The sequence below is a fragment of the Ambystoma mexicanum genome, chromosome 2q (assembly GCF_040938575.1).
Source record: "Ambystoma mexicanum isolate Mex_15411 chromosome 2q, UKY_AmexF1_1, whole genome shotgun sequence".
Lineage (NCBI taxonomy): Eukaryota > Metazoa > Chordata > Amphibia > Caudata > Ambystomatidae > Ambystoma > Ambystoma mexicanum.
In genome coordinates, this window is record NC_090924.1 from 1,476,260,933 (window position 1) to 1,476,549,290 (window position 288,358).

Here is a 288,358-nt window from a genome sequence, read left to right on the forward strand (position 1 = left end):
ATCAAAATCGAAACCAAAAAAGCCATACTAGCTACGAAAGCCACCCCACACCAGGACATAGAGTGTTTCACTGTATGGCCCTGTTGTTTGACTCTCCTTTCGTGTCCTCGCAAGTCACACAAGAGACAGTCCTGGCAACTATCTCATCCCTGAAGCCTTCAAGCTGCAAGGGGGGGGGACTCCTGCCCAGTGGATCCCCACACTCACACCTATCATTATAGACTTTGGGCCTCATTAGGACCCTGGCGGTAAGGGGTTTGCGCCAGCGTTAGCTGCGCCGACCCCTTACCGCCAACTACGAGTTCCCAAAGCGCCATGGTCATTTTTCCGCCCGCTTTTTGCGGGCGGAGAAATCCATGGCGCTATGGGACCTTGGTGTTAATTACGCCACCGTAATTTACGGTGGCGTAATTAACTCCTTCCCCACTCCCATTATACCCTATGGGGCCGAAATGGGAATGGGGAAGGGTAAATGGGTCAATGGGGACTTACCGCCCCGCCGACCTCGGAATGGGGCGGTAAGTCCACCATCCGCCATGGCGTAAACGGACTTTACGCCATGGCCGGAAAGTCCGTCGATGGCGGAAAAAATCCGCCAGGGTCGTAATGAGGGCCTTTGTCAATGCCTCCTTCCGGTCAAAGAAGACCCCACCAGCATTAGCTCAGTCTGGATCACTCCTCTCCACAAAAGAAACTTCTCTGGCCCCTAACATCCCCACCAACAATCACCCCATTAAAGACAGGGATACCTGGCAACAGAGCTGGTTGTGTGAACAGTCCAGGCACTATTCATGTTATTTGAAGGTGAAGGTTTATCCTCCAGTAACATGTAAACCAATCCATGTTCCAAAAGCAGTTCCCATTGTCCTCCTCCACCTTCCTTCCATGTGTGCCTCAATGAACAAACCTTTGGCTGCATATAACTAATTCCCCATTTGCTGCCATTATCAGTCCTTCTAGATTTATTCCTGAGTTCCTTCCCCTTTGTCTAAGGGAGGCTTTATTCAGAGGATATGAGGGTGCGTGTTACTCCCCATTCCCCACCTTTGTCCTTGTGTTACTCCCCATCCCTATAGCCTTCACACTGGTGTTACTCCCCATCCCCATAGCCCATTCCCAGCTGTTATTCCCCATTTCTAGCCTCTTCCATTGCACCCGTTTTTGCTGCCTTATTCCCAGCTCTGCTGCCAGGAGAGCAGGACCTGTAAAGGGCCAAGCAAGATCCCACTCAGGTAGGAGCCCCTGTGATCTGAGAGACCCCCCAGGGAGATCTGCCTGGTGGGGGGTGGCCTCTGTGTATGCAATATCCCACTCAAGTAAGAGCCCCTGTGATCTGAGAGACCCCCCCAGGGAGATCTGCCCAGTGGAGGGTGTGGCCTCTGTGTATGCAAGATCCCACTCAGGTAGGACCCCCTGTGATCTGAGAGACCACCCCCAGGGAGATCTGCCTGGTGGGGGCGTGGCTTCTGTGTATGCAATATCCCACTCAGGTAGGACCCCCTGTGATCTGAGAGACCCCCCAGGGAGATCTGCCTGGTGGGGGCGTGGCCTCTGTGTGTGCAAGATCCCACACAGGTAGGTCCCCCTGTGATCTGAGCGACCCCCCAGGGAGATCTGCCTGGCAGGGCGTGGCCTCTGTGTATGCAAGATCCCAGTCAGGTAGGATCCCCTGTGATCTGAGAGACCCCCCAGGGAGATCTGCCTGGTGGGGGGTGGCCTCTGTGTATGCAATATCCCACTCAAGTAAGAGCCCCTGTGATCTGAGAGACCACCCCCAGGGAGATCTGCCTGGTGGGGGCGTGGCCTCTGTGTATGCAATATCCCACTCAGGTAGGACCCCCTGTGATCTGAGAGACCACCCAGGGAGATCTGCCTGGTGGGGGCGTGGCCTCTGTGTGTGCAAGATCCCACACAGGTAGGTCCCCCTGTGATCTGAGCGACCCCCCAGGGAGATCTGCCTGGCAGGGCGTGGCCTCTGTGTATGCAAGATCCCAGTCAGGTAGGATCCCCTGTGATCTGAGAGACCCCCCAGGGAGATCTGCCTGGTGGGGGTGTGGCCTCTGTGTATGGAAGATCCCACTCAGGTACGATCCCCTGTGATTTGAGAGACCCCCTCCCAGGGAGATCTGCCTGGCGGGGGCGTGGCCTCTGTGTATGCAAAATCCCACTCAGGTAGGACCCCCTGTGATCTGAGAGACCCCCCCAGGGAGATCTGCCTGGTGGGGGCGTGGCCTCTGTGTATGCAATATCCCACTCAGGTAGGACCCCCTGTGATCTGAGAGACCCCCCAGGGAGATCTGCCTGGTGGGGGCGTGGCCTCTGTGTGTGCAAGATCCCACACAGGTAGGTCCCCCTGTGATCTGAGCGACCCCCCAGGGAGATCTGCCTGGCAGGGCGTGGCCTCTGTGTATGCAAGATCCCAGTCAGGTAGGATCCCCTGTGATCTGAGAGACCCCCCAGGGAGATCTGCGTGGCCTCTGTGTATGCAAGATCCCACTCAGGTAGGACCCCCTGTGATCTGAGAGACCCCCCAGGGAGATCTGCCTGGTGGCGGCGTGGCCTCTGTGTGTGCAAGATCCCACACAGGTAGGTCCCCCTGTGATCTGAGCGACCCCCCAGGGAGATCTGCCTGGCAGGGCGTGGCCTCTGTGTATGCAAGATCCCAGTCAGGTAGGACTCCCTGTGATCTGAGAGACCCCCCCAGGGAGATCTGCCTGGCGGGGGCTTGGCCTCTGTGTATGCAAGATCCCACTCAGGTAGGACCCCCTGTGATCTGAGAGACCACCCCCCCAGGGAGATCTGCCTGGCGGGGGTGTGGCCTCTGTGTATGCATTCATCTCTCAATGCTTGCATGAGGGGGATGGGCCAGGATTGGGGGGATGGCGGTGGAAGAATGAAAATGTGTGTAAACAGTGTTGGAAACTTGATAAAGAACTGCCCTCGGGATGGGTAAAATCTGTGTCTCGCAGTTTCCACGTTCAGAGTGCAGTGGCCATCCATCAGGACATTTTGGGGGACATCAGATTGGGGGCTACTTATGACTACTCCTAGGAATCCAAGTAGTTGTGGGGTTTTTCTTCAGTTATACCGGTAGTCGAATCGGGGTAGCTTCCATGGGATCTGCGCCTCGTTCTTAAAATCCTTCCGGCTGCTCCATTTCGGTAGCTATAGAAAAAATCAAATATAAAAGAATGAATGGCTGAATTGTTTTGGTCGAATTTGTTAGGGATTTTTGTAGGTTTTTATTTAAAAAATGGGCGGGATGAGTGTATAAGTTAAAGTAGGGGGAAGTGGTAGGGAATGCAGGGGTCTCGCCTGCATTATTTTATTTAAAATTTCACTGGCTGGGTTGCGTTACTGAATTTCCCTCCGGTAAGGGATGGGGACCCTACCGGGCCTCTCTGGAACTACAGCTGAGCTTGGGGACATTCAACCCACACGGGAGACAGCCGCTCAAGGCCTTGGACATCACCCCTGTCTATCCTGGAGATTTGGCTGGGCTGCATTACAGAATTACCCTCAGGGAAGTAATGGGGACCCTACCGGGGCTCCCTGTGAGTGCCACTGCACTTGAGGATGGTTGACCCACATGGGAGACAGCCGCCCAAGGCCGGGGACATCACCACCTGGATGCTTCCCGTCCTTCCTCTGCAATCTTTTGTGACCTCTGCAACTCTCTCGCACTCTCTATCCTCTCCTCTGGCCCGACTCACTCTGCAGGGCACATTCTGGATGCTCTGATCTCTACAGACCTTCTCCTTTCTATCCCTCTCACCACTCCTCTCTCATGGAGTGATAACTTTCCCAGCTCACTCTCTCCAACCCCCAGGCCAAGCCAACTCCAGCACTGCCACCTACCTCCTTGGTTATCCGACCCATGAAGCGTGTGTCAGTTGATGCTTTCACCACCACTTTCTCACCCTACCTCGCTGTTCGGCTGACCCACACCCTGACACAGCCCTTTCTACGCTCCACTCTGCTATATCTGATACTGAATCTTGACCCTGTCATGAGGATCCGCTTGAAGCCCAAACTCCTGGTACGACTCTGACATTGTCACCCTTAAACGCAAGTGCAGGGTGGCTGAGAGGAAATGGCATGTTTCCTGCACATCCTCTGACAAACTGGCCTGCCGCCTGCTCCAAAGGCATTATCTGCTCTCTGTCCACACCAAGAAGCGAGCCCTCATCCAAGATCGCGTCTCTGCAGCATCGAATAACTCAGCCAAACTCTTTAAAATCTGCAAGGAGCTGGCCAATCCTGTAGCAGTCTCTAACTCCCCTGTCACCTCCCAGGACCTTTGCATGGCCCTTGCCTCTCACTTCATCTCTAAAACCCATGATATCCTATCCTCCCTCTTGCCCCCTAACCCTCTTCTCCCCTCTCCTTCTGTGAACTTTGGCCCTCCTTCAGCCACCCCCCACCATTGTTCACATCCTTTAAATCTTTTCTCCCCTGATGAGGTCTCTAGACAAGTCCAATCTATGAAAGTCTTGTCAAAATAGGTTCCTCCCTGTTCTTCCAAAACCATCAAGGACCACATTGACATCTTCACTCCTGCCCTGGCTGATTTCTGCAACTTCTCCTTCGACTGAGGAATCTTCCCCTCCCCGTCTGAAACACTCTTGTGAGCACCCTCTTCTCAAGAAACCCACAGCTGACCCTTCATGCCCGGCTATCTATCGTCCTATTTCCATCACTCCTTTTCTGGACAACGCTTCAAATACAAGCTTCAGAAGGCTGGGGGCAGCAGTTTCCCCATGCTTGCAGTGAGGCTCTGGGACTCTCTACCTAGCCCACTTAGAATTGAACACTCCTTCCATTCCTTCAGAAGTAAAGGCAAAGCCTGGCTTGTAGCGCAGGGCCATTAGTCTTAGCACCAGGTACCTCGCTCTTGCCTAACTCACCTTGTTCTGCCCCTTTGGAATACCTCTTAAATATTTAACTGTATTTAATAGTATATGTAATATGTAATGCATACGTAACATTGTGTAAAAATATGTAACTGTAACCTTTAAGAAATGCGCCCAGATGCCCCCGGGCTATACAAATAAATAAAATACCAAATACCAAACTCCTGGAAAAGCTGGCCATCTCGCAGCTTAACCTTCACTCTGATTCTGTTGTTTGTCTCAATGACCCTCAGTCTGGCTGTAGAGCTGCCAGAAGCACGGAAACTGCTCTCCTGAACATCCGTGAAGACCTGCTCTCCAACCTTGACTCTAACATCCCCTCTGTCCTCATCCTAAATGATCTCTCTTCTGCCTTCGACACAGTCAACTAAACCATCATGCTCAACTGTGACAACCTGGGTATCACTGATCTGGCTCTGGCCTGGCTCACTTCTTTCCTCTCTAATCGACCCTCCCAGGTCCAACTTGGGTCCTTCCTTTCATCTATCTCCCTTTCTACCTGCAGTGTTCACCAGGGGTCTAACCTCTCACCCTGGGTTTTCAACCAATACCTGTCAACTCTCGCCCACTGCATTGCCACTTTCTGCTTCAATTTTCAGTGCTATGCTGACGACACACAACTCATTTTCAGGCTACCCTCGGCCACCTCTTCTCCTTCTCTCATCTCTGATTGCCTATCTGCCATTCAGGATTGGTGTGCCGCCAACGATCTCTGCCTGAATGCCAACTAGACGGAGATCCTCCTCATCTGCACACCTTCACCCTCCTTTCCTGTCACTCTCTGGCTGGCATCCCTTGGCTCTCCTCCTACCCCCACTTGCGAGGCTACAAAACTCAGGGTCATCTTTGACTCCACACTTTCCTTCTCTGTCCACATCTCTGATATCTCTAAAAAGTAAAACTTCCTACTGCACCTTCTCAGAGGTACTCTGCCTTTCCTCTCCTTCCACCAGAAGCTCACAGTCTCTCGAGCCCTGGTTCTCTCTAGATTGGATTATTGCAACAGCCTCTTTCTAAATCTACCTGCTTCTACTCTCCGCCCTTTGCAACTAATCCAGAACAGGACTACTAGACTTGTGCTTGGCCTCAAGCCCTGGGTTCATATCTCTCTAGCCCTGAAATCTCTCCAATGGCTCCCAGTGGCTGCACAGATTAAATTCAAAACCCTTTGCATTGTCCACAAGGCTTCCTGGGGCCTCGGTCAAATTATTGACCTTCTGCTGTCCCTCCGTAAACACCTCCCCCCAAAGGGTTTGTGGAGCCAACCTACAGATTTGGGCCTGGGGCATCGCAGCCACTAAGGAAAACAGGGAACTCCATGCATTTCCGAAAGGAAGATGCCCGTGGGAATCCACAGAGGTCTGACTTGCACGAATCGCCCCAGAATGTATTACCCACAATCTCCGGCAAAGTCTGAAATTTGACCCCAAAAAACACAATTTTCAGACATTTCACTCTACCCACCCACCGAAACATGCCGCCAGCACCACATGTCCTACCTTCCTGCATTTCCACGGGTGTCCCGACAAAAACAGTACCTCACATGTGCGAGTGCACCTACCTGGGCACAAAGGGAAAAGGCTAAACCACTGCTATCCCCAGGGTTTGGGGAACCAACCTACAGATTTGGGACTGGGGTGTCGCAGCCACGAAGGAAACCAGGGAACCCCATGCATTTCACAAAAGAAGACACCCGTGGGAATCCATAGATGTCTGACTTGCATGAATTGCCCCAGAATTTATTACCCACAAGTTCCGGCAAAGACCCACATGGGAGACTGGTGCCCAAGGCCAGGGACATTACCCCCAACTTTCCTGGAGCTCTGGCTGGCCTACGTTACAGCTTCTCCCTCTGGGAAAGGACGGGGAATGTCCCGCTCCTCCCTGGAACCAACGCTGGGCTTGGGGACTTTCAACCCCATGGGAGTCAGCCACACAAGGCCAGTGATATGACCCCCTACAACCCTGGAGCTCTGGCTGACCTGCGTTACAGCTTCTCCCCCTGGAAAAGGTTGGGGACTCTGCCGGAGCTCCCTGAAACCGTTGCTGGGCTTGGGGTTGGTCAAACCACACGGGAGCCGCCCAAGGCCAGGGACATCACCCCCGACCATCCTGGTGCACGGGCTGGGTTGCGATACAGAATTTCCCTTGGCACCCATCTGCCCCCAGGGGGCCTAATACCTGTGGCCCCATGTATTGTGGGCTGGGAGCTGCTTATGTTGTAAGCAGCCCCCTGAGCCCCCCCCACGTCACAAACGGATCCCTGGTGGTCGAGTGGCATTGCTGGGTGCGGATCGAGCGCTCTGCATCCGATCTACACCCAGCAATGCTTCAAAAAAAGGTGTTGTTGGAAAGAGGAGAGTATCCCCTTTCCAATGACACCACCCATGGATCTGAATAGCACAATAGTGCTGCAGATCGAGGGGGAGAAAGATGGAGACTCGCCTTTCATTTTCACTGCGGCAAGCCGAAATGTCTGCTGCGGTGAAAATTACTTTCAGTTTCAGGTCGATGTGCATTACATACGCCAACGTGAAACTGAAAGAAATCAAACACCTGGGCTGTGAGGAGGAACCTCCCCGTCACATAGCCTGGGGGTTGGATTTAAATTTTGTCCGATCCCTGCTTGGCAGGATCGCACAAAACAGAATGCCAAAAAGGATGAGCTATCACGTCCATGGCACTACAAACGTAATGTTAAGGATGAGACACCGCGTCCTTGGCATTTAAAATGTTAACTAACATTGCAAACATGTGCTGGGTGCGTGTTAACAACATTAATCCGCCGGTGGCCCATATTTGCAACGTTAGCACAACAAAGTGAAAGTCGGTGACAGCATCAGGAAAGTCAAGCCGTCGCCAACATTACATTTTTTGACTAACATTGCAAATGGGGGCCGGCGGTGGGTTAACAACATGTATCCGCTGCCAGCACGTATTTCTAATGTTAGTAAAACAAATTCAATGTCAGCAGCAGCATCAAGCCGCCGGCACAAATTAACAAATACAAGCAAAACACATAACTTTCAGCTCTCTTCAAATGTACAAAGAAAATGGCATACCAGAAACAATATGGCTTACTTGTACAAACACACACACACTGCACATCCCATGATATCGCTTACTGCCCACTCAGTCAGGTGCTCCTTACATCAGAAACACTACATGAATCCCCCACAAGTCACTAGATATACATTTTCAGAGGTATTTTAAACCAACAAAAAACCATTACAATACCTTGATTATTTTTAATGAAAAATAGTGTAAAATGTGTAACATAACTTGAAAGCTGCAGTACAATAATAGATGGTGAGCCAAAGAGGGTAAAAAGAGGCGTGGCTGGAGGGAAAATGGGTGGGAATGCGAGGGAAATCCTGTAGATTTCACTTAGCATTGGGTGTTAAATGGGTTGGACACAGAGCCAAACTACATAAATCCATCCTCATATGCCACCTGCATTGAAAAGCTTTACAAACCTACATTCAAAGCCCCTATTTCAGGCTCTTACGTTAAAGCTCTTGTTTTAATGACAATAGTTTTGGCTTCAACCTAATAGCCAAAACTAAAAGTGGTACCACTGTCTCTCTGAAGTGCAGCAGTTTTGCTCTTCACTGTGTTCTATTTTGGTCGATGATTTCTACGACTGTAGGAGTCCTGGGAAGATGAAACTTGCTGTGGGCTTCTAAAAGGCTTGGCAGATGAGTAAGACCCCTGGGGACCTTCAATGACTTCTGGCCGCTACAGGTATAGAGGTCGTTCTCAGTGTCGGGATTCAGTATTTTGCAGTTTTCCAACTTTTGGTTCATCGGTGCTGTAGCCACATGACAGACATCTGGGTGGCTTCTGGTGACCTGGTCTCAACCACTGGAGTGGACCATAGACCCTCACCAAGTCTTTATTGGATTCTGGTTGTGGGAAACCCACCAGTGCACCTTCCTTGCATATCCTGTACTGCTGCGCCCAGCTACCTTCGGGTTTGGTGTGCATTATAAGTGAATAAAACAAACAAACAAACTCAGCAACCCTGGACCTTCTCTGACAGGATTAAGTCATTAGTAAAGATGGCAAGGATGTCCCTTGAAGTATTATTCAGCAGTTTGGAATGTTTGCAGCTCTGGGTGTCAAGCAGCACTATACCAGGGTACTCCCTCTTTTGAGCGCTACACTGCAGCAGGCTTGCAGCGGTCGCAAACGCTCCTCCAGACCCTGGGTGACACCACTGGACTTCTTTGACTCAAAATGTCCAAACACGCCTCTTCTGGATTCACAAAGAGCCCTTCTCCGGATAGCAGGCACACAGGACTGGCTTCCAAGGTACTTCTGATGTGGAGCAGCAGGTTGCACGATGGTCCTCGTAGCTTGGGGAGAGGTTTCCTAACCAGGTCCTCTCTAGGATCAGTCCTCGGAGTGGCACAGCAGCCTTTGGATTTCGGGGAAGAGTAGTAGCCAGGATCTTCCTCCTCCAGCTGGACTCCAGGGATCAGCTTCGGTTTCGATTTAGGCTTCTGAACAAATTGGTGAGTGCAGGGACCCCAGTTATATACATTTGTTCCAAATTTACTCAGGCGGAGCCAGGCTCAGTCAACCAATCATACAGAAGGGCATTCTTGCAGGAAATCAACCAATCGGGCTCGCAGGCATTCAGGCCATTTACCCAAGCCAAACAAGCATAACACACAATGTGGATTGGAGTAAGCATCCAGACTTTCAGAGCACTATAGTGCATTCATACCAGTTTCGGTCAGGGCTGTCTCAGGCATTGTGTCACACACAGAAACCAGACACCCACAACACAGAATGTGAGTTGACTCCCAGCTCCATTCACACAGTTCCCAACGAAAGGGTGTACCCAGAACACACAGCCCCTGAGAAGGCTCCAGCCAGTCTGGCATATATGGTATTTCCACTCAACAGCCAGTCAGGCAAGGGACAGTGTCAGGGCTTCCCAGGACTTTGGGAAACAAAATGTAAAGGCAATAGAATCCAAGAGGCTACAATGGCCACCTCTCCTTAGTTCAGGAATCCTGTTGATTCCTATGGCATGGCCTGGGTGTCCCAAAAATGGAGGGCACTCTGAGCCACTGCCAAGTCAGCATGTAGCTGGTGGACTAAATGTGAGAACATTCTCAGACCGTAAATCTTTTGGTACAGTACAGAACGTGTTGGCAAGGTAGCCGGGAAAACACACAAATCTGGTTGAAGTGATATTGCTCTGTAGGCAACACACATGTGCCCAAAAACACAGGTGCCCAAAAACAACATCTGCACTCGACAAATTGCATCACTCAAATCACAAATCTCTGCAACTACCACCATACACCATGGTGCAAGGTTTCCCTACTCTCTAGCAACCAGGAAGCCAGACAGCCACCAGAACATCTCTCAAAAACTGCTGCAACAAATACACAACAACATACGCAACACCAAGGATACCCACTACCTCCAAGAATTCCAGAACACCACAAATCGTACACAGAAACTATTTAACATCATAAAGTCCCTCTCCATATCACCATCAAAACCTTCCACACTGACATTCCCTCATGGACTATCTCCACTCTAAAATACTCAACATCCCCTCCACTCTCTCACACCCAAACATTCCAACACATGGGACACCCCGTCCCATTGTGCAGATCCCCTATTGCTATGTTAAAGTGTTTCCTGTATCAATGCTATGTCCACTCTCTTATCTCTAAAGTATTTCAGCATTATGCTCCTTTTTAATGGACTGCTTGGCTTCTTGAGTGGCCCCTCAGCATATGATGTAACTCTCAGCTGTTACTGTGCATGTATTTTGTATTTGTATTTATTAACTAGTGCATGTACTAGTGGTTTGTCACGGATAAGCATATGCTGTCATTTTGTGCTGCAGTCATGCAGGAGGCAAGGGGCCGGAATTGCCACATGCCTCACAGGTCATAGTATGTCACCTTGAAGGACATCCAACTCCTGCATAGCAATTAACCTGACTTGACCCACTGTAGACATCAAATCTAAGGAAGCACAATGAGCCTAATTATGACATCAGTGGTAGCCGTGCCTGTAATACAAGTACAGCTGCCGCAGGAGTTATTTATTTTCTGATGCCTGCGAACGGGCAATTACCGGGTCATTACGGCCCTGCCGGACCCGGTAATTGCCCATTTGCGGGCGCCGGAAAAAAGATGCTCCCCATTCCCATTCGGCCACATGGGGCTGAATGGGAAAGGGGAGGTCGGATGCACCGGCACCGTTTATAACGGTGCCGGTGCATCCGACATGTGCCCGCCCGGTCCGACCGGGCAGGCAGAAAGGCACCCGCGAGCACAACTCAGAGTTTGCCGGTCTGAGAACTACGGTACCAGCATGCTTACTGGTACCGTAGTTCGCAGATCGGCCAACTTATAATGAGGCCCAATGTCTTTGTAATGTGAGCCATAAGTCTCACAATAATTTTGTAAACGTCTACTTAACACTCATGGGTATTAAACACTATGGGCCTCATTACAACTCAGGCGGTAAGGGGTTTACGGCGCCGTAAACAGCGCCGACCCTTACCGCCTGAGTATGAGGTCCCTTAGCGCCATGGCGGATTTAACACCTGCTTTTAGCAGGTGTTAAAATCCATGGCGCTAAGGGACCATGGAGTTAATTACGCCACCGTAATTTACGGTGGCGTAATTAACGCCTTCCCCACTCCCATTATGCCCTATGGGGCAAAAATGGGAATGGGGAAGGGTAAATGGGGATTGGGGACTTACCGCCCCGCCAAACTCGGAATGGGGCGGTAAGTCCGCCAACCACCATGGCGTAAACGTAGTTTACGCCATGGTGGTAAAGTCACGGCCCAGGCGGTAACTTACCGCCTGGGTCGTAATGAGGCCCAATGATACTGATTCTCATAATTCATCCAGTATATACCGATAGTTATCAAGGCATTTTATTAGTACAGAAACCAGCACAAAACAGAGTAACTTACAAAATAGCTTACAAAGTCATCATTTACAGTGATACGCGTACAAATACATAATATCATTCGTTATAGCTACAGATATTTTTACAATGAGGTAGACAAGATGGCACAAATATGCTTCAACCAATAGTCAAAATGATGGCTTACGCAGGATACAAATATACAATCTGGCAATTTGGGAACTCCTAACATTCTGTACCGGCCTGTAGCTGCAATCAGTGTGGAATGCTCCGTACTCATACATGAGCTTCCCATGGAGAAGGAGTATAAGAGCACGTAACGGTACGTGGATAATTCATCAATGGATGTCACTGTAGTTGCATGGCATATGAAAGAGGTCTAGCTTAACTTCCAATGAGGCTCAAAATGAGGAGCAACCTGAAGATAAACAGGATGCCCCAGAGAGATGAGGTGTGTGTTGTTTGTGACAGAGATTAGAAGTGGGTCAGGAATAAGAAAAGTGTTTCAGGTCATTGGTGAGAGGGACCGGGAGAGAAGATAGTGTATGGTTGGAACAAAAGAAGGTTGAAAAAGACACTGTGAAGGAGAGTAGAGTAGTTTGGGGAGGAGGAGCATTACACATGAGTTAAGGAAGTAGTTGGGAGGAGACCTGGAACAGTTTGGGAAGGGAGGAAGAGGAGTGAGCCGTCATAGAAGAGGATAATATAATATTGTAGCAAGAGAAGGAACAGAGCATCGTACAAGAGAGGAATATGGACTGAAGCAGTAGTGATAAGGAAATGTGAGAGGTCAGAAATGAGAGGCAGACACAAAGGTGTCGTTTTCTCATTGTCAGCCATTTTATTTAAAAGAAATGGGCTGGAAAAACACCTTGCTAGCCCTATCCTAAGGAAGGACGTTCCCTACCTAAGAAACTGAAACTAAGTATCAGTCTTTGTCAAGGAGATTGTAACTTAGAAAGCATCCTTGTGTTCAAAACCTTCTAAACTGACCCTCACATGAAACAAACAACACAGGCTGCAAGCTCATGTCTCTGACATATCTTTAGTGAAAACTCTTTCATAATCAAAACATCAATTACATTCCAAATAATTTTTCAAGGATAAATTCTTGAAACCAGAAGATAGTTTCCTTCCAGTGGATTTTTAGGCAGGATGGCAAAAGTGTTTCTTTTAAATAAGCTGTTTCTTTGTATCCCAAGAGTGTCTCTTTATCCAACAATTCCTTGAGGGTTGTACACTAGATTCAGAAAGTTATGGTGCACACATTATCTCCCAAAAGAGCCAATCGTCCAAAAGATCCATTCATGGTTTTGTAAAAAAAAAAGTGTTTCTCTTGCATAATAATGTCATCACAGTGGAGTCATAAAGTTCCCATTCTGTGCACTTAAAGATTTGGCTGGTATACTTTCCAGGTTCCCTGGTGCCTTCTTTGCCAGGTATTTTTGTATCACTGTTAAAGTCTTTTCTTTTCAACTTCTGTTGCATTGCCTGATATACTCTTCTGTCAGGAATCCTCCTATGGGTTCTGCAGAGCCCTGGTATATTTCCCCCACAGGTATCGTCCCAGAATTATCAATATTTCTTGCATGCATTTCTTCTTTAGTGGATTACCTGGCATATTTCTCTTACCAGGAATCCTCTTATGGGGCTCTTCAGATTCCCTGATATATTTCCCTGTCAGGAACCCTTTCTCTGGAGGTATTACGGATCCCCTGGTATGCTCCCCTGCCAGGAATCCTTTCTCTGGAGGTACTACAGATCCCCTGGTATACTCCCCTTCCAGGATCCTTTCTCTGGAGGTATTACAGACCCCCTAGTATACTCCCCTGCCAGGACTCCTGTATCTGGAGGTATATATTACAGATCCCCTGGTATACTCCCCTGCCAGGAATCATTTCTCTGGAGGTATTACATATCCCCTAGTATACTCCCTTGCCAGGAATCCTTTCTCTGGAGGTATTACAGATCCCCTGCTATGCTCCCCAGCGAGGAATCCTTTCTCTGTGGGTATTATGGATCCCCTGGTATACTCCCCTGCCAGTATTCCTTTCTCTGGTGGTATTACTGGTACCCTGGTTTACTCCTCTGCCAGGAATCTTTTCTCTGGAGGTATTACACATCCCCTGATATACTCCCCTGCCAGGAATCCTTTCTATGGAGGTATTACAGATCCCCTGGTTTACTCCCCTGCCAGGAATCCTTTCCCTGGAGGTATTACAGATCCCCTGGTATGCACCCCTGCCAGGAATCCTTTCTCTGGAGATATTACAGATCCCCTGGTAAACTCTCCTGCCAGGAATCCTTTCACTGGAGGTATTACAGTTCCCCTTGTTCATTCCCCTGCCAGGAACCCTGTCTCTGGAGGGATTACAGACCCCTGGTATACTCCCCTGCCAGGAATCCTTTCTCTGGAGGTATTACAGATCCCCTGGTTTACTACCCTGCCAGGAATCCTTTCTCTGGGGGTAGTACAGATCCCCCGGTTTACTCCCCTGCCAGGAATCCTTTCTCTGGAGGTATTACAGTTCCCCTGGTATACTCCCCTGCCAGGAATCCTTAATCTGGATGTATTACAAATCCCATGCTATACTCCCCTGACCAGAATCCTTTCTCTGGGGGTATTACAGATCCCCTGGTATACTCCCCTGCCAGGTATCCTTTCTCTGGAGGTATTACAGATCCCCTGGTATACTCCCCTGCCAGGAATTCTTTCTCTGGAGGTATTACAGATCCCCTGCTATACACCCCTGCCAGGAATCCTTTCTCTGGGGGTATTACAGATACCCTGGTATACTCCCCTGCCAGGTATCCTTTCCCTGGAGGTATTACAGATCCCCTGCTATGCTCCCCTGTCTGGAATCCTTTCTCTGGAGCTATTACAGATCCCCTGGTATACTACCTTGCCAGGAATTCTTTCCCTGGTGGTATTACAGATCCCTTGCTATACTCCTCTGCCAGGAATTCTTTCTCTGCAGGTATTACAGATCCCCTGGTCTAATCCCCTGCCAGGAATCTTTTCTCTGGAGGTATTACAGATCAACTGGTATATTCCCCTGCAAGGAATCCTTTCTCTGGAGGTATTACAGATCCCCTGGTATGCTCCCCTCCCAGGAATCCTTTCTCTGGATGTATTACAGATCCCCTGGTATACTCCCCTTCCAGGAATCCTTTCTCTGGAGGTATTACAGATTCCCTGGTATACTTCCCTGCCAGGAATCCATTCTCTGGAGGTATCGCAGATCCCCTGGTTTACTCCCCTGCAGGGAATCCTTTCTCTGGTGGTATTACGGATACCCTGGTTTACTCCCCTGCCAGGAATCTTTTCTCTGGTGGTATTACAGATCCCCTGGTGTACTTCCCTGCAAGAAATCCTTTCTCTGGAGGTATTACAGATCCCCTGGTATACTCCCCTTCCAGGAATCCTTTCTCTGGGGGTATTACAGGTCCCCTGGTTTACTACCCTGCCAGGAATCCTTTCTCTGGGGGTATTACAGATCCCCTGGTTTACTCCCCTGCCAGGAATCCTTTCTCTGGAGGTATTACAGATCCCCTGGTATACTCACCTGCCAGGAATCCTTAATCTGGAGGTATTACAAATCCCCTGCTATACTCCCCTGACCGGAATCATTTCTCTGGGGGTATTACAGATCCCCTGGTATACTCCCCTTCCAGGAATCCTTTCACTGGAGGTATTACAGAATCCCTGGTATACTCCCCTGCCAGGAATCCATTCTCTGGAGGTATTACAGATCCCCTGGTTTACTCCGCTGCATGTCCTTGGGTATTCTGCTGCCTCTGAGCATGTCCTGGTGATGAGCCACTGGTATTCTGCTGCCTCTAAGGATGCCCTGGTCATGAGCCACTAGTGAACATGTCCTCTGATATTCTGCTGCCTCTTGAGCATGTCCTGGTGATGAGCCACTAGTGAGCATGTCCTCTGGTATTCTGCTGCCTCTGAGCATGTCCTGGTGATGAGCCACTTGTATTCTGCTGCCTCTTAGGATGTCCTAGTGATGAGCCACTAATGAGCATTTCCTCTGGTATTCTCCTCCCTCTGAGCATGTCGTGGTGACGAGCCACTAGTGAGCATGTCCTCTGGTATTCTGCTGCCTCTAAGCATGTCCTGGTGATGAGCCACTAGTGAGCATGTCCTCTGGTATTCTGCTGCGCCTGAGCATGTCCTGGTGATGCACCACTAGTGAGCATTTCCTCTGGTATTCTCCTCCCTCTGAGCATGTCCTGGTGACGAGCCACTAGTGAGCATTTCCTCTGGTATTCTCCTCCCTCTGAGCATGTCCTGGTGACGAGCCACTAGTGAGCATTTCCTCTGGTATTCTCCTCCCTCTGAGCATGTCCTGGTGACGAGCCACTAGTGAGCATTTCCTCTGGTATTCTCCTCCCTCTGAGCATGTCCTGGTGACGAGCAACTAGTGAGCATTTCCTCTGGTATTCTCCTCCCTCTGAGCATGTCCTGGTGACGAGCCACTAGTGAGCATGTCCTCTGGTATTCTCCTCCCTCTGAGCATGTCCTGGTGATGAGCCACTTGTATTCTGCTGCCTCTTAGGATGTCCTAGTGATGAGCCACTAATGAGCATTTCCTCTGGTATTCTCCTCCCTCTGAGAATGTCGTGGTGACGAGCCACTAGTGAGCATGTCCTCTGGTATTCTGCTGCTTCTAAGCATGTCCTGGTGATGAGCCACTAGTGAGCATGTCCTCTGGTATTCTGCTGCCCCTGAGCATGTCCTGGTGATGCACCACTAGTGAGCATTTCCTCTGGTATTCTCCTCCCTCTGAGCATGTCCTGGTGACGAGCCACTAGTGAGCATTTCCTCTGGTATTCTCCTCCCTCTGAGCATGTCCTGGTGACAAGCCACTAGTGAGCATTTCCTCTGGTATTCTCCTCCCTCTGAGCATGTCCTGGTGACGAGCCACTAGTGAGCATTTCCTCTGGTATTCTCCTCCCTCTGAGCATGTCCTGGTGACGAGCAACTAGTGAGCATTTCCTCTGGTATTCTCCTCCCTCTGAGCATGTCCTGGTGACGAGCCATTAGTGAGCATGTCCTCTGGTATTCTCCTCCCTCTGAGCATGTCCTGGTGATGAGCCACTAGTGAGCATGTCCTCTGGTATTCTGCTGCCTCTGAGCAGGTCCTGGTGATGCACCTCTAGTGAGCATGTCCTCTGGTATTCTGCTGCCTCTGAGCATGTCCTGGTGAAGAGTCACTAGTGAGCATTTCCTCTGGTATTCTCCTCCCTCTGAGCATGTCCTGGTGATGAGCCACTAGTGAGCATTTCCTCTGGTATTCTCCTCCCTCTGAGCATGTCCTGGTGACGAGCCACTAGTGAGCATGTCCTCTGGTATTCTGCTGCCTCTGAGCATGTCCTGGTGACGAGCCACTAGTGAGCATTTCCTCTGGTATTCTGCTGCCTCTGAGCATGTACTGGTGAAGAGTCACTAGTGAGCATTTCCTCTGGTATTCTCCTCCCTCTGAGCATGTCCTGGTGATGAGCCACTATTGAGCATTTCCTCTGGTATTCTCCTCCCTCTGAGCATGTCCTGGTGACGAGCCACTAGTGAGCATGTCCTCTGGTATTCTGCTGCCTCTGAGTATGTCCTGGTGACGAGCCACTAGTGAGCATTTCCTCTGGTATTCTCCTCCCTCTGAGCATGTCCTGGTGACGAGCCACTAGTGAGCATGTCCTCTGGTATTCTGCTGCCTCTGAGCATGTCCTGGTGACGAGCATCTAGTGAGCATTTCCTCTGGTATTCTGCTGCCTCTTAGGATGTCCTGGTGATGAGCCTCTAGTGAGCATATCCTTGGGTATTCTCCTCCCACTGAGCATGTCCTGGTGACGAGCCACTAGTGAGCATATCCTTGGGTATTCTGCTGCCTCTGAGCATGTCCTTGTGATGCACCACTAGTGAGCATATCCTCTGGTATTCTGCTGCCCCTGAGCATGTCCTGGTCATGAGCCATTAGTGAGCATGTCCTCTGGTATTCTGCTGCCTCTAAGCATGTCCTGGTGATGAGCCACTAGTGAGCATGTCCTCTGGTATTCTGCTGCCTCTAAGCATGTCCTGGTGATGAGCCCCTAGTGAGCATGTCCTCTGGTATTCTGCTGCCTCTAAGCATGTCCTGGTGATGAGCCACTAGTGAGCATGTCCTCTGGTATTCTGCTGCCCCTGAGCATGTCCTGGTGATGCACCACTAGTGAGCATTTCCTCTGGTATTCTGTTGCCTCTAAGCATATCCTGGTGATGAGCCACTAGTGAGCATGTCCTCTGGTATTCTCCTCCCTCTAAGCATGTCCTGGTGAGAGCCACTAGTGAGCATATCCTTGGGTATTCTGCTGCCCCTGAGCATGTCCTGGTGATGCACCACTAGTGAGCATTTCCTCTGGTATTCTCCTCCCTCTGAGCATGTCCTGGTGGCGAGCCACTAGTGAGCATGTCCTGTGGTATTCTGCTGCCTCTTAGGATGTCCTGATGATGAGCCACTAGTGAGCATGTCCTCTGGTATTCTCCTCCCTCTAAGCATGTCCTGGTGAGAGCCACTAGTGAGCATGTCCTCTGGTATTCTGCTGCCTCTAAGCATGTCCTGGTGATGAGCCACTAGTGAGCATTTCCTCTGGTATTCTCCTCCCTCTGAGCATGTCCTGGTGACAAGCCACTAGTGAGCATGTCCTCTGGTATTCTGCTGCCTCTGAGCATGTCCTGGTGATGAGCCACTGGTATTCTGCTGCCTCTTAGGATGTCCTGGTGACGAGCCACTAGTGAGCATGTCCTCTGGTATTCTCCTCCCTCTGAGCATGTCCTGGTGACGAGCCACTAGTGAGCATGTCCTCTGGTATTCTGCTGCCTCTGAGCATGTCCTTGTGATGAGCCACTAGTGAGCATGCCCTCTGGTATTCTGCTGCCTCTGAGCGAGCATGTCCTGGTGACAAGCTACTAGTGAGCATGTCCTCTGGTATTCTGCTGCCTCTAAGCATGTCCTGGTGACGAGCCACTAGTGAGCATGTCCTCTGGTATTCTGCTGTCTCTGAGCATGTCCTGGTGACGAGCCACTAGTGAGCATGTCCTCTGGTATTCTCCTCCCTCTAAGCATGTCCTGGTGACGAGCCACTAGTGAGCATATCCTTAGGTATTCTCCTCCCACTGAGCATGTCCTGGTGACGAGCCACAAGTGAGCATATCCTTGGGTATTCTGCTGCCTCTGAGCATGTCCTGGTGATGCACCACTAGTGAGCATATCCTCTGGTATTCTGCTGCCCCTGAGCATGTCCTGGTGATGAGCCACTAGTGAGCATGTCCTCTGGTATTCTGCTGCCCCTAAGCATGTTCTGGTGATGAGCCAATAGTGAGCATGTCCTCTGGTATTCTGCTGCCTCTAAGCGTGTCCTGGTGATGAGCCCCTAGTGAGCATGTCCTCTGGTATTCTGCTGCCTCTAAGCATGTCCTGGTGATGAGCCACTAGTGAGCATGTCCTCTGGTATTCTGCTGCCTCTAAGCATGTCCTGGTGATGAGCCACTAGTGAGCATGTCCTCTGGTTTCTGCTGCCCCTGAGCATGTCCTGGTGATGCACCACTAGTGAGCATTTCCTCTGGTATTCTGTTGCCTCTAAGCATGTCCTGGTGATGAGCCACTAGTGAGCATGTCCTCTGGTATTCTCCTCCCTCTAAGCATGTCCTGGTGAGAGCCACTAGTGAGCATATCCTCTGGTATTCTGCTGCCTCTAAGCATGTCCTGGTGATGAGCCACTAGTGAGCATGTCCTCTGGTATTCTGCTGCCCCTGAGCATGTCCTGGTGATGCACCACTAGTGAGCATTTCCTCTGGTATTCTGTTGCCTCTAAGCATGTCCTGGTGATGAGCCACTAGTGAGCATGTCCTCTGGTATTGTCCGCCCTCTGAGCATGTCCTGGTGATGAGCCACTAGTGAGCATGTCCTCTGGTATTCTCCTCCCCCTGAGCATGTCCTGGTGATGAGCCACTAGTGAGCATTTCCTCTGGTATTCTCCTCCCTCTGAGCATGTCCTGGTGACGAGCCACTAGTGAGCATGTCCTCTGGTATTCTCCTCCCTCTGAGCATGTCCTGGTGACGAGCCACTAGTGAGCATGTCCTCTGGTATTCTGCTGCCTCTGAGTATGTCCTGGTGACGAGCCACTAGTGAGCATTTCCTCTGTTATTCTCCTCCCTCTGAGCATGTCCTGGTGACGAGCCACTAGTGAGCATGTCCTCTGGTATTCTGCTGCCTCTGAGCATGTCCTGGTGACGAGCCACTAGTGAGCATTTCCTCTGGTATTCTGCTGCCTCTTAGGATGTCCTGGTGATGAGCCTCTAGTGAGCATATCCTTGGGTATTCTCCTCCCACTGAGCATGTCCTGGTGACGAGCCACTAGTGAGCATATCCTTGGGTATTCTGCTGCCTCTGAGCATGTCCTGGTGATGCACCACTAGTGAGCATATCCTCTGGTATTCTGCTGCCCCTGAGCATGCCCTGGTCATGAGCCATTAGTGAGCATGTCCTCTGGTATTCTGCTGCCTCTAAGCATGTCCTGGTGATGAGCCACTAGTGAGCATGTCCTCTGGTATTCTGCTGCCTCTAAGCATGTCCTGGTGATGAGCCCCTAGTGAGCATGTCCTCTGGTATTCTGCTGCCTCTAAGCATGTCCTGGTGATGAGCCACTAGTGAGCATGTCCTCTGGTATTCTGCTGCCCCTGAGCATGTCCTGGTGATGCACCACTAGTGAGCATTTCCTCTGGTATTCTGTTGCCTCTAAGCATGTCCTGGTGATGAGCCACTAGTGAGCATGTACTCTGGTATTCTCCTCCCTCTAAGCATGTCCTGGTGAGAGCCACTAGTGAGCATGTCCTCTGGTATTCTGCTGCCTCTAAGCATGTCCTGATGATGAACCACTAGTGAGCATTTCCTCTGGTATTCTCCTCCCTCTGAGCATGTCCTGGTGACGAGCCACTAGTGAGCATTTCCTCTGGTATTCTCCTCCCTCTGAGCATGACCTGGTGACGAGCCACTAGTGAGCATGTCCTCTGGTATTCTGCTGCCTCTGAGCATGTCCTGGTGACGAGCCACTAGTGAGCATGTCCTCTGGTATTCTCCTCCCTCTGCGCATGTCCTGGTGACGAGCCACTAGTGAGCATTTCCTCTGGTATTCTCCTCCCTCTGAGCATGTCCTGGTGGTGAGCCACTAGTGAGCATGTCCTCTGGTATTCTGCTGCCTCTAAGCATGTCCTGGTGATGAGCCACTAGTGAGCATGTCCTCTGGTATTCTGCTGCCCCTGAGCATGTCCTGGTGATGCACCACTAGTGAGCATACCCTCTGGTATTCTGCTGCCCCTGAGCATGTCCTGGTGATGAGCCACTAGTGAGCATGTCCTCTGGTATTCTGCTGCCTCTAAGCATGTCCTGGTGATGAGCCACTAGTGAGTATGTCCTCTGGTATTCTGCTGCCTCTAAGCATGTCCTGGTGATGAGCCACTAGTGAGCATGTCCTCTGGTATTCTGCTGCCCCTGAGCATGTCCTGGTGATGCACCACTAGTGAGCATTTCCTCTGGTATTCTGCTGCCTATAAGCATGTCCTGGTGATGAGCCACTAGTGAGCATGTCCTCTGGTATTCTCCTCCCTCTGAGCATGTCCTGGTGGCGAGCCACTAGTGAGCATGTCCTGTGGTATTCTGCTGCCTCTTAGGATGTCCTGGTGATGAGCCACTAGTGAGCATATCCTCTGGTATTTTGCTGCCTCTTGAGCATGTCCTGGTGATGAGCCACTAGTGAGCATGTCCTCTGGTATTCTCCTCCCTCTAAGCATGTCCTGGTGAGAGCCACTAGTGAGCATATCCTTGGGTATTCTGCTGCCCCTGAGCATGTCCTGGTGATGCACCACTAGTGAGCATTTCCTCTGGTATTCTCCTCCCTCTGAGCATGTCCTGGTGGCGAGCCACTAGTGAGCATGTCCTGTGGTATTCTGCTGCCTCTTAGGATATCCTGATGATGAGCCACTAGTGAGCATGTCCTCTGGTATTCTCCTCCCTCTAAGCATGTCCTGGTGAGAGCCACTAGTGAGCATGTCATCTGGTATTCTGCTGCCTCTAAGCATGTCCTGGTGATGAGCCACTAGTGAGCATTTCCTCTGGTATTCTCCTCCCTCTGAGCATGTCCTGGTGACAAGCCACTAGTGAGCATGTCCTCTGGTATTCTGCTGCGTCTGAGCATGTCCTGGTGATGAGCCACTGGTATTCTGCTGCCTCTTAGGATGTCCTGGTGACGAGCCACTAGTGAGCATACCCTCTGGTATTCTGCTGCCCCTGAGCATGTCCTGGTGATGAGCCACTAGTGAGCATGTCCTCTGGTATTCTGCTGCCTCTAAGCATGTCCTGGTGATGAGCCACTAGTGAGTATGTCCTCTGGTATTCTGCTGCCTCTGAGCATGTCCTGTGATGAGCCACTAGTGAGCATGTCCTCTGGTATTCTGCTGCCCCTGAGCATGTCCTGGTGATGCACCACTAGTGAGCATTTCCTCTGGTATTCTGCTGCCTCTAAGCATGTCCTGGTGATGAGCCACTAGTGAGCATGTCCTCTGGTATTCTCCTCCCTCTGAGCATGTCCTGGTGGCGAGCCACTAGTGAGCATGTCCTGTGGTATTCTGCTGCCTCTTAGGATGTCCTGGTGATGAGCCACTAGTGAGCATATCCTCTGGTATTTTGCTGCCTCTTGAGCATGTCCTGGTGATGAGCCACTAGTGAGCATGTCCTCTGGTATTCTCCTCCCTCTAAGCATGTCCTGGTGAGAGCCACTAGTGAGCATATCCTTGGGTATTCTGCTGCCCCTGAGCATGTCCTGGTGATGCACCACTAGTGAGCATTTCCTCTGGTATTCTCCTCCCTCTGAGCATGTCCTGGTGGCGAGCCACTAGTGAGCATGTCCTGTGGTATTCTGCTGCCTCTTAGGATATCTTGATGATGAGCCACTAGTGAGCATGTCCTCTGGTATACTCCTCCCTCTAAGCATGTCCTGGTGAGAGCCACTAGTGAGCATGTCCTCTGGTATTCTGCTGCCTCTAAGCATGTCCTGGTGATGAGCCACTAGTGAGCATTTTCTCTGGTATTCTCCTCCCTCTGAGCATGTCCTGGTGACAAGCCACTAGTGAGCATGTCCTCTGGTATTCTACTGCGTCTGAGCATGTCCTGGTGATGAGCCACTGGTATTCTGCTGCCTCTTAGGATGTCCTGGTGACGAGCCACTAGTGAGCATGTCCTCTGGTATTCTCCTCCCTCTGAGCATGTCCTGGTGACGAGCCACTAGTGAGCATGTCCTCTGGTATTCTGCTGCCTCTGAGCATGTCCTTGTGATGAGCCACTAGTGAGCATGCCCTCTGGTATTCTGCTGCCTCTGAGCATGTCCTGGTGACAAGCTACTAGTGAGCATGTCCTCTGGTATTCTGCTGCCTCTAAGCATGTCCTGGTGACGAGCCACTAGTGAGCATATCCTTGGGTATTCTCCTCCCACTGAGCATGTCCTGGTGACGAGCCACTAGTGAGCATATCCCTGGGTATTCTGCTGCCTCTGAGCATGTCCTGGTGATGCACCACTAGTGAGCATATCCTCTGGTATTCTGCTGCCCCTGAGCATGTCCTGGTGATGAGCCACTAGTGAGCATGTCCTCTGGTATTCTGCTGCCCCTAAGCACGTCCTGGTGATGAGCCAATAGTGAGCATGTCCTCTGGTATTCTGCTGCCTCTAAGCATGTCCTGGTGATGAGCCCCTAGTGAGCATGTCCTCTGGTATTCTGCTGCCTCTAAGCATGTCCTGGTGATGAGCCACTAGTGAGCATGTCCTCTGGTATTCTGCTGCCTCTGAGCATGTCCTGGTGATGAGCCACTAGTGAGCATGTCCTCTGGTATTTTGCTGCCCCTGAGCATGTCCTGGTGATGCACCACTAGTGAGCATTTCCTCTGGTATTCTGTTGCCTCTAAGCATGTCCTGGTGATGAGCCACTAGTGAGCATGTCCTCTGGTATTCTCCTCCCTCTAAGCATGTCCTGGTGAGAGCCACTAGTGAGCATGTCCTCTGGTATTCTGCTGCCTCTAAGCATGTCCTGGTGATGAGCCACTAGTGAGCATGTCCTCTGGTATTCTGCTGCCCCTGAGCATGTCCTGGTGATGCACCACTAGTGAGCATTTCCTCTGGTATTCTGTTGCCTCTAAGCATGTCCTGGTGATGAGCCACTAGTGAGCATGTCCTCTGGTATTGTCCGCCCTCTGAGCATGTCCTGGTGACGAGCCACTAGTGAGCATGTCCTCTGGTATTCTCCTCCCCCTGAGCATGTCCTGGTGACGAGCCACTAGTGAGCATGTCCTCTGGTATTCTGCTGCCTCTGAGCTTGTCCTAGTGGCGAGCTACTAGTGAGCATGTCCTCTGGTATTCTCCTCCATCTGAGCATGTCCTGGTGATGAGCCACTAGTGAGCATGTCCTCTGGTATTCTGCTGCCTCTGAGCATGTCCTGGTGACGAGCCACTAGTGAGCATGTCCTCTGGTATTCTCCTCCCTCTAAGCATGTCCTGGTGACGAACCTCTAGTGAGCTTATCCTTGGGTATTCTCCTCCCACTGAGCATGTCCTGGTGACGAGCCACTAGTGAGCATATCCTTGGGTATTCTGCTGCCTCTGAGCATGTCCTGGTGATGCGCCACTAGTGAGCATGTCCTCTGGTATTCTGCTGCCCCTGAGCATGTCCTGGTCATGAGCCATTAGTGAGCATGTCCTCTGGTATTCTGCTGCCTCTAAGCATGTCCTGGTGATGAGCCCCTAGTGAGCATGTCCTCTGGTATTCTGCTGCCTCTAAGCATGTCCTGGCGATGAGCCCCTAGTGAGCATGTCCTCTGGTATTCTGCTGCCTCTAAGCATGTCCTGGTGATGAGCCACTAGTGAGCATGTCCTCTGGTATTCTGCTGCCCCTGAGCATGTCCTGGTGATGCACCACTAGTGAGCATTTCCTCTGGTATTCTGTTGCCTCTAAGCATGTCCTGGTGATGAGCCACTAGTGAGCATGTCCTCTGGTATTCTCCTCCCTCTAAGCATGTCCTGGTGAGAGCCACTAGTGAGCATGTCCACTGGTATTCTGCTGCCTCTAAGCATGTCCTGGTGATGAGCCACTAGTGAGCATTTCCTCTGGTATTCTCCTCCCTCTGAGCATGTCCTGGTGACGAGCCACTAGTGAGCATTTCCTCTGGTATTCTCCTCCCTCTGAGCATGACCTGGTGACGAGCCACTAGTGAGCATGTCCTCTGGTATTCTGCTGCCTCTGAGCATGTCCTGGTGACGAGCCACTAGTGAGCATGTCCTCTGGTATTCTCCTCCCTCTGCGCATGTCCTGGTGACGAGCCACTAGTGAGCATGTCCTCTGGTATTCTGCTGCCTCTGAGCATGTCCTGGTGACGAGCCACTAGTGAGCATGTCCTCTGGTATTCTCCTCCCTCTGAGCATGTCCTGGTGACGAGCCATTAGTGAGCATATCCTTGGGTATTCTCCTCCCCCTGAGCATGTCCTGGTGATGAGCCACTAGTGAGCATATCCTTGGGTATTCTCCTCCCCCTGAGCATGTCCTGGTGACGAGCCACTAGTGAGCATATCCTTGGGCATTCTCCTCCCTCTAAGCATGTCCTGGTGATGAGCCACTAGTGAGCATATCCTTGGGTATTCTGCTGCCTCTGAGCATGTCCTGGTGATGCGCCACTAGTGAGCATGTCCTCTGGTATTCTGCTGCCTCTGAGCAGGTCCTGGTGATGCACCACTAGTGAGCATGTCCTCTGGTATTCTGCTGCCTCTGAGCATGTCCTGGTGAAGAGTCACTAGTGAGCATTTCCTCTGGTATTCTCCTCCCTCTGAGCATGTCCTGGTGATGAGCCACTAGTGAGCATTTCCTCTGGTATTCTCCTCCCTCTGAGCATGTCCTGGTGACGAGCCACTAGTGAGCATGTCCTCTGGTATTCTGCTGCCTCTGAGCATGTCCTGGTGACGAGCCACTAGTGAGCATTTCCTCTGTTATTCTGCTGCCTCTGAGCATGTCCTGGTGAAGAGTCACTAGTGAGCATTTCCTCTGGTATTCTCCTCCCTCTGAGCATGTCCTGGTGATGAGCCACTATTGAGCATTTCCTCTGGTATTCTCCTCCCTCTGAGCATGTCCTGGTGACGAGCCACTAGTGAGCATGTCCTCTGGTATTCTGCTGCCTCTGAGTATGTCCTGGTGACGAGCCACTAGTGAGCATTTCCTCTGGTATTCTCCTCCCTCTGAGCATGACCTGGTGACGAGCCACTAGTGAGCATGTCCTCTGGTATTCTGCTGCCTCTGAGCATGTCCTGGTGACGAGCCACTAGTGAGCATGTCCTCTGGTACTCTCCTCCCTCTGCGCATGTCCTGGTGACGAGCCACTAGTGAGCATGTCCTCTGGTATTCTCCTCCCTCTGAGCATGTCCTGGTGACGAGCCATTAGTGAGCATATCCTTGGGTATTCTCCTCCCCCTGAGCATGTCCTGGTGACGAGCCACTAGTGAGCATGTCCTCTGGTATTCTGCTGCCTCTGAGCATGTCCTGGTGACGAGCCACTAGTGAGCATGTCCTCTGGTATTCTCCTCCCTCTGAGCATGTCCTGGTGACGAGCCATTAGTGAGCATGTCCTCTGGTATTCTCCTCCCCCTGAGCATGTCCTGGTGACGAGCCACTAGTGAGCATATCCTTGGGTATTCTGCTGCCTCTGAGTATGTGCTGGTTAATCTTTCCTTTGAGTCTTTTAGCCTGCACAGTCTGCATGACATATCAAATCCAGTCGTCCTTGCTATCGGTTTCAGAATGTCTTTGGTTGGGAACAGGTTTAGGTAAAAGCGCAGAAACTGGGCTCTGAAGTGCTTGTTTGGAAGTTTCCAGAGGTATTTTGGTAGAGTGTTTAATTTCCTTGCCTCTCGTAAGGGTTTGCCATATAATTTGTAGGCCTGTCTCTCTTTCTGAGTAGTCATCCACTCCTGCGTATAGAGCTTCCTTTTGGTCCTGTCGGGATTCCCAATGGCTGTTATCTGATTCTCCTAGGTGCATCAGGATTACCTGGCAGATGGACCTCCATTCGTCTGGGTTCTTTCGGTATTTCCCTCTAGTGCATTTTTTTATAAAATGTGAGTTTTATTGATTTTAAAACATAAGGGCAATGCATACAGATACGTGCATGTTAAATTCACATTGTTACATCGATATAGCATTACGTTTGGAAAGAGAATGCACTTTCAACTATTATTGTCTTTCCCTCCGTATTTGGGTTGTTTTTATAAACCCTTCTTCCCCCCCCCACCCTCCCCAAGACGGCATGTCGAATTCTTCCAGTTTGTCGGCAGGAGCTTAATTTATATTTAACATAGTATGGGACATATATCACATGTGGTTTGTTTATGCTCAGGTCTTGTGACAGGCTTGTTTGCTTGTAACGTGTCACATGTGGTTTGTTTATGCTCAGGTCTTGTGACAGGTTTGTTTGCTTGTAACGTGTCACATGTGGTTTGTTTATGCTCAGGTCTTGTGACAGGTTTGTTTGCTTGTAACGTGTCACATGTGGTTTGTTTATGCTCAGGTCTTGTGACAGGCTTGTTTGCTTGTAACGTGTCTGGTGTTGTTCGATTCTCGTTCAGGAATGTTGCTTACGGTGATCCTTGATCTTTTGGATTGTTTAGTCTCTGGCTTGCTATATGCTGGATGACGAAGTCGCACCAAGTTTCCTCATGTCGCGCCGCATTATCATGAAGGGCTGCCGTGATTTTCTCCATTGTGTAGATATTCGTAGCGATATGAATCCATTCTTTTTTTAACTGGGAGGTGTGGAGACTTACATTTGATGACCAGGCCAGCTCTCGCGGCTAACATCAACGGGGACGCCAGCCCCTTTATCCTCATTAGTTTGTCATCTCCCTCTTCTAAGCTGAATAATATCAGGTGGGGAGATGGGTCTCTTTCAATGCCATCTATTTGTTTAATCCATCCTAGGACTTTGTTCCAGTATATGCAGACTTTGGGACAATCCCACCACATGTGCCAGTAGTTGGCTTCCATTCTGCATTGTCTCCAGCATTTCGGGCTGTTGGTCTGGTACATTTTCGATAGTCTGTCAGGGTCGTACTGCCATCTGTGGAGTAACTTTATTGCATGTAGTTTGTATTGTGAAGCTATTGATATTTGGGATGGTGTTTTGCAAATTGTGTCCCACGCCTGCTGGTCGAATTCTCTGTCAAAGTTCTTTGCCCATTTTTTTTTAGACAGAGACTCAGGATTTGGTCTTTACAGATCAGGGCGTTGTACATGCATGATATTAAGGCTTTATTTGTGGTGGTCATGTCTAGGATTTTTTCAAAGGGCCTGAGTCCTCTTCATATCTTAGCTTTCCATTCCCTTTTGGATAGGACGCCTTTCAAACGTAAGTATAGGAAGATCGGGATTGGGCGTATTTGGAGGGCTTCGTCTAATTTTGTGATTGGTATGAATTTGTCTTCTCTCCATAGCTGTCCAACTCTTTCGAGTCCCGCATCGAACCAAGTTTGGTATCTAGGGTGTTCCGGGATTTCTTCTCTGATCCCTGGAGCCCAGAGATGGCTCAGGGGGGAAGGCCATGTGGTCACTCCCGCCATTCCTTTTCCTTCCTTCCATATATTCCATATTGTCCCCAGTATTGGGTGGTTGCATAGTCTTCTCTTGAGCTGTGGTCTGGAGACCCATATCTATTCTGCGAGAGTCGCAGGGGTTAGGTTGTCATTGTCCAATTGAACCCATTGCAGGTCCTTCCTGTCCCTTAGATGTGGGATAAGGATTCTTAATTGGGCTGCCTGATAGTACTGCTCGATGTCGGGGAGGCTGACTCCTCCTTGATCCTTGGGTAATATCAGAGTTTCATACTGTATTCTGGGTTTCTTTCCCTCCCATAGGAATCTAGTTATTGCTCTTCTCACTTGTTTGAAGAAGTGTTATAGAACTGTCATGGGGAGTACCTGGAAGGGGTATAGGAAGCGTGGAAGACTTACCATCTTAATGGCGTTCAGACGTTCCATCCAAGAAATTGTGAGGGGTTGCCATTTTGTGAGGTCTGCGTTGAGGGCAGTGAGAAGTTGGGGGAAATTGGCCTCATATACATCGGCGACGTCTCTCGTCAAGTTGACACCTAGGTATCTTAATGCCGGGCCTCTGATGGTGAGTCCCAGATGCTCAAATTCTGCTTGTTGGTCCGGTGTAGGTTCGTGTAGCGGGAAGAGGGTGGATTTGGTTCTATTCATTTTGAAGCCTGATAGTGCACCGTATTCTTTGATAAGGTGAATCGCTTGGGGGACTGACATCATTGTGTTCTGCACATGGAGCAAAATGTCATCTGCATACAGGGCCATATTATATTCTCGACCGTTCGTTCGTATGTAGTCCCTCGATGACATTGTTTGTTCTGATCGTTTGTGCCAGTGGTTCCAGCGATAATAATAATATTGCCGAAAGAGGGCATCCTTGTCTTGCTCCTCTACTCAGGGGGAACCATCGTGAGTACTGGGAGTTCCTTGTAATGGATGCCAGCGGTGAGGTGTAGACAGCCTTGATTCCTCGTCTGAGAGCAGGGCCTAGACCTATTTTCTTCAGCGTAGCTTCAAGGAAGTGCCATTCGACGCTTTCGAGCGCCTTCTCCGCGTCGATCGAGAATAGTGCGGGTGTGTTTGGCATTTTCTTGGCTTCATGTATAAGATGGCGGGTCTTATGAGTGGAGTCCGCTCCCTGTCTTCCGAGGATGAATCCCACCTGGTCGTTGTGGATTATGGCTGGCATATGCGTCTCTAACCGTGCAGTGAGGACCCTCATGTAGATTTTGGCGTCCGTGTTTAGGAGAGAAATTGGGCGGTAGGATGTGCATAATTTAGGGTCTTTGCCTTCTTTGAGGATGACTGTAATTAGTGCCTCAGAGAAGGATTTGGGGGCAGTGCCTGATTGGAGGATGTTATTAAAAAGCTCGACCATGAATGGGAGTAGGGTATCGATGAAGGTTTTATAGAACCCTGCTGTGAAGCCGTCGTTCCCGGGGGCTTAACCTGTTGGGAACCTTTTGATCGCTTCTTCTATCTCCTCACCTTTGATGGGGGCGTCAATGGCTCGTGCTATGTCCTGGGGTAGGCTTGGGATAGATATCTTGTTCATGTATTCTGTAATTGCCTTCTCATGCGGTGTGGAATCTGAGGTATACAGTTTCTCGTAGAAGCTGGCGAAGGCTTTTGGAATATTCGGGGGGTGACCTTCATGGGAATCAGGCTCACTTTCTAGAGCTGACACCCATCTTTCTTTACGTTGACCACAGAGTCTGGTGGCGAGCAGGGCATCTGCCTTGTCCCCTTTTGTTTATTGTTTTTGTTTCAGGTATTGAAGTTTGCGCATGATTTGATCGGTTTAATTGCCGCAATTCCTCTCTCTTGGTGTTGGCTTCCTCTATTTTTCAGGCTCTATCAGAGCCGGCGGATTGGGCGCTGTAGTCCAGTTTAGTTATTTCGTTTTTGAGCTTGTTTTATATGAGTTGGCATTCCCTTTTCTGTGCTGCCCCTTCTTTGATGAGTATCCCTCTCCACGTGGCTTTCCCTGCTTCCCGTACTGTGTTCATCAAGATTTCACCTGTGTTATTCTGCTCAAAGTACTGGTCGATGTCCTTCTTAAGTTGATCTCGCAATATCGGGTCCCTCCAGAGTGAGTCGTGCAGCGCCATTTCGAGCTTCTGTGGGGGAGCACCAGTCGACTGAGAGTGACTGTGACCATGTCATGGTCTGACCACGTTATAGGGGATATTTTGGATATAGACATTGCCATCGTTAGTTCCGGAGTGAGGTATATATAATCAATTCTAGTATATGTGGCGTGTGGCGCTGAGTAGAATGTAAAACTTGTTAGCTGAGGGTTCATGTGACGCCATGCGTCTTTAAGTTTGTAGGCGTCCATGGTGTCTGTCACTTGTGAGCGGCCAGACTCTGGTGGGGTAGTTGCCTGTGGGTTACCGGCTTGTTTGTCCATTGCTGGGTCTGTCCACATATTGAGATCACCTCCTAAGATCCCTTTGCCTTCCGCTTCAATCATGATTTTGGGGACTATATGTTGTAGGAACCTGGACTGTGCAGAGTTGGGGGCGTATACAGATGCGAGCGTGATGGTAGTGCCCTGTATCTTGCCAACCAATATGAGTGCTCTGCCGCTTATATCGGACCATGTTTTCAGAATTTAAAATCAGAGCTCTTTACTGATTAGGATGCCAACGCCGGCTTTCTTGAGTGGGGCAGAGCTGCACTGCTTGGAGCCTGTCTTGGCATAGAGGACCCTCCTTTCCTCCCCCCTACTCTATCTGGTTTCCTGTATGAAGAGTATGTCGAGCTTTGCCCTCTTGAATTCTCTGGACACCAGTGACCTTTTGGTAGGGGAATTAAGTCCCTTGATGTTTAAGGTGCCAATTTTGATTGTGCGTAGCCTGTCGCTTGTCATGACGTGGCTATCGGCTATTTGTATGTTTTCTTGGTTTGCTCTTTGAATCCCATCTTTTGTCGCTGGGTGGTGACAAAGTAGCGATGTTCTGGTTTGCGTTCATGGCCGTCTTGAGCTTTGGTGTTTTCACCTGCCCTCCCCCCTCCCTTCTCTCAGAGGCATCCACCGTGATACCCCTTGCCCTCTGTATCCTTTCTTGGTTTATCCCCCTATCAACGAGGGCTTGCATCTTTGTTTGGTGGCGTCCGGATTGGACTAGATGGAAGTAGTCAGTCCAATGTCGGACCACCAGTGGGGACCGTTACCTCACGGTCCTTATCACGAATACAGTCATTTTAACAATTTGAGCCCCCATCCCGCCCCTCCTTCACCCTTCCCCAACACATTAGAATTTAACAATAACTGTTGTAAACGGAAGTATAGTGACACATGCGGTTTCAAGGTTCTTCATCAGCTGACTGTTCCACCCTTTGCTTCAAGGGGGGACTCTTCCACGAGTCTAGTCCCATTTTGAGGAGGCGCGGATCGCCTAGCTCTTGACAGTCGCCCATGCTGTGTTATCTGATTATCCGTTTTATCGGGATGTGGGTCACTGGGGTGGGTTTTCATTTGCCACTGTCGGTTGTATTGTTGCCTCGCCTATACTTTCTTGACCCCTTCACTCTTTTTCTCCTTGGGCCCTGGAGCTCCCATCGCGTTCCATTCTGTTCAGTTTCCTCGCGATCTCCTTCCTTTGGACCTGTTCTGAGGATGTCTGCGATACAATCTTGGATCCCTTCTTCGAATCGCAGCTGTATCCTTCTGCTTCCATGCTCAAAGGTGAGGGAGAAGGGATATCCCCACCTGTATTGCGTGCCTTGCTCTTTGAGCCATTTTGTCAGGGGACAGCAGCGACGTCTCAGGGCTAGGGTGAGCGAGGACAAGTCCTGAAATATGGTTATCTGGGCTCCTCCCAATGTGAGGGGACCACCGGATCTGGCTTTCTCTAGTATCCTGGTTCTGTCCTGGTATCGGTGGAATCTGACGAGGACTGATCTTGGGCCCCCGGGGGGTCCCCCGGCTCTGTGTATTCTTTCGGTTTTAGGCTCGTCGATTTCCTCATCCGCTGTCAGGATTTTGATGACGTCATGTATTGTTTTTTTGAGGTCTTCCTCTGTTTCCCCTTCGTGTTCTGGTCTCCAGAAGAACCGTAGGTTGTTCCTTCTTTCTCTATTTTCTATGTCGTCCATCTTCAGGTGTATTTCTTTCTCCCTCTTCTCGATATTTCGTATCCTCAAGTCCATTTGGGTTTCGAGGGTGTCTATTGAGACTTGATTGTTCTCAACACCTTCTAGTCTCTCTTCAATATTATCCATTCTCTGTTTGATCTTATCTATTTTGTCATCCAGGTTGGCTCCCATGCTTTTTATTTCATTCAAAAGGGCAGCGATGTCACCCTTGGTGGCAGCTGCTCCCGTCTTAGCGACGTCTGTGGACATTGTGTCTTTGTGGTCAGAAAACTGGGGGGGGGTGGAGCGTAAGCGTACCTGGCTAGTTTGTTCTTAGTGTTCATAAGGCGATTATTGAGTCAGAGGAGGCACACGCCTCTGATGTGGGGGCCTTGCCTTCTGTACCGCCACATGATCCGATGGCTTTAGAATGATTCAGGTCGTTGGGCTGTTATGCAGCCTACTGTGTGGGTGGGAGACTAGTATAGGGGCTCTCTGGACAGCCTATGGTGCTGTTGGGCCTGTCCGTAGTCAAGATATTTATGGTGGGGACTTCCACTTCGGGCAGAGTCGTAATGCGCACTTCCTATAGGAGTGGGGTGTGGATCTTGAAGCGGCACAGTCTTATGCATGTGGTTTTAGCGAGGGGTCCAAGGTGGACCTAATATCTCCTTTCAATCCGTTGGTGAGGAGTATCTTGGATTCAACACCGGCACAATTATGATGCCTTTTTGGGGTCCTGTTAAGGGTGTGTATGGGGGATCTAAAGTGGAGTCTTTCTCCTCACTTATGTAGTTCTCTGCTGTGTATGGGTGATACTTTAACTTTTATTGGTGTTGCCAGGCAGTATTGGGAGTCCTGATGGGCTTGCCCCGTGTGAACACTACACACGTGAGTGATTGGGCGGATCTGGCGCAGTATGAAGGGTCTGCGCCGTGGAATCTCGTTTTCTTCTTCGAGCGAGGGCGGGCAGATGTTAGGGGCCGAGGCGTTCCGTGTCTACGTCATTTGGCAATCGGCGGCAGATTCGGGGCATATTCACATTATTTATCCTGGGTTGTCCCCGGCTTCACTTTTCCCTAGGGCACCCTTGACGTGTGCCTGGCCCCTCAACACAAGTACTGTAGCTTCAGGCACCGTGGGCCGTGATCCCTTGGCAGATCGCGGGACACAGCACCCCCATTCACCGCAGCTGCTGTTATCAATACGTTCCCCGAGTGGCGGGGGAAGAGCCACCTACCTCTGGTGTTGGCGGAGTCTCTTGCGTGTCTCGGCGGGTCACAGGTTGGGGGGCAATCCCGGGGGGGCCCCGCTAGGCAGCCGCCGAAGGCTTCTCTATGCCGCGGCACCTATGCCTCCACGCTGGGCACCCGGGAGAGGGGCTGGGGGGGCAGGCGCAAAGTACCTCTTAAATGCATGTTGTGGCCAGGGGCCTGCCTTTAGAGCCGCAGCACCGGGCCGTGCGCACTCCACTTTCGCTTTCAGGCCGTTCCAGCGGGAAACTTCTGTCGGTGTTTTCTCCGGTACCACTGGTCCGAATTCCATCTGATTTTTTCCTGGGTGGTGGGGGGGGGGTCTTCAGATGCACATTTTCCTGTTTCACTCCTGTGGGGGGGGGTTGCGGTGTGGGCCCTCAACTCACATTACAGACCCACGAGGACAGAGGTCATACGGGGAAGAGGGTCATCCGTGCGCCCCCTGGTGGCCAACTCTAGTGCTTTTTTAACACCCCAAATCCACCCCTAGGTTCTATACATTTTTGGGACAGAGAGAGAGCGATCTTCCGATCACTGTTGCATTCATTGATGTTAAACCGAGTTCCATCCTAATTGCTTGGATGGGAGTGCTTTTTGGTAATCGTAAGACTCTCTTCCAAAACATCCCTTCGAGTTTTGGCCAAATCTCGGTGAGCAGTGAGAATGATGTTTCTGCTTCCATAGGTCAAAATTAGTGATACCTTCATGTGGTAAAAAGCGACCGGGGGCACCAATGAGAAACCGCAGTATCTGTTGAGAGAAGCCTTCCTTGGGCTGCCAGGTTTTTGGCTTTATTTCTTAGATCTATCTCTCTTGGAGCATGCCTGCTGCTGGTGTTCAGGCAGACACCCAGGTAAGTAAAGGATCTTACCTCCAACACTTTCTCGCCACTTAGGTACCATGAGTTGCCCTTGCCTTGCACCCCCCTTGTTTCCTGGCTAATATCCTAATCCATGATTTTCTTGGGTGGATTTTGAGGCCGTTGGCCTCAACATAGACTTGCAGACTGTCCTGCTGTCATTGTAGACCTATTGGTGTTTGCTCTATTAATGCTACATCGTCAGCGTATAACAATCTGCCAATGGATTCCCCCACTAACTTGGGCGGACTGTAACTTGTGGTCACTTACAGTCATGTCTTCGACTGCCATCTTTTGAACTGCCGAAGTCATGTTACGGAAGATAAAGATATAATACAAAATGTGACAACCCCTTTTCCCTTTTCTTGCTATTTGCGCCAGTATATCCACCCTCCATATGGCCGTTCAAAATATTGATGTTTTTTTTAATTCCAGGATGTTTTGCCACTCTTAGCCTCTTTTTTCTGCTGGACTAGCTGTTAGGGAGAATTCTCTCTTTAGGCTGAATTTCCTAACCTAGTGAGTCCCCCAGCAGCTTTGCTGGATTTCGGGAGTTTGTGTTTTTCTCCCGCCAAGAGTGAGACTCTTTTTCTCCCACTCTTGGACATGATTTGTGGTGTTCCTTTGACTGTTAAAGTGTTTTATGGGCTATAGGGTCCTTTACTCCATAGGGTCTCATATGTTTTTACTATGTGTGTTTCACAGCACCCTCCGTGCAGTGACACAGGGGTGTCATAGTGACACCCCACCATAGACTCCATACCCTGGGACTGACTACTATCTCCCAGGGCATGTAAAGTCACCATTGGCTTTACTAGTCCCAAATTATTAACAGAAACTGGTACAAACCATCATATTGTGGACGTACTGGTCGGGGCAATTCGATTACCCCGGGGTCTGTTAGTCGAGGGGGCATGTCTCCGTCCCCCTTCATCGAATTTTGGATGGTGGCAGTGGATACTACTTTTTATATTCGACCGCGAATATATCCCTATCGGATTTTCCCATTGTTCGAGGCTACCAACTTTAATTATTCAATTCTCATAGCCTCGAACATACCGCCAGTTTATTTATTTAATATTAATTTGCCGGTTGGTATTTTTTGCCAGAACTCGATTCTAAAATGGCGTTTGTGTTCTCTTCTGTGACTCCAACCCAAGTCGAGTCCTTTGTTCCACTTTTTGGCGGGCTTCTCCACAGAAGCCTCCAAAAGTGGTGCCACTCTGTCTGGGTACCACAGGGAGTGTGGGAGGGGGTTTAGGCACCCTGGACTGAGTTACCCTGGTAACTCAGGTCGCACTCTTGTGTGATTGACTCATGTTTGATTGACAGCTAGGCTGAGTGAATCGGGGTGTGCTCCATAAAAGCAGGGCTTTTGGGACTGGAACTTCAGAAGTCGCCACAGGACCTGAGAATCCAACGAGGGAGAAGCTGAGCCGACCTACCACGACGACACCACCGGTGGAGCCCTGCGGAACCGACTCACCACTTCCCGACGACAGAGAAGATCTCCCGGCTGGAGAGGCTTCTTCCCCTGACTGGTGGGCACAACCAGTTTACCTTCTTTTCCTCGCATCCCAGGACGTCTTGTGGTCGAATTGCCCATGCCAAGCACCCCGGCTACCGGATAAAAGCACTGCTCCTTTTACCTGAGAACTCCGCGGCTGGTTTCTTCCCTGGCAGTGCAACGGACTCCTGTCTTCCTCCCCAACGAGATCCTCTCTTCCCCCGGACGAAGCACCGACTTGCATCCGCTGCCAGGAACAACTGCCCCCGCTGGAATATTCTCACCACTTTAAGGTACAGTGTCCGCCAGGCCTCCCTTTCTAAAGATTGCTACAAGGTAATAATAATCCCTTAACCTTCTGGACTGGGCTGGCCGCCTTGACCATCTAACTGGTCCCTTTCTTTGGTCCAACTCTTTCTGAACCTTTTCAAGACTTTTTGTGCACTTCAACCGTGTGACCTTGGACACATTTCGTTCTGATCCTCTTAAAATGGGTCCGGCCTACTGACTCTAAACTCACGGTGTTACTTTGCCTTCCTCTCTTGTTGTGTTCTTATGAAAGTGTTGGGATCTGTTTCAATTTATACTCTTCTTTTCTCTCCCTTTTAAAACGAATTATTAGAGTGCCATCTACGTTAAGTGCTCACCGCTGTCTGAAAATAAGTGGGGCTTTACTTAAGAATTGTCTAAATATTCTTTTAAGGGAGTGTATATCTTTTAGTGACCGTGTTTTTGGACTGCTTAATATTAGTGCCTGTGTGTTTTACTATATGTGGTTTTAAATAAATAATTATATCTCGGAGGTGTGAGCCGAGGTGGAGCCAGTCTGCTGCAGTCGTGCAGACCGACCACATCGTTGTGTAAGGAAGTCCTTATCAGAGCCAGTACACCGCGGAGCGGTGAGCGGAGGTGTGAACCGAGGTGGAGCCAGTCTGCTGCAGTCGTGCAGACGCGTAGCAAGCGAGCAATGGAGACAGAAGTACGACCGCTTTTAGTGATTACCTCCGAAGCAGCCCCGGTATCAGGGGTATCAGGGGGTCAACCTGAAACGCCAGAGGTGGAGGAACTGTTGTCATTAATTCAGCCCACTAAAGAAAAGGCACTGTTGGCTGCCGCCTGCAAAACATCAGAGGACGTACGTCCAGCCAAGCCAAGAAACCCCAGAGGTAAGCCGCTATTAAAAACACAGCAGAAACTCTTACAAACAGGCTTACCTACCACGTGGGTGACGAAGTCATCTTCCCCGGTCCTAGCCCAGAAGTCCTCTGACCCACCTGGTGCCACGGTGGGCAAGAGTGGAGCTTGGGAGGCCCGGCCGCCGAGGGAGGATGAGCCACGAGTCCGCGAGACCGAGGTGACGGATGCGTGTGGACTGAGGAAGGCAGCAGCCGCGCCCGCCCCGCTCGACTGCGCCGCAACAAAGGGCACGCGTACCGTCTTGGTGACGAGCGGGGAAGACGCTGAAGCTGTCGGAGGACAGCCAGCGGCGGACCCTTCGCGGGGCCCAGTTTGCGGGGCAGGAGGGGGGGGCCAGTGGGTGGAGGAGGACGGAGGTGGTGTAACCACGTGCGGGACAGTCCCGCGAGAAAGTGGCGCAAAACAAGCAGAGCCCAGATTCGAGGAACTGGAGATGTTAAAGAGACCAGTGGAACACAGGGTCCTGCAACAAAAGGGAGCCGTAAAAAGTCTCAGCTCCCAACATGAGAGAGGCCCAACCTCAACAAGCAAAAGGAAGATCTCGCTGGGTCCTAATCCCCCGGCATTGCAAGGACTACATAACCACTGCAGCCAGTATGCGGAACCACTACAGGCAAGCAACCTTCAAAATCAGACTACTATGGAACAAAGAAAAACAAATCTATCATCAGCACCTTTGGACTTAGAACCAAAAATGGATTATAGGCAGACGTCTTCTATCATCAAAGTAATGATACATTCCGCAAATACAGTGCAGGACACTGACCAGAACATCAAGCCCAATGGATCAAAATCGACACAACCGGGCCGTTCTCCAACGACCATCAACAAGAGACCTATTGAGATTAATTCCGGTGAATCACCCTCAGATAGGGAGAGTGACGAAGTCTTCGTAGAGAGCTATACATCAGAAGAGTCAACTAGTCTAAGTGAACAGGAGGATTCTAACAAGGAAACAGAAAACGAGCAAACAAAGACAGGTCGAACTCAACAAAGAAAGAAAAAAGTGAAATCCAAGAAAAACCAAACCCCTAGGAAGATATTTGTACCGCAAATGAACAAAAAAAATATGAAAGATGGAAATTACAAATTTAGAGAGGAAAGAAAGACCATCCAAAAAAAAAGACTTTCTATCACGAAGCTATCCTTACCTGCATTATCCTGCCTTTTAAAAGCGTTCTTCACCCAGCAACACAAACGAAAACTGACAGTGGACTCAGAGGTATCAGATGCAGAGATGCTGGAAGTGATGCAAGACTCGACATCAGGGTCGAACCTAATAGAAAAAGATGAAAACCCCTCAAAGACCGTGAGGCCAGAACCCCAACTGAAATCCTTAGAAAACGCAAAAAACAGCAACGAGAGAGCTAACGAAATGCAGACCACGACCAGGGAGGTGAACCAACCTCAGATCAGAGACATAGAGTTAACGCACACGAAACCTACATGGGACCCTGACAAGGCCACCTCGGAACAAAATAACAAACTACAACCATCTTCGGAAGCCAACAAGGGGGGGGAGGCAGTGATGACAAAAGAAAATCGTACCTCAAGACCATTTACGAAGGAAACACAAAAACCACTCGAAGTAATGAATGACAAAGATCAGCGGTTAATATGGACGAAACCGCACCTCACTAAGGATCCGCAAAACACGGCGGATTCAACAAAAAAGAACGAAGAGCCGACACGCACCCCGAGTGATACCAGGATGGGTCGACAGCGAACAGACCAGGACAACAGTTCCATAATGGACTATCCAGGCCAACAAACCCCAGGCACATCAAAAAGGACGGAAAAAGCCCAATTATCATCAAAAAATCGTCGGCTAAGCGACATCGCCATGGCAATTCATAAAGACTCTCCAAACAAGAATCTGGATATGGTAACAATTATGTCGGCAATGTCCATTGTCTTAGCGCCCTTCTGCAAACTATATGAAGCACTAAAAGAAGAGTTGCAGAACAACACAGCAATCCTTACCAACATGATAGCAAAATTGTCACATGTGGAAAGTTACATAACAGCTGTAGAAGCACAAAAAGGTATTCAGGAAACGCTCTGGGAAAATAAAATCGAGTTCCTGGAAAGAAAAATAGAACAATTGGAGAAACAAAACATCGGCCCCGCAGTAACCCAAGATCTAGTAGCGGGCAAGCACGCGACAGTCAAACCTCAGAACCTATGCATAGGACTAAATATGCGGGTGACCAACACAGAAAAGAATATGGCAAATCAACCATCAATCAAAAACAAATTAGCAACATCGAGTGCATCACGCTCACTTTCCTGGGATAGCAACGTGCAACTGGGACCGCGGGTGCCAACCTTAAAACAAAAAACAGAGGCGAAGAAAGATGAGAGCTTAACCCGGGACGGTCTGTCCCCGTCAAAATCTCTCGCTCAGAGGTCACCGAGGACGGCAGAAGATTTTCTGTTGGATTCTTCGTTGATGAATGTCTCATTATACGAGGAACAAACTCAAACAGCCAGTAGATTACAGGTGGCTACCGCCTTGCCGGCAACCAAAATAAGGAGGGAAGAAAAAAGTAACACAGAAGAAATAAGACTATGAGCGACGAAGAGGTTAAAGGGGAAGGAGTAAAAGATAAAAAGAACTCTTCCAACAAAGGAGTAGCCAACGTGCGAACTAGTAAAACTCAGAGGGACAACAAATACACGCAGCAGAGCCAAACTTCAAGAAGCAGAAGCAGTCCGAGAAAACAAACGCCCACAAGAGTAACAGAGAAAATCGAACCAGCAGAAAAGGGCGCAATCCGCCTATTTAAGCTGGAGCAACAAGACCTCAAAAAAACCAATTTAATCCTAAACCGGCCAACCATCTTGCAGATCTTGAAAAAATCTAAGACTCTAAAGGGCGTGAGAACAAAAGATCTAGTACTGGTCGAACCATACCACAAGGGCAAGATTGCGAAATCTTACTTGCACGTAAAAGCTGAGAGTATCACACACATGGACAAATCGGTGTTCGAAGACCTCTCATCGATGGGATTTCGGTTGACCGAATTAACAAAGCCGCAGCAAGAGGAGCAAGTCCAAAAAACACCAATAGTCAACAATCACAGAGTACATTACCATTCCAGAACAGAAAAACGGTATTGTCAGAATCGATGGAATAGAAGGAAAGAGGACGAGATTTCTCGAGACGACCAGAAACACCGCCGAAGACCAACACCGTTTGACCAGGAAGGAACCGTGAAGTACGAGAGACCAAGATCGCACCCACGAAGGGCCTCGGATTATACCAAGCGACCGTACGAAACGAGACCAAACAGAAACAGTGGGAAAAAGGATGAACCATCAAAAGCAAACAGGCACGACAGTGTAGAAACACCAGAGAGGATTTCGGCGGACAAAACAAAGGACACTCGTCCAATGAGAGGCGCGTGAGACTGGATTACATCTACCTGGTCAAAAAAAGCTGTCAAATAGCAACAAAAAGGGCCGAGCCTCGAGGGAGAGAATGCAGCGACGCCCTCTAAGAAACGGCCCGACAAAGACCAGTACAGTGTAGGATCCTGGAACACCAGAGGACACAACCACTTAACAACGCCCGGAGACGTGAATCTGGGGGCCTTTGACATTCTATGTCTGCAAGAGACGTGGTTACTGGAGAAACCAACGCTGGATGGATTTTGTTTGGAAATCTCTGCGGCAGTTAGGGGTCCTTTAGGAAGACCATCATCGGGCCTGTTAACAGCCATCAAAAACGGCCTAGGTTTAGACCCACCAAAGAAATGGAGAGAATCATACGAAATGCTGGTGACCTTGTCCACATGGTCCCCAGCCACGGGGAAAAGCATGAGGGCCAAAAGGAACGCCTTGGCAATCATAAATTGCTATTGGAACCCGCAGCGTACGACAGCGAAAGTCTTCTGTTCCTCTATGAGTGCTACCATTGATCAACTTTATGAAGAGTTTGACGAAATTGAGATTATGATATGCGGCGACTTCAACGCCAACTGCAATAAAGCAACTGAGAGAACGTGGAAGACCTCAACACTGGAACGTGGAAAAGCCTGGTTGGAAGTAATCAGCTCCAGAAACCTACAAAACATAGCAAACTTGTTTCCAAATCAACAGAATTTACCTACCTGGGAAAGGGGAGCATCAAAAGCAACCTTAGATTATATTTTCACCTCGTCAGCCCTGGCAGCAAACGTAGTCAGCTTTAAAGTGGTAAAAACAACCAACAGCGACCATAACTTACTCACGTGTACGTGGGGCAGTCGGAGACCAATGAAACTCGTATATAAAACCAGGGTTGAAACTAATGCTCAACAAACTCGATTACGAATAACGGAAGCCAATATCCAACAAATAAAATCAGCTTAGGAAGAAAAAGTAACAGCAAACCAACGTTATAAATCAAGCGAGAAACCAAACTACCTTCCTCTCCTTGCACCCTATCAAAAACCAATAGGAACTAGAAACCCAGCGGCCTCTCAACCCAGCCATGCATACAACAAAGAGCTGGTTGAACAAAGGAAATTAGGCCGACAACTAAAAAGGAAGGCAAGGAAATCAAAAGCTGAACAAGACTGGGCAAATTGGAAATGTGAAAAAAAAAGGTTCACAACCTGGCGAAAACAATCTAAAGCAACACAGCACCAGTTGGACGCAGAAGAAATGATGAGAAAATTAGCAACCAATAAATCCAGTGACTTCTGGTCCCTAATCAAAGAGAGCAACTGGGCATCCAATCTAGCGCCGACAAATGCAGTCTCAGAAGAAAAATGGCTGGAATATCTATCGAGAGAGTTCGAGAAACCCAAGACATCGGTTGAGCCCCTGGAAATAACAAAAAACACAACATGGGTGTCGACATCGAACGCAGAAGACATTGAAGCAAAAATAAGAAACCTCAAAACTTCCAGAGCACCAGGTCCCGATGGTCTCACAAACATAATGCTAAAGCAATTCCCGAAGGAATGGTCAGAACTAATTGGAATGATATTTAGCATTTGTGAACAAACCCACGAAATTCCGGAGTCTTGGTCTAAAGCAATCATCGTCCCGATTTATAAAAGGGGCTGCCGGGAGGATCCCGTGAATTACAGACCGATCGCGCTGCTAGATATCTTAGGAAAGATCTTCTCCTCTCTCATCTTGGACCATCTGAGGATATGGGAAAAATCGGCAGAGTGCAAAGACATCTTACAAACGGGCTTCCAAAAAAATGGAACAATAGCAATCAACATCTTGATAATAAACATCTTTAAAGCAAAAGTCAAAGAAGGGGCGCCAAAAATCTACTTAGCTTTTGTAGACCTGTCAAAAGCCTTTGATAAAGTGGACAGAAACATGCTATGGAAAAAATTGGAAGCCTGGAAATGCCCCAGATCACTGCTCAACCCACTAATAGCACTTTACACAAACACAACAGTAAGAGTAAAGCTTAACCAACAGGGAACCTTATCGGAAGAAATACAAGTGGAAAGGGGTGTAAAACAGGGGTGCCCACTTGCTCCTGCACTCTTTATCGACTATCTGGGGGACCTGCAGTACTCAGAAAACAAGATCAGAACGTTTCCACCTAAACTAGGGAAAACCAAAATTCCTCGTCTCCTATATGCAGACGACGTGATTCTGATTGACCAGACGAAAGTGGGCTTGCAGCGGAAATTGACAAATTTGACAAAATACCTAGAGGAAAATCACTTGGAGATAAATAAAAAACAAAACAAAAACCATGACACTGGAGAAACAACAGAAAAGCTCTATAACAAGGGAGTCCTGGTTTTTAGACGATACAAAAATCGAAAAAGTAAATAACATCAGATACCTGGGATTTGAACTAGATAACACACCAACAGACAAAGCAATGCAAGCTGCTCTCTGGAATAAAGCGAAGAGACTGACAGCGCAAATGAGAACGTTGGACAAGAAATTTGGTAAATTTACGCTAACCCCGGCAATACATTTCTATAAAATTAAATTGGTGCCCGCGTTGACATGTGGAACGGAAGCATCATTGTGCATCCCGGAGAACATCTGGAACAGAATAGAAGGCATGGTCTGGAGAACCGTTCTGGGGCTTCCCAAATCAACCGCAATAACGGCTATCAGAAGGGAGCTTGGATTAATATCCTTGGCCTCGATAGTCGACATTAATGCAATGAGGCTATTCAGAAAAATCATCCTGGCTGACTCCCTGCCAATCTATGCATTGATTAAAGAAGAACTTGATACTGGAAATTGCAGCTTATTCAAGAAGTGGGCAGATTCTAGAAAGGAAAGGTTGTCTGAAATACTGTGCACGGAAACAGACCTAAAAGAAAACCCAGATAAAATCAAACGGAAACTCGAAGAAAGGGATTGGATCAAAACAATAGAGGCAGCAACAGAAAATAAACTATTACAACATCTTCCACCAACGTTCAACAAACCAAAGGTTCCAATGAAATACGTGAGTAAATTCCCGGACAAGAAAAAAAGACATTTGTTTATGAAAGCAAGATTAAATTTACTACAAACTAAACAAATACTCGCCAATCGAAATATGGCAGAAAACCTAGTATGTCGACTATATAAAAACCCAGACACTGTGGAAACGATCAGACACCTAATCCTAAACTGCCCCTGCACGAAACAGAATAGAACCACCTACCTATCACCGTTGATCACGAATCAGTGGATGATTCAAGAAGAAACTTTGTGGAACAGACTCATCGCCGGTGAAGCCACTAGGTGGACAATAGCCATGACAAATTTGCTCGAAATGGCTTTCAAACAGATAAACGAGGCCCGGCTCACTGAATCTACTGAAGCAGAGCATGGCTAGGGGAACCACCAGTCAGATGACTCTGGAGGTCTCCCACAAGCACTTTAATAAGTCGGATCTGTGAAAAACCATTGTCGAGAAACTCATTTTCAAGGAAACCAAGAGGAACAAATTGCAGAACAAAAATGTGCCACACTCTTTTGACAAAATTACAGGTTTTTCCTGAATATAAGTCAAATAAATAAATAAAAAAAAAATATCTCTTTTACACCAAGCTCTGGTCAGTGTTTACTTGTTCTACTGTGTTCTTTTGACTTATTGTGAATACTCTGTATACTGCCTAACTCTTCTTGAGGGAAGTCTGACTGCTCAGCCACAGCTACCAAGTGAATCTGTGTGGTACAGACTGCTACCAAGTGGGTTTACTGCCAAACACCTGTAGTCTTAAATCTTTTGCAGTGGTCCCAGAGGGAACTGCACAGGTTTCTGCCTAACACTAGCCACTAAAAGTTCATCTTGAATGAGAGATCTATTTTGTTAAAGCAATTACATTTCAAGTCTCCACAAATGATAATCCAAGGATCTTGCCATCTCTCAATTTGCTGGTCCATAAGGTTTGACACAATGGGCCTCATTATAAGTTTGCCGTAGTAACGGCGCTGGTAAGCTACGCCGTAGTCGTAATGAGGCCCAATGTCAGGTAGGTCACGTCTTTCCATGATCTCAGGGTTCCAGTAGAAGTTGACTACAATCAATATCCTGCAGTAGTTCTTCCTACACTTTCTTAATTCGAGCGTTAACATCTGAATATATGAATTAGGGTTTTCTACCTGCAAGGGTGTGAATTGAACCCTATTTTTTATGACGATGAATAGCCCTGACATAGGTCTTCCTTTCGGACCCTTGACCACTGTGTTTAAATAGATGGTGTAGCCTTCTAGTACGGGAGTCTTCCCTGAGCCAAGTTTCTTGGAGACAAATCATATTGAAGGTCTCAAGGTGCAATTTCCCTCCAGCAAACAAATGAGTAAATCCTCTGGTATTCCAGCTACGAAATGTGGCGTCCTCTGGATAGACGGATTGTCGGCATTATGACTTGCTGATTTTCTCTGCCAAAAACCCTGCCAACCACTTCCAGTTTTCTTCATTCCCCTTCTTTGTATTTACTGGATTGTTGGCCAGGGTATCGATCTCCATCCTCTGGCCGTCCACTGTAATTTACATAGTCGGATACCTGTCGATTTTGTGCTCCTGGCCTCCTTCCACATGCAAGCTGGATTTATTTTCAATCTCCCTCCCTGCTTGGGGTTCCTTTCGGTTTTCCTTGCATGGTGTTTGAGTTTCAGTTTCGTCAAGTCGAACCCATTGGCTGCAGGCGAGGCGCCTCCTCTAGTAGCAGTTGTTTTAATATTGATGAGGAAGAGGAGAGGTATAGTATCACTCTATCCATTCTCTCTTCCTCCACGTACTCAATAATGTCTAAGTCATTTGATGTTAAAAGCCTTAGACTGGGGGGACATGCTGGATGAGGTGTAACACATTAGCTCGGTTCAGAATCAGTCCATCGTTCAAATGTAGTATTCTTTTTTAATACCAGGCCATTGCCCGTTTGTGGAAAGGGCTCTCCTCGGCGCCCTCCTTGAATCTTTATTCAGATGTTGACAGTGCCTCTCCTGGTTATTGAACAATGTGTCAGTCCTATCTTTCTGCACCGAATCCCTCCTTCTTTCCTCTATTGTTTTAAAGGGCAGGGAATCCTCTTAGATCCTTTCCAGTGGTGTAATTCCCTTGCCTTGCCTCTGCATGCCTTCTCCATCTTGGCCTGATAATCTGCTTGCGTTATCGCCCCTATCCACATACCGAGGTACAGTTTGCTGCGAGTCTTGCCACCTAACCCGAGGGCCTGAGTTTGATGTTTCATTTCTAGTTTCCCTTATCAGTAGTTTTTTGCATTGGTTTCCGGGCTCCTATATGGGCTTGACGGTAGCTAGTCTATCTTTGCGCCCAATGCCAACTTCCCTGGGCAAACTCTCCTCACGTCCATGCTATATAAATCAATATTGCTTCGATCGATCTCTGGACTTATTGGCTCTTCCAACGCTTCTCCTTCAGACACTGTATAGATTGAAAGGCCTAGCAGATCCACGTCACGCACTTCCTCTGATCTCAATCTTGTATCGCTCATTGGTTATGGATTTTGATTGTGGTTCTGTTTCTTCTGCTGGGCCAATTGAGAGATCTTTAGTGGGCTTCTTATTTTGTGGTATGTTAGGCTTCTGATAAAAGAGCTCCCATTTCATCTCTGCTTAGATAGCTTGCTTCCGTTATTTGCTTATTTAACTTGTGAACGCCTTAGATGTTTCTTTGCCGGATTGCTTGGGTTCGGTACTAGTTGTAACAATGTTTCTTTCCTGGATCTTAACCCTTCCTGATTTTTCTTTCTGTTGCACTTTGCTGTTCTGCTCGGGTGTTCCCTCCTTCTGTGGCCCATCCGTCTTGGTCTGCGGTCTTGGTAGATTGCCTTGTGGTCTCCCAGTGTCTTCACCCCATACTGGTATGTTTCCCGAGTTATCATGCACCTCCTAATGCCCGATCATCATTCCAGAATCCTAGGAATCCCCCGTCCTCACTGCCGACAGTGCCATGGCCGTGCTATGTGTGTGACACAGTTGTTACTTCCGTCCCCTTTACGGTGGGGTGAGCATCTTTGCTAATATCCAGCGGTGGCTCCATTTCCGTCTGTGCTGTGCTGATGTTGACCGCTTTATCTATCAGGGGCCCTGTGGCAGAGTTGATGAACTCATCTGGCATCCTGGGTCCCCTCTTCTTGTTCTTATCTTTGATGATGGGCTCTAGTATAGTCTGAAAGAGGTTAGAGACCCGAGCCGAGCTGTTGTCTAAATTATGAATCCTTCAACAAACACCATTTTTGCATGCACCATAGCTATGATGGTGGTTTGGTCCTTAAGTTGGTCCCTTATGTTCTTGTAGAGTTTCATAAAGGGTGCCATTGTAAAGGATAGGGCAGCAATTGTATAAAGGTCCATTCCCTTTGCCACAGGTGGATTCACATCTATTTGGTCTGCAATGCTTTCAGTTTGCCTCATAGAATCCGTCATTGTAGCACGGTCTGCTGTACTTGGTACCAGAATGATGCATTTGTCACTGACCGATTCAGTCCTCTTTTGGAAGATCCACTGAGCCTTGTGGCGCAAAATGTGCTTATAATTGATTTCTACCTTTCCTGCCACAGTGAATGACCAGATGGAGTATTTACATTGTTTCTCCTAGTGGCCCCTTGCCAAAACCTGGCTATGTCTGCCACCCACGCTTCTAAAGATTCCTTTTTAGAGGCATCTGGCCGAGTTATCGGCAGTATGAATGTCCAGATGTCCACCTCCTCCTCCACCACCCGAAGAGTGGGTACTTGTGTACTTGTCCCTATTGCCTCGTGGAACAGGGGTCTAATGTAATTTCCTACTTTAGGGTTGAATTCTTTAGGGGAGCGCCCCCAACTCGACCAAGATGGTGCTTTCCAACAAGGCTTGATACAAGACTTCTACCCCTGTGTCGGAGGCTCCTGTGTGCTCTTTGAGTTGGCCAGCTGATCAAGATGAAAACGCCCCACTTGTTTCCTGTAAAGAAAACGATGATTGGCTGAAAGGCTAGTAGATGACAAGCCTAACAGTTTCCAGATGGTCTTCACTGGTTGGGAACTTGAACTTGAGTTCTTCAATGTTATACTTTGCCCCGATTTCCCCATAGCCTTTTGATTGATTAAAGGTTTTGGTGGGGGTGTGTGGGCAAGTCCCTGTTGTTCATGGAAAAGTCCCGCTTAACGGGCCCCTCTGGGTCAGACTATTGAATGAAGCTGACTCCGGATCAGTGACATTGAGGTTTCTGTTTGTTGCATTAACTAAATACAGCATCACAGGTTCCAGTCGTTCTGGTCTAACTTCATTCCTGTTAGACCACTCCCTTCCTCCCTCTGGGCACCTTTTTGGTCTTTGTTCGGCCTGGTCTAGCCCGGCATTATTTGGTGGTTCAGTCGCCCCATTGCACTTTGGGGACTTCAAGTTGGCACAGAGCTCCATGTCCAGGGTAGCCACCACTTGAGGATGAATGGGGGGGGGGCAAGCCATTAGAGCAAGCTGGTTTCATAAAGGTTGGATTCATTCCTGGTATTACCACTGGCATACCCCCCCTCTATGGGATGGCCGAGTCTTGGAAAGCATTTGTTGCATTCGTTGTATTCAATTGCCTAATAGTATCAGCTCGGGGCTTCGTTGTGTTGAAATTGACATTGATATCGATGTTACTGTTAGTCGGCACGGCCGCTGGTGGGGCAGAGTCTTGTAACGATTGACTGTCTATGAAGCGGTCCGTGCTTGCGCCTATGCAGACTTCAACATCGAATGGGCAAGAGGACTCACCCCTCTTTCCAGCCTTGGTTACGAACTGCCGGTGGCCTGTAGGACCCCCTCCATTTTCACTAGGAGAGTCACTCACCTCAGGACTTGTTGCCAACTCTTTCTCTGGCTGATTGTCCGCACTGCCCAGGGGCTCCATTGTCGACACCTCCATCAATCCCATGGGTGAGGATATCCCAATAGCCACCTGTCCGTCCATGGCAGGGAGTTGCCTCCCCAGTACTGAAGTTCGACTAGCACAGACTGCAGAGACTGCTTCAACTCTGCTGCAACCCCACAAATGCTCCATGGTGTAGGTTGCTTTTTGAGAGCTGGCTCCTCCGTCTCACCAAACATTGGAAACAGACTGCACAGGGACTCCTGCAGAGACTGCTTCAACTCTGCTGCAACTCCGCGAGAGGTTTGAAAGCTTGGGGAATAGAACCCCTTGTGATTAAGAGTGAACCATTTGGAATCCTGGGGAAGGGAGAGCCCCTTTCTGACCTAGAGCTGGAAGAAGCTTTCGTTTGAACACTTTTTCATTTGATGCTGACATCCCTACACAGTTTGCACAAATAGATGTGAGGGCAAGTATAGGTTTTGGACACAGACGGACATTCATTCTGGACTTCCTGACACAGACTATCACTAGTTTCAGTTAGGTAGGAAAATCCCACCTTAGAATAGGGAAAGATAAGCCTTATCCCAACCCCTTTTCCTTAGTTGCGTGTGTCTACTTCCTGATGCCTTCACAATAGACAGATCTATGTTGAACCTTAAGTATCCTTGTGCACTACCTCATTCATCATACTTGCCAACCCTACCGATTTAGGCGGTAGGATACCGCTTTTTAAGCATTTTTTTTTTTTGGCCTGGCTGCCAGAGGCCCGGCACAGCATGATCAGCATCTTCTGGTGCAGAGCCGGCCTTAGCGGGGGCAAGCCTGGCGACCGCCCGGGGCGCCTCACCCCCCACAGCACCATTAGCCCCTGCCACGCCAGCTCAGGAGAGTCTTTCAAGGGCTCCCCCGAGCTGGCGTAGCGGGAGAAGGCGCGCCCTGCAGGGTTTTGATGTAAAAGGCGGCCACGGTAGCAGGCTAAATGCCCCCTCCGCCGCGGGTGCCTTTGACAAAAGACGCCATTAGCCCCCCACCACGCCAGCTCGGGGGAGTCTTTCAAGGGCTCCCCGAGCTGGCTTGGTGGCAGAAGGCGTGGCAGGCCCCTCATTGTCATTGAATACACCCGAGCGGCTGGCTCATTCAATGACAATGGGCTGCTGACGCGCCCTATTCCTATCATAACCTCCTCGCCGGACTATTTTTGAAACTTTATGATTCCTACAGGTTTTTGGTCACATAATGTTGGCATGTATGCATTCATGTTTTCATTTCATCCTGTGTTCATCTTCTCAATGTTTTGTGCTCATGTGTATTTGTGCCATTATGGTTCAATCATCTCTATGTTCCTAGTTCTGGTTAACTAGGTTATAGGCAGGGGTTCAGGGTAGTGTGTAAAGACTGTATGAAACATGACTATGCAGACACTCATTCAAGAGGGTGATTCATTTACGTGTATGACTTTTTCCCATGCAGCCCCCATACCTATCAATTCATGTTGCCCTAATCCACTTTCCGGTGACCCTCTTTCCCCTACCTATCCACAACCTCTCCCTAACCCTCTTCCCCCAATTGGCTGTCTAGTGGAGACCTGTTTTTGCAAACATCAGGGACCCGTGTCAACCAAGCTGGGAGGATCGTACTCCATTCGGCTTCCGTGGTTAGGGAGAGGTTGTGGATACCCCCACGTTCCGGTGTGACAATGTGGTTGCACATTCCCCTGTCCATTGGGCCCATCTATGCTGTGGGACACATGTATGAGATGGTCATTGGCCAGTGCAGTATCTTGGGAGGGGGGACATTAATATTGATAATTTCACCTTGGCTGCTAGCTCCAACCTCAGTGCTCCACAAAACCCTCAATCCTCAATCTCATCCATGTGGAGGATGATGCCTGCCTTCTCCTCCCCCGCTGTCAGGACTAGGGGGTGCCCAGTGCTGCGTCCTGTGGCAGATGCATCCCACCAGTGTTTTGACCTTGGCCTTGAGGTAATTCCAGCTTTTTCTGTAGTTCTCACTGTCCCGTGGGACTGTGCCCACTGGCACGACTCTGTCGCGGATGCTGGCCACAATTGCAGCCTTCCTCTGGCCAGATGTTTGTCTGTGCCTAGAGTCATACAGCTCTTAAGCATGGGCCCCTAAGTCATTGATGAGGACCTCCAGCTGTGCTTCGCTGAACTTGTGTTTTTGTTGTTGCCTATCTGGCATCTTCCCTTTACCTTTGTCCTGTGACATATTTTGTTTTCTGAAATAAAGTAGCTCTGTAGCCTTTTGTAGTTTCTTACACAATGGGTCATTACAAGGTTGAAGGTACCCATGTCGCTATTTGTGGCATGGCTACCCTCATACCGCATACCGGGTCCGGGTTCCCTGAATGGGGAAATACCGGGCCATTCCAACCTTGGAGGACCCCTTATTTCCCCATTCAGGGAACACATCCCTATTCCCATTCGAGCCCCCATAGGCCTCAATGGGAATGGGGACCATGCTAACAATGGGCCCGTTAATAACGGGCCCGTTGTTAGCATTCTGGTCCTTTAGCGGGTCCCGCTAAAGGACCTCGTAATGTGGCGGTAAGGGGTTGGCGGCTCCGGCACCTTTACCGGCTCCGTTAACCCCTTACCGCCACACTCGGAATGACCCCCATAGACTTTATTACAAGTTAAATTAAGCTAACAAGTAGGGAGGCATAGAACCACTGGGTCCCATCACCAGGCTCAACTGACCTAAGCAGGAACCCTGACACTACATTCAACACCAAACATTCCACTACCTCACGTCAGCATTCCATCCATAGAGTACTTCACAACACATCTCCCTCCTTTCCCACAACACCACAAACACATGGAGCACATCATAACACATCTCCCTCCTTTCCAACAGCACAAAAAATACATGTACTTCACATAAAGCACATACGGCAAACATCCATCACCCACACTGCACACACTCACCACCGCTGATGTCACCCGGACGCTGAGTGCACCAAGAACTTGTAAAAGGAGATGTGGTGATTCCAACCTCCATGCAAGACAACAAAGGCAAGTGGGAGCCATATGTCTTCATCCTCGTACACAGCACGATCGTACCTTCCACCAACTAGCACTCCTCCGTGGAGAACTACAACATGTCTAGCTAGACATCAAGATCCTCAAAACCCAACTTGACTTCAACTTGAATGGGACGCTATCCCTGCGCTTGAATGGGACGCTATCCCTACACTTCACACTTCACTTTTATAATTGAAGGCTCTACCTTTCTCTATTGGGACGCTATCCCTACACTTCACACTTCACTTTTATGACTGAAGTCTCTACCTTCCTCTATTGGGACGCTATCCCTACACTTCACACTTCAATTTTATGACTGAAGTCTCTACCTTCCTCTATTGGGACGCTATCCCTACACTTCACACTTCCCTTTTACGATTGAAGTCGCTACCTTCCTCTATTGGGATGCTATCCCTACACTTCACACTTCCCTTTTACGATTGAAGTCGCTACCTTCCTCTATTGGGATGCTATCCCTACACTTCACACTTCCCTTTTACGATTGAAGTCGCTACCTTCCTCTATTGGGACGCTATCCCTACACTTCACACTTCCCTTTTATGACTGAAGTCTCTACCTTCCTCTATTGGGACGCTATCCCTACACTTCACACTTCCCTTTTACGATTGAAGTCTCTACCTTCCTCTATTGGGACGCTATCCCTACACTTCACACTTCCCTTTTACGATTGAAGTCGCTACCTTCCTCTATTGGGACGCTATCCCTACACTTCACACTTCCCTTTTATGACTGAAGTCTCTACCTTCCTCTATTGGGACGCTATCCCTACACTTCACACTTCACTTTTATGACTGAAGTCTCTACCTTCCTCTATTGGGACACTATCCCTACACTTCACACTTCACTTTTACGATTGAAGTCGCTACCTTCCTCTATTGGGACGCTATCCCTACACTTCACACTTCCCTTTTATGACTGAAGTCTCTACCTTCCTCTATTGGGACGCTATCCCTACACTTCACACTTCCCTTTTACGATTGAAGTCGCTACCTTCCTCTATTGGGATGCTATCCCTACACTTCACACTTCACTTTTACGACTGAAATCTCTACCTTCCTCTATTGGGACGCTATCCCTAGACTTCACACTTCCCTTTTACGATTGAAGTCGCTACCTTCCTCTATTGCGACGCTATCCCTACACTTCACACTTCACTTTTATGATTGAAGGCTCTACCTTTCTCTATTGGGACGCTATCCCTACACTTCACACTTCACTTTTATGATTGAAGTCTCTACCTTCCTCTATTGGGACGCTATCCCTACACTTCACACTTCCCTTTTACGATTGAAGTCGCTACCTTCCTCTATTGGGACGCTATCCCTACACTTCACACTTCACTTTTACGACTGAAGTCTCTACCTTCCTCTATTGGGACGCTATCCCTACACTTCACACTTCCCTTTTACGACTGAAGTCGCTACCTTCCTCTATTGGGACGCTATCCCTACACTTCACACTTCACTTTTATGACTGAAGTCTCTACCTTCCTCTATTGGGACGCTATCCCTACACTTCACACTTCACTTTTATGACTGAAGTCTCTACCTTCCTCTATTGGGACGCTATCCCTACACTTCACACTTCACTTTTATAATTGAAGGCTCTACCTTTCTCTATTGGGACGCTATCCCTACACTTCACACTTCACTTTTATGACTGAAGTCTCTACCTTCCTCTATTGGGATGCTATCCCTACACTTCACACTTCCCTTTTACGACAGAAGTCGCTACCTTCCTCTATTGGGACGCTATCCCTACACTTCACACTTCCCTTTTACGATTGAAGTCGCTACCTTCCTCTATTGGGACGCTATCCCTACACTTCACACTTCACTTTTATGACTGAAGTCTCTACCTTCCTCTATTGGGACGCTATCCCTACACTTCACACTTCACTTTTATGACTGAAGTCTCTACCTTCCTCTATTGGGACGCTATCCCTACACTTCACACTTCACTTTTATGACTGAACTCTCTACCTTCCTCTATTGGGACGCTATCCCTACACTTCACACTTCCCTTTTACGATTGAAGTCGCTACCTTCCTCTATTGGGACGCTATACCTACACTTCACACTTCACTTTTATGACTGAAGTCTCTACCTTCCTCTATTGGGACGCTATCCCTACACTTCACACTTCACACTTCACTTTTATGACTGAAGTCTCTACCTTCCTCTATTGGGATGCTATCCCTACACTTCACACTTCACTTTTACGATTGAAGTCGCTATCTTCCTCTATTGGGACGCTATCCCTACACTTCACACTTCCCTTTTACGATTGAAGTCGCTACCTTCCTCTATTGGGACGCTATCCCTACACTTCACACTTCACTTTTATGACTGAAGTCTCTACCTTCCTCTATTGGGACGCTATCCCTACACTTCACACTTCCCTTTTACGATTGAAGTCGCTACCTTCCTCTATTGGGACGCTATCCCTACACTTCACACTTCACTTTTACCACCATAACATTATGTTTTAAGAGTGCAACTATTGCATATGATTAACAGTAATAGCTCCTACAAGTCCATATGTGCATTGCACCTCTGGGTGCTTTACTCTCTGTAAAACCTAAATGTCCATAGGTGGCGCGAACCCTATAACCGTGCAAATACTCAAGTGTGATTTCTATATTTTCACTCACATTCTGTCTTCATTCTTCACTTGGGCATACTACTTGCCTCCTTATATCATTACTTGATATCCCTAATAGCCCTTTGGTGCGTTTCACCTCTAAGCTGAAAATCCTAGCAAAGGTTGGCCATTAATGCATCTAAGCAAAGTCATTCTTCACCATACATGCGTTCATACTTCAACATCTCATCCTGCTTTCCAACATACTCATTCTTCGGGGTAGTACAACATCTTCTTTACTCCAAGCACCACTGCTCACTACAAAGGATCCACGGCATCACTGTATTCCCTACATGTCACAGAAGTACAGGCATCTCCTTCATGGTCATTATTTTTAACTTGTCGCGACAATGGAGTTCATCACGGTAACTCACTTCACGGTGCCAAACTTCTTATGCTGCACTATGTACCTCTTCAAACCCTCACATCTGCACAATGCTATCTCAGGAGCACAACGCTGGACAGGCCGCTGTCCATCATCATAACGCACTCTTCTTTGAAGCTGAGTTTCCCTTCCCCGCAAACACCATAGCGAAACACAAGCTCTTACAAGACAGATATCCGTTTACAGTTCACGTTGGCCACACACTGACGGCTTCCTCTTCATGTTATCCTCATGCTGTTGGGTCCCTTACTCGAGCTTCCTGACAACATTTGAAGCCAACTTCTTCCTTCTTACGCAGTGAGGCCCCCCTCACATCTTGCAAAGAGAACACTGTCTCCACGTTCTCTCTTGTTCCCAACTCCCAAGACTCTCATGTGACGTCATCATTTCAACTTCGGCATAACAGGGAGCGGATCCTCCTACTTCCAACCGCCAGCACTCTCGGAGCAATGAACCTGTTACGATCTGACTCGAATCAGCTTCCCTTCACGCCACCTTAAACGGGACACCTCGCTGCCTCGGGAATCCCAGCAAACTCGCGGAGCACCACAGCACCACAGCACCACAAACGGAGGACATCAAAACTCAGAGGTGGGAACTCTTACTAATATGAGGGTATATGGGAAGCTCACGCTGCTGGTTATATGCGCTTATAAGGGAGTTTAACACTGAAGTGTGGCTTCTTGTCCCTTTCTGGTACTACGCTGGGGTTTTCTTCATAACTCTTCGTTACCCCTGACATGCTGCACTGGGGCTTCTGCATCCCATCCTTTCCTCTTTGGGTACTGCACAGGGACCTTTCCTTCCCAACCTTTGGACGCTGCGCTGGGCTGCCCCTTCTTCTTTCTTATGTCCTGGGCCCACGCTGGGGCTTCCTTTACTTCTCAAACCCCCCGCGGTTTGCCTTTGCTTCAAGACCACTCCTTTTTGGGGACCTGCTTCACTTTGGGCCTCTGCTTCAAACTTCTACTTTTGGGGGCCTGCTTCGCTCTTGGGACTTCACTTCTCCTTTGGACTTAACTTCAAATTCTTTGCCCCAAGTCTCTGCCCAGGTACTTCCCCCTTCTCCTTGCCCGGGGTGATGGGATTTACTTCTTATCTTTGAGGGGCAGTGGTTCCTCTCCTTTTCTGTTGCTGCCCCCCCCCCCCCCTCGGCATATCTCATCTTCTTCTTTGTGAAGGTTCTTGGTTATAGTAATCCCCGTCGCCAGTGAAATAAAGTAGCTCTGTAGTCTTCTGTAGCTTCTTACATAGACTTTACTACAAGTTACTTTAAGCTAACAAGTAGGGAGGCATAGAACCACTGGGTCTCATCACCAGGCTCAACTGACCTAAGCAGGAACCCTGACACTACATTCAACACCAAACATTCCACTACCTCACGTCAGCATTCCATCCATAGAGAACAAGTACTTCACAACACATCTCCCTCCTTTCCCACAACACCACAAACACATGGAGCACATCATAACATTTTCCTTCTATGTTTCCGATGGCAACAGGAAATATTCGGAGTGGATTTGATTTTTAAAGATGGCCTCTGCCGTTCCTGATTTTTACACCCCCACAATTAGCACCAAATGTATCGGCAGCAAGTATTCTTTTGCCTATTCCGGGTTTGAATTAACATCCGACTCTCATTTACGCCATTCATTTTTCCAGACAGAATTACGGGTACCGCTAATGGTGTGTGCACACTCCCACCAATTTGTAATATATAATAAGGCGGTAATTTCGATCGACACCACACCGGTAATAGTAACTCTGCCGTATTACCACCAAATTCATGATGAGCCGTGTTAGGAAAGTTTTCATTTATGTGTAATTTTCCCTCCATTTATGGACCCCACCAGACTTTTTGCTTTCGTTTAGCTAGCCTATCCTGACTTTTTCCAGTGGAGCCCAGCCTTCAGCTGAACTCCCTTGGGCTTTTGCTTACTTGTTATGGGGAAATGACATGTCCTTCAGGCTGTCAGTACTAGGAAACTATGTTTCCTTTAGTGTTTGACTATGTTGTCATTTATTGGTAACTTTTTATCAGTGCACAATGTACCTTCCAGTACTGTGCGCTGGGGTCCCTTTTTGTTTTATGGCCCTAGACTCACTAGACTCACTGCATTTACCGCTTTGTTTCAAGACTGTGGCCAGGTCTGAAAATGGCTGAGCCTCAAAGTCTTTTGTTCTGTCCCATGGCCATTTTATCCCTTGCCTTCACCCAGGTCGAGCAAACCTGGGTTTTCCTTATTTGGGCATGCAGCCTCCCACGAAAAACCGATCTCTTTCGCAGGCTTCTGCCTGTCACGTGTGTGTGCCCAGGAAGTGGACTGGGACTGTCTGGTCTCAATCCACACTACTGGTGCCAGGACGTCTGGTGGGCCTGAATGACTGAGACCACCATGGACCGTGATTGGTCCACGACTGGGATGGCTGCAAGAAAGCAGATCTTCGAGTGGAAGTCCTTGATTTTGGCACAAAGCTAATCTTGGATAAAAGAAGGGGGGTCTACATCCATTCCAGGTCGATTACATGAGTTCTCACCGAACTACAGAAGGAGACAAGTCTCCTGCACGAAGAAACTGACCTGTGAAACCGCTGGAGATACTGGTTTTGGCACCCTTTGCCCTCTGCTGTCCCGTCGGACCCCTGATTGCGTCTTCAATCCAGAAGGGCTGCCAAGGTGCTTTCCCCTTTTAGACTAGTGGGAACAATTACTCTCAGTGCCCCTTGCTTATCCACCGAACTAGCCCCTTTCGGAAGTGTTCCTGGGACATCCATTGAACTGTCCAGCTCTACCTCAGGATATCCTGCAGAACCACCGCCATCTCGAGTGGAAACCTAATACTTGGGATATCGCTTGCTTGTGGTCCCGTGTATTCTCCCGCCAATTTCTGCAGGCCTAGCTGCTTTGGTTCCTGAATTAGGAGAGTGGTTAAGGCTGCCTGCATCTGTGATTCCTGTGTCACTACCTGTTGGTGATGGTCGCTGTAGATCCCTTGTTGTTCTGCCCTCCTGCGCCCTAAAGCCTTCTGCACTGGAATATTCTTCATACCGCCTTCAGAAGGTGAGAAAAGGCAACTGTCCCACCAGTGATGATTATTCTCCCACGCAGCCTCAGAGTGCCGGAGTGCCGTGAAACTGCATGCCTTCAACCTACTAGCGACCTCCATTAAACTGGCAAAGTTTGGTCCAGACTGTGCCGATGGTCGGTGAGTACTTGCATAACTTATTGGTGGCCCACTGGCACAACCGATCCCTTTTACGCACGAGTATACCTTAAAAGGTATTCAAACTTGGCTGGGTTAGCCTGTGCTGCCTAGCTATTCTCGCCATTTGAACACTGCTTTCCCTCCAAAGGCAGAGCCTACTCAAATAGTGGGAACCAATTCTTCATCGCCTCAAGCCCCTTCCTGACTTGCTACAGCCCTCCCGAGAAGACCCGCTTTTTGTTTCACCTGAGCGATCGTGCGTTTTTACACACAACTGTACTTTTCAGCACAAGGCTCCACTCTTCTTAGGCCTGAACTCGAAAGTTAGGGAACAACTTTGAAGAATTGCCTAATGCTATTACTGTGCTAATTCAACCCCCTCTTCCCGGATTGTGGCTGTATTCTTAACACTGAATTGCATAGGGAAGCATAATGTATATACATTGTATAGTATAAGGTTTTTATGTGATAACTGTTTTTGCATTACTGACGTTACTGGTGTCTATTGGTCCGGCCGACAATAAATGCATAGATATTTTTCATATACACTTGTCTAAGAGTAATTTGTGGTTTGTTGCTGTGTTTGCTCATTGTGGGCTTCCGATCACTCTCACCCCTCGTGTGACTTAGTATTGACCGCCTGCCAAGCTACCGAGATTGGTTTGGCTTGTCCAGAATATTCCCCTGTTTCACTCAACCGAGGGTGGCCTCCTAAGCTTATGCCCACCAGGTCAGAGATTAGAAATCCATCTTAATGCACCAAGCAATGTATTCAGATGCAATCCCTTTGCACTCCACTTAGGTGTGATGTTCTCCCCATGGCCTCAAGGTGAGGCAGCCTTAGAGGCACTTTGTGTGTGGCTCGGAAATGAAATAAAAAATGGGTCTACGTTCAACACTCATTAATGATGATCACTCTGAGCAGCACTTCATTCATGATGATCACTCTGGGCAGCACTTCATTCATGATTATCACTCTGAGCAGAACTTCATTCATGATTACCACTCTGAGCAGCACTCCATTCATGATTATCACTCTGAGCAGCACTTCATTCATGATGATCACTCTGAGCAGCACTTCATTCATGATTATCACTCCGGGCAGCACTTCATTCATGATTATCACTCTGAGCAGCACTTCATTCATGATGATCACTCTGAGCAGCACACACTTATTACTGAAAACCTGCAAATGAAACACTTTTCACTGAAAGTAGAGATAAACCCACTTCCTTTTAAGAGTGTGATGTGGATGATGTGTGGTCCGGTTGCTACATTGGTGATCTTAGAATCTAAGACATGGGGTGAAATCCACACTCCAGCGCATTATACAAATATGTTAATTCTGAGGAAATCACCTCTTCTCCTTTGACCAAGAGTTTTAGCATTAAAATTATCAAATGGAATTTAACATATGGCCACAATTCCCAGCATCCTCTACTGTTGCAGCACATGGGGTCCTAACCACTGCCCCACAGGCTCAACAGTTTATTTCCCCGACAGAAAACTATAACTTTGTTTCTTTGAGTATTGCATGCTGGGATGATATAAGAATGACAAAGGGTTTGATGCTTGTCATAATATTTGTATTTTTCTTATGAAGTTAGAGTTATACATTCTGTTTATTAAATGTGAATTTTGGTTTTCGGAACACATGTACCTTTTTGGCATTGACTCCCCCACTAGTAGTATCAGAAGGCGATGGCATCCCTGAGTGTTGTAGGTGGAAGCAGCTCTTGGATTCACAGTGGCTACTCTTAGGTCATCACTAAGAGCCACAGAGGCTCAAAAGACTCACATCAGCAGAGTGTTGCAGCAGAGTTTATCCAAGGGGGAAGAGGATTTCCTAAAACCTGTCTGGTTTATTGGGATGAGGAGAGTGGGATGGATCCAGTCATTTAATATTGAATTCCTCTAGCAGGACACGTGAGAACATTTTGGAGGAGACATCTAGTATGGATGGCATTGTGTAATTAACAGGGTCCACTCAGGAACCTTTTTTTGTAGACAGGGACTTATTATATTATCATACCATGAAGAAGGTACTATATTGGTCTTACTGATAATCGGAAATGACCTATGCAGCGTGTTATCCAACCAGATAGGTCTCTCTTTTAGTATAAGGTTGCAGTGTCCATCAGGCCCAAGAGCACGGAAGAACTTAGTGTCTAATGTAATTTTGAGCAGATCAGGTCTTTGCAGGGGCGAGAACTAGGGGCATATTTGGGTATTACAAAATATGTATTCATTTTTGGTGCACAACCTGTAGTCCAGACAATATGACTAGTCCAAGATATGTGGGAGGCACCATTACGCAGGGAATGGGCTACATACGGTTGGTTAATGATATACCAAAAACGTTTTGCATCGTTAATATTCTAACAGAGAGCAAGAGTTTCTCTAACAGCTTGGAATCTGTGTTGTCTGAGCCATAGTTTATACTTACTTTTCCTTTGGTGCATCTCCTTCATTTAAACTTCTGGAGTCGGACATACATCCGCTAGTGGTCACTTTCAGCTCTAGGAAGTACCTGCAAATGCATAACATGTGTTAACATGACATCATTTACAAAGAAATAGTCGAGTGTCGTAGCACCGCTAGCGGTGACACAGGTGTTCTTCCCATGGAATACCCAGATCAACAGCCATTCAACATCAGAAACCTCGTGGGTGCAGGAGAGAGGCCAGCAAACTACCCGCTCTATCCTTAATTTTATAATACTCACCTATATTAGATTTAGAGAAGGCTGGTATGCTATCTGTGATGCTGAAAATTCTTTTGGAGGACAGGGCCTCCTCGTCCTTGTCCTACCACTTCTCTGTGTGCATTTTGTGCTTGTTTTTTGCCATAAGAGTCCAGTCTGGACCTCTGGCAGTGCAGCGCTTCATTTTACCTTTTGGTGAACAGTACACATGGGATTCCCTTATGGCACCATGGGTAGGGGTGTGTTTTTGGGCACCTGTGTGTTGCCCAAAGACCAGGTTATGGGCTGGTGGCAGCTACATGCTGACTTGACAGTGGCTCGGAGAGTCTTCTATTTTCGGGACACCCAGGCCCTGCCATATGAATCAATGGATTCCTGAACAAAGGCAAGAAGGCCACTGTATCCATTTGGTTCCTTTTGCCTTTACTCCTTGTTTCCAAAGGTTCAGAGAAGCCCTAGCTCTGTTTCCTTCCCCTAAGTGGCTGTTGGGTTGAAGGACCATATATGGCCCTGGGTGAAGCTTATTTCAGCCTGGTTGGAGCCGTCCCTGGGGTTGCTTGTTAAAGGTACACCCTTGAATGGAGTAGGGAGTCAGTTCACAATCTGTGTTGTTGGTGTCTGCGTTTGGTTGTGAGCAATAATGCCTGGCCCAGCCCTGACTGAAACTGGAATGAATGCAGTGTGGTGCTCTGAAAGGCTGGCAAGTAGCCTCCAGTCCACATCCTGTGTTGTGGGTGTCTAGCTTTAGGTGAATGGTCTAAATGCCTGTGAGCAAGATTGAGTACTGACTGCATGAATGCACTTGTGTGTGATTGGCTGGCTGAGCCCAGCTCAGCCTGATTAAGTGTTGAGTGCATTGTATAACGGACCCCAGACTCACCTAGTCTGAAGCTTGCAGTCTCAGTCAGAAACAGAAGCCAGAAGAAGAAACCTCAAGTCATCTGAATGTTGTATCCTGAATCCAGCAGGAGGAAGAGGTCTGCTGCTGCAACTCTTCAAGGAATCCAAAGGCTACTTTGCTGATTTGAGGACTGAAACAGAGAGTACCTGGTAACCTCTTCCCGTAGCTACGAGTGGACATCTTACAACTAACTGCTGCTCTTCACCTGAAGTATCTAGAAGCCTGTCCTGTGTGTCTGTTGTCTGAAGAAGGGATCCTTGTGGGTCTAAAAGAGGAGTGCCTGAGCATCATGAGCCCAAGAACACATCTGCATCAACCAGGGTCAGGAGAAGTGTTTGTGACTGCTAGAAGCAAAGCTGTTGAGTATTGCCCGGGAGAGGGGGTAGCCTGGAATAGTTATATCCGATGCCCGGAGCTGTCAAAGTTCCAAGTAACCCAAGAATCCTCCTAGGGACACCCTGTCCACTCTCCCACACCGGTCCAGGTCCAGGGTTGCCACCTCCAGAGGAGCGCCCACCGGTGGGTTTTGCACTACCAAAAGCCAAAGAAAGTGTCTCAAAGATCCGGACTTGGTGGAAGTCTGCAGTGCAGTACACTGCTCAAGTCCAAGTCTCCAGAAGCCATCCTATCATCCGTGTTTCCGCTGCAGCACCGACAAACCGAAATGTAGCCTACAGGAAATACTGAAACGCGAAACCTACTTCTGCACCCGTAGTCACATGAAAGTCTCTGATGACCACCGGAGGCTTTATCTTCTTTAGCCAAGCTTTGTCGAGGTCTTCAGCAACGTTTGTCTTCCTGAGACATCCGCAGCAGGCATAGTAACCCCACAACAGAGACCACTGCGACAGACCTCTATTGCTGCCTTTCAGACACTGCTTTTCTCCCTTTGCCTGCTGGACACCGATGTCCCAGAAACTCCTTCTTCCAGAGTGAATCCACCCTTGAGGGGTCTCGTTGAATAAGGCCAAGAAACTCCAGCACTTAGTCTGCCAAGGCATCAAAGGTACTGTGATGAGGAAGAGCATCATCCATCATTAGGATTCATCCAGGGGTTCCAGCTTCATCTTGGATCCTGTTCTCCTGTGGCTTTCCAGGATCTGTAGAAAATCAAATCAGACAATTATTGAACAAAAAAGGGCTTGGCTGTAATATACAAAGTAAAATACACCTTACCTTTTCCTTACAGGTTGCACAGTTGGGGGGAACCTCACACAGTAATACATTTTTGATCCTAAAGGAAGCATTAAGCTGGCTGCACTTTTACCTATCGTTTTTTTTTTTCTATTTATTTATTACTGTTGATCCTATGGTCTGCACTGCTGATTCACCCTTACCCCGCACTTTCCCTCTCCCCCCTCAGCTGCACTTGTGCGATCTCAATGTTACTTGGCCTAGTCAGATCTGTCTTCCCTCTGTTCCCCCTCCCTTACCTGGTCGCACCTTGAAACACTTGTGTATAGGCGCATTATAAATGCCATATCATATCATATAATTCTGCCAATGTTGTGAATATTACCTGTATTTCTACTTTAATGTCTGCGAGTTACACTATGCTTAGTAATACTGATGTTTTTTTAATAACATTTGGTGCTTTATAACTCAAGCCAAGTATACTGTAGTACCACATATAATGGTATATAGTGTTTCCATTATTAGAATAGAGCTGCCTGAGTACAAAGTGTGTAATTTATTTGTATATATTCATCTGAACCCGACTTATCTAAACCTCTGTTAGTTAATGAAAGATCTAGGGTAGCAGCTAACATAGTGTTTGGACATTCCTCTGTGGGGGCTTGGCAATGACTGTACTTAAGAACCAGCCTGCATCTCCTACCTTGAGTGTCAGCCTTGGTTGTTTGTCCATTGCTACCATATAGATAACCTTGGCTGGGGAGCTCTGTGCCTCTACCCCAACCACATAGTGAGTAGAATTACAGATACCCCTCGCCCTTCTTTACACTTGCGTTAAAGTAACGGCCCCAAAAAAAAGAGGCTTTGGGTTTTTAGAGCAAAATGGTATAGTCCCGAGTCCCCATTGCAAACACCTCCCTTAGCGAGGTTAGACTTGTCCTTCAGAGCCATCCTACTCGGCGTCCGAGAAACATCTTTACTAGCAGGAAGTTGAATCCCATGAGGCCTCCCGCTAGCCTTGTAAAGCCTGACGTCCTTAAGCGTGGGGACCTGGTTATTATCACTAAACAACGGTTCAGATGGTTGGGCCATGAACTGGCGTATATCCATAGTCACTGCTTTATGGATAGCAGAGTCAACACTCTGCTCAGTGACACAAGCAGAGTTTACGGCTTTATTTCCATATGAGTTTTTGGATTAGCAATAATTGCATTGTAGATACCATTGCAGTTTAATGTTGCTTGAGCAGGAGGCAGCAATAGTCTTTGTTAGCAGAACCAGTGGCCGTGGAAACCTTTTGACGTCTTGCTTTGGCATTTGACAGAGACATTTTAGGCTGCCTTTTTTCCTTTTTTGCTTATTTCTACTTACATTAAATGATGATTCCTTTTTTACACCTACAGACAATCAGGTAGCAAAAGAGATTCTTACTTTTGAAAAATGTGTACTCAAGGGGGTTCGGGACCTGGAACATAATAAACAACATCTTAGATATAACCTCACGAATATGGAAAGACAAGCCATCAAAACTGAGGACCCCGACTTAGTCATCAAACCGGCTGATAAGGGGGATGGTATAGTGATCTTTAATCAAGAACAATACCACGTGATGGTCTCCAACGTTTTGGATGACACAGTGAGTTACAAGAAACTCAAGAAGGATCCCCCCATTGATCTAAGTCGGGAAATACAGTTAGTTACAACTTTGGCATTGGAACGAGGGTGGCTGACACAAGATGAGTTTGAATTTTTGAATACCTCAGAAGGGCGTACTCCGGCATTTTATGCAATTCCTAAAATACATAAGGATGCAGATAATCCACCAGGGCGCCCTATTGTTGCGGGATGTGGCTCGGTTCTTGAACCTATATGCAAATACATCGATACATTCTTACAGCCCATCAGTCAGGAAACTAACACATACCTACTCGATAGCTCTTCAGTGATCAAATTGGTCGAAGGTAGACCCTTCAATAATGAAGAGGAGATCCTGGTTACTTTAGACATATGCGCGTTGTATACAAGCATCCCCCAGGAGGAGGCGTTCAATGTGTATGTGAAATACTCACCATCGAAAGATCACCCCACAATACCCCTGGAGAATTCATCTTGGAGTTTCTTGCTATTGCTCTTGAAAAGAACTATTTCAAATATGAAGACCAGTTCTTCTTACAGACACATGGCACTGCAATTGGCGCGGCATTTGCCCCCAGTCTAACCATATTATATATGGCAATGTGGGAACATCATTTTGTTTTCACAGAAACGAATCCTTTTGTGGGCCATATAAAACTATGGCGGTGCTATATTGACGACTTTCTTCTGATTTGGCATGGTTCAGCCATTGCCCTTCAAGAATTTTTTCTTTGGCTCAATATGCAACATACGAAGATCAAATTTACGATCAGCACCAGTATTAAAGAGATCAATTTTTTGGATCTTAATATATACGTGAGGGATTGAAACTTAGAATGTTCGCTCTTCAGAAAACCTACGGATAGAAACACATTATTCAATTTCTCTAGCTTCCATCCCAGGGGAGTCAAGGAGAATCTTCCGTATGGTCAATTTCTGCGATTACGTAGAAATTGCACTTCCATCACAGAGTATACAACTCACACGGATAATCTTAAAACACGACTGGTTACAAGAGGATATCCAAGCAAATTGGTCTCTAAGGCGGCTAAAAGAGTGAGATTTACACCTACAGAATCCCTACTTAATACTAAAGAACCCCACACAGAAGAAAAGTTAGTTTGTGTTTTGCCATGCACCACGCATACTTATGCATTCAAGAAGGTGATCAAGAAGTTTTGGCCCCTTGTTAAATTGGGGCTTACAGATGAACCCATGCCATTGTTTGCCATGACTAAGCAGAAAAATTTGAGGGACTTGTTTGTGCATTCCAAATCACAGGTTTCCAGAAATAGAACCACGGGCTGGGATTTACGCCCACTAGTAGGACACTTCCCCTGTGGAGGCTGCTCAGTCTGCACGTACACAAAGAAAATAAGGGAGTTCCAAGTGAGAGGCAGAAAATGGAATATTCAAGCCCTCACTAATTGCAAAACATCTAATGCAATATATTGTGTGGAGTATCCATGTGGCCTTAAATATGTAGGCCAGACCTCCGACCAGCACATATACGGATTGTGAAACACAGATCTCGCATTAGGTGTAAGAATATCAATGCGCCTTTGGTGCCCCACTATATGGAACATGGTCATTCATCGGAGGATTTGAGTTGGTGGATCTTGGAATCTCTACCTAGGAAGATGATTACTCCATATAGTCTGAATCTTGCGGAAGCTAGGTGGATACACCGTTTGGACACTATTGAACAGGGCTTGAATGAAAGCAACCCCCAATGGTGGTGACCATCATATTGCCTACCACTGGTTATGTGCTATTATACTTTTTTGTCCGTGCTGGCTTGATTTATGGGGTGGCAGCATTGGTTGTTTGTTTGGTTTCCCTTTTAGGGGTCTCTTCTGTAATAGGACGCGTGTCATAATTTTTTTCTTTTTTGACAGACTGGGATAAGAATTAAACATCCATTCCCATTCCCTGCTAGATGCCCCAATCTATTCATTCCGTTTTGAGACCAGTGGACAGCAATAATAATAAAATTAGTGTACGACTCCTGGACTTTCGGGGCCGGTATGTATCGCTGGCATACATGTCAGTCCTATTTCTTTTTCTGTGACTGACTCTACTTACAAGCTGACGTGAGGGGGCTCTTTAGGCTCTCGCAGGTCCTACCTTTCTTTCCATTAGTTGACCGGTAGTGGGCGTCTCCATTCGAGCCGTTCGCGCGCACATTCAGCGTGTAGACGTTCATGTAGCGCCCAACAGCCTGGCTACTCCGACACTCCGGTGTTCCACACGGGTAGTGCAGCGGTCTCTTGCAGGTAGGATACCTGTGGACATGTCCCTGTAACGCTATGCACACGGGGTCTGTACTTTTAGCGCATCGGCGTCTGTATGGGTACACTCGTGAGGCTGTTATTATTATTATTTTTACCTTTTTGCGGATATATTTTTGCCCTCTTATATTCCCAAGGCTCGGGGTTTCTCGTGGTTTTATGGCTGACATTTTGCAGTCCATAGGCTATAGATTCTTTTAATCTTGTTTGTATCTTACTCTCTCTTTTTTTCAGTTCGTGATACACGATCTGTGATTATCCAAACTGCATTAATATCGAGCCTCTCCACCTAAGAGTTTGGTCTCCATCCTTGGATATCTAGAATAGGAGGACATTCGAAAACATGCCCGTATTTACCATTCAGGTGAGCAGCTTTGGGGTCGCCCGGAAGATGATTGGAATTTAACTAGTGAATTGAATGTATATATTCTAACATTGGATTCCTCTTTCTTTTTCTTCTCTCTTTCTCCCTCCCTTTTTTAGTGACATTATTGGTTGTGGATCAATATATGAAAGACAGGAGCACTTACATGTTGCTGACAACATTGCAGTGACAACTCATTTGGGGATTTTTTAGTTACCCCATTTAGTAAGTTGTGTGGAAAAATAATTTCTCTTTGTGTGGATTTTTTACGCTGCAGACTTCTTGGGCCCGGTCTTTGGGGTATCCTACATGTCGACACTTGGGCACAACCCTGCTCCGCACGACGACATGGGGAAGTTTTCACTTGATTTCTTTATCTCCCCCTCATTTCTCCCCTCTCCCCGTTTTCCCCTCCCTGCTTCACAAATTATGTGTAAGCACGATTGGGTGATTTGTATCCGTGGTTAGGGTGGAGGATTTTAATTTTGGTGAGACCACATTGTTAGGGTGCTGTAGCCCTTCTTGACTTTATACACACAGGGTCTTGGTGTTTTTGGTGGAGGCTTTTTCCTCACATTTTAACGTTTCTTATTTATTTGTATATTCTTGGGTGTTGTGTTTTTACTGAATTTTCTTACATGGTAGTAAATATATCATTTATCACATCCACGGAGCTCCATCTCCCTTGGGGTCCTGACGAAGGCAGTGTAATTGATGTTCTGCCGAAACGTCCCCTGCATAACCCTGTGTTTTCCAGTTATGCTGTACGGTTTAACAACGTTACCAAGGACGTAGACCTGGGATGTGCTTTTGGTCATGAATGATGATTTTTAGAATGCAAAATAGGTGACATTGACGAATGAGGATGTCTCTGATTTATTAGACAGACTCGGCCAGCAAGATAGTTTCTCTGCCAGTGTTTTCCTCAACATTGATTACTATACCGTGTCACCTAAGTTTTAATTGATTAATTCACAAAATGTTGACGTATACATGCATGCATTTTCTATATTGACATATGTATTTATGTTTTGATTTTTCTACATAATTATAAATAGACCCAATTGGTCTTTTTTAAGCTTGTAACTGTAGGACCAATGGCCTACGTAATAAATTATGAAACTTTCAGTATAACAAAAATACTACCCACTGTGTGTATTGTTCTTTGAGGTGATTTAATAACCCATGGAATAGGGCCCAGTTGTAGCAAAAACTGGGTCATTGAACTATTTGATAAATGGTTCACCTGGGGGACCCCCCCCTATGTGTGCTAGGTACGGTTTTAATGGCACCGTTAAATCCAGACCGGCTAACTCGGAATGAGGCCCATTGTCTTCCATAATGGTGCGGTAGGTCGGCACCTGATCAACAATCCACCTCTCTCCCAGATTAATTCTAGGTGTGACAGATTCCTCTGGTATGATTCCTATCCGAGGGGTAATTTCATAAGTAACATTAGTGACAGGACTAGAAGGAGTATGATGTGAGAGAATGTTATAAAGCACAGAATTTAATTAGTAAAGTTATCAGGCGCTCCAGGGACAACAATTGCATATATGATACCACAGAGGTATGAGAATGATAACGGTTGGACTTTTCCAAGATGTTACCACTCATTATATGTGAGAAAGGAGAATTATGCAAAGGAAGAATTGGAGTGCACAGAAGGCTTATATCTAGTAGGTCATCTAAGGTATGGTGAGTGACCACAGCGTTCGGGCACATAATACTTTACTTTTCCATGGGAGCCGATTGCTCTGGCAAAGCAGGAGCAGAATGCGGGATAACCAAGACAGAAGTCTTAGTCCTGGGACAATCCCTCCGTGCACAGCAAGTCGGCAATTACCTGCCGGAGTATGGTACCGAGATGTTATCCGAGGAGGTTGCTTGTATCAGAGACATAATGGACAATGAAGAAGTGATAGCATCAGTCAAGATAGGGAAGAAGTTAAATGAATGTCAATGCTGTCAATTGTTTTGGGAACTATAGGATCGACTGAAGGAAAAAAGTTATTTATTTATCAAAGGAAGAGTGTCTTAGCTCATATCTCCGAGCATGCAGACTTTGGAGCAACAATGGGCGACTGCCCTGGTAGGTGACTACCTACCAGGGGAGGAGCAACGACAGGCAGAGCTGGCCGGTCGGTTTCAGTAGTCTCCCTGGAGGACCGCAGGACCTCCACATCTGACAGTGTGAAGAGACACACTTTGCACATGACGCTTGCTTCCCTACTGCACCGCGGATGCTCCGCTTCAGTGTGGTGAGAAGGGTTCAATTGCAGAAGGGGGCAGCTCAAAGTGCACAAGACCCGACTGTTAAACAGTACCAAAGTAGCACGCAGAGGCCTACAGAGGCCTATTCTTCTTACGCTTAGTAATTGTCAGCAAATGCTGCCTTGCAGGAACCCACTATAAGTAACTAGGGTCATGTAAAAGGAAGCACTGAAGGGTAGAAAACCCTTGGTATGATGGATCAATTTTAGCAGAAGAGTCTCCCATAACTGCATGCAGACAACAACAAAGAATCTCCAGCTGAGGGAGAGGTAGGCCCGAAAGGCCACGGAAGGCACCAAGAGGAAGGTGGAGGAAGGAGCCACTGGGAACTAGGATACAGACAAAACTGGAGCAGGACTCACATAAGAAAGGGGTAAGACAGCAAGGAACATCAGTGCACATGGAAACCGTAGCGACGTGCTGATCTTACCCAGGCTGCTCCCTGTATGCCTTTCAGGAGCCAGCGGTTGGGGTCTGAATGCTGTATCAGGCGCCATCTTGCAAAAGGCTAGAATGAGCGAATGAAGCAGTGTGATGGGACATAATAAGGTTAGCAAGGCAGCATCCTCGCCAGCGCTGCCACTAGGACCATTGGTGGTCTCGTTTCCTGACACAAACAGGCACCGCACAGAAGTCTGGGAATAGAAGTCACTACATAAACTCTGGTTATGGTCACCAAGTTATGATCCGCACGAATAGGCAAGAACCGCTTCTGCACAGTGAGGAGGATTAATTAGCAGAAGTAGACGGCTCAAAGAGCACAGGGCAGCGTTGCCACTATGACCATCAGTGGTCTCGTTTCCTGACACAAACAGGCACCGCACAGAAGTCTGGGAATAGAAGTCCTCCACAAAAACACTGCTTAGAGCCTGCAAGTCATGATCCACAAAATTGTGAAAGCCCCCTTCTATTCCTCCTTCCGTGCCCTGGTTTTTCCCTGCGATTCACCGCCACCACTCATCATTACACATAGAAGCAACCTAATGCTACCTTGGAGCTTCAGTGAAGTGCTCTGCAAAATTGTAAACATACAGAGATGTATAGTAACAACAATAATATTATTGTGACAAGCACACACATGCAGTTTAGTTGGTGGGTCTGTGGTCAGTAAGAACATTATGGCAATCATCAACCCGTCGGGGGCGGACATGGCCGGTAACGGTGCACCACCCTGAGCCAAGGTAGGCCCTAGCCATGCAAGGTCCTCAGCGAGGGCTGTGGGTCGTTACCAGCCATGTCTGCACCACGGGTGATAGTCATTCGCATCCAATGATTCATCCGGGGTGCGATTGGTATATTTATTTTTTTCAGGAAGATTGGCTGTGTGTATTGCACCATGCTAATCTCCCCAGAAACAAATAATGGCCACAGCCATAGGAAAAAGGACAGAGTGCCTTTTCCATTTCTATGGTGGCTGCAGGCAGGAGGAGCACCAGGACCAGAGCACAAAACTCTGGTCCAGCAGGAAAGAAAATGGGTGGGGAAAGGGTATGTTTTGTTTTGGGGGGTGAGGGAAAGATGGGGAGGCTACATGGAGAGGATTTCTGTTGCCTCCCCACGTTAAAAAACAAAAATGGCACCACTTGGGAAGTGCCACTTGTGGATGGAAAGAGCAGGCTCTATAGAGTGTATTATCGTCTGCTCTTTCAGCCACCTGATTTGCTGTGCACCCTTCCCCCGGGTAGTCATGTTCTTTCTTCCACTGGCTCACTGTGGTGGAACATATTCCTCAATGGAAAAGAAGATATGTTTCTGTTGGTTGTAGGTGTTTGAGTAGATTTCCATTTTTGAGTGAAATCCTCTCAACCTGTGAGTGCTCCAGCAGTTTACTGGTTCTCCTGAGTGAGTGGGACGCTTTTTCCACACTCATTCCTTCTTTTACCCTGATCCTGGGAACCCTTTTTCTACCTCTTGTTGGTATTTTCCTCTGGAGTCATGCTTTCCTCCATCTTTTCTGGCATCTACATGTTACTAAAGTAGCAGGTAGCCCTTTCTGTGCAGTGTTGCTGGGAACTCCTAGAGCCTCCACTTTATTTCTGTATTTGCCCTTGGTTATCCCACTGACATCTTACCCAGGCCGAGGGATGCTTTGTATCCTACCTCGATTTTCTTTTTGAAAGATCAGCACACTCCACCGTATGAGGAGTGCTCTGGAAGCCAATGTAACCCTTTTCTCATCTCTCCAGCAACTTCTTTGTTACTGTGACAAGTCCCTCCTTTCAGGCTGGTGGCAGTGTACCTATTACATAACTTCTTGTGAACTTTCATCACATTCTGTCATCACGGCTCCAGTAGGGGACACAAGGGTCACCCTTTTTTCCAAAATGGTGGCTGTATATTTTGAAATCCTGAACAAGATGACTTGTCCTTTCTGATGTCTTCTTCTACCTACCTGGGTGGTGGTGGATCCTCTGGTCCCTATGTCTTTGCCTGACTTTCCTTGGAAAGCCCACACAGGGTATTTGAGTGAATGGCAGTACAGGAAGTGGGGGAGGTCAATCAAAGCTCCCCTGGCCTTTGTCCTGCAGTGTGCCTGGGAAAAACCAGTTCAGGCTAGGAGGTTGGCTGTCCCCATTGGACAGCCATCCCCAAGTTTGAATGGTGCCTGTGACATGATTGATTGGCTCATCCAGTATTCCTGCATACAATCTGAGGTCCTGGAGCAGGGTTGACCACAGAAACAGCATATTCTGAAGAAGCCCAAAGTAAGACACCGCCAGCAACTTCCTGCGACCACCATGCCTGCTGAGTAACTGCTGCCACCCGACCTCAACTTCTAAGTGACACAGAAGATCTGAAGATGACGACTTCCTCCCTTGGAATGGTGGGCCGTACTAGTCTTAAGGTGGCCTGCATTTTGCGCCATCCCTGGGAGAGCTGCAACATCCATGGTGTGCAATTCATCAATCAATCCCCTGGGACCTGTGCTGCATCGCTGTGCATGGTTGTGCATAGCGCAGTTTTGCCTGGAACTTTGTGGACATCTTCCTAAGCCTGGAGTAACTTTAGCCAGCTCCCCAAAGTCCCCTCATCAGAGACAAGGACAGAGTAAAGGAGACAAGTCTACCGGCAGGCAGCCGTCCTTCCTCCAAGCCTGAAAATGGCACCAATAAGCCAGAACTGTGAAAACCCTTTGCTAGGCATCTGTCTGCCCGAGAGATGTCACCAGACCCAACAAAGTCCCTTTCTTCTGTCTCCAAGACTAAGAAACCTGTTATCGGGTCTGCAGTCGCTTCACTGCTGGAACTGTCCTGCAGCAACTGCTTCTTCAATTGAGAGATGTCACCAGACCCAACAAAGTCCCTTTCTTCTGTCTCCAAGACTGAGAAACCTGTTACCGGGTCTGCAGTCGCTTCACTGCTGGAACTGTCCTGCAGCAACTGCTTCCTCAATTGAAGGTACTGTCCTGCTCATGGTACAATTTATTAGGGGCCTGCATGCTGATCCTGTGATCCTGCGGGCTGCATAGAGCTTGTTTTTGTACCCCTCAAGGTCTCCATAGAGATACATTGAGGTAGACAAGCCATGGTACGATCTTCTGCCTTAGGGCATTGATCTTTGGGGCAATCTTCAAAGAAAGCTCCCAATGTGCTTGGGCCTCATTGTAAGTTTGCCAGGACTGACACTGCCGAGCGAGACAACCACAGTAGGCGACTCTTCATGGGAGCACTGGCACAGTTGCTAACGGTGCTCCCATGTCCCCACTCCCATAGAGTTCTGTACGACTCTATGGGAATGGGGATTAACAAATATACCGGCGCCTGACTTCCCGGCCGTCGGACTCGTAATTAGCTGGATGCACCGGGAGGTCAGGTGCTGGTAAATCAATACAGGTCTGGTGGCAATCCATCAGTAGCACCAGCAGGGGACCTGTAATGAGGCCCCTTGTCTTGGAAAATCCAACTGTTACTAATATGCAACCTGAGAAGAGCTCCTGATGGGCTTATCCACTCTGAACCTTGTAACTTATATTTCCTTCCTTTTTCTGCTCAACCCCTAGTCACTGGTGGCCCACTGGCCTGTTGAACTTAATGAGACACTCATAAATTAGGGTTGGACTCTCTAAGAGACACAGTTATAAAAAGTTATACGATTTAGTGATATTCAGGTGTCCCTATAGGATTGTGGTCCTCAGTCCTTCGCTTTCTCCCATAAACTCTCTCTTCCTGGTGAGAAAAAAAAAACCTCACTCACTGCTTCTGTGGTTTTAAATACTTCAGACTTGCTTCTTGGCAGTAGTAGATTCTTGATTGGGTTAATGCTCTGAGTCATCTAGTTAGAGGGCAGGCATCAAACCTTTTGCAGGATGATCACAGAAGGATATGCCGATTTGTAGACATAAAAGCTTGACAGGCTGCTGGAGTCCTTCCTGGCTACTGCTCATCTACCAAGTTAGAGGTTTCTCTAGGGACTTGGGTCTCAACCAGCCCTCGCTCAGTTTATCACCATTTATGGCCGTCTCGTCCACGTCACAGTCACGTACCTCCCCTCTAACATTTACCCCGCTCCTTTTCCTAACTCTCTCTGCTACTCTTCTTCATTGGTGGTCTGCAGCTCTATTTTTTTGCGCTTTTTCCTTTTTCGTTGGTCTCCCTGCATTACTGCTCCTCCACTTTCATGTTTGGCTTCTCTGCATCTCAGCCTTAGGGTTTTCCTCTTCTCCTCCTCCTCTCTTTGATGGTCTCACTTCCTCCTCCATTCTGTGCCTCTTGTACACCTCTTTCCTCCTTTCTACCGTTTCCTTCTTCCCACTCCCTGCTCTATCTCCCCAGACCTGTCCTTCTTCGATAGCCATGAGTTATCAAGTTTCTGGGGGTACCTGGGGACTTAGCCTGATGATGGACTCAGGGCTCCTCCCTGTAGCCCCTTCAGGGCTTACATCACAGAGTGTGTAATGCACCCAAACCCCCCTCCTCGCTCCAGTGTCATCACCCACTCTCTGACATGGGCCTGTGTCACAGGCTGCACTTGAAAAATGACAGGCAGAAAATGTTGGCTTTGTCAGTGTTTGTTTTTTAATTACTGAATCATGTATCAAACAAATATATATTGTCTGTTTTTATTCCTGGAGGTTTGATACTCTGATGGATTTATAGATATTCTGTTCATAAATTACATTAATGAACTGTTCTGAGTTTGCAAGCTCCTGGGTTTCATTCTTACATACATTTGGTTTTTCTAAAACATATATGGTTAAATATGATCATGCTAATAACCACTTACATAGAGAGGAAATACACTTTCAATTAATTGTACACTAGACATAGCTAAGAAAAAATGTAATTACGTTTTAAAAGTCCAAATGTGTCAGTCTCTTACAGTTTAAAACGCTTTTATGCTTAATCAGGAGAAAAAGCAGGCCATGGGAGGGCAGTTTCCACTGTAGCAGGAGTATAGGAAGAAGTGTGCGGGATTGTACATACTTGCAAACATGAACACATGGTTAGTAAACAGAGTAACATGAGTTGATGTACCAGGCTATCCATTCACTGTCATGCTTTTTTCACATTATTTTGACTTTCCATGAAGTAGTCTATTGATTGTGTTAGACTGAGAAAAACACAGCCTCACTCGCTATCCCCAAGTGTGTTAGTGGGGGTGGTTTTTTGATGACATAAAATATTATCATGACAAGAAGATGGGCTAAACAGATGGATATGAGTGTCATTACAGAAGATGGGCCATGCCATTGCACAGAACTTGTGAATAAATCATCACCCAATCAGGAGAGGTCAATGGCCTCAACATCCTGGGGCATCCGTACAGTGGAGAAAGCTTTTAACTGCATGGACTGTGGGATGTGTTTCACTCAGAGGTCCAGTCTAATCACACACATGAAATCCCACACTGCAGAGAGTCCCTTTAAATGTACTGAGTGTGAGAAAAGCTACACTCAAATCTCAGATCTGCGCAGACATCAGATGATCCATACTAGGGGGGAACCCTACAAGTGCACAGAGTGCAAGAACAGCTTCAGTCGGTCCTCACATGTGATCACGCATAAAAGGGTCCATACTGGGGGGAAGCCTTATGACTGCACAGAGTGTAAGAAAGCCTTCAGTCAATCATCACAACTAATACGTCATCAAATGTTTCATACTGGGGAGACGCCCTACAAGTGCACAGAGTGTAAGAAAAGCTTCTGTTACTCCTCATATCTTATAAGACATCTCAGGGTCCATACTGCAGAGAAACCCTAAAAGTGCACTGAGGAAAAGCTACAGTCAATCATCACATCTAATACAACATCAAATGCTCCATACTGTGGTGAAGCCCTACAAGTGCACAGAGCGACAGAAATGTTTTGATTTCCATCTGAGGAACCATACTGGGCTCAAACCCTACAAGTGCACAGAGTGCGAGCAACGCTTCAGTCACCCCTCTTCTCTGATAATCCATCAAAGGATTCATACTGGGGGGAAGCCTTACAAGTGCAGAGATTGTAAGAAAAGCTTCAGTCAATCATCACATCTAATACACCATCAAATCATCCATACTGGGGTGAAGCCCTACAAGTGCACTGAGTGCAAGAAAAGCTTCAGTCACCCCACAGCTCTGACAATCCATCAAAGGATCCATACTGGTGAGAAGCCCTACAAGTGCACAGAGTGTAAGAAAAGCTTCAGGTCCTCCTCAGGGATGAAAAGACATTTTAGGGTCCATACTGGAGTTAAGCCCTTTAAGTGCACAGAGTGCAAGAAAAGCTTCAGTTGCCCCTCATCTTTGATAAGCCATCAAAGAACCCATTCTGGGGAGAAGCCCTACATGTGCACTGAGTGCAAGAAAAGCTTTAGTCAATCCTCAGATCTAATAAACCATCATATGACTCATACTGTCATGACGCGCACGCCATGTAAACTATGGAGACAATGGAAGAAGGGCTGATTCCATTCTACACCCGGCGGTCTAGTCTTCCACGCGCCCTCGCACGTCATGACGCATTCAAATAGGAATCACACACGGAAGTCGGGGCGTTGCAACCTTGCTTTTCCGCTAGGTTCTCACGCTGTGTATTCTCTGCACTTGCTCCGCCTGTGCCTCCTCTTGTTTTCCTACTTGACCGCCCGCTTGTGCTGCTCGCTCGGTTTCAAGCCTCTCCCCATCCGGCTCGGCTTCCTGTATTCCCACCCCTCTCGAGCAGCCTCTTTCCCCCTTGCTAGGCTTGAGTATTTTCCTTCGTTCCTCCTGTCCTGTTTGCTTCCAGTTCGCGTGCTGCTGTCTTGGTACGCTCCTTTCCCTCTGCAGCCTCCAGCTCTCCCTCTTCTACCCTCGGTGCAATATCCTTCCTGACCACCGCTCCTGTTACCCAGGCTGAAACTCTTCCTTCCACCGCCAGTATTACCTTCTGGGAATCGGAGTCCACTCTTCTCACTACAACGGCAAGCCTTCCTGTCAAAGCATCTGTAGTGCTGTCAACATCCCAGCACACCAGGGTTTTTTAGCTACGCTTTTCCCTGGTTTTGGGGGCAGGCTCCCTGAGGGCCCCCTTTGCCTAGCTGTCTGCCAGCTGGCAAGGTGGCCTCCGTTGGAGCTCGTCCTAAACTCACTAAGAAAGGACTTGACCACTGGAGAGAAAGAAGAGCCATTCATACGGACAGTTCCTCTGAAGAACCCAGTACAGGTGAGGAGAAGGAGGAGGGAACTAAAGAGGGCATTTATCAAGTACACAATATTTCATCGCATGACACATACTCAGGAGAAGCCCTATAAGTGCACAGTGTGTAAGAAAAGCTTCATTGACCCCTCAACTTTGATAAAACATCGGAGATCACATGCTGGGCAGAATCCCTACAAGTGCACAGAGTGTACGAAAACCTTCAGCCAGTCATCACATCTAGGAAGCCATCAAAATCTCCATACTGGGGAGAAGCCCTAAAAGTGCACAGAGTGCCAGAAAAGCTTTTGCCGCTCCTCACACCTGATCATGCATCAGAGGATGCATCAGAGGCCCACCTGATCTTTAAGAGATCCTGGAAGACTACGATCTTCCCATAGTTATCAAGTGGAGAGATGGTATGGATCTATTCCTGCCAGTGACTAGCACTGGGAAGCCTGTAGGAACTCGCCCACTCTGCAGAATGGACTAAGCCTGTCATATTATGGGGAGAATGCACAGAGAGACGCACCACAGGAATGACATAAAAGAAATACCCAGAAAACATCTGCTCATGGCTACACTGGGTAGAACGCTGGAGTGTGCGGTCCTATAGCTACGTATACAAAATACCCCTTTGTTTAAAGATAATACATCCATGTTTATTGCCATCCAGGTCAAGTATTTCTGGGATGTGCCGAGTGGATTTGTGAAAGACTGACATAGGTCTTATTAAAGGAAAATCTGTGGAGTGGTCTGATAATTCTTTATTGACACATTTAACTGGTAGTTTGGTGATAATTAACTGTAAGGAATGTAAACAATGTCTAAACAAATGAGATTCTGGAATGTTGGTCTCTGAAGCAGCAGCCTGAACCTGCAGTTCCTGGGCCTTCTCCCTGAAGATATTTTACTGTAGATTATGAACTCTAAGAAGAAAATTCAACAACCAGATAATCCAATTCCAAAGAAGCAGAACCAGCTCTTCCAGATGGAAGATAACCCCAACACTCAAGATGTCTATAGATTATTGATGCAAGTTGCACAGGATGTCAATGAGGTCAAGATTACCATGGCTGAACTAAATTCTAAGGTGTCTCATCTGGATATTAGAGTCACTGATTTGGAGAAATTATCGGTCAGTAGGAGCTCTGAAATATCCGTTAGTTTTAGAGATTAGAGCAACTTGAAGACAGATCTATACACGGTGAAGAAGAGATGAATGGAAACAGATTTGAAATTGAGAAGCAAAAACATCAGGCTGTTTGGGGTTGAAAAAAGCTTTGGTCCTGGTAGTCAGAATTTACTACCCCTGATCCAGCAAATATTCAAGGACTGCTATGCTATCAACTCCTTTGGTGAGGCTGATATTGATCATATGTACCGAGTTGGAAGTTTTACTAGCTCCAAACCTAGACAGATTTTGGTTACTATTGTGCTCTCCAGATCAAGAGAACTAATTCTTAATGCTGCAAGGATTAAAGGCTCAACCAATTTTGGGGGGAAACCAATTTTTGTCTCCCCGGATTACCCAAAGGAGTTCCTAACAGTCCATAAATCATTCAAAAATGCAAAGGACTTTGCAAAGAGTCTGCAGATTAAGGTATTTTTAAATAGATATAACACTAGGACTCCTGCTTTGCCAGATGGAGATAAAGTCACCACTGACCCAAAGGAAGCCACACTTTGGCTGGAAAAGATTTGTGAAGATCCAATTTCATCTCAACATTTTTGGTGTTTTGACAACTTTTTTTTTAACTAGTTTTTAGAAACATTTTTAATTCATTTTTGTTTTTACTTATCATATTTTTAATATCATTTAATATGTTTTACATATATGGCCTATTCATATTGTCTATTCATATTGCCAAAGATGGCGCCTGTTCACTATTTCAGTTCAACGTTCCCTGTTTTTCGAACATAAACATTTCTTGCTTACTTTGTCTTACTACAAATAAGGAGACATGCCACATTGGAATAAAGGACCCTGCCTTCATATTCTATCAGCTAACTTACGTGTACGCCAGAGCCTCTCTGACGGCCCTTTATACCAGTGTGTGCGGTGCCGGTAATAAAACTGGGAGCAACGGAGACGTGGATATTTCCGTATTAGAGTTGTGCACGTCCCAAGGATAAATGAACTGGCTCGTCATCGCTACATACATCAGTTACGATGACAATGGAAATGTATCTACATGATCAGGTTAGAAGGCTCATTTGGCTTGCCCATATGTGGGTAAACTGTTCGAAACCGAATATTACTTTGCTGTGACAGAATCTTTCACTGTTCTTGGAAATGAAGACAATCGCATTAGAAGAGGCCCCCATCCCCTGAACTGAACACATAAATTCTGCACGGTCTCCGTGATAGCCCTGTTTTCTCTCATGCTTTAAATATATTTGAAGGATTTATGATAACGTGGGGATGTTTTTTGTCAGGTAGAGGAGGGCGTATAAGCACTTCAAATTGGGATGTAGATCATTTTCAACTTCAATCGCTATTGGGTATTGGTGGAGCTGAGTGAGGTATACTGTGTCGCAAGGCATCTTTGCCTCTGAATTACAGAGGTTCAGTATGCTCATGTATGCTTTCACAATAAATAACGGTGAAGGCTGGTATTTAATGAGTTAAGATGGAAAAAGACTGAATCGCTTACAGTTTTATTTGGGTGCTGTACCTCACAAGTGCCAAAAGATAAACAGTAACCACTTTGATCTAAACAACATGTTTAACAGTTTGGAAGCTTGTTTGGTATTACACTTGGTGACTTAAACAAATGTTTATTTTACCTTGTATCATGAAATTGGGGGTCTCCAAAACTAAAAACGCCATTTGATTTTGGTTAAAATATGTAATACAATGCCTAACATCATTGCTTCTAAACAGATGGACTAGACTGTACTGGTAATTTGAATGCAGTAATTTGCACTGGTCTAAAACGCTGATACCATCATAGACACTATGATCTTGTTTTAGGCAATTGACATTTTGTAAACTTGTTATAATTTTCAGGATGTGATAGGAGTTTAAACGTTTTGGTAATCACTCGAGGATATATTTTAGAGGGGTTTTTAAGAACGTTCACTTACATGTATCTGATGGCTTTTTGATCATACGAAGAAATCAATATATGGTCAACTATGGTGAAGAATGTACACTTGTTGGAGAATTCTCGAAATACCTAGGTTACAACAATTGTAAGAATGTTGTAATTTGAAAATGCCTAGATTTCAAAGTATATATTTGATTTCTCACTCTATAGATGTATGTAAAGATGCCTTTATGGGTTATAAAGATACACAGGTTAGCTTCAGGGATTGGCTATAGCCAGAAAATGAATAGGCTTAACCTGAATTTTTGTGGTGATGGAGTGACTCTTAGACATATATTTAAGAATCAAATTTGTGTTTTAGACTCTGATGGGACATGCATGATACACATGATTAAGTGGGACGGTAGACTGATTTACTTAATCATATGTTGGATTTGTTTAGCTCTGAAATTGCAAAAGAAATAAATGGTATGGGAAGGATGGGGACGCAGAATTTTTTTTTGCTCCACTATTTTACACTGTTTGGTACTTTAAATTAGATTTCAAACTAATGTGGTATGAGAGAACATATGTTTTTGAATAACTAGAAAGAATGGTGGGAGATGGACTGAAAACAATGACCTTACATATTCGGAAGTTGATTGAGGGACATAGATGTAGGAATCAAATTTGTGTAATGGTCTCTGATAGGATATATGATGCACGAGGTTAAGTGGGATAGAAGATTGATTAACTCAATTATATATTGGATTTGTTTGGACCTACAATCGAATGTGAGTATTACTACCACTATTACATACTATATGCCATCAGAATTCAAACTAGTGTGATATGATAGAACTTATGTTTTGAACGAATGGAGGAATGATGTTGAAATGGTTTCTAGTTAATAGGCAAATTGATTGAATATATGTAGACTGACCAGTGGTTATTATGTTCACACTAATTATTCTAGGAGTATAAACTAAAAATAATTACGTAGTAAGACTCATTTTTAGTTGGACAACAATGATAGTCTGTAAAGCAGAGCAGTGTTCGGCTTAGAGATTCATCAATTATATGGAGCAATTGGGAGGCTTAACTTTGCTGAGATCTTGTGGCTGAGTAGGAACGGGTGAACTTTTGGGCAAACTGTGTTTAGGTTTTTCGTTCTAGAAGATTATAGATGTGTTTCAATATGGGGCCCAAACTTAATTTAAATACTCAATCCTTATGGCTGTATAAGATTGGGTTCTTTGAATGTTTGCATGTTAAAATGAAGTTTCTGGTTCTTTTACAATTGGGAGGGGAGCCTAGGACAAGAGATGCCGAGTACCTAGGTGGTGCTGGATTCCAACATTTTCTTGAGAGGGTGGGTGAGGGGTGGATTGTGTTTTTTGTATCTTTTTGGAAGTAGTAGAAGTTTATATGAGTATGAATTTCAATCAAAGTATGGCTATGGTTTCTGGAAAAGTTCTGACTGTCACAACTTGGAATGTAAATGGTATTAACAACCAGGTAAAGAGAAAGAAGGTTTTTCATTGTCTTGACGACATGAAGTGTGACATTTGCTTCTTGCAAGAAACACACATTCTGAAAGGGGAGGTGAATGCCTTGCAGAAAACATGGGTTGGGAAGGCCTATGGGTCCTGTTATTCCTCACGATCCAGAGGTGTTGTGACCCTGATTCAAAAGAACGCTCTGATACAAGTAGTAAGGGAAATTTCTGATAAAGAAGGAAGAATTATTGCTTTATTAGCAGCGATTCAGGGTGTGAAAGTAATCTAATGTAACATATATGCCCCAACTGTTGACAATGGTCTGTTCTTTAGGAAAGTTTTTCAAATGATTCAAGATTTGAATACCCCGAATGTTATTTTAGGTGGTGACTTCAACACGGTAATGGATCCCAGTATGGACCGTTGTGGGGCTAGATGGGTAAGGAAAATTGATAATCAATGTTCATCACTGCGAGCACTTGTGGAAGAACATGAATTAAAAGATTGTTGGCGTTTGGATAACCTGGATTCAACAGAATTTAGTTTTTATTCTGGTTCACATGCAACCTATTCTCGCCTAGATATGTTGCTCACAGGTAGGAGGATGACTGAACATTACAAATCTAGTGAAATAGGAAATATTATGGTAACTGATCATGCTCCCATGTCAATGAATTTGAAACTAGATTTTGAGATTTGCACGACCAAGGACATTTTGATATGAAGGGAGAGTTACGTAAACTAAAAAAAGAGTTGAATGAAATGATCACAGAGAGAGCAGAGAAAGAACTGTATAGAGTAAAATGTTCATATTTTGAACGAGGTGAGAAATGTGATCGCTGGCTGGCATACAGGCTTCATCAACAGTACTCAGACAGTGCAATCACTTCTATCAATGGTTCTAATGTTATAGTCACTTTCAATCCAAGAGAAATTAATGATCTTTTCAAAAATAACTACACTGATTTATATCGGAATGAACCGGGCATAACAGGTTCTGCTGCTTCCTTTATGAATGGCCTCATAATTCCGAAAATTTCAGACGTTAATAGAATGAACTTTGAGAGAGACATATCACTAGAAGAACTAAGATTTGTAGTTAACAAATTGAACTCAGGAAATTCACTGGGGCCAGATGGCTTACCGGTGGAATTCTATAGAATACTTCCAGAGCCTGCTTTGGATTTAATGACAGACATGTACATTGAGTCAAAGAGAGAGGGCATTCTGTCGTCTACTACAAATAACGCTACTATTTCGGTGTTCTTGAAAATGGGAAAAGATCGGAATGTGCCCTCTAGTTACCGTCCTATAAGCCTGATTAATATGGACAACAACATTTTGGCAAAAGCATTAGCTTTACATATTGAACATCTAATGCCATCTCTGATTCATGAAAATCAATCAGGTTTTGTTATAAACCGAAGGACTTCAAGCAATATACGGAAATTGATTCTAACAATGTCACGGGCTCAGGAATCTATAGAAGATATGGTGGTCTTCTCTCTTGATGCCAAGAAGGCTTTTGATAGGGTGAACTGGACGTACCTTTTTTTTGGTTTTACGTGAAATTAATCTAGGACAAGGCTATATTTTGTGAATATCTCTTTTATATACCCTTCCTACAGCAGATGCTAGAACAAATGGATTACGATTCCTTTAAGTTAGAGAGAGGTACCAGGCAGGGTTGCCCTTTATCTCCACTGCTATTTGTATTAGGAATTGAGCCTTTGGCAATTGCACTTACTTAGAGCGGTACAAGGTTTGAAGGGGTTTGTTTTCAAGGTGTTGATCAGAGAACCTGGTTTTATGCGGACCATCTCTTATTGAGATCTTGAAGGTTCACTACCTGTATTGATGGATATCTTGGGGAATTTTTACGAGGTGGCTGGATACAAGATTAACAGGTGATGCCTTTAAATTACAAATGTAATAAGGCTTCCATCACAGCATGGGGTTTCAAATGGTGTTCGGAAAGATTACGGTACCTTGGTATCTGGTTGACACCACTGGTCAGTGACATGGTAGATGTGAGTATGACTGATACATGCAAAGATTTCAAGTTATCTTTGGAACGTTGGTCTCTGTTGAACTTCTCTCTCTGGGGAAAGGTGAATGCTTTAAAGATGGCCTTGGCCCCAAAAATAAACTATACACTTAGCATGCTTCCTTTAAAGATTAGCCCTCATTACTGGAAAGAATTAGATGGTTTGATACAATCGTTTATTTGGGATCGGAAACCAGCAAGGCTTAAATTATGGAAACTCAAACTTCCACTACACAAAGTGGGACTGGGCATCCCTAATGTCCATGTGTATCATTTGGCATTCTCCAGTCAGTTTATTGCCCACTAACTCAAGGGCGGTTTTAACAACTATGAATTCAAATGTAAAGAAAGCTCCTCTGACATATTTCTTGCGAGAAACTTGGCAAAATGTATTTGATATGTTGGGTGCGGATGCGCTTAAATCCCCAAATGCTTCTATTTGGTTTAATCCAAAAATCAAAGATAAGGGGAAAATACTATTTTGGTCAGAATGGTTTATAAGAGGTGTGATTTGGATTGGAGATATCTGGAAAGATGGAGGTTGGATTGCTGGGATGGACTTGAAGGCGAGTAACAACATTTTTAATTTTTGTGATGCAGATTACAGAAAGCTAAGAAAAATCATTGGAAAAGTCGAAGGATTTGATGGTGTGAACTTAGATTTCTTTACTGCCAAGAGAGAGTCCGGTGAAGGGTCTTTTGCTAGTAGAGTCTATACAGAAATTGTAGCGAAATACAATGAAAATGCCAGCTTACAAGAGGAATGGAGTAAAAGATTGGGCTTTGTCATCTCTCCTGAGATTTGGCAGAGCATGTGTGCAAATGTGAATTTGTGTTCATTAAACCTTTGTGAGAGATCCAGGCAAATCAAAATACTTATCGCGTTTACTGGAGCCCTGAACAATTGGAGAAAAGATGCATGTCAGCGAATGTTGGGGTTGCCTAGGTGAGATAGGAACACTTGAACACATGCTTTGGAACTGCTCACGTGTGCGTAACCTCTGGTCTGAAGTATGACGTGTGTGTTTGAGTGTACTTGGTGAAAATATTGACCTTGACTTCAAGACAATGATACTTGGATGTGTTCAAATGTTGGATGATTTGGCAATATCCCATTAAAAATGGCTCCTCAGGGGAGCAATGGTTTGTAAGAAAATGATTCTTAGTGGCTGGAAGTTTGAGGAAATGTATAAACTGGCAGATATGGAAAATACAATTTAAAAGAGACCGCGGAAAAAGAAGGTTTATGATAAAATGTGGAGGACATATTTAAATATGTACCATTTCCAGGAGGGATTTTTGATGTTTGGGGGGTGGGAGGGGTTGGGGTTGGTTTGAATATGATTCCGTTTTTGCTTGATTTACCATAACTTATTATTATTATAATTCTAAGATTCAGATTTAGATATATATATTCATTACTGTATTCTTGAAATGTCTGTATACTCTTCTTTTTCAAAACTATAAATAAAGTATTAAAAAAAGTCTAAACACAATGGACGCAGACAGCCAACCCCGATATATCTGAAATCCTAACTGAGGGTCTACTGTTGGCTACATTTACTCCCAGGCTGTCCCAGGAGTGGAGCCACTGTCCCTGGTGGAAACACTGAAATGATTGGCTTTGATCAGTTTTTTTCTTTAAAGAAAAAAATTGAATCCATAATTTCTGTAATCTTGGAATTAAAATAGATTTTTGCAAGAATACTAGAAACTAGTTGGAAAGCATCCGTAATCATTTCAGTGTTTAAGAAGGGATGTAAGGCAGACCCATCAGCTTAAAGACCCTTCGCTATGATCGGTTCCAGTTATAAAATTGTTGCTAGATTAATTCTGAGAAAATTCAAACCTTGCATTGAAATGGTGGTCTTTTGCCCTAATTCCAAAACCAGATTCAGAAATGGATTGAACACCTCTCATAATATCTGGTCCTTAAACTACATCATGGCAGAAATCAGGCGCCAACCTGGGAGGAGACTCTATCTATGATATTTTGACAACTCCTGTGCTTTTGATAGGGTCTACCAACCCAAACTCTGCAAAAAACTCAAGACGTGGAGCATTGATCCAACTTTACTTCATTTTATTAAATTACGATACTCAAATAACACTCTTTTGGTCTGTTTGGACTCTGACGGTTCTCTTTCGGACCCTATCAGAACTAATTTAGGATTAAAACAAGGATGTATGTTGTCACGCCTGTTATTCAATGTATACACTGTGGACATGGACAGGGACAGTAAGAGCTGCTGGCAACTTCCACCCTTGTGCTGGTAATATTCTGGTACCATGGTTGGTATATGCTGACAATACCATCTTGCTGGAGCTAATGCCAATAGTACTCCAGCATTCTATCGAGGAACTTGCCAGCTCTGGTGCCAGCAACAACATCAGGATTAACTCAGCTAAATGGAATGTGATGGTTTTCAGTGGAAAACATTGTGGAACTAATTACCGTTTGTATCTGGAAACAGAGAAACTGGAAGGGGTCAAAACATACATATACCTCAATATTCCGACTGTAGCCACACCCAGCTTTGTGGGAACATATGTCCATCTGAAGGTAATTAAGAAAATAGTGGAAATCGGAAATGTTATAATCAGAAAAGAAGGCCATAACGTTGCAGTCTATCTGGAAATATATATGACTGGTGTGGTACCATGCATTCTTTATAGATAGGAGACGCTTCAATCAAGAACTGTGATGTGGCTAAATTGCCTTGAAGGAAAATTACTTGTTTCAATTTTAGGGGTACCACAGTCAGTACCGTAAAAGCACTCTAATGTGGACTTCGTATTTTGTCATTCCAGGCATGCTGGTTGATACGCAGAGTTGAATTCTATGTAGCACTCTGCAGAGCGGATAATGACAATAACAATAACCCTTCGGTATCCATTTTCACAAACAAATATGAGCAGATCATGATATACCAGGCCCCCAAGGATTCAGTGTCCAGACATTTGGTAGCTATTGACCTTACCCCCCTGACCCCCGATGAAAGCTCCTTTCCATTCCATCATGGGTGCAGAACCCAAAGACCCAAACGCAGCATTCAAAATTCTCTCAAATCAGCCAAAAGCAAGTTCTTGACACCATTTCCAAACTCAAAGCATCCGCTTCCAAACACGTCAAATTATGCGCTCCCACACTAGCACCCATCATCACTAAATTTGTTAACACCTCTTTTGCTTCCATGGATGTACCCGCCACCATCAAAGAAGCCTGGGTCACCCCCTTACTAAAAGAAATCCCTAAACCCAGCGATAACTACTATCGCCCCATAACGACAGTCCCATTTCTGCTCAAAATAATAGACAAAGTAGCATACTCCCAAATAAAAAATTACTTGGAGGTCAATCACCTCGTAGGTGCCAGGCAATCTGGCTTTCGGCCTAACCACAGTACCGAAACTGCGCTTCTAGACCTAAAAATCCAAATGGACATTATAAGGGACACCAGAAACCTCAGCATTTTATTACTATTAGATGTTTCTGCCGCATTCGATTTGGTGGATCACGATAAACACATCAACACGCTCTCCTCAGCCACTTCCTACACTTCAAAGCTCATTGCACTAAGTCGTAAATTCCTGTCCCCCCAAACTGCATTACTCTAGCCAAAGCTCTTATCTTGTCTAAGTTAGACTATTGCAACATATTAATGCTAGGTGCCTCTAAAGTAAACATTGCCAAACTCCAACTTTTACAACATAAAGCATTGCAAGCAGCACTAGGAATAAAAACATCCAACCATATTTCTAAGATTAGAAGGGAAGCCCATTGAATAAAATAGCGTTGAAAAACAGGCGCTTGCGTACAAAACGCACACAAGCACCGGTATGACAATTCATGGAGCACATTGCGCGTGGCTTACCCGAGACTTGCTCTGAATCAACGCGGGCCCAACACTTGCGCGAGACGCCCAGCGAAGGCACTTACCGTCTAGCGCAGTCACCTAAAAAGGGGCGGAACACATGGAATGGGGAACAACAAGCGTAAATGTGGGCATTACGTGGGAAGTACCACAGTAAAATACTTGCAACGCCCACACGCGCACTAAATACATGTATTCATGTAATCTAACAGGGCTCTCCAGCACACGAAAAAAGACATGCTGATCCGGATGCACGTCTGCATGCAAAAGCTGGCGTAAGCGCACTGCGCAATAAAAACAATGCATAAAAAGTGCACACAAAAGCCAACGCGCATATACCGATACGATGAATCTACCATTTCTCGCAGCCGTGATCGTGGCACACCGCAGGAGGAGGATAGCCAGGGCACGTATTGTTTTACCCAGGACCAGCCTTTTTGGGATGCCTGATGACCAAGTCTATGGCAGGTATAGGTTTCCACCTCATATCATTCTAGACCTGGTCAGGGACTGGGAAGATGACCTCACATCACCCACCCTGTGCTCTCAAGCACTGAGCCCCTTGGAAAAGGTGCTCAATGTACTGCATTTTTTGGCCACTGGGTCATTTCAGCAGACAACTGCCATAGTTGGGGGCGTTTCACAGGCCACACAGTCATGCTGCCTACACCAGGTGTTGGCAATCATTACTGCACGCCCCTCAGTCCGCAGGCACATATACATGCCCAGAACACCTGCTTTAAGGCAGGCCGTGGTCCAGGGCTTTTATGGGATGGCACACTTCCCTAAAGTGCTTGGTGCCATCGATTGCACCCATGTGGCCCTATGTCCACCTAGGTCCACTTAGCACATCCATCGGAATCGCAAGCACTGCCATTCCATCAACGGGCAGGTTGTATGTAATGCCAAGGGAATCATCAACTCTGTATATGCCAACTATCCAGGGTCCACCCATGTTAGTTTCATATTCAGAATGTCACCCCTGCATCGGGCCCTGGAAGCTGGGAGGCATGGCAACACAAGGCTCATTGGTGAGTACAAATGGCCCTGCAAATGCATGTCTGACTCACACAGACAAAACCACACCACTGACAATCCATCTCACCTCCACCAAGGACAGTGCCTACCCTCTGAGCACCTACATGATGATGCCAATACGGAACCCCACCACACCACCCCAGGTAAGATATAACGCAGCCCATATTGCAACTAGGGCCATAGTGGAGCGCACATTTGGAGTGCTCAAGTTACGCTTCCACTCCCTTGAAAACTCTGGTGGCGAGCTACTATATGCACCACCACCAGTAGAGTGCAGGATCAATGTGGCAGCATGTGTCCTGCACAACGTTTGTGCCCCCACATCTCCAACCACATGCACGGCAGCAGTGCATGGGAGGGGAAAGGGCACATGGCGAGGCTGGCCGTACCCAGTTTGTGGCACAATTATTCACCTAAAATCCAACCCCTGCAGAGTGCGCACAGCCGTGGCACATTCCAGGTCACAATCGATGATGACAAAGGGATAATCATCTGTCCCAACCTTAACACCTTGAGAATGTGTCCTCAGAAGTGCTACATTGTGTGCATCCCTTAGTACTAAAAGTATCACAGATTGGTGGAAGATGGAGTATTCCACTAACACCATGCCAAAGTACACATCTAAACGCTGGTATGTTACCTAAACTCTCCCACACCTCTTTTCACCTGGCCCACCCACCATGTCATTGAATGCAATTCCCAAACTGAGAAACAAATGGCCAACACATAACACCAATGTCACAAAGCGCTCAACAATCAACGGATGAAGTTCAGAAATAACTCACTCATCAATCTAACAATGTTCACAGGAACATGAATTGGCCAGTACAACATATCAGATACACAGCACCCAAGAGTGAACTGTCTGACCATGACCATACATAAGTGCACGTGTGCCTCAATGTGTCACAACTTGCACATGGCACCCTTGTATATTCGTGTGGCACTGGTAACCAAAGGGAGCAGGGAATCGCTTACAGCTGGAATGCCAACACTAATGGAGATAGTCAAGCCAATACATGAAGATGGAACATGAACAAAGGATGGTTTTCAATGTACAAAAGAAAGGGAATAACAATCATGAATCCCACTAGGGGTGTTTACACATGTCGGACTTCAGACTGCCCACAGACAAATGTACGTCCAATGCCAATGTGTAAGTTACTTTCACACACTGCACTCCTTGCAAGCCCATGGAAAGGGGAAGCAGGAGTGACATATGTGTCTGGACCCTAAGGCACAAACAAGGAGGGTACCAACACAAGACAAGCCTGCATGGGTCCAGCTGGAATCTTCAGTGGATGTTCTCGGCTGCCACACAAAGCAACACACTATCACATTAATGCTTAATAGACACAAAAAGAAAAATCAAAAATGCCCATGGGGTACTTGGGGGATGGGTGCCCACCCAGGAGGGAGGAGGTGCAGGGTGCACGTCAACACCCACATGTGTGGATGTTGAGAGAAATAAAAATCCCTCCATGGGTCAATGGGCTGCACAGCTATCATGGATCAGGAGACCTGACGCTGCTGTCGTTGCTCTCTGATGTTGCATCAGAATGTGGTAGTGGAAAGGAATGATCACCACATAAAGCCCTGGTCTGGTCCTCATTGGCAGTGGCCATGCGGGACTGAGATGCTTGCATCTGCAACATGATGGCTCAGAGGTCTCCATGCAACACCTCACGGGATGCATGCTGTTTCTCCGTGATGGCACGAGTCATCAGTTGCATCTGCTGTTCAGACCATCTACTGCTGGCTGCCTGAAGTGCAGCCAGTATAGTCCTGAGGGACCTATACTCTAACCTCAAGGATTCCCTGTGGGCCTGACCCTCTGCAGCCAAGGATGCTCGCAGATCCCTAAGATCTGCCTGTCAGCTCCTGTTGCTGGCCACCATGTTCAGCCTGTGTGAGCAGCATGTGGACCACAATGCCTTCTGCCGGTGCTCCACCTGTCTTGCCGGGGGTATCATGAAATTGGCCACCCTATCCATGCCCTGAGCCAACATCTCATGTGAAGCAGCCTGTTGTTGTGCAACAGCATACATGGACTACTCCCACACAGTATTGCCATCTAACACACGGCCACCACGTTGGCGGACCCCATGCCTGCCCTGGCCAAGGGAACTTGGCCCTACATGTGATGGCGCTGTCTGTGGCTGCAGGACTGCATCCCTCCCCTGATTAGCTGGCCCATAACCACCACAGCAGGACGTACCAACACTGACTGTCCCTGTTAGGAGTCGTCCCCCCCTTCAGACGTTTGAGATGCAACAGCACCCACAGTCGATGCACTCACCTGCGACATCACAGAGGTATCCATATCTGTTTCACCACCAGAGCCATAGGCTTCCTCAGAGGCTGACTCAGACTGAGTCATGTCCAGGATGGCCTGTAGCACTAGTGGATCTTCATGGGCTAGCACACCACATCCCCCACTGGTGGTCAGTTGCAGCTCTGTATCCTGTACCTCCTCCACCTCATCCTCTGCATCCAGTGCCTCATCAGCTGCACATGGACAGAAAAACAGATCAAGAACCATGTAAACAGCACAGCCCACACACATAGGCATCACAATGTCAGCATGCAACACATCAACCTGCCATGTCACAAACTCCCACACGTACGCAGTGTCAATGCAAGTGAAGGCCAGCAAGAAAGCAGACATGTACGTGTGTGGAAGGGCTAAATACTACATGTAATGCATGGTACATAGCAGCTGCTCCACCCATGAGCACCTGGCTGGCATAGTTCATTCACCAACATCCATGATGCAAATACACATATGCCACGTAGCACAGCCATGCCTGAACTGTTCAACTGCATGAGATGGAATTTGCTGACTACTGTCCCAGAGCCATGTATAATGGATGTGACGTGACATGACATATAACTCACTAACTCAATACACACAAGTCTCACAAGTTGCTATGATGCAAGGCTGGTGGAATACAGTGAAGCCAGACACACACATCCCATGAGGCCATGTCACATTGACATCACAAAGTGATTATGCACACAGTGAAGGGGATTCCTGTGGTTGTAAGTGGGAGTGGCCAGTGCAGTACATGTGAACGGCATACAAATGAAATACAACAACATGATCATCTATGAAAATGTGGCGGGCTAATGGAAGTGTAGGTACAGACATCAGGTGCCAATTTCTGGAAGAGCATTGTAGGGGTACATTAAATGCCATCAAGTGTGGGGGATGGCAGGGAGTCAGTGCATGTGTTCAACTGGTGGCTCAGAGGCCCATGTCTGAGATCAGAGTGTGGGCAGGTGACTGGTTCATTCTCACAGTCACCCGGGACTCCAGCCGGGGAGAGGAGGAGAGAAAGCACAACACATGAGGAAGCATCAGAGGTGCCTCATGACCAGGAGAAGGTTCACCTCAAGTTCTATTGAAGCACAGAGGCTGTACCAGAGGGAGGCCACAGCCAACCACCAACTAATTGATATGTGAGAAGTAGGAAAGGGATGATCAAAGCCCATGAGAAGGAAGCAAATGTGGAAGATGGAGTTGAAGGTACTGCGGCCCCAGGACCCATAAGGCCATATGGACAATGCAAAGGGGTTGTAAATGAACCATCATACCCACTGTGAGCCAAGGGATGATCAAAGCCCATGAGAAGGAAGCAAATGTGGAAGATGGAGTTGAAGGTACTGCGGCCCCAGGACCCATAAGGCCATGTGGACAATGCAAAGGGATTGTAAATGAACCGTCATACCCACTGTGAGCCAATGTCCTCATCACAGTCCCAGGGAGATACAATACATGCCCCCAAGACAAAAGGACCATTCCCACAGTCCAGGTCTGGATGAGGCACAGAGGGAAGAGATTAGAAGCACAGACATCTTGGTAGAGGTTGCTGCAATACCCCAACATAGGTATGACAAGTCCTCTGGAGACAGTGAGCTGATTGGGGAAGGTGAGGGAAGGTAGATTACCCCTGAGGAGGTTCAGCTGGCAGGGTGACCTCCCAGAGACATCAGAGATGTGCACCGAGAAGGCGAGTGTGGAGTGGCATGTGGTCACAGGCTATTTGCCATAACTGGTTGGAGCAGGAAGAGGGCCAAGAGAGACCGGACAGAAAGTGACATGGAAGGAGTGAGCAGGTGTGGTGATGGGGTTGGTCACAGTGTGCAGCACATGGTGCGTATGCAGGCTGCAGGACAACAAGCACGTGTCAGTCCACTATGACATGGTTCCCCCATGGCAGTCATATAAATGCATGCAAAACTTTCAGACAATCAATACACTTCATCCAAGCAATAGACACATGTCCTGGATGCACACGCATCACCACTCACCAGACATCCCCTCATAAATTGGCAGGTCTCCCATGCCTTGTATCTGCTCCACATCAATCATCTCACTAATGATCTCCTCATGTGGAGTGAGTTCTTCGTCCTCTTGGGGTGGCCCACCTCCAGTCACCAGAGTAGAGGCATAGTTGGCACACAGCTTATCTTTGGCTCAGTGCCAGAGGTCATTCCAATGCTTCACTGCCTCAGAAGCTGTGCACCTCTCAATGCTCAAGGCGCTCATATGATCGGCGACACACTGCCAGTGGGCCATACGCTGGGCAGACGTATGTGTGCTCCCTGCCCGCACAAACATATCATGTTCGTGTTCCTGCACATAGTCCAAGAGGATCTGGAGTTCCTCATCACTAAAGCTCCTCTTCCTCGATGTGCGGGTCTCCTGAGCCGTACGTTTGGACTGAGCCTGTTGGCCTACTGCATGCTTTCCCTTCTTGCAAGGTTGTGCAGACCCTGAGTGGCTGGAACCACTTGGGACAGTAGGGGCTGGAGCACTGATGGACCGGGCTGAGGCAACAGCCACTGCTGCTACGAATGTAGCTAGCCTTGCAGGTATCTGTACCTGGGTGCTTGTGGCTGGACCTTTGTCCACACATCTCTTGGCCTTGGAGACACGAACATCTGCACCTCGGGCCAGGACCACTACAGGCCTGGCTGAGGGACCCTTAGCCTGGGCGGGGAGTGCTGCAGTGGCCCCTGCAGCTTCCTGACCCAGGCTGGTCTGGCCAGCAGATGACAGTGCTGACCCAACATCAGCTGAATCACCCCGACCCTGTTGGGTAGGGGGCATTTCTCTCCCTGCATGAACCTGTGCACCTCAGCTTCCTCAACCCCCTGCGCCAGCTCCGCCACCTCAGCCACCTCCGCCAGCTCCGCCACCTCGGCCCCCTCGGCCACCTTTGACTCCCTTCCCACTTGTTGCATTCCCAGCCATGGCACTGATGGATTAGTGCAATGGGAGGTGCAGCTATCTATTGACCTGGGCAATGTGAGTGAGAAGTCAGGGTACGTGATGCCAAATGCGTTAGGGAGAATTCTCCAAATGTGCTTTCCCTTACCTTTTGAGACCCACAGCAACTTTGCTGGATTGCCAGGATTTATGTTTTTACCTGGAATGAGTGTGAGCCTTTTTTCCCACTCTTTCATGTATTTTGTGTGTGTTTTACTTTTGTGTTCTTTAGTTATGGAGTTTTAAAACAACTCCAGTGGCATCATCTTTTTCTGTGTGTCACACAGCACCTTCAGTGCAGTGGCACAGGGGTGTCTTTTCATACTCCCCAAAGGTTTAACTACCTTCTCTGAGAATGACTACTATCTCTCAGGACAAGTAAAGTTAAATTAACTTTACAGGTCTCTTTAAATTTACTGACCCAGCCCACCCTGTCTTTCTATAGAGTGCTGGAGGGGTTGCTTAGCTTCCCTTGAGTCAAAGCACTCATGTAACAGTAAACTGTTACCTTTTCCTATTTTAAATGGCTGCTGGCAGTGTTTTAGATCAACTACGTGATTTTTCGCGACCGCTAACAACGGTAGCTCAAAATCAGGAGTAGCCATGTTTTTCAATATGGTGCCCCAGACCTATCAGACTCCGGTCATCTTTTTTTGCCATTTCTTTTAGGAAAGGTCCTTCTTGTGTATAACTCTGCGCGCCAAACCAGGTTTGGTCCCTTTGTTCGTGCCCTTTGGCTGGCTTCTGTGCTGAAGCCCTCCTCTGGCGCCAGAGTGTCTGGGGTGGACAGGATGTGAGGGAGGTGCCCGAAACTCCCTGTTCTTAGTCTCCTAGGAGACCAGAATGCACTCTGGTATGATTGGCCGGCTGACTGTCCGGCAAGGACAGCCACCCTGCTGGGTGAGTGACAGCCAGGCTGAATGAATGGGGGAAAACTGTTTAAAAGCGTGTCTCTGGGACTTGGAAAGCAGAGTCAACCACTGGAACGAAAGAACCGAAGAGGAGATGAAGGAAGAGGACTGCTGCAACTCCTGGATGACCGGTGAAGCCCTGCTGCAGGTCTGAATTGCCTGAAACTCAGATGACAGAGAAGCACTTCAAGGTTAACTTCTTCCCTTGAGTTTGGTGGGAACAACCAACTCGTAAGATACCTGGACACCGTCCTATTCCAGTCGAATTTTCATCAGAGTGCTGTTGAAAACCAGATAGCCAGAGGGAAGGAAACCAGGGGGACTTTAAGGCACTCACACCTTAAACCAACGTCTTGCTACAGCTTTTGCCCTCTTCCCTGGGCAGTGCAGGAACCTCCCGACTTCCTCCTTCCTGTCCCCACGACTGAAGTTCAGGAACAGCGAGATCTGATCAAACTGCCAGGAACAACTACCTCAGCTACAGCTTTCATCATTAACAAGGTACTGTGCAACGCGGTCCGGAAATCTTTTCGGCCATCGGGAAAGTGTGTGAAACTTTCCTCAAGTACGAAGGCTTGTCCTTCCCTAAACATTTGTCAAACTTTTCGCCTAGCCAAATCCTTTAAAAATCTGTGGCAAAGACTTAACCGTTATATACCAGAACTGTGCTATCCTATACAAAACACTCTGAACCATTGACTTTGGCCCAGGCCCATTGAGAAGAATTGCTGGTTATATTTAACTTGAATCCTATGCCCTGCCTATGATTGTATTTGGCCTGTCTATTCTTATGACCTTGTCTTTTCCCTCCCTTTCTAAGTATCTAAAGTGCCATTTTGCTCACACTTCATTTTTGAGCTAAACTTGTTCAGTTACTTACCGTTTGGATTTGTGTGGTGCATTAGTGCGTGATATTGAGCTGCTTGTGCTAGTGTAATGTTTTATAGCTGACTGTGTAAATAAATGTATATTCTTTTACCAAGAAACCTTGAGTAAGTGTTCACTTGAATCACTTGAAAGGTTGGTCCTTTGTGTAATTTGTTCTACTGCTCACTTAAACTCTTGAGATAAGTCTGGCTGCTCAGCCATCACTACCACTTTACTGTGCAGTACAGGCTTGTACCAAAGGTGAAATTGTGCTTACACTTGTAGTCCTAATTGCCTGTAGTGGTCCCCAAGGGTACTGCCGGTGGATCTGCTTAACAAAATGTACCAGTGTGCTCCAGCAAGGCTCAGTGTAGAGTCAGGGGAAAAATGAATGGGCCGCTCAATGCACAGGCACCCCAAAAAAGAAAGAAACGTGTACGCGACCCCTCGGTAGCCCACGAGTAAAGGTAAAATGCGACGCAGTACGCTGTGGCCCCCAGTAACATAAAAAATGCATACGCGGATAACACATAAGGTACAGTGATGTCAGGAATGGGGTACGTGATACACAGGGCCACCCACAGTATGCTAAATACGCATGTGACTCACCGTTAGCCTCGTAGACAACTCCCCTGCCAAAACAAGAAGTACAAACTGTCACAGTAGTGAATAATTTGCGTGGCACCCTAAAATACTCCAAAGTCCATGCATCCGTCCGCTACGAATTGCACGTACATTGCAATATTGTCCTACGCACACCTTTATCCCAATACTGAACGCTAACACCCAACGTTCAGCACGTGTCACGTAATTTACGTGCTTAGGGCCTTTCCTCTGATTTCACGCTAATACGCTGTTTCCCCACGTGTGGAGTCACTTTGTTTCCGGCTGCCCGTGCGAGTGACACTGAAGATCCAAGCTCCTGCCTACAAGCCAATTTAACTGCCTCCTATGAGCCATCTGCTGCTGCCTGCCCATTGTGTGCCTGCTGCCCACGTGCCCTGTATTTCGGTGCCTGCTGTCAAGCCATTTCCAGTGTTCCTGTCATCAGACCTGTGCCCACCTCAGCTGATCCAGAAGACTCCCGACGTTCCATACCACCGCTCCACAGCCCAGCCCCAGGACCACCTTGTCCACCCACACCTGCCTCGGGGGTTGCTATGTATGAGCAAACAACATCGGAGGCAAGTGGCAACCCCTCAGCAGCAAGGTAGAGGGCTGTCAGCTTCTCAGCCAGGGAAGTTGGCATCCTTGTGGAGCAAATCCTGGGGCATTATGATGCCCTCTTCTATGGACCATCGCAAGTCAGCAAGGAAGGGTGGAGGAAGATCTGGGCGGTCATCGTGGGTGCCATCAACACGGAGGGTGTGGCACCCCACGACTACCATCATGTCCACAAGCGGTGGGAGGATTTCAAGGCCAGGACCCACAAGAAGGCCCAGCGCTTCCTCAAGGCTTGTGAGAACTAAAGGGGGCGCTGGTGCTGTCTGACCACCGATAAGATGCGCGTCCTTGAGCAGTTCTACACAGCACTGCATGCCCAGGTCATGGATCTGGAGCTCCGTCTGGAGTCGACTGATAAGTGTGCATGTGTTGCTGTCCTCCATGGTGCATCTGCATGATTATGTATGGTTGGAGTGTGCACCCTGGCCTTATGTCAGGTATGCCACTTGTACATATGTCTGTGTTCATGACCCAGACAGTGCTGCATGTGATTCCATTCAGGCATGTGTGGCAGCAACAGTGTTTGTGTTTCAATATGCGATGCGCTGCAGCATGTAATGATGTGCACATGGTTGCATACATGTGTCTGGGCTTGGCCATGTGAGAGGTGTGAGACATGTGTGCTTTTGGTAACATCATGGACATGCATGTGGTGCATGTGCATGTGTCTGGGAGGTGACTGTGTGACTGGCCAACACTCCAGGATGGATGTTACTTCAGAATTTGAATGTGTGATTGACTCATGCTGCTAAATTGACCTGGGGTTTACTCTGACGTGATGGATCCATGGCCGGCTTCATGACTGTCAGCTGATGTGTGTGAGTGTGATGTGTATGTCACATTATGCATGTGAGGTGAATGCACAAGTTTGAGGTGCCAACAGTGCCTACTCCAAGGATGTGATTGTCTGTTGTACATGACAGAATGACTGTGCGTGTGTGTCAATTGCACTAACATGTGTGTTGTGTATGGTGATGATGGTTGTGACCTTCGACAGTGCCACTCATGTACTTTTGCTTTGTGTAACACAGACATGTGTTCAGTTCCCTGATGTTTGTGTTCTATGTCTCCCTATCCACAGCAACGATGGAAGAAGAGGGCGGAGAAGGTGCTGTGGAGCACTCCATCAGGCACAGACGCAAGGCCCTGTCATGCTCCCAGGTACTGTCATCTTCAGGAAGCGAGGAGACTGGTGCCGCGTGCGAGACAATGGCCGCAGCTGCAGAGGGTAGGTCCAAGAGGGCGAAGGTGGTCGTGAACTCCTCGGCAGTCGGAGGGACATGTGAGTCCACACAGGGGCAAGACACTGCGGAAAAAGTTCGGGAGGTATCCAGGTTGACAGGGGAGGACGAGGAGCCCTGTCCCATGGGGCCCGGCGGGGTGATGACGTGGGTGTGACTGTTGCAGTCCAGACTCAGGGGCCGGAAGCAGGACAGGTCGCCGTGGAGGTGCCTGTGCTTATTCCTGCCCCTGGGACTGCGACTGCATCAGTATGCACCTGCGGGCATGACTCAGGCCGGACCCATCTGCAGGTGGCAGATGTTTCCACGCAAATGGAAACACCAATGCTTGCGGATTTCGCCATTCGGGACAGGATGGAACCTGTGCTAGCCGGTGTCATGAGGCGGACAGGTACCATTTGTGATGATGTGCAGGCTTCCAATTGGGGGCTTCCATGTCATCATGATGAGGTCTGCCGTATCTTTAACTGGCTAGCACATTTCCTGGTCTCGCAATGGGTGCGTGGGCTGGCCACTTATGTGACCCCTCCTCAGCTTCCTCCTCTGTGCGCCAGTCATCCTCCCTGCCGTCTTCCGGCCAGATACCACCAGGGCCCCCTGTGTACCTGCCCCCCTGCTGCCAATCCTCCATCTATTGCAACCTACTATAAAAAAAATGGTTGCATTATTGGCTGATCTAACTTTAACTTAAACATAAATATATAAGATTGTTCTGCATTGAATAGTAAATTGTGTGATAAGCAGTATTCAGCAAACAAGGACAGTTTTGTTTGCGAGCCGGAAGGTGTACGATCGAATATCACGATATCATCGGCAAAGGCAAGCCAGTGTATTTTAAGATGGGCTAATCTTGCAGGATAGCTGATTTGTTGCGCCAAAATAGCATTAATGCAGCATAAGTACAAATTAAAAGGTGTGGCCGCCAAGTTACAGCCCTGCTTGACCGCTACCCCAATTGGGAGGGGATTGGTGGTTGCGCCTGCCTGATTTGCTCTGACATAGTAGACAGTATTTACGTGCAGGTTTGCTATTAGGAAGGTGATGTGCAATGGAATACCCATCGTTAGCATTTTTTGCCAAAGCAATCCCCGCACCAGGAAGTCAAAGGTGGCTGTCAGATCTATAGAAGCCATATACAATGGCCCAGAGTCGGCAATCTTCGTTTTAGCAAGCAAGTGGGCCACTAATGGTGCATTTAGTGCCGTCCCCATCTGGGCCCGAAAGACAATTTGGAAGCGTGAGAGAATATTATGTTGCTCCGGGTGGGCATGGAGATCACGCAACAGTAAGATTGCAAAAACTTTGGCCGTAGCGTCTATAAGGGCGATGGGCCGATAGTTTGCTGGAATTTCCCTTGAGCCCTTTTTATGTATCAGTACAATTATTGAGCCTAACCAAGAGGGGGGATGTCTAAAGTGGCTAGGATATTATCAAATTGACACTTCAATAGTTTGGCCCAAAGCAAAGGTTTGCGTTTAAGCACGCAGGGGGGGAGACCGTCAGGCCCTGCTGCTTTGGAATATTTTAGAGCATGAATTGCACATTCAGAGGCCGATTCATGGAATAATTAGCGCGGCGCAAGTGGGCAAAAACGTGCGAATCGCAGTGGAATAGCGAAAATCGCAGTGAACGTGCGAAAATCGCACGAAAAGCAGCGCACGTCGATTCATGGAAGTCCGTGCGCGAGAAAACCAGCGGATGTGCGATAAAAAGTGCGCGGCGCACGTTAGCGCACAGGCCATCTAACAGCGTGCGCCAGGTCACAGCGAAAATCGCACAGGCCACAGCGAAAATCGCACATAGCGCGGCGCACGCAATAAAAGTAGGCGGAACACGGGCGTAACACTCGGAATGGGGAACAACTTGCCAAAACGTGGGCGTCACGGGGGAAGTACAGGGCACAAGTGCGCGGAACGCCCACACGCTCGCCTACAACACGTATTCATGGAATAGAATAGGGGAAAAAAGCGCACGCTCAAACCAGCGCACAGGCACAAACACGACCGCCACAAGAAAGGAGGCGGTAGCGTCTCTGCGGCTGTAAGAAATGTGCGCCAAAAGGTGCGCCAACAAATAGCACCTATATACTGCCATGATGAATGTCCCATACTGTGGCCCTCCAGGAAAAATGACGTGCAAAGGGGTACCCACAAACACGGACACCCGCTGACAAAAAATACGTGTGCATGTATACCGGGGTGCGCGGGAAGTGTCACACGCGATTTGCAGGGTACGTGCATCACAGGGGTTCGCGTGAAGTTATTCACGCGATCGGGCCTGGGGGAGCGGGCTACGTGTATTACAGGGGTTCGCGTGAAGTTCCACACGCGATCGGGCCAGGGGAGCGGGCTTCGTGTATTACAGGGGTTCGCGTGAAGTTCCTCACGCGATCGGGCCTGGGGGAGCGGGCTACGTGTATAACAGGGGTTCGCGTGAAGTTCCTCACGCGATCGGGCCTGGGGGAGCGGGCTACGTGTATTACAGGGGTTCGCGTGAAGTTCCTCACGCGATCGGGCCTGGGGGAGCGGGCTTCGTGTATTACAGGGGTTTGCGTGAAGTTCCACACGCGATCGGGCCTGGGGGAGCGTGCTACGTATATTTCAGGGGTTCGCGTGAAGTTTCACACGCGAATAGCCTGGGCGCGTGAATTTGAGGGGTGCGCGGGAAGTTCCTCACGCGATCGGGCCTGGGGGAGCGGGCTACGTGTATTACAGGGGTTCGCGGGAAGTTCCTCACGCGATCGGGCCTGGGGGAGCGGGCTACGTGTATTACAGGGGTTCGCGTGAAGTTCCTCACGCGATGGGTCCTGGGGGAGCGGGCTTCGTGTATTACAGGGGTTCGCGTGAAGTTCCACACGCGATCGGGCCTGGGGGAGCGTGCTACGTATATTTCAGGGGTTCGCGTGAAGTTTCACAGGCGAATAGCCTGGGCGCGTGAATTTGAGGGGTGCGCGGGAAGTTCCTCACGCGATCGGGCCTGGGGGAGCGGGCTACGTGTATAACAGGGGTTCGCGTGAAGTTCCTCACGCGATCGGGCCTGGGGGAGCGGGCTACGTGTATTACAGGGGTTCGCGTGAAGTTCCTCACGCGATCGGGCCTGGGGGAGCGGGCTTCGTGTATTACAGGGGTTCGCGTGAAGTTCCACACGCGATCGGGCCTGGGGGAGCGTGCTACGTATATTTCAGGGGTTCGCGTGAAGTTTCACACGCGAATAGCCTGGGCGCGTGAATTTGAGGGGTGCGCGGGAAGTTCCTCACGCGATCGGGCCTGGGGGAGCGGGCTACGTGTATTACAGGGGTTCGCGGGAAGTTCCACATGCGAATAGCCTGGGCGCGTGTATTTCAGGGGTGCGCGTGAAGTTCCACACGCGAATAGCCTGGGCGCGTGTATTTCAGGGGTTCGCGGGAAGTTCCACACGCGAATAGCCTGGGCGCGTGTATTTCAGGGGTTCGCGGGAAGTTCCACACGCGAATAGCCTGGGCGCGTGTATTTCAGGGGTGCGCGTGAAGTTCCACACGCGAATAGCCTGGGCGCGTGTATTTCAGGGGTTCGCGGGAAGTTCCACACGCGAATAGCCTGGGCGCGTGTATTTCAGGGGTTCGCGGGAAGTTCCACACGCGAATAGCCTGTGCGCGTGTATTTCAGGGGTGCGCGGGAAGTTCCACACGCGAATAGCCTGGCCGCGTGTATTTCAGGGGTGCGCGGGAAGTTCCACACGCGAATAGCCTGGGCGCGTGTATTTCAGGGGTGCGCGGGAAGTTCCACACGCGAATAGCCTGGCCGCGTGTATTTCAGGGGTGCGCGGGAAGTTCCACACGCGAATAGCCTGGGCGCGTGTATTTCAGGGGTGCGCGGGAAGTTCCACACGCGAATAGCCTGGGCGCGTGAATTTCAGGGGTGCGCGGGAAGTTCCACACGCGAATAGCCTGGGCGCGTGTATTTCAGGGGTGCGCGGGAAGTTCCACACGCGAATAGCCTGGCCGCGTGTATTTCAGGGGTGCGCGGGAAGTTCCACACGCGAATAGCCTGGGCGCGTGTATTTCAGGGGTGCGCGGGAAGTTCCACACGCGAATAGCCTGGGCGCGTGAATTTCAGGGGTGCGCGGGAAGTTCCACACGCGAATAGCCTGGGCGCGTGTATTTCAGGGGTGCGCGGGAAGTTCCACATGTGATTTGACAGTGTGGCTCCTCCCAGGTGTACCCTGTACACCCTCCACGGCCCCTGCAGGCAGCCCACACCACAGGGGACTACCCTGCATCCCTGGTCATGTCCCGCAGGCAGCCCACCCAACATGGGCATGCCCCCCAGCAAAGGCACATGTCTCCTTGAACTAATGAACACCAACACATGTCCCCTTGCACCCCCACCCCCCAGCACTGTGGGGCACCTGCCAGCAGGCCCCCACCCATGTCCAACTCATGTCTCCCACCACCCCCAAACCCCAGCCACCAGGGTCACCCTCCACCAGGGCCCCACTCATGTCTCCCACCACCCCCACCCCCCAGCACTGTGGGGCACCTGCCAGCAGGCCCCCACCCATGTCCAACTCATGTCTCCCACCACCCCCAAACCCCAGCCACCAGGGTCACCCTCCACCAGGGCCCCACTCATGTCTCCCACCACCCCCACCCCCCAGCACTGTGGGGCACCTGCCAGCAGGCCCCCACCCATGTCCAACTCATGTCTCCCACCACCCCCAAACCCCAGCCACCAGGGTCACCCTCCACCAGGGCCCCACTCATGTCTCCCACCACCCCCACCCCCCAGCACTGTGGGGCACCTGCCAGCAGGCCCCCACCCATGTCCAACTCATGTCTCCCACCACCCCCAAACCCCAGCCACCAGGGTCACCCTCCACCAGGGCCCCACTCATGTCTCCCACCACCCCCACCCCCCAGCACTGTGGGGCACCTGCCAGCAGGCCCCCACCCATGTCCAACTCATGTCTCCCACCACCCCCAAACCCCAGCCACCAGGGTCACCCTCCACCAGGGCCCCACTCATGTCTCCCACCACCCCCACCCCCCAGCACTGTGGGGCACCTGCCAGCAGGCCCCCACCCATGTCCAACTCATGTCTCCCACCACCCCCAAACCCCAGCCACCAGGGTCACCCTCCACCAGGGCCCCACTCATGTCTCCCACCACCCCCACCCCCCAGCACTGTGGGGCACCTGCCAGCAGGCCCCCACCCATGTCCAACTCATGTCTCCCACCACCCCCAAACCCCAGCCACCAGGGTCACCCTCCACCAGGGCCCCACTCATGTCTCCCACCACCCCCACCCCCCAGCACTGTGGGGCACCTGCCAGCAGGCCCCCACCCATGTCCAACTCATGTCTCCCACCACCCCCAAACCCCAGCCACCAGGGTCACCCTCCACCAGGGCCCCACTCATGTCTCCCACCACCCCCACCCCCCAGCACTGTGGGGCACCTGCCAGCAGGCCCCCACCCATGTCCAACTCATGTCTCCCACCACCCCCAAACCCCAGCCACCAGGGTCACCCTCCACCAGGGCCCCACTCATGTCTCCCACCACCCCCACCCCCCAGCACTGTGGGGCACCTGCCAGCAGGCCCCCACCCATGTCCAACTCATGTCTCCCACCACCCCCAAACCCCAGCCACCAGGGTCACCCTCCACCAGGGCCCCACTCATGTCTCCCACCACCCCCACCCCCCAGCACTGTGGGGCACCTGCCAGCAGGCCCCCACCCATGTCCAACTCATGTCTCTCACCACCCCCACCCCCCAGCACTGTGGGGCACCTGCCAGCAGGCCCCCACCCATGTCCAATCCATGCCCCCCTGCACCTGGGTCCCAACATTCCCCAATCATGTCCGTAATGCCCATCCTCCCCTGCCAAAAGGCCCAACCAACTATCACACCCACCCACATATCAAAGGCAATTACATGTTACACCCCCAATGTAAATAATGCAATTTAACACATGTCTGTCACACACAATGGCTGCAAGTGAATGACAAAACACCCAACATGACATGCCTGAAAGCAATGAGATGATACGACACATTGAAGATTAAAAAAATAATATGTATTGAACAGCAAATAAGAAAAAACACAAAGCAAATCAAACAAAACAAGATGAATGTCCATGAAAAAATTATGAAAAAATAAAATAAGCCAATCAAGAAGATAATCCTGGGTCCATGAGCCCTACCAAATTAAACCTAACTGACTACTAACTAAAAAGGGAACTATATACAAAAAAGTGGTGCATTGTCCAATCGCAACCCAAAAAAAATTCAAAAAAACAAAGGAAACCTAACCCTAACTATACAACTATATACAAAGGCAGCGGGCTATTCGGACGGCTCACTGGTTGTTGTCATGGGCCAGGGCATCCTCGAACTCCTGCTCAATGGCTTGGAGGCGGGCATGTTCCCTGGCCCCGAGGTCCCGCAGGGATAACGCAGTGTCAAGCTCAAACTCCCTGCGAAGACCCTCGAGGCACTCAGCCCGCCTCAGCGCCCTCCGCATGGAGTCCTCCGCCCTGACCATCGTGAGCCGTTCCTCCTCTGCCCGCTGCCGCTCCGCACCTATCCGCTGGCACAACCTCTCCCACACGGAAGCCACTCCCATTCCAGGGTTCTCCTGCCCTCCGGCCGATGCCTGCACCCCTGATGTTGATGGCCCCGAGCCATGATGCCTCCCACGTTGAGCCTGCTGCTGCCTCCGACGCAACTGCCTGTGCCAGCACGACGGCATCCAGGCTGATGGAAACCACCGACGCCGTCGTGCACGTGCCCTGCCCGATGATGCCGTCACATCCTCCATCTGCTGGGGTCCAGTTGCTCTGGTGTCCACCCCTGCTGGATCTCTGACTCCCGACTGTGGCAGGGATGGGATCCCCACCGAGCTGGCTGCATTGGTCAGGGCAGGTCCACAGGGGGCCCTGGTGGCATCTGGGCTGGAAGACGGCAAGGAGAACGACTGGTGGATAGCCTGCACAGAGGAGGAGAGGGCCGCCACATTGGCCAACACATGCAGGAAACCCCCGAACATGGCCGATCCCAATTGGGCCACGTCGGCACGGTGCACTTCGTGATGACGTGCGTGCTCCTCCCGGGAAGCACGCACGGCATCACGAATCGCAGCCGTGCGCAACGCGACCCCAATCAGGACCTTCTCCGCACGGCCAGGGGTTCCCACGTCCGCAGGTGGAGGGGAGTCAGGTGACATGGACATCCCCTCTACCTGCGGACAGGCCTGGGACGGGGCATCCCTGCTGGTGCATGGTGGTGCACTCACAGGGTCAGGGACAGCGACATGCACAGGCCCCTCCACGGTGACCTGTGCTGCCTCCTGCCCCTGGCCCTGGACTGCACCACTTGCACCAGCAGGGATGCCCCCACCAGGCCCCATGTGTGCCCCAGTGGCGGCCTCCTCCTCCTCTGTGCAAACCACCAACCTGGATGGCTCCTCACCGTCTCCCACCGTAGCAGGCCCCTGTGGGGGCTCACCCACCCCTTCCGCTGCAGCCGTGGGGGCATCCCCGCCGCCTTGCTCCACAGCGCCGTCTCCGCCCTCTTCTTCACTAGCCGCTGCGTAGAGGGAGACAAAGAACACAAGCATCAGGGCACTGTACAATGGTCCCCTAGACAGGAAGCAATAGCAGATGAGCACCACTGTCAAAGTACACTTCCATCATGTCCCTCCACAACACATGGGCCAGTCCAGGCAAAACACACACAGTAACAGGCATGGTGCATGCCATGGACATTTCCATGCATGTCCAATGGACTCTTGAAACATTCAATGATATGTAACTCACATGCATCATGGCTCATGCCCATCACATGCACACACATCACCTCAGTCACATCCATCTGGCCCCAAACACACCAAACACAGCGGATACAAGGGTAATTTTGCTGCTTTGCTGAATCTCTGCATTGTCACACACATGTGTCATGCATCCATGGCATGCACAAGTCACAGACACGCAGGTCAGGCACACAGACATGGCTACCATATATGTACCTGGCATCAGCACCCATCCCTCACCCCCACCCATGTTCAGGTACAGAGACTGGCATGCTCTCATGTTCATAATCTGATTAGGGCTCCCCATGCGGCATTTCAACACATGCAACAACCATGTGCATCACACATCACTGGTCGCACATGCATTACCATGATGTCCCTGCACACATACATGCATACATGGGCTATGGCACACATACAGGCAAGTATCATAGAACCAGCACACCGCAACATGCCCTGTCTCACACAGTAATGCATGGACACTTACCGCTCAACTCCAGACGGGCCTCCCTCTCAAGGATCTGGGCGTGGAGCGCTGGGCGTACGCGTTCCAGGACCCTCATCTGGATGGTACTCATGCGGCCCCGGCCCCCCTCCACGAGGCGCCGGGCCTTCACAAGGGTCCTGGACCTCAAGTCCTCCCAGCGCTTCTTGATCTTCAGGACGTCGCGGGTTGCCACCCCCTCCGCGTTGATGGCAACCACACAGTCGGCCCAGATCCTCTGCCGTCCTTCCTTGCTGGCGCGGGACGATCCAAAGAGGGCATCATACTGCCCCAGGACATGCTCCACCAGGACACCAACTTCGGTGACAGTGAAGCTGGTGCCCCTCTGCCCCTCTGGCCTGGGGTTGCCACTGGTGCCAGATGTGGAAGTGCCCGACATGGCAACCCCAGAGGCAGGTGTGGGTGGGCAACTGGGTCCTGGGGCTGGGCTGTGGAGCGATGTAATACCAGTCGGGAGTCTTCAGTTCCAGCAGGGGTGGACACAGCAACTGGACCCCTGCAGATGGCTGATGTGCAGGCACCAAATGGCAGGGCACGGTGGCAGCAGGCAGGCAGGCAGCAGCAGATGGCACGTGGGAGGCTGCTCGGGGCACTGGGGGGCAGTAACTCGGCCTTCTGGGCAGGAGCGTGGGCTTCCGTGTGTTTTCGCGTGGCCAGCTTGATACGGAGTGATTTGGCACGTGAAAATCCTGCACGTCAGCGTGAAATCCGAGGAAAGGCCCTTAGCGCGTAAGCGCGTCAGCACGCATACGCGATTCTATTGGACCAGAGTCCCTCAGCGCGTAAGCGCGTCTGTGACGTGACCCGCACGGGTGTTCCCCACTCAGGACGTGATGACGGGGCACACGTGGAGATACTGCACGTCAGAGTGTCATCGCGTGTAATTGGACAAAAGTGTACGTACACGCGATTGGCCTATGTACGTGTATTTAATGGGTGCGCGGCCACTTACACACGCAAGTACGTCAGCGAACCTGTATCCCGTGGTGCGTGTGAATTTCCACACGCTATTGGACTGGCAACAGGATTCCAGGGCTGCGCGGGTCACACGCTCGCCTAGAACACGCGCTAAGCATAAATTGCGGACTTTAACAATAACAAGCTCAGACGCCAGGATGAACATACCGTTCCTAGCAGCAGTGGCAGTGGGCTACCAAAGGAGGAGGAGGAGGATAGTCAGGGCCAGAATATTCACACCCAGAACCAGCCTTTTCGGGATGCCTGATGACCAGGTGTATGGGAGGTACAGGTTTCCACCACACATCATACTGGACCTGGTGACTGAGTGGGAGGATGACCTCACATCACCCACCCTGTGCTCCCAAGCACTCAGCCCCCTGGAGAAGGTCCTCAATGTACTGCACTTCTTAGCCACTGGATCATTTCAGCGGACAAGTGCCATAGTGGGTGGGGTGTCACAGGCCACCCAGTCACGCTGCCTACACCAGGTCTTGAACATCATGACTGCACGCCCATCAGTCCGCAGGCACATATACCTGCCCAGAACACCTGCAGAAAGGCATGCTGCCGCCCTGGATTTTTACGCAGTGGCACGATTCCCCAAAGTGCTAGGTGCCATCGACTGCACCCATGTGGCTCTACGTCCCCCCAGGGCATCTGAGCACATCTATAGGAACCGCAAGCACTGGCATTCCATCAACGTGCAGGTAGCATGTAATGCCAAGGGAATCATCACCTCAGTATATGCCAACTATCCCGGCTCCACCCACGACAGCTTCATTTACCGAATGTCCACCCTAAGCCGGGACCTAGAAGCTGGGCGGCATGGCGATACATGGCTGCTTGGTGAGTATGTATGCCACTGCACATGCATGCATGTTGGATACTGAGCAAGGTCACAACCTCACCAATGATACCAATCCCCACCTCCACAGGGGACAGTGCCTACCCTCTCAGCCCCCACATGATGACGCCAATTCGGAACCCCACCACGCCACGCCAGGTAAGATTTAACACAGCCCACATTACAACCAGGGGCATAGTGGAGCGCACATTCGGAGTGCTGAAGTCACGCTTTCGCTCCCTTGACCGTTCTGGCGGGCAGCTGTTATACGCTCCCCCAGTAGTGTGCAGGATCATAGTGGCAGCATGTGTCCTGCACAACGTTGCAACACGCCGGGGCCTGGCCGTGGACATGGTGGTGGCCCCACATCCCCAACCACATGCACAGCCGCTGCGCATGGGAGGGGAAAGGGCACGGGGGGAGGCAGCCCGTACACAGCTAGTGGCTAATTACTTCACATAGAAATCACACCCCTGTGGAGTGCACACTGCCCTGGCACATTCCATCTGACAATCAATGATGACTCAACCTGACACTGATCCTGAATGTCTGGAGAATGAACCGGGAATTCCATGTCAGCCTGAGATTGTTCACCTGGAAGTGTCACAATGTGTGCATCCCTACCCACACAGACACCACCAATGCAGTTTTGTGAAGTTACACATTGAAGCAGCTAAAATGAATACCCACTTGCAAAATGCAACAAGAGGACAGTGCCATGTCAGCCAACCCAACCCCAGCACTGCCACACGACACACCGTGCCATGTCATGCTAATTGCAGGTAAACAAAGTAATCCCCACAACATGACATCACTCTCACTATGTACAGTGGCACTATTAGAAACCTGCAACACCTGAAATGCTCACAGCAATGCCGGACCAACAACATACTTGAGCACGTAGTACCATTAACATGACATCAAAAATGTAACATATTAGTAGTCTCACCACCTGGAAATGCCTGCACTCCCACCACTACCAACTGTGCAGTGTTGGCGCCATGTAGAGTTGTAGGTGCACTGCTGCCAACATGGTCCCCATCGCCAGACTAGAGGTCCTTGTGTGGACTTGAGGAAGGGACCTGCAAATTGGGAGGTAGACACAGAAGAAGAGTTACACATCAATGCAACATGCAGTGTACAACACAACAGCAATATGCACTAGGAATGTATACACAGTATTGACTACAGACTGGCCACACAGGTCATGGGAGTCCAACGTCACTGTGTAATTCACTGTCACTTGGGCACACCCTTTGCAAGCCCATGGAAACGGGAAGCAGGAGGGGTGTGTGTGACTCAAACCCAAGCATCGGAACCAAATACATTACAAGCCTGCATGTGCCCAGCCACAATGCAGCGTATGCCCACAGGAACCACGGAAGCCAACAGATCGGAGCCAACAGATCGGAGCCAACAGATCGGAGCCAACAGATCGGAGCCAACAGATCGGAGCCAACAGATCGGAGCCAACAGATCGGAGCCAACAGATCCTCCCAAAAAAATTGGGAATAAAAGAAATCAAAATAAAAATAAAAATAAGAAAAAATCAAAAATGGCCATTGATGGGCCCGGGGGGGTTGGGGAGGCCACCCAGGAGGTCCGAGGACAGGATGCACACCAGAACCCACCTGCGTGGATCCTGGGAAAATAAAACACCTCCATGGGCTCATGGCCCACACGGCTACCCTATTTTGGGAGTGTCACTGCTGTCGCTATTATCACCCTGTGCAGCTGCATCCGGAGGTGGTTGCACTATGGGAGGCAGCCCACGCAAGGCCCTAGTCTGCTCCTCCATGGCTGCAAGCATGCGGGTGTGGTAGGTCTGGTTCTGGAGGATGAGTGTGCGGAGGTCCCCATGCAACAACTCACGGGATGCCCGGACCTCCGCCCTCGTTGCCTGCATCTCAGCTGAGAGCGTACGGGTGAGACGCTCCAGCTGCTGTTCTGTCCTTTGGTGTGTTGAAGCCTCAAGCTCAACAAGAGTCGTCCTGAGGTGTAGGAGCTCCTGCCTCAGGGCTTCCCTGTGGCCCTGGGACTCAATGGAGATGGCCTCCTGCAGAGTCGCCAGTGCCGCCCGCCTGTCCCTGTTGGACCCCAACATGTCCTCCCTGTGTGACTGGCAGATGGAGTCAGTTGCCTGCTCTAGTCGCTCCATCAGCCTTTCTGGGGGGACAATGGAAGTGGCCACCCTATCCATGGCCTGAGCCATCATCTCGGATGATGCAGCCTGTTGGGTAGCCATACCGTAAATGGATTGCTCCCATGCGGTATTGCCAGGTGGCGTACAGCCACCACGTCGGCGGGCACCACACCTGTCTGGGGCAAGGCGAACTGCGCCTTGCTGTGCCGGCACTGCCTGAGGCTGCAGGACTGCATTCCCCCTCTGATCTGCTGGCCCAGGAACAGGATCAGATGTCGCGGAGTGTGACCCTGCATCCGTAACCACCAAAGGCGTAGCTGCCAACACTGACATCCCCATGGAGGGTACTGACCCTGGTGCAGGTGGGTGAGACAGAACAGAATCCCTCCCTGGAACACTCACCAGCGACGGCACGTAGGTCTCATCCGAATCAACACCTGAGTACAGCTCGGGGGAGGTGCAGCCAGAGACACCCCTTGAGAGCACGACCTGCAGCACTTGTGGGTTCTCCCCCACCACCACACCACGTCCCTCACTGGTGGTTGGTCGGCCCTGGGACACCTCCTGGGTCTGCACCATCTCCACAACCCCAGCAGTATCAGGTGCGTCTTCCCCTGCAAAGACATGAAAACAAAGTAATGGAAACAGGCATTAGCACCATGGCACACATTGAGGGCTGAGAAGCAAGAGAACCAGTACTTGATTGACATGTCCCACATGACTAAAACCCTCCCATGCATGCACCCTCACTGCGTATGAAGTGCAGGCAAACGGCACACACTGATGACACCAAGATGGAAGATGAACAAATTTTCTGCATGCTGCCTGGCAGTGGCATCACACATTGGCCTGTGATTGGCAGGTGAAACACACATGCCATCACACAGATGGCATGTACCATTGCTATTGAGTGAAGATGGAGAGGAGGGCAGCACCTATTCATTCAGTCCAGTTCCCGCATGTAATAGCTTTTCTGATTCTAACAGGTCAGATTTTTCACCTGGAGCTGCCAGTCTGTAATGGTCAAATTGCACAGGGACATGTGTGTACAAATGATATCCAGGGAACAAAGTCACTCCCCTTTACCATACCCATGTCAGACATGTGACTAGTGGACAGCGACATGCCTAGTGAAAGTGGTGGAATGCAAACAAACTGACTGAATGAACAGTGAAAAATAAGCAAATCTGTTGTGTCAAGGTGACACTTCAAGGGCAACTGGCGTGCAGTTGTGCTAGATGTCTACTGTTGGCAGAAGGGATACTGCTATGGCCAAATGCAGCTGCGCAGGTAGTATTGCATGAAGCACATGGCTGACCCATACGACTGAGGCGCACACACTCTCTCCTGGCACCCAAACAGAAGCCCTCACACACACACCATGCACATGTATGACACACACATGCATGTGCACTCACCGGACAATGCCTCGTAATCAGCCAGATCTCCCACGCCTTGGATCTGTTCCTCCGTGACGTAGGTCCCAGCGACTGACTCATGTGGAGTGAGTTCCATGTCTACTACTGGAGACCCACCTCCAGTCACTAGAGTTGCGGCATGACTTGAGGCCAGCTTACTCTTTGCCCTGCGCTTTAGGTCATTCCAGCGCTTATAGCAATCATTGGCTGTGCGCCTCACGATTCCAAGGGCACTTACGATGTCCGCAACGGTCTGCCAGTGTGCCTGGCGTTGTGCAGGTGTGGTCTTGGATCCTGCAACAATGACCATCTCGTTGTCATGTCCGGACACATACTCGACAAGTGCATTCAGTTCGTCATCCGTGAAGCTGGGCTTCCTGGACGGGCCGGACTGTGTAGCCGTGTCTGGGGCATCAGCCTGTGCCGGACGAGCACTCTTCCTCTTCCGCTTGGAAGGTGGTGGTGATCCTGAGTGTCCTGCGCCGCTCTGGACACTAGGGGCAGGAGCCCTGGTGGACTCTGTATCAGGAGTGTGGGATTGCACACTCAGCATGGGAGTTGGTGCAGGCATTGGCTCGAGTGTGATGGTGTCAGGGGGAATCTCAGCAGCATGGACTAGGACCGACACTGTCCTGGCTGGGTGTGTGAGGGCTGGGGTGGATGGAGCCGCAGCTGCCCCTGCAGCCACTCCGCCCTGCCTCCTTGGTGCAGTAGATGACCTTGCTGCCCCAGATCCACGTGGCATGATGGCATCAACGTGCACCAGCGCACGTGTCGTAGCCCTGCTGACCTGGAAGTCAGCCATGGAGTCAGCCAGGTCTGGTGCCACAATGGGCTGGTCCAACAAGGGCTGAGCATGGATGGTGTCAGCCACTTCAGCCTCAACGGGAGGGGGGGAGGGGGGGGGGGATGATGGGTGCCCTTGACTGGTCCTCCACACATGGGGGGACAGGCTCACCCTGCAAGTTACGACCACGTCCCCTACCGGATCCACCACGGCCACCACTTGTGGCTCTTCCACCTTTGCCACCCTTACGGAATCCTCGCCTCCCAGCCATGGCACTGATATTAATGTGCGTATGGGAGTGGCTGTAGACAATTGTCCTGGGCAATTGGGGGTCAAAGGGGTTGGGTACCAGATGGTAATTGTACCCTAGTGCTCTAGCACGGCTGATTGTAACCCCTGGGGAAAGATGACGGGTCACGCAACGCACAGGAGGCCCAATAAAGGGAGATGACGTGCACGCAACCCCTCCTAGACCACGTGTGCAGAAAGAAAAACCTGCACTACGCTGTGGCACCCAGTAACACAAGAATGAACGTATGCGTGTCACACGCAGCCTAGAATGACCTCTGAAGGGGTAGGCAACACACGGGGCAAGCACAGAAGTTGGATACGTGCGTGACTCACCGTCTGCCAGGTAAAAGAGCGTGAAGAATGAGCGCGTTTGGCTGGCTAAACCCCCGCCAAAAGAAGATGTGTACGCTGTCTGAGAAGACAGGACAACAGTAGAAGGGGACACTGTTTGAGGGAACAGGCCCAGGTAAACCAGTAAAAGAGAAAAAAGAGAAAAAGCTGTCAGAGGTAACAGGGAATACGAACTGGAAACGCCGTGAAGTAAATCGCGTGTGAAACGACAAGAAGTACAGATTTCACCCACTCGCTCTCCACGAAAAGCACGTACAAGGAAATGGTGTTCTACATGTACCTTATATACAGGCCCACACGTACAGCGTCACTTACGCGGCGTGTACGTTCACCAATCACACGCTTTGTCACTCCTGCGTGTAGATCCATTTTCACCAATCACACGCTTTGTCACTTCTACGTGTACATCCATTTTCACCAATCACACGCTTTGACACTGGGACGTGTCACGCAACAATTTCCTGCACGTGCAGGTGACTATAGGCGCGCATATGCTGTTGACGGGTTTACGCGCTAAGGGCCTTTGCTGACGTGTGGGATTTCACTACCTATCAGGCTGTCCACGCGTTCACACACGAGAGACCACGCTCCTGGCCAGGAGGCGAAATTACTGCCCCCCAGAGCCCTGAGCACGCTCCCACCTGCCATCTGCTGCTGCCTGACTGCCTGCTGGCCACGTGCCCCACAGTGCTGGTGGGTGGGGGTGTTGGGAGACATGGGTGGGGGCCTGGTGGAGGGTGCCCCTGCACTGGTGGGGGTGGTGGGAGACATGGGTGGGGGCTTGGTGGAGAGTGCCCCTGGTGGCGGGGGGTGGTGGGAGACATGGGTGGGGGCCTGGTGGAGGCTGCCCCTGGTGGCGGGAGGGTGGGGGTGGTGGGAGACATGAGTGGGGGCCTGGTGGAGGCTGCCCCTGCACTGCTGGGGGGGTGGGGGTGCAGGGGGACATGAGCAGGTGTGCAGGGTAGTCCCCTGTTTTGTAGACTGCCTGCAGGGGCCGTGGAGGGTGTACAGGGAACACCTGTGAGGACCCACCCAGCCTAATCGCGTGTGATGATTCCCACGCACCCCTGTAATACACGTACCCTGGCTAATCGCGTGTATAACTTCCCGCGTACCCCTGTAATACACGTACCCTGGCCAATCGCGTGTTAAACTTCCCGCGTACCCCTGTAATACACGTACCCTGGCCAATCGCGTGTTAAACTTCCCGCGTACCCCTGTAATACACGTACCCTGGCCAATCGCGTGTTAAACTTCCCACGTACCCCTGTAATACACGTACCCTGGCTAATTGCGTGTTGAACTTCCCGCGTACCCCTGTAATACACTTACTTGGCTAATCGCGTGTTAAACTTCCCGCGTACCCCTGTAATACACGTACCCTGGCTAATCGCGTGTTAAACTTCCCGCGTACCCCTGTAATACACGTACCCTGGCCAATCGCGTGTTGAACTTCCCGCGTACCCCTGTAATACACGTACCCTGGCCAATCGCGTGTTAAACTTCCCGCGTACCCCTGTAATACACGTACCCTGGCTAATTGCGTGTTGAACTTCCCGCGTACCCCTGTAATACACTTACCCTGGCTAATCGCGTGTTAAACTTCCCGCGTACCCCTGTAATACACGTACCCTGGCTAATCGCGTGTTAAACTTCCCGCGTACCCCTGTAATACACGTACCCTGGCCAATCGCGTGTTGAACTTCCCGCGTACCCCTGTAATACACGTACCCTGGCCAATCGCGTTTTAAACTTCCCGCGTACCCCTGTAATACACGTACCCTGGCTAATCGCCTGTTAAACTTCCCGCGTACCCCTGTAATACACGTACCCTGGCCAATCGCGTGTTAAACTTCCCGCGTACCCATGTAATACACGTACCCTGGCTAATCGCGTGTATGACTTCACGCGTACCCCTGTAATACACTTACCCTGGCTAATCGCGTGTTGAACTTCCCGCGTACCCCTGTAATACACGTACCCTGGCCAATCGCGTGTTAAACTTCCCGCGTACCCCTGTAATACACGTACCCTGGCCAATCGCGTGTTAAACTTCCCGCGTACCCCTGTAATACACGTACCCTGGCTAATCGCGTGTATGACTTCACGTGTACCCCTGATATGCACGTTACCCGCTTTGCGTTCCTTGTTTGGCTGCCCTGTAAACTGGTCCAGAGTTAGCGCAGCCCTTTGCGATGATTTAGCGATTTTGCTGGCTTTTCCTTGCGAGAGGGCGTTCTTGGGGGCGTTACTGGCGCTGCTGCAGGGTCGCTGCGATACTCTGCGCCACGGCTGGTTTGGGAGCATGTAATCCATGAATACGCTGTGCGCGGAAATCGGTTTTATCGCACGTGCCTGGCGCAGTCAATCGCACGCGGACACTCTGCGCCAGCCGATTGCGACACTTTTCTGCGAAATTCTATGAATTACCCTGTCAATGTCCTGAAGGGACCACAAAGGTATAGGTAGTTTTGAAGTTGTTGTTTTTTTTACATTAATGTTATAAAACATCAAGAGAAGAGCAAATGTGTTCTTATAAAACTTCACCCAGGAGGCTGCAGCTAATGTGGAGACCTGATTGGTGCTTAAAGTGCATGAATCAGACCTGAGCATTGCCCAGGTTGTACGCCGGTCATTGCGGCATAGTGAGGTTAGTATCTTTTGGTTAGACAGGTTGTGTAGGTGTCGTTTTAAGTTCATGCACTTATTTTGGTAAGCATTACAGATCCTCTTTTTATGCCTCACATACTCTTCTGTTGTCCAGCTTGTTTTTTTTAAGCTTACGTAGTGCAGCATTTTTAAGACGTTTGGCAAGTTGAGCTTCAAGGACACCAAGATCTGAATTTATATGCTGTGAGCTGTTTGTTTCATTACGAATGGTAGCCATTACACTTGCTATCACCTCCAAGTATCTCCTTGGTTCCATTCTACCATATGATTCAGATTTACTTGTGCCTTGAAGCCAGCCAAGCCGGGCATCAATACGGGCGTTAATTTGATCACAAAGCCTATTCTTCCATCTGATGGAGAGACCAGGACGATCTCCTTTCAGAAATGGTTGGTTTGTGTCTTGGTTCAGATTAATGATGGTGATGTCAATAATCAGCTGGATGATCAGATGGTCCCCAAGGTCTGGCTCTAGTGTCTCATTGTTGTTACACCGATCCTGGAGATTTACAGAAGTGGCAAAATGGTCAATACACGATAACAGAGGCCCCCTCTACTATGTGTACCCGCACATCGAAGGGCACAAAAACCATATCCCATAATGCTAGATGTTTCTGCCACAACCCGCCTCTGAGTACAGATGGAGAGGAGGAGTCAGAGGCTGAATTATCAGCACATAATTCCAAGTATTCAGCGTTGAAATCCCCACCCATCAGTATTCGGCAAGTCGGATACTGTGCCAGTACTTCATCAAACAGCTCATCAAGTACATCAAATGCATTGGCTATTTTTACTAGGGCAGCATTGTGATACAAAGATAATGATCCAGGCGGGACTCAGGGAGTGAGATTAACACAGCTAAGAAAGATATTGATTTGTGGACAACCTGAGTGCTAATAATCAGTTTTGTGTTAGTACAAATAGCTACACCACCATACGGGTGCCCTCTCAGTCCACGTTCAGCAGAAACTTGGTGGAGAGTGAAACCTGGCAGTGTGATTTTTTTGTGTAGCCATTGTTTCTTGACAAAAAAGTATGTCGCAATTAGCAACATAGGTTAGGTTATTGAACCATGTGTGCAAGTTGTTAAATCCACATGAGTTCCACCAGAGAATTCTCAAGTGATTCGATTTGTTATGTGGGCACATTATCCATGGCGGGATTCAAAGTGGAAACCAGTGATGTCAACCACGACCAATCCTTGCTGACATTGGAGAGGGAGACCAACTGTGTTATTACGTCCGATTTGAGCTCGCCCTGTACGTTTGCAGCAGTATTTAGTGGTAATGATTGGGAAGAAAGAGCTAATGGAGTTTCATTGAAGCAGATTCAAAAGATACAGGAGAGAGTCCAATCAGTTGCAGTTCCCATTTGTACTGCCACACTAAATCAGTGGTGATGTTGGATTGGACTTTACACATCATCCAATGATTATGCGTGTGTGAAGAGTGACCCATTCTATATCATCCGAGTGCAAAGTGCGTAATGCAGGGATTTGCCTGAAGGCCTTCAACAGAGCAGAGCGATTCAGGCGTTTGGTTCCATAAATGACAGGATCAGTCTCCCACTCCATGATAGTAGAAGAGGGGGCTACAAATTTGTTGTTGGGTATAGTGGTAGACAGGAGAGCTCCCGGAGGACAAACGGACGGCGAATCTACCATGTTTGTCGAGGCAAGGGAGTTTGCATTCTTTTCACTAGTTGAGTTGCTTATATATCCAGAGTGTGGATTTGACTGCGACCGGCCTATTGAGTGGCCGTTCTCAGAGGTGGTTGGAGCTTGTACGGCTCCGCCGATTTTAGGAGCTTCACCTGAAGCTTTCCCAGTTTCTACAACTTTAATGGCCATGGGCTTGTAGAAAGCTGATAGATGGGTTAGCACAGTACTTGGGATTTTATCAACTGAAGAGAGCAGAGCACCAGAAGGAGGAGCTATGCTACTTTTGCCTGTGCAGGACTTTTGTGGATGAGCCACTGTGTTCGTCCCCTTATTTGTTTGGGTGAGCAGTGCCAGCTCCTTGCGCTCTCGAGGATAATTGGAGTGTTTTTTTGCTCTCTGTAGATAGATCCTCGACGGAGAAGCCTTTCTCGCTCTCTGCACAGACCTGTCCCACCTGATCTAAGGTCACAGGTGTACAGGTTGTACAATTTTTTTTATTTTTTTCGTTTTTGTTTTTTTTATTGGGCTTTGCCCCAGCTGTTTTTGAAGACGACGGAGGAGCTTGTCTGTCTGCCTTTCTTTTCAGTGCTCTGAAAAAGAGACGTTTCTCTTTTCGGGAGGCAAAAAGTTGGCCAGCACTGCAGAGTAACCCCTTTTGGCGTTACTTTTACCTTCCGGGGAAACAATTGCACTCTGGGACTCTGAAAAAAGGTTTGTGAGAGCCGACGGTCTATCTCGATGGAAAATTTCCCCAGCCTCCGTAGCTTTGTCTTGGTCTGCACGCTCCGTAGGTGCCTCAATGGGATTTTCCTGAATAAAGAATAGTAGTTGTTCTATCCTTTCAGTGTTGTTAGTAACCTTTTGCCACAATTGTGTGTGAGTGAATATCTGGTTTGGAGGGGCGGCCTGTGGGGCAGCGACTGTTTGTGTAAAGCATTGGGCAAAAGAATAAGCAATTATAGGTGCTTCTCGCGGCAAGCCGATAGGCACCTCCTGATCTTTGGGTTTTGTTTGTGTGGCAATACTCACAGAACCCACAGCTACACCCTCACATCAAAGGGAGTCTGCAAAGATAAATCCTTCTAGTTTGTTTAGTTTATATAGAATTTGATTCAGAGAGGACTTGCAGTCCCTTAGTTCGTAGTGAGTTTAATTGTGTCCTCTGTCTAGTAAATTTAGGATCCGTGATAGTACCGGATAGGATGCCTCCAGGGACTGCATGTCGTCCGAGGGGTCTAGTAGATCAAAGCCCAGGGGGGGAGTGGGAGCACTTGGAGTGGGCGAGGAGGCAGCTCCTAATGTCGGGGCAATGGGATCTGTATTGGCAAAAATAGATGCAGTCAGACTGGGTTTGGCAAGCGAAGGGGTTAGTGCTAGTTTTTTACAAGTCGCATAAGCCGGGGACATATTAGAATTTTCGAATATCGCACTTTCTTTACAGTGCAAGTGCACATCAGCTCTCCTGCCACTGGGCACTGTTACCAGAGTGGAAGGGCCGTCGGAAAGACGTACACGTTTTTCTAAGGCAGCTAGAACTGCTGGAGCCAGGATGGAGTTGTCAGAGGGAGATGTATCAAGTGCCTCAGGATTGATCTCCCCTATTGGATAAGGCTCGTCCATTCTCATACTCAGAAAACGTTTTCGAGACGAGGACGTGCGAGCCAAGCCTGCTGTGGGAGTGGAGACAGCCGAGTTGGGCAAAGCGGACAGTATTGCATCAACCTGCGCGCGCGCATAGGCAAAAGCCACTTTATGGAAAATTAAATCATTTGGGGAATCTGCATTTGAGCTGGGCACAAGACTACGCTACCCTTTCTAAATACTCCATATTTGCAATTTCCACAACATGAGACAAGGGTACACTTGTGACTTTGTTTGATTTTTTAGAATATGTGCTTTTTACCGCTGATTTGCGGGGAAGCCGGCCACTATGGAGAGAGTAGACCATTTAATACTGCGTACACAGATTAGCTTGTATCCTAGACCTTATGCAGCTTACTGTGGGCACTATCTAACAAATGACTACTTACAACCTTTGCTAGTCACTGCTTCAGTCTGCAACCATCGCCCCACAACCCTCCCACCCTAACAGCCCACAGCCACTTTCATGCCCACTTCGATGCGCGCGCGCGATGCGTGTGCATCAGCTGTTATATAGGAAGTGAGGTGAGCCAGGAGGGTGGGTGGAGGAAGGTGGAAGGCGGGACCAAAAGTGATTGACTGCAAGGAGAAGAGAAAAAGAAAATGGTAAAGAAAAACAATTACGCACAATGAAGCAGTGAAGTGGAGCGTTTGTAGACAAGAGCAGCGAGCCGCGGTGAAGCAGCGGCTCGCTTTATGAGAGCAAAGAGTCAAAGCAGCACAAAGTCACTAGCCCATTACTTGATCAGAGTTCCAATGGAGGGCGTGTTGCACCGGCAAGGTGCTTCCTCTTACATATCGCTAGCAGCAGACGGCGTAGCAAGGTCCACAGCTGAGAAAAGTCCAGGACAGCTACAGCCCAACAGGCACTTGCATGTCCACTTCGATTACTGCAACATAACTGCACAGCACAATTACAGGTTTGCGGGAAAGTTGGAGGATTCACCTCCAGCTCAGAGCTGTAGGTGTATATGCCGACATAACACCCATTTTCAGCGCAATTACCGCAGCACAATTACTGCCGCAGTAATTGTGCCGAAAATGGCCCCATTGAGTCATATGGAGTCAAAAAAATGGGGACTTACACTGTTGTTGCCACATGTAATCAACCAAGTGGTGGTAATGGTAATTGCCTTGGGCAGTATATTCTGGCAGATTTCTTGCCAGAATACTGCCCAATTCGTGTTGAGAACCATGGTGTTGAAACACATCAGTTTCAGTAATTGTGGCTCTCCATGTTTACCTTGGACCCGATTCATGTAATAATTTGCATCGAAAAAAGGGTACTTGTGCACCAAACTGCAGGCAAATCCGTGTTTGTCAATTCATGGAATCGAATGCGCTGTGCTTTTCCTGAACTTGCATGGAGTTTGCGCAGGCTCGTGTCTGCGAGCCATTGAGGGCCTTACGCAAGACTCCACGCTGAGCATGGGCGTGGGTTGCGCAGAGATCTGGGACGGGGTGCAACACCTAAAACGTGGAAGAATTTGCTAAAAAGTGGTTGTTCTGAGGGACGGCCTGCAGGCAGTTCTTTGCACATACAATTGCCCGGCACAATACCTATTCATGGATTCGATCCCGCAACTTCTCAACTGGGAAATGGCCATATAAGCCCTTCATACTATCCGCCACCTAAAGGCAGGTGTAAGTACATTTGTGCGTAGGATTCGCAGCGCAGAGTTGGGTTTGCATTTAACAGGTGAGTGTACGCAACCGGGTTTCCGAACTTACTTAGGGGTGTGCAGTGTAGCAGGGTGCAGGAACGGTTTATGGGGGTTCGCACATGGATTTTGCCGAGTTTGGACCAAGTTACGATTTTTCATATGCATGTTGACTGGGTGCTGGGAACAGTTACTAGGGACCCTGCGTAGTGTCCCCGAGATCAAGGCCTGCTTGCAAGGGCACCCCCACAAACTGTTTCAAGGGTGCGTGTATTCGCTGTTTTAGTTTATGCTTTGTGTGTGGGCGTGTGGGGGGCGTTCCAGCAGCAACTTGCGAATGCTTTTACTTTGCACAAACAATCCCATGAATATGCGGGGTGCACATTTTTTATTCTGCGTACAGTCTCGCGCAGTGTCCTTCTCAGTGCACAGCCCTTGCAGGGTTACTGCGCACATTTCCATGAATCGGGCCCCAAGTGTATAGCGTTTTACTTCTATACCAGGTCCAATGTGTACATCAAGCACTCTTTTTATGTGCCATGCTGTCCCCCTCTTCGAGGGACTTGGTAAAGGTTCCAGTGTTACTTGCTCTGTCTTAAAAAATGTTCAATACAACTTTTTAAACCTTGAAGTGATTGGAAGTTTTTGTGTGTGTGTGGGGGCAGAGGGACAGTGCTAAGTGTCTTGAGGACCCGTTACTCGGCACTTTCCTTACTGAGTCGGGGTGCCGCGTGTTACTCCCCTTTGTGCCGCCTCCGTGGTTCCAGTGTGGTAATTCCCCATTGTCTGTGGCCCGTTCTTCTTGCTGATGCCAGCTAACCATTAGCAGCATTGCTCTCCTGTTGCCTGGGCCGTTTCCCCTTCATACCCATGTCTGGTGGGGCTGGGGTCCTTCCCTTCCAATGTGGATGTCTCTCTCCCCCCTAGTGTAACGCACGCTCGGGAGTATTTATAAACACCCCAGGGGGACACTTCGAGATGATGTTGGGCCCGGTCCCCTCTCGCTCACTGCACCCCCTCGGCAGCTCCTTATCGTGTCCATGATGTGCAAGGCTTTCTGTGAAGGGAAGAGCCCCCCGACTTTACAGTGAGTGCATTTCATGTGCATGTGGCAGATTGCATGGTGGCGTACCCACACTGCATGCAGAGGCTGGGAAGAACGTGAACACCCATGGAGGCCTGCACCAGACATACAGAGTGGTGCATTGGCTGCGTTAGGCTGGAGCGCGCGCTGTGTGTATTGTGGTCATATGTGGTGTCTCCCAGCAGCTGTGTGTGAAGTGGCAGGCCCTCCCCACCCTGAGCTCTGGGTCCTGCACCCCCCGCCCGACGGATGGGTGAGGGGATAAGGTGTGGGAACCCGACACTCTACTCGCACAGCTGCTGAATGGAACCCAGAGGGCAGGCCTGTGACTGGGCTTTGCAATATAGCCGCCAAGTCTTCCCGAAAGCATGCTGGACCTTGTAGTTTTATGTTTTCCATTTAAGCATTGACTTTAAGTACCAGGAAAACTGGTTCGGCAAAAAAAAAAAAAAAAAAAAAACTGGCTAAAAATGCTGTTTTGGGCAAGCAAAGAAGCAGCACTGGTGCCATGGACCCCTTTCAGCTCCGAGGATCAGTGTGTGAGTGACTTTGAGAGGACTTAACTGGGTGATGGGGGGAGGGGAGCCTGCCTGCCTGCCTGCCGGCCTTGACTCCCCAGGGATGAGCGCCCCGGTCCTGGGGCCCGGCCCTCGCTGCTCCCCACTCGGTGATGTGTCTCTGGGTGCAGGAAAGACCATTTCATGACGGCAGCATCACACTACACAAACCCTGTGCAAAGTGTAGTGTGATGCTCCTCCACTAGACCAGCCCCGACCTGGGTGGTCCCAGCCAAACACATTTATTAATGTGTTGGTAGCGCCCACCCGGAGGTATCACGGCGCTAAGAGGGCAGTACACAGTGACTTAGTGTAAGGTTAGAAACAGGAAGGTTACATTTGAACTGTGTGAAAGGGGAACATGCATCTGTCAATGTTATGGGGCCGGCTTTAAGGTATGAAAAAATAACTCTAGAACTTGAAAGGAGACGTCCCCGTTCTGAACTTTTTTCATCAAGACTGAAGCCGAGCTTTCTGACCCAATGACTGGAAGGAAGTCTGTGTTACACTGTTAGGCCCGGGGGGGGGGGGGCCTGCGCAATGAAGACAGGCACACCGAGTGTAGGAAACACGTCTTTCTTTATTCGTGTACAATTCCTTTCTGCCCGCAGGCACTCCTCCCCCCAACGTCACGCGTCACGTGGCTAGACCCCGTGACTCGACTCACGTCTCTTAAAGAGACAACTCAGTGTAACATCACCCCCGGACGAATGTCCTTACAACAACAGTATTAACATTCTTCAACTAGGCGCGACGGTTTCTTTACGACCCGATGGGGCCGACCGTTGGCGGCTTCACCTAGATCATCTTCTGGCTCTTGTACTCTCCTCACTCCTGGGCGAGCTGAAAATCTCGGTGGTGACCACAGTGAGTCTCTCGGGTCCATAGGCATTGGTTCCGGATCCGGGGGGTCTCGCTCCTGCTGACCCTGAACGGTGGTGAGTTTGAACTGTGAGCAGTTCCGAGTTACTTCCCGTTCTTCATTTTCAGCTGTTACCATGGTTCCTTTCATGGCTGTCACGAGAAGCGGCTGTGGGGAGAACCTTGAGTCAGTCTTTTTGACCATCGTCTGTTGGACCAGTACTTCGTCTCCTACCTGGATCTCTTTCGGGCGAGCACCTCTTTTCTCATCTGTTCGGATGCGGGCCCGTTCCTTCCGTTCCGCATCTCTCGCTAAGACTTCCGGATCTGCTTCCGGTCTGTTGTTGGGATGTCTTATGATGCGAGTGCGAACTTGGTATTTTACCATCATCTCAGCCGGCGTCCTGTTTGTGGCCTCGTGCAGCGTGTTTCGATAGTCCCGAAGCATCCTGCACAGAGCCTGGTGAGGGTCAACATTTTCTAGTCTGGCTCTTTGTAAGGTCTTCTTGATCGATGACATGAATCTCTCGGCCATCCCGTTGGCTTGTGGCCATCTTGGTGTTATCTTCTGGTGTCTGAAACCCAGATGCTTGGCGAAAGTTGCGAAGTCGTGACCACAGAACGGCGGGCCGTTATCCGACTTGATAACTTCTGGTATGCCCCACTCGCTCACGACCTCGTCGAAGACAGCTGCTATGTGGGCGAAGGCTGTTGACGGCGACTTTTTCACAATTGGGAAGCGAGAGTGCTCGTCAATGAACAGTAGTAGGTACTCGCCAGACTCTAAGGGCCCGTAAAAGTCTATTGCCACTCTTTCCCATGGGTGATCGGGGATCTGCAGTGACTGTAGTGGTGCGGGGGCTTCAGCCCTAGCTGTGCATTGACATGCCATGCAGTTTCGTACCCATCGATCTACTAGCGCGTCCAGGAATGGGAACCATACGTGGCACCGAAGTTGCCGTTTGGTGTTGTCTGCCCCGCGATGGCCTTCATGGGCTGTCTTTATAATGTCCGATCGTAGGGCTGCTGGGATTATTATTCTGCACCCTCGAAGAAGTATGGACTTGTCCTTGACGGCTAGTTCTGTATGAACTTTTGCCAACCTTTCCAGTTCATCTCGATTCGCGTCCGGATGTTCCGTCAAAAGTTTCCTGTATGACTTCCATCTGTTGTGTTCTGTGAGGTTGATCGCCAGTGCTATCGATGGATCAGCAGCTGACGCCTCCGTGATTGTCTCGAGTGAAATTGCCGGGGGAAGTGCGTTTGTGGTGACATAGCTGATGTATTCTACATCTCCCTTTCGCTGTGTGGCTTTTCCCGTGGGGTGTCTCGACAAGTAGTCCGCTGGGTTGTGTTCTCCCCCCGGACGATGAATTATGTGATAGTCATATTCCTGCAGGCGGATGCCCCACCGTTCAATTCGTGGCGGCATCTTGGTTCGAGGGTTGCCGAACAGTGAGAGGAGGGCTTGATGGTCCGTTATTAGAGTAAATTTTTTTCCTATGACAAAGTTGTGGAAATGTTCGCATGCCCAGACTGCTGCTAGGCTTTCCTTTTCCGCCTGCGAATACGCGGACTCAGGTTTCGAGAGAGCTCTGCTGGCATAGGCCACCACATGTCTCGGGTGGGTGTCTGTACCGTTTGTTTGGGCGAGGATGGCACCCAGCCCGACTGGACTTGCATCGACCACGATTTCAGTGTGCCAGCTGGGGTCAAAGTAGGCAAGTTTTCTGGCTTCCGCTAGGTATTGCTTTATGGAGTCGAACGCATCTTGGCAATCAGCCGTCCAGGCGAAGAGCATCTCTTTTTGAAGGAGTTTCCTGAGGGGTTCCGTGATTGTGGCATAGTGGGGTATGTATCTCGCGCAGTAATCTGCCATTCCCAGAAACGATCGCACGTCCGCTATTTGCCTTGGTTCTTGTAGGCTGAAGATCGTCGCCACCTTGTCGGGATCCGGTGTCATTCCATCCGCGGAGAATATGTGGCCAAAGAACTTCAGCTTGGTCTTGCTGAATCGACATTTGTCGACATTAAGGGTGAGTCCAGCATCTTGAATGGCTTTGCAGGTGGCGCGGAGAGCTACATCGTGTTCCTCCTTTGACCTGCCAAATACTAGGATGTCGTCGCTGTAGTTAAGTGCTCCTCTGATTGGGCGAATGATTTGCCTGATGGTTTCGTGGAAGATCTCTGCGGCCGACGAAATGCCAAAGTTAAGGCGCTTGTACCAGAATAAGCCATCGTGCGTGGCGAATGTGGTTATGCCTCTGGATTCTGGATGAAGTACCAGTTGGTGGTAACCCTGATTAAGGTCCAGTTTTGAGAAAAGGGTGGACTTGTTTATCTGGACGATCATGTCCTCGATTCGGGGGCCGGGGTGTCGCTCCCGCTGGATCGCGGTGTTGGCGACGCGCATGTCGACGCAGAGCCTGAGCTGTCCCCCCTCTTTTGGCACGATGACTAGTGGGGAGACCCACGGGGTCGGGCCCACTGCTGGTTCAATTATGTCATTATCTAGGAGCTGTTTGAGTTCAGCTGACACGGCAGCTTGGAGGTGGAACCCGACTCTCCTCGGGTGCTGGGGAACCGGGCGAACTGCGGGGTCAATATGCAGTTTAACTGAGGGTCCTTTCAGCTTTCCTAGGCCCTTGCAGATGAGGGGGAATTCTTTCACAATGGCGTCTTTTGATATCACGTCCATCTCCTTGGGTTCCGCTTGGACGTTTGACACGCTCTCTTTCGCCACCTGAGTCGGTTCTGATGAGTAGATCATGTCACCATCTCGGACGTGTATGTCTATGAGTCCCAGGGAGGAGGCCGTCCTGTAGCTAAGGAGGCACCTTCCTTTCGTTGGGCTGCGAATTACGTGTATGCTTGTCATTATGGCACGGTTGCCGTGAACGAGTTGGCGGGCGAAGAAGCCAATTGATTGTAGTGGAGTGTCGGCGCCCCATTGATATATCTTGGACTCAGAGGGCACCAAGGTCGGTTTCTTGGGAATTTGGTGGAACTCCTTTTCTCCCATTATGTTGACCGTTGCTCCTGAGTCAACCAGGAAACAGAATTGGTGGCCTCCAATTTCCATTGGTATCTTGGGTGCCTCACGTGCTTGTCCTTCGTCCATTATGAGGTTGACATATTCATCTTGCCGATAGTGGTCAAACTGATACCCTTCCTCTTCGGGGTGCTGTTGGTGTTGGTCCGCCTCGTAGTGAGAGATGGGTGCTGGGGGCCCGTCGTATTCATCTCTAATGCGGGATATCTGTTCATATTCTCCGTCGCCTTGGGGTTCTTCCGAAGGGTAGACATCTTCGACTACCCTGACATACCTTCTCGGGTTTTGTTGAAACGGGCGCGACGGACAGCCTTGGCTTTGTGGATTCCTGTAGGGTATCTTGAATTGTGGGGCGACTGGCGGTCTTTGGGTTGGGAACGGTTTGCCCTCTCTGCAAACTGATTGGAAGTGTCCCTCTCTCCCGCAGTTGCCGCATTTCTGGGACAATGCGGGGCATGTCCCTGCATGGGGATACGGCATTCCACAACGGTAACACTGGCGTTGCGTTCTCGGAATTGTTGAGTAGGTGAGGTTGGGTCCTCTCTCTGATGCCCTGGCATTACTGGCCTGCATGGCTGCGATCACCTCGTTGTTATCATGCTTGGAGGAGGCGGTGCCAGTTATCTGCGTCACTTGCTTTTCGACTCTCTCGAGGATCCTTGCCATCTGGCTAACTTCATCAATCGTGACGGGTGATTTTAACAGTTGCTTCTTTAGCGTCTGAGATACGCACCCTTCAATCACTCGTAACCTAATGGCTTCGTCTAGGGAGAACGCGTGGAACTGGCAGTTCGCACCTTTTATTCGTAAGCGGGTGATGAACTCGTCGACCGTTTCATCTGCCCTCTGTTTGCACTGATTGAAGATGTATCTTTCGTAATCCCTGTTGGGTTCAATCACCAGTCTTTTGTTCAGTGCTGCAATAAGGGCTGGGAAGTCTGCTTGCTCTGCTTGTGGGATGGTTTTCAGTAGTATTTTAATGTCATTCCCCGCTAGGTTCAGAAACATGCTGCGTAGTCTTGGGGATTTCTCTTCACCCGCGGCGTCAATGAAGGTGTTGAAGTCTTCCAACCACTCAACCCACCTTGGGCCTTTATCTGCCTGTGGCATCATGGAGAAGGGGGGTGGCATGCGCCACGCCGTGGTTGCTGTGTTCCCCGCTGGGGCAGGGGGGCCCGGGGCCTGCTGATCTTGGGGTGCGCTCATTGTAGCAGTGAGCGGTGCCATTCACTTGCGTGTGTCCGTCCCTGGGGGCCGTTTCCCTGGTGGCAGGAGCTGTGGGCTGGTGGGCAGCGCGGGGTGACACCCACCTTTCACCGGGGTCCTGGTGGCGGTCTCCGGAGCCTGTATGGCTTGGCGGGCGGGTTGTCGTACCCTCAGCGTCAGTCTCTTGTTGTGGGTGGCCGGGCCTAGGTCAGGCGTGCTGGTGGGTGCCTGGGCCTGGGCCTGCTGCTGGGTTGGGCCTGGGATCAGGCTTGATGCTGGAGCCCCCGCGGGGCTGGGCCTGGGATCAGGCTTGTCGCTGTAACGTGCGTGGAGGGTTCGTTTTAGTATTGATGTTTTTTTTTTTTTTTTTTTTTTTTTTTGGGGATCGTGCACGCGCCCTTCCTGCGTGACGTGGAAGCCTCGGAGGAGTGGGTTGCTGGTGGGCCGGGATCGGCGTGTCGTAGGAGCTGGAGTGGAGGAGGAGGCGAGCGCTCGCAGGTCAAGCCGTCAGCACCCGACGTGCGCTGTGGAGCTGGGTTGGCGCCGTGGGCGAGGAGGAGGAGGACTCGGCGGCCCTGGAAGACACCTCGTCGCCAGTTGTTAGGCCCGGGGGGGGGCCTGCGCAATGAAGACAGGCACACCGAGTGTAGGAAACACGTCTTTCTTTATTCGTGTACAATTCCTTTCTGCCCGCAGGCACTCCTCCCCCCAACGTCACGCGTCACGTGGCTAGACCCCGTGACTCGACTCACGTCTCTTAAAGAGACAACTCAGTGTAACATACACGAGCCGTACAGAGCCGCCTGTCTGAGGTAGCACCCATATTTGGAGGCCCGCTCCTCCCGATTTGTCATAGGCGTCCGACCCCGTTATTGATTACATTTAGGAACTGGTCGTTGATATTATACATAAACATCCTCTCTGATGAGGAGGAATGGAATGTCTTTTTTTCTTTAAACAAACTTTGCTATTTTTAATAGAGTTTTGCCCCTACCCCACGTCCCCCGACCCTCGAGACGAGCCCCCCCCCCCCCTCCGCCCTATACAGGTCAATGAGCAAATTGCATTCTCCAGCTTGCCAAGTAAACATCTCCCCCTTTGTGATGGCAAAGGTTGGAATCTAGAGCCTGCCATGTGATCTCTGATGGCCCTCACCACACTTCTAAGCAGCGTGGTAAAAAAGCACTCAGTGTATCTACTTGGAAGGGGGTAAGGCCAGAGTGGGCATGGCCGAGAGCCACACTTGCCAACTTCAGGCTAGAACCATTTCTAGGCGAGAGCTTGGCTGGCGATCCGCCCGCCTGGAAGGAAGAGTGTGTGTCCGTCTGTCATTACACATAGACATAAAATACACATCCCTTGTAGTCGATGTTTCTTTCTAGTACCTACTGTAGTAAATCGGGGTGAGCATCAGTAAATGAGGGTGTCTACACAGTGAATATTTTGTATCCAAACATAGACTACAATCTTGCCCAGGACAAATGAGTAATCCATGCAAAATTTGGTAGCAGTTGGTTCAACAGTGTGGATTTGTATAGCCGGACTAACATACAGACACACATACATTCCAATGTATTTATATATACAGATGTTGATTTATACTGGTACCCGGAAGTGGCACCCAGAAGTGGACTGCAAGTGGCTGTCGGCTGTGCCACGAATCTTCCTCCTGGCTCCTATGAGTCGGCAAGAGGAAGCGCCGCGTTCTACTGCTGCCTGCAAATAGGATTGTTGCAACAAGGTGACTTTGGCAACAAACGCAACGCGCTTAGATCTTTATGGGACAGCTGTGCCTTTCACGGCATCTCCCCTTCTGTTGGGACTTACTGCTGGGACTCATTGTGGGATTGTGTTGCTTCTTGCAACCTGGTAAATGTTCTCTTCTTCTCCCAAAGCTAACTTACTCATTTGAATTGGGACACGCTTCCCTGCACTAGGCCCGCCCACTTAACCACAGTGAGGCTTTCGGCCCGTCTACTAATACTATCGGGCCCGCAAACACGCGTGTGCACCCGGAAGTGGACTGCAAGTGGCCGTTGGGCTGTTAGGGTGGGAGGGCTGGAGTGCTGCTGCAGATTGCAAGGGATTTTAGCTAAAATTGTAAGTAATCTCCCCTCAAAAGATGCTTTGTCTAAGCTGCATAAGGCTATGGTTGAAAGTTTGTTAGTGCATTTATTCCCAAATGGTCTACTCCCTGCGCAGTGGTCGGTTGCCTCGCGCTTTAGTGGTTAAAAGTACTCTCTCTAAAAAATCGAACAAAGTTGTAAGTGTAACGCTGCCCTGTATTGTTGAAAGTCCCACCATGGCACATTCAGGCGGGGACCTAAGCCCACTGCCTAGTTCAAATGCGGCGTCGTCTAATGATCTAATTTGCCACAAAGTGGCGTTTGCCTATGCTCGTGCGCAGGGCGAGGGAATGTTGCCCGCCTTGCCCACCCCTGCTGTCCTCCTGCCTACAGCAGGACTTGCTCTCACGTCCTCTGCTCGTAAAAGTTTGCTGATAGCAACAGCGAAGGCCTCAGCTTGTCCCCTTCTGATAACTCCATTCTGGCTCCGCTGGTTCTTGCAGCCTTAGAGAGACGTGTCCGTCTTTCTGCCAGCCCATCTACCCCAGTCACATTGCCCAGCAATAGGAGGGCTGATGTGCACTTGCACTGCAAAGAGAAGGATACGTATGAAAACTCTAACATATCACCCGTTCTCACGGCTTGCAAGAAAACAGCTACTAGCCTCGCCGCCTGCCAACCTACCCCCGACTGTACTGCCAACTACTGGCAAGGATTTCATGGCCCAGACGCCAGGCGTTGCTTCCCCTCCACTATAAAGGCTCCAGTTCCCCCTTTAGGGTTTGACCTCCTTGATCCTTCCGACGACACGCAGTCTCTAGAAGCTTCCTGCCCTGTATTATCAGGAATTCTTAATTTGTTGGACAGAGGCCATGACTATACACATTATGAATTAAGGGACTGCAAGTCTTGGTTGAATCAAATTTTATTAAAAATTAACAAATTGGAAGGATTCATCTTTGCTGACACCCTTCGATGTGAGGGTGTTGGACACCCGTTATGGAAGGGCGCTCCTGTTGGCTCAAACAACTTGAATACCTGATAAGGAAAGAAATAAACCGCAAATTACATGCCATCTCCCTAGCCAGATATTTTAAAAACCAAAGGATTCCATGAGGCTTAAGAATACAGTTACGGCCAACATTGTGCAAAGGGAGTAAAGATGTTGTTAAAAAATGGGAAGCAATTTTGAATAAATTTTCGCTAGATTTGATTCTCCTAACGATCCAAGAACTATCGAAGAATTTAACAACACTAGACGGTGAGATTGCTGAGATTGAGAAAGAACTAGTAGAAAGTCTAGGGAAAGAGGAGTATGATGTGATATTGACCGAGATAAATGATAAACTGGAAAGCTATAAGAGAGAACTTGAACAGAAAAAGATACGTACATTCAAGAGAGACACATATGACTACCTGAATGAAGAAGTCTATACATGGATGGAGAAATATGGACCTAAATTCACCCCTAGACCACGACCAAATCCTCCTTATCAGTCCGACAATACATCCAGCTCAGATACTGACTCCTCAAGAGAACGTAATAATCAGGAGACTAGAGCTATCACTACTGCAAGTACAAGTGCCACTACCAGCACAACGACTGATGCGCCAGCAAGGGCAGAGCCAACAAATATTTGCCCAGAAGTTTTTCTAGGAGCACAACAAAAAGAACGTAACGGGGGAAGAGAAAGCCAAAGGGAAGGCCCCCAGATAAGGCTGCAGAAGAAAACCTAGTGATAAATATTTCCAGTCGTGAACTTACACAGTCAGAAATTAAGACTCTACAAAGAGGTTTAAGTATTCAACACAATTTAGAAGAACTGTTACAAAAAGCTTTAGAATTACAATGTATCAATCTCAACACCTTCACATTTTTGATTAAACAACAACCCCGCATACCGAATTTTTACATCCCAAAGATCCATAAAAATGCTACGCATCCACCAGGAAGACCAATAGTGGCTGGTATAGACAGTATTTTACAGCCATTAGGAAAATACATTGATTTCTTTCTGCAACCAATTATCCAAAAAACTCACACTTATCTTAAGGATACAACTCATTTTCTTAAAAAACTGATGGGGAACCCTTTCAGAAAAGATCATATTTTGTTCACCATTGATGGTACTAGTTTGTACACGTCAATTTCCGCATGATTTGGGGCAAGAAGCGATTGAACGGATTCTATTAACATCTCCAGATATTCGGGCCCAGAAATAATTTATTTTAATTTTATTACAATTCATAGCAGAAAACTCTTATTTCCAATTCAAAAACCAGTTTTTTCTTCAAGTATCCAGTACAGCGATGGGAGCAACCATGGCTGCGACGTATGCTGTTTTATGTATAAGTTTGAAACCGATTATGTACTCACAAACACAAGGTGGAAAGATTTTATACATTTATGGACAAGATTCATAGACGACATATATGGTATCTGGATAGGCAGCAAGGAGGAATTAATTGAATTTTTTGAATACTTAAACACTATATATCAACGGATACAGTTTACCTATGAATGTTCAACAACACAAATTCACTTTCTAGATGTTCTGATAAGTATGGATGAAAATGGATTCAAGACTTCTTTATACCGTAAAGAAATGGACAGAAATAACCTTTTACATCGTTTAAGTTTCCACCAACCAAGCTTGCTTTAAAACTTACCATTTAGCCAGATGCTACGCATTAAAAGAATCATCAGTGACCCATCAGAATATGATAGGGAATATGCAGACATGTGCAAGAAATTTCAAGCACGTGGCTATACAGACAACGACATCAGCAAAGCAACAGAGAGAGTGAATCCACTGAGTCGAGAAACGTTGTTGACAACCACAGATTAGACTAAGGATTCACCCAGCTTGGTGTATGTGTCTACATTTTCTATTCAAAGTAAACATATCAAGAACATCATTAGAAAGAATTGGTCCATATTGACATGTGACACCAGAGTGCAACATTTATTCAAAGAAGTACCTACGTTTGCTTACCAGAGGAGTAGGAATTTGCGGGATGAGCTAGTGTCCACAAGACCACTGATTAAAAGTTCTATCACTGAAAGAATAGGTACATTCCCATGCCTACATTGCGCAAACTGTAATTTTGTCATCAAAGGAGAGAGTGTTAGTCACTCACACACTGGACAAAGGATAAGGCTTAAGGATTATGCGACATGTGACAGCACTGATATAATTTACTTGATTAAATGCCCATGTGGTATGCATTACGTGGGCAAATCTAAATGAATGGCGAAAACACGTTGGAATGAGCATCGGTCCTGCATAAGGAATGCCAACATGAATTCAGCTGTAGCAAGACATTGGGTAGAAAGAAAACACAATTTGGCACAGATCAGATTCCAGATTTTGGAAGTCGTCAAAACCAGGAACCCACACGAAGATCTAAACATAAAATTGGACCAAAGGGAAACGTATTGGATTGACAAACTAGGATGTCTTAATCCATTTGGCATTAATGAAGAGATCAACTATCAATGCTATTTGTAAAACACTTTTGATTGGCGTAATATTCCACAAAGTTAAAAATGCTCCATGAATTTCCATAATCAAAGGGGGAACAGTGCAATATCAGTTGATCTTGCTGTTGATCTTGAGTTTATTAGCTGAAATAGTAATTGCTGGTTTCTACAATATCATCTCAGAGTCTCGAGATATGTATTTACCCACCCACATCCACATAATGTGCATCTATACTGTGATAAGTATCTTTTTGTGCTAATAAGTAGGTGTACTTTATGTTAATTTAAATGCAGAAGTCAGCATATTACATATCTTAGAACTGTATCTCCATGTTGTTAGCTTTGTGGTTTTATCTTAGTGTGTAAAATACATTTTCTTTCCTAGTTTATGTGTTCACAGGTACATTCATTTAGCGTAGGCTATATATGTGAGGGAATGTTTATCCTCCAGTAACCCGTGTTGTTTATTTGTTGTTTCTGTATATCCTGTGTTTTTCAACTTTGGATCCACCCCCTGAATACTAGTTTTTTAATTTCACATTATTTATTTTTAGTTAATACACATTGCGATTATTGATCTTCACATTAAGTAAATAAGCACAGGGAAGTCAGAGTTGTCTACATGATGCCATCCTAGCTACAGGAGTTAAGAAAGATGAAAGCAAACCGTGGCCTTCAGCACGTCCCGGCCGCACTCTTCGAGTGCGGCTGGGTCCCGAGGCAGCCGGGTCCCGATACCCCACGGGCGGGTCTGACTCAGAAGCCTCAGGCTGAACCCATGGTAACGCCTGCACGCTCTTCACAGCTATGAGGATTCCGAATGGAGTGCACTCTAGGCCGGGAGCTGGGCAGGGTGAATCATTTCAGCAAAGGATTGGGCAGAGCTAACGTTAGAGATATATTTCTATACTCTACAAGGGTGAAAACGAAAGGCTTTAGAACAACCGCTGCACCACAGCTACGAAGTAAGTTTCACCTGCTTTTAAAACTGTAGTTAATCAATTAGTATGTCTGGCTGGATTTTCGTCTGACTAAAGGCGTATTGACTTTAGGAATCTTTTTTGAACTTGAAAACGATTTAATGGACACATATCACAGAATTAACGTACTGCAACACGAAGGTTTATTCAGTACTTATATTTGCATATCGATTGAGCATAGACTAGTTTAGCAATGCTTCTTTTTATCTTTTTTCTTTTGTCTTATGTACAACGACTATTTGAATTTGGGTACGTACAATTATGGTATATGCTTGATGCAAGTATATGATTTCTTAACGGTTGATGGTTGAATTTATATATCATATGTACATATATGCTGATCGTAAAAAGAGAGCACAGCCCTGACGAAGGAGACATGTTCTCCGAAACGCATTGGCAATAATTAAAGCTCTTAGTATTAACATCATGACGACTTGGTCTTCTGTTTGCTATCTTCCAAGCAATACTTAGAAGAAGTATACAGTAATTCGAAACTCAAGATACAAATCCTCTTAAATACACAGAAAGAAATTGCAACAGTACTTGGATCGGAACCTATCGGTAATATTTGAAGAATTTACAGAAGTGTTGTTCTTAACGATTAGAAACTTCTATTGAGGTATGGACATGAGAGTGACCGTTTAGCAGGGTGTGTTTCACTCTGCTTTTCGCAGATTGGCTCCGCCAGTGCTGCCACGCAAACTGAGGTTACAGAGGAGGGGGAGTCCACAGGCTCACGGCGTGAGATTCCGCCTATTGCTTACTCCTTCGCACAATCGTTTTCCCAAACAGTTGCTGCTCCGCAGGCGGTCTCACTGAATCAGATATTTACTCATGCACAGCTCTGTCAAAAGGTCACCAGTAACACCGAAAAGATAGAGCAATTACTATTTTTCATTCAGGAAAATCCAAACGAGGTAGCTGGGGAGAACTTAGATCCAGTTGTTGATATGGAGGCTGGTGAAATATTCCATCCGGACAGCCCGTCGGCTGTTACAAAGCTTTTTCGAAATAGACACTCAAAGCATGACAGTTTCCCGGAAGGGAAAGTTGATGCCAAGGGGGGTTACTCCGCTAGTGCTGGCCAACTTTTCACCTCTCGGAAAGAGAAATGTGTATTTTTCAGAGCCTTAAAAAGAAAAGCAGACAGACAAGCAGCCCCAGCTCCCTCAAACATAGCAGTGTCAAAACCCAAAAACAAACAAACAAAATGGAAAAAAAACAAAAAAACTGTATATGCCACCAGCATGGGAATTTAGACCAGTTGGGGCACGCTTGCTTAGAGAGTGAACAAGGTTTCTCCCTCGAGGAACTATCTGCAGAGAGTAAAAAAGCTCTGCAGCACTCAAGCACAGCAGAAGGCGCTAGTAGTGTTTCGTGTGGTAAGAAGAATACGAAAGCAGCGGCACGGCCGCAACAGCGTGGGGTGGGTAAAAGCACTGTAGGCCCTTCTACTATTTCTCAGCTCCCTTCAGGCAATAAAACCCCAACCACTGTGCAAACACATCTAGCAGCCTTCTATAAGCCTGTGGGGAACAAAGTGGTACAAGCAGGGAAAGGCCCACGAGAGGCTCCAGATGACGGGGGCCCGCGCAAGTGGACAAGACAATCGATAGTGGCTCTCCAACAGGACGTCCTCACTTAAACTCACATTCTGAACATCATTCCAGTTTAACCATTGAGGAGATTGTCAAATCCCCCGGATCCTCAAACAGGACAGGCCTGCCTTCTGTATGCCCATTAGGAGTCTCGCCTGCCAATCGTGCTCCCAATGTCAAGTCTGTAGTAACATCCTCCACTATCATGGGATGGGAGACCAACCCTGTCATTTTTGAGGACAAACGCTATTTGTGTAAAAACGAATTTGAATATTAGCACTCAGGTTGTCCATAAATCTACAGCATTCCTGGCTGTGTTAATTTCTTTTACTGAAGCCCTCCTTGACTATTACCTCTGCATCTCTGTTTATTATAACCCTGTTCAAGCAAAGACAGCTTATACATCATTTGAGACACTCGATGAGCTATTTGACAAAATATTATCCGAATATCCGGCTTGCCGAATAGTGATGGGTGGTGACTTTAATGCCGATTGCTTGGATTTGTACGATCACAATTTAGCTGCTGACTCCCTCTCTCTGACATTACTCAGAGGCCACTTATGGCAGGAACACTTAGCACTATGGGACATTGCTTTTGTGCCATTCCAATCGAGGGTTCCGGGGTACACATGGAGGAGGGGTCCTATGTTGTTGATCATTATGCCATCTCTGCTAACCTTGAGGCTCGGTGAAGCAAAATTGAGACGCTGGAGCTCGGCCTAGGGGACCACCTTATTATCCAACCAGATTGAATCATGATTCAAACCAATTATTTTTGGAAGGTGATCGCCCTGGACTCTCCATTAGACAAAATGAATGCCTCAATTGATACCCGGCTTGGCTGTCATGAGGATCCTTGCAAGCTTTACTTATCTGTTAAAATGGAAGCAAAGTGGTACTTGAATGTGATAGCAAATGTGATGTCCAACATCCATAATGAAAACAACAGCCTGGGGAATATGAACACAGACCCTGGTTTAATGGAAATCCAACTTGCCAATCGCATCAAAAATGCTGCATTGCTTAAACTCAAAAACATATGCTGCCCACCAGAAGAGTATTTGAAGCAGAAAAAAGAGGATTTGTAATGTGTATCGCAATAAGTACATGAATTTGAAACGCCACTTACACAATCTGTCCAATCAGAAGATGCTTGTCTCATTATGTTGTAATGACAGGCGTACAACCTGGTCCATGCTCAGGGCTGATTCTCATACCTTGAACACGAACAAAGCCTCCATGATAGCCGCAGACACCTGGTCGGAGTTCTTCAAGCGCAAATTTGCCCTCCCTTCGATGTTTGACAACATTAATGCAAAAAAATTGAACACTCCAAAATTACCCGTACCGGTATGGACCATCCAGGATATAGAATGTGCAATTCACGCTCTGAAATATTCCAAAGCTGCAGGGCCTGACGGCATTCCCCCTTGCGTGGTTGAGCACAATCCTGTGTTGTGGGCAAAAATATTGAAGTGTCAATTTGATAACATCTTAGCCACACTTGACATTCCCCCTTCCTGGTTATGCTCAATAATTGTCCCGATACACAAAAAGGGCCCAAGAGAAAACCCAGCTAACTTTCGGCCCATTGCCCTTGTAGACGCTGCGGCCATAGTATTTGCAATCTTATTGCTTCATGATCTCCACGCCTATCTGAAGCAATATGACATTCTTTCACGCTTCCAAATTGGGTTTCGGGCACGGATGGGGACGGCACTAAATGCACCATTAGTGGCCCATGTGCACGCCAAAGCAAAGGTTGCCAATTCTGGGCCACTATATATGGCATCCATAGACCTGACAGCCGCCTTCGATTGCATGGTTCGGGGGCTGCTTTGGCAAAAAATGTTATTGATGGGCATTCCGTTTCACATTCTTTTTCTAATTGCAAAATTGCATGAAAACACTGCCTATTATGTCAGGGTAAATCAGACAGGCGCTACCACCTGTGCCATCCCAATTAGGCTGGGGTCAAGCAGAGTTGTAATCTGGCGGCCACCTTATTTAATTTGTACTTATGCGGCATTAACGCAATTTGGGCGCAACAAGTCAGCTCTCCCGCAAGGTTAGCCCACCTGAAAATACACTTGCCCGCCCTTGCCGATGATATTGTGATCTTCTATCGAAACACCTTCCGGGTTGCAAACAAAATTGTCCCTGTTTTCTGAGTACTGCTGCACACATAATTTACTATTCAGTGCAGAAAAATCACACATATTTATGTTTAAACACCTCAAGAGACGTCCATGCACTTGGAAATGGTCAATCAGAAGCATTCCCATTCCAAAAGCATCCACAATTAAATATTTAGGCTACTCAATATCCGAAGCCATTACAGTTACAATGTGGAAAGAAGTTCTAAATGCAAAGTCTAAAATTCCTGCCACCCAAATGCGCATGGTCTACAACAAATATTGTAAATTTTCATTACTTCCTCTCTTTGAATTTTATACCCTCAAAGTTGAGTCAATCCTATTGTACACATTCGACAAGTGTTTAGCAGATATTGATTAGTTTCTTGACCAGCTTCAAGGAGGCCTATGGAAGGGCGTGTTGCGTTTGGCCAAGTCCTTGCCCAATGTGATATCAAGACAAGAGTTGGGAATGACTTCTCTGTCCACCCGTTACAATTGGTGTCCATTGTCAAATTTAGGAAAGATGATATTTCCTCCTCAAAACTCTTTATACAAAGACTTGGGCCTAATGATAGATGCCGCCAATCCACCATCAATTGGAAAATATTAGAACAAAATGGTAGCACTTCTTGCTGATCTAGCTCTAACTCCTGCCGATTTAGAGTTTCGGCAAGCGTATGTAAAACTCTGTCTATTTGCACATGATTGGTGCAAAACCTTACATAACTTTAACACATTGAAGAATTATAAAGAAACAGCCAAATTCTCCACAGGTAGTTTACCGCATAAAGCATACTCAGTGCAATTCCCTTGTCACAAAGCAAGAGACTCATATCTGAGGTTCAAATGAAATCAACTGCTAACTATAGACAGAATCAAAAACTGGGCCACGTACACCGCATTTAATAGCGAAAATGGGTGTAGATTCTGCAAGGACCATCTATCTATTGTACATACTTAGAAAAAGCGCGTCTTGAAGTATTTGGAACTGGCAATGTGGGAGATCTGGTTGCTAGAAGGGAATGCTCTGGCTCTCAGGCATGTGGGGCAATAGCACCAAAGCCATTTTACGGCTCACAAGGTTTTTTCTCTTCCTAAATGTGGAATTGGAAAACAAAATGTTTTTGAACAATGCCTGAAGCTGTACTCCCTCTAAACCCTAAGACCTCTAACATGAACTCGCTATTTCCGTGATCCTATATATATTCCAGTCGAACAAATGCATCAATGTGTGGTACTCGAAGCTAAGGAGAACAGTTAGCATCTTGCCCGTGGAGTGGATACATTATAGTATAGGGGGATCTGACTTGTTTTGTGATTATGTTGTTGTTTTAAATGTGGTTCCTATTATGTATAAATATCTTATTTTAATGGAAGGGTGATCATTGCAATGTGCTTTCCTCGGTGGTTTGTTTTGCTTGTTTTCCTTTTTATAGACTGAGAATTGCAAATGAAATGAGAAATGTAAAGTTGTAAAAGTGTGTTAATCAAACTATAAACAACATTTAAAATAAAAAATAAAAACAACTGACACCAATACTGGCCATTCTCCAGGCGCTATATATAGTGCATCTATAGTATAGTATGTATGTTATGAGTGTGCATATACTTTCCTAACAGTTTATCTTGCTGCCTCTCGCTGTTTTCCTCTTGTTCGCCACCTTTCTTTGCATGTCCTCTCCGTTTCCTTTTTTCTCCCTTCCTCTCTCTGTCTCTTTTCTCTCTTTTCCAGCCCCCCTGACCCCTTTTCCCTTTTTATCCCGTCTCTACCCCTCTCTGGCATTCTTTCCACTTCCATCTTTGTTCTCTCTCTCTCCCTCTCCCATTCTCTCACCCGTGCAGGTAAAAGACATTTGCTTCAATAAATAGCACTATTTGCAAATGCAGTGCTAACAACAGGTGACAATAGAGCACTGTCCGAGCACGAGTTACTCATCCAGCCTATTCTTTCCACTGCGCAATTTGAACTTTTCATTTGACTTGTCCCATTTTCTGAACTTTTAAGAAGAACATACGTTGAGAGGTTAACACCTCCACACCTCCACTACTTGCTATGAACAAGAACAATATTAAGCCGGACTGTCCTGGTCCTGCAATGTTTATTGGGGAAAATGTCACCTGGGGGCTGGGACCAAGCATTTGGCAGATCCAGCGGCATGATCAAACGCTGCCGGGCCCTGCCGCAATCCGGCCACAGCCGGCAGCACAGCACTTCACACCTATGTGGCCCGGAGTTGGTTTCTCTTTGGCAACTCTTGCCCATCGCAAAGCCCTTTTCTGCTCCATTTCCAGGCTTCCCTCAGCCGCCTCTTCTCCTTCTCTCCTCTCTGACTGCCTGTCTGCTATTCAGTATTGGTGTGCCACCAACAATCTCTGCCTGAATGCCAGCAAGAACAGCCTCCCTGCCTCTCTGAAAATGGAGGCGTACCATCTCCGGAATCACCTCAAGACCTTCCTCTTTAATTCTGACTTAGCTCCTCCTCTCTCCTGCCGATCTGTTCTGGTTTGGCATTGTGCACCTGGTTGCCCTCTGATTCCGGGCCCAGGTACTTGCTCACCCTGCCACGCACCTGCACTGCCCTCTGGCAACCCTTGCACTTGGGTCTTTATCTGTATCCCTCCAGTCCCCCCCTTTCCTGCACTTATCAGGCACGCCTTGTCTGTGCCTTAAACCTAGCACTTGCTGGCTGCAGTACCACTGTTTTTGTGTTTTATTCCTTTGTTCAGCACTTTCCCCCTTCCCTCCCACCTGCACTTGCACGTTCTCAATGTCACTGGGAATAGTAAGATCGTTGTTTGTGTTCTCCCGTGGGACCCTTCCTTGCCACGTCACGCTCTGAAACACTTGTGTATGAGCGCGATACAAATAAAATATCAATATGAATGTCTGTTCTCTCCCCCACTTTGAAGTGGGAGGAAGAGATGGCCAGGTGGCCTCCCGCTTGCCGCCGACTACCATTTGGCTATTTTTGTCACCCCAGGCCCAGCCCCTGTGTAGTTTGCCCTACCTAAGAGGCAGGCAGAGGGGGAAGGAAGGGGGGTGCCTGTCTGTCGCCCCTTCCTGTTCTTGCACTTGCTCCCTTCCTCAGCAAAAGGGTTTTTTCCCTTTTGCCGCATGTGAAGCCAGGGGGGACATAGTTTCAGTCAGTGTTATTTTGAATAAAAACTCTCAAGCACATACCAAAATCAGTGCGATGCTGCCTGTATATGCTGCATAGTAATCTTATTCTTTCTTCAGTGGTCTCAAAGGGTCTCATGGGATGTGTTTATGTAACATATTCAACTGAAGCCTTCTGTGACATCTGGGGATGAAAATGTTCTTTTTGCGTGGCAGTGGTAGCCGTGTAGATATTGTCATCACCAGTGGAATGCTTGTGTACCGCACACACACCCTGTGGTAGCAGCATCAGGCCCTACATCAGAGTCTTTCAGCATTTCTTTTAAATGGGCCTTCACTCCTTTGGAGTGGGGGGTATATTAGTATGTATAACAAATGCTTTTTATGTCAAATTTCTGTGGGTTTTGTAAGGAGCTCATGGTGGCAACAGTAAAGACAGACACAAGTGATCACAGTTCAAGGGTGTTTATTAAACTGTATAGGCAGGTTGGAAAAACGCCTAATCTAAACCTACATCTAAGATGGGGACAAGCATCGACCATCAAATGAGAATAAGGCAGTCCTAGTAGTGTTGTGTCAAATAAAAAGGGCCTATACTAAGAAACCTGTTGCCAAACCTTACAACTAATACAAAAAGGGTGTGGGATGGTTTTCAAGAAAAAAAAGAAGTGTTCACAAATAATATGTCAGGATGCAGTACTTTGTGTCTCCGTTCCCCACCTTTTGAGCATGGGGTAAGGTGGGATCTTGGAGCACTGTACAGTCTCGAGCTTACCCAGCACGAGCCGACAGTTCCACTTGCAGCTATCAGGAGCCTTGATGGCCGAGTCTCGTTTCCCTGGAAAGTCTCTTGTCTTCGAGGGCCTGACGTATTGAAATTACAAAACAAAAGTTCCTTCAACAAAATGAAAGTTTGCTTTCTGGTTTTACTTAGGGTGAGGATTCTTCACACCTGGGTACCCCTCTTCCAGATGCTGACCCCTCTTTATTTTCAGCCTCCCTCATCCGAGTTCACTATGGCTTATCCTTTCACCCACAAATCTTAATGTTTTTTTTAAACAGTTCCAGTGGACATCCCTAGGCCGGGTTCAACACACTGGGCCTCATTACGACCCAGGCGGTAAGTTACCACCTGGGCCGTGACTTTACCACCATGGCGTAAACTACGTTTACGCCATGGTGGTTGGCGGACTTACCGCCCCATTCCGAGGTTGGCGGGGGCGGTAAGTCCCCAATCCCCATTTACCCTTCCCCATTCCCATTTTTGCCCCATAGGGCATAATGGGAGTGGGGAAGGCGTTAATTACGCCACCGTAAATTACGGTGGCGTAATTAACTCCATGGTCCCTTAGCGCCATGGATTTTAACACCTGCTAAAAGCAGGTGTTAAATCCGCCATGGCGCTAAGGGACCTCGTACTCAGGCGGTAAGGGTCGGCGCTGTTTACGCCGTCGTAAAACCCTTACCGCCTGAGTCGTAATGAGGCCCACTGTTTCTTGGGACTTTACACTTTACACATTGCCCCCTTCCTAGTCCCCACCCCTCCTCCGGGTTCACTCTGGCCCACTTCACATTCACATTGGTAGCGGGATTCACTTCCCTTGCTTTCTCAGGTGGCGGGATTCACTTCCCTTGCTTTCTTAGGTGGCAGGATTCACTTCCCTTGCTTTCTCAGGTGGCAGGATTCACTTCCCTTGCTTTCGCAGGTGGCAGGATTCACTTCCCTTGCTTTCTCAGGTGGCGGGATTCACTTGCCTTGTTTTCTCAGGTGGCGGGATTCATTTCCCTTGCTTTCTCAGGTGGCAGGATTCACTTCCCTTGCTTTCTCAGGTGGCAGGATTCACTTCCCTTGCTTTCTCATGTTGCAGGATTCACTTCCCTAGCTTTTCCAGGTGGCAGGATTCACTTCCCTTGCTTTCTCAGGTGGCAGGATTCACTTCCCTTGCTTTCTCAGGTGGTAGGATTCACTTCCCTTGTTTTCTCAGGTGGCGGGATTCACTTTCCTTGCTTTCTCATGTGGCGGGATTCACTTCCCTTGCTTTCTCAGGTGGCAGGATTCACTTCCCTTGCTTTCTCAGGTGGCAGGATTCCCTTCCCTTGCTTTCTCAGGTGGCGGGATTCACTTCCCTTGCTTTCTCATGTGGCAGGATTCACTTCCCTTGCTTTCTCAGGTGGCGGGATTCACTTCCCTTGCTTTCTCATGTGGTGGGATTCAATTCCCTTGATTTCTCAGGTGGCGGGATTCACTTCCCTTGCTTTCTTTATAGTTCATAGGTCAAAGGCTTTCGACTGTACAAGGATTTTGCTTGACCTCCTGTATGACCACTTTGACTTACTCTCCTACGGCCTTCTGGTATCTGTAGTTTTTACTGAGATGGGGGCTGGACCATATTTTTTCACAGCAGCACCCACATGGTGCCGGTTCCCTTCTGCAGCTGGTCACCCCGTTTTCATTCATACAGTTCTTTGAACCTACTTCACTTTGCCACTTTGCAAATTTCTTTAACCACAGCACATTATTTATCGGTTCTCCCTCCAACTCACCGGCTGTGATGAACCGCTTGGCTTTCCTCGTAACTGGATTCAAGGCTGGTACCACGGTAGCAGGAGTCTCCCTCGCTCTGGCTTATCAGTGTAACGTTGACATCTGCTGCAACACACTTGGGCAAATGTCCTCAGTCTTATGATTCCCTCTGCAGAGGTTTCAACGGTCTGCGTCGAAAAGGGCATGGTTGTGTCTTTCCTTGTCAGCCTCTCGATAGTCGCCGCCTTTCTCTTCCTATTGAACTGCCGGGTCCGGATAGCTGTCTCGTTGTGCGGTCTGCCTTGCTCTTACTGTGCTCTCTTGCTCCATCTTTTATCCCTGTGGGGAAGGGAAAGGGCCGTCAAGTGTGTGTGATTCTGATCAATTGCCTGACTTTGCCTGACCCTTGTAATGGGACGTGTCAGGTAAATGGCTCTGGTGTTAGTCCATTCTCTTGTGTGTCGTGCAAAAGTGGTTGTGTTAGAAAAGGGGGGGCAGTGGTTTTGAAAGTCCTACCGCATCTCACCCATCAGTGTCCCACTCCCACTCCCAGAGGACCCCATCCATGTGATCCTCTCTCACTGGTACACCCCCAGGAACTGGGTCCAATAGCGATGGCCGTGTCCTGGCCACCTAGATGACAGTTCCCCGGAGACTAGCTAGGGAGACACCTTCAGGTTTCTAACAGTTTGGACAGTAAATTGCACATTTTGGAAGGCATTTTTCCCCACGCACCCCGCTTGATGTGGGTTGGGCTCATTCCAAAATGTGCCCCGAGAAATGTACACCACATCGCCTTTCAACATCACCAGCCTCCACTGTCTAAGATCGAATGTCTCTATACTTTCAACTGGTACCATTTGCCCTGATTATTATCCCCTGGCAGCTGTGATGTGTGGCAAAGAGAAATGCTTTTTGGTGAATACAATGTAGTTCTTCTCCAGGGCAAATCCTCTTTATCTGTCTGATCCTGTGATAAGGGGCATGCCCAATAAATTAAATCCCTGACACGTGTGACACTGCTAATGTGATCCTAGGCAGAACTACCAGGGCACCCTCTGCCAGGCGTGAGCAGCTCACCCAGTCCAAGTGGCTGATTGCATTGTTTTATTTTCTTCATTACAAGTCTCTGAATTCAAGTGAAAGACCATGGGTTCATTACGAGTGAGGCGGTAAGGGGTTAATGGTGCTGGTAATGGTGCCGGAGCCGTGAACCCCTTACCGCCTCATTACAAGTCTGCTCGCGGGAACCCGCTAAGGACGCCTGGTTTTACCAGGCGCCCTTAGCGGGTCCCGCAAGCAGACCAGGGTGCTAACAACGGACCCGTTATTAACATTCTGCCCTAGGCGGACCCAGTAAGTCCCCATTCCAAATGCCATTGCCCATTCCCATTTGAGCCCCCATAGGGCTCAATGGGAATGGGGAAGTAGCTAATAATGGTACCACAATTTGCGGTACCGTTATTAGCGCCCTGGTCCCTTACCACCCAACTTGTAATGATGCCCACAGAGTATTTGTGGTACCACATATAAATTGTACATTTATCATTATACTATTGCCTGAGCACAAAGTGTGTTATAGTGTGTGTATATAATATGAACCTTATTTATATAAAGAACTGTGTTAGCACATAAAATAGTGTGTGGACTTTCCTTTGTGGGGGATTTTGGACTCACTGTACTAAAGAACCAGCCTGCATCACCTCCTGAGAGCTTAAGCCTTGATTGCTCTTCCATTGCTACCCTCTAGAGAATCTTGGCTGGGGTGCTCTGTGCCTCTACATCTGCCTTCTCTCCTCCTATCCCCTCCCGCCCCCCACTCCCTGCTCTTCCTCTGGCCTTTCTGCAGCCACCTCTCCTCCCTCCTTCTCTGCCTTTCCCCTGTTCTCCGCAGATGAGGTTTCTAGACAAGTCCGATCTATGAACGTCTTGTTGAAACAGGTTTACCCCTGTTACTCCAAAACTATCAAGGACCACATCGACTCCCTGGCTCCTGCCCTGGCTGATTTCTGCAATCACTCCTTCGCCACTGGAATCTTCCCAACCTCCCGGAAGCACTCCCTTGCGCACCCCCTTCTAAAGAAACCCTCTTCTGACCCCTCCTGCCCGGCTAACTATGGCCCTATCTCCATCACTCCCTTCCTTGTAAAGCTCCTGGAGAAGCTGACCATCTCCCAGCTTAATCTCCACACTGAATCGGTTGGTTGTCTTCATGACCATCAGTCTGGCTTGAGAGTTGCCAGAGCACTGAAACTGCTCTCCTGAACATCCGTGAAGACCTGCTCTCCAACCTTGACTCTAACATCCCGTGCGTCCTCATCCTGCTTGATCTCTCTTCTGCCGTTGACACTGTCAACCATGCCATTCTACTCAACCATCTCTGTGATAACCTGGGTATCACTGGTCAGGCTCTGGCGTGGCTGACTTATATCCTCTCCAACCGACACTCCCAGGTCCAACTTGGTTCCTTCCTTTCTGCTATCTTTTTTTCTACCTGTGGTGTCGCCCAGGGGGCTAACCTGTCTCCCTCGCTGTACAACCAATACCTGGCACTCCTTGCCCACTGCATCGCTGCTCTCTGCCCCAACTTTCAGTGCTATGCTATGCGGATGACATCCAGCTCATCTTCAGGCTACCCTCGGGCCCCTCCTCTACTTCCCTCATCTATGACTGTCTGTCTGCTATCCAGGAGTGGTGTGCCGCCAATGACCTCTGCCTTAATGCCAGTAAGACTGGGATTCTCCTCATCGGCACATCCGCTCCCTCCTTTCCTGTAGCTCTCTGGCCGGCCTCTCCTGGCCCTCTTCCTGCTCCCACCTGCAAGGCTAAAAACCTCTGGGTCATCTTCAGCTCCACACTCTCCTTCTTTCCTCACATCTCCGACAATCTCTAAGTAGTCACACTACCAGCTGCACCTCCTCAGAGGTATTCTTCCTTTCCTCTCCTTCCCCCAGAAGCTCACTTTCTCCAGAGCTCTGGTTCTCTCTGGGCTGGACTATTGCAACAGCCTCTTTCTAAATCTGCCTGCTTCTACTGTCCGCCCTCTGCAACTTATCCGGAACAGGACTGCAAGACTTGTCCATGCACCCAATATTCTAATCCTTCAACAGACCCACCGATACATCATGCACCCATGCATGCCACCATGTGGCCAACAACCGCTATCCATCCTCATAGCACAGACATCTGCTCTCCCAGCCTATGCCATGTGCAATTCATACCCCTTCTAAAATTCACCTGCCACCCCTCACCACGGAAAGTGACGCCACAAACTATCGGGCCGTTACGACAGCTGTCTACAATAACCACACAAAGCAGTCGGCTGTCTATGTACCCGCAAATTGATGCAATACACACTAATACTGCAGCGACTCCTCCGTCCTCATCCATCTAATAATCACATAAGTCCCATAGAGTCCCAGACTGCCCAGGAACCTTGTGTCAGAGGAGCTGCAGCGACAGTGATTTTTGCTTTCCTTTGGTCCTGCTATAGAAACTGGCCCTTTAATTACTGACTCCACCTTAAAAGGTGTTTGCCGGCGGGAAGCGCTGCGCAGAATCCCGTAGAGTCCCAGTCTGGCCAGGAACCTTGTGTGAGAGGAGCTGCAGCAACGGTGATTTTTGCTTTTCTTTGGTCCTGCTACAGAGACTGCCCCTTTAATCACTGACTCCACCTTAAAAGGTGTTTGCAGGCGTGAAGCGCCGCGCAGAGTCCCATAGAGTCCCAATCTGCCCAGGAACCTTGCGTGAGAGGAGCTGCAGCGACAGTGATTTTTGCTTTCCTTTGGTCCTGCTACAGAGACTGGCCCTTTAATTACTGACTCCACCTTAAAAGGTGTTTGCCGGCGCAAAGCGCGGCGCAGAGTCCCGCAGAGTCCCAGTCAGCCCAGTCCGCCTTAGGACAATGAGAAGCGAGTTGTGAGCACCCACTCATTGGTGTGCCTCCCTGTCTTCCCAAGAATTTAGTCATGGCTGCACGTGGCCCACAGACGCGGCAAAAGACGTTGGCCCTCATTACGACCCTGGCGGAATCCGAAAAACGATGGCGGAAATGCAATACCGCCATCGAATACCGCTCGGTGCGACTATGACCCGTCACCGCAAAGTACGAAGCCATTAGCGACACCGTAGTGAACGCCAACGCTAACTGCACCAAGTACACGCGCGCGCGCCATGCCAAACCGTAAATACCACCATGGCGCAAGGGTACGCGAATTCCGACCCTAGCGGACATGTACCTAACGCCATCAAGCATGGCGGAAAGCACCAATCCGCCATGGTGAGAAGTACGGCATCGCGAATCAACCGTAAACGGCCCCACTGAGTGCCTGTACACCGCTCCCTGCCCACAAAGTACAACTCCCCGTAGGTGCAATGAAGTCACAATGCAACCAGTGAAATGTACAAGTCACCCATGCATGCCAACGAACAAAAGAAACACAAGAGGGGCCAATGGGAGCTGCAGGGCACAGATGGCACGAATACAGAAGCCATTCCAATGGACATGACCACAGTCCCCCCCCCAGAAACGCACGCAAACACAGGCACCTGTGATCAGCAATATTCCGAAAATCACAACATTCCACCAGTCCACCTGGCTGACCGGCATCTGTTACACAAAACCCATTCCCCCGCCCCTGAGCATGACAACATTCAAACAGTCATATTGGCAGCCCCCATCCCTGACCTCACTGGGCTCCGTAGGCAAACGCGCCCAGCACAGTACCACGCGACTAAACTCCGAAGCTGGAACCCAATGCTGGATCTCCTCACAATACATCGCTCCCCAAATAGGAATATGCCACATCACTCGCAAAGAAGAACGCTACACGGCCCATATCAGAATAGAAATTTAATGCACAACTAAATCACCAAGCCCATACAGCCATTAGTCCATGAACTCCAAAACACATATCACCATTGTGGGCTGCATCCGCAAGGAATGACCAGCTACTACTTGTGTGACGCCCTGTTCCATCATGGTACACAGAGCCACATTCACGTACGAAAAGGCAACATGGAAGCGCACAGAACCGCAGGGCCGTCCCAATGGGGAGGCACTAGTCCAGCTGAAAGGCCGAAATGTTGCTCCGAGCCACTAGTACTGCGTAAGGGCATGTGGCCCATTGGCGATCGTCCCATAAGATCGTAATGCTGCTCCACTGATTAACACGAAGCAGCAGGTGTCGGGAGTAAACGCCATCTGCAGGAGTGGCATACAGATGGCAGTGGCAAAAGGGGAGGAGATACCTGTCAACCAAAAGAAAAGAAAAAGAACAGAATAGCCATCAGAACTACATTCGAACAACTCACTTCAATGATCACACTAAATCCACAGTCATATGCATGCTAGCCCACTCGAAAGGATCATCACCACCCCGAAACCACTTGCGACTCATAACTATCTATATCGAGGTGTAAACACCATCACAAACGAGTGTACCTGTGCATGCGTCTGTCAAAACAGATTCCATCAGATGGGAATGTTAACGTGCATGGACACAAGTGTCTGAAGGCGCGTCGAGACAGGGAGGGCTCAACAAGGCCAGATAGACGATGGTCCCACTATGGCAGCCCTGCATCACATAGCGCAGGGGAGGCGGATAGATTCCAACAAGCCCTGTACATGGCAAACCCTGTATCAAATCACCTGCCCATGCATCCATTCATCATTCCCTCATCCTGTTATAAAAACGCCTGAATATTTACTCACAAAACATTCGAAATTTCCATTGAGTCTGTGCGTTATGCAGCCTGCAAAATCCACAGTGCCCCAGCCCGTAATTCCAGTGTTGTGAAGTTACATGTATTTGGGAACGTCCGGCCTCATCGCCCACGTCACTATTGCGCATCCAAAACTATTCATATCAATCATTGCTTCCTCGCCATGGCCCCTGTCTCAAGGACATCGAACAAAAGAACGTTATATTTGCAGTCAGACCTGTGGGCATCTCCCTGGCGCTAGCTGAAAACCGAAAGCGCCGCCCTTCGAATTCCTCATTTGCAACATCACGTCGAAAAGGCATCTGTGGCCGTTTGAAATCACAAATTAATCCATCTAGTGCGGCTGTGTGTGAAAATGGCAACTGCCTTCACCCACGAATGGGACGGCCCGCCCGTCGGTGCAACTCGGTACAGTGATGCATGAGGGCCCACCGTTACTCGAGTACTACGTCCCACTGACCCATCACAAGTCTGTTCGCGACTGCAAAGATTGTATGTGAAACAATGGGACCATAGCCGAATGTACATATCAACAAATGTTACACGGCCATCGGGTACAAATACATGATTGCAATAGCAAGATGCCATTCCTCGAATTGCAGCGTTGTGTGCGGGACGTGCTCCGCCAAAGGGGAGAGCCGCTTGCACAGGTGGAATGAATCACCACAGGTGGAGGCCATACAGCCTGAAAACACATAAATTGCACACCCAGTCTCCTCCCACAACCACACCCACTCCGAAATGCTACCGGCAGGACTCGCGATGTTGGCCCTGGGGGACCTGATAGCACTGCAAGTACTCCAACTCCAAGAAGAAGACGAACACCAACTACAACCGGCCGCACGGAGGAGACGCAGGAGGAGGAGGAGGCCAAGGCAGGGCCAGCAAGGGCCGCCAGCACAGCCACTACAACCACGCAGGCAGCCCGCAATCCCACGCCTCCGAGCACATCCGTTCAACCTCACTGATGAGCAGATCCACACCCTCTACCGTTTGGACCGGGACACCATAGCCGCAATAGTGGACATGACACACGTTGACCTTGTCAGCATGATAGATAGCCCAACCGCCATCCCACCCCTACTGAAGGTGGTGTCTGTACTCCACTTCCTGGCCACAGGCACCTACCAGCACACAGTCGGACAGTTGCATGGCATTTCTCAGCCACTGTTCTCACGGACACTATTGCAAGTGCTCGATGCCCTCCTGCAGCACGCAGACGACTACATCTCTCTACCACGCTCGGAGCAGGAAATTACCAACACAAAAGTGGGATTCCATGCACTTGCCGGCATACCGGGTTGCATTGGTGCCATCGACTGCACCCATGTGGAATTGGTCGTCCCACATGCCATGGAGGCCCAGTACCGCAACCGAAAACAATTTCATTCCCTGAATGTACAAATGGTGTGTGACTCCAACAGGATCATTACACATTGTTGTGCCAGATTCCCTGGATCAACCCATGATTCTATGGTCTTGAGGAACTCTACTATACCACGCTACATGGAGCGACACGCAGGGAACAGATCCTGGCTACTCGGTGAGTCTCATTTCATGCATGATGATGTGGGGTATGTGATGCGGCAATGAACTGCCAGGAAGGGGGGGGGGTGTGTGTACGTAGCAATGGCATTCCACATCATACGTTTATCGTCCACATACAGGTGATGCTGGGTATCCACTGAAGAGATGGCTCCTCACACCAGTCCGGAACCCACGGGACCAGCATGAGGAGGACTACAACCATGCCCACTCACGTACCCGTGTAGTCATTGAACAGGCATTCGGCCTACTGAAGACTCGTTTCCGCTGCCTCAGCAGGTCTGGCGGGGCACTCCTGTACCGCCATGAGAAGGTTGCAAAGATGGTCATGGCATGTGTCATGCTCCACAACATGTGCGTACGTAGAAATGTGCCCATGCCCCCTGACGCAGAACTGCAAGCACTTAATGATGGTCATGATGAGGGTGGGGATGTGGCAGCACCTCAAGGAGTCTGCGAGGCACCGGAGGGCCGTGACATTCGTCAGCATCTCATTGATGCATGCTTCTAGCACTCACGCCTGGTGGCTGATACATGGACACGGGACTCGTGGCACTGTGTGTGTCTGGTACATGCACAATATGGACTGTACGCCTATGATGGCCTAGTACACAAAGATCATTGTCCACACATCTCATTGGTTGATCGTGCACTGTTTATGGCATATGTGATATCATGTTGAACACCCTATCGACCCGCCACCCAAGTGAGCCCAACACACCCCCTCCACCCTCCTACCTCCCCCCCGAACACCAGTGTCCAAAGATGCTCATTGTCAGTGGGCTGTCGCTATTGCAAGCCCCCTCTGCGGGTGTCAGGGGCACCCCTGCCTGTGGAGCGCAGGTTCCTCCCAGATCTACGTTGGGGGCTGCCCTGGACGGAACTTGCTACGGATGATGTGTCTGCCTGCTCACGTCCATGCATGTCCCTAAGGGTTTGTGAGAGCTCAGTGAGCACACGGCGCACTGCGGCAAGTTCGGCACATACGTCTTTGGACGTCGCATGCAGTTCCCCCCTCAGGCTCTCGGTGCAACTCTCCATTTGTGCCCTTAGTGTCTCTGTACTTCTCTCCATTTCTGCCCTGAGTGTCTCAGTTGATGTTTCTATGTCTGCCTTAGTGCGCCCACATTCATCGGCATGGTCCTTGAGGAGCGTGGCCAGTTGCTGCTGTTGCACGATTAACTGGTCGAGGGACTGTTGCCTCTGCTGGGCCATGGCCATTTGCGGGGGTGTCACAGAGGGGCTGTTGACCTCATGTTGCCTTGCCACAGGGCTTGGGGGGGATGGCCAGTCGTCGTCTTGTGGGTGCCCCTGCGTGGTATCCTCATGTTGTACGGGATGGGACAGACAGGGGGAATGGGACAGGTCATGGATGGATCTGACTTCGACATCCCCGTCTTCTGTGTCGGAGCATGCTGCCATCAATGGGGTGTCACCTATGGTGCTGCTGCCACCAGAGGCAGTGCCTTCTGTGGCATCCGTTGGGGGGACCTGTGGTGGTGGTGTTGTGGGCATGCTGGCTGCTGGGGTGCCTGTTGATGTTCCCTCCTCTGTGCTGCCACCTGATTTGTGCTGCTGCCGTGTCTTGATGCGGCAGCTGAGGTGGAGGGTCTTTGGCCGTTGGTCTTGGCCCTCTTGCAGGTGTGCTGGTAGGGGTGTCCTGATGCTCGTCGTTTGGATCGGAGCCTGTGGAGTAAAGGAGGGCGAGGGTTATTAATGGGTCTGTGGGTATTGGAATGGCATTGTATCACATGCATTGGGGTGGTACATGAGGGTGATTTGGGTCGGTGCCTTGGAGGTGCTTTTATTTGTGTGTGGGGTGAGGGTGCAGTTGTTTGGCAGCCTGCAGTTAGGGTGTGCCTGCTGGACGTGTGGTGGGTGTTTTAGGGGTTTTTAATTATTTATGTATTTATTGTGGTTTTAAGGTGCGCTATCAGGGCGATGTGTGTGGACGTTCTCCTGGACATGTGTTTCTGTTGCACTATGTGGACACATGGTACTTCACATGATTGGACATTGTGGATTTAGCATTGTTTTATCTGGGCCACCTACCTGATTCTTCTGATGTCTGCACTCCTTTCTCCATCCCTCCGACTCCCTCTATGCTCTCCATTCCGATGGTGGAGGCACAGATTTCTTCCCAGGGGGTCAACTTGATGGGTGATTCAGGACCTCCCCCGGTGGCTGTGGCAATGTTGCGGTTGGCAGAGAGTATGCTGCGGACGCGTATCCGCAGGTCGTCCCACCGCTTTCTGCATTGCTGTGGGTTGCGGGGTGCGGTCCCCACCGCGCTTACCCGCTGTGCCACCAGAGCCCATATGGCCTTCTTGTTCGCAAGTGCCGTCCTGGTCATTTGCGTGGAGAAGACGACGGCAGCATTCTCCTGGAGGGTCTCTGTTAGCACGGTGAGTTCCTCACGGGAGAAGTGGACCTGCCGCTTGCGGTCGCACGCTTTCTTCGCTACTTTTCCCATTTTTCTTGGTTTCGCTAGGGTGGATGACGGGTTGGGGTGTGTCTCGGGGTAGTGTTTTTAGTGGTTGTGTGGTTTTTGTGGTTTTATAGGTGCACGGCGGGATGTTTCCCGTTCCGGGACCATGTTTTAACTTCCGTTTCCGTATATTTCCGGTCACCGTACTTTCCGGTAGGCGCACTCTGCGGTGCCCGCTGTGATGGGTGGCGGTATTGCACCTAGGGTGCCGTACGGCGGCGGTGTGGGCCGTTTTGGGGTCATTTCCGCCATCGCGGACTTTGCACTTCCGCCATGCCGTGGTGCTCGTGCCCGATGGGTCGGAATGGGCCGCACTTTGCTCCTTCGTGCAATGGCGGAAACGCTATTTACGCTGTGGCGGTCCGGTCAGTCACTTTCCGCCAGGGTCGTAATGAGGGCCGTTGTTTGAAAGGCGTCATAATCGGGTTACGAATAAATCAGGAGATACCCATGACGGAAACGCATCTATGGAGGTAAGCTCGATTACAACATAACCCGAACTGCAATTAAAATGTTTTAAACAAATGTGGCAGGTGCTTTCATTAAAGTCATTATCCAGTGCCCAAGTGTGTGCAAATAAGAAGGCTCTAATTCTCAACTCATTGGAAATACAAAGAACTTGCCATTTAATGAATGACGGCAGAGATGACATGCAAAACAACTCTAGTGTGATGCCACCGCTACCGAGTGTAGCGGTCAACCACAGGGTTAATAACGCCCCATTTAATGTAGGATCGTTAGACGGCACTACCGTCGTTGTTAACACCACAATATTTCAATCACCATTTGACATAACGGACACTAAAATGCTCCAATTAGAAGTTCCAATTGAAGACATTGAGAAAAACGGCTTGTCCTTTGTGCCGCCTATAATAGCGCTGGAGAGAACAACAGAGGAACATGAGCTGCCGTCTTTGGGCGTAGAATTAAATAAAGGTTCACCAACCAAGCCGGCTGAAAAGGAATTGAGGATTACACAAAGCACGCCACAGAAGGATGGTGTAGCTTTGCTCACAGAATCAAGCCCATCCATGATTTATGTATCCTCTTCAGACTTCCAGGCACATAGCTCTCAACAGAAAAAGGGGCCGGCAACGTAATTTGGTACTGGGTCTTCCCAACAGTCATTTGTATACAAGAAGATGACTACTGGCAGTACTCAACTTAACAGAGGAGCTGACCAAGTACAACTGAGAGGTTGTGGAGACGACAACACAGGGCGAACACATGAAAAAACGTCTACAATCATGTCTAATAAACCAGATCCATTGATTGTGCAGATCACCCTGGAAAACTCGATGGGAACAACCAGGGAAGGTTCCCTGAACGCAAGTAAAACAGACCGGCTTGTCGATCTGGCTGGTCGTGAAGCCCGGCTTACGGCACGGCTGAAAGAGGATTACTTGCAAATTAAAGACAAGTTAACAAATAGCTTTAGGAAATCCCTTGCAAACAAAAAATCTTTGCACATAAACGACACTCAAATGTCAGATGAGCTAGTTAAAGAAACCGCAAGTTCGCAGACAAATAAACAGTATGAGAGGACAAGTACTCCAAATGGGCGTGGCCTGTTACTTGGGAAAGTTTCAAAAATGACAAGTCCCGGATACAACACGAAGATGTTGATTATTGACGCAGAGAAACAATCTTCGACTGATGTACAAAACATTACAAAAATATCAGCAGAAACAAACCATCAGTCACCACAATGATCTCAACATTGTTATGGGGCCGAATTGGACAACGCTGACAAAGCTAATTTATCTGTAGCCGCTGGCGTTCAAATTCACAACAATGTGCTTGCGGCTACATCTCTTGCGCCGATTCCATTCATAAAGCTTTCTGAGTCTGTAAATGACTCATCGAAGGAGCAGGGTGCGTTGCTGATGAATTCTAAGGCAAAACTGACAAACATTGAAATCACAAATGATGTATTGCGAGAAAGGCTTGAGAAGGAAGCAGATTTGACTTCTCAGTGGCAACACAGACTCCGTGATTTGGCAATGAGAGAATACACACATCCTGTTGACTAAATGGATGGAATTCTTGAATGTCTGAAAAGGTTCCGACACTGAGACAAAAAATGTCCTAGATTCAAAATGCGGAAATCAGACCTTGAGCCTCCAATAAGAGGAGGTTGTCCCTTTGAATTATAAACAAACAAAACTGAACCAACTATCCTCAGTAAATCAAAAGGAAGCATGTAAAATAATAAATGATGACAAACAGAGAATGAAGCAAACTGATGATAATAATAAAAAAATGTCAAACGAAAGCCCAGGCGAACATTTATCTGAGCGAACGAAGGAAACTGATCCAGTGGTTGGGACGAAGTCAATTAGTTGCATAGGGTCATGCTCTGGAAAAAAAGCAACTGAACATAGCTTGGTTACCAATGGAGACAAAGGAGTAGAAACTCGGACTGCACAACAAATAAGGTGCATACAGATACCTTTGGAATTGTTTCTGGCACATGCTACAACTGCCATCACTGAAACCTGCTAAATCAAAGGAAATGCGATAAAGTCCCAAAAACAAATTGCAGAGGGCCAAAATTCTGAAACAATTACCACAATAAAAGATAGACAAGACAGGACGACGAGCAATCCGAAAAAAGAGCTGGCCTCAACTCTGAAGCCAACTCAAATAACTCCAATGATGGGTCAGTGATTCACTGTGAATGGCCAACATACTCAATTGACACACATGAAGATTCTATTATGTCGGACGGACAGGCTGAGGTTGCACGGAACTTATCAGCAAAAATACCTTTGCTACCAACGAACAAATCAAGGGATAACCCGACACACAGAGCCACGTTGTCTGTTAAGAGCAAAGATGAATTGAGAAATATTAAATCGCCCAGACACCGACAAGTAATGAAGAAAAACGCGCCAAAAAAGGAAAAAGCACCAACTCATTTAAATCCAAAAATGACGTATGCACAAAGTCAAAAACAAAGAGTCAGAAAACGAAGGAGCAGGTTGAAAGAAAAAAGAACACACATCCAAAGATGTGGAAAGTGCGAATTGAAAACATCATGCCTGATGGCAATGAGGTTAAGCGAAACGGAAGAAATGTGCTTCGTTTACTGAATAGCATTCCCTCATTGCGAACCATCACCTCTGCCGACATTCAAATAGTTGAATATATTACAGAAGAATGTTCGAATCAAGTCCTCCTGCACATTAGGTCTTATGCTGTGGAAAATGCTCTTGGATCTGCCAAAGACGAGCTACTAGCATATGGCTTCGACCGATCTATAGAAAAAATCAAGTCCCACCCATGAAGAAGTTGAGAAAACCACCAATGAAAGAAGAATAGAGATTTTGAAGGAACGGTTCAGTTCCAACCGTGGAGAAAAGGGTGACGGTTCATGACAGGTGTCAAGCCCGGGAACTGCTAACACAAAAATCCAGCAAAGACTAACCTGGGGCCTCATTACGACCCAGGCGGAGGACCATGGTGCTATTAGCACCATGGTCCATGCCGGTGTCCGCCATGGCGGAATGGGGAATTACCACCCCATTCCGAGGTTGGTGGGGCGGTAATTCCCCATGCCACCAGGGCCCTTCCCCATTCCCAATTTTGCCCCATAGGGCTCAATGGGAATGGGGAAGGCGCTAATAATGGTACCGCAATTTGCGGTACTGTTATTAGCACCAAAGTCCCTTTGCGGGTCCCTACTTTAACGGCTGGAAAAACCAACCGTTAAGGTCGGGTCCCACAAGGGGACCTTGTAATCAGGCGTTAAGGGTTTAAGAGCGCCGACACCTTTTACGGCGCAGTTAAATCCTTAACGCCAGGGTCGTAATGAGGCCCCTGGAATTAACAAAGAAACAAAGAAAGGGAAACTCTATCGGCCTCATTACGAGGTGGGCGGTAAGGGATTACCAGCACCGGTAAGGGCACTGGTGCCGGTAATCCCTTACTGCCCTACTACAAGTTCCCTTTGCGGGTCCTCCCTTAACGCCTGGTTTTTCAAGGCGTTAAGGACGGGGCCCGCAAAGGGACTCTGGAGCTAATAACGGTACTGCAATTTGCGGTACCGTTATTAGCGCCTTCCCCATTCCCATTGAGCCCTGTGGGGGCTCAAATGGGAATGGGGAATGGCCCTGGTGAATGGGGAATTACCGGTCCCGCCAACCTTGGAATGGACCGGTAATTGCTCCATTCACCAGGGCGGAGTCGGAACGAGTTTGGAGGCAGCCATGCCGCTAATAGCACCATGGCTACCTCCAACCTCGTAATGAGGCCCTATGTGTGTTGTATTCTTGGAATACCCAAGGATTTAGCCATCTGTTCCAAGATTTCCCATTTCCCTTGGACAACAATTTTGCTGTTTGACTGCAGGAAACATGGATGCGCGAGATACCTGTAAGGGATGGCTATACAATCTTGCTAAACCCAGCAGGGAAAACAGACGAGGTCGCCCATTTTCTGGTCCCTTGACGATGGTAAATAATGTAAGTGGTTGGGCAATAACTCAAACATTTAACCCAAACTTGTTCGTACAAGGAACATTGTTACAACTGCAACCCGAAAATCAAAAACAATGCAACCAACTGCTTCTGATTAATACATATTGGAATCCTTTGATGATTTTGACAGATAAATACATAACTTCCATAACGATGATGATCGACGGTTGCATAATGGCTTCTACCAAATTTTCTGTGATATGTGGCGACCTAAACTGCTCGTGGTTTGATGTAAAAAATGATGAATATGTGTCAAAAAAGAAGTCACAGGAGAGCATGGTTCACAGACGAAATCACTGGCAAACAGCTTTGGAAGTGCGGAATTGCGAAATGTTGAATGCCATGTCAAAAAGTGACACACTACTGAATTTTACGTGGCACCGAGACTCGGCCCATAAAACTTTAGGCTATATTTGGATCTCCAGTTCATTGTGGCCACAAATCGAAGACCTAAAAATACACAAATCGCCTGTAAGTGATCACGACATATTGCTGGTGTGCTGGTGAACAAGAAAAACACACAATGGGCCTCATTACAACCCAGGCGGTAAGTTACCGCCTGGGCCGTGACTTTACCACCATGGCGTAAACTACGTTTACGCCATGGTGGTTGGCGGATTTACCGCCCCATTCCGACCTTGGCGGGGCGGTAAGTCCCCAATCCCCATTTACCCTTCCCCATTCCCATTTTTGCCCCATAGGGCATAATGGGAGTGGGGAAGGCGTTAATTACGCCACCGTAAATTACGGTGGCGTAATTAACTCCATGGTCCCTTAGCGCCATGGATTTTAACACCCGCTAAAAGCGGGTGTTAAAACCTCCATGGCGCTAAGGGACCTCGTAATCAGGCGGTAAGGGTCGGCGCTGTTAACGCTGCCGTTAACCCCTTACCGCCTGGGTCGTAATGAGGCCCAATGCCACTGGAGGTTAATAATGGTGCTAACAGGCCAAGAATAAACACATCACAAATCACAATGTTAAAACAAAACATACACTACGGCAACCTGTCTCCTAGAAGCAAGTTAAACTACGCCCCACTACTGTTGAAATTCAAAGTTAAAAGCCTGCAAGTAAAGAACCAACCACAATCAAGGACACACATGTTCAGTGCCTCGGTGAAGACAGAAAAGAAACATCTGAAGAGCGATATAAAGATGCTAATAAAGACATTAGGAACAAATGCTGTGCATCTGATTAAAAAGAGAAAAATGAGATATCATAACTGGCTAAAATCCTTTTCTCTAATCAGAGAGCAGGAACGAGGTGAACACATTTTGAAATTGATTTGTCAACATAAGACAAGAGAAATATGGACGATATTAAACAAAGGAACACTGAATCAAGTTGAAAGATTGTCAAAATGTATTTCAAATACCATATCGGAACAACATTTTCGAGAGGTATTCAGTCACATCAACAAGTGCCACACGACTCGAGCACCATTGTGTCAAGAAAATTGGAATGTAAGGGAATCAGTGGAAGACATTGCACTGGTTATTCAACAACTAAAAAACTCTTGAGCGGCAGGCCCAGACGGCATAACAAATGTTGTGTTGAAAGAGAAGAAGGACCAATGTTCGGGCTTTATTGCCGAGTTGTTTAACTTGATTGCTTCACTAAAACAAATACCAACTTCATGGCAATCAGCTATAATTGTTCCGGTGTTCACGAAGGGCAGTCGGGATAATCCATCAAACTGTCGCCCGATTGCCCTTCTTGACACCATTGGTAAGATCTTTGCAACAATTCTGCAGCGGAAGCTGTCTGCCTGGGCCACTAAGGCTGGTATAATGGACTGCAGACAGATGGGTTTCACTAAGGGAGTGGGAACCAAATTGAACTTGGTTTGGTTGATGTTGTTAAAATTAGAGACTATCAAAAAGAAGTCCAAGATGTTTCTCGCGTTTGTCGATATGCAGCAACCATTTGACTCAATATATCACGATAAATTATGGGCGAAGCTGATCAAGTGGTCTTGTCCCCCGTCATTGTTAAACCCATTGATGGCTCTGCATGCCAACACAAAGATCTGAGTGCGTACCAACGAAAGTGGCGATCTCACTGATGAGATATTAACAACAAAAGGGGTAAAACAAGGTTGCCCCTTGGCAGCATTTGTGTTTAAACTGTTTATTGCTGACGTTGCGGGTGCATTTCAAGAAGTTTGCAGTTTTTCACCTAAAGTAAACGGCCACCCCATAAACTGTGTAATATACGCAGATGATATTGTCTTGGTAGACTCAACGCAAATTGGCCGACAAAGAGTTGTTACGCGACTCTACCAATATTCAGAAGATAATGATCATGGGTAATGCTGGGGAAAAGAATGGGCAGTGGCCGGTGAGACAATTTAAAAAACATCACTTATCTGGTACCTAGGAGTAACATTCAATAACTCAATTAGAGGGTGGGACTGGATAATGGACCTGAAACGGCGAATGTCAACATTCTCGCTCCAAGGAGCTAAGCTGCATGACGAATACAGTAAATTTACTTTACTTCCAGTTTTGCAATTTTACAAGCAGACAGTGGTCCCATCGATCACCTTTGGTGCTGAGGTAGGCTGCAACATGAACTACCACATTTGGTCTTCACTAGAAGGCTTGTTTTGGCGACGGGTTCCCAGACTACTGAGGAACATTTCAATAACTGCAATAAGGCACACACGGGGACTTGAGTCCCTATGTGGTACGGTACTCTGGTGATCAATTTCTGTGCTAAGGAAAACACAATTACCTGATTTAGCCCCAGAATATCATATTTTGTCTTCCACGCTGCAAAATCCTCACTGTGGCATGCTGTCAAGTTGGGCAAAAAAAATAAGTAACATTGTTGACTGTGCAGGAAAAAAGTGTCAAACTGTGATGTTTCAACCACAAATAGTGAAAAAAGAATGAGTCTGTGGAAATGGATAGATAACAACGACACAAGGAGTGCATTGAAGCCACCACTGTATAGGCTGTGCAGCAAACAGCTTGAATCAACTGCTGAAGTACCTCAACAGATTTCCTTCAAAATACCATCTAAACCAGTTTTTGAGGTTGTGGCTGAATGCTTTCAACACAAAAGATGTGTTGTGGATCAAGCATGACAAAAACACGGGGTGACAATTGATGTAGATTCTGCAAAACACCAGGAGAATCGCTGAAACATTTGATTACTGAATGTGCTGTCTTAATAAATAAAAGATCATTATTCTTAGGGAAATATGCACCGCTAAATAATAACGTAGATGATTGGTGGTTTATGATGCTCTTGAGTAATAATGTTCTTCAAACATGTGCAGTAATAGGGCCTCATTACCCGGTAGGCGGAGGACCAAGGTGCTATTAGAACCTTGGTCCATGCCGGTAAAATACCGGCACCGCCTTGGTGGAAAGGGGAATTAACGCCCTATTCCAAGGTTGGCGGGGCGGTAATTCCCCCTTCCCCCATTGCCCTTCCCCATTCCCATTTTTGCCCCATAGGGTATAATGGGAATGGGGAAGACGCTAATTACGGTGCCGCAAATTGTGGTACCGTAATTAGCACCCTGGTCCCTCTGCGGGTTGATTTTTAATGCCTGCTAAACAGCAGACGTTAAAGTACCTACCCGCAAAGGGACCTCGTAGTAAGGCGGTAAGGGTTTACCGGTACCGGTGCCCTTACCGGTACCGGTAAACCTTACCGCCGTCCGTGTAATGAGGCCCATAGACTTTTTGGACACAGTCCTAGATAAGGACATGAAAGCTTCGTCCAATTTTTATGGAGGACATTAGAGATGAGGCAAAAGTGACTGCTAGGTGGACTTGTTGTTGTTTGCTTGCTGTTTAATGTTTAATGTTGGCATCGCTCTTAGGGAAACATGCTTGCTAAGACGGAACCTTAGAAGTCAATTCCTGTGTCATGTTTTGTGTTTGTTGAGTTTCTTAGTGACTTTTGTAATAAAAGTTTTTATAAACTATAAACAATAAAAAAAAAATAATACATATCTCTCATGAACGACTTCTCTCTCCCCTACCCTTTCCATCCCCTCTTCCCACCACCACATGCCGTACATCATGGTTGTCAGTCCCTTTCAGTGGCGCACTGTCCTCCGACACACCATGGCAGCGCTTCCCAAAAACGTTGACGCACAGCATTCTTCCCTCCAGCCAACCAGTGACCGCGCCCAACGTTCGCTGACATCACGGCATACCGCAGGCCAATGACACTTTGGTCCGCGGAGTGAACAGGGAAATGGGTCCACGGAGCGGACCCAGATATCACAAATTTTTTGGGATGTACATTTCAGTAATTAGCAACAAAAGTACTGGTCGGATTTCCACCAAACACACAAAAAATGCACGTTTTCTGACCCAAGCCTCCACTCCTGCTGACAATTTGGTCAAAATGCGTCCAGCTGTTCGGGCTGTAGCCTTGCACAAAGTCTTTCCCATTGGGTGAAAAAAAATGTGGGACCCTCCCTATAACTTTGCCCTCCCCTGCACAATACCTCACCCAACTTGGCAAAGAAATTCTGAGCCAGCCATATATTTTATTTGAAAAGTTTTGTGAGGATCCGTCCAGGGGGAGCAAAGTAATAAGCTGCCGAAAAGGTGCTCTTCCTATGAGTTTAGCAACCTAACCATAGCTACACGCCCGCCACCGCAGGCTGTGTAATAAGGAATACAGCACTTTGGTAGATTAGCCACTGTGTGCTATTTTTCGAATTGCACCACCCTGCATTCCTAGTCATTTTATCCTCTCAGACTTTACCCTAAACAGCTTGGACAATTTGATGATTGGGGTGGATTTATTTTTCTAGAATGAACTTCTGGTTTTAGGAGAACCAGCAGAGAACCAAGTCAGTGGGATATCATTCCTATGAGCAAACCCCCATTCAGGTAGCTTCTTTAGAAATGTATCTCCAATCTTCCTACTTTGGGCTGTTCTGAACTTTTTCTCCCAATGGACAAGTCTGCCCATCTGCTCTACAATCTCCTGTTTGTTCCCATTTTGAATCTTCCTTGCCCAATTTTCCATAGTAATGCTCTGTCCTATGTGTATCAAAATATATATTATACTAGGCCAACCTCTGGCTTATGCTACATGTGTGTTTGCCCAACCCCAAGGGTGGGAGTAACACTACTCCTGTTAAATAAATGATACGTTTAATGTGTCCATAACTTTTGACTCGTGTGTGCTACCTTTATAAAACATATATTTTCAGATTCCGGAAGTCAGTGTGAACATTTAGAGATGTTAATGAATATTGTGCAATGATGTCTGACTATTTAAAACATGACAATAATTAGTTTTTGTTAAAGATTGTGATAGAGGTTACTTGTATTTACAAACTGCTCACATCTGGTGTAAATCGGATCTTGCGTTGTGAGCATCACTTAATTTCATTTTAAATGCATTTATTTCTTTGGTGTGCAATTGCAGCTAGAGAGCAGATGGTATGTCACCTAAATATTCATTTTCCATGCTTCCCCTATCCAAAGCAAAATGCTCTTGCTGTGCATATTCTCCATGACCTTTCACCTAGACTAATCCACGGCAGATGTCTAGTGCCAAGTATCTGAATGCCTATCACCTTCTCATTGATGCCTTCAATTGCTGCAGTCTTTACAAGCGTATTTGAACTGATTTATGTGAAATACCTTCATTGAAGCTAAAGCCTCTTTCCATTAGTGAATTCCTAAAGTAAATTTGTAGAGCTTATTTGCTTTGAAAACATGCCTGTGTATAATGCCGTAGCCTTTGGGGTGGCCTAAAAGCCATCTGGCCTGACCGTGATATTTAATATTCTTCTAACAGGTTCCAACCAAACAATAGCTCTTGTGGGCTCTTCAGAATGCCCTGCAAGTGAGAATTGAAACGTACATACTATTTTGATTCTGTTCTTTCATTTCAGATCCTTGGGTATAATTTCTCCATTTGTGCAATGCTGACCTGCCTTTTCACTGTACCCAGCACAGTAAAACAAAAACTAATAGTATTTTCAGTCAGATTCTTAAGATTTAACACAATATAGTTTGAAATGAATTACTAACATGGCAGAATAAAGGAACACTCTCCATATGGATTGATATCCTTTAGACTGTGAATACAACTTTATAGTAAAGGTATCATCTTTACACATGCTATCCACATCATGACCTTTGGCACACCTGATGCAGCCCTCGTACCATGAAGCAAGGCTTTACCAGATTGTGCTTCCATACAAATGTTGCTTTTACAAATGCTGCTGGTATGGCCTCTTGTACACCTGACGTAGCCCCGTACCATGAGGTGTGGCTTTTCCAGATTGTGTAGCCATACAACTGTTGCTTTTCATGCCCTCTTTCTCACCTGACGTAGCCAACGTACCATGAGGCGAGGCTTTACCGGATTGTGTAGCCCTACAACTGTTGCTTTTCATGCCCTCTTTCTCACCTGACGTAGCCAACGTACCATGAGGCGAGGCTTTACCGGATTGTGTAGCCCTACAACTGTTGCTTTTCATGCCCTCTTTCTCACCTGACGTAGCCAACGTACCATGAGGCGAGGCTTTACCGGATTGTGTAGCCCTACAACTGTTGCTTTTCATGCCCTCTTTCTCACCTGACGTAGCCAACGTACCATGAGGCGAGGCTTTACCGGATTGTGCTTCCATACGGACATCATGAACTACCCTTATGCTGTAACTTTTCGCATGGTCTTGCACCTTGCAGACTATGCCGTTGCACTGTACTGTAACTAGTGCATGGATGCCTCAGGGTTTTGTGCGCTGCTGCAAAGATAAAAATTACAAATTAAAAAAATTAAAATGTAGAGAAATCCAATACTTGAAACTTTTAATTTCATGGCTTGCGGTATTCCCTGAGGAATAACTATGTTGGTTCTGGACATGTCTTTCAAATGTTGTATGTACAATCTCTAAAATAAAGGCAGTCCAAAGGTCATTTTCTCTGTATTTAAAAAATGTAGGCAGGCTACACAATTTGACAGGCACCCTTTTTAATTGTGACAGCTATCAAGAGGCAGTACTCCCCAATAGGTTTCAAACATGTATATATCATTCCTCTGCCAAGAAGGCCTTTCTCATTGGATTTATTCTAAGCCTCATGTATGTTAGCTATAACATCTTACAAAATAGTAACAACAAATGTAATATTTTAACACCTAAGGGATATACCAGTGGAAGAGAAAAGTAAGAAAACAACAACAGAAAAGAGAGAATAATGCTATTCATTGTTTGGCTGTCCATTGTTAGCACTATTCAAATAAGACTCATCCTCTGTATCTAAACAGTTATACAATAGAATGTGTGCTTTTGTATTGAGACATCAAGTTGGGATCCAAAAATAACTAAAACATAAATTAGTCTGAATCAACTTATGTTGGGCCTTACTTAATCCTGAAATTTAATTAATGCAGATCTAATTTAATGTGAATTTAAAATAACTTTAAACTCTAATGCTAGATAACTACTATGTGCTGCTGAATTGGTTAAGGTCCATGGGAATGTCCTTGCTGCTAGGTTATTGTTCACTCTTCACATTTCTGGAGTGCTAGACTGGGAATCCTCTGTGTATCTCCTCCTGGACCTCCTGGAAACCCCGTCCTCAACCTCGCACCATCCTCATCGCCCAATCTGTGTCTTGGGCCGTCATAGGCTGGACTTGATAAATAACAGACACAACAGGCCTCATTACGACCCTGGCGGAATGGGTTAACGGGCTCCGCAAAAGGAGGCGGACCCGTTAAACCCGTTCCACCACATTACGAGGTCCGCTCGCGGGACCCGGTAAGGACGCCTGGTAAAAACCAGGCATTGTTACCAGGTCCCGCGAGGGGAAGAGGGAGCAAACAACAGGCCACTCGTAATAGACCTGTTGTTTGCTCCCTCTCCCATTTCCATTCAGCCCTGTGGGAGCTGAAATGGGAATAGGGAAAGTCCAGGCCCGGGTTCCTGGAGGGAGGAATTACTGGGCCCTCCAAACTCGGACCTGGACGCGATTTTGGCGGCAGCTATGCCGCCAATAGCGGCAATGCTATCGCTGAGGTCGTAATAAGGCCCCGGTGGTAATTGGCTTTGCCATTGCCGTTTTGTAATTACGAACTCATTTACTTAGCAGGTATATATTGTGCCTCATTACGAGTTTGGCAGTAGCCATGGAGCTGTTAGCTCCATGGCTGCCACTAAACGGGCTCATTTACTGGGTACCTGCAATGACGAATAACCGGGCCATTCCAACATTGGAGGACCTGGTAATTCCTCCTTGCAGGAACCATTCCCCATTCCCATTTAAGCCCCCATAGGGCTCAACGGGAATGGGGATGGAGGTAACAACGGGCAGATTACAACTGGCCCGTTGTTACCTCCTTCATCCCATCGCGTGACCCGGCAAGCACGCCTGGTTTTACCAGGTGTCCGATCTGGGTCCCGCGATGGGAATCTCGTAATAGTGCGGAGTGGGTTTAACGGCGCCAGCACCATTACCAGCGCTGTTAAACCCATTCCGCACTAGTTGTAATGAGGCCCATTGTCTGTTTGTATTCCTGGAGATTGCAGACTCTGATGAATTGATGAATTTATTGATATTCTATTTATAATTTCATTCTTTCAACGGTGCTCCGGTTTCAAGCTCTGGTTGAAAGTAAGCATTACAAACCACTGATGCTATTAATCACGTTTATAGAGTGGAAATACATCTTACAATTAAATTGCACGTTAGTCCAAACTGATAAAAAATATTGCATTATTGTATTTAAAGGTTGAAAAGCAGCACACATGTCCAGTTTAAAACTCTGTTGTACTTAATGGAGAGTAACCGTTGGAAAGGGGAGGGACATTTACAGTAGAGAATGACCATAGATAGAAATGCACAGGATCGTAAATATTGGAAATAACATATAAGCATGAACACATGATTAAAAACACAATAACAAATGTACCAGTTTTCCGATAGTAGCAGCCAAACTGTGGAACACCTTGCCACTACAACTAAGAAATGACCCATCCCTCTGGTCATTCTGAAAATGTCTGAAAACCAGACTTTTCAGCCTAGATTCCCAACAATGAGACACCTGGCCTAGTTTAGACAGCCTACTCCTAACTAACCGCCTACCCATAAAGAAGAGGTGTAGGTATATTTATCTACTTTTCAACGCCTGCAACTCCCAGTAGCATTTGCCATGAATAATAATTACTCATGTGGTAACTAGCTACAATATATATGTCATGCCTGCTTCTTATATCTGTATATCTGTGCTCTGTAATTATATGTTGTAGTGCAACTGTACCTGTTGAAGGACTCTCCTGTAACCAATCTCTTAAACTCTAGCGCCTAGATGCCTCTGGGTTACGTGCGCTTTATAAATGCTAAAATAAATCCTTTCTTCAAGTTATTGGGAAGTTCCCTGACGATCTACATTTATTTTGCTGTGCACAGACATAAATAGACTTACTCAGTATCACCCAGTGTGTTAATTGGGGATGGGGACCCCTCTACACTTGTTTATTTTTTAAGGGGCTGTGCAGTGACATAAAATAATGTCTGAAATATGTTCTTCTTTCATCAGTGAATGAAGCCACTACCGAGACCATGTGGAAATGAAGACAAGAAAATGGGATATACCGAGAGATAAGGGGCATATTGCATTACAGAAGATCGGCAATGACCTTACACAGAACCAGCAAATACGTCATCACCATATCAGGAGAGTCCAACACCCTCAGCATCCTCTGGGATACATACACTGGAGAAAACCTCTGCCCGCCGGGAGTGTGTGATGTGCTTCACTTACAGGTCCAGTCTAATTGCGCACATGAGATCCCACACTGATGAGAGACCCCATAGGTGTACAAAGTGTGAGAAAAGCTTCACTCAGATCTCAAATCTGTACATACATCAACAGGACTGGGGAGAATCCCTGAGTGTAAAGAGTGCCAAAAGTGCTTCAGTCACTCTTCTTATTTGAAAAGACATCAGAGGGTCCATACTGGGAGGAAACCTTATGAGTGCACACACTGCAAGACAAACCTAATTTGCCACTCAGTGCTGATAAGCCATCAGAGGTTCCATACTGAGGAGAATCCATACAAGAGCACAGAGTGCAAGAAGAGCTTCAGTCACATGTGAAATGTGAGACACCATCAGAGGGTCCATACTGTGGGGGAAGCCCTGCAAGTTCACAGAGTGTACGGAAATCTTCAGTCACTTGTCAGCTGTGAGACGGCATGAGAGGGTCCATTCCGGGAACAAGTCTTACAAGTGCACAGACTGCAAGGAAACCTTCAATCACTTCTCAGATGTGATATTCCATCAAATTATGCCTACTGTAGATAAATCTTTCAAGTGCACAGAGTGTAATGCAAACTTTAGATACTTGTCTGCTATGAGAAGGCATCTCATGATCCATAATGGAGAGAAGCCCCATCATTGTAAAGAGTGCAGGAAAAGCTTCAGTAACTCCTCCAATTTAAAAAGCCATCAAAGGATCCATACTGGGGTGAAGCCCTATAAGTGCACAGAGTGCAAGGAAAGCTTCAGTCGCTACTCAGCACTGAAAAGCCATCAGATGGTCCATACCAAGGAGAGGCCTTTCAAGTGCACAGAGTGTAATGAAATCTTTCGACACTTGTCAGCGATGAGAAGACATCTCATGATCCATACTGGAGAGAAGCCCCATAATTGTGAAGAGTGCAAGAAAAGGTTCAGTAACTCCTCAGATTTAATAAGGCATCAAAGGATCCATACGGGGGTGAAGCCCTATAAGTGCACAGAGTGCCAGAAAAGCTTCAGTAACTCCTCAGATTTAATAAGGCATCAAAGGATCCATACTGGGGTGAAGCCCTATAAGTGCACAGAGTGCCAGAAAAGCTTCAGTAACTCCTCAGATTTAATAAGGCATCAAAGGATCCATACTGGGGTGAAGCCCTACAAGTGCACAGAGTGCCAGAAAAGCTTCAGTCACCACGCAAATTTGATAAACCATCAGAGGATGCATACAGGCGTGAAGCCCTACAAGTGCTCAGAGTGCAACAAACATTTCAGCCAATCCTCAAATCTTAGAAACCATCTCAACACTCATACAGGGGTGAAGCCTTACAAGTGCACAGAGTGCAACAAACATTTCAGCCAATCCTCAAATCTTAGAAACCATCTCAACACTCATACTCGGGAGAAGCCTTACAAGTGCACAGAGTATAAGAAGAACTTTAGTCACACTTCACATTTGAGCAAGTATCAAAGGATCCATTCTTTTAAAAATAATGGATGACCACCCATGCTTTAGTATGTCTTGGAAGACTTCAATCATCTCACAGTTGTCTATTGGAGAGATGGTATGGATGTTTTCCTGTCAGCCATTATGAGCTCCCACACCTCTCAAAGAGGCTAATCATGTTATTATGGGGCCACTGATGTATGTGTGCCTGCCCATGAATCCTATGTATCTCCATGATGCTTCAGCATTTAGCCACTGATGTATATGCACCTGCACATGAATCCTATGTATCTCCATGATGCTTCAGCATTTAGCCACTGATGTATATGCACCTGCGCATGAATCCGATGTATATCCATGATGCTTCAGCATTTAGCCACTGATGTATATGCGCCTGCGCATGAATCCAATGTATCTCTATGATGCTTCAGCATTTAGCCACTGATGTATATGCGCCTGCGCATGAATCCTACGTATCTCCATGATGCTTCAGCATTTAGCCACTGATGTATATGCACCTGCGCATGAATCCTATGTATCTCCATGATGCTTCAGCATTTAGCCACTGATGTATATGCACCTGCGCATGAATCCGATGTATATCCATGATGCTTCAGCATTTAGCCACTGATGTATATGCGCCTGCGCATGAATCCAATGTATCTCTATGATGCTTCAGCATTTAGCCACTGATGTATATGCGCCTGCGCATGAATCCTACGTATCTCCATGATGCTTCAGCATTTAGCCACTGATGTATATGCACCTGCGCATGAATCCGATGTATATCCATGATGCTTCAGCATTTAGCCACTGATGTATATGCGCCTGCGCATGAATCCAATGTATCTCTATGATGCTTCAGCATTTAGCCACTGATGTATATGCGCCTGCGCATGAATCCTACGTATCTCCATGATGCTTCAGCATTTAGCCACTGATGTATATGCACCTGCGCATGAATCCTATGTATCTCCATGATGCTTCAGCATTTAGCCACTGATGTATATGCCCCTGCGCATGAATCCTATGTATCTCCATGATGCTTCAGCATTGAGCCACTGATGTATATGTCCCTGTGCATGAATCCTATGTATCTTCATGATGCTTCAGCATTTAGCCACTGATGTATATGCGCCTGCGCATGAATCCTATGTATCTCCATGATGCTTCAGCATTTAGCCACTGATGTATATGCACCTGCGCATTAATCCTATGTATCTTCATGATGTTTCAGCATTTAGCCACTGATGTATATGCACCTGTGCTTGAATCCGATGTATCTTCATGATGCGTCAGCATTTATCCACTGATGTATATGCACCTGCGCATGAATCCTATGTATCTTCATGATGCATCAGCATTTAGCCACTGATGTATATGCATCTGCGCATGAATCCTATGTATCTTCATGATGCTTCAGCATTTAGCCACTGATGTATATGAGCCTGCGCATGAATCCTATGTATCTTCATGATGCTTCAGCATTTAGCCACAGATGTATATGCACCTGCGCATGAATCCTATGTATCTCCATGATGCTTCAGCATTTAGCCACTGATGTATATGCGCCTGCGCATGAATCCTATGTATCTCCATGATGCTTCAGCATTTAGCCACTGATGTATATGCGCCTGCGCATGAATCCTATGTATCTCCATGATGCTTCAGCATTTAGCCACTGATGTATATGCACCTGCGCATGAATCCTATATGTATCTCCATGATGCTTCAGCATTTAGCCACTCATGTATATGCACCTGCCTTGAATCCTATGTATCACCATGATGCTTCAGCATTGAGCCACTGATGTATATGCGCCTGCGCATGAATCCTATGTATCTCCATGATGCTTCAGCATTTAGCCACTCATGTATATGCGCCTGCGCTTGAATCCTATGTATCTCCATGATGCTTCAGCATTTATCCACTGATGTATATGCACCTGCGCATGACTCCTATGTATCTCCATGATGCTTCAGCATTTAGCCACTCATGTACATGCACCTGCCTTGAATCCTATGTATCTCCATGATGCTTCAGCATTGAGCCACTGATGTATATGCACCTGCGCATGAATCCTATGTATATCCATGATGCTTCAGCATTTAGCCACTCATGTATATGCGCCTGCGCTTGAATCCTATATATCTCCATGATGCTTCAGCATTTAGCCACTGATGTATATGCCCCTGCGCATGAATTCCATGTATCTTCATGATGCTTCAGCATTTAGCCACTGATGTATATGCACCTGCTTATGAATCCTTTGTATCTCCATGATGCTTCAGCATTTAGCCACTGATGTATATGCGCCTGTGCATGAATCCTATGTATATCCATGATGCTTCATCATTTAGCCACTGATGTATATGCCCCTGCGCATGAACCCTATGTATCTTCATGATGCTTCAGCATTTAGCCACTGATGTATATGCCCCTGCGCATGAATCCTATGTATCTCCATGATGCTTCAGCATTTAGCCACTGATGTATATGCACCTGCGCATGAATCCTATGTATCTTCATGATGCTTCAGCATTTATCCACTGATGTATATGCACCTGCGCATGAATCCTATGTATATCCATGATGCTTCAGCATTTATCCACTGATGTATATGCACCTGCCCATGAATCCTATGTATATCCGTGATGCTTCAGCAGTTAGCCACTGATGTATATGCGCCTGCGCATGAATCCTATGTATCTCCGTGATGCTTCAGCATTTGGCCACTGATGTATATGCCCCTGTGCATGAATCCTATGTATCTTCATGATGCTTCAGCATTTATCCACTGATGTATATGCACCTGTGCATGAATCCTATGTATCTCCATGATGCTTCAGCATTGAGCCACTGATGTATATGCCCCTGCGCATGAATCCTATGTATCACCATGATGCTTCAGCATTGAGCCACTGATGTACATGCGCCTGCGCATGAATCCTATGTATCTCCATGATGCTTCAGCATTTAGCCACTGATGTATATGCACCTGCGCATGAATCCTATGTATCTCCATGATGCTTCAGCATTTAGCCACTGATGTATATGCACCTGCGCATGAATCCTATGTATCTCCATGATGCTTCAGCATTGAGCCACTGATGTATATGCACCTGCGCATGAATCCTATGTATATCCATGATGCTTCAGCATTTAGCCACTCATGTATATGCGCCTGCGCTTGAATCCTATATATCTCCATGATGCTTCATCATTTAGCCACTGATGTATATGCCCCTGCGCATGAATCCTATGTATCTTCATGATGCTTCAGCATTTAGCCACTGATGTATATGCCCCTGCGCATGAATCCTATGTATATCCATGATGCTTCAGCATTTAGCCACTGATGTATATGCACCTGCGCATGAATCCTATGTATATCCATGATGCTTCAGCATTTACCCACTGATGTATATGCACCTGCGCATGAATCCTATGTATCTTCATGATGCTTCAGCATTTATCCACTGATGTATATGCACCTGCGCATGAATCCTATGTATATCCATGATGCTTCAGCATTTAGCCACTGATGTATATGCACCTGCCCATGAATCCTATGTATATCCATGATGATTCAGCAGTTAGCCACTGATGTATATGCGCCTGCGCATGAATCCTATGTATCTCCATGATGCTTCAGCATTTGGCCACTGATGTATATGCCCCTGTGCATGAATCCTATGTATCTTCATGATGCTTCAGCATTTATCCACTGATGTATATGCACCTGTGCATGAATCCTATGTATCTCCATGATGCTTCAGCATTTAGCCACTGATGTATATGCCCTTGCGCATGAATCCTATGTGTCTTCATGATGCTTCAGCATTTAGCCACTGATGTATATGCACCTGCTTATGAATCCTATGTATCTTCATGATGCTTCAGCATTTAGCCACTGATGTATATGCACCTGCGCATGAATCCTATGTATCTCCATGATGCTTCAGCATTTAGCCACTTATGTATATGCACCTGCTTATGAATCCTATGTATCTTCATGATGCTTCAGCATTTAGCCACTGATGTATATGCACCTGCGCATGAATCCTATGTATCTACATGATGCTTCAGCATTGAGCCACTGATGTATATGTGCCTGTGCATGAATCCTATGTATCTTCATGATGCTTCAGCATTTAGCCACTGATGTATATGCACCTGCGCATGAATCCTATGTATCTCCATGATGCTTCAGCATTGAGCCACTGATGTATATGCACCTGTGCATGAATCCTATGTATCTTCATGATGCTTCAGCATTTAGCCACTGATGTATATGCCCCTGCGCATGAATCCTATGTATCTCCATGATCCTTCAGCATTTATCCATTGATGTATATGTACCTGCTTATGAATCCTATGTATCTTCATGATGCTTCAGCATTTAGCCACTGATGTATATGCCCCTGCGCATGAATCCTATGTATCTTCATGATGCTTCAGCATTTATCCACTGATGTATATGCGCCTGCGCATGAATCCGATGTATATCCATGATGCTTCAGCATTTAGCCACTGATGTATATGCGCCTGCGCATGAATCCTATGTATCTCCATGATGCTTCAGCATTTAGCCACTGAGGTATATGCCCCTACGCATGAATCCTATGTATCTCCATGGTGCTTCAGCATTGAGCTACTGATGTATATGCGCCTGCGCATGAATCCTATGTGTCTTCATGATGCTTCAGCATTTATCCACTGATGTATATGCACCTGCGCATGAATCCTATGTATATCCATGATGCTTCAGCATTTAGCCACTGATGTATATGCGCCTGCGCATGAATCCTATGTATATCCATGATGCTTCAGCATTTATCCACTGATGTATATGCACCTGCCCATGAATCCTATGTATATCCGTGATGCTTCAGCAGTTAGCCACTGATGTATATGCGCCTGCGCATGAATCCTATGTATCTTCGTGATGCTTCAGCATTTGGCCACTGATGTATATGCCCCTGTGCATGAATCCTATGTATCTTCATGATGCTTCAGCATTTATCCACTGATGTATATGCACCTGTGCATGAATCCTATGTATCTCCATGATGCTTCAGCATTGAGCCACTGATGTATATGCCCTTGCGCATGAATCCTATGTGTCTTCATGATGCTTCAGCATTTAGCCACTGATGTATATGCACCTGCTTATGAATCCTATGTATCTTCATGATGCTTCAGCATTTAGCCACTGATGTATATGCACCTGCGCATGAATCCTATGTATCTCCATGATGCTTCAGCATTTAGCCACTGATGTATATGCACCTGCGCATGAATCCTATGTATCTCCATGATGCTTCAGCATTGAGCCACTGATGTATATGCACCTGCGCATGAATCCTATGTATATCCATGATGCTTCAGCATTTAGCCACTCATGTATATGCGCCTGCGCTTGAATCCTATATATCTCCATGATGCTTCATCATTTAGCCACTGATGTATATGCCCCTGCGCATGAATCCTATGTATCTTCATGATGCTTCAGCATTTAGCCACTGATGTATATGCCCCTGCGCATGAATCCTATGTATATCCATGATGCTTCAGCATTTAGCCACTGATGTATATGCACCTGCGCATGAATCCTATGTATATCCATGATGCTTCAGCATTTACCCACTGATGTATATGCACCTGCGCATGAATCCTATGTATCTTCATGATGCTTCAGCATTTATCCACTGATGTATATGCACCTGCGCATGAATCCTATGTATATCCATGATGCTTCAGCATTTAGCCACTGATGTATATGCACCTGCCCATGAATCCTATGTATATCCATGATGATTCAGCAGTTAGCCACTGATGTATATGCGCCTGCGCATGAATCCTATGTATCTCCATGATGCTTCAGCATTTGGCCACTGATGTATATGCCCCTGTGCATGAATCCTATGTATCTTCATGATGCTTCAGCATTTAGCCACTGATGTATATGCCCTTGCGCATGAATCCTATGTGTCTTCATGATGCTTCAGCATTTAGCCACTGATGTATATGCACCTGCTTATGAATCCTATGTATCTTCATGATGCTTCAGCATTTAGCCACTGATGTATATGCACCTGCGCATGAATCCTATGTATCTCCATGATGCTTCAGCATTTAGCCACTGATGTATATGCACCTGCTTATGAATCCTATGTATCTTCATGATGCTTCAGCATTTATCCACTGATGTATATGCACCTGCGCATGAATCCTATGTATCTCCATGATGCTTCAGCATTGAGCCACTGATGTATATGTGCCTGCGCATGAATCCTATGTATCTTCATGATGCTTCAGCATTGAGCCACTGATGTATATGCGCCTGCGCATGAATCCTATGTATCCCCATGATGCTTTTGCATTGAGCCACTGATGTATATGCGCCTGCGCATGAATCCTACGTATCCCCATGATGCTTCAGCATTTAGCCACTGATGTATATGCACCTGCGCATGAATCCGATGTATATCCATGATGCTTCAGCATTTAGCCACTGATGTATATGCGCCTGCGCTTGAATCCTATGTATCCCCATGATGCTTCAGCATTTAGCCACTGATGTATATGCCCCTGTGCATGAATCCTTTGTATCTCAGTGATGCTTCAGCATTGAGCCACTGATGTACATGCGCCTGCGCATGAATCCTATGTATCACCATGATGCTTCAGCATTTAGCCACTGATGTATATGCCCCTGTGCATGAATCCTATGTATATCCATGATGCTTCAGCACTGAGCCACTGATGTATATGCCCCTGCGCATGAATCCTATGTATCTCCATGATGCTTCAGCATTTAGCCACTGATGTATATGCCCCTGTGCATGAATCCTATGTATCTCCATGATGCTTCAGCATTTAGCCACTGATGCATATGCACCTGTGCATGAATCTGATGTATATCCATGATGCTTCATCATTTAGCCACTGATGTATGCACCCCTGCGCTTGAATCCTATGTATCTTCATGATGCTTCAGCATTTAGCCACTGATGTATATGCGCCTGCGCATGAATCCTATGTATCTTCATGATGCTTCAGCATTTAGCCACTGATGTATATGCCCCTGCGCATGAATCCTATGTATCTCCATGATGCTTCAGCATTTATCCACTGATGTATATGCACCTGTGCATGAATCCGATGTATATCCATGATGCTTCAGCATTTAGCCACTGATGTATATGCGCCTGCGCATGAATCCTATGTATCTTCGTGATGCTTCAGCATTTAGCCACTGATGTATATGCACCTGCGCATGAATCCGATGTATATCCATGATGCTTCAGCATTTAGCCACTGATGTATATGCGCCTGCGCTTGAATCCTATGTATCCCCATGATGCTTCAGCATTTAGCCACTGATGTATATGCCCCTGTGCATGAATCCTTTGTATCTCAGTGATGCTTCAGCATTGAGCCACTGATGTACATGCGCCTGCGCATGAATCCTATGTATCACCATGATGCTTCAGCATTTAGCCACTGATGTATATGCCCCTGTGCATGAATCCTATGTATATCCATGATGCTTCAGCACTGAGCCACTGATGTATATGCGCCTGCGCTTGAATCCTATGTATCTCCATGATGCTTCAGCATTTAGCCACTGATGTATATGCCCCTGCGCATGAATCCTATGTATCTCCATGATGCTTCAGCATTTAGCCACTGATGTATATGCCCCTGTGCATGAATCCTATGTATCTCCATGATGCTTCAGCATTTAGCCACTGATGCATATGCACCTGTGCATGAATCTGATGTATATCCATGATGCTTCAGCATTTAGCCACTGATGTATATGCGCCTGCGCATGAATCCTATGTATCTTCATGATGCTTCAGCATTTAGCCACTGATGTATATGCCCCTGCGCATGAATCCTATGTATCTCCATGATGCTTCAGCATTTATCCACTGATGTATATGCACCTGTGCATGAATCCGATGTATATCCATGATGCTTCAGCATTTAGCCACTGATGTATATGCGCCTGCGCATGAATCCTATGTATCTTCGTGATGCTTCAGCATTTAGCCACTGATGTATATGCCCCTGCGCATGAATCCTATGTATCTCCATGATGCTTCAGCATTTATCCACTGATGTATATGCACCTGCGCATGAATCCTATGTATCTCCATGATGCTTCAGCATTGAGCCACTGATGTATATGCGCCTGCGCATGAATCCTATGTATCTTCATGATGCTTCAGCATTTAGCCACTGATGTATATGCCCCTGCGCATGAATCCTATGTATCTTCATGATGCTTCAGCATTTAGCCACTGATGTATATGCCCCTGCGCATGAATCCTATGTATATCCATGATGCTTCATCATTTAGCCACTGATGTATATGCCCCTGCGCATGAATCCTATGTATCTTCATGATGCTTCAGCATTTAGCCACTGATGTATATGCCCCTGCGCATGAATCCTATGTATCTTCATGATGCTTCAGCATTTAGCCACTGATGTGGCTCAAGCAGACAGATACTAGATTGGACAAGCAGGCAGAGACTAGGCTGCTCAAGCAGACAGATACTAGACTGGTCAAGCAGGCAGAGACTAGGATGCTCAAGCAGGCAGAGGCTAGACTGTTCAAGCAGGCAGAGACTAGACTGGTCAAGCAGGCAGAGACTAGACTGTTCAAGCTGGCAGAGACTAGATTGGCCAAGCAGGCAGAGACTAGATTGGTCAAGCAGGCAGAGACTAGACTGGTCAAGCAGGCAGAGACTAGACTGTTCAAGCAGGCAGAGACTAGATTGGCCAAGCAGGCAGAGACTAGATTGGTCAAGCAGGCAGAGACTAGACTGCTCAAGCAGGCAGAGACTAGACTGTTCGAGCAGGCAGATACTAAACCGAAACTGGACAATAATGGCATAACTTTACAGGCTGGATGTTTCCTGATGGGTAAGATTGGGGATTTGTGAAGGGTGCTCCAAAGGGCAATGTTAACTTCATGGTCCTGAATGAGGGAGTGGAGACTATACACATGGAATAGTTAGCCTTAACCACTGCCACAGAACATGCTATTGATGCATCCCCACCGCAACCATGGCAGGCATCCACCATTATTGGTTACTGGATTACTGAACTACTGTGGGTCGCAAATGGCCTCAATAACTCTACTAGTGACTTAGAAATGTTCAAGAATGAATTCTCAATTTTTAGCACTGCTTTAAAACTGGATTATTTTTATTTTTTTATTTGGTTTATTTTGTATTGGCTCAAAATGGTTTACAATATAGGAACCCTTTAGCCACAACTTTGACCAAATGTAATAAAATTTAAAATCAGCAAAAGTTCAGAGTTTCTTTCGTCATCCTCCTTTCGTGTGTCTCAGACATTTCCGATCGACTATTCTGCTTTCCCACTTAAATCACCTTTGTCAATTTTCTTGAATATGGCTGACAGGAGTTTGATCAGAGCCAAGATGATGTGAGTGTTTCCTCCTTTCACCAATATTTTCCACCAGTTGTCGCTCCTAAAAAGAATTGTCTCTCCTTTCTCGATGCCAGGCAATTAAGTATCAAGTGTGTCAATGATTTGATTGTGTCCATTCTCTTGCATAATCTGCATGTACATGAGTCCTTGGCCCTCATTACGACCCTGGCGGAAATCGAAAAACGATGGCGGAAATGCAATACCGCCATCGAATACCGCTCGGTGCGATTATGACCCGTCACCGTAAAGTACGATGCCATTAGCGACACCGTAGTGAACGCCAATGCTAACTGCACCAAGTACGCGCACGCGCGCACTGCGAAACCGTAATTACCACCATGGCGCAATGGTACGGGAATTCTGACCCTAGCGGACATGTACCTAACGCCATCAAGCATGGCGGAAAGTACCATTCCGCCATGTTGAGAAGTACGGCATCGCAAACCAACCGTAAAAGGCCCTACTGAGTGCCTGTACACCACTCCCTGGCCACATTGCACAACTCCTCGTAGGTGCAATGAAGTCACACAATGCAACCAGTGAAATGTACAAGTCACCCATGCATGCCAACGAACAAATGAATGTAGGGGCTCCAAGTGCCTTGTGAGTGGCCATCCATATTAGCCATGGCACCATTGCCGTACTGATGCAGCACAGGCATGTGAAGCTTCAAGTACAGCAACATGAACTGAAAACTGAGACAAACAAAAACAGGCCCCCCATCGCTTGACACCAGTGTAAGGCAACATACAAAGCAGTATCCTGAGTGAGACTGCACCAGCCCTGTACTCCTGCCAGTAAACAAACCAACCATCAGCATAAGCATGTACCACACAAGTTGGCAGAGTGACTGAGCAGCCAGGCACATCTCAAGAGGGGCCAATGGGAGCAGCAGGGCACAGATGGCACAAATACAGAAGCTATTCCAATGGACATGACCTCAGTCTCCCTCCAAGAAACGCACGCAAACACAGGCACCTGTGACCAGCCATATTCTGAAAATCACATCATTCCACCAATCCACCTGGCTGACCGGCATCTGTTACACAAAAGCTAATCCCCCTCCCATGAGCATGACATCATTAAAACAGTCATAATGGTAGCCCCTATCCCTGACCACACTGGGCTTCGTAGGCAAACGCGCCCAGTACAGTACCACGCAACTATACTCAGAAGGCCGAACCCAAAGCAGATCTCCTCACAATACATCGCTCCACAAATAGGAATATGCTACATTACTTGCAAAGAATAACGCTACACGGTCAATATCATAATCAAAATTTAATGCACAACAAAATCACCCGGGCCATACAGCTATTAGGTCATGAACTCCAAATCATATCTCATAATTGTGGGCTGCATCCGCAATAAATGACCAGCTTCTTCTTGTGTGACGCCCTGTTCCTCCATGGTACACAGGGGCTACATTCACGTTCAAAAAGGCAACATGGAAGCACCTAGAACCGCAGGGCCGTCCCATTAGGTAGGCACTAGTCCAGCTGAAAGCTCGAAATGCTGCTCCTAGCCACTAGTACTGCGTAAGGGCATGTGGGCCATTGGCGATCGTCCCATAAGATCGTAATGGTGCTCCACTGATTAACACGAAGCAGCAGGTGTCGGGAGTAAAAGCCATCTGCAGGAGTGGCATACAGATGGCAGCGGCAAAAGGGGAGGAGATACCTGTCACCCAAATGAAACGAAAAAGAATAGTATGGGCATCTGAACTCCATTTGAATTACTCACTTCAAAGATCACACTAAATCCACAGCCATATGCATGCTAGCCCACTCAAAAGGATTATTCGCACCCAAAAATCACTTGCGAATCATAACTATATAAATCGAGGTGAAAACACTATTACAAACGAGTGTTTGTGTGCATGCATCTGTTAAAACAGAATCCATTAGATGGGATTAGTAACGTGCATAGACACAAGTGTTTGAAGGCGCGTCGAGACAGGGAGGGTTCAACAAGGGCAGATAGGCGATGGTCCCACTATGGCAGCCCTGCATCACATAGCGCAGAGGAAGTTGATAGATTCCAAAAAGCCATGTACATGGCAGACTCTCTATTAAATCATCTGTCCATGCATCCATACATCATTCCCTCATCCCGGTATAAAAACGCCTGATTATTTACTCACATAACATTTGAAATTTCCATTGAGTCTGTGCTTAATGCAGTCTGCAAAATCCACTGTGCTCCAGGCCGGAATTCTAGTGTTGTGAAGTAACATGTATTTGGGAACGTCCTGCCTTATCCTCCACTACGCTATTGCGCATCCCATACTATTCATATCAATCATTGCATTCTCGGCATGGCCCCTGTCCCAAGGACATTAAACAATAGAACTTTCTATCTGCAGTCAGACCTGTGGGCGTCTCCTCGCCGCTAGCTGGAAACCGAAAGCGCTGTCCTTCGAATTCCTCATTTGCAACATCACGTCGAAAGGGCATCTGTGACCGCTTGAAATCACAAATCCATCCATTTAGTGCGGCAGTGTGTGAAAATGGCAACTGGCTTCACTCACAAATGGGACGCCCCGCCCGTCGGTGAACCGCGGTACAGCGCTGCATGAGGGTCCACCGTTAATCGAGTACTACATTCCACTGACCCTTCACAAGTTTGTTCCCGACTGCAAAGATAGTATGTGAAACAATGGGACCATAGCAGAATTAACATATGAAGCAATATCTCACTGCCATCGGGATGAAATACATGATTGTAATAGCAAGATGCCATGCGTCGATTTGCAGCGTTGTGTGCGGGACGTGCTCGCCCAAAGGGGATTGCAGCTTGCACAGGTGGAATGAATCACCACAGGTGGAGGCTATACAGCTTGAAAACACATAAATTGCACACCCAACCCCCTCCCACAACCACACCCACTCCAAAATGCTACCGGCAGGACTAGCGATGTTGGCCCTGGGGGACCTGATAGCACTGCAAGTACTCCAACTTCAAGAAGAAGACGAACACCAACTACTACAACAACCGGCCGCACAGAGGAGACGCAGGAGGAGGAGGAGGGCAAGGCAGGGCCAGCAAGGCCCACCAGCACAGCCACTACCACCACGCAGGCAGCCCGCAATCCCACGCCTCCGAGCACATCCGTTCAACCTCACTGATGAGCAGATCCACACCCTCTACCGTTTGAACCGGGACACCATAACCGCCATTGTGGACATGACACACGCTGACCTTGTCAGCATGATAGATAGCCCAACCGCCATCCCACCCCTACAGAAGGTGGTGTCTGTACTCCACTTCCTGGCCACAGGCACCTACCAGCACACAGTCGGACAGTTGCATGGCATTTCACAGCCACTGTTGTCACGGACACTATTGCAAGTGCTCGATGCCCTCCTGAAGCACGCAGACGACTACATCTCTCTACCGCGCTCGGAGCAGGAAATTACGAACACAAAAGTGGGATTCCATGCACTTGCCGGCATACCGGGTTGCATTGGTGCCATCGACTGCACCCATGTGGAATTGGTTGTCCCACATGCCATGGAGGCCCAGTACCGCAACCGAAAACAATATCATTCTCTTAATGTACAAATGGTGTGTGACTCAAACAGGATCATTACACATTGTTGTGCCCGATTTCCTGGATCAACCCATGATTCCATGGTCTTACGGAACTCTACAATACCACGCTACATGGAGCGACATGCAGGGAACAGATCCTGGCTACTCGGTGAGTCTCATTTCATGCATGATAATGTGGGGTATGTGATGCGGCAATGACCTGGCAGGAAGGGGGGGGGTGCTTACGTAGCAATGTCATTCCTCAAACATCCTTTATTGTCCACATACAGGTGATGCCGGGTATCCACTGAAGAGATGGCTCCTTACACCACTCCGGAACCCACAGAACCAGCATGAGGAGGACTACAACCATGCCCACTCACGTACCCGTGTAGTCATAGAACAGGCATTCGGCCTACTGAAGGGTCGTTTCCGCTGCCTCAGCAGGTCTGGCGGGGCACTCCTGTACCGCCATGAGAAGGTTGCAAAGATGGTCATGGCATGTGTCATGCTACACAACATGTGCATACGTAGAAATGTGCCCATGCCCCCTGACGCAGAACTGCAAGCACCTGAATATGGTCATGATGTGGGTGGGGATGTGGCAGCACCTCAAGTAGTCCGCGAGGCACAGGAGGGCCGTGAAATTCGTCAGATTATCATAGATTCATGCTTCTAGCACTCACGCCTGGGGGCTGATACATGGACACGGGACTTGTGGCACTGTGTGTGTCTGGAACATGCACAATATGGACTGTACGCCTATAATGGCCTCGTACACAAAGATCAATGTCCACACATCTCATTGGATGATTGTGAAATGTTTATAGCATATGTGAAATTGTGTTACACACCCCATCGACCCGCCACCCAAGTAAGCCCAACACACCCCCTCCACCCTCCTACCTCCCCCCCGAACACCAGTGTCCAAGGATGCTCATTGTCAGTGGGCAGACGCTATTGCAAGCCCCCTCTCCGGGTATCAGGGGCACCCCTGCCTGTGGAGCGCAGGTTCCTCCCAGATCTACGTTGGGGGCTGCCCTGGACGGAACTTGCAACGGATTATGTCTCTGCCTGCTCACGTCCATGCATGTCCCTAAGGGTTTGTGAGAGCTTAGTGAGCACACGGCGCACAGCGGCAAGTTCAGCACATACGTCTTTGGACGTCGCATGCAGTTCCCCCCTCAGGCTCTCGGTGCTTCTCTCCATTTGTACTCTCAGGCTCTCGGTGCTTCTCTCCATTTGTACTCTCAGGCTCTCGGTGCTTCTCTCCATTTCTGCCCTTAGTGTCTCTGTACATGTTTCTATGGCTGCCTTGGTACCCCCACATTCATCAGCATGGTCCTTGAGGAGCGTGGCCAGTTGCTGCTGTTGCACGATCACCTGGTCGAGGGACTGTTGCCTCTGCTGGGCCATGGCCATTTGCGGTGGTGTCACAGAGGGGCTGATCACCTCATGTTGCCTTGACACAGGGCTTGTGGGGGATGGCCAGTCGTCGTCTTGTGAGTGCCCCTGCGTGGTATCCTCATGGTGTACGGGATGAAACAAACAGGGGGATTGAGACAGGTCATGGATGGATCGTACATCGACATCACCGTTTTCTGTGTCGGAGCATGCTGCCATTAATGCAGTGTCACCTATGGTGCTGCTGCCACCAGAAGCAGTGCCTTCTGTGGCATCCATTGGGGGGGCCTGTGGTGGTGATGGTGTTGTGGCCATGCTGGCTGCTGGGGTGCCTGTTGCCTGTTGAAGTCCCCTCCTGTGTGCTGCCACTTGATTTGTGCTGCTGCCGTGTCTTGATCCGTGCAGCTGAGGTGGAGGGTCTTTGGCCGTTGGTCTTGGCCCTCTTTGCAGGTGTGCTGGTAGGGGTGTCCTGGAGCTCGTCGTTTGAATCGGACCCTGTGGTGGAGTAAAGGAGGGCGAGCGTTATTTATGGGTCTGTGGAAATTGGAATGGCAATGTATCACATGCATTGGGGTGGTACCTGAGGGTGATTTGGGTCAGGGCCTTGGAGGTGGTTTCATTTTTGTGTGGATTGAGGGTGCAGTTGTATTGCAGCCTGCAGTTAGGGGGTGCCTGCTGCACGTGTAGAGGGTGTTTTTAGGAATTTTAATTATTTATTTATTTAATTTGACTTTTAATGTGCGCTATCAGGTCAATGTAAGTGGACGTTCTCCTGGACATGTGTTTCTGTTGCACTATGTGGACACATGGTACTTCACATGATTGGACATTGTGGTTTTAGCATAGTTTTATTTGGGACACCTACCTGATTCTTCGGATGTCTGCACTCCTTTCTCCATCCCTCCGACTCCCTCTATGGTCTCCATTCCAATGGTGGAGGCACAGATTTCTTCCCAGGGGGTCAACTTGATGGGTGATTCCGATCCTCCCCCGGTAGCTGTGGCAATGTTACGGTTGGCGGATAGTATGCTCCGTACGCGTATCCGCAAGTCGTCCCATCGCTTTCTGCATTGCTGTGGGTTGCGGGGTGCGGTCCCCACCGCACTTACCCGCTGTGCCACCAGGGCCCATATTGTCTTCTTGTTCGCAAGTGCCGTCCTGGTCATTTGCGTCGAGAAGACGACGGCAGCATTCTCCTGGAGGGTCTCTGTGAGCACCGTGAGTTCCTCACGTGAGAAGTGGACCTGCCGCTTGCGGTCGCACGCTTTTTTCGCTACTTTTCCCATTGTTTTTGTTTCACTAGGGTGGATGACGGGTTGGGATGTCTCTCAGGGTAGTATTTTTAATGGTTGTGTGAAAATTCTGATTTTATAGGTGTCAGCGTGCTGTTTCCCGTTCCGGGACCATGTTTTTGCTTCCGTTTCCGTATATTTACGGTCACCCTATTTTCCGATTGCCGCTCATTACGGTGACCGCTATGTCCGGTGGCGGAATTGCACCTAGGTCGCTGTACGACGGCGGTGAGGGGCGTTTTGGGGACATTTCCGCCATCGCGGACTTTGCACTTCCGCCAAGGCGTAGTGCTCGTGCCCGATGGGTCAGAATTAGCCGCACTTTACTCCGTCGTGCAATGGCGGAAACGCTATTTACGCTATGGCGGTCAGGTCAGTTGCTTTCCGCCAGGGTCGTAATGAGGGCCCTTGTATTTTCTCTTACCTAAGACTTGTCTGATTGGAAAGATATTTAATCGAAATCGCATGTATTGTGATCTAATGAACCAATTAATTGAAAATACTAAGGTATGCAGGTAACACGTTCAGCTTTTGTGCTCCACACGAAAAGTCTTTCTGGTGTTTATATTTTTGTACCCCCTCCTGGGTCTCGATCTAGTCTTTCGTATATAATTTCTTCTTGATTTTACTGGGGTCTCTTATCAGTGTCTCGTCTGATTCATTCAAGTCTTTGATGATTGCCTAGCAAATGTGTTGCCACTCCAATAGTGTATTTCCGCTCTGCTCTTCCAGAAAATGCCTTCTATTAACGATCACGTGTCTTCCGGGAGTGAATAGGAGGTCTCAGCGCCGTAGGTCAGAATAGGTTTTACTTTCATTCGATAGAATGTCACTAGTGGACTTAACGTGAATCGGCAGTATCTGTTTAACAGTATGCATCCTTGAACTGCCAGGTTAATCATCTTTTTCCTCAGTAGGTCAACTCTGGGCACCTCGCATCTGCTGGTGTTTATGCAGACACCTAAGTAATTAAATGACTTGACCTCCAGGATTTTTTCACCGTCCAATGACCAAGTTGGCTTCTTCTTTGTGCCTCTGAAATTCGGTGCGCCAAATGTCATGATACAAGATTTTTCAGGATTTATGTTTAAGTTGTTAGTTTCTATGTAGGCTTGGAGGGTCTCAAGTTGGTGCTGTAAACCTATGGGAGTCTGATTGATCAGTGCAATGTTGTCAGCGTATAATAATCTCCCAATAGGTAATCCTGCGAGCGTCGGCGGAAAAGCTTGAGTTTGAATAAAGGCGGCCTCCACATCTGACATAAAAAGATTAAAGAGCTCTGGCGCCAACGGGCAGCCTTGCTTCAGGCCTACATTTGTTGGGATGGTCTCCGTCAAAAGGCCTGATTTATCTAATCTTATTCTTATGGATGTGCTCAAGTAGAAGTTGTTTATGTTATTCAGCACTACGCACGGACATCTCCAATCTGCAAGTTTTCTCCATAACATGGGTCTTTTAACAGTGTCGAACGCTTTAGACAGGTCAATAAATGCTATGAATATTTTCTGGCCCTTCTGACGCTCAGTCCATGATTTCAACAGGTTTAACAAAAAGATATTTAACGGGGTCCCAATCCCTTTAACAAAACCAGAATGCCAACGATCTCTGTGGCCCGTGTCAATGCTCCATTTAGAAAGTAATTTTAATACTATCGTCGCAAAGACCTTGCCAGCCACGTCTAGTAGGGCTATTGGACGGTAGTTGTCCGGGTTCATCCTCAAACCTTTTTTAAATATTGGGACAACTATCGCTGACTTCCACGAAGTTGGTATTTTTCCGTGAGATCATGATATATTTGAACAAGTGATGGAGAAACCTAGCGCATTGCAGTGGGTTCTCGTTCAACATTTCATTAGACAGCCCGTCCAGGCCTGCGGCTCTTGAATTATTTGCCTTCTTAATGATGTCTTCAATGGATGATACGTCAATATCTAACTGTTCTTCCGAGGTAAGTGTAGCTGTCTCTTCTCAGCCTGATGTTACTTCAATGTCCTGTTCTTTGGTGTAGTAATCACACCAGATGTTAGTGGGGATCGGAATAGCGAGCAGTGCCTCTTGGGGGGTATCGCTTTTGTTAATGACATACCAAATTGCGGCCGTATTTTTCGTTCTGATTTTATTCAACCTTCGTCTGCATCTTGGTGCAGCATGTTTTTTTGTGCAGGGATAACCAATTGCAGTATTGCTGTTTACACTCATGAATCCAAGATGTATTTCCACTTGATTTCTTGTTTTTTAGCACTTTGATACTTTTTCTTAAGGATTTTTTCCTTTTCGCAATTTGTGTGTCGTATACATGAAAATGTGACATTGCAATTTATTTGGTTCCACTTTTTTTTTCGTGACATGGGCCTCATTACGAGTTAATAAGGGCATGGCTGCCTCCAAACTCGGGTCCGGGTTCCCAGAATGGGGAAATACCGGGCCATTCCAACCTTGGAGGGCCCGGTATTTCCCCATTCAGGGAACCCAGACCATCCCCATTCCCATTTGAGCCCCCATGAGGAAATGTGCTGCTCCCTGATACACATGGAGCCCATTGAAGGGGTCAGGCGTGCTGAGACAGGAGTAACATCATCGGCTGACGAAGGTGAGTGAGCGTTGGCACTACACAAAAGTGAACACACATACCCCAACCCAAATCCAATGGCTGATTCCAAATGGCAAGTTGATGACAGCAAGTACATTGCCCATCACCACCCACCTAATGTCTGCCCTAACAGAAATGCCACACCCCTGTCATGGACACACGCAACCAACCCCACTGACACAAACCACCAGAGTCCCCATTTCCAAAGCCAAGTACCATCAGCATGCAGACACACACATGCAGCACTGCAGAGAAGCAGGCCCCACCACTGTCACATCCCACTGCATGGTGCAGACATCTCCACCAACAAGTGTACACCAGAATCTAGCCACACATCACATGGCACGCAGACCCTGAGGCATGTGCACATCACCATGTCTGCCCCACCAACATGCAGACAGCAATGCACAGGACCCAAAATGTACTGACATCAATATATGTTGGATGTCCCTACACCCATGACTCATACTCTGCCTCTCCATCCCACACAGGCACAGTATCAGACAGCAATGACTGCCCACCACAGAAACAAAGCCAACAGCAACACGCAGAAGCAGAGGGGAAGATGATGGCACCAGGCCGTCCACGTCAAGGGCCGGGCAGATGAAAACCAGCACCCCCATGCCACAGCAGTCTGGTAAACAGGGGCCACAGGCCGTAGGACCTGAGGAGCAGCCACCACCGACACATGGGAATGTGCACCGACCTGGGAAAATGGGTGCCATCACTGCGCACCTGCCACAAGGCACACCGGGCCCCAAACCCACAGACAAAATGACCCCTGCCCCACTGCAGCCAGCTCATGTGGACGAGGAGGGTACACCAACGGCCAGCAATGGTGATGCTCCTCAGTCACCGGCCACTAGTGACCTAGGGGAGGTGGCCCAATCCGCAGTAAATAGTGCAGAGGATGATGTCCAACAGGACGAGGCAGACACAGCAGGCCAATGCATGTCAGTGGTCACTGAGGGAACACCATCCATGCGGCACACACCACAGCACTCCCTGGGACATGGGTCATGTGGTGGTATCTCCGGGGAGGAGACGGCTGGACCCGTATTCAGCACTCAAAGCAGTCCAACTACACCTCCCATGTGACCACCAGAAGTTAATTCATTACAGTAGGGGAAGCCACATGCCAGGCCCACTGTGACAGCACACAGGTACTCACCCGTACTGTGAACCGCGTTGCCAGGCGGGTGCGCCAGGGCATGGAATCAGTGACCCAGGCACGCACACATTTGGCTGCCACCATGGCACAACGTCCTGAAGCACCTGCCAAGTCACAACCCCCGCCATCCATAAGCAGTACCCCTGCTACGCACCATGCGCCAACCAGAGGAGCCACACCCTTCATACAAAAGGGGCTGACTGTAGCCGGACAAACAAATGTGGGATGGAGGCTGTTAGAACTCATACTCATACTGTGTGCCGGGACGTGGGTGTGGGGGGGAGTTGAGGGATGGGAGTTTTTGGAGGGTGTGTGTGGGGGGGTAGAGGGATGAGTGGTGGAGGGTGGTGGGAGGGGATGCGGTTGGGTGGGTAGACTCAGTTGCATCGTGGGTGGGCTGTTCATCTATGTTAATAGTTTCATTGATAATTACATCTCATTTGTCAGTGTACAGTGCCCAGAGTCCCCCGAACCCAGTGCACAGTGAGTGGGAATTGATGCACCCTCTTCATCACAGTGCATCAAACGTAAATGTCCATCACTGACTGGCACACAGCATGTCCTTCATGTGCATCGGCACATGGCTGATGTACTACTTCTTATCCTTCATCATCCCCATCTTCACCCGGTGGTTGCTCGCCAATGTCCGGTGGCAGGGGTAAGTTCCACCAGATGCACATGTTGAGCAGTATGGCACAGACCATGCTGATCTTATACACCTTCTCAGGCCCGTAAAGGAGTGCTGCACCAGACCTGCTGAGGCAGCGGAAACATGCCTTCAACAGGCCAAAGGCCTGCTCGATCACAACACGGGTACTGGTATGAACCCGATTGTACTCCTCTTCGTGCCTGTTCTGCGGAATCCGACCAGGGGTGAGGAGCCACAGGTTCAAGGGATAGCCATCATCACCTGCATGGGAGCACAATGAGGTATGTGTGAGTCGATTTCTGGCATTACACCTGTAGTAATCACTGTCATGGCTGCAGCTATTTGGTGTTCACATGCACATATCCCTGGATGTATGCACACAGCTACATTGTCGCAATGTGTGCTGTACAATGGTCTGCAGGTGTGGATTGCGTTGTCCAGATGATGCAGGGTGTTCACTTGCATGCTTTTGCATGTGTCCTGTGTTGTGCTTTGCTGCATTCATGTGCGTTAGGCATACTCACTGCATGTTGCTGCATTGTGTTGCAGAGGGTATACTCAGTTGATGTGCAGTGGACGCGTTGAGGCATGTGGCCTGCTTGTACGTCTGGCGTATTGTCATTGGTGTGCAGCATTGGTCTTGTGTAAGGCATTGTTGTGTCTTGTTCAGGTCGGAAAGTGTAGGGCCACAGTGTTATGCTGTATGTGCTGTCTCCACTCACCCCCCAATCCCATCCAGGTGGAGTATTCATCCCCAATCCCAACCAGGTGGAGTATTCACTCCCCCATCCCACCCAGGTGGGTATTCGTCCCCCCCAAATGCCACCCAGATGGATTATTCATCCCCCACCACTGCGCTGCCATGGGCCTGTCAGGCGATTTACCAAGCAGCCAGGCACGTCGTCCAGCATGTCGCTCCACGTACCCAAAAATTCTGCAGCACCATGGCATGTGTGGATCCGGGATATCGGGCACAACAATGTGTGATGATCTTGCTGGAGTCACATACCATCTGCACATTGATGGAGTGGTATTGCTTACGATTGCGGTACACAACCTCTATGGCATGTGTGACCACCAATTCAACATGGGTGCAGTCGAGAGCACCGATGCAATTGGGCATGCCTACCACTGCATGGAAGCCAACTTTAGTGTCAGCGAGCTCTTGGCCAGTCCGTGGTAGGGATGTGTGGTTGTGTGCGTGCTTCAGGAGGGCATCCAGCACTTGGGTAAGCATGCGTGAAAAGAGAGGTTGTGATATGCCATGCCACTGGCCCACTGTTTGCTGGTAGGTACTGTAGGGGAGGAGTGGTCCAAAAGACCCCCCCCTTGCCTACATCTCCACCCCAGGTGAGGGCCATGGCTCATCGGGCGTCCCCTCCTACCACCAGGGCCCAGGTGGTGGATGGCTCACCTGCTGAAGACATTGCCTGCACGCATTAAATTTAGCTAGGCCTCAGAAACCATTTTGTCTACTAAACATGGTGTGAGCTTAGCGCACTGTCGCGCGGCCCCCACCCTCGGAGAGTTTCAGTTATCCCTGTCGCCGCAGCACCCTGGCAGATCCGCTGTGAGCCTGTTCCCACAAACAAGACGGACATGAGCTAGCATAAGAGACTAACATTGTAACAGTTCACCTTCCGCAGTGTATCATCGCTCCCAGCATGACCCGGCCAGCAGGCCTGAGCGATGAAAAGAACGGTAAAATGGTCATCAGATGGCAGAAAATCTCTACATATTAATGCCAAGACCACTGGCAAAATATGCTTTTCTCTACAAAATCTCTTATATTACAAAAACCTGTAAAGTGTATAAACATAGAAAGCATGCTTCCATGATATAAGCAATGGTGAGCCCACACCACTGCAGTAGGGTACTGATAATGAAGGAGCGTTCTAGGGATCTATTTGTTACGTGTATCACTGGGGAACTTACACTTCATGGTTTTGCGCCATAACTGAACTAATGCTGCTAGAGTACACGAAAAGACAAATGTAACCATACAGAGGGCTCATGTGAAGGATGCGCGCGAATGCACTTGTCATGTGTGTATGTCTAAGCCCCATATGTGCCACCGCCGTCACGTACAGTGGCGGGTCATTTTCTATGTACTCCACCAACCGTAATACTACCTCACTTACTACAAATGTATATGCACAGAACTAATTACTGTAATTGTTAAAACATAGTGTACGAATAAGGTGCTCAAGCTGGATATAATCAAGACACACCCAGCAAAGTTGAAATGCATGTTTTAAAGTGATCCGAATAAGTAGTACAGAATGTTCAAATGTTTATGATGTTTTTACCTAAAGTCGGCCACATACGAGGAAGATACCTTTTGTGAATATGTGCGAGGCCACTTCCCCTCCCACCCTGCGAAGACTGCCAAACATGAGAACAGAGGCCCGCGCCGCGCTGCTCTACCTCCCCCAACCAGACTGGAGCCGCTTCAAAGATTTGTAGCCCCCTCTGCAGCATCCAAGGCCACGGCCCGCCACCTGCATTATTTACAGCACAGCAGTAAACCTCTGCCTGAACACACACTTCCAAAGGCGCCCCCTCGCAAACCCCACAACCCACCGGATCATCTTAGACTTATGGCCCTGTGTAATCAGGACACCCAACACTTTGACAACACACAGCGGCACATCTATAACAACTTCTAACAAGGCAGAAAGACCTGTACCGCCCGTCCCAGGCCCTGAAGCTTAGCCCCTCGACCTGTGGCCCCGGTCAACAGGACACTGGTAACCATGTCCTGACGTATTACCACCAGACCCCTCACAAGGTGCATTCCTCCTGTGTTGCATTAACCTGTAGAATAACCTATTGGAAGATTTACTAAAGAAGATAATATTGCAATGACTGAATGACTGCGGTGTGCATGGACTAGGGCAAATAAGTCAGGAAAAGACATTCATCTCTGACACTGGCCGCGAGGGCACAACAACACCGCCCGGACGAACTCTGCCAACCTGCCAGGCCCAGCCCAACCCACGAGGCCGACCAGTGACGTTCTCCAGCCACGGCCAACCACATCGCAGCAGCACCTATAGTTAGTTTTTGCCACCCAATCCCATTGAACTTGTGCCCCCTATAGTGTGTGACGTTTTTTTTGTAAATATATACGCCTGTCTTTGCGATTGTCAGACAAAGCGCTCTCGGTGTTTGCAGAGTTCTTTGCATGCCCTATTCTGATCGATAAACTCCCATTTAAGCTCACCCGCACTCTGTCTCGGCTTTATTCCCGATTTGGGAGAGTCCTTTATTGTCTCTCATTGCGGGGAGGATCGTGCTGGCTGGGGACGCTTGCCTTCAGTACCTGTGGCCAGGAAGTGGTGCACAGACACTAACTTCAGTATAGGGGGGATGGCAGTGCGGGTTTCAATCAGGCTGACAATGTCGTCGTGTATCATGTCCACTATAGTTGTTATGGTGTTCCGGTCCGGCCGGTACAGGGTGTGGATCTGCTCAGGGGTTAGGTTGAATGGACTGGTTCTGATGTGAGGGATTGGTGGCTGCCTACGTGGCACCACTTGCTGCACTTGTGGGACTTGCTGGGCCTGTCTCACCATCCTTCTCCTCCTGCGTCTCTTCTGTGCTGCCTGTTGTTGTTGTAGTTGTTGTTGCTGTTGCTGGTGTAGCAGTACAGGCATGTCCTCCAGCCCCAAGATTGCAACAGCAAGTGGGATCATTTTGGTGTAGGAAGGTGTGTAGTTGTGTGGGTGTGCGCCTTTTGTGCTGGGACAGGCTCCATTTCCTCCACCTGTGGTGATTGTGTGCACCTGTGGCAGTTGGGTACACAGCAGGTTGCTATTTACGGGTAAGCCGCGATGCCTGCAGTAGCACCATCGTCCAGGCCCTATTTACTGCCTTCGGGATGCTGGTAGGTGCATGCCCGCCGTACTTGTGATGTACTCCTGTTAGCAGCATCCGGTATTGACGCCACCAAGGACGCATGGACGTGCGCATGCCAGTAAGAAGGGGCACGGTACAGGCGGTGGCGGTAATGCCGGGTTTTACGGCTCGTAATGGCCCGGACCGGTACTCGATACTGCTATTACCATTCCACCTTCATTTTTTGATTACCTCCATGCTCGTAATCAGGCCCATAGTCTCTGAATAAGGGCACATCATTTATGACTTGTTGGTCATCTTCTTCTTGCATTTGTTTAGTTAACCTTGTTAGTTTCTTATTTCAGGCCAGCCATTTTGTGTGTATGTATTTTCAACCTATTTCGCCCTGGGTTCAGGGATATGTTACTCTCGCATGTCACTCCATTGTTATTACTTATACTGTGGCAGGTAAGTTTTATCAAGTTATGATCGCTTTTGGTCATAGGTTGAACTACCATACGTTTGACTACTACATGTTAGTTGAAGCACATATATAGTCTAAGATGTTCTCACTGTAGGTGCCTTTCCATGTTGCCCTGCCAGGGATGTCTCCTTGAGTTATTCCATTTAAAATGGTGCAGTCTCTGGATTGGATGGCTTCCCTCCACAGTAAACCTCTCTTTTCTTTTTTGATAGATACCAGTTGGTTGTCTTAAATTGGTTAAGTCTGTTGATCTAAGCAGGTGCAATTTAGGTCGCCCAGAATTAAGAAGAATGGATCGTTCCATCTGGTCCTTTGCTTGTCAATTAAATTCACAATTTCGTTTGGTAACTCAATGTGCCTTTGGTTTCCCGGATGCCAGTATATGTTGATTAGTATTAACACACTTTGGCTTGCCGAGTTATCCTTAGATAGATGCACTGCCACCAGCTGTATGTGTGGCGTTGGGTTTTGAGTGTACAGTAGTAACCAAGCTAAGTCATTTTTGATAGCTGTCAAAAGGGACAACATTGGTCTTCCTTTCGGGCCTTTAATTGCAGGATTCATAAGAACCTGGTAGCCTTCTAGTATTTGGGCTTCTCTTAGCTATGTTTACTGCAGGCAAATGACTTCAAAACCATCTGATTGTAATTCACCTCTTTCAAAAAGGTGGGCGAATCTTCTGGTGTTCCAGCTAGCTAGAGACCATTCCTGTCTTCCATTGTCCTTATGGCGTTATTGATTGTGATTTTTTTCCACCAAAAGTCCGCCCAGCAATATCCAGTTAGCCCCGTGACTATCTTTTTGATGATTTTGATTTGATGGCTTTCTTGTGCTACTTTGTTTTTTCGACCTTTCCTTTGTTTCTTTTGTAGTTTTCCCCCAGACTTGTGCTAAATCAGTGCTTGCTTGTCGTTGGCTCTCAAAGTAACTCTCGGTTTGTTGCTCAAATTTGTTTTCTTTCAAGTCAAAGCCCATTGGTCTTAAGTGATGGGCTTCGTCCATCAGCAACTGTTTGACTAACCTCCAAACCGTGTGAATAATCCCTTTGTATGTCTCTCGTCAGGGAATTTGATAATTGCAAAGTCTTTTGATGTTACCAGTCTCAGTGTTGGTACATGTTGAAGCAGTCAAACCAGGTTCGTTCTATTTAAGGCTAGACCATCATCATGGTATAACATCCTTCCTAGGCTCAACCTTTGGTTTTTTTATACTGTTTTTTTTTCGACAAATGGGCCTTTCTTTCCTGCCAGTTAGTACATTTTTCTTTTTGCTTAACTGGCAAATTCAAGATTGATTTCCTCAATTGTAGTTCTTCCTAGAGGACTCTGAGGCTGGTTATCCACATTAATTTGGGGTTTCAGTTCCTGCTCTCTAACTGCTTTTTTGCAACTTTTTGCTGAGTTCTGGTTTTCTCTATTCTGTGGTTGATCACCCTTCTCCAATTGTGTGTCTTTGGCTTTGTGTACTTTTGAAGCACTTGGCTTTGGTTGTCATTCGGATTCTTCATGCCACTCTACTCTTGGTCGCCTCTTTACTTCCGCCCTGATGAATTGAACTTTGTTAGTTGGTTTGAGCGGACTAACCTTGTCTCTCTCTGACATGTCTCCATCTGGTTGATCATTAGAGGTTGGATCGTATGTCACTATATTATCGTCGGTCATCATGCTCTCTTCTTCCGATATTCTTTTGTAGCTAAAAACAGAAAATCTACGAGATCTACGAACTGAGAGAAGAGGAGTCGATAGAAATTGACCTAGTGGATCTTTCCACTTGGTCGATTTCTATCGACTCCTCTTCTCTCAGTTCGTAGATCTTGTGAACATTGGTTTCCTCAGTTGTTTTTCTGTTTTTAGCTAGCTCTGGTTTCTTAACCTTTACTGTGACACTAGCACTGGGCCGTGGGAGAGGTAAGGTTTATGATGAAGGTACGGCTACTGTTAGATTGTTTGGGGGGGCATACTTGGTTCTTCAATTTTTTTACAACCACATTCTTGGTTAAAGTTTTCTTAGCGTGGTTTATCTCTGAATTTGTTGGGGTAGATGGTACCCCCTTCGTAATTGTGCTGTTTTCTTTACTTTTTTCAGTAAATATTTGGCAGATTTTTCGGTCATGATTATCTTTATCAGTTTTATTTTCTTTGATGTTCTTGTTCAGTTTCCTTGGTCTGTTTAGCCTTTCTTGTTGTTGCAATGGATCTGTCCTGCCGATTGGCTCCTAGTTGATATGTTGTCTGGCTCTGTCGTTTATAAGAGGGACAATCAAACAGGATTCCCTAGTCTGCTGTCATCGCCCCTGACCTGGCTTGGACTTCCCTATTGCTCAGAGGGTTGTACGTCAGGACTAGAGCAAGTTGACCCCTACGGTCCATTGCTCTTCTGGTCTGTTACTGGCCATGGCCTTCTCTGTCTCACGCCCTCCAGGAGTTTCTATTGGCAACCTGCTCTGGTTTGTCCTAAAGGTAAGAATGGTCAATTCATGACGTCTCCCCTCTCTGCTTTCCACACTCTCCTTCACACTGGGCCTCATTACAAGGTTGGAGGTAAGGGATTACCGGCACCAGTAAAAGTGACGGTGCCGGTAATCCCTTACCTCCATATTCTGAGGTCCCTTAGCGGGTCCTGCTATGTTTGCCTTGTTTTACCAGGCACCCTTAGCAGGAGCCGCTAAGGGACCAGGGAGCTAATAACGGTCCCGCTGTTAGCGGGCCCGTTATTAGCTCCATCCTCATTCCCATTGAGCCCTATGGGGGCTCGAATGGGAATGGGGAATGCTTCTCGGAATGGGGACTTACGGGGTCCTCCAAGGTTGGAATGACCCGGTAAAACCCTATTTCGAGAACCCGGACCCAGAATGCGGTAAGGGGGTAGCCATGGTGCTAATAGAACCATGGCTACCTCCAACCTCGTAATGAGGCCCACTGTCTCTCTCGCCTCTCCTGATTCTTCCTCTATCCTACTGTTTCAAATACTCTGTCATTCTCCTGTCTCCTATCGTTACCTGTCTGATCTTCTCTCTTGCCCTGATTACTCTCCTCTTTTTTCTGATCCTACTTTCTACCAGCCTTCCTTTATCCCATCTCCCCTGTACTCTTGCTCTCACCCCTCTTCTATCTTCTCCCTCTCTCTCTCTGTCCATCCAATATGTCTCACTCTCCTTCTTCCTGCCTCGCTCCTTCCTACTACTCCCTTCTACTCCCCAACCCCTCCTCCCCTACACTGGCCACTTCTCTCTTTCACTTTCACTTCCTCTCCCTCTTTCAGTCACTCTCGCTCTCTCTGACATAATCGTTCTCCCTAGTCTCCCTCTATTCTTACTATCTCTTATTGATCTCTCTCTCTTTCTTTCTCCTCTCTTTCTCTATCTCCCCATCAATAGTTCCTGCACTCCTTCCTACATCAGTGAGTCAACTCTCTCACACTTGGTACAACTCTCTCTCTCTATCACACACAGTACCTCATTTGTGCTCTATTCTACAGTCTCCAACAAGTCCCAACGCACACCACTCCTGCTCCTGACCTCCACCTGGTCCTTTGGTCTGCCACTTCTCCTCCATACCCCTTTATCCCCCTTCTACAATTGGTCCATGTCTGTACCTGACCTTTCGGGTCAATCTCTTTTTTCCTTTCCCCTGGGGACAGGATCCTTTTTAAAAGACTCTTTAGCCTCACCACTTTTTTCCTGCATAGGTGTTTGTGGGGTTGCTGTGTTCATGCCTGTTAGGCAAAGATTGAATGCAGTACCCTCTGGGAACACTACAGGAAACTATGACTAAAGGTATAGGCAACCCAACCTTTGGTATAAGCTTGTACTACACATTTTTGATAGTGTGTTGAGCAGCCAGGCTTATCTCAGGAGGGGAAATATGAGCTGTAGTGGAGTTACACAAAGATTCACAGTTACAGGTATTCAAACAAACTCTTACACTCGAAGTTTTTTGCATAAACAATTATTAATTTATTTATCAGTCAGTTTAAAGACTTCTTTAGATGGGAGCAATATACTAGTAACATTCAAATACACTTTCATACTGTACACTCTGAGTTTCTAAATCAGACAAGACGCTTTTGGGGATGGCCCACAGACACAACCTACACCAACAGGTGACAAGGGTGCTGGGGACATCAATATCTTACTGTTGGCATTCAGAACACTCTTAAAAAGTTGGTAAAAGGCAAAAAGGCAAAGATTATTAGAACACAAGAGATCATCAATTTCTTAAGCAGGGCACATACTTTCAGATAGCAATAGATGGGGCATTCTATTCCATAGGCTAAGCCAAAGTCAATAGGCAAATGTCTTTGTATAGGATGCAGAACTTAAGGTAAGTAAATGGAAAAGTCTTTGCACAAGTTCTTACGAGTCTTTGATAAAAAGAAGAATCAAATGTATGGCCACAAGCTGATTAGACTTGTGAGTTGTGGAAATTACAAGCACTTCCACAGCAAGAGGTAAGTTCTCTTAGACTTGTTTTACAGTACCTTGGTAAAGAAAAGATGCAGCTGATGACTTTGGTTCCTGTGCAGCTCTGCAGATCTCACTGTTCCTGGGCCTCAGTCGTGGGGACAAGAGGGAGGACGTCGGGGGACTCCTGCACTGCACTGGGACTGTCAAAACTGGCAACCGGCAAACTTCACTTTCAGTGGCTGTTTCGCGTTTCAGCTCCTTGCGGTTTGGCAAATAGCAACAAGTGTGGTTCCTAGTTGTCAAGGTGTACTTTGCTGGCTACTGGTTTCCCACACTCCACCGAGGGCGGTCTAACTCGATCAGTCCTGCTTCTTAGGAGTCCGGAGGATCTTCCAAAAGCTTTAGTCCAGCTTAAAAGTAATGCACACAATCTGGTGTTCCTCTCCCCGGCTAGTTGGTTTTCTGCAGCAGTCTGAGGAAAATCAACCGGCTCCAAGATGGATGTCCAGGTGGCTTTCTTTGGAGTTGATTGGTCCCACCAACTCAAAGGTGTTAGGCAGAAACCTGTGCAGTTCCCTCTGGGACCACTGCAAAAGATTTAAGACTACAGGTGTTTGGCTGTAAACCCACTTGGTAGCAGTCTGTACCACACAGATTCACTTGGTAGCTGTGGCTGAGCAGTCCGACTTCCCTCAAGAAGAGTTAGGCAGTATACAGAGTATTCACAATAAGTCAAAAGAACACAGTAGAACAAGTAAACACTGACCAGAGCTTGGTGTAAAAAAGATATAATTATTTTTTAAAACCACATTTAGTAAAACACACAGGCACTGATATTAAGCAGTTCACAAACACGGTCACTAAAAGATATACACTCCCTTAAAAGAATATTAGACAAGTCTTAAGTAAAGCCCCACTTATTTTCAGACAGCGGTGAGCGTTTAACGCAGATGGCACTCTAATAGTTTGTTTTAAAAGGGAGAGAAAAGCAGAGTATAATTTGAAACAGATCCCAACACTTTCACAAGAACACCACAAGAGAGGAAGGCAAAGTAAAACCGTGAAGTTATAGTTCAGAAGGCCGGATCCACTTTAAGAGGATCAGAACGAAATGTGTCCAAGGTCACATGGTTGAAGTGCACAAAAGTCTCGAAAAGGTTCAGAGAGGATCTCGTCGGGGAGGAAGACAGGAGTCTGTTGCACTGCCAGAGAAGAAACCAGCCGCGGAGTTCTCAGGTAAAAGGAGCGGTCCTTTGGTTCACGGTCCAGTGGTAAGTGGCTATCCAGTTGCTGGGGTGCTTGGCACGGGCAATTCGACCACAAGACGTCCTGGGATGCGAGGAGAAGAAGGTAAACTGGTTGTGCCCACCAGTCAGGGGAAGAAGACTCTCCAGCAGGGAGATCTTCTCTGTCGTCGGGAAGTGGTGAGTCGGTTCCGCAGGGCTCCACCGGTGGTGTCGTCGTAGCAGGTCGGCTCAGCTTCTCCCTCGTCGGATTCTCAGGTCCTGTGGCGACTTCTGAAGTTCCAGTCCCCAAAGCCCTGCTTTTATGCAGCACACCCCCATTCACTCAGCCCAGCTGTCAATCAAACATGCTAAGTGGTGAGCCGGCCGGCTCACCACTTGGGCCAATCACACGAGAGTGCGACTTGAGATACCAAGGTAACTCAGTCCAGGGTGCCTAAACCCCCTCCCACACCCCCTGTGGTACCCAGACAGAGTGGCACCACTTTTGGTGGCTTCTGTGGAGAAGCCTGCCAAAAAGTGGAACAAAGGGCTCGACTTGGGTTGGAGTCACAGAAGAGAACACAAACGCCATTTTAGAATCGAGTCCTGGCAAAAAATACCAACCGGCGAATTAATATTAAATAAATAAACTGGCGGTATGTTCGAGGCTATGAGAATTAAATAATTAAAGTTGATAGCCTCGAACAATGGGAAAATCCCATAGGGATATATTCGCGGTTGAATATAAAAAGTAGTATCCACTGCCACCAGCCAAAACTCGATCAGGGGGGACGGAGACGTGCCCCCTCTACTAACAGACCCCGGGGCAATCGAATTGCCCCGACCAGTACGTCCAAAATATGATGGTTTATACCGGTTTCTGTTAATAATTTGGGACTAGTAAAGCCAATGGTGATTTCACATACCCTGGGAGACAGTAGTCAGTCCCAGGGTATGGAGTCTATGGTGGGGTGTCACTATGACACCCCTGTGTCACTGCACGGAGGGTGCTGTGTAACACACATAGTAAAAACACATGAGACCCTATGGAGTAAAGGACCCCATAGCCAATAAAACACATTAACAGTCAAAGGAACACCACAAATCATGTCCAAGAGTGGGAGGAAAATAGTCTCACTCTGGGCAGGAGAAAAAAAGCAAACTCCAGAAATCCAGCAAAGCTGCTGGGGGACTCACTAGGTTAGGAAATTCAGCCTAAACAGAGAATTCTCCCTAACAAAAGGGAGAAGTCGTCCTTGCAGGGGCTTCTCTGTCGATGCAAACTTGGCGATTTCTGCCCTGCGGCAGGGCTTCACTGGCCAAACCAATGGCCAAGGAGTTGCAGCAGCCATCCTCTTCAACTTCTTCTTCGGTTCCTTCGTCCAGTGGTCGACTCTGCCTTCCAAGCCAAAAGACTCGCCTTTTATTCAGTTCTCTCCCATTCATTTCAGGCTAAATGTCCCTCACCCAGCAGGGTGGCTGTCCTTGCCGGACAGTCAGCCAGCCAATCATCACAGAGTGCATTTGGGTCTCCTAGGAGACTAAGCACGGGGAGTTTTGGGCACCTACCTCACTTCCTGCCCACCACAGACACTCTGAAGCCAGAGGCGGGTTTCACTCCTGAAGCCCGCCAAATGCAAAATGAACAAAGATACCAAACCTGGTTCGGCACGCAGAGAAACTCTCTAGAAGGACCTTTCCACAAAGACCTGGTGAAAAAAGAAGACTGGACACCATTTTAGCAAAGATGGCTGTATGACATTTTGAAAAAAATGGCTCCCGCTGTTAGTTTCCAAAAAATCTACCTTTGGCCTAGCCCCACATGGGCGACCAAATTGTTAAACTGCAACTGTACCTCACGGGGGTGGACCACTTTGGCCCCCCTGCACAGATATCTCAGGGCGATTGTGCACTGTGCTACTGCCAAATTGCTATGCTATGGACACCCAAACATACCCTAGTGGTAAGAATAGACAAAAGACAAAATAACATAAGACACAAAGAAAACACATGAATCAATCTCAATTATAACAATGGAATGCATGTATTCACACACAGCAAGGCATAATAAACACTTCTAGCAAATCCGAATTTGTGTACCCCTTATGCTTGGGTGCAACCTGCAATAAATGTAAGACTTACAGGCTTCTAATGCAACCAATCTGATAGCAACACAGCGTCAGCATTGCTGTCTAATCCACACCACACTTCACACTCTCTCTCTAAGATAATCCCTGTCTGATCTCCTCTTCTATCAAACGAAAAGGTCTGTGTGAGTGTCTGTCCTAATTCCCTATTGCACATGTCTTTATCAGTCAATTAGGCCTCATACTCAATCAGCAATACTCCCCTCTCAATATCCCATCTCTCTCCTCTCCAGCTCCCTTGCAGCCAGCCACTCGAAATGCCTCAAGCCTCTGCAAGGGCTTCTCTCTCTCCTTTCTCCTTGGCCCCTCAGTGGTCTGGTCTCCTGCCAAAGCTCTGCCAGAATGCTTCCCCAAGCTGCATCCAAAACGCTACCCAAACGCCTCTCTCTCTCATACATCTACTGCTCATGTCAGGCTTCCAGTTATAGTTTCAATTCACATCACTCTTTCTCCATGGTTACATGTCAAAACTCTCTTAGCAAACATTTCTCTAAAACTAAGCGCCTAAAGGTCTGTTAAGTCAATCTTGTTAGTTTGTTTGTTTGTTCATTGATTTGTAGGGTGCACCAAACCCTTCGATAACTGGGCGCACATCATCACAAGAATACTTCAAGCTTAGTTACAGGTATACACAATGCAAATAGATACACAGGGCCTCATTCCAACCTTTGAGGAATGGGATAACGGGCTCCGCTAATGGAGGCGTACCCGTTAAACCCATTCCGCAAGATTACGAGGTCCCCTCGCAGGACCCGGTAAGGACGTCTGGTAAAACCAGGCGTTGTTACTGGGTCCCGCGAGGGGACCAGGGAGTTAACAACAGGACAGTCGTAATCGGCCCGTTGTTAGCTCCCTGCACCCCTTTCCCATTGAGCCGTATGGGGGCTTGAATGGGAATGGGGAAGGTCCGGGAAGGGTTCTGTGAGGGAGGAATTACCGGGCCCTGCAAACTCGGAATGGCCCGATAATTCCCCATTCAGGGAACCCGGATACGGACCCGGTTTTGGAGGCAGCCATGCTACCAATAGCGGCATAGCTACCGCCAAAGCCATAATGAGGCCCACAGAGTCATAGGGCCTCATTACGAGTATGGAGGCAGCCATGTCCTTAAAGTTTACTCTTAAAGCCCCGCAGAATGGCAAACAATTCCTTTGAATTTGATTTGGCCTGTAGGATTCTGGTATTGTAGTAAGAGGATTTGGCCTGGATTACAGCGGTCTTAAAGTTCTTCACTGCCAGTTTGTAAAAAAGGCAAGAGTTGCTGGCGAGGGGTGTTTCCACCAGGTTTGTTCAGCAGATCTCCTGAGATGTCTGAGGGACAGAATGTCATTATTAAACCAGATTTTGGTAAATGTTTCAGGCTTTACACATCCTGTTGTAAAAGGCACTAGATCGTCCATGACTGCGCCCAAGGTGTTAGTAAGATGAAGTGCTAGATCCGAGGCGTTGTCATAGTCGTTAATATGGCCCAACTTGATGCTAAGTGTGTGGGACAATTTCTCAGTGGTGAGATTTTTCAGGCTTCTTGTTTTAATGGACTGTCTTGGAAGGTTGTCCACTCGGGGAGTGGGACCTGGGAGATTTACATAGATGGTCAAGAGATGGCCATCGGACCAAGGACAGGGAAAAATGGAGGGAACAGAGGCAGAGACCTGATGGAGTAGGATCCAATCAAGAATATGGCATCCGGAATGGGTAGGTTCTTTAACCTGTTGGGTGAACCCGATGGAATTGAGTGCTGCGAGATGTGACCGGGCGGCTTTATCCGTAGGCACATTGGCTCAAATGTTGAAGTCCTCAAGAAGAATAACTGGTAAGTTGACAATAGTGGTTTTGTTAAGAAGATGTAAGAGCAGCAAATAAAGGGAGGAGTCTTGGGGGGGGTCTATAAATGACCACAATGCTAAGAGAGGTGTTGTCATCAAGCTTTAGCTTTGCCACTAAGGATTCACAGTCATCGGGCGGATCATGAGCAGACAGATGACAGTGATATTTGGCCTTGTATAACAGGGCAATGCCCCCTCCCATCATGTTTTCGCGATCAGCCCTAAAAATCTCATAGTCGGGGGGGGAACCGCTTCACTGGGGATGGTATCACTGAGCCAGGATTCAGTGATTGCGAGAAAATCATAGTTAAATTGTGCAAATAGATCTTCAACCTCTGCCCCGTGTTGTACTAGGGAACAAGTGTTAAGCAACCACAATGCAAGTGGTGGACCAAACAGGGCCTCCTTAGCAGCAACCTTCGTGGGGTGGAAGCAACATTGGAGAGAACGGATGGATCATCGGTAATGCCTAGGGTGCAAACAGTTCTTAGGCACATAGCTGGGTCATAATCAGTATCAGGAATCAGCCTCGCCTGAAAAAACGATGTGGGGAGGCAGCTCAAGGTTTTACCTGGACCGAGAGTAAGGACCAAGAAGGAAAGCAGCAGGAAGCAAGCCGGACGCAATCCGGCGACAACCGGCCTCTGCATACGTGCTGGCGGCGAATGAAGAGGAGAAGTGGTTATGGTTAATGTGTTCATGAGAACTACATTTCTAAAGGAGAGCGCGATGGAAAGAGATCATTGTGGCTTACCTGATTCACCATCAACCCACCCACAACAACATTCCAACCCAACAAGAACCCGAGTAAAGTTATCAGCCTTCGCTGTGGTTACACTTGCAACACACTCACCGCGAAAGCCCCTCCCACCAGGCCACTTGAAAGACAACCAACAATGAGATAAGTGACCCTGGCTAGCACACACACATCATCAACCATTCATCGCCACTGTTAACCCGCAACGCTCATCCTGGGAAGCTCCCAACACCTGCAATCCCCCACCATAAACCTATTCCCCACTATAGGTACAGCAAGCCATCGATGACTGTTACATTACAGATACGTACTATACAATAGGCTATAACCTATGGCGTTTTCAAGCCTAGGCCCCCCCCTACATGAATCAATGAGTAGCCCCGTCTTTTTGCGTGTTATATATGGAGACCTCATGCACCGTGAAACCGGGGTCCACTGCCCACCACAGAGGACTTCCAATTCAGGTTCAGCTTCCTACTTGCTTATTGTATGTCAAATAACTCTGCAGGGTGATACCCGGGTCTCTCTCCCCTTACAGAATCCCTCTAATCTAGGTGTTGCCTGGATCTAGGTTCACCATATGTTTACACCTTTGGCTCTGTGAAACCTAGGCCTTTAGGCCACTGTACAGGATCCTCTGATCTAGGTATTGACTCCGTCTCAGCTTATTACAATCTGACACCGGCTACAGCATGAAACCTAGGCCCATCACTACAGGACTCTCTATTCTGGACCCGAACACATGAGCAACCTCGCAGCCTATGGCATACATACCAATATTCAGATGCACCTGGGAGGGAGATTTCCACAGGGAAATAGGGAGACGCATATTTTTCCAAAGGAATGCATTTGGGCTACAGTTATTTTAGGCGGGAGACCGTGAAAAATAGCAATATTTCTCACCTAAAAATGGGGAGTCTCCCGCCTAAATCGGGAGGGTTGGCATGTATGCTATGGTATGTATACCTCAGACAACCAGCGTGGCCACAGGCCGCAGTGATGGCCATACACCGATGCATGATAGAGCACATCTACGGCTAAGCACATCCAGCATAGTTTCACACATAACCGTCCAGACTGAAACACCTGACGTACCCCAACACCGCTGCCACTAGCATAAAGCGACCCGCCCTGAAAGGAACCCGGTACAGCTGGCCACACATAGGGCCTCATTACACGGAAGGCGGTAATGGTTAACGGTCACCGTTAATGGTAACGGTGACCGTTAACCATTTCCCGCCTTACTACGAGGTCCCTTAGCGGGTTGGTGCTTTAACGCCTGCTTTTTGCAGGCGTTAAAAACAAACCCGCTAAGGGACCTCGGAGCTAATTACGGCACCGCAAAATTGCGGTGCCGTAATTAGTGCCTTCCCCATTCCCATAGAGCCTTATGGGGCAGAAATGGGAATGGGGAAGGGCAATGGCGGAAGGGGGATTTACCGCCCCTCCAACCTTGGAATGGGGCGGTAAATCCCCTTTCCGCCAAGGCGGTGGCGGTATTTTACCGGCATGAGCCATGGCACTAATAGCGCCATGGCTCACCGCCTTCCGTGTAATGAGGCCCAAAGACTCTCTTGACAATAGCAATCTATCTCTAACCCTCAAAGAGCACCCACCCACGTGTCTGACCGCTACTGGGCTGCTTAGTCGAACCTTGCCAGCCACCCAAGTCTTAGAATGGCAAACATGCACACTTGCATCTAAGCTTAATCCACATCGACTACGGCCACCAAGGGCATTCCAACCAAGGAAAAAGAGCATTGAGGCCACGCAAGTGGGGAAAGAGCGCCATATAAACAACAAAATACAATACAATACAATACAAAGACCCACACTCGTAGCAGGCCTTACTGCTTGGAATACAGCTGGAAATAAATGGATTCTGATTCTGATACAGCCACTTTTCCAGCACCATCTAATTGTCGGTGGATCTACTGCGGGTGGAATTAACGTGCAGTAAATCGCTGATTTTTGGAGGAAACATTTTGGATTCACCTTGTTTATTGCTGGTAAATCAGGCAAAATTCCCATGGATTCCTATGGACTCCAAAAAATGTGAATTTTCTGTTATTAAGGTGGATTTACTGCCATCCACAAACTCATAATAAGGCCCATGGGAGAAATCCTGAATGAAGCACTATTGAAATCCTAATGTTATTCATGTTATATGAAGATGAAGGTTTGTTCAGCAGTAATCTCTACTGCCAGGATCAATGTTTCCACAGTTTCTGCTGGACGATTTACTCCAGATTTCCTCACCCTTTCTCTAATGGAGGCGTTATTCATAGGAAATGGGTGTGTGCGTTAATCCCCATATGTGTTATTCCCCATTTCTAGCTGCTGCTTCATTCCCAGCTCTGCTGCCAGGAGAGCAGGACCTGCAAAGGACTGAACAAGATCCCACTCAGGTAGGACCCTCTGTGATCTGAGAGACCCCCCCCAGGGAGATCTGCCTGGTGGGGTGTGGCCTCTGTGTATGCAAGATCCCACTCAGGTAGGACCCCCTGTGATCTGAGAGACCCCCAGGGAGATCTGCCTGGTGGGGGCGTGGCCTCTGTGTGTGCAAGATCCAACCCAGGTAGGACCCCCTGTGATCTGAGAGACCCCCAGGGAGATCTGCCTGTTGGGGTAATGCCTCTGTGTATGCAAGATCCCACTCAGGTAGGACCCCCTGTGATCCAAGAGACCCCCAGGGGAGATCTGCCTGGCAGGGCGTGGCCTCTGTGTATGCAAGATCCCACTCAGTTAGGACCCCCTGTGATCTGAGAGACCTCCAGGGAGATCTGCCTGTTGGGGTAATGCCTCTGTGTATGCAAGATCCCACTCAGGTAGGACCCCCTGTGATCCAAGAGAACCCCAAGGGAGATCTGCCTGGCAGGGCGTGGCCTCTGTGTATGCAAGATCCCACTCAGTTAGGACCCCCTGTGATCTGAGAGACCCTCAGGGAGATCTGCCTGTTGGGGTAATGCCTCTGTGTATGCAAGATCCCACTCAGGTAGGACCCCCTGTAATCCAAGAGACCCCCAAGGGAGATCTGCCTGGCAGGGCGTGGCCTCTGTGTATGCAGGATCCCACTCAGTTAGGACCCCCTGTGATCTGAGAGACCCCCCCAGGGAGATCTGCCTGGCAGGGCATGGCCTCTGTGTATGCAAGATCCCACTCAGGTAGGACACCCTGTGATCTGAGAGACCCCCCACAGGGAGATCTGCCTGGCGGGGGCATGGCCTCTGTGTATGGAAGATCCCACTCAGGTACGATCCCCTGTGATTTGAGAGACCCCCTCCCCAGGGAGATCTGCCTGGCGGGGGCGTGGCCTCTCCGTATGCAAAATCCCACTCAGGTAGGACCCCCTGTGATCTGAGAGACCCCCCCAGGGAGATCTGCCTGGTGGGGGCGTGGCATCTGTGTATGCAAGATCCACTCAGGTAGGACCCCCTGTCATCTGAGAGAGCCCCCAGGGAGATCTGCTTGGTGGGGGCATAGCCTCTGTGTATGCAAGATCCCACTTAGGTAGGAGCCCCTGTGATCTGAGACACCCCCCAGGGAGATCTGCCTGGCGGGGGCGTGGCCTCTGTGTATGCAAGATCCCACTCAGATAGGACCCCCTGTGATCTGAGAGACCCCCCAGGGAGATCTGCCTGGTGGGGGCGTGGCCTCTGTGTATGCAAGATCCACTCAGGTAGGACCCCCTGTCATCTGAGAGTGCCCCCAGGGAGATCTGCCTGGTGGGGGCATAGCCTCTGTGTATGCAAGATCACACTCAGGTAGGGCCCCCTGTGATCTGAGACACCCCACCAGGGAGATCTGCCTGGTGGGGGCGTGGCCTCTGTGTATGCAAGATCCCACTCAGGTAGGACAGGGACGTCATTTCACCAAAATGCCAGGGGTAGCAGAAGTGACATCACACAACCCATGACCCCCTGATGACATCACAGGAAGCAATGTCATTTGACCCCACCCCGAAGTGATATTGCGGGAAGCGATGGAACACGACCTTTCACTCGTTGACAAAACAGGAAGTGGCATCACATAACATTGTACACTACGAAAAATATGGTTACGATATCACTATAATGTGATGTACATTTCATACAAGAATGGATCGCCATATGTATCGTTAAGATCAGTGTGTATAGGCCCATATTACCAAATTACTGTGAATGCAAGCAGACGTCCATGACCAAATGATCATGATAATGATGTGTTATTATATAGCACTTACGCTTAAGCGCTTTATAAAGAAAAAATATACACCCAATATCGTCAAACCTGTGTTGGTACTCATTTATCGACCTCAGAAGGATGAAAGGCTGAGTTGAGGTGTTTAAGAACAGACTAAGGGACTCATCATGAGTTGGGCGGTAACGCCGGCGCTATTAGCGCCGGCGCTAATAGCCCTACCGCCAACACCCCCGGCACTATTAGCGCCAGATCACGGGTTTGGTGGAACTGTTATTGCCCATTCCCCATTGGGCCCATTCAGGAATTCCTCATTCCCCATTGGGTCCAATGGAGAAAATTTGCGGTATTATTGCCGGCGGATTTCCTGCCGGCGGTAAACGCGCCGAAAATAGGCAAATTTGCAACGGATTTCCCCTCAGCTCAGAGATGGGGGGAAATCCACCAAGGTCATGATCTGGCAGACCCTTAAATGCGGCGGTAATAGCGCTACCGCCGCATTTAAGGGTTACCGCCAGACTCGTGATGAGGCCCTAAATCAGTGACTCATCCCCTGAAGTGTGCCTGAAATAAACCTTTAATGATTCTAGCAATTATTGTATAGAATTCCAGAAAGACACATTATTTGGTATTCCTATTCTTTCTTATTTAGGGTCAGTGCTGAAAGTGTTAGACTTGTGGCCCTCCTGCTCTTATTTTTTTTTTTTTTATTAAGGGGCCTGATCAAGAATGCCAGCCACTCCAGAAGTAAAGAGCCACATGGTGCTGGCCACAGCCCAGGGGGCATGGCCTCTGTGTATGCAAGATCCCACTCAGGTACGATCCCCTGTGATCTGAGAGACCCCCCAAGGAGATCTGCCTGGTGGGGGCATGGCCTCTGTGTATTCAAGATCCTACTCAGGTAGGACCCCCTGTGATCTGAGAGACCCCCCCAGGGTGATCTGCCTGGTGGGGGCGTGGCCTCTGTGTATGCAAGATCCACTCAGGTAGGACCCCGTGTGATCTGAGAGACCCCCCTGAGGGAGATCTGCCTGGTGGGGGCATAGCCTCTGTGTATGCAAGATCCCACTCAGGTAGGACCCCCTGTGATCTGAAAGACCCTCCCAGGGAGATCTGCCTGGTGGGGGTGAGCCTTCTGTGTATGCAAGATCCCACTCAGGTAGGACCCCCTGTGATCTGAGAGACCCCCCATCCCCCAGGGAGATCTGCCTGATGGGGTTGTGGCCTCTGTGTATCCATTCATCTCTCAATGCTTGTATGAGGGGGATGTGCCAGGATTGGGGAACTGCCCTCTGGCTAATATGAGTTATGATCTCTCCCCTATGCCTGGGGGGTGTCTACTTTAACGTATTTCTTGTGGGGATGGGGGTGTTTCATTTTTCTATGTGAAGCTGACTTTTTACTTTACAAGTATTTTGGAATAGGTTAGTTTTACTCTCCCCTAGTGTAACAGGATTATTTACTGGTAATCTTCATTACTCCTAGTGTAACTCTTCCTCATCACAGTACTTACATGTGAGGTATGTCACCTCTCCAGGAATCCTTTTTCTATTTTTAATCTATGAAGTCCTGCCCCTCCCTTGAGATTATAACCCTCCTCCCACCTCACCAGGCTCAATTAGTCTACTGCGGAAATGAAGATACACAGATGCTTCAGGTAGGTTACAAGTAAGATCCTTTATTCCAGTTACTCTTAAGTCCCTACGTTACAAGAGGGGAACCCACTGGCTCCCACCACCCAGGGTACATATCTCCAACGACTGGGTATGAACGCCAGCACCCTAGCATTCTCGCACTCATACATCAGCATTCTCTCATTCCAACATTGGCCCTCATTACGATACCGGCGCTAAACCATGGCCCTATTAGCACCATGGTTGGTGCCGGTATCGTAACGTGTCCGCCATGGTGAAATGGGGAAATACCGCCCCATTCCAAGGTTGGCAGGGCGGTATTTCCCCATTTCCCCATGGCCCTTCCCATTCCCATTTTTGCCCCATAGGGCATAATGGGAATGGCGAAGGCGCTAAGTGCGGTACCGCAAATTGCGGTACCATACTTACCGCAAAGGTCCCGTTGTGGGTCCCTACTTTAACGGCTGGTCTAGACCAGCCGTTATGGTCGGGTCCCGCAAAGGGACCTCGTAATTAAGCGCTAATGGGTTAACGGCGCCACAGCCTTTTACAGTGCCGTTAACCCATTAGCGCCAGGGTCGTAATGAGGCCCATTCTCTCTGACCTCATTCATTCCAGATTATCTTACATCCATCCATCCACCCAGCAAAGTACTTCACAACACATACTCAATGCATAGCCTCATTCAGCTACGGCAGGTGGGAGAGGAGGGTCTATAGTACTGCGATGAGGAATAGTTGGTCTAGGAGTAATGACAACTACAAGTAAGTAATCCCCCCATTAACCCCTGATATAGTACTTACATGTGATGTGTACCAAATGAAACATGCTGAATGGGCAAGAACAGACAGAAAATAAACAAGTCATCCTTGTACCCTGAATCACTTTATTACAGAATTCATTGTATGACTCAGAAGTTACAACCCCCGTACTCCCCCATTACTCCTGACCCAAATGGTCCTGAGCCCAGCCGTTGAAAATTCAGCTTATAATGCTGGACTCGGGTATTGTGCAGCTCTATAAATGTCGTCAAGCAGGCCTCCCTGGGCCTCTGCCCAGGGCACCACCATTGGCTTTGTGGACCTTCCCTGCATGCCCGCTGGTGTAGGGGTAATTGTGGACTGATAGGCAAGGGATGTCACCTAACTAACCTTCCCACTAATGGTCGAAACTGAAGCCTTGAACACCGGATGAGACCTCCCAAATGTAATTAAGAGGTTATCCGCTTTCCAGAATGCCTGTGAGAGTTCTGAATGTACCAACACCGCCCTTCTGGCATCCAACTGGCCCCACAACAGAAAAAGGGCCTCCTCCTAGACTATCAAGGTGGGCAGCCTACACAAGTGAGCCTATATTTCTCCCCAGTCTCCTGGCCACAGGGATGGCTTCCAAAAAGGCTGCCATGATGGTTAGTATCTTTAAGGGAACATCCTCCAGTAGCTGAAGGGGGATGCCTGAAGGACTTTAAGAACTACAGGCAGATCCCATGTAGGCAACCCCAATTCTACTAACGGTCTAAGTGAAGATAAATCCTTCAACAACCAGCCCCCCCAATATGATGCCTTGATGGCTGCCCACTGTGCTCTCAACGTGGAAACCGTTATAGCCAGATCAAGCCCATCCTGCAAGAACTGTAATACACTTGGAATCCGGCATTGCATTTCCAGCAACCTATTCCTGTGATCCCAAGACTGAAACATCTCCCGGTGTCTAGAATACATAGGCAAACCAAGACGGAAGCACTTGGACGATTCATCAATAGCATCCTGGCCCTGTACCACACCCAACCTCCAACAGACCTACTTCACATAGATAGCAAGGGAATAGGGTCAGCCAACCCCCAGCTCTAATACCTAAGAGGCAGAATAGACACACCCAATCACATTATACAAAGTTCATAAGAATACAGCAGGAATAGCGCCACGCTAACACCCTAAACAGTCAGACGGTCAAGAAAGGATAGTAGCAGCTAATCCCACCCATAGTAATACAAATTAAATTGAATAAGATGTGCCACAACCAGGATTCTTTTTGCAGGCGTTAAAAACGAACCCGCTAAGGGACCTCGGAGCTAATTACGGCACCGCAAAATTGCGGTGCCGTAATTAGTGCCTTCCCCATTCCCATAGAGCCTTATGGGGCAGAAATGGGAATGGGGAAGGGCAATGGCGGAAGGGGGATTTACCGCCCCTCCAACCTTGGAATGGGGCGGTAAATCCCCTTTCCGCCAAGGCGGTGGCGGTATTTTACCGGCATGAGCCATGGCACTAATAGCGCCATGGCTCACCGCCTTCCGTGTAATGAGGCCCAAAGACTCTCTTGACAATAGCAATCTATCTCTAACCCTCAAAGAGCACCCACCCACGTGTCTGACCGCTACTGGGCTGCTTAGTCGAACCTTGCCAGCCACCCAAGTCTTAGAATGGCAAACATGCACACTTGCATCTAAGCTTAATCCACATCGACTACGGCCACCAAGGGCATTCCAACCAAGGAAAAAGAGCATTGAGGCCACGCAAGTGGGGAAAGAGCGCCATATAAACAACAAAATACAATACAATACAATACAAAGACCCACACTCGTAGCAGGCCTTACTGCTTGGAATACAGCTGGAAATAAATGGATTCTGATTCTGATACAGCCACTTTTCCAGCACCATCTAATTGTCGGTGGATCTACTGCGGGTGGAATTAACGTGCAGTAAATCGCTGATTTTTGGAGGAAACATTTTGGATTCACCTTGTTTATTGCTGGTAAATCAGGCAAAATTCCCATGGATTCCTATGGACTCCAAAAAATGTGAATTTTCTGTTATTAAGGTGGATTTACTGCCATCCACAAACTCATAATAAGGCCCATGGGAGAAATCCTGAATGAAGCACTATTGAAATCCTAATGTTATTCATGTTATATGAAGATGAAGGTTTGTTCAGCAGTAATCTCTACTGCCAGGATCAATGTTTCCACAGTTTCTGCTGGACGATTTACTCCAGATTTCCTCACCCTTTCTCTAATGGAGGCGTTATTCATAGGAAATGGGTGTGTGCGTTAATCCCCATATGTGTTATTCCCCATTTCTAGCCTCTTCCATAGTTACCGTTTTTGCTGCTTCATTCCCAGCTCTGCTGCCAGGAGAGCAGGACCTGCAAAGGACTGAACAAGATCCCACTCAGGTAGGACCCTCTGTGATCTGAGAGACCCCCCCCAGGGAGATCTGCCTGGTGGGGTGTGGCCTCTGTGTATGCAAGATCCCACTCAGGTAGGACCCCCTGTGATCTGAGAGACCCCCAGGGAGATCTGCCTGGTGGGGGCGTGGCCTCTGTGTGTGCAAGATCCCACCCATGTAGGACCCCCTGTGATCTGAGAGACCCCCAGGGAGATCTGCCTGTTGGGGTAATGCCTCTGTGTATGCAAGATCCCACTCAGGTAGGACCCCCTGTGATCCAAGAGACCCCCAGGGGAGATCTGCCTGGCAGGGCGTGGCCTCTGTGTATGCAAGATCCCACTCAGTTAGGACCCCCTGTGATCTGAGAGACCTCCAGGGAGATCTGCCTGTTGGGGTAATGCCTCTGTGTATGCAAGATCCCACTCAGGTAGGACCCCCTGTGATCCAAGAGAACCCCAAGGGAGATCTGCCTGGCAGGGCGTGGCCTCTGTGTATGCAAGATCCCACTCAGTTAGGACCCCCTGTGATCTGAGAGACCCCCAGGGAGATCTGCCTGTTGGGGTAATGCCTCTGTGTATGCAAGATCCCACTCAGGTAGGACCCCCTGTGATCCAAGAGACCCCCAAGGGAGATCTGCCTGGCAGGGCGTGGCCTCTTTGTATGCAAGATCCCACTCAGTTAGGACCCCCTGTGATCTGAGAGACCCCCCCAGGGAGATCTGCCTGGCAGGGCATGGCCTCTGTGTATGCAAGATCCCACTCAGGTAGGACACCCTGTGATCTGAGAGACCCCCCACAGGGAGATCTGCCTGGCGGGGGCATGGCCTCTGTGTATGGAAGATCCCACTCAGGTACGATCCCCTGTGATTTGAGAGACCCCCTCCCCAGGGAGATCTGCCTGGCGGGAGCGTGGCCTCTCCGTATGCAAAATCCCACTCAGGTAGGCCCCCCTGTGATCTGAGAGACCCCCCAGGGAGATCTGCCTGGTGGGGGCGTGGCATCTGTGTATGCAAGATCCACTCAGGTAGGACCCCCTGTCATCTGAGAGAGCCCCCAGGGAGATCTGCTTGGTGGGGGCATAGACTCTGTGTATGCAAGATCCCACTTAGGTAGGAGCCCCTGTGATCTGAGACACCCCCCAGGGAGATCTGCCTGGCGGGGGCGTGGCCTCTGTGTATGCAAGATCCCACTCAGATAGGACCCCCTGTGATCTGAGAGACCCCCCAGGGAGATCTGCCTGGTGGGGGCGTGGCCTCTGTGTATGCAAGATCCACTCAGGTAGGACCCCCTGTCATCTGAGAGTGCCCCCAGGGAGATCTGCCTGGTGGGGGCATAGCCTCTGTGTATGCAAGATCACACTCAGGTAGGGCCCCCTGTGATCTGAGACACCCCACCAGGGAGATCTGCCTGGTGGGGGCGTGGCCTCTGTGTATGCAAGATCCCACTCAGGTAGGACAGGGACGTCATTTCACCAAAATGCCAGGGGTAGCAGAAATGACATCACACAACCCATGACCCCCTGATGACATCACAGGAAGCAATGTCATTTGACCCCACCCCGAAGTGATATTGCGGGAAGCGATGGAACACGACCTTTCACTCGTTGACAAAACAGGAAGTGGCATCACATAACATTGTACACTACGAAAAATATGGTTACGATATCACTATAATGTGATGTACATTTCATACAAGAATGGATCGCCATATGTATCGTTAAGATCAGTGTGTATAGGCCCATATTACCAAATTACTGTGAATGCAAGCAGACGTCCATGACCAAATGATCATGATAATGATGTGTTATTATATAGCACTTACGCTTAAGCGCTTTATAAAGAAAAAATATACACCCAATATCGTCAAACCTGTGTTGGTACTCATTTATCGACCTCAGAAGGATGAAAGGCTGAGTTGAGGCGTTTAAGAACAGACTAAGGGACTCATCATGAGTTGGGCGGTAACGCCGGCGCTATTAGCGCCGGCGCTAATAGCCCTACCGCCAACACCCCCCGGCGCTATTAGCGCCAGATCACGGGTTTGGTGGAACTGTTATTGCCCATTCCCCATTGGGCCCATTCAGGAATTCCTCATTCCCCATTGGGTCCAATGGAGAAAATTTGCGGTATTATTGCCGGCGGATTTCCTGCCGGCGGTAAACGCGCCGAAAATAGGCAAATTTGTAACGGATTTCCCCTCAGCTCAGAGATGGGGGGAAATCCGCCAAGGTCATGATCTGGCAGACCCTTAAATGTGGCGGTAATAGCGCTACCGCCGCATTTAAGGGTTACCGCCAGACTCGTGATGAGGCCCTAAATCAGTGACTCATCCCCTGAAGTGTGCCTGAAATAAACCTTTAATGATTCTAGCAATTATTGTATAGAATTCCAGAAAGACACATTATTTGGTATTCCTATTCTTTCTTATTTAGGGTCAGTGCTGAAAGTGTTAGACTTGTGGCCCTCCTGCTCTTATTTATTTTTTTTTTTTTAAGGGGCCTGATCAAGAATTCCAGCCACTCCAGAAGTAAAGAGCCACATGGTGCTGGCCACAGCCCAGGGGGCATGGCCTCTGTGTATGCAAGATCCCACTCAGGTACGATCCCCTGTGATCTGAGAGACCCCCCAAGGAGATCTGCCTGGTGGGGGCATGGCCTCTGTGTATTCAAGATCCTACTCAGGTAGGACCCCCTGTGATCTGAGAGACCCCCCAGGGTGATCTGCCTGGTGGGGGCGTGGCCTCTGTGTATGCAAGATCCACTCAGGTAGGACCCCGTGTGATCTGAGAGACCCCCCTGAGGGAGATCTGCCTGGTGGGGGCATAGCCTCTGTGTATGCAAGATCCCACTCAGGTAGGACCCCCTGTGATCTGAAAGACCCTCCCAGGGAGATCTGCCTGGTGGGGGTGAGCCTTCTGTGTATGCAAGATCCCACTCAGGTAGGACCCCCTGTGATCTGAGAGACCCCCCATCCCCCAGGGAGATCTGCCTGATGGGGTTGTGGCCTCTGTGTATCCATTCATCTCTCAATGCTTGTATGAGGGGGATGTGCCAGGATTGGGGAACTGCCCTCTGGCTAATATGAGTTATGATCTCTCCCCTATGCCTGGGGGGTGTCCCCTTTAACGTATTTCTTGTGGGGATGGGGGTATTTCATTTTTCTATGTGAAGCTGACTTTTTACTTTACAAGTATTTTGGAATAGGTTAGTTTTACTCTCCCCTAGTGTAACAGGATTATTTACTGGTAATCTTCATTACTCCTAGTGTAACTCTTCCTCATCACAGTACTTACATGTGAGGTATGTCACCTCTCCAGGAATCCTTTTTCTATTTTTAATCTATGAAGTCCTGCCCCTCCCTTGAGATTATAACCCTCCTCCCACCTCACCAGGCTCAATTAGTCTACTGCGGAAATGAAGATACACAGATGCTTCAGGTAGGTTACAAGTAAGATCCTTTATTCCAGTTACTCTTAAGTCCCTACGTTACAAGAGGGGAACCCACTGGCTCCCACCACCCAGGGTACATATCTCCAATGACTGGGTATGAACGCCAGCACCCTAGCATTCTCGCACTCATACATCAGCATTCTCTCATTCCAACATTGGCCCTCATTACGATACCGGCGCTAAACCATGGCCCTATTAGCACCATGGTTGGTGCCGGTATCGTAACGTGTCCGCCATGGTGAAATGGGGAAATACCGCCCCATTCCAAGGTTGGCAGGGCGGTATTTCCCCATTTCCCCATGGCCCTTCCCATTCCCATTTTTGCCCCATAGGGCATAATGGGAATGGCGAAGGCGCTAAGTGCGGTACCGCAAATTGCGGTACCATACTTACCGCAAAGGTCCCGTTGTGGGTCCCTACTTTAACGGCTGGTCTAGACCAGCCGTTATGGTCGGGTCCCGCAAAGGGACCTCGTAATTAAGCGCTAATGGGTTAACGGCGCCACAGCCTTTTACAGTGCCGTTAACCCATTAGCGCCAGGGTCGTAATGAGGCCCATTCTCTCTGACCTCATTCATTCCAGATTATCTTACATCCATCCATCCACCCAGCAAAGTACTTCACAACACATACTCAATGCATAGCCTCATTCAGCTACGGCAGGTGGGAGAGGAGGGTCTATAGTACTGCGATGAGGAATAGTTGGTCTAGGAGTAATGACAACTACAAGTAAGTAATCCCCCCATTAACCCCTGATATAGTACTTACATGTGATGTGTACCAAATGAAACATGCTGAATGGGCAAGAACAGACAGAAAATAAACAAGTCATCCTTGTACCCTGAATCACTTTATTACAGAATTCATTGTATGACTCAGAAGTTACAACCCCCGTACTCCCCCATTACTCCTGACCCAAATGGTCCTGAGCCCAGCCGTTGAAAATTCAGCTTATAATGCTGGACTCGGGTATTGTGCAGCTCTATAAATGTCGTCAAGCAGGCCTCCCTGGGCCTCTGCCCAGGGCACCACCATTGGCTTTGTGGACCTTCCCTGCATGCCCGCTGGTGTAGGGGTAATTGTGGACTGATAGGCAAGGGATGTCACCTAACTAACCTTCCCACTAATGGTCGAAACTGAAGCCTTGAACACCGGATGAGACCTCCCAAATGTAATTAAGAGGTTATCCGCTTTCCAGAATGCCTGTGAGAGTTCTGAATGTACCAACACCGCCCTTCTGGCATCCAACTGGCCCCACAACAGAAAAAGGGCCTCCTCCTAGACTATCAAGGTGGGCAGCCTACACAAGTGAGCCTATATTTCTCCCCAGTCTCCTGGCCACAGGGATGGCTTCCAAAAAGGCTGCCATGATGGTTAGTATCTTTAAGGGAACATCCTCCAGTAGCTGAAGGGGGATGCCTGAAGGACTTTAAGAACTACAGGCAGATCCCATGTAGGCAACCCCAATTCTACTAACGGTCTAAGTGAAGATAAATCCTTCAACAACCAGCCCCCCCAATATGATGCCTTGATGGCTGCCCACTGTGCTCTCAACGTGGAAACCGTTATAGCCAGATCAAGCCCATCCTGCAAGAACTGTAATACACTTGGAATCCGGCATTGCATTTCCAGCAACCTATTCCTGTGATCCCAAGACTGAAACATCTCCCGGTGTCTAGAATACATAGGCAAACCAAGACGGAAGCACTTGGACGATTCATCAATAGCACCCTGGCCCTGTACCACACCCAACCTCCAACAGACCTACTTCACATAGATAGCAAGGGAATAGGGTCAGCCAACCCCCAGCTCTAATACCTAAGAGGCAGAATAGACACACCCAATCACATTATACAAAGTTCATTAGAATACAGCAGGAATAGCGCCACGCTAACACCCTAAACAGTCAGACGGTCAAGAAAGGATAGTAGCAGCTAATCCCACCCATAGTAATACAAATTAAATTGAATAAGATGTGCCACAACCAGGATTCTTTTTGCAGGCGTTAAAAACGAACCCGCTAAGGGACCTCGGAGCTAATTACGGCACCGCAAAATTGCGGTGCCGTAATTAGTGCCTTCCCCATTCCCATAGAGCCTTATGGGGCAGAAATGGGAATGGGGAAGGGCAATGGCGGAAGGGGGATTTACCGCCCCTCCAACCTTGGAATGGGGCGGTAAATCCCCTTTCCGCCAAGGCGGTGGCGGTATTTTACCGGCATGAGCCATGGCACTAATAGCGCCATGGCTCACCGCCTTCCGTGTAATGAGGCCCAAAGACTCTCTTGACAATAGCAATCTATCTCTAACCCTCAAAGAGCACCCACCCACGTGTCTGACCGCTACTGGGCTGCTTAGTCGAACCTTGCCAGCCACCCAAGTCTTAGAATGGCAAACATGCACACTTGCATCTAAGCTTAATCCACATCGACTACGGCCACCAAGGGCATTCCAACCAAGGAAAAAGAGCATTGAGGCCACGCAAGTGGGGAAAGAGCGCCATATAAACAACAAAATACAATACAATACAATACAAAGACCCACACTCGTAGCAGGCCTTACTGCTTGGAATACAGCTGGAAATAAATGGATTCTGATTCTGATACAGCCACTTTTCCAGCACCATCTAATTGTCGGTGGATCTACTGCGGGTGGAATTAACGTGCAGTAAATCGCTGATTTTTGGAGGAAACATTTTGGATTCACCTTGTTTATTGCTGGTAAATCAGGCAAAATTCCCATGGATTCCTATGGACTCCAAAAAATGTGAATTTTCTGTTATTAAGGTGGATTTACTGCCATCCACAAACTCATAATAAGGCCCATGGGAGAAATCCTGAATGAAGCACTATTGAAATCCTAATGTTATTCATGTTATATGAAGATGAAGGTTTGTTCAGCAGTAATCTCTACTGCCAGGATCAATGTTTCCACAGTTTCTGCTGGACGATTTACTCCAGATTTCCTCACCCTTTCTCTAATGGAGGCGTTATTCATAGGAAATGGGTGTGTGCGTTAATCCCCATATGTGTTATTCCCCATTTCTAGCCTCTTCCATAGTTACCGTTTTTGCTGCTTCATTCCCAGCTCTGCTGCCAGGAGAGCAGGACCTGCAAAGGACTGAACAAGATCCCACTCAGGTAGGACCCTCTGTGATCTGAGAGACCCCCCCCAGGGAGATCTGCCTGGTGGGGTGTGGCCTCTGTGTATGCAAGATCCCACTCAGGTAGGACCCCCTGTGATCTGAGAGACCCCCAGGGAGATCTGCCTGGTGGGGGCGTGGCCTCTGTGTGTGCAAGATCCCACCCATGTAGGACCCCCTGTGATCTGAGAGACCCCCAGGGAGATCTGCCTGTTGGGGTAATGCCTCTGTGTATGCAAGATCCCACTCAGGTAGGACCCCCTGTGATCCAAGAGACCCCCAGGGGAGATCTGCCTGGCAGGGCGTGGCCTCTGTGTATGCAAGATCCCACTCAGTTAGGACCCCCTGTGATCTGAGAGACCTCCAGGGAGATCTGCCTGTTGGGGTAATGCCTCTGTGTATGCAAGATCCCACTCAGGTAGGACCCCCTGTGATCCAAGAGAACCCCAAGGGAGATCTGCCTGGCAGGGCGTGGCCTCTGTGTATGCAAGATCCCACTCAGTTAGGACCCCCTGTGATCTGAGAGACCCCCAGGGAGATCTGCCTGTTGGGGTAATGCCTCTGTGTATGCAAGATCCCACTCAGGTAGGACCCCCTGTGATCCAAGAGACCCCCAAGGGAGATCTGCCTGGCAGGGCGTGGCCTCTTTGTATGCAAGATCCCACTCAGTTAGGACCCCCTGTGATCTGAGAGACCCCCCCAGGGAGATCTGCCTGGCAGGGCATGGCCTCTGTGTATGCAAGATCCCACTCAGGTAGGACACCCTGTGATCTGAGAGACCCCCCACAGGGAGATCTGCCTGGCGGGGGCATGGCCTCTGTGTATGGAAGATCCCACTCAGGTACGATCCCCTGTGATTTGAGAGACCCCCTCCCCAGGGAGATCTGCCTGGCGGGAGCGTGGCCTCTCCGTATGCAAAATCCCACTCAGGTAGGCCCCCCTGTGATCTGAGAGACCCCCCAGGGAGATCTGCCTGGTGGGGGCGTGGCATCTGTGTATGCAAGATCCACTCAGGTAGGACCCCCTGTCATCTGAGAGAGCCCCCAGGGAGATCTGCTTGGTGGGGGCATAGACTCTGTGTATGCAAGATCCCACTTAGGTAGGAGCCCCTGTGATCTGAGACACCCCCCAGGGAGATCTGCCTGGCGGGGGCGTGGCCTCTGTGTATGCAAGATCCCACTCAGATAGGACCCCCTGTGATCTGAGAGACCCCCCAGGGAGATCTGCCTGGTGGGGGCGTGGCCTCTGTGTATGCAAGATCCACTCAGGTAGGACCCCCTGTCATCTGAGAGTGCCCCCAGGGAGATCTGCCTGGTGGGGGCATAGCCTCTGTGTATGCAAGATCACACTCAGGTAGGGCCCCCTGTGATCTGAGACACCCCACCAGGGAGATCTGCCTGGTGGGGGCGTGGCCTCTGTGTATGCAAGATCCCACTCAGGTAGGACAGGGACGTCATTTCACCAAAATGCCAGGGGTAGCAGAAATGACATCACACAACCCATGACCCCCTGATGACATCACAGGAAGCAATGTCATTTGACCCCACCCCGAAGTGATATTGCGGGAAGCGATGGAACACGACCTTTCACTCGTTGACAAAACAGGAAGTGGCATCACATAACATTGTACACTACGAAAAATATGGTTACGATATCACTATAATGTGATGTACATTTCATACAAGAATGGATCGCCATATGTATCGTTAAGATCAGTGTGTATAGGCCCATATTACCAAATTACTGTGAATGCAAGCAGACGTCCATGACCAAATGATCATGATAATGATGTGTTATTATATAGCACTTACGCTTAAGCGCTTTATAAAGAAAAAATATACACCCAATATCGTCAAACCTGTGTTGGTACTCATTTATCGACCTCAGAAGGATGAAAGGCTGAGTTGAGGCGTTTAAGAACAGACTAAGGGACTCATCATGAGTTGGGCGGTAACGCCGGCGCTATTAGCGCCGGCGCTAATAGCCCTACCGCCAACACCCCCCGGCGCTATTAGCGCCAGATCACGGGTTTGGTGGAACTGTTATTGCCCATTCCCCATTGGGCCCATTCAGGAATTCCTCATTCCCCATTGGGTCCAATGGAGAAAATTTGCGGTATTATTGCCGGCGGATTTCCTGCCGGCGGTAAACGCGCCGAAAATAGGCAAATTTGTAACGGATTTCCCCTCAGCTCAGAGATGGGGGGAAATCCGCCAAGGTCATGATCTGGCAGACCCTTAAATGTGGCGGTAATAGCGCTACCGCCGCATTTAAGGGTTACCGCCAGACTCGTGATGAGGCCCTAAATCAGTGACTCATCCCCTGAAGTGTGCCTGAAATAAACCTTTAATGATTCTAGCAATTATTGTATAGAATTCCAGAAAGACACATTATTTGGTATTCCTATTCTTTCTTATTTAGGGTCAGTGCTGAAAGTGTTAGACTTGTGGCCCTCCTGCTCTTATTTATTTTTTTTTTTTTAAGGGGCCTGATCAAGAATTCCAGCCACTCCAGAAGTAAAGAGCCACATGGTGCTGGCCACAGCCCAGGGGGCATGGCCTCTGTGTATGCAAGATCCCACTCAGGTACGATCCCCTGTGATCTGAGAGACCCCCCAAGGAGATCTGCCTGGTGGGGGCATGGCCTCTGTGTATTCAAGATCCTACTCAGGTAGGACCCCCTGTGATCTGAGAGACCCCCCAGGGTGATCTGCCTGGTGGGGGCGTGGCCTCTGTGTATGCAAGATCCACTCAGGTAGGACCCCGTGTGATCTGAGAGACCCCCCTGAGGGAGATCTGCCTGGTGGGGGCATAGCCTCTGTGTATGCAAGATCCCACTCAGGTAGGACCCCCTGTGATCTGAAAGACCCTCCCAGGGAGATCTGCCTGGTGGGGGTGAGCCTTCTGTGTATGCAAGATCCCACTCAGGTAGGACCCCCTGTGATCTGAGAGACCCCCCATCCCCCAGGGAGATCTGCCTGATGGGGTTGTGGCCTCTGTGTATCCATTCATCTCTCAATGCTTGTATGAGGGGGATGTGCCAGGATTGGGGAACTGCCCTCTGGCTAATATGAGTTATGATCTCTCCCCTATGCCTGGGGGGTGTCCCCTTTAACGTATTTCTTGTGGGGATGGGGGTATTTCATTTTTCTATGTGAAGCTGACTTTTTACTTTACAAGTATTTTGGAATAGGTTAGTTTTACTCTCCCCTAGTGTAACAGGATTATTTACTGGTAATCTTCATTACTCCTAGTGTAACTCTTCCTCATCACAGTACTTACATGTGAGGTATGTCACCTCTCCAGGAATCCTTTTTCTATTTTTAATCTATGAAGTCCTGCCCCTGCCTTGAGATTATAACCCTCCTCCCACCTCACCAGGCTCAATTAGTCTACTGCGGAAATGAAGATACACAGATGCTTCAGGTAGGTTACAAGTAAGATCCTTTATTCCAGTTACTCTTAAGTCCCTACGTTACAAGAGGGGAACCCACTGGCTCCCACCACCCAGGGTACATATCTCCAATGACTGGGTATGAACGCCAGCACCCTAGCATTCTCGCACTCATACATCAGCATTCTCTCATTCCAACATTGGCCCTCATTACGATACCGGCGCTAAACCATGGCCCTATTAGCACCATGGTTGGGGCCGGTATCGTAACGTGTCCGCCATGGTGAAATGGGGAAATACCGCCCCATTCCAAGGTTGGCAGGGCGGTATTTCCCCATTTCCCCATGGCCCTTCCCATTCCCATTTTTGCCCCATAGGGCATAATGGGAATGGCGAAGGCGCTAAGTGCGGTACCGCAAATTGCGGTACCATACTTACCGCAAAGGTCCCGTTGTGGGTCCCTACTTTAACGGCTGGTCTAGACCAGCCGTTATGGTCGGGTCCCGCAAAGGGACCTCGTAATTAAGCGCTAATGGGTTAACGGCGCCACAGCCTTTTACAGTGCCGTTAACCCATTAGCGCCAGGGTCGTAATGAGGCCCATTCTCTCTGACCTCATTCATTCCAGATTATCTTACATCCATCCATCCACCCAGCAAAGTACTTCACAACACATACTCAATGCATAGCCTCATTCAGCTACGGCAGGTGGGAGAGGAGGGTCTATAGTACTGCGATGAGGAATAGTTGGTCTAGGAGTAATGACAACTACAAATAAGTAATCCCCCCATTAACCCCTGATATAGTACTTACATGTGATGTGTACCAAATGAAACATGCTGAATGGGCAAGAACAGACAGAAAATAAACAAGTCATCCTTGTACCCTGAATCACTTTATTACAGAATTCATTGTATGACTCAGAAGTTACAACCCCCGTACTCCCCCATTACTCCTGACCCAAATGGTCCTGAGCCCAGCCGTTGAAAATTCAGCTTATAATGCTGGACTCGGGTATTGTGCAGCTCTATAAATGTCGTCAAGCAGGCCTCCCTGGGCCTCTGCCCAGGGCACCACCATTGGCTTTGTGGACCTTCCCTGCATGCCCGCTGGTGTAGGGGTAATTGTGGACTGATAGGCAAGGGATGTCACCTAACTAACCTTCCCACTAATGGTCGAAACTGAAGCCTTGAACACCGGATGAGACCTCCCAAATGTAATTAAGAGGTTATCCGCTTTCCAGAATGCCTGTGAGAGTTCTGAATGTACCAACACCGCCCTTCTGGCATCCAACTGGCCCCACAACAGAAAAAGGGCCTCCTCCTAGACTATCAAGGTGGGCAGCCTACACAAGTGAGCCTATATTTCTCCCCAGTCTCCTGGCCACAGGGATGGCTTCCAAAAAGGCTGCCATGATGGTTAGTATCTTTAAGGGAACATCCTCCAGTAGCTGAAGGGGGATGCCTGAAGGACTTTAAGAACTACAGGCAGATCCCATGTAGGCAACCCCAATTCTACTAACGGTCTAAGTGAAGATAAATCCTTCAACAACCAGCCCCCCCAATATGATGCCTTGATGGCTGCCCACTGTGCTCTCAACGTGGAAACCGTTATAGCCAGATCAAGCCCATCCTGCAAGAACTGTAATACACTTGGAATCCGGCATTGCATTTCCAGCAACCTATTCCTGTGATCCCAAGACTGAAACATCTCCCGGTGTCTAGAATACATAGGCAAACCAAGACGGAAGCACTTGGACGATTCATCAATAGCACCCTGGCCCTGTACCACACCCAACCTCCAACAGACCTACTTCACATAGATAGCAAGGGAATAGGGTCAGCCAACCCCCAGCTCTAATACCTAAGAGGCAGAATAGACACACCCAATCACATTATACAAAGTTCATTAGAATACAGCAGGAATAGCGCCACGCTAACACCCTAAACAGTCAGACGGTCAAGAAAGGATAGTAGCAGCTAATCCCACCCATAGTAATACAAATTAAATTGAATAAGATGTGCCACAACCAGGATTCTTTTTGCAGGCGTTAAAAACGAACCCGCTAAGGGACCTCGGAGCTAATTACGGCACCGCAAAATTGCGGTGCCGTAATTAGTGCCTTCCCCATTCCCATAGAGCCTTATGGGGCAGAAATGGGAATGGGGAAGGGCAATGGCGGAAGGGGGATTTACCGCCCCTCCAACCTTGGAATGGGGCGGTAAATCCCCTTTCCGCCAAGGCGGTGGCGGTATTTTACCGGCATGAGCCATGGCACTAATAGCGCCATGGCTCACCGCCTTCCGTGTAATGAGGCCCAAAGACTCTCTTGACAATAGCAATCTATCTCTAACCCTCAAAGAGCACCCACCCACGTGTCTGACCGCTACTGGGCTGCTTAGTCGAACCTTGCCAGCCACCCAAGTCTTAGAATGGCAAACATGCACACTTGCATCTAAGCTTAATCCACATCGACTACGGCCACCAAGGGCATTCCAACCAAGGAAAAAGAGCATTGAGGCCACGCAAGTGGGGAAAGAGCGCCATATAAACAACAAAATACAATACAATACAATACAAAGACCCACACTCGTAGCAGGCCTTACTGCTTGGAATACAGCTGGAAATAAATGGATTCTGATTCTGATACAGCCACTTTTCCAGCACCATCTAATTGTCGGTGGATCTACTGCGGGTGGAATTAACGTGCAGTAAATCGCTGATTTTTGGAGGAAACATTTTGGATTCACCTTGTTTATTGCTGGTAAATCAGGCAAAATTCCCATGGATTCCTATGGACTCCAAAAAATGTGAATTTTCTGTTATTAAGGTGGATTTACTGCCATCCACAAACTCATAATAAGGCCCATGGGAGAAATCCTGAATGAAGCACTATTGAAATCCTAATGTTATTCATGTTATATGAAGATGAAGGTTTGTTCAGCAGTAATCTCTACTGCCAGGATCAATGTTTCCACAGTTTCTGCTGGACGATTTACTCCAGATTTCCTCACCCTTTCTCTAATGGAGGCGTTATTCATAGGAAATGGGTGTGTGCGTTAATCCCCATATGTGTTATTCCCCATTTCTAGCCTCTTCCATAGTTACCGTTTTTGCTGCTTCATTCCCAGCTCTGCTGCCAGGAGAGCAGGACCTGCAAAGGACTGAACAAGATCCCACTCAGGTAGGACCCTCTGTGATCTGAGAGACCCCCCCCAGGGAGATCTGCCTGGTGGGGTGTGGCCTCTGTGTATGCAAGATCCCACTCAGGTAGGACCCCCTGTGATCTGAGAGACCCCCAGGGAGATCTGCCTGGTGGGGGCGTGGCCTCTGTGTGTGCAAGATCCCACCCAGGTAGGACCCCCTGTGATCTGAGAGACCCCCAGGGAGATCTGCCTGTTGGGGTAATGCCTCTGTGTATGCAAGATCCCACTAAGGTAGGACCCCCTGTGATCTGAGAGACCCCCAGGGAGATCTGCCTGCTGGGGGCGTGGCCTCTGTGTATGCAAGATCCCACTCAGGTAGGACCCCCTGTGATCTGAGAGACCCCCAGGGAGATCTGCCTGGTGGGGGTGTGGCCTCTGTGTGTGCAAGATCCCACTCAGGTAGGACCCCCTGTGATCTGAGAGACCCCCAGGGAGATCTGCCTGGTGGGGGCATGGCCTCTGTGTGTGCAAGATCCCACCCAGGTAGGACCCCCTGTGATCTGAGAGACCCCCAGGGAGATCTTCCTGTTGGGGTAATGCCTCTGTGTATGCAAGATCCCACTCAGGTAGGACCCCCTGTGATCCAAGAGACCCCCAAGGGAGATCTGCCTGGCAGGGCGTGGCCTCTGTGTATGCAAGATCCCACTCAGTTAGGACCCCCTGTGATCTGAGAGACCCCCAGGGAGATCTGCCTGTTGTGGTAATGCCTCTGTGTATGCAAGATCCCACTCAGGTAGGACCCCCTGTGATCCAAGAGACCCCCAAGGGAGATCTGCCTGGCAGGGCGTGGCCTCTGTGTATGGAAGATCCCACTCAGGTACGATCCCCTGTGATTTGAGAGACCCCCCCCCAGGGAGATCTGCCTGCTGGGGGCGTGGCCTCTGTGTATGCAAGATCCCACTCAGGTAGGACCCCCTGTGATCTGAGAGACCCCCAGGGAGATCTGCCTGTTGGGGTAATGCCTCTGTGTATGCAAGATCCCACTCAGGTAGGACCCCCTGTGATCCAAGAGACCCCCAAGGGAGATCTGCCTGGTGGGGGCATGGCCTCTGTGTGTGCAAGATCCCACCCAGGTAGGACCCCCTGTGATCTGAGAGACCCCCAGGGAGATCTGCCTGTTGTGGTAATGCCTCTGTGTATGCAAGATCCCACTCAGGTCGGACCCCCTGTGATCCAAGAGACCCCCAAGGGAGATCTGCCTGGCAGGGCGTGGCCTCTGTGTATGCAAGATCCCACTCAGTTAGGACCCCCTGTGATCTGAGAGACCCCCCCAGGGAGATCTGCCTGGCAGGGCGTGGCCTCTGTGTATGGAAGATCCCACTCAGGTACGATCCCCTGTGATTTGAGAGACCCCCCCACCCCCCAGGGAGATCTGCCTGGTGGGGGCGTGGCCTCTGCGTATGCAAAATCCCACTCAGGTAGGACCCCCTGTGATCTGAGAGACCCCCCCAGGGAGATCTGCCTGGTGGGGGCGTGGCATCTGTGTATGCAAGATCCACTCAGGTAGGACCCCCTGTCATCTGAGAGAGCCCCCAGGGAGATCTGCTTGGTGGGGGCACAGCCTCTGTGTATGCAAGATCCCACTTAGGTAGGAGCCCCTGTGATCTGAGACACCCCCCAGGGAGATCTGCCTGGGTGGGGCGTGGCCTCTGTGTATGCAAGATCCCACTCAGATAGGACCCCCTGTGATCTGAGAGACCCCACAGGGAGATCTGCCTGGTGGGGGCGTGGCCTCTGTGTATGCAAGATCCACTCAGGTAGGACCCCTGTCATCTGAGAGTGCCCCCAGGGAGATCTGCCTGGTGGGGGCATAGCCTCTGTGTACGCAAGATCACACTCAGGTAGGACCCCCTGTGATCTGAGACACCCCACCAGGGAGATCTGCCTGGTGGGGGCGTGGCCTCTGTGTATGCAAGATCCCACTCTTGTAGGACAGGGACGTCATTTCACCAAAATGCCAGGGGTAGCAGAAGTGACATCACACAACCCATGACCCCCTGATGACATCACAGGAAGCAATGTCATTTGACCCCACCCCGAAGTGATATTGGGGGAAGCGATGGAACACGACCTTTCACTCGTTGACAAAACAGGAAGTGGCATCACATAACATTGTACACTACGAAAAATATGGTTACGATATCACTATAATGTGATGTACATTTCATACAAGAATGGATCGCCATATGTATCGTTAAGATCAGTGTATATAGGCCCATATTACCAAATTACTGTGAATGCAAGCAGACGTCCATGACCAAATGATCATGATAATGATGTGTTATTATATAGCACTTACGCTTAAGCGCTTTATAAAGAAAAAATATACACCCAATATCGTCAAACCTGTGTTGGTACTCATTTATCGACCTCAGAAGGATGAAAGGCTGAGTTGAGGCATTTAAGAACAGACTAAGGGACTCATCACGAGTTGGGTGGTAACGCCGGCGCTATTAGCGCCGGCGCTAATAGCCCTACCGCCAACACCCCCCGGCGCTATTAGTGCCAGATCACGGGTTTGGTGGAACTGTTATTGCCCATTCCCCATTGGGCCCATTCAGGAATTCCTCATTCCCCATTGGGTCCAATGGAGAAAATTTGCGCTATTATTGCCGGCGGATTTCCTGCCGGCGGTAAACGCGCCGAAAATAGGCAAATTTGCAACGGATTTCCCCTCAGCTCAGAGCTGGGGGGAAATCCGCCAAGGTCATGATCTGGCAGACCCTTAAATGCGGCGGTAATAGCGCTACCGCCGCATTTAAGGGTTACCGCCAGACTCGTGATGAGGCCCTAAATCAGTGACTCACCCCCTGAAGTGTGCCTGAAATAAACCTTTAATGATTCTAGCAATTATTGTATAGAATTCCAGAAAGACACATTATTTGGTATTCCTATTCTTTCTTATTTAGGGTCAGTGCTGAAGGTGTTAGACTTGTGGCCCTCCTGCTCTTATTTATTATTTTTTTTTAAGGGGCCTGATCAAGAATTCCAGCCACTCCAGAAGTAAAGAGCCACATGGTGCTGGCCACACCCCAGGGGGCATGGCCTCTGTGTATGCAAGATCCCACTCAGGTACGATCCCCTGTGATCTGAGAGGCCCCCCAGGGAGAACTGCCTGGTGGGGGCATGGCCTCTGTGTATTCAAGATCCTACTCAGGTAGGACCCCCTGTGATCTGAGAGACCCCCCAGGGAGATCTGCCTGGTGGGGGCGTGGCCTCTGTGTATGCAAGACCAACTCAGGTAGGACCCCCTGTGATCTGAGAGACCCCCCCGAGGGAGATCTGCCTGGTGGGGGCATAGCCTCTGTGTATGCAAGATCCCACTCAGGTAGGACCCCCTGTGATCTGAGAGACCCCCCCAGGGAGATCTGCCTCTTGGGGGTGTGGCTTCTGTGTATGCAAGATCCCACTCAGGTAGGACCCCCTGTGATCTGAGAGACCCCCCTTCCCCCAGGGAGATCTGCCTGGTGGGGTTGTGGCCTCTGTGTATCCATTCATCTCTCAATGCTTGTATGAGGGGGATGTGCCAGGATTGGGGAACTGCCCTCTGGCTAATATGAGTTATGATCTCTCCCCTATGCCTGGGGGGTGTCCCCTTTAACGTATTTCTTGTGGGGATGGGGGTGTTTCATTATTCTATGTGAAGCTGACTTTTTACTTTACAAGTATTTTGGAATAGGTTAGTTTTACTCTCCCCTAGTGTAACAGGATTATTTACTGGTAATCTTCATTACTCCTAGTGTAACTCTTCCTCTTCACAGTACTTACATGTGAGGTATGTCACCTCTCCAGGAATCCTTTTTCTATTTTTAATCTATGAAGTCCTGCCCCTCCCTTGAGATTATAACCCTCCTCCCACCTCACCAGGCTCAATTAGTCTACTGCGGAAATGAAGATACACAGATGCTTCAGGTAGGTTACAAGTAAGATCCTTTATTCCAGTTACTCTTAAGTCCCTACGTTACAAGAGGGGAACCCACTGGCTCCCACCACCCAGGGTACATATCTCCAACGACTGGGTATGAACGCCAGCACCCTAGCATTCTCGCACTCATACATCAGCATTCTCTCATTCCAACATTGGCCCTCATTACGATACCGGCGCTAAACCATGGCCCTATTAGCACCAGGGTTGGTGCCGGTATCGTAACGTGTCCGCCATGGTGAAATGGGGAAATACCGCCCCATTCCAAGGTTGGCAGGGCGGTATTTCCCCATTTCCCCATGGCCCTTCCCATTCCCATTTTTGCCCCATAGGGCATAATGGGAATGGCGAAGGCGCTAAGTACGGTACCGCAAATTGCGGTACCATACTTACCGCGAAGGTCCTGTTGTGGGTCCCTACTTTAACGGCTGGTGTAGACCAGCCGTTATGGTCGGGTCCCGCAAAGGGACCTCGTAATTAAGCGCTAATGGGTTAACGGCACCACAGCCTTTTACAGCGCCGTTAACCCATTAGCGCCAGGGTCGTAATGAGGCCCATTCTCTCTGACCTCATTCATTCCAGATTATCTTACATCCATCCATCCACCCAGCAAAGTACTTCACAACACATACTCAATGCATAGCCTCATTCAGCTACGGCAGGTGGGAGAGGAGGGTCTATAGTACTGCGATGAGGAATAGTTGGTCTAGGAGTAATGACAACTACAAATAAGTAATCCCCCCATTAACCCCTGATATAGTACTTACATGTGATGTGTACCAAATGAAACATGCTGAATGGGCAAGAACAGACAGAAAATAAACAAGTCATCCTTGTACCCTGAATCACTTTATTACAGAATTCATTGTATGACTCAGAAGTTACAACCCCCGTACTCCCCCATTACTCCTGACCCAAATGGTCCTGAGCCCAGCCGTTGAAAATTCAGTTTATAATGCTGGACTCGGGTATTGTGCAGCTCTACAAATGTCGTCAAGCAGGCCTCCCTGGGCCTCTGCCCAGGGCACCACCATTGGCTTTGTGGACCTTCCCTGCATGCCCGCTGGTGTAGGGGTAATTGTGGACTGATAGGCAAGGGATGTCACCTAACTAACCTTCCCACTAATGGTCGAAACTGAAGCCTTGAACACCGGATGAGACCTCCCAAATGTAATTAAGAGGTTATCCGCTTTCCAGAATGCCTGTGAGAGTTCTGAATGTACCAACACCGCCCTTCTGGCATCCAACTGGCCCCACAACAGAAAAAGGGCCTCCTCCTAGACTATCAAGGTGGGCAGCCTACACAAGTGAGCCTATATTTCTCCCCAGTCTCCTGGCCACAGGGATGGCTTCCAAAAAGGCTGCCATGATGGTTAGTATCTTTAAGGGAACATCCTCCAGTAGCTGAAGGGGGATGCCTGAAGGACTTTAAGAACTACAGGCAGATCCCATGTAGGCAACCCCAATTCTACTAACGGTCTAAGTGAAGATAAATCCTTCAACAACCAGCCCCCCCAATATGATGCCTTGATGGCTGCCCACTGTGCTCTCAACGTGGAAACCGTTATAGCCAGATCAAGCCCATCCTGCAAGAACTGTAATACACTTGGAATCCGGCATTGCATTTCCAGCAACCTATTCCTGTGATCCCAAGACTGAAACATCTCCCGGTGTCTAGAATACATAGGCAAACCAAGACGGAAGCACTTGGACGATTCATCAATAGCATCCTGGCCCTGTACCACACCCAACCTCCAACAGACCTACTTCACATAGATAGCAAGGGAATAGGGTCAGCCAACCCCCAGCTCTAATACCTAAGAGGCAGAATAGACACACCCAATCACATTATACAAAGTTCATAAGAATACAGCAGGAATAGCGCCACGCTAACACCCTAAACAGTCAGACGGTCAAGAAAGGATAGTAGCAGCTAATCCCACCCATAGTAATACAAATTAAATTGAATAAGATGTGCCACAACCAGGATTCTCACCCCATTTTCCCTACCTTCACATCTCTGCATACCTAACTCACCCGATAATTCACTCAACTAACTCTCACCCAGAAAACCATATGCACTTTACCACACTGCATCAACACATAAACAGCACCAACAGCACAGAAGGTCTCGCCCGGTCCAATACTTACACCAAAGCTCAGCGCACGGTGTATACCGAACTGAAGCCGCCGACAGCACACCACCTCTCTCCCTATCCTACTCCCTCTTCTCCCGACTAACCTAACCCCGCCCGCCTTTTTGTTTTCCAGATCCGCCAGAGCACCTGGGACCAACTCTGTTGGTCATGTTGCACAATATAAATACATTTAACATTTATGATAGGACTTTAGGGGGGAAGGGCATCTAGCCTTCTGAATCCAATCCACTGCTCTCCTGGAAAGCTCCTTGACCCGCTACCTTTCCCTCTCAACGTCCATGCCCCCTACAAGCAAACCGCCCCGTGAGCATGAGGAACTGGGGCGGGAAATCTTGGGAGCAAGAGAACCAGTGCCACTGCCAGGTGTAGAAGTAACAGAAACCAAATCTTTCATGGCAAGAGGGGAACTACCAGAATGACCACCACGTCTGAATCCCTGATCTGAACTAGGACCCTCGGGATCAAGGGTAGCGGCGAGAACATGTAAAGAAGTCCCATTGGGCATCGGATGGCAATGGCATCTGTCCCCTGAGAGGTCTTTGTTGTGTGGGGGAGGCAAACAGATGCTGCCATGGCCAATGTTCCTGCAAATGGCCTGGAAAACCTCCTGCCACAGTTCCCATATGCTTTATGGGAAACCCCTGCTGAGCGTGTTCACCAGAGTGTAGTCTAAGCCCCTAATATGTACTGCCCTGAGAGACAAATGGTTCCTTTCCGCCAAACATCTCAGATTCCTCTCCAGTTTCCCCAGGGATGAGGACTGACAACCCCCCTGTCTGTTGTCATATGAAACAGTGGTGGTAATGTCTGCTTGTAGTAGAACGTTTTACCACTCAGGAGCAGCAGGAAAGCCTGAAGGCCCTGAAAGGCTGCCGCCATTACCCTCCAGTTGGAAGACTGTGACATCGCCTAACTCCCCTCACCCCTGTAAGGAGTGTTCTCACATTACGGCACCCCAACTGTTCTTGCTGGCGTCCGCTGTAAGAATAATTGGCCAGGGCTCAGATTGGAGAAAACCCTTCAGCACCATAGAAAATTCATCCGCAGTGTAGAAGAGACTGGGATCCATTTCTCGAAGTTCTGTTTGGCCTCACTCCAGTATTAATGTAGGTAGTCCAACAGCGGTCTCAGGTGGAGCTGATCCCACAGAACAATTAACATTAATTAGGCCATGTGTGCTAGGGTTCCGAGAGAGAAACTCCCTTGCTGTTGCCTTCAATCAGATTACAGGTTGCTAAGTGTCCTGCCTAGGTTGCTAGCAGAACTACGCTGTCCTATGTAGTCCAAAAAGGAGCCCCTATAAACTGGAGATCTTAGAATGGGAAGTGATGCAACTTGTCTCGGTTGATCAGAAACCCGAACAGAAACCCGGAGGACTTAAATCTCTGCACTGGCTCCCAGTGGCTGTGGGGATTAAGTTAAAAATCCTCTGCATTTTCCACAAGGCCTTCTGGGGCCTGAGGCCTCAATACCTTCAGCTCTCTCATCCTAAATAACATCCATCTCGAGCTCTTCGCTCATCCGCCTCCAACTCCCTCTGGGTCAGTCGCTTCTCCAAGCAACAAGTTGGTGGTAGTTCTCTTTCTTCAGCTGAGGTCTCCCTCTGGAATAGCCTCCCTGCCTCCCTGAAACTTGAGGAGAACCATCTCTGGTTCCGGAAGCACCTCAAGGCCTTCCTCTTTGTTTCTACTTTCTCTCCTCCTCAACCCTGTTGAACTCCTAACTGAAACTGCACTGGTCACCTGGCTACCCTCTGATCTCGGGCCCCGGTCCCCTCCGCTGACTGATGCACACCTGCACTGCCTCACTGGCAACCGCCTCACTTGGGGACTGTTTCTGTATTCCTATAGTCCCCTACCAGCTCTTGACACTTGATGCCTGCACTTACCCCTGCACTTGCCACAAGCTGGCCGCACTTTTATCTATAGTTTTTTTTTTTTACTGTTGATCTTATGTATTGCACTGCCCCTCCACCTATCCCCCGCACTTTTCCCTTTCCTCCCTCCCCTACTGCACTTGCACGATCTCAATGTTACCTTGCCTAGTAAGATTGTTGTCCTTGTCTTCCCTCTGTTCCCCCTCCCTGCCTCGTTGCGCCTTGAAACACTTCTCTATAGGCGTGTTATAAATGCCATATTATATCATACCATAACACCTATAATGTCCTGCAATTCAGAATTATCTACTGATGTAACACTGATCTGGATGATGCTAAGAGTAGCCAGTCATCCAGCTATGGAAGTATCTGAACTCCTTGAGATGCATCAGCTCCTTAACCGGTCACACGATCTTCATAAACATCCTGGGAGACCATTTCACGTCGAGTAGGAGGGCCCGGAATTGATAGTGCCACCTACCCCTCTTACCTAGAATCTCAGGATGTGTGGATGATTTCTCCAGACTGGAATATGGAAATACGCTCCCTTGAGAATCAGTGAAGCCAAGAAGTCCCCTTGTTGTACTATGGCGATCACCCTATGTAGACATTCCATCTTGTATCGGCATTTCACGATGGATCGATTCATGGTTTTCAAGTTTATCAATAGACAAAATGTACCTCCATGTTTGGGAATCAAAAAAACAATGGAATAAGTCTCTTGGCCTCTTTCATTTAACGGGTCTGGTCGCACAGCACTATTTACCAACAGACCCTCAATCACTCTATGCCTGGATACTTTTTTGACCAGCTTTCTGGCCATGGGGGTCCTGATCACACCCTAGGGTTCGGGTGTGAGGGGGGTGACGGTATTGAACGCCAGATGGTATCCCCATCTCACCATTCGATTTACCCAAGGTTCCTTGGACTTCCTATACCATAATTGTGAAAACCACCAAAGACACCCCCCATCAGCCTGGTATCAGGACATCTGCAACCTCTGGCAAGTGAATGGACGCCTGGGTCTATCTCTTCTTAGTCTGTGATCTGTGTAGCTGGATGATTGCAGTTTAAACTTGGTGGAACGCTGTGACTTGGACTTGATCTCAGTTTTTCTCCTAAATTTACCGCATGCTTATCCACACGGAACACCCTATGGACATTTTCTCGCACGGTGGCCCCAAACAGTGTATGGCCCTCAAAGGGAATCTTCATGGCCACAGTCGTCTGGTGTAAGTCGGTTAGCCAATCCCTAATCTTTAAGCTCCGGCTACTAGAAGTTATAGACCCCGTAGTAATGGTGATGGCCTTGACTCCATGGTAGGTCACAACTGAAAAGAACTCTAACTGCATCTGTACTGTCTTGATGTGAATGGCCCGATCTGACCCTTCCTGCAGAGCCTTTGATATGGTTCTGAGCCCTTATGGTGCCATCTCAACCATACATGATGAATAGGTGACAGTGCGCAGAGATAGGTTGGTCCCCCAAAGCTCTGTCTACTCTCCTGTCTCTTGAGTAATTAATGGCTTCTTCTGGAGCAATGGGGGAGTGGTTGCACGGCTAAGCAGAATTGTGTCAGCTTTCACCATTTGTGACATTAATTTCTCCTCTCCCTGGTGTGGCTACAGCTTGGTCACAAATCCTGGGACAGCCATCTTGTCCAGTTCCCTCCATTCATTTAATATCTTCTCTTTCACTTCTGTGAGGCTGGAAGACTGAAGTGATGAGGGACACAGAGGTGATTAACATAAACGTGTGTTTATTTATGTATCTTACATTAACGCTAGTGGATTACGTTATACTAAATACTATCTATGGTAGGGGACATAAATTGATCCGCTGCTCCTTCTCTGGCTTCTTCTCCAACTGCCTCTCTCCAACGTTCTCTCCTTCCTCGAGCTCCAATCTCCTTTCTTCTTCTCCTGGCACGCGGAATGCACGTGGACGGTCTCGCTTTCCCGATGCATACTGTGTCTACATTGTTATAGTGTTAGGACACTACACATCCCCCTTCCTTAACACATGAAAACAAAACTACAAATTCATATAGTCCGAGAAATGCTTCGGTTGTCTATAACATCTTCCTGCTCTGGATCTCCTGCTGACTATCAATGAGCGCTCATCTGGAATGTTTGCCAAGGACAAAGTACTTGTTGGATCTTGAATCCCACTTCTATATCCTCTGTTACATTCTCCTTCTCCTCTACCTCTTTCACCACATAACTTGATCTTCCCATTCTCTTCATCTCTCCTCTCCTCCAACTTAGTCCACTCATCTGCATCTTTCCAGAGTCTGGAAAACCAAAGATGGCAGAGTCTGGTAAAACCAGGCGTCCTTGGCGGTCCCGCGAGGGGAAGAGGGAGCTAATAACGGGCTGTTATTGACGGCGCCGTTATTAACTCCCTCCCCATTCCCATTGAGCCCTATGGGGGCTCAAATGGGAATGGGGATGGGTTCCTGCAAGGAGGAATTACCGGGTCCTCCAATGTCGGAATGACCCGGTAATTCCTCATTGCAGGAACTCGGTATTGGAGCCCGGTATGGAGGCAGCCATGGTGCTAATAGAGGCCCCATGTGTTAATAACCCTGCAAAAATATCGCCATACAAAAATATCAGCATTTTTTTGCGCCAATATTAAGGCATGGACACCCCTGCAACCCCTGCATTATTTCTAAAGGAACGGAGGACACCACCACAACCCCTGCTCCCAAAAAACCCAAATTTATCCTCCTAAAAAATATTGCCTGTGGCCGTTCCAGACGACCATATATACGCCAATATTTTTGGTGGGGATAATATGTAGTGATACCCTTCACTCCACTCTCTCCTCACATCTCGGACCTCCCACTACCAGCTGCACTTCCTCAAATGTACTCTTCCTTACTACTGCAACAGCAGCTTTCTCAATCTTCCTTCCGCTACCATCCACCCTCTGCAACTCATCCAGAACAGGACTGTGAGACTTATCTTTGGCCTCAAGCCCAGGGACCGTATCTCTCCACCTCTGAAATCTCTCCACTGGCTCCCGGTGGCTGCAAGGATCAAGTACAATACCTTTTGCATTGTCAACAAGGCTTTCTGCAACTGGGGCACGCACTACATGCAACTCTCTCTACCAAAACACCTTCCTTCTCGAGCCCTTCGCTCAGATACCTCAAACTCTCTAAGGGTCAGACGCTTCTCCAGGCAGAAATTGGGGGTAGACCTCTCTCCTCTGCAGGTGCCTCCCCCTGGAATGCCCTCCTGCTCCTCTCAAACTTGAGCCGGGCCTGAAGTTCCAGAAGCAGCTAAAAATATTCCTCCTCCCCTCTGCATTCTCTCTCTCCCTCCCCTGCTGACCTACCTGTCTGCTGCACCGATGGGTTCCTAGGCTACCATCAGAGTCTCACTAGGTACCAGGCTCTTTTATGATCAGTCACCCCTGGACTGCCTGTGGGCCTACCACGCACTTAGGGGTTGTAACTGTAAACTCTACAATCCTGTGCCTCCTTGCACTTACCAAGAGCCGCCCTGCCCTGGCAGCACTTACTCAGAGCAATGCTTCCCTTTTTTCCCTTTCCCTCTCCCTGGCACTTCCCTCACCCCCTTCCGCTTGCACTTCTCATTGTCGCACTTGCACTATCTAAATGATACAAGGCCTAGTAAGATTGTTTGTTTTGTCCTCCCTCTGTCCGCTCTCCCTTGTCTTGGCACGCCTAGAAACACTTGTGTACAGTCGCGTCATAAATGACTTATCATATCATATCATTTAGAGGGTATTCAGGGAACGTTAGGAAGGCATACAAGCCAACATTCGGAAGCACTACATTTTATATATGGGTCCCCATCGAGATCCCTATAAATTCAACCTTGGTCTCTGTATCAATTTAGTTAGCTAAAAACTAAGGGTGTGGCCCATCTCTTGATATTACAAGCCCCCCCTCCTCCACCGCATCCAGCTGGCCGGTGGGGTGCAGGGTGATGGTTCCCATGGAGACTGTCTCTGATTAGAGGTGAGGGAGGGTTATACCCTTACCCATAACTCTCTATCTATTATAATCAGACATAGTATGGGTGTATAGAGGGCTTGGCGGGTGAGGAAAATGATTTCAAGGCGGGTGAAACCCGCCGTAAGCGTTTGAGTTCAGAACATACGTACCCACATTCCGATGCACCTGGGAGGGAGATTTCCCCTGGAAATCAGGAGATTTGCATTTTCCTATAGGAATGTATTGGGGCTACGGATATTTTAGGCAGGAGACCGTGAAAAAGAGCAATATTTTTCAAGGAAAAATCGGGGGTCTCCCAATTAAATCGGGCAGGGTTGGCATGCATGGTTCAGAATTATGCTTACCCCAAACATGGCCGGAAAACAGGGGCTACATCACTTTTGGATAGAATAGTGTGAGTGATTCCCACAACCCGGGTCCTGCTGAACGCTGAGAAAAATTATATGAAGGGACAGGAGAACAAATAGATAGATGGGTCCTGAATGAGTAAGCACGGGAACATGCCGGTAATTGGTAATAATTGTTGCATGTCTCCCATTTTGGGAGGCATGGTATCTCCCAGTGTGTTATCTTGGTCACATAGGGAACCACGTGACCAAGTTAATAAAGAGAACGAGCTGTTTCCGGGCTCGTCAGTCGATCCAACAAAGGCTCTGGTGTGTTCATTGTTCTGCGCCCTGGTGGCGCCACACCGCGTGCTGTAGGCCCGAGGATGGGGCCCAGCACCAGGACGGTGCCCCTGCCGGGCAATGCCGTCCCTTGGGGTACACAAGCCATGTGACCATGGCTATTGGGGCGACCTCGGCCTGGGTGCCCCCAGAGCCGGGGCCGTCATGTGCTGGGTGGCCCCAGCCATGTGGAGGGCTCCAGTGATCTGGACCGAGTGGGGTGATCCCCACTCCATTGTCTCGCGGCATGACCGCTGCCCAGCCGGACTTTGTCGGGTGTTCCCGACCAGTGCATGGGGTCTGCCCGGTGACCCGCAGCAGGCCCCCTAACAATAATGCCATATTACAGCAGTGGGCATTAATTAACGTTTTCACCAGCCTTTGCGACACAAATGGTTGAGAGCTATGGCGGTGGAAGGAAACCAGAAGGAGCTCTATTACTGATGCTATTCATGTTATCTGAAGATGGAGGGTTATCCTCCAGTAACCTGTAAACCAAGCCATGTTCAAAAAGCGATTCCCATTTCCCTTCTCCACCTTCCCTTTGTGCCACAATCAACAAACAAAGCATATAAGTAATTGGTTCGACATTAGGGGAAAAAGAGAGCCCGTGTCTGTTGGATGATTTATTCCTGAGTTCCTTCCCCTTTGTCTAATGGAGGCTTTATTCAGAGGATATGAGGGTGCGTGTTACTCCCCATTCCCCACCTTTGCCCTTGTGTTACTCCCCATCTCTATAGCCTTCACACTGGTGTTACTCCCCATCCCTATAGCCTGCACCCTGGTGTTATTCCCCATTTCCAGCCTCTTCCATAGTTCCCGTTGTTGCTGCCTCATTCCCACCTCTGTTGCCAGGAGAGCAGGACCTGCAAAGGGCTGAGCAAGATCCCACTCAGGTAGGACCCTCTGTGATCTGAGAGACCCCCCCCAGGGAGATCTGCCTGGTGGGGTGTGGCCTCTGTGTATGCAAGATCCCACTCAGGTAGGACCCCCTGTGATCTGAGAGACCCCAGGGAGATCTGCCTGGTGGGGGCGTGGCCTCTGTGTGTGCAAGATCCCACCCAGGTAGGGTCCCCTGTGATATGAGGGACCCCCAGGGAGATCTGCCTGGCAGGGCGTGGCCTCTGTGTATGCAAGATCCCCCTCAGGTAGGACCCCCTGTGATCTGAGAGACCCCCAGGGAGATCTGCCTGGTGGGGGCATGGCCTTTGTGTATGCAAGATCCCACTCAGGTAGCACCCCCTGTGATCTGAGAGACCCCCAGGGAGATCTGCCTGGTGGGGGCGTGGCCTCTGTGTATGCAAGATCCCACTGAGGTAGGACCCCCTGTGATCTGAGAGACCCCCCAGGGAGATCTGCCTGGTGGGGGCATGGCCTCTGTGTATGCAAGATCCCACTCAGGTAGCACCCCCTGTGATCTGAGAGACCCCCAGGGAGATCTGCCTGGTGGGGGCTTGGCCTCTGTGTATGCAAGATCCCACTCAGTCAGACCCCCTGTGATCTGAGAGACCCCCCCAGGGAGATCTGCCCAGTGGAGGGTGTGGCCTCTCTGTATGCAAGATCCCACTCAGGTAGGACCCCCTGTGATCTGAGAGACCACCCCCAGGGAGATCTGCCTGGTGGGGGAGTAGCCTCTGTGTATGCAAGATCCCACTCAGTCAGACCCCCTGTGATCTGAGAGGCCCCCCAGGGAGATCTGCCCGGTGGGGGGCGTGGCCTCGGTGTATGCAAGATCCCACTCAGGTAGGACCCCCTGTGATCTGAGAGACCACCCCCAGGGAGATCTGCCTGGTGGGAGCATCGCCTCTGTGTATGCAAGATCCCACTCAGGTAGGACCCCCTGTGATCTGAGGGACCCTCCAGGGAGATCTGCCTGGTGGGGGCATGGCCTCTGTGTATGCAAGATCCGATCCCACTCAGGTAGGATTCCCTGTGATCTGAAAGACCCCCTCGCCCCAGGGAGATCTGCCTGGTGGGGGCGTGCCTCTGTGTATGCAAGATCCCATTCAGGTAGGAACCCCTATGATCTGAGAGACCCCCCAGGGAGATCTGACTGGCAGGGGCATGGCCTCTGTGTATGCAAGATCCCACTCAGGTAGGATCCCCTGTGATCTGAGAGACCCCCCCAGGGAGATCTGGCTGGTGGGGGCGTGGCATCTGTGTATGCAAAATCCCATTCATGTAGGACCCCCTGTGATCTGAGAGACCCCCCCAGGGAGATCTGCCTGGTGGGGGCGGGGCCTATGTTTGCAAGATCCCACTCAGGTAGGACCCCTTGTGATCTGAGAGACCCCCCCAGTGAGATCTGCCTGGCAGGGGCGTGGCCTCTGTGTATGCAAGATCCCACTCAGGTAGGACCACCTGTGTTCTGAGAGACCCCCCAGAGAGATCTGCCTGGTGTTAGCGTGACCTCTGTGTATGCATTCTTCTCTTAATGCTACATCAGGGGGATGGGCCAGGATTGGGAGTGTGGGAGTGGAAGAATGTATATGCGTGTAAACAGTGTTGGAATCTTGAACAAGAACTGACCTGTTATGTCCTAGTCTGGGGCATACCCAGTAAGCGTGGGGACTGAGATCACGCAGTCCGGATCCAGGCAGGGATCACCCTGTTATGTACATGTCAACTGTCCCGATTTAAGCGAGAGACTCACGATTTTTAATAGTGCTATTTTTTACTGTCTCCGCCTAAAATAATTATATCCCCCAAGCAATCCTTTGGGAAAAATGCCTTCTCCGGATGTCTGTGGTGCAATCTCCCTCTCAGGGGCTCCAGAATGTTGACATGTCTGCTGTTAGTGTCGGGATCACCCAACGTGAGACCACAGCTGGGGGCAGTCAGCAGACAGCTCCAAACCAGGGGCACCTGGTCAGCCCGTGAGCACACCGGCTCCTCCATGGGGGCACCCAGGCCTGATACACTAGACAATGCCGGTGTTGCCTATCAGGGCACCGGCCTCCCCATGGTAGAGTCATCCAGCAGGGGCTCTACTGACATGGCTGACAGCCACGCGAGACGGCTTTGCCCAGCAGGGGCAGGGCAGGCTCTCCGTCAGCTACGCAGCACCAGCATGGTGCTGCCCAGAAAAGACACAGCACATCAGGGTTACATGCTCAAAGACTAAATGAGCGGGAGACCGGCCATTCCTTTTATTGAGTATAGTCACGTGGCTACTGCCACAAGCTTCTGGGAGATACCATGCTTCCAGGAGGGGTGACACATTACATGACCTATGGCTAATATGAGTTACCATCACTCTCCTATGCATGGGGTGTTTCCCCTTTAACGCCTTTCGTGTGGGGATGGGGGTGTTCCATCTTTCTATGTGTAGCTGACTTTTTGAATTGCATGTATAATGGAATGTGTTAGTTTTACTCTTCCCTAGTGTAAAGCTGGTTTACTTACCAGTAATCTTCATTGATCCGAGTCCATCTCTTCCTCGTCACAGTACATACATGGCTATATAGCAAATGAAACATGCTGAATAGGCAAAAGCAGGCAGACATTCAAGAAGTCATGCTTGTACCCAGCACCACTTTATTAATCACACAGCATAAATCATCTGACTCATAAATTACCAACCCCAGTGCTCCTGACCCAATGGCTCCTGAGACCACCTGTTGCGTCGCAGGGTGGCGTGCATGCAAGGGGCTGCGTGGCAGAGTGAAAGGATACACATCCACACTGTATGGGGCCAGCAAGTATATTACTTTATTTGCACTTTCAGCACTCCTTTTCCATCTGTGGTCATGTGACTGCTTTTACAGGGAGCCTCAGGCCACCTGACTCGGTGACCTGACGGAGACTAGAAGGCTACACCACCCTATATAGTGCTGGACAAAGGTGTTGTGCTGGACATATTTGTAGATCCACCCATGTGGCAGTGCTACACATTTCATCAATCGAGACTCCCTGGGCCTCCCAGGATACTGTAATGAGTCTTGTGTACCTGCCATGTATGGCGTCTGGTGAATGGGTACTGCTTCTCCAACTCACTGATTAATGGTCGGAACTGACACATGAGGTCAAATGTAATGAAGAAGTGATCTATCTTCCAGAATGCCTGTGAGCATTCCAGATATAAGAAAACTTCCCTTCTGATATCTAGTTGCCGGAGATCCTGAATTTAGCAAAAAGGCAGGAAGTACCACCTCCTGTGCGTGGTGGAATTTCGAGGAAACTTTAGGAAGAAAACAGGGATCACACTGGAGAAATAGTAGACGTTGACACGCATGAAGATATGGCCATGGCGTCTGTCCACCCGGAGCCCTGGCGTAGTTACTGTGAGCAGAACTGAGAGGTCTTTGTTGTCTTGGGAGGCAATCAGACCCGGCCAAACTTCCTACAAATGGCGAAGAAGACCTCCCACAGTTCTCACTTCATGGGAATACCCTGCTGAGTTTGTCCGCCAGGGTGTTGTCCAGGCCCCTGATATGAATTGCTCTGAGAGACGACAGGTTGCTTTCCATCCAACATCCTGGGTTCCTCGCCAGCTTCCCCAGGGATGGGGTTTGGCAACCCCATGTCTGTGAAACAGTGGTGATATTGTCTGTTTGTCACAGAACGCTTACCCTTTCTGGATTGGCTGAAAATCCTGAAGGGCGTGAAAGACTGGCATCATTTCCCTCCATTTGGAAGACGGTGATGCTTCCCAGCTCCGCCCTTACACCTGCAAGGAGCGGTCCCCCATCACAGCACCACAACCCTACTTGTTGTTGAATCCCTAATAGCTTATTCTGGAGTCATGGAGACACAGTCGTCCAAAACTAGACAGAGTTGTGTCAGACTTTCAACCTTCTGTCTCTCCCTAGAGTGTAACAGCTTGGTCTGAAGCCTGGGCACAGCTATCCTACCTGGATTCCTCCATTCATCCAATATCTCCTCCTTCACTTTTGTCGGGAGGGGGAGACGCACCTTCAGGGGTTTCTTAAATTGAAGAAGGGACTCCTGGTCACACCCTCCGTAGGTGTAGGATCTGGCATTGCAGATTCCATAGAGTGGTCGGCTTGGATAAGCACCTAAACAACAGTTTATCATAACCAAATATGTGTAGCTCGGCTCCCCCTCTTTAGACCTCAGGTATGCAGTGGAATATGGGGAGGAGTCTGATGATGAAGAACTGGGAGAGGCTCTGCTTTTCCTCTTCTCTCTAGACTCCTCCTCCTGTGTTGCCTTCTTGAACATCTGCATCAGTCTTTTGTCGGAGCACCCAGCCTTCCCTTTACTGGGTCTCTCTGGGGAAGAGGAGGACAACTCAGGATGCCTTCCTTTTTCCATGTGCTTCTCCATGGCTGAATCCTTGCCTGCAGCAAGATCCCGGTCGCCGGGATCTCCTGTGCCGTAGGCATGCATGCCATGTCTGACTATCTCTAGGGACCCAGCATATCACGTTCCAGTGTGTTGTTCAACTGGGCTCTGACAGCTATGCAGGGAACTCAGGAGTCTAGCCAATGCAGGACCTTCAGAAGCTTTGCAGTGAGGTACGCCAGCAGGCTCCAGAACGTTTCCCATATATAGTACATGGCCTGTGGTAGTGGGCATGTAGTTATGGTTATGTTGCTAATCCCATAGGAAGAGCACTTTTTGGGCGGCTTATAACTTTGATCCCCCTCGACGAATCCTCACCAAACTTTGCAAACAAAGGGCCTCATTCCGAAGCTGGTGCAAAGGGATTACCGGCACCGGTAAGGACACCGGTGCCGGTAATCGCTTTGCGCCCTATTCCGAGGTCCCTTTGCAGGTCCCGCTAAGGCCACCTGGTTTTACCAGGTTTTACCAGGCGGCCTTAGCGGGAGCCGCAAAGGGTCCAGGGAGCAAATAACGGTACTGCAAATTGCGGTACCGTTATTTGCACCATTCCCATTGAGCCCTATGGGGGCTCAAATGGGAACTGAGAATGGTATTTTCAATGGGGACTTACCGGTCCCACAAAGGTCCAACTAGACTGGTAATTCCCCATTGAATGAGGGCGGACTCGGTACCGTTATTGGAGGCAGCCATGTCGCTATTAGCGCTATGGCTACCTCCAATCTCGGAATGAGGCCCAAAGTATATGGCCCACTCTGAATTATTTTGCAGAGATTGGTGAGGTTTGGTCCAGGATGGGCAAAATTATAGGGGGGTGCCAAAATGTATTTTTTTCCCATAGACATAATGGGAAAAAACTTTGCTCATGCCTACAGCTCAAACCGCTGGATGGATTTCCACCAAATTTGCAGCAGGTGCAGCGGCCTAGTCCCGAAAGCGTGCTTTTGTTAATTTGTTGTAAATCCGTTCAGTAGTTTTTTTTTTAAATGGCTAAAACGTAAGGCAAAAAATTTAGTGATATCTATGTCTGCACCGCGGACACATTTCCTTGTTTGCTCCGTGGATAGGACACCGAATAGTTAATCAGCGTGTGTCATGTCTGCAGACACGCTACGTGTTCTCTGATTGGCTGGGAGGTGTGAGGTACGTCACATTGTTTCGGTGCGCCCGCCATCTTGGATCCACGGACATCCGCGGCCTGCGTGGGGGCGAACAGAGGCACAATGCAATTTTGGGGAGTGTGTTGGTGTGCCAGAGTGCTTGGGAAGGGTTGGGGAGTAAGAGATGGGTCAAATACTGTATTTGTTTAGGTGGCAGGTGCCCCTTATGTGTTTGCCAGGACCGCTGTCATCGCGGCTGTCCGTGGACATAATAAATGCTGGGCGCACTACTAGCTATTTTACTTTAGTATGATGTTGGTCTTGGGTTGTTAGTAGAGCAATGATTGTAATTAATATCCCCTATAAGCAGCCCACATATCACAGTCAAAATGTTTGGTAGCATAGGTGTGTTATGCTGCGGTGGTTGTGGCCAGGGACTAGAGTCTTGGGTGCATGGCCGTAGGCCTTCGAACATGCACCAAAAATTCTAGGCCCTGGCCACAACCACTGCAGCATAACACACCAATAGAATCAAACACCCATCAAATATCTACAACCCAAAAGTTTGTGTACAGTTTCATTTGTAGAGTTTGTATGTGAAGTTTTGGCTAGGCTATGCAGTTAAAATTGTAGAGTTTACAACAAGGACTGCGTCATAAGATACCCATGGAAGTAAACATTTTGAATTGTGGTGTATGGTTATATGTTTGCTTGAATGGGTGTGTTATGCAGCGGTGTTTGTGAGTCAATTTATTTTATACTTACTGGTTGAGTTTTTTGTGGTTGTATGCAGTTTTTTGATGACATGGGTAATTGGACCAGATATACTTTGACATACTTTGAGCCCTATGTGGGTTTGAATGGGAATGGGGATGCATACATTGAATGAGGAATTACCGGGTCCTCCAAGGTTGGAATGGCCCGGGAATTCCTCATTCAAGGAACCCGGGCCCGAGTTTGAAGGCATAAACCCGGGTCCGGTTCCGGGTTCCCTGAATGGGGAAATACCGGGCCATTCCGACCTTGGAGGGCCCGGTATTTTCCCATTCAGTGAACCCGGACCCGGTCCATCCCCATTCCCATTTGAGTCCCCATAGGGCTCAATGTGAATGGGGAGCATGCTAACAATGGGCCCGTTAATGACGGGCCCGTTGTTAGCATGCTGGGCCGCTCGTGTGACCCGCTAAGGACGTCTGGTAAAACCAGGCGTCCTGTGCGGGTCTCACGAGTGGACCTCGTAATGGGGTGGTAAGGGGTTAACGGCTACGGAACCTTTACCGGTGCTGTTAACCCCTTAGCGCCCTCCTCGTAATGAGGCCATATGTCCTCATATGATTTGAGAACTCTTTTTCTAGAGTTAGCAGGACTAAGACTTAGCCATACTATATTGTCCGATTTTCCATACAAGGCAGTACCGGTTAAACGGTCTGCAGCATCATAGCTGCCACATTCTGTATGAGAGAGCATTTTTATGCCTAGGCTGTACAATTTCTGTGATAGTGTTTTGTCAGATGATATGTCATCCCAGAGATCCTGAAGTTCTGTTTTCTCTTCTTTGGTTAAGTAGGCTGTGACATATCATGCAACTGCAGTGGAATTGTCTATGTTTGCATTCCCTAGGATGGCAATGATTGCATTGTAATCATTGATGTATTTTGATTCTTCTGTTCTTTTTATGTAATATGTGTTCTTAGGTGATTTACCTTTGACACTATGGGGATCATTACGAGTTAGGAGGTAACCATGCCACTATTAGTTTTACCAGGCGGCCTTAGCGGGTCCCGTGAGCAGAACTTGTAATGTGGCGGTAAGCGGTTGATGGCTCCGGTACCTTTACCGGCGCCGTTAACCCCTTACTGCTTCACTCGTAATGACCCCCTATGTTTGACTGAAGACATGAAGTTGTTTACTTGACCTGTTGCTGAAACTGGTCTAGGGAAACCAAAGCGGCATTTGCTGTAGTATTTCCCTTTCTTTTATATTTGCGATGACAATATTTCCTATATTTGTGTCTTTGACATTGTAAAATTTGTGCATGAAGGTGTTGTTTGTGAATGGGATATCACAAGTGAAATATTTTTGTATGAACTGCAAAACCGTGGCATCACTGTCTGGACCAAATTTAGGAGCATCTTTAATCCATAATAGCATGTGGATGTGTGGTGCTCCTCTGGCTTGGTATTCTTTTCTCCAAAAAAAGTTTAACTTCTCCGAGGGGAGGAACAGTCTTATTACAACTAAAGTTTAGCATAGCAATGAAGCGATGATGGAAATATCTTGATACATTTGCAGGATCTAGAGAGCAGAGTTCTCCTGGTGTTTTTCTATCTATGTTTGTTTTGTTTTTGTTTGCTATGCGTAGGAAATCGTGTAAATCTCCCCAGCATATCCTTAATGTAACAAACCAAATGGGTGGGCCAAGGTTTCTTATCATACAGCGTACATCTCTGTGATGTCGGAACCAGTATTCTATGGCACCACGCATGTTTGCTAAACGATTTGTAATACTTGACTGTAAAACCTCATCTTTTTCTTGCACTTTTTGTAATAATTGCGTAGCTGACATATTTTGAAAATGGGTACCTGCTTTTAATGTGTGTGCAACTCCGTAGCATAGAGTTGCTAGTTCACTTTCAAAGAGAAGGTGGAATATGTATTCCACGTTTTGTCTGAATCTGGGGTCGTCAGAATACATTCGTAAAGAACGATATTCTGATGCTATCTGTGTGGGTCTATCATCGTACCTTCCTCCATTTCCAGTAGGAAAGAGTAGAGGAAAGGCCCGTGCTTCTATACTTTTTTCCCATATGCTGATTGGATCCTTTGGCTTGTCGCATTTGGTACGTTTCCAGTGCATCATGGATTCTGTAGCAGGATTTAGAAGTTGAAATTGACAGTTTCTGGTGACTTTTGAATTATGTCAATGATTTCTCCCAGGTTTTCTTCAATATTAATTTCTTTGTAATATTCATTGTTGGTTTTTAGATATTGCAGGGATTGTCTAACTTTATGTATGTCCACGAGTTGTTGCCATTTTCTTTTGTCTTTTGTAGGTACGCCATTTACTAAGATAATTAAAGATTGATCTATTGGCCATGCACTCCTAGAGTGTGTACATTTTCTTGTATGTTTTTATTAGAAGGTTGCTATTTGTACAGTAGTTGCTAGTTTGTTGTAAAGCTATTGCATTTTGTAAGTGGCTTTCACTTCCAAAATATTTTCTCTGGATATGCTCTATTTCTTCAAGTAGTTGTTTGGCTGTACCATGTAGAATATTGTTATTTAACTTGGCTAGTGCTAAAGCAGGACTTTTAGCATAGTAGATTTTATGGACCATATTTCTTATAGTTGAATGATGTGTTGATATAATTTTGATATGATGGAAGATACTTTTACAAATAGGTCCTGAAATGCAGGCTAACGAATGTCCTTGTAATCCTGTGTATTTGCACACTGGACAGGCATCCATATTTTGTAGTAGTTTCATTTTGAATTTGTCTAATGGTAAATAAACTACTTTGCCACGAATGCCTTTCACTAATTCAGAGAGAATTGCTGTTTTTGGTTGAAGGCACATTATTGTTTGAAATGGGTGAACTGTTTGAATTATGATGCTCTCATATAAATTGAGTTGTTGCAGGGGTTTTGGTAGTGGGAATAATTCCAAGTTATTTGTGATAGCACGTGTTTGGTTGTGGTCCAGTTTTGAAGTACAGTAATTGCAAAGTATTAAGGGGTCAGTAATTTCGTATTTGTTTTCTGCTATAAGGTAGAGAGCTAATTGGAACCATTTGGAATCTTCATTGTCTTCTATGTTCTACGTTATGTCTACAGTTTTTGTGCTACTTTTATAAAAATTCCTGCGGCAACACACACACACACATGGTTTGGTACTTCAGCGCAGGTACTTTTAAACTTTAGTATTTCTTTTTTGTATGTGTTTATTGCAAGGTTGATATGTGTACAGTAGTTGCTAGTTTGTTGTAAAGCTATTGCATTTTGTAAGTGGCTTTCACTTCCAAAATATTTTCTCTGGATATGCTCTATTTCTTCGAGTAGTTGTTTGGCTGTACCATGTAGAAGATTGTTATTTAAATTGGCTAGTGCTAAAGCAGCACTTTTAGCATAGTAGATTTTATGGACCATATTTCTTATAGTTGAATGATGTGTTGATATAATTTTGATATGATGGAAGATGCTTTTGTCCACTGCTATGTGTGGCAATTGGGTTTGTTTGCATTTGTTTATATGCTTCTTCATTAAAATGTGGTTCTGTGCTCTTGGTGTGACTCCATTCACCTCCACTTTAAGAAGCTATTTTTGTTGACATTCCGTTTATTGAGAAGTCTTTTTTGTAGTTTAGTAGTTAGTTTTGTTAGTGGTTTCATTCTGTTTAAAACTAAAATAAATAACTTCCTTTTGAGAAGGATTGCACTGTCTATGAGAGCTTCTAGGATTAATTTTCTACGGTAGGTTTTAAGGGTTGTGCATGATTTCTCTCCTGTTTTTATACGGTTCTGAAGGACTCTGTGGTGGAACATTTTTTGTAAAATAATTTTTTTGGTATGCTTACTTGTGGCTACATCGAGATTTATAGGTGCAGAGTTAGCACTAGTGGTAACTGCAGTCTTGTTAATAACTTTCTGTTTCACTTTATATTTTGAAAGAGGAGGCAAAGTTTCTTTACTGGAAGCTGGTTTTATTATACTTAGTGACTGTATTAGCTGTTTTGTTTGAACTTTTTGTACACATTCTGCTAGAGGTGGATGCTTATTTTGGATACTTTTATTTTGATTTTTTTCTACCTCTGCGTTGCTTTCTATGGAGTTGCTTTTTGGTAGGCATTATTTGGGGTCTGTTGGAGAAAAAAAGAAAATGTAGGTTGGGATGTTGTGCAGTGTATGTGTGCTTTGTGCATGAATGTCTGAGTATGATGGTGAGCATGTATGTAGAGGTGTGTGATAGTGCAATGGGCTGTTACTTCCGGTTGGGAAGGCTTTTCTATTATTTGTGTGTTACTATATTGGTGTTCATATGACAATACAAAGTATGCACCTGCTGAGGGACAAGCAGTAATACTGAATCTAATGCTGCCGGGTTAATACAATGGTTTGTTCTACAATACTAGAATTCGACAGTGTTTGAGTAACAGTTAGAACATTATGGCAGTATTGCACTTCCTTTTTTGGATGGAAAGAGTAGGTTTCTTCTGCGTTCTGGTTCGTGCTTTAGACACTGCTGGTTTTCAAGAGAGTGGTCTTTACTGCAATTGTGAAATAAAGAAGTTAGTAATTATGTGTGTTAGTAACACTGTTGTTAATGTAGACATGAATTTGTTTTTACATTAGTAGTGCTTTCTGATAACTGTGCATAGCATGTAGATGCACTTTCCTTTGTCTCTGTGAATTCTGTATATTTTAGTTAGAATCTGTCAGCTGAACTTGCCTTAGAAATTATTACAATAGTAAGCACACAGAGCACACTTGGCTTTGTAAGGCAGTGTTATTGGATGTTAGGATATAGGAGAAATTACCGTATGCTTTTTTTTCTATTAATACAGGGTAAATGGCAGGAACTGTGGGGAAAGCATGCAATGTATGCATTTCTGAAGGTGTGGGAAATGAAGCTGAAGGATTTGATGGTTTCAGCAGCTTATTTTGCTCCATGATAGTTGGAGGGGAGAAGGTTCAAATAAGAAAACCTGGAAAAGTGGCAAAGGGACAAAGCAAGTTTACCAGAGAGCAAGTGATTAGAAAACTACTGGGTGATCCTCTGGTGCATGGAGATGGGAGAGTCTGAAATATAGTAAGGGTGCAATGAAGGGTCTGGTGCTTGCGTTGCAGAATGAAGGAACGTGGGAGATGTTGTATGTATTGGTTTACTACACTGTTTGCACATGGTTGTACATGATGTGATAGACATGACTGCACCTGTGTATAGTTGAATGCTGTTGTAAATTCTAGAATGCAATGGGCAACCAGCTGGAATGAGAGGGCTGTCTAGATTGGAAGAACAGTTGTAGAGGCAGTGGTGTGGTTTCAGTTAGGAGCCTTTCCAATGATATTGGCTATCTGTGTGCATGAATAAAGATGCATGTACTCATCCCGGCTGTGTGTCACTTTATAACACCTTACAAAGCTTTGTCCCCAAGTATACTGCTATTTCTCCCATCTTTTAACATGAAATGACACTTCTTTAGACAGCTGTGTGTGTTGTGTCTGATTACTATTATAATCATTCCTAAAGGAAGTACAAATGATAGATTGTATGGAAAATATCCAGAATGTATAGAAAGGAAATTGTATGTACATCCTATGCACTATAATGCATTAAATGCTATTGTGGTTGAAATTTGGATACATAGGTTGCAGTGGTTACACAAATTACAGAATGAATGAAGAAAACAGTTTGTACCTTACAGTTAGTAATATGGGTAAATAAAAATTTGGAGAGCAGACAGCTTTGCAAGTGACACTTGATCATCGCAGATGGGAGAAATGACAGTAAGCTATTTTTACAGGCAGTTACCCTGTGTATATGCATTTATACAAGAGCTGTACATGTACTGTGCAGAAAATATTCATACCTGTAGTTTGTGTTCATGCATGTGGATGTGCATGAATCTGCAAGCAGAAATCTTGGAGAGTTTTACAGTAGTTGTTGCTGTAGGTGCTTTGTAATCACAGCCTAATTGTACTCCGAGTGATCAACAGTACATCTAAAGTGCTGAACTATGATGATCGAGTTAGATGTATCGTTCTTGAATGTGATTGGTGGATGGTTGTGTGACTGCTTAACAGTAGCCAATGAGGGAATGGTGCAGAGAGTGAAGTGGAAAGGGCAGAAGGGCTGCCCCAGTGTTACGTGCTCCGCGGACACTGGGGGTGTTCGCGGACAGGGCATTCCCCATCTGGGGCTTCTAAGCATGAAATGGGAGTGTATTTTGGGGATTAGCCAATCAGGTGTTGAGGTTCTGATTTGCATTGAGAGAGGCTGTGTGTAGTGAAGATGGCAGAGGTGGAGAAAGTCAGGCAGTTGGTGGTTGGAGATATATTTGTGAATGGTTTGGAGAATTATGCTGAATCTGGGAATGTGGCTAACAATTTTGACATAAAATGAGTGGAGGTGGTGTGGTGCACTGTGCCTGGTTTTAATTTGCAGGCAATGTGAAGGAGGGACGCCACACTATTAAAAACAAGTTAAGTGTTTATTAACACGGAGCTTGCCAGTCGCCCCTCTTACATCAGGCCGCTTTTTCGTTTCGCTTCTAACTGCCGTTCCTCGCTGCGGTCATGCGACGCTCATTACAATCAAGCACGAGAGCACGCGCGACCTCCGCGAGGTACTCGGCGGTACTTTACATTCTCTACATATCTTCCCCCTCAAACAGGGCAAAACTACTTTATATAATACTTATAACTGTAATGTAAAACTTAACAACTATAATTACAATAAATCAGAAAATATGTCTGAACCAAAATAAAATAGAAAGTCAACAGAATTGTACAGTTTGCACATGACTTAGTACTTTCCATGTCCATTTGCATTTTGAATACCTTAAACATGACTTGAGCACAATAATATCAAGTCTCGTAATCCCTCATCCACACTGGCTTAGACCTGGACCTATGTAAAGAATCCTCTTTGACTTTTGACCTTTGACTGTCATCTTCTCTGACCTTCCCACTTGTCTTTTCCATGTTCTCATCCGGCACCCCTCCTCTCATCTTTTCATTAAATCTAGTATTATCCTCCTCCACCTTCCTCAACTGTTCCTCACCTTCGTTCCTTTCCACATTACCCACTTTCGCCAATCTTCCTTTCGACCAAACTTCACCACCTTCCAGAACTACCACATTACTTTTTACTGCACATATCTTCTTAGGACCCAGAAATCTACTTTCCACACACTTGTTCACTAGTCTAGGATTTTTGACATACACTTTTTCTCCCACTTTCCAATCACGTTCCTTCACCCTCATCCTGTCATCAAACAGTTCCTTATTTCTTTCCTGACTCAATGCAATAAGTTTCATAATCTGATTACGGTCAACATTAACCACTTTGGCCATTCCTAGCCATCCTGGACAAAGCCTTGTCCCAGGCTCCCTTCCCTTCATCGAAACAAATGGGGATACTCCCGTCACCGAATGAGGCGTAGTGACATAATTCCATGTCAGCATCTTTAATACTTCCCTCCATGGTTGCCTCGATTTCATGGCCATCTGCAGGCCCCCCTTAATATATCTGTTAACTCTTTCAACAAGTCCATTTGCTTTAGGATTATACAGAGCGGTCCTTGTGTGTTTTATACTGTATCCTGCAAGAAACTTCTTCATTGCCCCAGACACAAATTGTACCCCATTATCTGACACAATTTCCCCTGGGACCCCCTCCTTAAGAAATACTTTTTCTAAGAATCCAATCAGCTCCCTTGCCGTGACCTCCCTTACAGCCTCCCACTCAAACCATTTGGAATGAAAATCCACTACAACAAACACAAATTTTAAACCATCTCCCAGACCTGCCACCGGACCCATTATGTCCACTGCTAACTTACTCCACGGCTGGTCCGGTACCACATTTGGAATTATCGGAGCTTCTCTCACCACTCTGCATTTGTCACTCGTTTGGCAAATTATACAATCCTTGACACACCTTTCCGCACACCTGTCAATTCCCGGCCACCAATAATTCTGCCTCAATTTCCTTTTCATAGCCGCTTCTCCAGGATGCCCCTGATGAGCCAGTTCTACTAGTACCGACCTAAGGGAATGAGGAGGAACAATGCACCTCCCCCTCCTTAACCTATCCTCACATAAGTTTAACTCATTTTTTACTTCCCACCAAGTATTGAACTTACCATCCAAACTTTTCCTTTCTGGCCACCCCGTCACCGTCCAACCTTTGACTAACTTGAGGTCATTATCAGAGTTCTCTTCCTTCACCCATTCCTCCTTACTGACCGCACTTTTTACCTCTGCTACCACTAACTCCTCCTCTGTCACTCTGTCCTCCATAGGTTCACCATTAAGAGGCAGTATGGAAAGGCAGTCTGCCACAACATTCCGCTTTCCCTGGTAAATAGCTCACTTCGAAGTTAAAGTTTTGGAGTCCCAGACCCCACCTGCTTATTCTTGGAGAACCCATGGCCCACCTGCCACTTTCAAACATCTGAACCAGGGGTGCAGTAAAGGAAAATTCAGAGTCGATGGAAGACAGCACAACAGGGGTGTGTTCAGGACATTAAAGCTACAGCAGAGGTGAAACCCCAGTGACTTGCGGTGTGCACAGGAAAACTGCCTCCCAGAGGGCAGATACTATAACTGAGAGTAACTCAGAGACAACAAGAGCCATATTAAGAAACAAGTGTGTATAGCACAGTGAAGCGGAGCAAATGTGCGCCCTAGTGGTCAATGTTGTCATTGCAGTGTTAGCAAGAAGAATGCCTCCCAGAGGACAGTAAAGTAACGGCATAGTCTTGACTTTAAGGTGTGCCAAAGTAATTCTGTATTACTGTGAACCTGTGCTCTTCATACATAAGAGTCGCCTAAGAGGACAAGCACATGAGACTGGCAGATAGTAGGAAATAAGGATAACAAAATAGAAAAGTATTGAAGATAAAAGCAAAATAACACAAAGGGTGACAATTGGAAAATAAGGCACTAAGTACAAGAAAATGGCTGCGGCAAGTATGTCACCTCCGCCATCGTTCCTGTCAGAACCTGGTGCTCCACCTATAAGCTGGGATAGGTGGAAGAAGCTGTTTGACACGTACCTGATTGCCATTGGAGGGGATAAGTTTGCAGCGGCAAGAAAAGAGGCAATCCTGCTGCACAATCTGGGGACCGAAGGCAGAAGTGTTTATGATGGATTACCGGATCCTCCACAAGAAGGCCAGGGAGAGATGGACCAGTATTCCATAGCAGAGAAGAAGTTGGAAGTTCATTTTGAGGCCAAGAAAAATATAACATTTGAAAGACACAAGTTCTTCCAAAGAATACAAGATCCGCAAGAGCCGGTGGAGAATTTCATTGCAGCGTTGAGGTCTCTTAGCCATACGTGTGAATTTGGGCTGCTCACTGACTCTCTTATAAGGGACCAATTAGTTCGTTGCACAAATAATATAAAGATACAAGAGAGGTTACTATCAAAGGATGCATCACTGGAGTTGGCCATCGACATGGCAAGGAGTATGGAACAGACCCATAAATATATGACCACTATGAAGGGAGACAAGTCATTGTGATTGAAGTTGTTTACCGTATTAGTGCCAGAGTGTTTTCTATAGATGTGTCGTTATAGATAAATACCTTTATATCTTTACACCGAAGACTTGTTCCGAGTTTGCTTGTCTTACTGTGTAGATTGCCCTATTTTGTATACTCCACATACTGCCTAACTCTTCTTGAGGGAAGTCTGACTGCTCAGCCACAGCTACCAAGTGAATCTGTGTGGTACAGACTGCTACCAAAAGGGTTTACTGCCAAACACCTGTAGTCCTAAACCTTTTGCAGTGGTCCCAGAGGGAACTGCACAGGTTTCCGCCTAACAGACCCCAGTCACATTACTCAGCCTGTCACTTGGAACATCATCACACATCACCATCACAGGCCCCCAAGCTGACCCCAGTCACATTACTCAGCCTCTCACTTGGAACATTATCACACATCACCATCACAGGCCCCCAAGCTGACCCCAGTCAGATCACCAAGCCTTTCATTTAAGACATTGCCAAACATCGCCATCACACACCCCCAAGCTCACCCTAGTCCCATCACTCAGCCTCTCACTTAAGACATTATCACACACCCGCATAAAAGGACCCAAGATCACCCCAGTCACATCACTCAGCCTCTCACTTAAGACATTGGGCCTAATTACGAGTTTGGAGCTAGCCATGGCGTCATTACCGGCATGGCGACCTCCAATCTCGTGTCCGGGGTCCCAAAAAAAAGGGAATTACTGGGCCATTCTGACTTTGGAGGCCCAGTAATTCCCATTTTCGAGACCCAGACCCGGTACATCCTCATTCCCATTTCAGCCCCCGTAAGGCTCAATGGGAATGGGGAGGATGCTAACAACGGACCCGTTAATGACAGGTCCGTTGTTGGCACCCCAGTCTGCTCGCGGGTGGCGGTATGCACGTCTGGCCAGACCACACGTGCATACCGCCATCCACCAGCAAACTCGTAATGTGGCAGCCCGGTATGAACGGTACTGGTACCTTACCGGCACCGTTCATACTGTGGCCGCCAGGGTCATAATGAGGCCATTGTCACACATCACCATCACATGCCCCCATGTTCACCCTAGTCCCGTCGCTCAGCCTCTCACTTGGAACATCACAATCACAGGTCCCCCAGCTCACCCCAGTCACATCACCAAGCCTCTCACTTAAGACATTGCCACACATCACCATCAGAGGCCCCCAAGCTCACCCTAGTCCCGTCGCTCAGCCTCTCACTTGGAACATCACAATCACAGGTCCCCCAGCTCACCCCAGTCACATCACCCTGCCTCTCACTTAAGACATTATCACACACCTCCATCACAGGACCCCAAGTGCACTCTAGGCCCATCACTCAGCCTCTCGCTTGGAAATCATCACACATCACCATCACAGGTCCCTAAATTCACCCCAATTCCATCACCAAGCCTGTCACTTTGGACACTGTTAGGCAGAATCACCTGCATTACCCTTTGTAAACACTACAGGCAATTAGGACTACAGGTGTAAGCACAATTTCTCCTTTGGTACAAGCCTGTACTACACAGTAAAGTGGTAGCGATGGCTGAGCAGCCAGACTTATCTCAAGAGTTTAAGTGATCAGAAGAACAAGTTACACAAAGGACCAACCAATACAGTGATTCAGGTAAACACTTACTCAAGGTTTCTTGGTACATTTATTTACTCAGTCAGTTAGAAAACATTACACTAGCATAATCAGCTCAATATCACACACTAATACACCACAAAAATCCAACCGGTAAGTAATTGAACAAGTTTAGCTCCCAAATGAAGTGGGAGCAAAATGGCATTTCAAATACTTCTTAAAGGGATAAAAAGACAGGTTTATAAGGACAGACAGCCAAAATACATTCATAGGCTGGGCAAAGGGTTAGAGTTAAATACAACCGGCAATTCTTCTCATAGGCCTGAGCCAAAGTCAATGGATCAGAGTCTTTGTATAGGATAGCACAGTTCTGGTAGATAACGGTTAAGTCTTTGCCGCAGAGTTTAGAAGAATTTGGCTAGGTGAAAAGTTTGACGAATGTTTAGGGAAGGACAAGCCTTTGTAGTTGAGGAAAGTTTCAAGCACTTTCTCGATGGTCGAAAATAATTCCAGACTGTGTTTGCACAGTACCTTGTCAATGAAGAAAGCTGTAGCTGAGGCAGTTGTTCCTGGCAGTTCGAGCAGATCTCGCAGTTCCTGAGCTTCAGTCATGGGGACAAGGAGGACGTCGGGAGGTTCCTGCACTGCCCAGAGATGAGGCCAAAAGCTATAGCAAGATGTCGGTTTAAGGTGTAAGTGCCTTAAAGACCACAAGCTGGTTTCCTTCCTACTGGCTATCCGGTTTTCAACAGCACTCTGATGAAAATTCGACCAGTTGGGGACGGTGTCCAGGTGGCTTACAAGTTGGTTGTTCCCACCAAACTCAAGGGAAGAAGTTAACCTTGAAGGGCTTCTCTGTTGATTGGAGTTTCAGGCAATTCGGACCTGCAGCAGGACTTCACCGATCGTTCATGAATTGCAGCAGTCCTCTTCCTTCAGCTAGTCTTCGGTTCTTTCGTTCCAGTGGTCGACTCTGCTTTCCAAGTGCCAGAGACCTTCTTTTTAAACAGTTTTCCCACATTAATTCCAGCCTGGCTGTCACTCACACAGCAGGGTGGCTGTCCTTCCCGGACAGCCAGCCAGCCAATCACGCCAGAGTGCATTCACGTCTCCTAGGAGACTAAGCACAGGGATTTTCGGGCACCTCCCTCACATCCTGTCCATCCCAGACACTAAGGCGCCAGAGGAGGGCTTCAGCACTGAAGCCTGCCAAAGGCCAACGAACAAAGGGACCAAACCTGGTTTGGCGTGTAGAAACAAACAGAGGAAAGACTTTTCCTAAAAGAAATGGCAAAAAAAAGATGACCAGAGTCTGATTTTACAGATAAGTCTGGGGCGCCATATTGAAAAACATGCCTAACCCGATTTTTAGCTACCGTTGTTAGTGGTCGGGAAAAATAACGGTAGTTGATCTAAAGCACTGCCACCAGCCATTTAAAGTAGGAGAAGGTAACATTTGACTGTTACATGTGTGTTTTGACTCCTGGGAAGCTAAGCAACTCCCCCCCCCAGCACTCTATTGGAAGATAGTGTGTGCTGGGTCAGTAAATTTAAAAAGACTAGTAAAGCCAATTTAACTTTACATACTCTGGGAGACGGTAGTCAGCCCCAGAGAAGGTATTTAAACCTTGGGGAATCTGAAATACATCCCTGTGCCACTGCACTGAAGGTACTGTGTGACACACAGAAAAAGATGATGCCTATGGAGTTGTTTTAGAACTCCATAACTAAAGAACACAAAAGTAAAACACATCGAAAATGAAAAGTTCAAAGCCCCAAAATATAGCAAAAGAGCTGGAAGGTTCTAAGGTAAAGGGAATTTAGCACTTGGGTGAGAAATCTCCTTAACAGACACTGTCACAATTCACCATCAAAGGCCCCCCAAGATACCCCTACCCACATCACCAAGCCTCTCACTTGGGACATTGCCACACATATCCATCACAGGCCTCAAGCTCACCCCAGTCACATCCCCAAGCCTCTAACTTAAGACATTGCCAAACATTGCCATCACAGGTCCCTAAGCTCACCCTAGTCCCATCACTCAGCCTCTCACTTTGAACATCTTCACACGCCCCCATCACAGGCCCCCGAGCTCACCCGAGTCCCATCACTCAGCCTCTGACTTGGAAATCATCACACATCAATATCACAGGTCCCCAACTTCACACCAATTCCATCACCAAGCCTGTCACTTTCGGCACTGTCACACATCACCATCCCAGGCTGATGTCCCTATGCCATCGCTGAGTCTCTCACTTGGAACATCATGATGCATCACCACAACAGGCACCCCAAGATCTCCCAACCCCCATCACTCAGCTTCTCACTTGGGACTTTGTCACACATATCCATCACAGGCCCCAAGCTCACCCTGAGCCACATCGCCAAGTCTCACACTTGAGACCTCTTCACACATGTACATCAAAGGCCCCCAAACTCTCCCAGTTCCATTGCTGTGCCTCCCAATTGGGACTTCATCACAGGCTGCTCTTGATATAGGACAGCTGAAACCTGTTGTTTTTATCATTGCATGTTTTTGTATTACTATATAATGTGCCTGCATGTCTATACGGTCAGCTTTTATTCCTGTAAGTTTGGAGACTCAGGTGGATTTATTGATATTCTTTTTATACATTTAAAAAACTGTGCTCAGGTTTCACAGTGATGGTTTTCATTCTTACACACATTTTGTTTTCTAAAAGGATCTGGTTAAAATCGATCACTGCAAATCATAGGTAATACTAATCCCATGCAAAGGGCGGAAATACATCCTACCATTACATTGCACATTAGACAAAGAGAAGAAAAGTAAAAAATACATTTACAAGTCCAAAGGAATCATGTACTTACAGTTTAAGATTGTTTTCACCTTAATAGTGAGACACAATAGGAAAGGGGAGGGAATGTAGAGAGGAGCATTAGAACAGGAGGACATCTGCAGGATTGTATACACTGTAGGGGTGGGGATGTAGAGTGGGGAATTAGAACAGGAGGAAGTCTGCAGGATTGTATACACTGTATGGGTAGGGATGTAGAGAGGGGAATTAGAACAGGAGGAAGTCTGCAGGACTGGATACACTGCAGGGGTGGGGATGTAGAGAGGGGAATTAGAACAGGAGGAAGTCTGCAGGACTGGATACACTGTAGGGGTGGGGATGTAGAGAGGGGAATTAGAACAGGAGGACGTCTGCAGGACTGGATACACTGCAGGGGTGGGGATGTAGAGAGGGGAATTAGAACAGGAGGAAGTCTGCAGGACTGGATACACTGTAGGGGTGGGGATGTAGAGAGGGGAATTAGAACAGGAGGAAGTCTGCAGGACTGGATACACTGCAGGGGTGGGGATGTAGAGAGGGGAATTAAAACAGGAGGAAGTCTGCAGGATTGTATACTCTGTAGGGGTGGGGATGTAGAGAGGGGAATTAAAACAGGAGGAAGTCTGCAGGATGGTATATACTGTAGGGGTGGGGATGTAGAGGGGGAAATTAGAACAGGAGGAAGTCTGCAGGATTGTATACACTGTATGGGTAGGGATGTAGAGAGGGGAATTAGAACAGGAGGAAGTCTGCAGGACTGGATACACTGTAGGGGTGGGGATGTAGAGAGGGGAATTAGAACAGGAGGAAGTCTGCAGGACTGGATACACTGTAGGGGTGGGGATGTAGAGAGGGGAATTAGAACAGGAGGAAGTCTGCAGGACTGGATACACTGCAGGGGTGGGGATGTAGAGAGGGGAATTAAAACAGGAGGAAGTCTGCAGGATTGTATACTCTGTAGGGGTGGGGATGTAGAGAGGGGAATTAAAACAGGAGGAAGTCTGCAGGATGGTATATACTGTAGGGGTGGGGATGTAGAGGGGGAAATTAGAACAGGAGGAAGTCTGCAGGATTGTATACACTGTAGGGGGGATGTAGAGAGGGGAATTAGAACAGGAGGAAGTCTGCAGGATTGTATACAGTGTAGGGGTGGGGATGTAGCGAGGGGAATTAGAACAGGAGGATGTCTGTAGGATTGTATACACTGTAGGGGTGGGGATGTAGAGAGGGGAATTAGAACAGGAAGAAGTCTGCAGGATTGTACACACTGTAGGGGTGGGGACGTAGAGAGGGGAATTAGAACAGGAGGACGTCTGCAGGATTGGATACACTGCAGGGGGGATGTAGAGAGGGGAATTAGAACAGGAAGAAGTCTGCAGGATTGTATACAATGTAGGGGTGGGGATGTAGAGAGGGTAATTAGAACAGGAGGAAGTCTGCAGGATTGTATACAATGTAGGGGTGGGGATGTAGAGAGGTTAATTAGAACAGGAGGAAGTCTGCAGGATTGTATACAATGTAGGGGTGAGGATGTAGAGAGGGTAATTAGAACAGGAGGAAGTCTGCAGGATTGTATACAATGTAGGGGTGAGGATGTAGAGAGGGTAATTAGAACAGGAGGAAGACTGCAGGATTGTATACACTGCAGGGGTGTGGATGTAGAGAGGAGAATTAGAACAGGAGGAAGTCTGCAGGATTGTATACACTGTAGGGGTGAGGATGTAGAGGGGAGAATTAGAACAGGAGGAAGTCTGCAGGATTGTATACACTGTATGGGTAGGGATGTAGAGAGGGGAATTAGAACAGGAGGAAGTCTGCAGGATTGTATACAGTGTAGGGGTAGGGATGTAGCGAGGGGAATTAGAACAGGAGGATGTCTGTAGGATTGTATACACTGTAGGGGTGGGGATGTAGAGAGGGGAATTAGAACAGGAAGAAGTCTGCAGGATTGTACACACTGTAGGGGTGGGGACGTAGAGAGGGGAATTAGAACAGGAGGACGTCTGCAGGATTGGATACACTGCAGGGGGGATGTAGAGAGGGGAATTAGAACAGGAAGAAGTCTGCAGGATTGTATACAATGTAGGGGTGGGGATGTAGAGAGGGTAATTAGAACAGGAGGAAGTCTGCAGGATTGTATACAATGTAGGGGTGGGGATGTAGAGAGGTTAATTAGAACAGGAGGAAGTCTGCAGGATTGTATACAATGTAGGGGTGAGGATGTAGAGAGGGTAATTAGAACAGGAGGAAGTCTGCAGGATTGTATACAATGTAGGGGTGAGGATGTAGAGAGGGTAATTAGAACTGGAGGAAGACTGCAGGATTGTATACACTGCAGGGGTGTGGATGTAGAGAGGAGAATTAGAACAGGAGGAAGTCTGCAGGATTGTATACACTGTAGGGGTGAGGATGTAGAGGGGAGAATTAGAACAGGAGGAAGTCTGCAGGATTGTATACACTGTATGGGTAGGGATGTAGAGAGGGGAATTAGAACAGGAGGAAGTCTGCAGGACTGGATACACTGCAGGTGTGGGGATGTAGAGAGGGGAATTAGAACAGGAGAAAGTCTGCCAGATTGCATACACTGCAGGGGTGGGGATGTAGAGAGCGGAATTAGAACAGGAGGAAGTCTGCTGGATTGTATACACTACAGGGGTGGAGATGTAGAGAGGGGAATTAGAACAGAAGGAAGTCTGCAGCATTGTATATACTGCAGGGGGGGTTGTAGGGAGGGGAATTAGAACAGGAGGAAGTCTGCAGGATTGTATATACTGCAGGGGGGGATGTAGGGAGGGGAATTAGAACAGGAAGAAGTCTGCAGGATTGTATACACTGTAGGGGTGGGATATAGAGAGGGAATTAGAACAGGAGGAAGTCTGCAGGATTGTATACTCTGTAGGGGTGGGGATGTAGAGAGGGGAATTAAAACAGGAGGAAGTCTGCAGGATGGTATATACTGTAGGGGTGGGGATGTAGAGGGGGAAATTAGAACAGGAGGAAGTCTGCAGGATTGTATACACTGTAGGGGGGATGTAGAGAGGGGAATTAGAACAGGAGGAAGTCTGCAGGATTGTATACACTGTAGGGGTGGGGATGGAGCGAGGGGAATTAGAACAGGAGGATGTCTGTAGGATTGTATACACTGTAGGGGTGGGGATGTAGAGAGGGGAATTAGAACAGGAAGAAGTCTGCAGGATTGTACACACTGTAGGGGTGGGGACGTAGAGAGGGGAATTAGAACAGGAGGACGTCTGCAGGATTGGATACACTGCAGGGGGGATGTAGAGAGGGGAATTAGAACAGGAAGAAGTCTGCAGGATTGTATACAATGTAGGGGTGGGGATGTAGAGAGGGTAATTAGAACAGGAGGAAGTCTGCAGGATTGTATACAATGTAGGGGTGGGGATGTAGAGAGGTTAATTAGAACAGGAGGAAGTCTGCAGGATTGTATACAATGTAGGGGTGAGGATGTAGAGAGGGTAATTAGAACAGGAGGAAGTCTGCAGGATTGTATACAATGTAGGGGTGAGGATGTAGAGAGGGTAATTAGAACAGGAGGAAGACTGCAGGATTGTATACACTGCAGGGGTGTGGATGTAGAGAGGAGAATTAGAACAGGAGGAAGTCTGCAGGATTGTATTCACTGTAGGGGTGAGGATGTAGAGGGGAGAATTAGAACAGGAGGAAGTCTGCAGGATTGTATACACTGTATGGGTAGGGATGTAGAGAGGGGAATTAGAACAGGAGGAAGTCTGCAGGACTGGATACACTGCAGGTGTGGGGATGTAGAGAGGGGAATTAGAACAGGAGAAAGTCTGCCAGATTGCATACACTGCAGGGGTGGGGATGTAGAGAGCGGAATTAGAACAGGAGGAAGTCTGCTGGATTGTATACACTACAGGGGTGGAGATGTAGAGAGGGGAATTGGAACAGAAGGAAGTCTGCAGGATTGTATATACTGTAAAATGTCAAAAATACAAGTGAAAAGGGTAAATCTGACCCATTCAAACACCCATGTTCTGCTCTTTAGCATAAAAAACAAGACCTTGTTGTCTAATTACAAACACAACAGAGAACGTTCAAATGAACAACAGACATGCGATAAATGCATGATGCTGAAGTACATAAAGCATCGAGATACATGGGACTCGAACATCAATACAAACATTCTAATAAACACATTGCCTACTGCTATGCTAAGACACAACAGTGGTCAAAAGCATACAATATATACATAAAATTCAATGTAGAAAAATATGGGTAGTGGTAAAGTAAAGCACTGTGGTTGAAAGAGGTCTACACAGAAGTGTTTCTGCCCTAGTCGGTTGCAGTTTAAGCCTTTCTTGAGCGGTCCTTCACCAGGACGGATGAATTTGAAAGGTAGAATGTTCTATGAGTGTGCTGCCGTGTCAGTGCAGCAACGCTGCACGGTTTTGCAAACAGAGAGGGGCACCCGTAACACATCAGGTGATCTCTGAGGAAGCTCCAAGGTTTCAAATGACGAGGTACAATCTATGTGCACAAAAGTATGCCTTTAAAATGAGGGATTGGAAAATGGCGACTCAACACTGGTGTACGCCTCTTCTGCTGCAGGATGAGTAGTATTCTGTCTCTTGGGCAGACTCACGGTGGGAAACAGGCAATCTGTCATGTATTGGTCCCCTTTGCACATGGGTATTGATCCCTTGGCTTGGAATTGTGAGTGGATGCTGGGCTGTGTCGCACCGTTGGAATCGGGCGTCCTGAAGCGTTGTCAATGGTGATCGTGTTCTCAGTAGACAGATGGCCACAACACCAGTATTTGAGGAGCGTGGAGTGAGTTTGCTGCACCGCCGAGTTGGTTTTCGAAAGCAGCTTGGCGGTACAGCAGACTCACTCCATACAACTGTTTACAAATAACTTATATTTTGACCCCTGTTGTGTCTTAGCATAGCAGTAGGCAATGTGTTTATTAGAATGTTTGTATTGATGTTCGAGTCCCATGTATCTTGTTGCTTTATGTACTTCAGCATCATGCATTTATCGCATGTCTGTTGTTCATTTGAACGTTCTATGTTGTGTGTGTAATTAGACCACTAGGTCTTGTTCTCTGATCATAAAAATTCCAGAGCCAATTGGAAGGTGTTTTTTTTATACTTAAGAGCAGAACATCTGGGTGTTTTAATGGGTCAGATTTACCCTTTTCACTTTTATTTTTTACTGTAGATCCCTCCTGGGCAGAGTAAGGGTCCCAACCAGGAGCCCGTCCAGATTTATTGATACTGTAAAATGTACTCATGACCCCATGAGTGAAAAAATTTGCAGCATCATTTGCTGTAACAATGTATCCATCAACATTCATGCTTTTTCAAGTCATGTTGACTTGCCGTGAAGTCATCTATTCATTTTTAAGGGCACATAGAAGAACAGCCATACTCAGTATCACACAGTGAATACCTCCTGAGTCATATGTTACTAATGGCTGTACAATGACATGACACCAATCTGACATGTTTGCTTCTTTCAACAGAAAGCAGCACCATTACCAAAAGCAACAATATGGAGATGAACATGAGAAGAAGGGATATACAGAGAAATAAGTGAAAAGCCACAGAAGAGTAGCAGCGTCAATGCACTGAAACTGTCAATCCCTCAGAAGAGCCAAGTGTCCTGCACATTGGTGAATAACCATCCAATGGAGAAAGCATCTGCCCACAAGGATTGTGTGATGTGCATCACTCCCAGGTCTAGTCTAATCACGCACATGAAATATCACACGGTTGAGAGTCCCTATAAGTGCACAGAGTGTAAGAAGAGCTTCAATAACTCCTCAACTCTGGGTACCCATAAGAGGACCCATACTGGTGAAAAGCCTTACGAGTGCACGGAGTGTAAGAAGAGCTTCACTCAGATCTCAAATCTGTTAAACCATCAGAGAATCCATACTGGAGAGAAGCCCTACAAGTGCACAGAGTGTAAGAAAAGCTTCCGTTTCTCCTCAAATCTGGTAAACCATCAGAGAGTCCATACTGGGGTGAAACCCTTCAGATGTACAGAGTGCAATAAAAGCTTCAGTCACTCCTCAACTCTGAGAGGTCATCTGAGGACCCATACTGGGGAGAAGCCTTACACATGCTCTGAGTGCCCGAAGAGCTTCAGTCACTCCTCAGCTCTAACAAAACATCAGAGGGCCCATACTGGGGAAAGGCCCTACAACTGTACAGAGTGTAAGAAGAGCTTCCGTTTCTCATCAAATCTAATAAACCATCAGAGAGTCCATACTGGGGTGAAACTCTTCAGATGCACAGAGTGCAATAAAAGCTACAGTCACTCCTCAGCTCTGAGAAGCCATCAGAGAACCCATACTGGAGAGATGCCACACAAGTGCACAGAGTGCATGAAGAACTTCAGTAACTCCTCAAGTCTGATAAGCCATCAGAGAATCCATACTGGGGAGAAACCGTTCAGATGCAAAGAGTGCAAGAAAAGCTTCAGTCAGTCCTTAGCTTTGAGAATTCATCAGAGCATCCATACAGGGCTTAAGCCCTACAAGTGCACAGAGTGCATGAAGAGCTTCAGTCACTCCTCATCTCTGATAACACATCAGAGGGCCCATACTGGAGTGAAGCCCCACAAGTGCACAGAGTGCATGAAGAACTTCAGTAACTCCTCAAGTCTGATAAACCATCAGAGAGTCCATACTGGGGAGAAACCCTTCAGATGCACAGAGTGCAAGATAAGCTTCAGTCAGTCCTCAGCTCTGAGAAGACATCAGAGAGTCCATACTGGAGAAAAGCCCTACAAGTGCACAGAATGTAAGAAGAGCTTCAGTCAGTCCTCAATTCTGATAGAACATCAGAGGGTCCATACTGGGATCAAGCCCTATAAGTGCACAGAGTGTAAGAAGTGCTTCCGTTTCTCCTCAAATCTGATAAACCATCAGAGAGTCCATACCGGGGTGAAACCCTTTAGATGCACAGAGTGCAGCAAAAGCTTCAATCAGTCCTCAACTCTGAGAAGCCATCTGACGACCCATACTGGGGTAAAGCCATATAAGTGCACAGAGTGCAAGAAGAGCTTCAGTCAGTCCTCAGCTCTAAGAAGGCATCTGAGGAGCCACAGTGGGGTGAAGCCCTAAAAGTGCACAAAGTGCAAGATGCTCTTCAGTCAATCCTCAATTCAGATAAGCCATCAGAAGGCCCATACTGGGGAAAAAAAAACTCAAAAGTGCACACAGTGCAGGAAGAGCTTGAGTCACTCCTCACCTCTGATAATACATCGGAGAACCCATATTGGAGGGAAGCCCCGCAAGTGCATAGAGTGCAAGAAGAGCTTCAGTTACTCCTCAGCTCTGAGAAGACCTCAGAGGATCCATACTGGAGTGAAGTCATTTAGGTGCTCAGAATGCAAGAACAGATTAAGTCACTCCATAATCCATCAGAGGGTCCATACTAGGTTGAAGCCCTATATGTGCACAGAGTGCAAGAAAAGGTTCAGTTACTCATCAAATCTAAGCAGGCGTCAGAGGATCCATTTTTCTCAAAGGACTGGAGGATCACCAAGTATTTAGGAAATCACACTCTTCCAGTAGTTGTCAAATGGAGAGATGGGATGGATGAATTCATGTAAATTATTGGCACCAAGAATCCTTTAGGTGGTCACCCACGATCTATAAGTGACTAATAACATAATAATATGGGGAGAGTGTACAAGACCTGCATACTGAGAGCCACAAAAAACTGGACATACCATCAACACAACAATCAGGACTCAGCAGCACAAGATCAATCAGTCAAATAAACTGATTAATAGGAATTCAGTCGAGAGAACTCAACATGTGTCAACAATGCACAACAACATACTACCTTAATGGAGACGTGACACCAAGGCTGGAAACCTAAACCAGCCCCATCACCACCCACTTGGCAACACAGAATATCAATAATGAAATATCATGTCATGTGCAGATGACAGACCACTTCAATCATCTCTGAAAGGAATAATACAACCAAAGTCCTGAGAAATAAAAGAAGGGAACTGGGAACAACTTGACATTAACTTCAAGTATAAACAAAATGAAGATCTTGCAAGGATCAAAATGATAGATGTTTTTACAGAACATTTAGGTAAAAAGCAAAGTTACACAAAAACACCACCAGATATAACTGAATCTATGTGGCTGGATTTATTTAAGTGAAATATACAACAAAAGATCAAATAGAAATGAAACACCAACCAATAACAAAATAAAACAGAGAGTAGCTTAAAAGGGCCATAGACAAGAATGTGTGAGACCCTAGGTCTCTGCCAATTTGCTGTCTGTAGAAATCGATGCATGAGGGGCTATTAATGCCAATGCTGGGAATTAACACCAACTTGCCCAACCACAGGATGTCCTTTTCCACTATTGAGGAACCTACTGTTTCTTTTTTTATTATTATTGTTGTATTTATTGAGGGAAAACCTAGGTTTGAGAAGCAACGGAGTGCTTTACTGAAGTATACAACAATAGAGGTACATAATGGAGTACTTTACAGAGGTATACAACAGTACAAATGCATAACTGAACATTTTACAGAGATAACAACAGAACAGATTTACAGCGAGGGGTAGGATACAGATGGGCACAGAGGAGGGGTACTGCTGTACTGGATGGCGCAGAGGAGAGGGGCGTCCAGCGTTTATCGCGTCAGGTGGCACAAGGGTGATTGGATGACACAGGTGTTGAGGCAGAGAGATTCCTTGAAGATGTGAGTTATTTTCTGAATTGTATGAACGTGGGGATGAGTCTGATGCTGACGTGGATTAGGTTTCATAGTCTTGGGGCGTAGGCAGCGAAGGCTTCTTTTGGGGTTCTCTACTTTTTGCAGCAGCAGATTTCCAGTGTGATGTGTCATGGCTTCTGGTTGTGCTCTGTCCACCAGAGATGTTGAGTTTCTCTGCAAGGTGGCTGGTTGAATTGAGGGCAGCTGTTTTATAGATGATTCAGCAAGACTTGAAGGTGATTCGTACATGCAGTGGGAGCCGGTAAAGGTCAATGAGGGCCAGGGTGATTTGGTTGTATCTGCGTAGACCCTTTATGAAGTGTGTGGCTACGCGTAGAACACTTCTCAGGGGCACAGGGGAGCACAATGGGAGACCTGCAAGTAGTGCATTGGCCCCATCCGGGTGGAATATCAATAGTGTTTGAACAGTGGATCTAAAGCTGTCTGGAGGGAGGAAGGGCTTGACTTTCCACAGGAGGGAGAGCTGATACCAAGCTGTCTGAGTTTTCTTAGCTATGTGTGTTTTGAAGGAGAGGTGTTTGCTGATGTGGGACCCGAGGGTCTTGGCGCAAGATGTGAGCTCAGGTGAGAAGCCCTCAGAGGTCATGGCTGATAGCCAGGTCTGTATGTGTGGGTGTAAGGTGTTGTTGGTGAGGAGTAGGAATTTGATCTTGGAGGGGTTGAGCTTCAAGTATGCACTGGACAAGACTGGATCAGCGAGAGGTAGGTTTTCAGTCTATGGGCCTCATTACACGGATGGCGGAGAACCATGGCGCTATTAGCGCCATGGTTCATGCCGGTAACATACCGGCACCGCCTTGGCGGAAAGGGGAATTACCGCCCCATTCCAAGGTTGGCGGGCGGTAATTCCCCCTTCCACCATTGCCGTTCCCCATTCCCAGTTTTGCCCCATAGGGCATAATGGGAATGGGGAAGGCACTAAATACGGTACCGCAAATTGCGGTACCGTAATTAGCACCCTGGGTCCCTTTGCGGGTTGGTTTTAAATGCCTGCAAAAAGCAGGCGTTAAATTCCCCAACCCGCAAAGGGACCTCGTAGTAAGGCGGTAAGGATTTACCGGTACCGGTAAAATACCGGTACCGGTAAAACCTTACCGCCATCCGTGTAATGAGGCTATATGTATGCCCTTGATGGAGTCTATCTTGCGGCATAGCTGTGTGTTGTCTGCGTATTGGTGGATGTGGATGTTGTGTGTGGCTAGGAGGGCTCCCAGCTGCGTCATGTAAAGATTGAAGATCACTGGGGAGATGATGGAGCCCTACGGGACTCCATAGGTGATGGGTACCCCTGGCGATCTAGCAGAGTCCATCTGAACAAACTGAGGTTAGACTTGTACTGGAATAGGACAAGATTGCTGATCTCCATGCTCTGATGTAGGGTGTCTGTAAGTGCCTGGGGGTCTACTGTGTTGAAAACGGCCAAGAGATAAAGTAGAACCATTAGGCTGGGGTGGTCATTGTCAAGGATGTTGAGGGCATTGTTGACCACCTGTATGGTTCATGTCTCCATTCTGCATTTGGGTCTGAACCTGGATTGTTATGTTTGTAGGAGATTGTTGGTGTCAGTGTGTTGCTGCAGTTGTGTGGCTATCGCTTTCTCAATGATTTTATCTAGGAACGGAAGATGGGTGATGGGGCAATAGTTACCTCGCTTGTCGGGATATAGAGTGGGTTTATTTGGTACAAGGAGTATTTGCACTGTGTTTAGGGTCGATGGGAAGGTGCCTTGAGTTAGGGGGCTGTGTGAGGAACCCCTGGTGGCAATAAGTAAGACAAGGGTGTTTATTGAACAATGAATGTTATATGAAGGTTGGAACAATGCATAATCTAAGCCTAAATCTAAGACGGGAGCAAGCGTCAAACATCAAATGAAAAATAAGGCAGCCCTAGTGGCGTTGTGTCAAATAAAAGGGTCTATACTAAGAAACCTATTGCCAAATCTCACAGCTAATACAAAAAAGGCTGTGGAATAGTTCTCAAGAAAAGAAAGAAGTAGTCTCAAATAATATGTCAGGATGTGGTAAGCTGGGTGTCCCTTACCCACGTTATGTGCACAGAGTAAGGTGGGATCTTGGAGCACAGTACAGTCTCAGGCTTCTCCAGCACGAGATGATAGTTCTAATGGCAACTCTAAGGATCGTCGATGGCCAAGTCTCATTTCCTTGAATGTCTTTTGCCTTCGAGGACCTGACATATTCAAATAACAAAACAAATAAACAGTCTCTTTTCCTTGGGGTTTGGGTGACAAATTTCACCCGGGATTCCCCTCTTCTCTTGTAAGTTCCTTGATGATATCAAGACTGAGGATAGCTAGGTTCTATTGCTTTCGAGGGCCTCTCCGGTTCCAAAATAAAGTTCCTTTAACAAATGAAAGTTTGTTTCCATTGTTCACTGGGTGATAGGTTGGCCCATGGATCCTTCTCATCTGGGCGCTAACCCTTTTCAATGAACTTTGGGCAAACTCTTCACCCCTGGATCTCCCTTGGTCGGGCTTGGACTCCTCTTGACTGACAATATTTGGGTGAGGACTTCACCCCTGGATCTCCCTCGGTCGGGCTCAGATCCCTCTTGACTGACAGTTGTAGGGTAATGGCTTCACCCATATATCTCCCTCTGTCAGGCTCGGACCCTTACCAGCTTCACATTCACTTGTATTTGTGGGATTCGCTGCACGTGCTTTCACACTGGTGTAGATCAATGTCTTTTTATTAAACAGAGATTTTACCTTTGACCTCTTTCAGCGACTCACCTACGGCCTTCTGGTACCCGTAGTTTCCCTCTGATGGGGATTGACCAGAGTCTCTTGAGTTAGCACCCACGTGGTGCCGGTTTTCTCTCTGCAGCTGGTCTCCCCTTAACACTCTTTACAGTTTGTTACACTGTTCATTAACCTTGGTTCAAACTTGACACTTTGCGCTTCTCAATCAACACAGCCCAGTTCTTATCAGTTCTTATCAGTTCTCTCCTCAACTCACTGGCTGTGATGACCCGCTTGGCCTTTGGCTTCAATGGAGTCAAGGCCGGTACCACGGTCGCTGGAGCTTCCCTCGCTCCTGATTATCAGCATTGGCTCGCCCTGTGTACCGTTGGCATCTGCTGCATGACACTTGAGCTATTGTTTGTGGTCTTATGCTCTCCTCCACAAAGGGTCAGTGTGTTTGGGATGAAAAGGGCAAGATCACTTCTCTCCTTGACACCCTCTCGGTTCCTGCCACCTTTATCCTTCTCTTGAACTGCTGTGCCGGTTTAGCCATCTTGTCATTCTGTCTGCCCTCCTCGCATTGCTCTTCTTGTGCTCTTTTAATCCACTTTTTATCCCTATGGGGAAAGGAAAGGGCTGTCAGGTGTGTGTCGTTCAAGTAAACGGTTTGCATGTTAGTCCATTGTCTGTGGTGTACAAAAGGGTTGGTGTCTGAAAAGGGGAGAGGTAGAATTTCTACATCTTCCGGGGTACAGGTTTATCTGGAATTATGGTCTTTGTCATGGTGGGGTAGTTCATGTCAAAAGGGAAGGTTTTTGGAGGGTTTGTTAAATGAACGAGAATGACCACAATGGAGAACAGAACCGAGGGGATGGTGGGAATAGTAGTGTTCTGACCCAGTAGGTTGGGTGTTCAGAACAAAATAACAGGAGGGACGTTGAAAAGAATGGGCCTCACAATGAGACGGCTGCTGCCGGAGTCATTTTTTTTCAGCCACCCGGCAATGGGGACTTAACCGGGCATTACAGCCCCGGTGGTCCCAGTAAATTCCCATTGCCGGGTGCCAGAATACATTTCTCCCCATTCCCATTTGAGTCCCATTGGACTCAATGGGAATGGGGAGGTCAGATGCACCGGGACCATTCATGAATGGTGCCGGTGCATCCGTCAAGGTCTGCAAGCGGGTGCCGTTCCGCCCGCCAGGTCAGACCTGCCGGGCGGAAAGGCACCTGTCTGCAAAACTCGTAGTTTGCCGGTCCGGAAACAATGGTACCGGCAAGCTTACTGGTACCGTTGTTTCCGGACCATCAGTGTCTGGGAGTATCCTTATAAGAACCAGGAAAAGCGGGAGTCTGGGAGTTGTGGCTCTTAAAAAGTTTATCAGATGTGAATTTGGTTGTTGGCTTTACCTTTGGATAAGGAAGATTCAATGGATGGAAGAGATGATGAGCGGGAATAGCTTATATTGTTCGCCTCACCATCCTCCCCATGATGGTACTGCATCTCACCTGGGGCATTCCCTCGAGTAGAACCCTGGGTTCCCCTAACCAGGTGATCCTCCCCTACTGGTCCACCCCCAGGAACTGGATCCAACAGCGATGGCCGTGTCCTGGCCACCTGAATAAGGGATTCTTGAGGTCTTACTGGGAGAATACCCTCCGGTTTCTCACAGCTGTTGACGATGTCCAGGTAGAGAAGGAGATCTTCTGCAGGGAGGGTCTTGAGGATGGATGCTGGGAGGATGTTGTCTATATACGAGGTGGATTTCTTCAACAAATACCCACAACAAACTCCCAACTAATAACTCATCTGCCTGCACCCTGTGCACTGTACCCTGGTATATATTACAGTTAGAGAAGGCGTCAGCCGTAGCTCATCCATAGTGGGCGATGGCCATGCCCTTCCTCGATTATGAAGGATCCAGAGAACAGGAAGCTGGAGCAGGAAGTCTATTACGTGTGTCAGTCTCGAGGTAAAGCGCATAGTGGGTTATATTGGGGAGCTGCTGAGTGATCCATTTATTATAGTGGGATGTTGATAGGGGTCGGAGGGATTGTAGAATTGTTTGCCACTGAGATGAGATGTATATATACCCGTACTTGAATCTCATGCATCTCTAAGATGATTTAGCATATAGCATACTGAACCATGGGAATACCATCCAACTTACACTTATATGTCTTTCAGTTTCAACTAATTGGTGGTATGACAAAATGTTTGTATGTAATTCATGTTTATTTTTTCTTTTCATATATTAACTAGCAGTAGTACATGTTCTCTGAACGGCTTCTGCCGACATACATGATAACACTGATCCCTATCGCTATTTCTATTAGCTTATCGCTTGATGTGCTTTGTACCCTAAAGTAAACTGTGATGAGAAGGGACGCGTGTGGCTGACTGACATACCAAGGAGCAGACATTGGGGGGTGGCGAGATTTGGTGTGCTTCTGCATACTGCGACTTTCTGTGCTCTCTCCCCACCTGTTACCTCAACCTGGCATGGCGCAGTCCATTGTGAGGCAAATTTCTTGGAAACCGCGCATCCTAGGGCCTGGACCTCACGTTTTGTTCCTCATGTTGAGACCGGTCCTTCTATGACTACATTGATGCTTTGCCAATTTCAGGCAACCATCTCCTATGTGAAGGTGCTAAAATCAGGGGAAAGGGGTGCCGTGCCCAAATGTCATGTAGTAGGTAAAGTCTGGAGGGTCCTAACAGGTAACTATGCAAATGTTGGTGCAGATTGATGAAACGGTGTGGAATTGTATAAGGAACAGCGCTTTGCCACAAATCCTCCCACAAACATATTGTCCCTTGTATACATAGAGATAGATTAAGACAGACATTGCATGACATTGCCATGTTCATAGTATAATGACTGCCTCGTGTGAACAAAGTGGGTGATTTTGTATATGTTTTTTTATGGACATTGTTCAAATAAACTGGATTGTTTGAGATGTATTCACTATAGTGCAAGCTGATGTCATTTATTTCTCTACTGCTGAAGCCCTGCTCGCCACCTTCACTTACGACATTATGACCATCATAGCTGATAAATATAAAACCAAATCACAAATCATCCTACTTGGTGCTTTTAACCTTGGTTTTCAAGACCCCAAGACCCTGCAGCTCTTGACCTGGCCAATACTCTAACTGACCTGGGCTTCGACCATCACATCCTGGAACCCACCCATTCTAAAGGGAGAACCCTCGATTGGTTAGTCGACATAAATTGCACCATTAATCTACAGGCTAACCTACTGTGCACTTGGTCAGACCATCACATGAATACCTTCAATATTGAAACAACAGACCAATGCCCCACACAAGACATTGCCCCTTCTATTCATACTAGAAATAACAGGGACAGAACAAGGGATAATCTACTCCCGCTTATCCTACCTTTATTGAACAATGTCCCTCCTCATGCACTGATCCCACAGTATTAGTCGATACCTTTAACCAGTCCATGCTCAAAGCCTTGAACACTATTGCCCCAATCAAGCTAAGGAAACCCAAACCTTGTTCACACCTTAATTCATGGTTTACACCACACCTAAGAATACTTCACAAAGAGAAACGAACAGCTGAAGCCCGTTGGAAAAGCCATCCATCTGACGCCAACAAGGCCAAAAAAGACACCTATAATAAAGGTATCATGCAAGCGGAGTCCAACACCAAAGAGCTCTTCAAGATCCTTAAGGAGCGTGAATCTCCAGCAACTCCTCCTGACACCTGTAGCAAAGACAGCACATGGTGCACAAATATACAAAATGCCCTCCTCGGCAAAATTGCCACTCTCCAGTCTAAAATAAATGCTAAACAAACTTGTCTGTCAGCTCCCTCCTCACACACACACTACCACCCCCACTTTTCAGACCCATAAGCCTTTCAGCTTCTCACCTCTTAGTACTACAGAAGTGGAAAACATAATTAACAATCTTAAACCTTTTAACGGCCAAGGTGACCTTGTTGAACGAGAAAACATATTATACCCCTTAGATCGTGTGTATATATATTGGCTTAGGCCAAGTCGCTCTGCGAGAAAATCCACGTTGCAAGGCCCTGACCTTAGATCTGTGTAGGCTGCCAGTTGAGGTTCATCCGCCATTTTAGATTCTCTCTCTAAAGTCACCCTGTGTTCTAAGATGGTGGACAGTGTCGTTTTGAATGTAACATGGCATTCTTGACCTCTATGTGCAAGTTAATGTCTAAACTGCCTGCAGGCCAAATGTTAGGGTCATGTACTGAGACCTTGTCCTTAGTTGACCTGTGTATAAAGGATTATCTGTATCAACGAGATTAATCCATGAACATATATCATACACAATACTGTTTGAGCATCTTATGTGAACACTTGTTTTACTATATTGTACAAAGTTATGTGCAGAGGCTCAACACGAAATCCGAAGACACACTGTTGCTATTGTAACTTGTTTGCGAATATGTTAAGGATAACCCCTAAATGTATAGCTGCATAAATTACGGAACAAACTCGGCACGAACCCTAGATCCTAGATTCATTAACCTGCAAGTGGGTTGGACATCATGTTTTGGAGTGTTTAAAAGGTACGACTATTCTGATGTACAGTCCCACTCACTTCCCACACCGAAAGGGCTGGTATTCGCTGTGGTGAACTGGGGGCCTGATAGCTATCCGATACTCTGTTTCTTTGAAAACTGTTCAGTTACTTTGAATAAAGATCTGTGTATCTTTATAACCTGCGTTTGGTGTATTTCCTTTGAAGGTATTCAGCCTCGATATCTTCTTTTGCTTTCACAGATGGTGCCCGAATAGGGACCCTCAAGATTGATGCCAGCTCGTTGAAGGTTGACACGGCTATCGGACCGGGATCGGACAGTGACAAAAGGGCTACTTTTTGAATGAGAAGCGACACCTCAGCAGCGCTGCATGGCCCGATCCCTGGACGATGAGCACGCGGTCCGAGTCGGCATCTTGACAAGGGTCCACATATCGAGGTGGGCACCAAACACGAGGTAAAATTCATTAGAAAAACTTTGAAATCCGATCGGACCTCCTTAGGCTTGATCAGGTGAGTCGTGACCCGATTCTTAAGTATCCTGATAATTGGTTTTGGAGCATTGCACCCGCGAGTACAATTATTGACCAGGTAGCACCAGTATTCTGACATACCTGGGAAATTGTCTGCCTGCTTTAGGGCATTATTCCGCAGTGACAGACAAGCTTTGGAATTTAGCCGTCCGGTGCCTCAGGAGGGGTCGCCGGCTTGTACTATGTACTGTAAGCATGGCATTGGTAGTATAGTGTTTAATGATATTTGGCACTGACAAACCAGACATGCTTCCGAACTTCAGTGGCCAATCATTGGTAGTTGTGAAATTCCTTGTATTAAATACTTAGAATCTATATTATTAAAGAAAAAGGCTAGACCTGCAGCATTTGACATATTACAGAATTGGAAGAAAGAAGCGTTGCAGCAGCTTAAGAGTAGAGAAAAACATGCACGTCGTCATAAGACCTACGCCGAAAAAGCGTTGTTGTATGACCAAGATAAACAGTCTGAGTCGGCTAGGAATATGGATAGGGCTTTCTCACTTGGTATCCAGAAAATCTACCCTTCTAAAGACTTTCATGTTTCGACAAACCTATCGATAAATTGTTAAATGAACGAAGGCCTGGTGCCACTGCGCCACCTCCGTATGTTCCTCTTCCTGCTGCTTTGCCTCTTCCTGCTGTTATTCCTCCTCCTGCTCCTATCGTTCCTCCTGTTGTTCCTCTTCCTCCAGTTGTTGGTCCTCCTTTTGTTGCTGCTCCTCCGCCTGCTCCTCCACCTGCTACTCCGCTCTTTCCTGTTGTACCAGTGATAACACCTCCGTTGACAATGCTTACTCTTTCTCTTCCAAGTGGTCCTGCACCGTTTGTTGTAGATCAGGGAGCGTGATCGAGGGTTGTCACTCGCAATACTGTACCTCCAGAGAAGAAACGTGAATTGATTGAATGGGCTAAGCATTGTATGGAGATGGATGATCAAGCTAATGTTTTTGCCACAATTCCTGAGAAGAGAATTATTTGGGACAAGCTTACGGCCTGTGTCCAAGGGAAGTCTGAGGGTGCTACCAAGTTCTTTAATCGGTTCGAACAGGTATTTTCAGATTTCAGTGGACAAGATTTAGGCACAGAGTCTGGGAAAAGATTATTTGTAGACAAATTTGTGCGTGGATTGCTGCCTGACATCCAGTCGCAAATTATGTCTTCTGAGAGCGCTTGGCAAGCAATGTCTCAATCAGAAGTACTGCACATGGCTCTGTACTATGAGAATCGTGTCAATAATGAAAAAGAAAGAGTTGAAAAGAGAAAAGGTGATTTAAAGGCAAAAGTATTATTACAGCAAATCATTAGAGGCCCTAGAGGGGGTAATTCACAAACTAGATGTCAGTATGTTCCACAAGGAAATGTGCCCTTGGGTCCTGTAAGTATTAACCAGTGTGCCTATTGTAGGCAAGAGGGTCATTGGCGTGCACAATGCCTGATCCTCCGACAGAGGTCAAATAACACATTTGGGAATATGGGTAGATGACCCAGAGGTCGCCTGGGTGTAGGGGGCCCTAGTAGAGGTCAATTTTCACAAGATTCACAGCAACCTTTTTCACAGGATAATCAAGCACCGCGTGTGGATGCATCCTTCTGCTGCTTACCTCTCTGAAGAACTTCCTTTTGACAATATTCTGTTTCGTTAGGATTGCCCGAAGCAGGGTTTGGAACCTACGTCTATTCCCATTAATCAGAAAGGTTCCTACGTTGAAATGTTAGTGGGAAATAGGAAATATCTATTCTTGATAGATACAGGGGCACAAAAGTGTTCCATTGATCATTCTCAGGTTCCAAACATTCCACTGTTAGGGCAAACCAATGTTTCTGTAGGGTTTTCTGGCACACCAGTTGTCTGTCCAGTTTCTTCACCGTTACCTATTTCTTTGGGTCTGTTTACGGACCATTGTCCATTCATTTTGACTTTGAATTGTGGAGAGAATTTGCTGGGTTGAATCTGTTGAAGGAGTTAAATGCGGTAATTCATTGTTCCACTGATGGAGTGCGTTTGACGATTTCACCACAGCAACTTTCTGTCTCTCAATTCTTGACTAAACCTTTGCCCCCGGAATTAGTGATATTCCGGAGTGTTTATGGGCAGTAGACGACAATGATGTCGATGTTTTGCAAATTGAGCCTGTTAAAATTGTTTTGAAACATGGATTGAAGCTGCCGGCCATTCCGCATTATAAGATTTCAGTTGATGGGGAACAAGCTTTGAAATGCATCGTCTCCGATTTTGTACATCGAGGGGTGATTGAGGAAATTGCAGGTAGTTTATGCAATAGTCCGATTTTGCCTGTGTACAAAAAAGGCGATAATGCAATTCCTTTCCTTTTTATAATAAATTTACGTGCCATCAATAAGATTGTCGCTCCACAATTTCCAATTGTGCCTGCTGTGACGACGATATTAACTATGATCCCAGCTTCAGCTACTCACTTTAGTGTTTTAGACCTAAAGAATGCTCTCTCTAGTATTCCTATACACAAGGACAGTAGATATTTGTTTGTGTTCACCTTAGGGGGACGCTCCTTCACATTTACCCGTGCACCACAGGGTTACATGGAAAGTCCTAGCATCTACAGTAGGGCTCTGAAAGAACAACTCGATACCCTTGAGTTGCCCTCTACTTGTACACTGCTTCACTATGTTGATGACTTGCTTTTAGCTGCTGACTCAGAGGGCGCTTGTAAGGAGGGCACTGTGTTGTTACTTATTCACCTGGCTAAACATGGACATAAAGCTTTGCTTAAGAAATTTCAATATTGTTGCCAGGAGGTCGCCTATTTAGGCTATCTCCTGTCAAAGGAGGGAAGAAGATTGACGCCTGAAGAGATAAAACTAATTTCTAGCATGTCTGTCCCAAATTCACAGAAAGAAGTTAGAGCATTGATAGGAATGGCTTCTTACTCTAGGCAGTGGATCCCCAATTTCTCGTTAACGACTAAGCCGATGTTGGCTCTGACGAAGAAGGGCATTTCTTCGCCATTGCCTTGGAACATGGAGCACCAGCGTGCATTTGATTTGCTCAAGACTGCATTGTGCTCGGCACCGGTTTTGGGCACACCAAATTATGAAAAGGCCTTTGTGTTTGTGCATGAATGGATGTGCTTAGGCTGTGTTAACGCAGGAACATGGAGGGAAGAATAGGCCGTGCGGTTACTTTTCTTCTGCCCTTGATCCTGTAGCATTCGCTTTGCCAAGATGTTTGTGAGCTGTCGCTGCTGCTGCTGCGTCTGTAAAATAGAGTGAGGGAATGGTCCTAGGCCATGCTTTAATCCTGATGGTACCTCACTCTGTAGATGTTCTACTGAACAGAACTCAAACACAACACCTCACTTCCACACGGTTGACAAGATATGAATTGATCTTGTTTGCACCACACATCCAAATTAAGTGGTGTTGTGTTCTTAATGCGGCTGAACTTTACCTTTTCCGCAAGGTACTGCTTGCAGTGACGAAGAGTCACATGACTGTCTTTAAAGTACCAAACAAGAGACAAAGGATAGGATTGATCTAAAAGATACTCCTTTGAACAATCCACAAAGGGAGCTGTTTTGCGATAGCTCCTGCTTGAAACTTCTGGATGGTACATCCACAGCTGCTTATGCAATCACTACATTGAGCACGGTCGTGGAAACCAAGAGAATCACGCATAACTCTGCGCAGGCCGCAGAGATTATATCATTGACCCGAGCTTGCAAACTTTCCGAAGGGCTTACCGTGAATATATACACTGACAGTCAGTATGCCTTTGGGGTGGTTCACAACTTTGGGAGACTTTGGTCAGAAAGAGGGTTCTTAACTTCACATGGTACAAAGATCCCTGATAGTACGGCTACTCTCAGCGCTTGCATTCCCTACGCAGTTAGCTATTGTAAAATGGGCAGTGCATCAAAAGATTGTAGATGATATAGGGAAAGGGAATGCTTTTGCTGACCAGATAGCTAAACAGACTGCCACCGATCTCTCTTCAGACCTGTAACTTCAAGGGAAGCCACAAATGCCTGTATTATGGATGAGGGTATCGATTCCGTGAGAGATATCCAAGCCGATGCCACATTAGAAGAGTCTAACAAATGGGCTGAGGGCTTGAGGAAACTTGACGATGATGGGTGTTGGGCCGACAGAGTCGAAAGGAAATGGCTACTTCCTGACGCATATATTATGATGATGGTTGTTATGGCTCATGGTCCCACACATATATGTGCCCGCAAGATTACAAAAATGTTGGAAAATGTATGGGTGAATGACAACATCTCTAACTGTCAAGGTGACCTGTGTCCAGCCCTCACGATCAAGGTGGCTGCACATGAACTAGCCCCTTTCATCACGGCCCTCATTAACACATCATTCAATACAGGCATTGTCCATGATAACCTGAAAGACGCATTGGGTCATCTCACATTTATCAAGAAGCCCTCTCTCGACGCCAATGTACCTACCAACTTTAGGCCCATTACCACGGTACCGTTCCTGCTTAAAATATTGGACCAAGCTGCTTACTTACAGATATAGGAGTACTTGGAATTGAACAAACTCCTCGGTCTTAGGCAATCCGGCTTCCGGCCCAGGCACGGGACAGAAACCGCCCTCTTTGATTTGAAAACACAAATTGAGGATCTGAAAGACAAAGGGAAACTGGCTCTGCTACTCCTACTGGACCTATCAGCAGCCTTTGACTTGGTTAACCACCAAATCCTCTGTAGGCATCTCTCATTAGCTGCCAATTTCTCTGACTCTGCCACCGCCTGGATCAGATCGTTCCTAGAGAACAGATATATGCGGGTCTTTTCCCCCGTCAGACGCTGCCGATCCTTCACCTGTTCGATGCGGCGTCCCCAGGGTTCTTTTGTCTCGCCAAACCCTTGATTGATTGATTGATTGATTGATTGTTTATTTGTATAGCGCCTATGCACAATGTGCTTCAAAGCGCTTATTTGATATCTTTGGCTATCTGGGTGTCACCTACACAAATTATGCCAATGACACCCAGATACTCATCCCCATCACTGGAGACCACACAGTGGACACTAAATCCTTGAATGGTGTCTATTTGGTCATCCAGGCCTGGATGGCGCAACACAAGCTTTGTCTTAATGATGACGAACCAAGCTCCTCATCCTTGGCTCTCATTATCACCTTAATAAACTAGATCCTGTCTTCAAATCCTTTATCATTGATGGCAACACTATCAAGGTCTCCAACGATACCAAAATGCTAGGCATCTACCTTGACTCCACCCTGTCACTATCCAGACAAACTAACTCAGTAAATTCAGCATCCGCCTACACATGCAAACTTATTACAGCATGCCGCCTCTTCCTTTCCACGGCCAGCTGCACTTTCCTAGACAGAACACTTATCATGACCAAGATTGATTATTATAAAGCTCTCTACCTGGGGACGATGTTAGGGAGAATTCTCATTTCATGGCTAATTTCCCTTACCTAGTGAGTCCCTCAGCAGCTTTGCTGGATCTCTGGAGTTGTTTCTTTCCACTTGGTAAGAGTGTGAACTTTTCCCCCACTCTTACTTGTATTTTGCTATGTGTTTTGACCTGTTTTGGGGATTGTGGGCTCTGGAGTACACCACTTCAGTAGCCCCCTTCTTTGTGTGTGTCACACAGCACCTTCTGTGCAGTGGCACAGGGTTGTCGTTCAGACTCCCCCCAACTCCATTTCTGAGGCGACTACCGTCCCCCAGAAAAGGGTAAAGTTACCATTAACTGTACTTAGGGCCTCATTACACGGAAGGCGGTAATGGTTAACGGTCACCGTTAATGGTAACGGTGACCGTTAACCATTACCGCCTTACTACGAGGTCCCTTAGCGGGTTGGTGCTTTAACGCCTGCTTTTTGCAGGCGTTAAAAACCAACCCACTAAGGGACCTTGGTGCTAATTACAGCACCGCAAAATTGCGGTGCCGTAATTAGCACCTTCCCCATTCCCATTATGCCCTATGGGGCAAAAATGGGAATGGGGAAGGGCAGTGGTGGAAGGGGGAATTACCGCCCCGCCAACCTTGGAATGGGGCGGTAATTCCCCTTTCCACCAAGGTGGTGCCGGTATTTTACCGGCATGGACCAAGGTGCTAATAGCACCTTGGTCCTCCGCCTTCCGTGTAATGAGGCCCTTAGTCAAATTGAACCACAGATCCAGTACACACCATCTTACATGGAGTGCTGGAAGGGTTAACTCTTAACTCTTTTTATCTGTACCTCCTAGAGCATTGTGTCGCTCTTTTAACATTTAGACATGGCTGGTGGCAGTGGTATCTACCCTAAATTTCTACCGCGGTTATCTTATATAACCGTGGTAATATTGTAGGCTATTGTGTGACCAAATCCTTTTTCGTTTGGCTCCGGTGCAGTTTATTCGCCATTTCTTTTTGTTAAACTCCTTCTTGTGTTTTACTTTGCGCGGCAAACTAGGTTTGCCTTATTTGTTCACTGTCTTTTGGCGGGCTTCTACCTAGAAGCCCTCCTCAGGGTGCCTGGGTGTCTAGGTGGGCTGAATGTGAGGGAGCGGTGTAGTCACCCCCTGCCCAGGTTATCCTAGGAAACCCAAGTCACACTTTGTCATGATTGGACAAGGTGGTTTTCCGGGCTGGACAACCCCCCTGCTGGGTGATTGACAGCCAGGCTGTGTGAATGGGGGTTTTGCACATAAAAGGCAGGTCTCTTGGGCTGGAAGTCAGAGAGCCACCACTGGAACTACAAGGAACCGACGAGAAGTGGCTCCAGAGGCTATTACCTAGTTCTCCACCGGAATCTATTCACTTACACAGACCTGTATATACCGGTTCTGTAAATATGTTTGTAGATGACCTCATCTGTCCCTCACCTAGTTTCTATTTATCATGCACTGTATATATCTAGTATTTCTGTTCCGTGTACATTGTATATTACCTTTGCATCTATAGCCTGCAGGTACTTGTTACTTTTGTCTCTGTAACTTAAGTTATGCGCCCAGATGCCTTAAAGAAATACAAAATACAAATACAAATAGACGTGTTAAAAGGAGGAGTGCAAGTGGGACCCGCAATACTACTGGCTATACAAAATCATGAAACCGTCTGACATTTGTGAAATGTGTGCCTGAAGCCGACAGAGACTAGAGGAGACTGGTTGGAGTTGGCATAGCTTAAACAGGCAGAGACTAGAAGAGACTGGCTGGAGTTGGCATAACTTAAACAGGCAGAGACTAGAGGAGACTGGCTGGAGTTGGCATAGCTTAAACAGGCAGAAACTAGAAGAGGCTGGCTGGAGATGGCATAACTTAAACAGGCAGAAGCTAGAGGAGACTGGCTGGAGTTGGCATAGCTTAAACAGGCAGAGACTAGAAGAGACTGGCTGGAGATGTCATAACTTAAACAGGCAGAGACTAGAAGAGACTGGCTGGAGATGGCATAGCTTAAACAGGCAGGGATTAGAGGATACTGGCTGGAGTTGGCATAGCTTAAACAGGCCGAGACTAGAGGAGACTGGCTGGAGTTGGCATAGCTTAAACAGGCAGAGACTAGAAGAGACTGGCTGGAGATGGCATAACTTAAACAGGCAGAGCCTGGAAGAGACTGGGCCTCATTCCGAGTCGGGCGGTAGGAGATACCGGGCACCGGTAAGGAGACCGGTGCCGGTAATCCACTACTGCCCGATTCTGAGGTACCCTAACGGGACCCGTAAGTGGACCAGGGTGCAAATAATGGGCTTGCCATTCACAAGCCCGTTATTTGCGCCCTCCCCATTCCCATTGAGCCCTCTGGGGGCTCAAATGGGAATGGGGATTCGTTAGTTCAATGGGGACTTACCGGTCTCTCCAGGGTCGGAATGGACCGGTAAGTCCCCATTGAACAACACTGGAGTCTCTGTAACTTAAGTTATGTGCACAGATGCCTTAAAGAAATACAAAATACAAATACAAATAGACGTGTTAAAAGGAGGAGTGCATGTGGGACCCGCAATACTACTGGCTATACAAAATCATGAAAGTGTCTGACATTTGTGAAATGTGTGCCTGAAGCCGACAGAGACTAGAGGAGACTGGTTGGAGTTGGCATAGCTTAAACAGGCAGAGACTAGAAGAGACTGGCTGGAGATGACATAACTTAAACAGGCAGAGACTAGAGGAGACTGGCTGGAGTTGGCATAGCTTAAACAGGCAGAAACTAGAAGAGGCTGGCTGGAGATGGCATAACTTAAACAGGCAGAGACTAGAGGAGACTGGCTGGAGTTGGCATAGCTTAAACAGGCAGAGACTAGAAGAGACTGGCTGGAGATGTCATAACTTAAACAGGCAGAGACTAGAAGAGACTGGCTGGAGATGGCATAGCTTAAACAGGCAGGGATTAGAGGATACTGGCTGGAGTTGGCATAGCTTAAACAGGCCGAGACTAGAGGAGACTGGCTGGAGTTGGCATCGCTTAAACAGGCAGAGACTAGAAGAGACTGGCTGGAGATGGCATAACTTAAACAGGCAGAGCCTGGAAGAGACTGGGCCTCATTCCGAGTCGGGCGGTAGGAGATACCGGGCACCGGTAAGGAGACCGGTGCCGGTAATCCACTACTGCCCGATTCTGAGGTACCCTAACGGGACCCGTAAGTGGACCAGGGTGCAAATAATGGGCTTGCCATTCACAAGCCCGTTATTTGCGCCCTCCCCATTTCCATTGAGCCCTCTGGGGGCTCAAATGAGAATGGGGATTTGTTAGTTCAATGGGGACTTACCAGTCTCTCCAGGGTCGGAATGGACCGGTAAGTCCCCATTGAACAACACTGGAGTCGGTACCTGTTTGGGCTACCACCATACTCTGAATGACCCCCAGTGCCTCAATGAACAAACATCTGTCTGCATATAAGTAATTCCTCATTTTCTGCCATTATCAATCCTTCAAGCCTGAGAGGGGTGGGGGAAAGAGAGCCCCGTGTCTGCTGGAAGATGTATTCCTGATTTCCTTCCCATTTCTCTAATAGGAGCATTATTCAGGGGATGTGAGGGTGTGTGTTACTCCCTATTCCCCAGCATTTGCCCTGGTGTTACTTCCCATCCCTGTCTTTGCTCTGGTGTTACTTCCCATCCCTATCACCTCTGCCCTGGTGTTACTCACCAACCCCCCTGGTGTTACTCCCCATCCCTACAGCCTTCACCCTGCAGTTACTCTCCATTCCTCACATTCACCCTCGTGTTGCTCCCAGTTACTCCCCATTTCTAGCCTCTTCCATAGGTCCCGTTTTTGCTGCTTCATTCCCACCTCTGCTGCCAGGAGAGCAGGACCTGCAAAGGGCTGAGCAAGATCCCACTCAGGTAGGACCCCCTGTGATCTGAGAGGCCCCCCAGGGAGATCTGCCTGGTGGGGGCGTGGCCTCTGTGTATGCAAGATCCCACTCAGGTAGGATTCCCTGTGATCTGAGAGACCCCCCCCAGGGAGATCTGCCTGGCGGGGGCATGGCCTCTGTGTATGCAAGATCCCACTTAGGTAGGACCCCCTGTGATCTGAGAGAGACTCCCTCAGCGAGATCTGCCTGGTGGGGGCGTGGCATCTGTGTATGCAAGATCCCACTCAGGTAGGACCCCCTGTGATCTGAGAGACCCCCCAGGGAGATCTGCCAGGTGGGGGCGTGGCCTCTCTGTATGCAAGATCCCACTCAGGTAGGACCCCCTGTGATCTGAGAGACCCCACAGGGAGATCTGCCTGTGGGGCGTGGCCTCTGTGTATGCAAGATCCCACTCAGGTAGGATTCCCTGTGATCTTAGAGACCCCCCCCAGGGAGATCTGCCTGGCGGGGGCGTGGCCTCTGTGTATGCACGATCCCACTCAGGTAGGATCCCCTGTGATCTGAGAGACCCCCCAGGGAGATCAGCCCGGCGGGGGTGTGGCATCTGTGTATGCAAGATCCCACTAAGGTAGGATCCCCTGTGATCTGAGAGACCCCCCAGGGTGATCTGCCTGGCGGGGGCTTGGCCTCTGTGTATGCAAGATCCCACTCAGGTAGGACCCCCTGTGATCTGAGTGACCCCGCCCCTGGGTGATCAGCCTGGTGGGGGCATGGCCTCTGTGTATGCATTCATGTCTCAATGCTTGCATGAGGGGGATGTGCCAGGATTGGGGGGGTGCAGAGGCGAGGGGCGTGGTGGAAGAATGTAGATGCGTGTTAACAGTTTTGGAAACTTGATCAAGAACTGACCTCTGGATGGGTACAATCTGTGTCAGAGTGCAGTGGCCATCCATCAGGGCATTTTGGGGGACATCAGATTGGGGGCTACTTATGACTACTCCTAGGAATCCAAGTAGTTGTGGGGTTTTTCTTCACTTATACCGATAGTAGAATCGGGGTGGCCTCATGGGATCTGCGCCTGGTTCTTAAGTCCTTCCGGCTGCTCCATTTCGGTAGCTATAGAAAAAATCGAATGCAAAAGAAGAAATGGCTGAATTGTTTTGGTCGAATTTGTTAGGGATTTTTGTAGGTTTTTATTTAATAAATGGGTGGGGTGAGTGTATAAATTAAGGTAGGGGGAAGTGGTAGGGGATGCAGGGGTCTTTTATTTAAAATTTCACTTGCTGGGTTGCGTTACTGAATTTCCCTCCGGTAAGGGATGGGGACCCTACCGGGCCTCTCTGATACCACAGCTGAGCTTGGGGACATTCCACCCACATGGGAGACAGTCGCCCAAGGCCAGGGACATGACCCCCGACCATCCTGGAGCTCCGGCTGGGTTGTGTTACAGAATTTCCCTCTGGTAAGGGATGGGGACCCTACTGGGCCTCTCTGGAACCACAGCTGAGCTTGGGGACATTTAACCCACGTGGGAGACGGCTGCCCCAGGCCAGGGACATGACCCCTGACTATCCTGGAGATTTGGCTGGGCTGCATTACAGAATTAACCTCTGGGAAGGAATGAGGATCCTATCAGGGCTCCCTGTGAGTGCTGCTGCACTTGGGGATGGTTGACCCACATGGGAGACAGCCGCCCAAGGCCTGGGACATCACCACCTGGATCCTTCCCGTCCTTCCTCTGGAATCTTCTGTGACCTCTGCAACTCTCTCTCACTCTCTGTCCTCTCCTCTGGCCCGGCTCACTCTGCAGGGCACATTCTGGATGCTCTGATCTCTACAGACCTTCTCCTTTCTAACCCTCTCACCACTCCTCTCTCCTGTAGTGATAACTATCTCCTTTTCTCCCAGCTCACTCTCTTCACCCCCCAGGCCAAGCCAACTCCAGCACTCCCACCTACATCCTTGGTTATCTGACCCATGAAGCGTGTGCCAGTTGATGCTTTCACCACCACTTTCTCACCCTCCCTCGCCGTTCGGCTGACCCACACCCTGACACAGCCCTTTCTACGCTCCACTCTGCTATATCTGATACTGATTCTTGACCCTGTCATGAGGATCCGTTTGAAGCCCAAACTCCTAGTACGACTCTGACATTGTCACCCTTAAATGCAAGTGTAGGATGGCTGAGAGGAAATGGCATGCTGCCTGCACATCCTCTGACAAACTAGCCTGCCGCCTGCTCCAAAGGCATTACCACTCTCTGTCCACACCAAGAAGAGAGTCCTCCTCCAGGACCGCGTCTCTGCAGCATCGAACAACTCGGCCAAACTCTTTCAAATCTGCAAGGAGCTGGCCAACCCTACAGCAGTCTCTACCTTTCCTGTCACCTCCCAGGCCCTTTGCACGGCCCTTGCCTTGTACTTCATCTCTAAAACCCATGATATCCTATCCTCCCTCTTGTACCCTGCCCCTCTTCTCCCCTCTCCTTCTGTGAACTTTGGCCCTCCTTCAGCCACCCCCCACCCTCGTTCTCGTCCTTTGAATCTTTTCTCCCCTGATGAGGTCTCTAGACAAGTCCAATCTATGAAAGTCTTGTCAAAACAGGTTCCTCCCTGTTCTTCCAAAACCATCAAGGACTACATTGACATCCTCACTCCTGCCCTGGCGGATTTCTGCAACCTCTCCTTCGCCTCAGGAGTCTTCCCCTCCTCATCTGAAGCATTCTTGTGTGCACCCTCTTCTCAAGAAACCCACAGCTGACCCTTCATGCCATCACTCATTTTCTGGCCAAAGATTCAAATACAAGCTTCAGAAGGCTGGGGTCAGCAGTTTCCTCATGCTTGCAGTGAGGCTCTGGGACTCTCTACCTAGCCCACTTAGAATTGAACACTCCTTCCATTCCTTCAGAAGTAAAGCCAAAGCCTGGCTTGTAGCGCAGGGCCATTAGTCTTAGCACCAGGTACCTCGCTCATGCCTAACTCACCTTGTTCTGCCCCTTTGGAATGACTCTTAGATATTTAACTATATTTAATAGTATATGTAAAATGTAATGCATACGTAACATTGACTAAAAATATGCAACTGTAACCTTTAAGAAATGCGCCCAGATGGCCCCGGGCTATGCAAATAAATAAAATACCAAATACCAAACTCGTAGAAAAGCTGGCCATCTCGCAGCTTAACCTTCACTCTGATTCTGTTGTTTGTCTC

General features: G+C 48.0%; 3 protein-coding genes across 6 annotated transcripts; all 3 read left to right on the forward strand.

Annotated features, from left to right (window-relative positions):
- Positions 1-1,148: 1,148 nt before the first annotated feature.
- LOC138570282 (zinc finger protein 271-like) lies at positions 1,149-169,640 on the forward strand. Of its 3 annotated transcripts, none has more exons than XM_069649051.1 (3): positions 1,149-1,232; positions 97,716-97,862; positions 167,034-169,640. In XM_069649051.1, the coding sequence occupies exon 3, from the start codon at positions 167,784-167,786 to the stop codon at positions 168,732-168,734; it is 951 nt and encodes a 316-aa protein (XP_069505152.1). In that variant the 5' UTR covers positions 1,149-1,232; positions 97,716-97,862; positions 167,034-167,783; the 3' UTR covers positions 168,735-169,640. The 3 variants fall into 3 exon arrangements, with proteins under 3 accessions (XP_069505152.1, XP_069505153.1, XP_069505154.1); XM_069649052.1 differs by having other exon boundaries at positions 97,716-97,795; XM_069649053.1 differs by lacking the exons at positions 1,149-1,232; positions 97,716-97,862 and adding an exon at positions 121,412-121,677.
- On the forward strand, positions 74,901-76,158 carry LOC138568905 (zinc finger protein 271-like). Its single transcript, XM_069646684.1, has 2 exons — positions 74,901-75,438; positions 75,584-76,158. Exons 1-2 carry the CDS (start codon positions 74,901-74,903, stop codon positions 76,156-76,158), a joined length of 1,113 nt encoding a protein of 370 aa, XP_069502785.1.
- A 55,943-nt stretch (positions 169,641-225,583) lies between the features above and the next one.
- LOC138570283 (zinc finger protein 271-like) lies at positions 225,584-273,760 on the forward strand. 2 transcript variants are annotated; one of them, XM_069649055.1, is made up of 2 exons: positions 225,584-225,625; positions 264,840-273,760. In XM_069649055.1, exon 2 carries the CDS (start codon positions 265,005-265,007, stop codon positions 266,445-266,447), a length of 1,443 nt encoding a protein of 480 aa, XP_069505156.1. In that variant the 5' UTR covers positions 225,584-225,625; positions 264,840-265,004; the 3' UTR covers positions 266,448-273,760. The 2 variants fall into 2 exon arrangements, with proteins under 2 accessions (XP_069505156.1, XP_069505155.1); XM_069649054.1 differs by lacking the exon at positions 225,584-225,625 and adding an exon at positions 239,078-239,163.
- The last annotated feature ends 14,598 nt before the right edge of the window (positions 273,761-288,358 follow it).

Bases quoted from the DNA above. Each gene is read 5' to 3' on its own strand.
- LOC138568905 (XM_069646684.1), top strand. From the start codon at position 74,901: ATGACAAGAAGATGGGCTAAACAGATGGATATGAGTGTCATTACAGAA. The intron at 75,439-75,583 runs GACATCTCAGGG...AATGTTTTGATT, and splicing joins TTACTCCTCATATCTTATAA to TCCATCTGAGGAACCATACT.
- LOC138570282 (XM_069649051.1), top strand. From the start codon at position 167,784: ATGCCTACTGTAGATAAATCTTTCAAGTGCACAGAGTGTAATGCAAAC.
- LOC138570283 (XM_069649055.1), top strand. From the start codon at position 265,005: ATGGAGAAAGCATCTGCCCACAAGGATTGTGTGATGTGCATCACTCCC.